This window comes from Lacerta agilis, chromosome 6 (assembly GCF_009819535.1).
Source record: "Lacerta agilis isolate rLacAgi1 chromosome 6, rLacAgi1.pri, whole genome shotgun sequence".
NCBI classification, from domain to species: Eukaryota; Metazoa; Chordata; class Lepidosauria; order Squamata; family Lacertidae; genus Lacerta; species Lacerta agilis.
In genome coordinates this window covers 32895907-33184264 of record NC_046317.1, presented here as the reverse complement: position 1 = coordinate 33184264, position 288358 = coordinate 32895907, and the positions used below count along the sequence as shown (strand labels likewise).

The following is a 288358-nucleotide window of genomic DNA, read 5'->3' as shown; positions in this document are numbered from 1 at the left end:
GGTCAATAAGAAGCAAAATATTCTTGAGGGTGCGTGGGTATGGGCTTGGACTTCTGCTTTCCCTAAGTGGCCTACCATAAGGACTCCTCTTTGCAGGCTGCCTGAGGTGAATGGGATTTTGTTCTTCCTCTTCACGTTCATTTCTAGATTTCTAGTCCTTGAAAGCAACCTGTGCTAAAATTAGCCATTTCTGGCAGGCTGTCTTAACGCCATAAATTTCCATTGACAAATCCGGCCCAGACCAAGGCCAGGTTTTGGCTACAGAAAATGTATTGCTGGAATTGATTAAGTCTCTTCAGCATTCAGTGACACCTACGGAGGAGAAGAGAAAATAAAAAATCCCCTTCAGCTCCCTGCAGGCCCATACTTGCCACGATAGCAGAAATATAGCTAAGTGAACAGTCACATCCAGCACACAGGTAGGGGGTAACATCAGAAATCTAAATAAGTAGTGGAAGAATATGGAAGGGCTACCATTAAAATTTTCAGCTCCACAGCAGTAAGGATCAGCAGCATTCACTGGTAGGGTCATCTTGAAGCTCAGAAATAAGGAGAACTCAGGGCAGATTCACATGATCACTTTGCAATTACTGGGGTGAGGCCAGATTGTTTGTGCATGTGAGTTCTTTCCAGTCAAAATGCTCATGCATTCACTGAATGCACATTAGTGGGGTTACACCCGTATTTGATGCATCTCCTAACATCTGTGCATTTGATGTAATATCTGTAATATCCCAATCACATAGACAACCTAGGCACTGTTATTATTTACTTGCTTTTCACCCTAAAGACTGGAGGCAGGTCACAACAATTTAAAATGCAACAATGCAACATTCAAAAACATTTAAAAACTAACGGCAATCACAAGACTAGGCTGAGTCCTTAAAATATCTCTGTCAAAGGCCAGGCTAAAGAGGTGTATCTTCAGTATACGCTGAAAACTGCAGAATGAACTTGCCAGGTAAAGCTCTCTGGGGAAGGAGTTCCACAACTTAGGGGCTGCCCCAGAGAACACCCTCTCCCAGGATCAGCCCCACAAGCTTCTGGGGACAGGAGAGCTACCAAGAAGACCCCTATGCTGATCTGAGGTGACTTATGGTGAGCATGATGGGAGGGGGGTTGAAAAACATGGTAGCTGTACAACCTGAGTGGGTGAAAGGCTTTCTTTTAATTTCCCCACCTCCAAACATTTCATCAACCTGGCTCCTGCTTACTGTGAACAATGAATTGAATGTTTACAACACTAAGACTGCATTTTATTCATTCAATATACGGGTCGTATGGTACATTTCCGTTTCCTGACTGAAAGAGCAAAACATTTTATAATCTGCTGTTCTCTATCAAGTATTCCTCCCAGCAAGAGACACAAGGGGCACAGGCAGAATGGAAGCATGTTTTTACAAAAAGGAATAAATGTTTGCAAAAGGATGGCATTTCCAACCCTAACTCCCTGAGCTTCACTTCTTAAATGCTGGCTGTGTAAATCTTCGAATGATCTTACGATGCCACACATTAAAAGATGCAGGGCCAAATCTTTGCTACCTGTCAATACTGGTGGGGAGGGAGGCAGGTGTAAGACAACATTATTAACCTAGAGAGAAATTTCTGAATTATTCCACAAACATTTAGGGTCAGGTTTGTCCTACTTTATTTTTTGAGTATTTTAAGGGAAGATAGCATGTGATTGGCACAGTTATAGAGCTAGGAAGAATATATTGGAGAAAGGGGGTATTACCGATTTTAGAGTTTTTAATCTGGTGTTCCACTTCTGAACCTAGCAATTCAACAGACTCTCTATCCATCACACCAAGCTTGTTTTGGGGATTTTGGAAACCTAAAACACTCTAGGAAGGTCTCAGGTGCTGGATACATATTAAATGCTTCATGTAAGAGTCTTCAGCAATCTCTCTAATAGGGATTAGAGGTAGTGGACCTGCCAACCTAGCAGTTTGAAAGCACGCCAGTGCAAGTAGATAAATACCGGTAGGTACCGCTGCGGCAGGAAGATAAATGGTGTTTCCAGGCACTCTGGTTTCCATCATGGTGTTCTGATTGATATGCCAGAAGCGATTTAGTCATGCTGGCCACATGACGCGGGAAGCTATTTGTGGACAAACGCTGGCTCCCTCGGCCTGAAAGCGAGATGAGCGCCACAACCCCATAGTCACCTTTGACTGGATTTTACCTTTTATTTAAGAGGTAGCGGAACATTTCTCAGATTGGAAGTGAAATGGGCCCACTCCTGAAGCTTCTCCCCTCCCCATCCCATGGCCTGAACAGCGAGAGAAAGATTCTGTCTAGCCGCACGAAGAGGAACACTGTTATAAGGGAGTGGGAATACACTGCTATGTTTTGTATTGGTTCTAATTTGCTACCTCAGATTTTTAACTAACATAAAACAGACAACTTGTATTTCCAGTATATTTTGGAACACTGTAATTTGTCAGTTGCTATACGTCATTCCTCATAAGGCTGTGAAGAGGAGGAGAGACGATCTGCTGATTCCCAGTTCCTCCTACAGCAACTCACACCATTTCCCATACTGTTCTGAAGGGTCTTCTGACCCTCTGGGGCAGACTTTTGGGCAACACAGGAAGCTTTGAAATTTGCCTTCCCTCCACCTTCATTTGTAGAGGCATCCACTACATGAAAATCTCTTCCGCAAACAGAGCGGCACAGTTAGATTCAACAACAAGCTTTGTAGTATTTGCTGTCAGCTGATAAAAAATTAAGAAAAACAACACTGCAAATGTGGATGCATCAAATCAGCTACCTTGAGTGATTTTTAGCAGCAAAGCACCAAGCCTACAGCAGAAGTGATGGTCAGATTGATGCAAAATGAGAAGCCCAAGAGAAGGAAAATTTATCTCAACTAAATTAATGGTTCATTAAAAACAAGCATGCCTGAAATCTTGCCTCTTCTTCCCACCCGCTCCCTCTGTTCCTGCTTGGTGTGGCTTTATTTGAGATTATATTTAAAAGGGGAAGCAATTCCTCTTGAAAGCAAGTTTTGTAAATCATAATGTCCTTAATGCATGTTAGTGCAATTACCATTTAGCTAATGAACTCTTTAAATTTAATTAGCATAATGGGGGCCAATTCTGACAAGAGAAATTAATCCTGCTGTGATGAAAGCTCTGTAAAACATACATAGAGCCTGTGGTCAGTATAAACGTAGACTCATCACAGCAGCAAAAAGTGCTGTATGTTCACTGCAGAAATTTCCACATTCAACTGAGGTGCATAGGCCCACAGAAGTAGGCTTCCATGTGTTATTTTCTTACCTGAGAGAGAAAGAAACAGGTGCATATATGTGGTTTCTAGCCTGGTTCAAGTGTTGGGTCTGAGTATGTATGTAACTCTAGTGAGAAAAATGTGATACTATTGATTCTTCTGCCAAAGAGTGAGCTGGCAGTAAATCACACTGTTCAAAGTTAGAGTTAACAATTTCTCCTTTAAAGAACATAAGATTGTTGTGTATTAAATGAGATATTCTGGCAGCAGGGTAAAGTATTGTTATTGGTCAATTTGAAGTGTACAATCACAATCCACAGCCTGATTGGGTCCCGCCGGAAAGTTTGAATATTATTGGTTCCCGCTTAAATGTATCTTTTCCCTCAGTCCCAATGTGTCTATAAATAGAGCTTTCCCTACCCCCTATCCCCAGTCTTGTCTAATCCCTACAATAAAGAGCTGTTTTCACTAAGACGTGTAGCTGGACTTCTTGCTACCAGAACCCACGACACAACATACTGGCGACGAGGATGGGATTGAATTAGGCCGGCTGAGGGCTGTTGACCCTAGCGACCTGATTCTGGCAACAAGACTCCCTGTGACTGACAGGACAGATCAGTCCACTAAGATGGCTGCGTCACGGTTCATGGAACCATTTCAGCCCGGAGCAACTGAGGCCTGGGATGCTTACCTCGAGCGCTTTGAATTCAGCGTGGCTGCAAAAGGGGTCACCGACGAGGAAAGGAAAAAGGCGTTGTTCCTGAGTTGCTGCGGGGCAGAGACCTTTGAGTTGGCTCGGGCAATTCTGGCCCCCACAACCCTGCGGGAGGCGTCGTTCGCGAGCATTACGGAACACCTCTCGAGTCACCTTAATCCGACAGCGTCGAAGATGACATGGCGCATCGAATTCCATAAGAGGCAACAACGACCTGGCGAGACGGTATCAGTTTTTCTCACCGAATTAAGAAAGCTGGCGAGACACTGCAAATTCGCTAACTTGGAGGAGGCCCTGCTGGATCGGTTTGTGTGCGGTCTTCGCAGCAGCAAGGGCCGCAGGCGGATTGCAGCAAAACAAGACATGGATCTCGCGACAGCGCTCCGTGAGGCCATTGCGACAGAAAGCGCTGAGAGAGAGGAGCAAAACCTGGGCCAGCGAGCCGAAAAGCGAGCTGGAGAGTCAACCAACACCGTGGACAACCAGGATGTCAGCCCCAACCAAAGCCCTGTGCGGGGAATAGAGATGGTGCGACAGGAGAGCACAGCAAATAAAGGTCGGCAGGGGGTCTGCCCTGGCTGCGGCGGATCACATGAGAGAAGAAAGTGCCGGTTCCGAGATGCTACGTGTCATGCTTGTGGGAAAACGGGGCACATAGCCAGGGTCTGCAAGTCGAGTGGCACGTCGGGATCCGCGAAACCAAGAGGTCAGAGGACATCCACAGCGACGCACCAACTCGACGATTGCAACTACCTCACGCAAATCCAGGGCAGAACTGTGCCATTCCCAGCCCAAGGGAAACCAGCCGTGCGGGTCCTAATCGAAGGGAAGCCGTGTAACATGGAGGTGGACTCCGGATCCGGATTCTCCATCGTCTCGGAGGACACGGCCAGATCGTTATTTCCTAGAGGTAAGCTTCCGAGATTGGAGCCCTTCCCGGCTACTCTACAATCCTACTCCGCCGGCCGCATTGACATTTTGGGGATGTGCGCAGTGAACGTACAGTTCCGCGAGAGGGAGGCCGTATTAAAGCTTGTGATCGCAAAAGGGAAGCGCACTAGCCTGCTGGGCACGGACTGGTTCCCGGCCTTAGGGTTGGGAATCTCAGGGCTCAACACGGTCCAGATAGCTTCCGAGACATTTAGCACCCTGTACACGGAATTTGGGGAGCTATTTAATGGAGAGTTAGGATGTTATAAAGGGCCTCCAATTGACTTAGAACTGGACCCGGGGGTTGCGCCAATCCGCCTCAAACCCAGGCGGGTTCCATTTGCGCTACAGCCTAAAATAGAGACTGAATTGGAGAAGCTAATACAGCAAGGGGTGCTTTCACCAGTGGACTCTGCTAAATGGGAAACACCCATTGTCACACCCCTGAAGGCTAACGGGGAAATACGAATTTGTGCGGATTACAAATGTACGATTAATAAGGCCATCAGGGGCAACTCTTATCCAATCCCAGTAGTGTCCCAACTATTAGCGAAGCTGGCTGGGGGCAAGGTGTTTGCAAAGATTGACTTGGCACAGGCATACCAACAGCTTCCAGTGACTCCAGCGTCCGCTGAAATCCAGACAATTGTGACGCACAAGGGCGCCTTTAAGGTGAATAGGCTGCAGTTTGGAGTCTGCGTGGCACCTGGCATATTTCAAAGTCTTATGGAGCGCCTGTTACGGGGCCTGCCAGGTGTCCTGCCGTATTTTGATGATGTGTTAATCGCGGGCAAGGATGCTCAGGAACTACTGGGACGCATCCAGGCAGTCCTATGCAAATTCCGGGATGCGGGGTTGAAACTTAAAAAAGAGAAATGTAGTTTTGGGGTAGCAGCTGTGAACTTCTTAGGGTACAGAATTGATGCTGCTGGCATCCACCCCATGGACGACAAGGTTAAGGCTATCGCCGCAGCACCGACACCTAGTAACAAGGCTGAGCTGCAGTCCTTCTTGGGCCTCGTCAATTTCTATCACGCCTTTGTGCCACACAAGGCATCAATAGCCGAACCACTGCATCGGCTACTCCAAAAGAAGTGTGCATGGCGTTGGGGGCAACCGCAACAGAGAGCTTTTGAAACGCTGCGGGGCGTGCTGTGAAAGGAAAGTACACTCGCCCACTATGATGCTGCTAAACCACTTGTGCTGGCGTGTGATGCCTCACAATATGGCGTGGGTGCTGTCTTGAGTCACAGGGAGGCGGATGGGTCGGAGCGTCCAATCTCATTCTATTCCAGAACCTTGAGCCCCACAGAGCGGAACTATGCCCAGATTGATAAGGAGGCACTGGCTATAGTCACAGGAATCAAGAAGTTCCATGACTACGTGTACGGCCGCCCTTTCACAATTCAAACAGACCACAAGCCTTTGCTGGGTTTGTTCAGCCCGCACAAACAAACGCCTCAAATCTTGTCCCCACGCATGCTCCGATGGTCCATCTTTTTGAATGGATTTCAATACGAACTGTGTCATGTGAAGGGTAAGCTGTTGTGCCATGCGGACGCGCTGAGTCGTCTACCACTACCTGGAGCAGCCGACGACGACCCAGCTCCGGCCGAGCACGTCATGATGATGGAGACACTTCCCGGACCACCCGTGACTGCCGTCGACATCGCCGCGAGAACTAAAAGGGACCCCGTCCTCGCCCGTGTCCTTGTGTGGGTGGGGAGGGGATGGCCAAGTGGGACTCAGGAAGAGAAATTTAGACCTTTCATGGCAAGACAAAATGAGCTGTCTCTCCATAAGGGTTGCATATTGTGGGGCGATAGGGTGGTTATTCCAAGGTCGCTACAGAATGAGGTGTTAGACACATTACACATGGGTCATCCGGGCATGGTTCGGATGAAATCGTTAGCCAGGTGCTATGTGTGGTGGCCAGGTATGGACAAGGACATTGAACAATGGGTGCGCACCTGTCGAGCGTGCCAGGAGGTGCACCCAGAAATGCCCAGGGCACCAGTGCATTGGTGGGAGCGGGCTAAGAAACCGTGGAGTCGGCTCCATGTAGATTTTGCAGGGCCGTATCAGGGAAAGGTGTTCTTAATTGTAGTAGACGCCTACTCGAAATGGCTGGAGGTCTCAATCGTGCCAAACATGTCCTCAGCTGCTGTAATCAGGGCCCTTCGCATTTTGTTTGCAACGCATGGGTTACCCGAGACCATAGTATCAGACAATGGGGCGGCTTTTGTGTCCCAAGAGTTCAGGGCATTCCTGGCCGATAACTTCATTAGGGGGGTAACTTCGGCTCCCTTTCATCCATCAACGAACGGCCAAGCCGAACGGATGGTGCGCACAGCCAAGGGTGCAATAGCACGCCTCTTGGAAGGGGATTGGTCTGCTCGCATTGCAAGGATGTTGTTCCTGCAGCACACAACGCCGTGTGCATCCACAGGCAAGTCCCCAGCTGAATTATTAATGGGAAGGAGGTTGGCCACAATCCTAGATTATGTCCACCCTGACAAGGTGCCGGGCCGCGATACAAGAGAACCACCGGCTGCCGAGGGTGACAGAACCCGATACCTGACAACAGAGGATTTGGTTTGGGTCCGGAACTATGCAAGGGGACCAGCATGGGTGCCGGGGGTGGTCACCCGACCCAGTGGGCCAGTGTCATATTTTGTGACGTTAGAGGATGGCAGAGTAATGCGCCGCCACATTGACCAGCTAAGGCGCCGGTTTCCAAGCAGGGTAAGCCCGGGTGGGGAGGAGCCGCGCACAACTCTGCCGGCGTCCAGTGAATCGCAGCAGTCTAGTCAGGATGACTCCGGGCCACAGGAGGGTGAGGGCTCAGAGAGTCAGGAAACCGAGATCACCACTGATGAACCTAACCTGGGGACAACTAGTCAGCCTAGAGAGTCGGCTAGTGACACAGCTCCAGCTGAGGTACCCGAGGTTATTGGGGAGAGAAGTCTGACCACGGACAGTCCAAGGAGTGACACACCGGGGGTTAGGCGATCCGGTAGGACTCGAAGACCTCCGCAACACTTGAAAGATTATGTGTATAGTATCAACTGGGTGCGGGGGAGTGTTGTGTATTAAATGAGATATTCTGGCAGCAGGGTAAAGTATTGTTATTGGTCAATTTGAAGTGTACAATCACAATCCACAGCCTGATTGGGTCCCGCCGGAAAGTTTGAATATTATTGGTTCCCGCTTAAATGTATCTTTTCCCTCAGTCCCAATGTGTCTATAAATAGAGCTTTCCCTACCCCCTATCCCCAGTCTTGTCTAATCCCTACAATAAAGAGCTGTTTTCACTAAGACGTGTAGCTGGACTTCTTGCTACCAGAACCCACGACACAACAAAGATATTATTGTTAAATACCATTGTGATTTTTAAAAATGCTTAAAATTAACACTGAAAAACTTTTGTAACCCTTTTGTGGCCTGGGCAGACCGGGTCTCCCTGTTATATACCTGCTGGGATTGACCCTCACCTGAATCCCATAGCTCTCCTGATGAGTGCTTTGGTCTGCCCACCAGATACCAGGCACTCTACTATTAGAAGAAGAAGAAGAAGAAGAAGAAGAAGAAGAAGAGGAGGAGGAGGAGGAGGAGGAGGAGGAGGAGGAGGAGGAGGAGGAGTAGGAGGAGGAGGAGTTTGGATTTGATATCCCACTACCTGAAGGAGTCTCAAAGCGTCTAACATTCTCCTCAAAGCGGCTAACATTCACCCAGCAGCTGCACGTGGAGGAGCGGAGACTCGAACCTGGTTCATCAGATTACAAGTCTACCACTCTTAACTACTACACCACACTGGTTCCAGTGTTTTTGTTACAACCCCCCTTCTCAATTAAGTAATCAATTTTAATATAGAATTTAAATTCTCAAAACTTTCTTATTTGTTAATTTGAGCATTGGCCTGGGCAGGCCATCGGGTCTTCCTGTTATATACAGTACCTGCTGGGATTGACAAGGCATATGACCCTCACCTGAATCTCATAGCTCTCCTGACAGGTGATTTGGTCTGCAGCTACAGCATGGAAATAAAGGAAGAGATTGCCCACCACATACCTGGCACTCTATTATTCAAATTAGGCCACAGTGTTTTTCTTACCACCCCCTTCTCAATGAATTAATGAATTAATCAATTTTAATCTAGCATGTAAATTCTCAAAACTTTTTTATTTGTTAATTCAAGCAGCTACTGCTCTCACTTCATTACAAACAGTATTTCTACCTGCAACACACTTGAGCAAACCTGTTCCTCTTCCTTTCACAGACATTTTGTTGCCATTTGCAACTGTAGCTGCCTCTGATTAGTTATCATTTAACTCTTGGGGGAAATAATTAGCATCACACGTCATGTGCATGGAAGTTGCTGCACCAATTAACCAACTAGAAGAATTACTGTTAATAGCACCAGTTTTCCTATAACTTGATATTGTTAGATAGTTTTGATGAACTGCAAAAGCATTTTTAGTTTGCTTTCTGTTGCCACCCTAGAACTTTTCTTTTCTTGCAAAGGAGGAAAACAACTTTTCTGTTTGTATATGTCGATAATATAATTTTGGTTACTGAGGACAAACAAGATTGTACAAAAACAAGATTGGGTGCAGGCCTGGCCAGGACATAGGCGTCCTGACTGTGACAAAGGTGACCTGTGTGCTTGCTTGCTTGATTAACAGCTGTTGGGAACTTCAAGGTCCCTGCTCTTCCTTCTTATGATCTTTGTACTGGACCTAGAGACTCCAACAGAGAGCATTCCATGTCAAGAAGGAGGGCAAGTGGGCACCCTATCAAATGACAGGGCAGGAGCTACATGGAGCAGGGACTTTTCACTGGTGCTGCCCATTGTATGCCTCACTCTTCCCAGACCTGCTTTCTTTTGGCCTGTATTTTGGAGCTTTATAATTTAGGAAGACTTTGGAAGAACTGGTTGACAAATCTTATCAGTCACTGATGTATGAGCGGATTTTATTTGCTACTATTCTGGGCTTCTGGTGCACAAGGGTTTACACCAGTGTAATAGAGTTGGCCAGGATGCCAGGATAGATACAATTTACGAGCTTTTCCAATTATCTGCACAGCAGGGGGTGTTCAGTCAACAGTGCAAAGGCTGAGCTGAAGCATTCCCTGCTGGTTACCTGCTTTCAGCAATAGGGGCCGCTGTTTGGTAGTATCCAATTGGTTAGCTATCAGATTCTAGAGCTCCCTATTGGTGGCTCTTAGGTAATTCACAAAATACAGAGTCCATTCATAAAACATAGTGTGTAATTCATAAAGCAGTAACATAAATCTCCATTGCTACATATTGGGTGTATATTTCAGCGGTTGAACGTACAGGTTATACTTATGTGACTGTGAATGAAAGGTGGCTCGGCTCATTGTCTCGGGGTTTGGGGGAGGGAAGAGGTGACAAAACTGATTTCCAATAAGTGCCGCCCTTTATTTCTATAACAAGTCCTTGAGTCTGTACTCTGAATAGTGACACCAGGGACCTAGAAGGTGCAGGGCTTGTCAGTCCAACCCCTGCAGTGTCTCATCAGAGCTGACCTTAAGGCAATTGGAGCAATTTGGCCAAATTGGGCCCCGTGTGCTGCTTTTAAGGGGGCCCCTGCCCCAGGGCAATCTAGATGGATTTTATTTATATCTATAAGATTTTGCAGACTTTGGCTGTGTCCCACTGCTTCAAATTGTGTCCCACTGCTTCAAATTGGGCCCTACTGGCTAGCCCTGAGTCTCATAATTGCTGGGAGAGGGGAGACTGTGGCACTGGGGAGCGGGCAGCCTGGTGAGGCCCCCTAGATTTAGAGGCCCAAGTTGCCCTGCCCTCGCATGAAGTCTTGGGTTTGCAATTTTGGGAGAGGGGAGACTGCCTGGTGGGGAGCGGGCAGGCTGAGGAGGCCCCCTAGATTTAGAGGCCCTAGGCTTCAGCCTACTTAGTCTATACATAAATCTGGCACTGCTGCCAAGACTGAAATTCCCCACCTCCCCATAGCTGTCTAAGTCCCCTCCTCTCCAGGGCTTCCCCCAAGCAATTGGAGACTGCAGCCATGTGTAACTTGCCACTGCTCTGCCTGTTTCAGCCCTCTTCTGGTTCTATGAAACAAGGGAGAGCTTGTTGCAGCAGGAGGGGGAGACACCTGTGACTCTTCACCAGCCTAACTCATCTCTGCCTCCTTACCTCTCTTCTCCCACCCACCCCTGCTTTGGCTTCTGTCTCTACTTCTGGACTTGTCTCTGCCACTGACTCTCCCAGGTCACTAAGCTTCTGACCCCTTCTTCAGCTTCTGACCCCTCCTCTTCCTAGTCTTCTCCCAATGGCCACTCATCTTTGTCCCACCACCACTCCCCAGGCTCTGATCCTTCTTCTCTTGGTGGTTCCCCAGCTGGTTCCTCCCACCATTCCGCTACAAAATCAAGAGTAGCAATAAGTCATTATTCCATCTACGGAATCCAGAATAAATAAGCCCCTGCAGTAAGTGTGTGGTGTATGAACCATCTCAAGCAGTTTCAGTGCATGTCCCCATGATCATATGTTGAATTGTCTGATCTTTAAGAATATGTTCGAGTGCTTCGCTGCATCAGGAGCTGAATGGCGTTGGTATAATGTTTTTTACAGTCATTTCGGAAACTATTGTCTGGAGCGACTATAAAAACATCTCTTTATTTTTTCTTTAAATTGGAAGAAAGCTTTGAATGATGAAAAGCATTGGCATTATAACTTCAGGGAATTTCTTAGCAAGAGGCTTTATGTGTGCTTGGACCTAAAATAAAGTACTGCAGCCAAAGATTAAGCCTTTAATTTTTGAAGGCTGTGTTTAACTGAATGCCTATTTTTAAAGTTTGCTAATTCCCAATGTAAACTATGTCAAGATTTAACGTACGATCTTACACAATACGATGCAAATCAATGTCCATGTTGGTAGAAAAACAACACAATATTTGACATGGTTTAGGGACACACTTTACATTCCAAACATCATAACTGAGCTCCAATGCAGTGGTTCCCCCCCCCCCCCCTTTTTAATAAGAAAAGCTGATTTAGACATAGGACGTTTATTGCAAAGTGATGGGGGAGGTTTTTACAGAGATGTTCCATAAACATGTGTCTAAATCTAAAGACAGAAGCCACACTCACACCATAAATTTGACACACATGACTTCCTCTGTGAGGGTTAGCTATAGTTCCCAAGGTTTCTTCGGGGGGGGGGGGTGTACTTTTAAATGTATGCTGTGGGTATGACTACTAATATATTTACTCTTTTATTCCTTAGACAGCAATCCATTTCTACATGCTTAGTCTCGCTGAAGTCAGGAGGGTGAAGCAAGGATAACTAGGTGTGAGATTTCATTTTCTGCTGATTGGATTGTATGTACATGTATGTTGCAGTCTCATAGACCCCCCCTTTTTTAATAGAAGCAATCACAGATCTGAAGTACTGAATGGCATAATCCCAAATGTTTTCTGAGCAAAATGAAAATGTAGTGACCATGAGCAATGGGCCTGCAAGCAATCTATTAATGTTGTGTAAGATGTTCAGAGCTGTATGTGGGTTGTTGCTGGCACACAGCAAATTGCTGCATTTTCTTTGTTGCTAATATGTAATTATGTGCTCTGTGAAGCACTGTGGGACACAGAGCTTTATGAAAGCCTAGCAGCGGAAAAAAGCTAGGTTTGCTTCCACAAATCTCCACCAGCAAATAATTCACCACGGAATTTTAGCCCAAGTAGGTAAAAAGAATAAGCGAACTAAAGTGGGGTTGTTTTTTTTTAGGCCAACAAACAGATCTAAAACTGAACTGTAAGTTGAATTCATTTCCTGATACTGATTTTCATTTTCATTTTCATTTTTTTAAAAGAGAAGCTTGATCATTTCATATTCAGTTCACATTCAAGTTTCAAGTTTGAGTGTTTTTGCTTGTCCTTGAACTCTGATCTTGCCTATCGGTTGCCTTGATGGAGGGCAAGTGTATGCACAAAGGTAAGAATTATATTTATTGCTCCACCCCCTTTTGCCTCTGGCCTCGCCCACCATTGGCCTGTGGCCCCCTGAAGGTTGCCAAGACAGAAATGTGGCCCTCAGGCCGCAAAAGGTCCCTCACCCCTGCTGTGAAGTTCTGCAACGTACCTTTGCAATGTGCATGTCGACCCTCAGCATAGCAAAGCTCCTATTCCTACTCGCAGCACATTATTCGACATAGAACCTTAATGATTATTCCACACAAATATACCTATTACTGTTCAGCTTTAGAAATAAACTTTAGTTAAAAATTCCTCCTTTCCACATTACTATTCCCCTCAAGTGGCATTCCCCAGCTTTACTCAGTCAAAAGATAAAGAGCAGGGGATGGCCTGATTGTCTGAAGGATCCTTGTAATTGAAAAAGCACTGGTAGGAAGAAGAAAAATTGAGTAATTCGGAGGGAATTAAGCAAAGGGTATAGTTTCTGCTTTCTGGCGGGAGGTGAGGGGAAATTTGCTACAGTGCATTAGTCATGCACATTGCAGCGACACACCACGTTGTTTCATAAAACTGGCCTCCAGCAGTCAGAGTGCTCCATCTGGAAATAAAACCCATTCCCAAACGTGTGGTACCAAAGTCGCTCAACCCCATATGTGATGAAAACACAGATTTCTCCATGTGGGAATAGAATCCTGAGCATCTCATGAGATGCCAAATGTTCATTTCCTCTCTCTTGAGTCTCAGAAATCCAGTTGAGGCCATGCATGCAGTCCAATTGACACTGATAAAAATGCAAACAAAAATAGGTTTGATGGTGTGTGTGTGTGTGTGTGTGTGTGTGTGTGTGTAATTGGGAATTGCAGCTTTTTCTTTCCTAACATGATTCAGACTGTCCAGATCTAGATGCTGGTACCATCCATTTTGATCATACTAGTCTGTGCCCGTAGACTCTGCAGGCATGACAACATTTTAGAGACTTGGATTATATAATATTATATGGTTCCCATTGCTCATGGCACAGTGTTCTTCCATCACCACCCCTTTTGCTAAAAGGGAACTTTTGCTGCCTTTTACACAATGCCACAGACTATGAGAACCACACTGGAACTGGTACTGAGGGTAGGAGCAGAGCCACTTTATGGCCATGCTCCAAGAGGACACCATGGTTGATGGTAGGGAAAGATACTGAGAGGTCCAGGAGATGCAGCAGGGTTACATTACCTGTGTGCCTCTTCCAATTAAGGTCATCAACCAGGGTGAAAGCTTTTTCAGGCCTCAAGTCAGGTTGAAATGGGTCTAGATCAGGCCAGGATCCAAGGAGGGGGTGTAGCTCAGACTCTTTCAAGGCAACTTCCATCACATTCTTCCACAATGAGGAATTAACACAGAGGAAGTGAGGCATTATTCAGACATGTATCTCAGTGATGTGGAACCGTAGGAAGCATCTCTCGCCACTGTGTGTGTGTGTGTGTGTGTGTGTGTGTGAGAGAGAGAGAGAGAGAGAGAGAGAGAGAGAGAGAGAGAGAGAGAGAAATGGGCCCTTCACAGCACATTCAATGATCTTTTTCTTTCTTTCTTTCTTTCTTTCCTTCCTTCTTTGTGAAATTGACTTGAACAGGCTGCATGTGATCTGATCTTTATAATTACACTAGTCCAATGACCTTTATACAACCAGGGAAAGGAAAGTAGATACAATTAAGACTTAGGAAATCCATCTTTTCTTCTATGCTGAGATTTCATAATCTTCCAGTACAGTACATTTCTACGGTTATCAGGCTATTGCTGGGTTAGTGCTAATGCCAAAAAAGAGAGAAACCAACCCTGTTGTTCTACAGCAGGGCTGAGGAACCTGAATCCTGGGAGCTAAAGCTTACCTTCTGCTTTATGCCTTGCTCAAAGTGTTTTTGCCTTAGTGTAATGCGTCTTTTAATTGTGAAAATGCCTCTTGCATGCCTGGGTTATCTGGCTCCATTTCAGTCTGGTTTCAAGTCCAGTCATGGCACTGGAACTGCCTTGGTCACCCTGGCTGATGGCATTTGTTGGGAGAGAGATAGGAGAGTGTGACCCTGCTCGTTCTTCTTGACTGCTCAGTGGTTTTCTATACCATTGACCACAGTATCCTCCTGGAGTGGTTCAGGTAGATGGTGGTTGGGGCCACTGTACTTCACAGGTTCTACTTCTACCTCCAGGGTCATTTCCAGAAAGGATTTGTATGTAGCTATGGGGAAGGACCATAGCTTAGTGGCAGAGCATCTGCTTTGCATGCAGCAGGTGCCAGGTTCAATCTCCAACATCTCCTGGGTAGGGCTGGGAGACAACCTTAGAAAGCTACTGCCTCTCTGTGTAGACCTGAGCTAGATCATGGACAAGTGCTCTGACTATGTATAAGGCAGCTTCCTAGGTTCCTATTCAAGGGAGCCACATCTATCCCTTGCAGTCTCTACAGAAATGATGCTTTCTTCTTGTATTCAAGGGATGCACATCTATCACTCACCTGTGCTCCCACTTCAGCCAATTACAGAGGGGCTCTGCAGCAAAGGTGGAAGGTCTCAGGTGGAAACTATTGGTGGGCAATTTCTCCAAGTGGCTTTCCAGTGGCAAAGGGCATCTTCCATCCTTTAGCGTTGAGCGACAAATGTTTGGCCTACTGGGTTGACAATCCAAAAAAGGTTGCAGAGAGTTATTGAGCAGCTTTCGCCGTCTAACTGCTCTGCAACAAGTTATGCTAACTTACTGGAGGCCCTCTTTGTTCTTTTGTGTTAGTAGACTAGAAAGAGTGGTGGCAAGAGACTGAGGCAACCTGATGCCTACTGAGGAGAACATTGATCCATCTGCAAGAGGCATGAGATATGGAGACCTCCTTCTGTTTCGTCTGTGTGGAATGCAAGATGAACTTTCATAAACAACACAGATGGTGTCTCTGTCACACACACATACACACACCCTTGCACACACTCCCGCACACATAGGTGTTATTTATGGATGCTGTTCAAGGAAGCTAAACTTAATCAGTGCAAGAATAACTGTAGAACAGGATAATTCTAAAACAAAAGCTGCAAAAAGATAAATTAATAATGGATTGGATCCAGATTAAGTGTATGATTCCCCACCCAATGCTTTTCTTTCTTTGCACAAATGGAGCAGGAATGTAGCTACTGAAGATAATGAGCTGTGCTATTATACTCCTCATCCTCTAGAAGCACAGATGAGAACTGTAGCGATGGGTTAACAGATGGGTTAGCAGTTTTTAACAGAGTTAAACATTGTCTCCAGTTCTTGGTGGTTGAAGCTAAGGAATACAGGAAGCTTCCTTACCCTGAGTAGGACCCTTGGTCCACCTAAGCTCCATATTGCCTACACTAACTGGCAGCGGCATTCCAGGATTTCATACAGGGCTCTCTCCCATGCCTACCTGGAGATGTCTGGGATTGAACCCCCTGGGTCCGTCTGCATGCAAGGCTGATGTTCTCCTTCCCAAAGGCTTGTTCTTGTGCTTACTTTCATTTTCCTATGCAAATATCTGTTCACCAGTTCATCAATAAACAGCCTCTTGTTCTGAGTTTACAAAAGTGAGTAAACCTGCCTGAAAGTAACCTTTGTTAAACAAGCCCGAAGCCTTCCTTTTAGGAATTCTAGATGCTAAAATCCCAAAGGAACAGAAAATACTATTTATGTCTGCGACCACAGCTGCATGGATGTTACTGGCCCAGAGATGAAAAGAAGATAAAGTCCCTACCAGAGAAGAATGGCAGATGAAGCTACTGGGCTATGCTGAAATGGCTAAAATGACCGGAGGAGTTAGAAATCAGGAGGAACAAAAAAATTAATAAGGAATGAGGAAAATTTATAATTTATATTGAAGACCATTGAAAACAGTTAAAATTGTTACTAGTATTGGAATATCACTTGTAGTTTAAGGTTGAGTTCTGGACATAACGGAAGAGGTAAAGGATTTGGAGTATTATTAAAGATGCGGGAGAAAGTGATTAATAACAGAACCCACAAAGGGAAGGGTGGAAGTCCAGAAGATTCCTAGGAATCTTGTTTTTATTATTTATGTTTGATATATCTCTGTAAAATTTTAATTTGAAAAAACAAATAAATTAATTTGTAGAAAGAAAGAAAGAAGGAATTTAAAGGGGGATACTTACTGCTCTTGTCATCAGTCGCATTCTGCTGGCTTTCAGTTCAGCTCGCCTTGTGCTAATCTGCCGGCTCAGATTGTCCTTGCCCTTCAGGTAGCCCCACCTCCATAAACTCCATTTTTATGCTGTCAACAGTTTGGCATGTGCTACATTCACAAACCCCTCTGTCTTATTCCTTTGTCTTCCTCCTTGCCTGCCTCCCTAGCTGTGTTATCTGCCCCAGATCTTTCCCATTTCTGACAGTTTCTCTTGACCTTCCCAAGGCCAGAACCTGCCCACATATAATTCTTTAGCCCTGACCCAGGTAGACCACTTATATCGCCACATGCTTCTGACAACTCTGTACAAGGCCATGTAGTAAAATCACTTTCTCGGACTGTTTATTTTCCTTTAACAGGTACATAGCCTACTTCCTTGTTTGCTGTCATCAGAAGAGAAGAATTCTCGTTCCAAATAATTTCCTCTGATCTCTCAGAAACCTTTTGTTTCCAGACAGCTTGAGTCTTTGGAGACTGAGCGTGGCACAGCTAAATCATCACAACATTCAGAAACATCCCCCCCATTTCAATTTATGCAGGGCCATGTTAACAAAGCAACCTTCACTTAATCGATACCCACAGAGGCCCCTCTTGAAGCTGCCTTCATCATCTCATCTATTTGAAATTAATCATTTTTGGTGTGCCAACAGCATGGTGGTGACAGTGCAGAACACACACACACACACAAACAAACAAAAGAGGTCCTTCTTTATCAAGGAGTTTTCAGCCTGCAAAATTATGGATTACAGCATTCAACAAGAAGCACCATCACTTTGCAAAAAGGCATTGCTAGTGAAACTACCACTTTCATAGCATTTTAGAGAAGCAATTTAGGGAGTGGTGGGATGAACAAGGGACATCAAGGTGTGCTCCCTTTAAACTACAACCATTAATGGAATTCCAAGAATCTTTTAACAATGACAAGTGGGAGGTCATCTGGAGTTTTGGAGTACATTGTCACCCATACGCTGATGACACACAGTTCTGCCGGTGAGGCAGTGGATGTGCTGGACTGTTGTCTTGTCTTAGTAATGGACTGGATGAGAGTCAACAAATGAAAGCTCAATCCAGATAAGACAGAGGCACTGTTAGTGGGTAGTTCCCTAGACCAGATGGACGTGAGGTTGCCTGCTGTTGGTGGGGTGACATTCCCTCTTGTTGTTGTTGTTTTAAATATTTTTATTCATTTTATAAGAAAAATACAAAACAAAACAAATACAAAACAAACAAACAACAGAGAAATTTCTAATATATTCTTAACATTATTCCACTATCATTTTAGGGTGACTACCCCTGATCTCCTCCTTCTGAAATTCATTTTCAGTCTTCTTTGGCAGTTACATACTGTTATCAATCACCCGGAATTATTTCTCTATAACATTATATCTTATAAAGTCCATCTCCATCCTCATTACCGCAAACCTCTAACCACTTCCCTAAGGAATATAAAATTTAAACATTACAATTTTTTAAAAAAATACAATCTAAATTTCTTCCAATCTTCCTGCACCATTTCCTCTCCTTGGTCGTGTAGTCTTGCTGTCAGCTTGGCAAGTTCCATAAAGTCTATCATCAGGGTTACACTCCCTCTTGAAGGAACAGGTACGTAGCTTGGGGGTACTCCTGGATACAATGCTGTTGCTTAAGACTCATGAGGCCTCAGTAGCATGGAGTGCCTTCCATCAGCTTCAGCTGGTGGCCCAGTTGCACTCCTATCTGGACAGAGATCGCCTAGTTTCTGTTGTCTATCTTCTGGTAACCTCTAGGCTGTATTATTGCAATGCATTATATGTGGGGCTGCCTCTGAAAGTCGTTCGGAAACTTCAGCTGGTGCAGAATTCAGTGGCCAGGCTGCTCACTGGTTCATTGCTACAAGAAAAAGGGGGAAAGAGGCTTATCTGCTAATCTGAAAAATTGATAGGAAGGTCATAAATTCCAGTTGCGCAGACAACTGTGAAGAGCTATGAACACTCAAATCTGGTATAAGCTTCAGAATCGCAACAAGAACTGAGGATGTGGGTGAGAAATAGTGTTACTCAACAATATGAAATTGCCACAAGTGACAAATTAAGGTTAATTAGGGCTGCCCCAAGACATCTGGGCACCTGAGAAGAACCACAAAATAGCATCCCCCCCCCAAGGAATAAGGGGTGAGTTAAGGTCTACAGCAGCAGCAAGGAAGGAATAAAGATACACATCAGGAACAAGGGTGGGATGAGAATAGCGGTGCCTTAATTATTTTAAGCATATACTGAGCTGTCAGGTGACCAGCTCTTTAGATATATCAAACTTTTCTTTAAACTGACATAGGAACATACAATGGAACTAGATTAGTATGATTTCAAGCACATAGTTTAAAAGATGCAGAATAGTCCTAATCATAGTTTTATCCACTTTTTTACAATTTCGGGAGATACTTGAAGTAGGGTTTGCTATCTCAGAAAACTAATTAGAGATGATTGATGCATAAAAACAGAGTACATTTTCCTTTTTTAAAAAAGAATAGATAACTGCATTTTAATATTCTGCTTTACAGTTACTCATCAGAAAAGAATGAAAAACAGAATACTGTCCAAAAGATTGCAAAATCATGTCACTAAGAATCCTTTCTTTTCCTTCATAGTTTGAAGTTCTGTTTTGTCACAAATCTGTTTTTCTCTCTGGTTTGATGGCATGTTTCTCGAAAACACAATCCTATTAAATCCACATGCATAATTTTTAATTTTTTTTAAAAAGAGAATAAGGAATCTTAAAAGCAACAAAGAAGCCACAAATGCAAAGTGCAAGAACAAACGAAGGATCACATTATTACAATCTTAATGGAAATGCACATATTGTTAAAGTACTTGTGACCATAAAAAAGTCTAAAGTCCCATTTTAACATGATTGAAAATGCCTATGCATGCAGGAAGTAGCAGTCACATTGCTACCCGAAAGCTGGCTCTGCAGTTCTGCCCCATTGGACATGGCACTCCTTTGCTCTCCTCTCCATAACAAAATCCCCGCAGTTCCATCACCCCATAGCCCTTGCCTAGCAACTGGGCTAGTATGGAGCAAGCACTATGAGCAGCAGGGCAATCCTCCTCACTATCTACATTTTGAGCAAAGCTGATGCTTGAACTGTGACATCTACTTGATGCTGGAGGTGAGGAGGAAGAAAGAAGTGATGTTTCCGCTCTGCTTCCGCTTCACCCTAATTTAGGCTAGTTATAGCTTCACTCAGCACTGGGCGTGCTAAGAAGTGAAGTCTTGTGCTGGCAGCCAATATGGCAACCAGCAGCCACTGTTTTCATTTGAAACATCTGCCCAAAGTGAGAGTAGCAGTGCTCAACCTTGGCCCACCTTCTCATTCTTACTGACCCAGTGTGTGTCTGATGAATTGAGGTTGCTGCCAGTGTTGCAACTGCTATTCCAAATAAACTTGGTTGGCTCTCTGGTGCCGAGGGCCTTGTGGCGGTTCCCTCACTGCGAGAAGCAAAGCTACAGGGAACCAGGCAGAGGGCCATCTCGGTAGTGGCGCCCGCCCTGTGGAACGCCCTCCCATCACAGGTCAAGGAAATAAACAACTACCTGACATTCAGAAAATACCTGAAGGCAGCCCTTTTCAGGGAAGTTTTTAATGTGTGATATTTTTGTATCTGATTTTTGTTGGAAGCCGCCCAGAGTGGGGGGAAATCCAGCCAGATGGGCGGGGTACAAATAATAATAATAATAATTATTATTGTTTCAGGAGGGAGGGGTAGGTTTCCAGGGGCCAGCAAACGTTTTCAGCAGAGGGCTGGTCCACTGTCCCTCAGACCTTGGGGGGGGGGGAGACTATATTTTGAAGAAAAAAATAAATAATTGAATTCCTATGCCCCACAAATAACCCAGAGATGCATTTTAAATAAAAGCACACATTCTACGCATATAAAAACACTAGGCAGGCCCCACAAATAACCCAGAGATGCGTTTTAAATAAAAGGACACATTCTACTTATGTAAAAAAACATGCTGATTCCCAGATTGTCCGCGGGCCGGATTTAGAAGGTGATTGGGCCGGATCCAGCCCCCAGGCCTTAATTTGCCTACCCATGGGATAGGCTGTAGGGCCCTGAAGTCCAGCCCTAACTGTGCCACTGATTCTTTTCATCCTGTATACAATTTCTTTGAATCATTCACATGCATTTGCCTGTAGGTCCTGTTGATCTCAATGGGACTTACTTTTAAGTAGACATGCATAGGCTTCTTCTGTCAGTCAGGTTTCACCTTGTCTTATTTATCAGTGGACCAATGTTATCTTTCACAAGCTCTTTTACAACATAGAGAATTTGACTCCTAAATATTTATCTCCCCCACCCATCTGTCTTGCCTGGCACACATTGCAGCTCTGATTTGGTCTGATAAGCTGAATATCTTCCTAACATGCTGCCAAACTTCTTCAACTTACCCATTGATAGCATAGGGTGTGCAAGTGAATACAAACCATGTAATGTGTAATGAGTTAGAGAGGCAAATATTAAAAAGGGGCAAAGTGAATGAATTATTTTCAGTGGGAGCTAGGCATGTTTCACATTTTCTGGGCTGTACCCAGTTAACCTGACCCAACAATTCTGTTTTATGTGCTGTAGGCCTATTGTGTGCCTGGAACAGCTGTTCTGTGCTTTCAGCCCTCTACAATCTACTGCACAGAAAAAGGAAGAAGAGAGCCACTGCTCTCGCATCTGAATGTGGAAAGCTGCACAGAATCCTGCTGTGAATGGATAATGAAGGAATCTCATGCATACAGGCAGGCTGAATCAATGTGCAAAGCATGCGGAAGAGGGCACAATGGTAATATTAGGTGGATGGAGATGAAGTGCATCTCTGCATCTCAGTACAGAAGCAAAGGCACTTCCACATCCTGGTAGCTCCTTAATTAATTGCAACGCAGATGCAAACGGGCACCTAGATCAAACTGTCTGCATGCAGTATTCACGCATCCCAAATTCAGCAAGGAATAATCGCCCCCATAGCTGTGGAATGCATCACAGTGTTCATTAGCAGGGCTGGCACTACTAGGCGTGAGGCAGCTGCTTCAGGTGGGGGGGAGGCATAGGCTTGCCATATTTCAAGAAGTGAAAATCCAGACACAAAGAAATTGTTGGCATATTTTTGTAGAACATTCCCACAGTTGTTGAGCAGCTTAAAAAAATAAATAAATCCCAAAGTTGCTGAGCTTTATTGGGGGACGGAACCACATTTTTGAGCTTTATGGGGGGGGACAAAGTTTTTGAGATTTGGGGGGGGGGATTCCAAAAATTTTGAGGTGTGTGTGTGTGTGTGTGTGTGTGTGTGTGTGTGTAAAAAACACATAAAAACCATGATTTATTATTATTATTATGTTGATGCAGATCCAGGACAAATCACTGCTTTTCAGAAATCCCTCCCACCCCCGGACATCACTTCTGCCATTGAAATCCAGGTAATGTTCAGGAAAACCCAGACATATGGCAACCCTAGGGAAGCCCCCAGAGCTGTGAGTACCAAGTGGCCTGCCCTGTACCTCCCTACACTAGCCTGAGGCCTTCAAATGCAGATGAAGACACTGTACTTTCACCAGTAGTGAAGTGAGGTTCAACTACCAGTTCAGTTGGCTTCTCTGTGTGTGCACACATGCGAGAGAGAGAGGGTGCCATCTTGTTCTTTCCCTCAGGCAGCAAAATGTCTTGAACCGGCCCTATTCATCAAGTTCCCCTTGAACTCTATAGATACATCTGGCATGTAAGGGTATGTACATCCCGTAGCCACACATAGCAAAACTAGAACCAGATCGGCATATCATGCACAGCACCTTTCATGCACATGAACCTCTGTTGATCAATCCTGCATTAGCTAAAATGTATATTCGGTGTGACATGGGCTACATTGTACTTCCATCCTGAATTAGCAACGGTCACAAACAATGCATTTATTCAATTAAGCCATTATATGCCAGTCATCGCTCATGATGAAGACCAAGTACAGAAGCATAGGAGATATAATGAAAAGGAGCGGGGAAGATCACAAGGGTCATAGCAGTAGAAAGCTGGGGATAAAAAATTTAAAAGCCTTTCTGATTTCTGGTCCAGAAGCTCAGTTCTTCAGTTTTTTCTCAAAGGAACCTGAGTTTTTAACCTTATATGCTTTTTGAGTTCCTCTTCCTGTGTTTCTGTGGAAACTGCGTTTCCATGGTTTCACTTAATAGTCAAAGGCATTATTTGTAATGTAACTATAGATATTCAGGTATAATGTGTGTGTGTTTATGTGGGCATGCTGCTTTGATTTCATTGTTAGGTTGTTTTGCTTTTAGATGAGGTTTTGCATGCCACGTAGATATATGAGTTTGCAGCATAGAAATGAATAAAATAATATAGATATATGTGCCTTATTGTTTAATTTCCCCTTAATTTACTAATGTGTGGGAGAGAGGGCATTCTACAGCAACGTCCATAGAATATGCTCCTTCATCATGCCTATTTTTTTGCCAGTGTTTCGTGATAAAGAAATATTTGCTGTCCTTGCTAATTGTTTTTAATTTGGTAGCGTTGAAAAGGCCCAGAACCGGCAATTACATTTTAAATGTTCTTTATGGTGTTACATTTGTTAAGCACATTTCTCAGAATGTGCAGTGTACTCACATGCAGCTCCATTCATATGCACTCTTCACTGCAGCCTTGAAACATCATTAGCACAAGCCGTGGCAGGGCTCGTTCTGCCTCATTCCCATTGGTAGCATCCTATTTAAGCTTATTTCCTAGGATGGCTACATTCTACCTCACTGCCCATGTGACTCTGAATGCCACTTGCTGGGACTCACAAGTAGGGAGAGGGTTGTTGCGCTTGGGCCCTGCTTTTAGGCATCCCATAAGCATTTGGTTGGCCACTGTGAGAACAATATGCTGGGCAAGATGGGCTCTTGGCACGATCCAGCAGGCACTTCTTGTGTCCCTATGTCCTATTTGTTTGTCACTCATTCTAGATCCTGGACTCGGGGACACATCTGCCCTTGAGAATGCAGGATGGGGTGTAAGATCTATCAAGAAAGACAGAAAATAGTTCAGTGGAGTGCATTTTCCATATGAATCTCAGCATGAGAATATATACAGAGAAATCAGAAAATGTGCATAGCCACAAGCAGATTGTAATATTCTCCAAGGGATTCCACCATTACCATTGTAATGCTGGCACTGTAAGCCCTTACAACTACTACCATTGCAATGGGGACGCTGTGGGATAAATCCAGCCTCATCTAACCAACATGCTTAACTATAATTAATCCATGGCGGAGTTAAGACCATAGAGTAAGCAGTCCTGTCAGGCTTAGCTAGGTCACATCCCCTCACCTTGGGAGGAAGAGCTACCAAACTCTTTGTTCTCCCACTTTCCACCATTCTTTCCTTCCACCATGTGAGCTGACCAGGAAGGATGTCTAAGCTGAGTGCTCCAAGCTTAGACCGCATGGCTTTAGAAAGTAAAAACAATTCCAAGCAAAAGCAGCACAAAACAGAAGAGGTGGATCCACACCCCCATACCCCGCAAAAAAACCTTACTGTTAAAGGCCAAGGTAAAGAGGTATGTTTTCAGCATACAATGGGAGCTGTCTAATGAAGATGGTAGATGCGTCTCTGTGAAGAGGGAGTTCCACAGAAAACCAGCACCCTGGCCACCATTCCCTGTAATCCTGAGAGCCCCCTCTTTTGCCTAGGATTGTGCTATGGAAGTTCTTCTTCAGCAGAAAACAACACAAATGGATTGTCCCTAATGTCAGCCCTGTCACAACTGATAAAATTAATGTACCATTTTTTCCTTCATAATCTTATTTTTAATCTCAATTTTGCAATGATGAATCACTTTTATCACATCCCATATTAACATGTTATTCCATAGGGAATTTTGACCTAGATGTGAAAAAGCGAGGTAGTTTCTTTCTGGATTTCCCCTCGGTATCCAAAATCAGATGCGTGTAAATAAGACCAATAACACAAACATACTCTGTTCTTCAAAGCTAGTGATAAAAATGTAGCAACAACTGCGCGTAGGGGCTCTGGTGACCAGGGAAGTCATCTGGATTCTGCCCTCAAGCGCTTACAGTCTAAGTGAAAGGGATATAACAAAGGCAGAGGGAGAGAACGGGACTCAATAAAAGTAAGGAGGGACTGTGGGAGAAACACAAAGAAGACGTTCCTCAGTAGCCTTGGAAAATATGTAAGGGTGGATCTATAAAGAAAAGGGGAATAATATTGCAGGCAGGCATGACCACACCACTTTGACACACACAACATATGCCAGATTTTCTCTTTATACTCCCATAATGTTAAAATCATTATCCAGCATATTTGATTTTGTGAAAAATCACTGAAACCATAAGATGAAAAGCTTTGCAATGCTGCAACCTTTTAGGCAAACAAACTACACCAGCTCCCATCCCAAGGGCTGCGGGCTCTGGACGGATTTATGTCATCCCAGAAATGTGTTCACCCTGTCAGAATTTTTCCAGGGAAAAGAACTGGGGACGACGACGGGTATAAAGGAACCTGGAGGTATTTCAAAGGGATAGCACTGTAACCAGAGATGCTTTGATTTCAGAACAACAAACTGACATGCCATATTGAAATTTGGACAAGCACCAGTTTGGCAAGCTCGTTTCCACTGGCTTCCATTGGACTGTGACCTTTTACTAAAAGGGAACCTGCTAGGCTTTGAAGAGTTCAGTGCACCAGAATGAAAATTAGCAAAGCAACACTAACAGGATAACCACACCGAGGGGGTCTCTGAATGCAGGAGGTTATGTAATACTAATGGAGTGAGCCTGCAGAGGAGCAGACTAGTGAGCCAAATAGGAATTTCATGTGTGTGATTTCTCTGACAATATAAGGTTCCCTCCCTCCTTGTTCTAGTAAGAAATATGCTGGATCATTTTCTACTCCAAGTCATTTGCTCCAAGGTAAAGTCAAGGAAACACCCAAATAGGAAATGTACTAATGAGCAATTCAATTTCCATCACCTAGACTAGGTTAAATGTGTGTTCCACTCACAACAGAGAGGCAAAATGTCTAGATATCCTAATTGACTGTGCCCAGAACAGTTGGTAATAATGATGATGATGATGATGAGGCCAAAGGCTTCTTGAAAGCTTCATCCAGAGTTTATACGACAAGCCTAAATCTTGCAGAGCAGCAAATGCATGGGCTAGAGTTTTGGTCTTCTGTAATTTAGGCTGCCATTCTAAACACAATTATTAAAGACCAAGTCTGAAGTCAGAGAAACTTTTCTGACTATATAAGCTTATGGTTTTTAGTCTAAAAGGTAAACAGCAGTAATTCTGAAGTCTGACATTCTCCACCTTCACTTTCGGGGTGAGATTTTATCTGACAAAGTAATAATTCATAAAGCAAGCCAGCAGTGCCTTGGCTATCCAGGAGGCGACAGCAGGGCTTCCATTAATTGCCCAGGAAGTCTAATACTTGAGACAAGGAGGTCTTGAGCTGATGGAAAGAACAAAAGGAGGAAAATCTACACACAAATCTTAATTGATTATATGGCTGTGGTGTGAGAAGGTAAGAATAATTAGTATGGTGTCACACCATGGTGGCACCATAATAACTTCTTATGGGCTTGATTTTATTGCAGATATTAATATTGTGCAGCTTGACGTGACTGGGTGCATAAAAACTGACTCCTTTTGGAATAAAACATTGTCCAGACCCATTAGATTGTTCCAAACTTTACTTGCAGAACTTTCTTCAAAACAGAACAAAAACATCAAAGATACATCCAAATAATTCCATAAGGCATTTGCTTGTCCAAGCATAGCTCAGCATCATCTTAAAAATAACTTTAAACAGGATTAAGATCAAAACTCTGTCTCTCCCCCAATCCAGCCTCCATTGCAGCCTGAGGCTGTGTGCTCCTGAAGAGCTTCATTACATCCTTACTCCTACAGAGCTTGGGAACAAAGACTCCAGCCACCACCTTTCCAAGATGGCAAATTTGCAATTCAATAGCCTGCCATGTGATCTAAAGTTAAACACCTCATCAGAACTACCAGAGAACAATAACTGTTAATTATCAACCCACCAAGGAGCTCAGAGAGCTCTTCTTGCTTTTCTTTAGAGTCACTGGAAGCTTCCAGTTGAATCGTTTCAGCAATACATACAGGCATACTCCATTTCAGTGTCAATTAAACAATTATACTTAGCAGTTTTGTTGCCATGTGTACTGTGCTAGGCATATGGAGCCTTGTGGTGCATTTTGGAGCTTTGACACAGATTACATAATTTGAAAGATGTATCTCTATTCTTAAGGAAATCAGCCCTGAGTGCTCACTGGAAGGACAGATCCTGAAGCTGAGGCTCCAATACTTTGGCCACCTCATGAGAAGAGAAGACTCCCTGGAAAAGACCCTGATGTTGGGAAAGATTGAGGCACAAGGAGAAGGGGGTGACAGAGGACGAGATGGTTGGACAGTGTTCTCAAAGCTACTAACATGAGTTTGACCAAATTGTGGAAGGCAGTGGAAGACAGGAGTGCCTGACATGCTCTGGTCCATGGGGTCATGAAGAGTCGGACATGACTAAACAACAAAATCTCTATCCCAAATAATTGAAGAAGAGAAGGAAGCAGATTTGCAAAGCTGGGTTATGCTGAAGTTGATTATGAGTGGCATTTAACTGAGTTTTACTCACAGTAGACTCACTAAAATTAATGGACCTAACTAGTCACATTCATTAATTTTGATGGGTTTATTTTCTGAGTGAAGTTTGTGCATTGTAGGGCTGCTTCCACTCATGTGTACGGAACCAAGACCTCAAAAGCTAAATCCTAGCCTGGACGTTTTCAAGCTTCTTACAACATTTTAGCATTATTAGTTCCCTCGCTTCCTCTGGCCTCCCCCCCCTCTCACACACCATGTCAGCTCATTGACATCAATGGATAGACTGTCAACCATAGCTACAGGGCAGAAGGCAGGATTAACTCTTTCTCAAGATCTTCTGTTCTCTTAATAATAATAATAATAATAATAATAATAATAATAATAATAATATTTATTATTTGTACCCCGCCCATCTGGCTGGATTTCCCCAGCCACTCTGGGCGGCTTCCAACAGAAATCAAATACAAAAATATCAAACATTAAAAACTTCCCTAAAAAGGGCTGCCTTCAGGTTTTTTCTGAATGTCAGGTAGTTGTTTATTTCCCTGACCTGTGATGGGAGGGCGTTCCACAGGGCGGGCGCCACTACCGAGAAGGCCCTCTGCCTGGTTCCCTGTAGTTTTGCTTCTCGCAGTGAGGGAACCGACAGAAGGCCCTCGGCGCTGGATCTCAGTGTCCGGGCTGAATGATGGGGGTGGAGACGCTCCTTCAGGTATACAGGACCGAGGCCGTTTAGGGCTTTAAAGGTCAGCACCAACACTTTGAATTGTGCTCGGAAATCTTAAGATAAATAATGTTTGTGTACAGCCCAGTAAACATATAACTATGGTAGTTATATTCATAGCAGAAAGAAATGCTTTGATTTCTGCTACTCTTGCTTTTTTGAGATCAGTTGTTTCCCAACTGTTTACTTTCCCCCCTTTTAGTATCAGATTAAAGATCAGTATACCCCATCAATATTAGAAGTCCCTATAGTATTGATTGGACATGCTCATTCTTATGAGAAGCTACAGTCATAAGACAATATGGCAAAGTTGCAATAACATAGCATCTGCAAGAATGCTGCATACAACCTTGTATTGTTGCATTCCTTGTTTCCTCCCCAATTTAGCTCTGTATAAGTGAACTATTTAATTTCCATGTTTTGCTTTGCACCCTTTCTTATTGCTTCTGTACCTGGCTAACTGTTCCCACAAGTGTAGTCACCATTGTCTGGTGCCTTTGTTTTGAAGGCAACTTGAGGATAAGAATGTTGCCTTGAATTGGTTCCAAGCGGTTTGGCATGCACAAGTATAATATCCTCAAGGATGGTCTGATGCTCTGGGAAACAACAATCCTCCCCTGAATAATTCCAGCAAAAAACTGGAGAAGAGAGACTCACACTAGGCAAGAATTTAAATCAACAATGATATATGCATCTAAAGCACAATCCTATATGTGACTGCATGGAAGTAAATCCCAGTGATTTCAGTGGGGCTTACTTCCAGGTACATAGTTATAGGATTGCAATCGAAAAGGACATGTCGCCCACGCAACATCTCCCGATGTTCAAATCCTTGCCTTGATTCCTCGTTACTTCAGTAACAATCACAGAGGACGATAACCTTCCTTTCCTCAGACAGTCTTTATTTCCATCTCTAGATGGTACCATTCTGGGGTTATTCATAAAAGGCTTAGGTAATCCCAGGTAAGTGTGCATATCAGTCTGTGCTGTCTGGGGCTGAAGGGGCTGTAGTTTGAAACATCTGGAAGACAGAAGCTTGGCAAAGGCTGATGATTAGGATTGCCGCCTTAGAGAGGTCATTTAACAAGGCTAGGGGTTAAAACAGGTGGGCATTTTAAGTATGCTGGAAAGTGCTTTGAACCACACCTGCCTCACCCTGAAACAATATTTCTTGGAATATGTGTTCACACCACTTTAACCACACTTAGAACATCTATCTGTCTTTACCCTGCATTAATCTTGATTCCACAAAATGTAAGTAAAATTCCCAAGAATAACTCAACCTCACAATCTGCCTCCACATTATTCTAAGATTATATATCTGTCATTTGCTTCACAAGCTCTTAAGGCTTGCTGTGTGTTTGTTAATCTCTTATCAGCCTCCAGGTGGGAGTCTCAGAAGGATACTGTCTCCACATAAATTTGGCAGGGCTCTCTTTTATTCCTCCATCCTGAAATAACTGGCACATTTGCTGTATTTAATGTTTCATAGATCATGATGATGATGATTGCTGCCTATTTCCCACCACTCATTACCCTCATTATCAGGAGGAATGCTGTACATATATTTAGTTCAGCCTGGCTTTTGACAAATCGTGAATAAATTTGAGAAATGTGGGTTAGGTGGATACTGAAGGATTAGCAATTAATGGAACAGTCACGCCAGAAAATGTGTCCAATTCTACAAGGATGTGTCTTGAATCCAGTCCTCTTCAAAATGTCCTCTTCCTTTCCCCTGGTGAACATGTGACCTTCCCGATGTCACTGAACTACAACTCCCAGCAGCCCCAGCAAGCATGGCTAATGATTCTCATTCCTGCCCCACAATATTATGTATGTTCAGTGAAACTGAGTGTAGCCTAGATTTCTATAGAGGAGGTTGACCTCTCTGTGGATGACAGCTATCCCAGCCTTGCTTTTTGGATGCAAACGTAAACCAATGGTCCTGAATGAGGGGCAGTTACCCAATCACTATTTCTTCTTACCTTATATTTAATTTGAAATGCCTTGTGTGCTCTAAATGCTAATGGACAGATTCAGTCACCCGCCTCACCCTCCATGAGGCTCCTGATACCCAAACCATTCTATGGTGTATTTGAGGAAGGGTTGTGGTGTGAGCACCCAACAAGTGCAAGTAAGGAACCAACTACAGTGGTACCGGATTAAGAACTTAATTCGTTCTGGAGGTCCGTTTTTAACCTGAAACTGTTCTTAACCTGAGGTACCAGTTTAGCTAATGGGGCTCCTTCTGCTGCCGCGCCATCGCTGCACAATTTCTGTTTTCATCCTGAAGCAAAGTTCTTAACCCGAGGTACTATTTCTGGGTTAGCGGAGTCTGTAACCTGAAGTGTCTGTAACCTGAAGCGTCTGTAACCCGAAGTACCACTGTATCTCAATCCATTATACATATAAACATGCTGTTTCAGCTGCAGACAGACCATCATTTGTAAAGCTCCAATTGTGAGGAAATGATCAACTGAAATTCGCTCAATGATTAGCAGGTTGTTTTCATGAATGGACAATTAACCTGGACTAGGGTCTGAGAAAGGTGGTTGGCAGGGTAGCAATTCTGTGCTTGAAATGAGACAGAGCAGGTGTAGGAGTAGAGAGAGAGAGAGAATGGCATTTCTAGTATGCACTGTCTGGAACTGGAGATAAACAGGAAAAACAGAAAATTGCGTCTCAAAGATGCTGGAAAGGATGCTAGCTAATAATTTCACAATAAGCATTCCTCCTTTCCAGCATCTTTGAAATACATTCGTTCCTTCTTTGCATTACGGGATGCTTTGTGGTTTTTGTTGGTTTCCTTTTCAAATTGGGAGTGCAGTTTGAGGGTGCAACGATTGCACACATTGCTTGCCAGAAATCTTGCAGGAGTTTGTTTGCCTCTTCTGAACCGTATTTGTACATCTGTCAATGAAGCACAAAGCCTCCGGTTCTCTCTTTCATAGAAAGGAAAGTAAACCCTATCATGCTGCCCCTGGAACTTCTCTCGCTGCTTGGAAGTGGGAAGTGCACAGCGCTGGTGTCAGGAAGAAGATATGGTTTCCTTGGAGAGAAACTGTCAGCTGGTGCAATTTGAGGCACGGTGGGAGAATCAGCATTTCTAGCTGAAATGAAAGCAGTCGTGAAGGAGTGTCTTGAGGCTGCCTGCATTTCAGGATTTGAGAGCCATGTTTGATCAGCGGCTACCAGGGATGAAGGTTGATCCAGAAGCTGAGCATCCAGTCAGGGCTGACTTGGGAGATTTGTGAGATGGATGAGAAGCTGACAGGCTGGAATTGTGGAATATTCAAGGCTGGACGTAGACATTATGCTGTCTGAGGCAAAGATGCCACCCACCTACCTATTCCACATACAGAAACTAGCTGCAGTTGAACCTTATTTCGATTTTAGCAATGGTGTCGTGTCTAGCGCAGCACCTGAGGGACAGAGGAGTTCATTAATTTTATTACCTGCCCTTCACCAGCAGGTTCCCAGGGTGGGTTACAGCAAACAGTTAAAACAGATTGCATTAAGAAGAATGGGGTGGGTCCTGAAAACACACATTCCAGGTGTCAAAGATCAGGGTAAAGAGGTGTGTCTTTATGGAGGGTACAGCATAACCTATGTGGTGCACACACAGCTCTCTCCTCCAGAAGACAACAGCTGTAGACTTCCCCCCACTGCCCCCAGCATCTGCTGCCTCCTCACGTGGTTGATTCACTTTGCCTAATGGCAAATACCCTGAGAGTATTGCAAGCAGTAGCTGAAGACCTGACTTTTGTCCATCCAGGAAGCCTCCAGCAATGATGAGAGGTGAAAGCTGGAGGAAAAAACCCAGGAATGGTGGAAGATGATGGGAGTTGAATCAAGAGAAAGTACAATCCGCACATGGAGACTGAGACGTGGACGGAAGCCCACGAAGTCTCCAGCAATGTCAGACGATGTTGGCCCAGGTGACATAGAGCACAAATCAATGCCAATGCTTTTAAAAGCCTTGCTGCACCATTCAGACACCAGTTCCTGCCCCCTCTCCCTATGCTGCCCCCTGAAGCAGGTCACCTACATGGCTAGACTGGCTTGGATGGAACAAGTAAACATCTTATGGACTTCATTCTCTTAATACACATGTACTCTATGAAGGCCTTACTGCAGGCATGGGGAAACTGTGGTCTTCCAGAAGTTGCTGAACTACCATCAATGCCAGCCAATTTGGTCAATGGTCAGGGATGATAAGGCATTGTAGTTCAATAGCAACAGCAATAGCTACAGGAGGGCCCCGCTCTTTCCCTAGAGGCAGCCTCTTACACAAGAAGTATTTGAGTTGTGAAAGCAAAGCCCATCAGCTTCAGAACTGGGACTGCTTTGCATGCAGAAGGTCCCAGGTCCAATCTCTGGCATCTGCAGGTAAGAATGGGAATATTCCCTCCCTGAAACCTTGGAGAGCTGTGGTCAGATGGTGTAGACCAGTGTTTCCCAAACTTGGGTCTCCAGCTGTTTTCAGACTACAATTCCCATCTTCCCTGACCACTGGTCTTGCTAGCTAGGGATGATGGGAGTTGTAGTTCAAAAACAGCTAGAGACCCAACCTTGGGAAACACTGGTGTAGACAATACGCCAAGCCAACTAAGGCAGCTTCTTATGTTCCTGGTTTGAGATAATGCACCGTATAAGCCAGGCCTGGTATAAGCAGTTGGGATAATGGACAGGAGGGAAATTTCTGGCTGCTAGAATTTACCCCCAAACAGGAGGCAGAACGTACTCCTGGATAAAGAGTTGTTTCAGGCTTTAGAAGGTGTACAGTTTGGACTGGGAATGGGGTGAAGTCGGCCAGGAAACAGTTCACAACAAGAAAGGGAAGAGAGAGTCTTTTTTCACAGCTTGTCACACAGTTAATAAGCAAAAACGCACGTTGCTGGTTTTACCAAGTTTGAGAATTCTGGGGATTCCAGGTGGTATGGAGGATGCAAACTGTGTTTTAAATGATGCGGAGAGCAAAATAAATGAGGATGCCTTAAGATGTACCAGAGCTTTTCTTTCTCAAATGCAAGTTTACAGTTTCAAAGTGAATTTTTCTGTATGCCCACTGGGTGCCTGTTGCTGAATCTCTATTCATCTTATAAGAGACTGGAAAGGAGCTGCCTGTGGTTCAGGAAATGCTAACTTGTGTTGTGTTTTGACAAGGACCATCCTGGGGAGAATTGGGGGTCTGTTTTCATGTAAACAAGCATGGACCAGGCACTGAGACAATGGGTTTTGCAATAGTTAAATCTCATTTTTTGTATTGTTAAAACTGGTGATTTTGATGGGGAATAGGTGGGTGGGGTTTTTGTTTTTTATTTTGGTCCAGAGGGTGAAAATCAGTAACAAGGAAGGGTGGTGGGTGTTTTTTTTTGTTTTGTTTTGCAGTAGGTGACCCTGCCTTGCTACTAGTGGATGTGTGGTTGCTGTTCCATCAATGGTACTAGGAGGCATTTTACAGAATGTTCCATGTGACTGCAAAATGATTGCTGTACAGATGTGCATATGAAGAAGGAGTTTTGTAGGAGGGAGAGAGCAAGAGATTGAGTTGGCTGAATACAAATGCCTCTTTATCCAGGCAAGCAAAAGATACTTGAGTTGGGCAGAGATCAGAGATAATGAGAGGTGTAGCTGGTGAGGAAGAGTCTCAAGGTGTTGATAAAGAGGCCCAGGGGGTCACAATTTCCCCTCAGGCCTAAGGTGTCCTGTGTCTGCACTAAATAGTTCCTGCCTGTGGTGTTAGTTTAAAGAAGGAAGGAAAATATGCTTTGTGAGAAAAACTTGAAGATGAAGCTTCATATTGCATTCCTATTATTAAGTGTGACACACACACATGAGTTGTGTCAATGTTTGTGTGTAATTGTGTGTTGGGTGAGGAGTTCAGATATTCCACACAGGGATATTTAATGAATATTAATGACACCGTGAAGTAGATGCTAGATTGTTAGTGGTGTGCAGAATGCTTAGATCATGCTAATGGTACAGCCTGATTCTCTGAAAGCCTTTCATGTTGATCTGAGATTTTAGTTTCCATGGCAACCTTCAGTGTTAAGAGGGGTGCTGTTAAAATGTATTGCAATTTTGCCTAGTCTCTCACTGAAAGAAAAATGTCAGTGAAAAACATTTGTGCCCTCACTCTTTGTAAGAGGGCCTCTTCCCACCTCCGTGTTTCATTGCCTGCATCTATACAACTTCTACAGGCCAAGGTATGCCCGGTTTTGTCAGCGACTTACTCTGTGTCACTAACAAAGTGTTACCTTTTAGGTGAGTGTCACCTGATACCGTTTGAAACAATATACAAATTGATGTTCCTCACAACCATGGAGGAACTATAAGGTAAAAGAAATTAGCTTTTATAGTGGTTGTGGTGAATAATATAAAGATAACAGCTTCTGTTCTCCAGAACTCCAAGAGGAATTATTGGTCCCCTACCATACCTGACACTGTTTCTCTCTCTCTCTCTCTCTCTCTCTCTCGGCATTCTGACAGAACATATGTTATATAGGGTTGGCATACAATGTGAAATTACCGTCTGGGAGAGAATTTTGAAAAATCAGCAAAATGTCCAGATATTTTTTTACTGGAAGAGAAGAGCAAAGCAGCCCAGTGCTCTGCACATTTGGGACCATGTCTTCAGGAACAATTACTTCAGAGTTCCACATCATGGAGAGAACCAATGCATGTTCAGAAAGCTCCCTGCTACAGGTATTGGCTCCCAACTTGTGGGTGCCGGGTGGTGGTGGTGAGGACATGACTGTGGGGGCTGGACCAGATGGATTTTTAACTGCCTCCGCTAAAATGAATAGCTCTGTCTGCAAGTCATGGTGAAACATAGTTAATGGTTGAGTGTAAATGTCCCTTACTTCGCTCCTCTCCGTGTGAGATCAGCAAACCATAATTTCTGGTTTAGTGTTACATTTGAGCCATGGATCATGGTTTGTTTTGTTCTAAACAAACCACAATCCCCAGTTCAGACATAATGGTAAGCCAGGTATCATGGTTTGTTGCCCCTGCTCTGATTTTTTGTTTGTTTGTTTGTTTATTAAATTTGTATACCACCCTTCAATTGTAGATCTCAGGGCAGTTTAAGGGAGAAGTGACATGGAAGCATTGTCTCCACATTAATGACAAACTATGGTTAAACCACAGAGCCTAGGGCTTGCTGATCAGAAGGTTGGCGGTTCGAATCCCCACGACGGGGTGAGCTCCCATTGCTCGGTCCCTGCTCCTGCCAACCTAGCAGTTTGAAAGCACAAAATGCAAGTAGATAAATAGGTACCGCTCCAGCGGGAAGGTAAACAGTGTTTCCGTGAACTGCTTTGGTTCACCAGCAGCGGCTTAGTCATGCTGGCCACATGACCCGGAAGCTGTACGGCGGCTCCCTTGGCCAGTAAAGCGAGATGAGCGCCGCAACCCCAGAGTTGTCCATGACTGGACCTAACGGTCAGGGGTCCCTTTACCTTTTATGGTTTACCACAATGTATAAACTGGGCTATTCTGTAAAACCACTTTTTCTAAGAACAAGCATTGATGTAAGTTTACAATGGATGTTCCAGTCTAAACCTGCTGCTGTGCAGGTTTCCAGGGAACCTTCAAATTGTAGGATTTGAAGCTCATGAGATGTACTTTTCAGAACTGATGAGGATGGATCTGACGTGTGTTATGTGAAAGGTGGTGACTTTTCTTTGAAAAGAGAGAATAAAACTGGATGTTCCTTAAATACAGAGTTTGAAGTCACTGAAAAGGAGTGGATTATCCCCCAGGTTTGCTTTTGTTGCGTTCCCCCAGCACACTGGTTAAGTCCCATGATTCCATCTGTATTCTGTGGCCGAACTTCCTAATCCTTGCATTACTGAGCTAGGTCAAGACAGCTACGATTACATTGTGAGCAAATGCTGCACAAAGGCTACTGGAAATGTTAACATCAAGCAGTGCAGAGGAAACCAGGGCAAAAATGGAGGCATAATTAAAAATTAGAAGTTGGGCTTCAGAAAAGAAGATTAAGGTATTAGACCAAGTCGAAAGCTCCAGGAGCTGCACAACAACACTTAATTTTCATTCTTGGTTAGACAGCCAGGGGGCTTCGTGCATTCAATAATGTTCCACTGGTTGAAGTTTCATTCTGCATAGAAACGTGCTCCATCCAGCATGATAGGTTCAATAGATAAAGCACAAAAGAAATGTGACTTTATTGTTTTTGGGGTGGGTGGGCAGTTTCTTCAGTTTGAAACAAAATTATCAGCACATACTTTCTTATGTAGTTGATAATTCTGTTTTGAATGCATCAATGATGTGTGTTGTATCCAGTGCTGGTCATACTTAGAGCAGCTGCAGTAAAGTTAGTGGGTGTTACTAACTTAGGTCCATTTATTTTGGCAGGTCTTCTCGGAGCAGAACTGTGTTAGGTACAAACCAAAGTCTAAAAGATTTGGTGGGGGGCATGTATGCCACAAAACCGCACCTTATTTAGTCATGGATGCTTTAGTTGAGATTCTTGCATTGCGGGGGGTTGGACTAGATGATGCTTGGGGTCCCTTCCAACTCTGTGGTTCTATATATGCAGGCCCCTAACTTGTTTTTCTTTCCTTTTTATCTTCCCCACTGAGCCCAGGAACAGGCAGCAATGCCACACTTAAAGGGCAGGAGTATGGCTTTGATTCTTCACCACAGCCAGTCATTCTTAAGCTAGCTATATCAGAAAGCGATACCTTGAATGTGCAATTGGGGCATTGCAGAGATGGTCTGATGTCAGCTGAACATTGGAGACAAACGACACATCCCACATCGAATGTTGAGTAATCAAGCCATGTTGGATCCAGCGGTGTACACGCATGTGGGAAGTCTTCCTCTAATAAACATATACATACTCTGATGGTCTGGGCTCTGAAATGTTGAAAGCTGCAGATGGCAGTATCACCAACGGGCAGTTAATGCTGCTGCCTTACTTGAAACTCACCAAGTCCCTGCAAACGTGGCCAAGAATGACACCCTTCAGCTGCTTTAAGGAAAGTCTGATAGACAAGTGTTCTTCAACCTTGATTCCTCAGGTGCTATTGGACTCCAACTCCAGCATAGCCAACGGTCAGAGATGATGGGAGTTGTAGTCCAGCAACATCTGAGGTTGAAGAAGAACACCGTGGTAGCCTAAAGGCAGAAGGAAGGAATAGTTCCCTTGAAGGCAGCCTCTTCTTGGTTCCTGTCACCTTCAGAACTGCATCTAGCAAGGAAGCTATTAATCCCACACTGCATAATAATGAATCTAATAGCAGGGATTGCCACAGATAATCAGTGATGACTGCTAATAATGACGGGTGTAAGATGTGGGCAATGGAACAAAACCAGAACCAGCCCCTGCCACCCCTCATTGCCTCTTCGTCGCAAACTTGAAAGTGATAATTCTCCAGCTGGCATAAGAGCGAGATCTTCCTTCAGTGCCTCAAAGCCCCTCTAGCTTATATCTCCAGCAGAGAAAACAGCTGTGCCTGGTGAGGTGGCAGCGAGTGCTCTGCTACTCCCTCAGGGCCCAGATTAATCTTGCATGTTCTTACACCGAACAGCTGCAGTCTCTTAGCTACTTATCTCAATGCTCTTCTCCCTTTTTAGCCTCTAAGCGTTTCTGTCACACTAGCCTGGACTACCTATCGATCAGATGCTCTCAGAACTGTCCAACCTAAGTGTTCTCTTGGATCCAGGTTCTCCTTCCTCTCCCCTGCAATCATTTTAAACACACAAATTGTGACCTCCATTCTGAACTCCATATAGCAGCAGGTGTTGCCAATGTGTTGCCCATGGATGTCTGTACATCCTCAGAGGACTTCCATGATGCCCATGGGGGTCCCCCACCCCTGCTGAATTTAGACTTGAAAATTCTAGCCAATAGAAGTGTGTCCAATTCCCACAACGTTTTTTTTCTGGTTTTCAAATATGCTCCTCACCCCCTGCTGCAAGGTTGGAGACTCTGGCTATATGGAAACACAATAAATAGGAATCTGTTGAATCCACTTTCCTCCTCCTCCACCTGGCCCTTCCAGTCCCCATAATATCACTGGCTGAATCCCCATTTCTGCACAGGAAGTTGTGTGAGGAGAGGCTGGCAAGGAAGGGCAGGGCATAGCTGACATTTTATAAACTTGCTTTCCTACAGCCCCTGAGTTTCAAAGGCCAAACTCAGCATGCACTTAAATCCATAGCAGGGCAGCAACATATCTTGTTTTTCATAATCATAGGGGCTGGGGAGCCAGATTTTTATGTGAAGGCAGCATAGGAAGGGGAGGTTTATCTCCTCACTCCCCTATCAAAATTGGAATGGAGATCCTCCCCTTGTAGGGTTAGGAGACTTGTGGGGGGATCCCCATTTGTGCATTCATACTTCTGTCTTCCTCCCCAATATAGGCATTCATACTTCTGTCTTCCTCCCCAATATAGGCATTCATACTTCTGTCTTCATGCAATTTCCAGGGAGGGAAATGAGGTTCCTTTTCTACATGCAGAAAACCATGGGTTAGTCACCTGGTTTCCTCTTGCATGTATTAGGAGGAAAATAAATACATGAATGACTATTGCATTGCCTATGTTACATATTAAAAGTCACATTGAATGTTACAGTGTGGTATGGCATGCCCTTTTTCGGACACTCCATTCTGTTCTCCATCCTCTCTTGACTTTCCATTCCATGAGAGTTCCATGTCCACTGAGCAGTCCAAGTCCCCACATTAAGGTTCCCCCCCCCAAAGCTTAAAAAATGCATTGAGATTCCTCCAAGTATGCTGAAGTAATATATTACCCTGAGCCCCTTTGGGAGGTAAAGTGGGGTAAGTATGCAATTAATCATAATACAGTACTTTCCTCTTTTGTGTGGATGGTGCTGTTGCTGGGGGGCAGCGAAAGGAGAGGGGGAAGGATTCCCGCCGTCTCCAGTTAAAGGGCTGGTAACCCCTCCCCTCGGCCGACCAGATTGGTCAGCCACTGGGGAGAGGCGTCGGGAATCCTCCTATCACACAGGGGCTGTGATCAGCCCCTGCACGCATGCTCGGGTCGTGATACCCGCAACGCCACCTCCTGCCTATAGGCGGAAGTGGCTTTTGGGCTACATAAAGGTCAGCAATCAGAGAATGAATTTTCTACTGATATATACCAACATATCCATTAATGCCCAGACCAGTGGCTCTGCATAGCTCATTGCCATGAGTTGACTTTTGAATACTACTACCACCGAGTGTGAACAGAGCTTTTACGTTCTGGCTCTTCATGCACAGGCCAGCCAATAGCACCAAGACTTCAATGGAGCCAGATATGCTTGTGCTCTAGAGCAGTTCACTCGCACCCTTTGAAATTTGGTAAAATTTTCACTGGAGCTGAATAATAGTTTGTAGACAGCATAGAATCAACATGATCTTTAAGAACCTTTTGAAAATAAACCAGAAGGAATCGTGTGGGTAAGCAAAGGCTTCAGTGTGCACTGACTGATAAGCAACTTGAGAGTTTTCCTATTAAATGAAAGAATTAGACGGGCTTTGAACAGAGAACAAACAGTGCAAAAATTCCTCCCATTATTTCCTGCTGGGACTTTGGAAGAAAAAAACACCCATATTTTCAGCACACCCTGTGAGAAGTGCTTGAATTACTCCATTTCAAATGGCAACATTGGAGTTAGCCAAGAGACACCCATGTTTACTGTCATTGTAAAATAATGATTGTGCTAGGTTGTTGTATTTTTTTAAAAAAAATATTTGATAACACTTTTTACAGAGTTCTTAGTATGAAAGATTATGATTTAGGCAAGAGATTGATTTTGATTTTCTAAAACTAGATTCATGTAGCTATAGGGAAATCTTGTCTTATTTTTTCTCACCAAATGTAAATGAACTGTGAAAAAGACTATGAATTGAAAGTTGAGAAGTGTAGGTGGGTTCCCACAAGGCAAGATGCAGTGCGAACAGCAAGAACATTTATTGAACAAACAAAACTGGACAACAAGGGCAAAGCAACTACTTATATTCATTTCTGGAGGCCTCGGCCATTCCCACTCCCAACGAGATTGGCTGTCAAAACTTCCAAGCTGCAAATCATAAGTCAGAGTTTAAGTGCCAATAGCAGAGGCCCCAATCCTGAAATGTTCTGTGATTGGATAGCATGTATTGAATCAGAACACAGGGGCTCAACATCCTTAGTCCAGACTCAAGCTCAGGCAAACACAGACCACGGAATACATAACACTTCCCCTGTTTATCTGTTTGCTTTGTAACACCAACAACAAAAAAACAAACAAACCTTAATACAAGTAAAAAAAATTTTTTTTTAAATTTTAATTTAAAGGAAATATTGGCATTTGTGTGGCTTGTCTCAAGGCCCTTGAGATCTGAGTACAGGGGCAGCCAAGATGGTATCCTTCAGATTTTGTAGACTATAACTTCCATCAGCCCCAGGCAGCATGACCAGTGGTCAATAACTATGGGAACTGTAGTCCACATCTACATCTAATGGGCACCATGTTGGCTACCATGTTGTCCTCGCTGCCGAAAGCAATGCCACCATTTGCAATACTCATTCAACATGTCGCCAGTTGTTTCCCAGAAATAAATTGGGAAGATGTATTTTTGGTCCTTTGGCTGCATATATAGCTGGATAGTTTAGGCAGAATCTCTGAGAAGGCCAGAAATTAGGACAGTGTGAATGGCATATGAAAAGCTGAATTTCATGTCATGTTTGGATGAATGGCATGCATGCCGAGCAAAAATTAAGTCAGCTAAAGCACTGTGGTTCTTGCAAGAAATCTTATCTTTTTGTCCCTCAGGTGTTTTTGGAACTGTAAATGAATGTTAGACCTTTCTTTTTGCATTTAAGGGAAGCATTCCTTGGGAAGTGGCACTTCCTTTACATGCACATTTAAATATTTGATTAGTTATTGTTTACACCTCTCTAGTTTGTTATGTAACAGAGATAGTTCACTTCCTATCCTATACCTCTCCGTTTTTATTTTTTATAATGAGATTCTATATTGCAACTTCAAATCACATAATAGCAGACACCTGGAAGAGCTTTGCCCACAGAAGTTTTACTTTCAAATGCTGGTGTCACTGACACACACAGAAATACTCTTGCTGGAATCCTAACTCCACTTACTCCTGAATGGACATGGCATGAATTGCGCTGGGTGTCAAGCAGGAAAGACCGGCACTCCCAGGTCATGAAAGGATCCAATAATCCTAAATGTGGTATTTCCTTATTTCTTTGTATGTCTCTTTATTCAAGGACCTCAAGCCCGCTCTTCGTTAAATTCAATTTCAAAGCAGGATGTAATATAATAAATGTAACAAATAAAACATTATTAAACCAATTCTATATGAAATGGATATAAGCTTAACAGCAGCAAAGTCCAGCAAGGACAGAGCCCATCTCCAACAATAACGATTGTACTGCCATGCACTTGCTTGAAGTCCCCTCTTCTGCACAGCTTGAAGCTCTTGAAGAAATCCCTGTTGATGTAGATATTCCCTTGTTCTCTTGACCCAAGGCCCCTCTTTTAAAGAGATTGTTCTATTGCATATCTTAAACTATGGACATATTTTAATGTTTTAATTGGGATTCTTTTATGGTGTCTTTTAATTATTGTATTTTAATGGTGTTGTGAGATTGGTTTTTTTAAAAACTATTTGGTGAACTCCTTAGAAGCCTGTTTTGGCACTAAGTGGTATATAAAATAATTCATAATGAACAAACAATAGCTATTGCTTATTTATTAATAATTAATTCATGTATTCCCTCTTTTCCTTCTGGCCAGTTCACCACAATTCTGAGCACACATACTGGAGAGTAAGCTACACTGAGCTCAGGGGGACTTATTTCGGAGTACTGTATATTCTGGCGTATAAGACTACTTTTTAATCCAGGAAAATCTTCTCAAAAGTCGGGGGTCGTCTTATACGCCAGGTGGAAAATCTGCGGTCGAGTATATCTCAAACTCTATATTTTAACTGGAAAAGTTGGGGGTCGTCTTATATGCCCAGTCGTCTTATACGCCGGAAAATACGGTAAATATGCTTGCATCACGAATCATAGTTCTGTTACCTTAAACAATAATGAATGTTACCTTTGGCCAAACACTTTGGTAAGTCTCTCTCTAAATATACAGTTGCAATTGAAATGTTTTACAACGGGGGTTGAATAATTTTGATTGCAACTGTGTGTGTGTGTGTGTGTGTGTGTGTGTATCTATCTATCTATCTACGCACAACCAACAACATATTCTGGGAACAGTGTATGTGATTAGTGCGCAGAAAAACTGAGAAGAAAATATTGCTGTTTTTTTTAGTTAAAAGAGATGGGCAAGTTACCCACAACATGTTTGACTTTCTGAAGTCCATCCCATGCACGTCTAAGACTGCCCTTTTAAAAAGAACATTTGTTACGCCTGTATGCCTTGACCCAATAAGACCAGAAGAAAGATTCAGGCAGCAAAGTTTCCAAAAGCAAAGTTTCTTTATTGCAATAAGGTGCATTCAGTAAGCAAAAGGCAAATGCACACCCCACCTCCTGTGGGGCAAGCTTAAGTACTCTCTATGACATAGTAAAGCTCCTCCTAAATCCCTCCTCCTGGCCTATCAGAACTAATATTATAATACTGCGTTAGCAAATCAGAACATTTCCTTTGTCCGGCTGCCTTTGTCTGTTTCAAGCTGCTTTAGCCGCCAGGAGGTGCTATATGCTATTATTTCAGTGCCTAAATGCCTAGCCGTTGACCCCCAACTGCACCTGGGACCTTATTTTGGCTTCTGCTGATGTTCACAGGAAATGGCTCGGTCATGGGGTTGAGTTGTGGTTAGCTCTTTCCCTGAAACCAGACTTCCTCTTGAAAAGAGGAAGTCTGTGGTCGGCCGTTTACTGGCATTCTGCTGATTTGCTAAGTTTATCTAAGAAGCTGCAATGTAAGGATTTTAGCTGGCAAAGTTGAAGCAAAGTTCAAGCAAAGTTGAATCTCTAAAATGGAGTGGGGGCATCTCCGAAATGGGGTTCAGGGGCTCGTATCTTGGTGCCTCATTTCCCCCCTTTCAATCGAGAGGAGCAGCTTGTTCTGCTTCCTCTTCAGATTGACCTACTGAGATTTCCTCTATAACTTGATCCATCCAGTGTTCAAACACCCCTATAGGGTCTTCAAAATGTTCATCAGGTTCCCATGTATCATCATCTGGTGAATAACCTTTCCATCGTACTTTGTATAGTATTTTACTATCTGTGGTTTTCATGTCCAGGATCTTCTCCACTTCAAAGACATCCGTATCATATTCGTTGATACCTCTGCCGCTTTCCACCATCCCTTCTCCTCCTGCAGCCACCTTCTCCTCAGCCCCACTCACAACCGCTGCCATGTATGAGGCGAACGTTGTAATGGTGTCCTTCTCCAGTCAGTCCCTTGGACTGTAAGCAGTTGCGTGGCAACCACAGGTATATTTGGTAAGCCTGCGGTTCCTGTACATAAAAGGACTTCCCACCCCCCTTTGGTGACTCTGGGTGGCGTGTCTCCTGGTGTGAAAGCTTCAAATCTCCTTGTGACTACACTGGAGGAAGTCGAATAAGAGCCAGTGCCTCACCCCAAGTTCATTCCTCGAGGACTAAATTCTGGTTTACTGTTACAGCTGAATATGGCCCATATTTCTTATGGAGGGTGATGACATTTACTGGAGGACTGGAAGGGACTAATGAAATTAGTGTGAGAAGAATAGGATCAGTGAATATTTTACCTATTCTGACTTCTTGAGAGCAGTTGCAATGTAGCAAATAGTCAGGAATAACTTTCTAACAGTAAGAACTGTTTGGCTGTAGAATGGACTCCCTATTCTCTTTTCCAGTGAAAATACACCCATAGGTATAAAGACTAGGCCCTCCCCCTCTGGTTCCCAACTATATACACGCAAGGGAATAAAAAGGGATATTGTTACTTTGACAAAGTCAATTTCAAGGGGTCAACAGGATTTTCCCTTCCAATTTCCCGTCCAATCCCAACAGCCTAGACCAACATTGTTCACACCTCTAACATTCCCAATCTATAGAGTTATGCCCTGTCTAACAACTGGTCGACAAACCACTAATAACAATGTCCTTCCGACCAATTTTTCTGATGTGGTTCTGCTGGAGATGGTCTCCGTTGCATAAACTGGAGGTTTCCGGTGGCCCGTGCGTCGAGTGACAGCGTCCAGTGTGTCACAGCAGGGGCTACTTCAATTCGGTCTCCCGTGCGCTGGGCGTCCTTGCCGGTCAGACGCAGCAGGGGAGACTGGTGCACCGTGCGTTGAGTACCTACTCCTGGCTAGGCACAGCAGGGTGTCGACTCCAGGGGGTCACCTCGGCCTTTCACCGCCGTTGGGGTGGATAGGAGAACCGTGTATGGACCGTGTAAGAAGGTTGCGCTTCCACTCCTTTACCCACAAGCTATAGCCAGGCTGGAACTGATGGACTGGCTCAGCAAAGCTGCACGGTGTTTGCTCGAGGGCCCACCTGCTGAGGGAACGACAACACACAGACACAGAGAGACAGACAGACAGATAGAGAGATTATTTGTTTGTGGAAGGTGATATGCTCTTCCACCTGTCCAGTCCAGCTGGTTTTTCACGAACAAATGGAGGTGGCCTCCCATACAGGAGCTCGAATGGTGACAGTTTAAGTCTCTTGGTGGGGGCGCTTCGAATTCGGAACAGAGCTATAGGGAGGACATCTGTCCACTTCAGTCCGGTCTCTTGGGTTAATTTGGCCAATTGGATTTTCAAAGTCCGGTTCATCCTTTCAGTTTTTTCCCGAACTCTGTGGCCTATAGGCAGAGTGCAGTCTCCACTTTATCTGAAGTTTCTTGCACACTTCCTGCACTACCTGATCGATAAAGGCTGGTCCATTATCACTCCCTATACTCCTGGGCAGTCCGAACCTGGGTATTAGTTCGGTTAGAAGTTTCTTAGTTACTTCCCTGGCTTTTTCAGTCCGTGGTGGGAACGCCTCTACCCATCCGGTCAGCGTACAAACAAACACTAGCAGATATTTGCAAGTCCTTGCAGGTGGCAACTCAGTAAAATCCACAATCAGATTCTCCATAGGGCTGTATCCCACATGTTGTACACCCGGTGGGGGTTGCATTCCTTGCTTGGGGTTGTTTTTGGCACAAAGGATACACCTCTGGGAGATAGCAGCAGTTAATTGTGAGAGGTTAGGCACATACAATTTTCTCCCGAGATGTTCCCTAGCAGCGGTGCCACCCAAGTGTGTGGACTCATGGTAGTTTCTCACAATTTTGCTGGCCAAGTGTTGGGGCACGAACACTCGGTTGTCTGGGAGGAGTAGCCATCCATCTTGCAGTCGGGCTCCCTCCTGTTGTGCCCATTCTTGCTCTTCAGGAGAATAGTGAGGTTCCAAGTCTTCAGTGGATATTTCTGGGATGAGTGCAGCCACGGTTGAAGGTGGTGATTGCATAGCTGCTTCTCGGGCAGCCTTGTCTGCCTTATGGTTGCCTCTGGTGACCAAATCCTTGCCTCGCCCATGTCCTTTGCAATGCATTACAGCAATCCTCTCAGGGGCCCACACCGCCTCTAATAGACTTTCCACTTCTTGTCCATACTTCAAGGCTTTTCCATGGGCTCCTATCAGACCTCTTTCCTTCCATAGAGCTCCATGCGCATGCAGGGTTAAGAAGGCATACTTTGAATCTGTATATATACATTCGCCTTACATCCAGCTGCCAATTGCAGGGCTCTAGTGAGTGCAATTATTTCGGCCTTCTGGGCAGAGGTTCCCGGTTGCAGAGCTTCTGCCTCTACAATCTCATCGTTGGTCACCACAGCATACCCAGCCCTCCTAACGCCATTGGATACAAAGCTGCTCCCATCTGTGTAATATACAACATCAGGCTCTTTCAGGGGTTTATCTTTCAAGTCTGGTCTGCTAGAATAGACTTCGTCCATCACCTGGAGACAATCATGGTGTTCTATTTCCTCGTCGTCTGGTAGGGGCATCAGGGTGGCGGGGTTAAGGGTATTCACCACTCTTAGGTGCACTCTTGGGTTTTCACACAGCAGGCCCTGGTATTGGGCCATTCGGGGGTTTGTCAGCCAGTAGCTCCCTTTGTACTCCATGAGGGTGAGAACAGCATAGGGTACATTTACATTCATTTCTTGGCCAAAGGTGAATTTATCTGCTTCTGTCACCAAGGCTGCAGTGGCTGCCACTGATCTCAGACAGGGTGGCCATCCTTTAGCCGTTGGGTCCAGTTGCTTTGAAAGATAAGCTACAGGCCGATTCCAGCTTCCTAACTTCTGAGTCAAAACTCCAGCTGCCACGCCATTCTGCTCATGCACATACAGTTGGAAGGGCTTCTCTGGGTTTGGCAGCCTCAAGGCCGGAGCCTCCATTAGGCATTTCTTAATAGTCTCAAAAGCCTCTTGCTGCTCTGGTCCCCACACAAAGGGTCTTCCTTCACTCCTCCTGTACTATCATTCAGGGATTCTGGTAAAACACTGAAGCCAGGTATTTAGCACCACCCTGCATTTCCCTAGGAAGTCCCACAACTGCTTCCTAGTGGTGGGCTCTCTTATGAGACATATGGCTTCTTTCCTCTGTGATGTGATATATTGAAGCCTAAATACTTGATTTCCTTCAGATACAATTTATGCCTTTCTCTGAGAGGCTTTGTATCCTGTCTCCCATAACAAGTATAACAGTTCTTCTGTAACTTCTTTTCCTTTTCTTCCAAGTTTTGGCCATCTTTACCAATTTTTTTTTAAAATCCTTGTGGCCAGAATCAAAGGGGTTTGAGTAAGCCAAGATTCAATAATCAGTTCAAGTGTTTCTGGGCTCCTTCTGCCGCCCATCGTGGCAGGAAAGTGAGAGTAGTGTTTTACTGAGACTGGCATAGCCTAGGACCTTACATTAAGAATTATATGCAGGATATTTTTGGCCAACTCTGGGGATTATCTTCAGCCCACACCCCTGGTGGAGCTTGGAGAGTTTCAGGTATTTATTCTGTCACTTTTCCCAAGAGTAAATGGATGGGATTTTGTGATCAAGGCTGCCAAAAGTTCCTAAGAGTATTCTCTAGGCGCCATTAGTGACAATATGCTGGTCACTCGTGGAAATAGCTGCATTTCTGGTCCTTTGGGGACAAAATAATTTGTGCCTGTACCTTGAGGGGACGTCTCTTTCCAGTGAGGGCACTGGGTATTTGGGCATATACAGGAACTGATGGGTGAGGTGGCATCCTTCAATTTGACATTCCAAATGCCTCCCTGAACAAATCACTTGTGGCTTCCACAATGTTCACTGATTCTAGGCTTTTGGATTGTACAGGCGTGGTTATAACAGAATACTGGGCTCCCAGCGAAATATCTCTGGTTGGTCCCTCTGGGGTATCTTCCTCCAAGCCCTCTTCCTCTTTGTCCTCTTCCTCTTCCTTCTCCTCTATTCTGGGACCATTCTCACTTCCAGTGTGTCTCCCTTTTCTACATATGACACACTGCTTCCTTCCTAGCAACTGACCTTTTCACCGGCCTCTTCCTCGGGTCAGACCCCTCTGGCCTCACCCGGGTCACCAGTCCTAGGACGCTTGTTGCTTGGCCTTTCATCCTTACATACTCCTTCAATGCCTCTTCTACTGCTTTCTTCCAAGCGGCTGACCTCTTCACCGGCCTCTATCCCTTGTCTCTGGGCCCCTCTGGCCCTCCCGAGTCGCCGGTTCCCCTTGGGCCAAAGCTGCCGCCATAACTGCCGCCTTCTCCTTCATCCACTTCCTCTTTTCCTTCTTCTCCTCCTCCCCTCTATAGTCATACACTCGCTGGGCAATTGCCATCAATTCACTCCGGGACTTTCCTTGAAACCCATCCTGCTTTTGTATCTTTGTCCTTATATCTTTAGTGGATTGTGCGATAAATGAGCTATTGACCATCGCCGCATACTCGGGGAGGTCGGGGTCAAATGGAGTCCAGATTCTATAGGCTTCCATTAACCGTTCCAGAAAATCTCCAGGGCTCTCATCTGCCTTCTGGGTCACAGCCGAGACCTTGGACAGGTCTGTTGGCTTCCTAGCTGCCCTTCGAATACCTTGTAGGAGAGTTTCCCTATATGCTTTCAGGGCGTTTCGGTCTCCATCATTGTTTGCGTTCCATTTGGGATCAGACGATGGATATCGAGTGGGCCAATCTGTTTCTAACACTCTCTGTTCCTTCAAGTGTTCTAATGCTTGTTGATCTATCCTCCTTCTTTCCTCTGTGGTAAAAAGGGTATTCAGCAACTGCTGGCAATCTGGCCAGGTTGGTTCGTGGGCAGCGAAGATAGATGCCATTAAATCCACCATAGCTTTAGGTTTTTCACTAAAGGGTGGTGTGTGTACCTTCCAATTCATCAAATCTGTGGTGGTAAAGGGAACATACTGCATGGTGTACGTCCGAGGTGGGGGTCCACCATCGACTAAAGGTGCATCAGGTGGGGGTGGATTGTCCCATACCACCCGAAGGGGGGCAATTAGGTCTTCTGGTGGTGCTTCCTTGCACCTTTTTGCATAGTCTTTCAGTGCCTGATTACGGGCCCTGCTGTAGGCTGCCGCTGCACTTTTATGCTTAGGATTGGAAGACCTATACCGGCTTATCCTTTCCCTTAATTCTCTGAGGTCTGGGTATATTTCTTCCAGGCTTTGGGTGTTAGGGACCTTCACCCTATTCCCCTGTCCCCCTTCTGCCCCAGCCGGTGGGTCTGCGTTCTGAGGCTGTTGTACTAGGGGCGCATAAGGGGGTGGCCGCGGAACCATAAGCTCCTCTTCTTGACTGTCCAGTACTGGCGGGTGTTTTGCTAACTTCTGTACACTGCAGATCTTAGCCCTTGGTGGCAATTTTCTGCACCCTCGCAGCCAAGGGGGATTATGGTCTGCAGCATCCTTCCACGTTGAGATATATGGGATCTGGTCTGGATGATTGTCAATTATAGTCCGCCATAAGGGATTAATGAGATTCTCATCAAAGCTTCCCTCGGAGGGCCAGCCTGTACCCTGTGTTGGCCAGTCTACTTCACACAGGGATCGTAGGCGTTCTTTCCTCAACGGGAATCCCCAATCGTCGCCCTCTGTGGCTTCCTTCCAATGGTCCAGAAAACACTGGAGGGGAGTCCCTTTGCTGGACCCTCCTCCCATCCTGGGCTGCTGAGGTACTCCGCTCCTACCAGGGTACAATCACACACCTTTCTCCACGTCCTGTCAGTGGCCAGGTGAGCTCTCGCTACCTGAAACCGCACCTCGGGACCACACGTCGCTTGGCTAGTGGCACTAACGCCCCGGCCTCTCATGCATACACACAATCACTGGAGTACCTTATTCACACACCACACACATATACCTCCCAAAGTTTTTCCCCTTTTGTCCTTTCTTGCCTACCTACACATATCTATGTATCTACCTGCCCTACCTGTCCTACCTGCCCTACCTGCCCTACCTCTGCGTATATGGGTTCGCCAGAGGACCCCTTACCTGCTGGCTAATACCATACGCTGGGGAGAGATCAAGTCCCCCTTCCTCTAATTAATATAGAGGGTCAGTACTCACCAAAAGCCGGCTGTCTTCCCTGTCTCCCCGGTTCTTTGTCCGTTGCCACTCCTTGCAGGGCGGAGGGGGGTCAAGATGCCTTCTGATCCCTTCCAACTCTTAAGACTGAGGTGGTGCGCGCAAGGTCACAGGGCTGTTAACCTCCCACGCCCTGCATAGTAGGCAAATGCACACCCCACCTCCTGTGGGGCAAGCTTAAGTACTCTCTATGACATAGTAAAGCTCCTCCTAAATCCCTCCTCCTGGCCTATCAGAACTAATATTATAATACTGCGTTAGCAAATCAGAACATTTCCTTTGTCCGGCTGCCTTTGTCTGTTTCAAGCTGCTTTAGCCGCCAGGAGGTGCTATATGCTATTATTTCAGTGCCTAAATGCCTAGCCGTTGACCCCCAACTGCACCTGGGACCTTATTTTGGCTTCTGCTGATGTTCACAGGAAATGGCTCGGTCATGGGGTTGAGTGGAGGCATCTCCGAAATGGGGTTCAGGGGCTCGTATCTTGGTGCCTCACATTGAGTACACTATTATGGGTTTCCACCTGCCTACTGAACCGCTTTGTGAAATCAAGTCAAGAATTAAAGCCTGTCAATAATTGGCATTGCCATGAGCTATTTAATTTCCTTTGAAATGAATTCATTATTATTCCCCAGACATCAATCAGATTCCTCATTCATGGCTGAGAAAGCTCTACAGCAACAAACCTTAAAATATGAATGAAGTGTCAGATGGCAATTATTGCCAATTATGAATCTGGCAAAGGAAGACATAAACCAGAAGTGTCAGAGCCGGGCACCTACAATTAGGTGCCCAACAGTGCCGCTCTGTGCAGCTTTACTCAGAAGTCTCCCATTGTGTCCAACAGGTCTTACTCCCAAATAAATGAACACAAGTGAAGGAACTCAGAAGTAAGTGTCATTGAGTTCAATGAGACTTACCCCCAAGTAAGTGTGCATGGCAGGGGTGGAGAAGCTTTTCCCCACTAAGGGTCCCCTTCCCTCAGGGGTAATGCTTCAGGGGCTGCATGTCTGTGGTAGGTGTAGTCAGAGGTGCAACTCTATACACATTCCCTGGAGAATAAGTTTCATTGACCCATGTGGTACTTTGGAGTAGATAAGTATAGTAGAATCATGTAGGTAGCCATGTTGGTTTGACGCAGTCGAAATAAATAAAAACATTGTCCAGTAGCACCTTAAAAAGGTAAAGGTAAACTTGATCCTTGTTCCTGTGCTGTTAATGGCAGCTTAAATAGGAAGTGATACTGCTTGCACCACATCCACAAACTACTTTGTCAGCTTATTCCTGCAGATCAAGTTGCTGTTGCTGGTAAAGGATCTGGACAGGCTATTTTTCTGGCCAATTGGCATCTAAGTTATAAGTGATAGCAATGGGCTTCCTATAATGCTTAGTGGCTGATACATGGTCACAGCCTCAGAGGAACCTCACTTTCCTGTATGGTCTGTGATAGATGGCTATTAAAGTGAAAATCCTTCACAGTCATTAAAAAGACATCAGTAGAAATTTTAAAATGGAGGCTTAAATTACTTCTGGATTTATCCCATTTTAGCATTGTTCACATGATAACTTACTATTGGATGTCAAATTGCCATAACACATTCTCACAGTGAATGCAATATGAATGTGAACAATATTTAGGGGTTGATTGCAATATTCTTAGCGAAACTAATTTCACCCCTGTTTCAAATTGCCTACGTTTGGGTCCAATGCCATTTTTAGTTTTGTAGGAAAGGCTTTTATGGACAGCTGCAAACTATGAATGAAGTGCACCAAGATATAAAATTGGAATTAATGTGATTAGGTCATCATTTTAAGAGACATATCAAGGACATGAGCCAAAAGAATTTCAAGAAAGGTTCTCATTTGAGCTTAGAAGTGTTATTCATTTATGCTTTAATTTAAAGTGAAGTAGGTAGCTGAATTATCTCCTGATTATAAAGCACATGCACTTAGAACAGGCTACCACTGGAAGTAATAGAGCATTATGTTTATTGCCTATGTTAAGGCACCTAGCACTTAATTTTCATCTCTTCAGGCTGATGCCTTTGATGGCTTCTTCATTTCATATCCGTGGAAACTTCAGTAGTTATTCTAAAACATAATCTCACAATATGCTCTTCCTGTGTGTCATAAATGCCCACATTCCAGTCATCAGGTTGAAGGATGTGGGAAGAGTAGACTGTCCCACTTGGAGGGAATGGCTGGCCGGAACCTGAATAGGAATGCTCCTTTTATGAGGGAGGATATGCTGCAATGTTTTGTTTCAGAGCTCACTTGTGATGTAAGAAGAGGGAGAATGACTCATTTAAAAAATAGTAATTATGACTGCCTTTTCTGTGTTCTCTTTTTACTTCTAGAGCATCATGTTCAACCTACCCCTTTCCCTGACATCATTGTGACGTGTGATTAGCTACTCTGGGTCCACATCACTGACTGCCACTGGTGGGAAGTGGCATCTTGTGAGCCAGCATAAGGTAACAGACAGCAGGTTCTAACTGTGGGATCTAGTAGCAGATTGCATAAGCCCTTCTGGATCACTGGGATAGTTCATCGGCAAAGGGAACAACATGCATGTCTCCCATTGCTCTACAGCGCCACTCTGATATTTGTGGAGAAAGCGTGTCACAGCTTGTCCACCCAATCAGAGAACACAATCTTGGTAGCCAATCTGAACCCTGGTGGCTGTTTTAGTTGCTTATCAGCCAAAGACGTAGCTGTTTTACCAGGTACTTTGTTTCCTCACTGGCTGAGTCCTGTCCTGAGCTTTGTCTTACTTGGAAGCTGTACCTGAATTAAACTCCAGGCCGACCATTCTCCAGCCATCCAGTCTGTTTCCCACCCTGTTTCCCAGCTAGTCACCATCTCGGACACTTGGTAAAATGGGTTCTATTTTTTCCCCTTTTTATTAATACTTTTAAGTATTTCAGTTATACAAAATACAGTAAAGTGAAAAATGAAAGAAGGTGCAATATATGCGCATACACACACACACACACACACACACACACTATTGCTAATACATACCGGTATATGGTTATTAATAACCTACTACATTCTGTATAAACTCATTCCAAATATCAATATATTTATTCAAACAAAGTCTGTATCTATAAGTGATCTGTTCATATGGTGCAAGTGCTGTCATGTCTTCCATCCATTGATTAAATGGGACCATATATTTATTTTTACAGTTCATCAACACTAGTCTTTTGACCATAGTTAAGGGTGTGTAGAATCCATTCCCATTGTCCAGTTGTCAACTTCCATATAATAGGTATATAATTCAAGAGGATATTTGCCTCTGAAATCTTAAGTTTTTCCATACAGTCAAATTTATGCAGTTGGCTTCTTAATGAGGAAATATTTTTGGCTTTCTCTTTCTTAGCTAGGTAGTTGCTGTTTTTATTGATGGTTATATCGAATGGATTTTATTCTGTGCTTTGCCATGATACCAGTACCAATGAAAGGTAAGCTATGAATCTTTCAGAATAAACAAATGAATAAATAAATACAAGCTGGAATATGCAATCCCATGTACAATATGATCTGTCAGATAGCACGGAATAATTATTTGTTTAGTTTCTTACATTTATATCCTTCTACTCTTCCATCATGGAAGTCAATGCAACATATAGGTGATTCCTACATTGTCACCCATCCAAGCACCAATCAGACTTAGACCTGCTTAGCCTTAGCAAGGTGGCGGCTTCATGTGCCTTCAGCTCATACCCTTGGTCCAAATAATACTAGTTCAGCTACTCAGTAAAAAGAAAGGTAGGGTCTCACATGTCAGGGAGAAATACAGAATGTATACTATAGGACAGGACTGAATGTTATATTCATGCCTCTGTTTTATCACTGTTACAAAATTATCTACATAAGAATAGGCGCAAACATGGGGATGAGAGTAATGCTATTTTTTCCTCATCACCCACTGAGCAGAACAAATGGCAAATTCTGCAGGTGAATTTGAGGGGGCTAAACATACTTGCATATTTCCCCAGCTCCTCATTTCATATATAACAGAAAGATAGCTAGGGTGTAGAGGGGACTCCCTAGGATACATTTCCATGTAATCCAAGTGCTAAATCTTTTAACCACCCTGAATATGTCAGACAGGAAGGCCCTGTAGCATTCTGCTTCTACTTCAACAATCTTTTAGTCCCCATGGAACAGATTCGTTTTGCTTTGTGTAACATGACATTTCACCAACACTGAGCTTAAAGGAGTTGTGAGATCGTGGCTGCCGATTTGCATAAAATACAAAGGAACATTTCGGTTGGCAATATTTACACTTCTTCTTTTTAATGCTTAGCCGATGAAATTTGTTTTAATGCTGCCAAATGGGAGTTTTCTATCACCGTCAGTCACTTGCATGATATAGCTTCATTTAGAGCATTCATTGAAGCGGGGAGCAGGAATACTACGTAAACAGTGGTGGAAAATGTTGTTGCTTATTTTGGCCAGATATATTGGAAACCATATTTTATTTTATTTTGTTTTAAATGGAGAAAGGGGGAAGCCCTCATACTTGACTAATACAAATGTATAAAAATTGTCAAAATAAATGAATAAACCTTGTGGGAGAAACAAGACAAGAAGAATGATTATACACTTTCTCTCTCTTTATATCAGTGAATAAATAAAACAATGGCCTTTTTATAGATATGGCAAAGGCCCTGGCTTTTGTACTGATTTTGCAGGTAGGAGATACTATTTTGAGCTTCCATTCAAAGCTACTACATTACCATGAGGCCTTAGGTTTTGGTGATTTAATTTTGGATTTCATTTGTCTTGGCAGGGGGCTGAAATCAGCATATACACTGGATGCATCCTGACGTGATGAAGCAAGTTCAAGGTAGGCCATGAAGGGAAAGGCTGGGGGAACAGTAGGTGAGAATTACTTGTGCTCCTTTCAAGAGAACAAGGAAAGCCTAAGAAGTCGAAGGAGGACCACACAGAGAAGGATACATTTGTGTGTGAAGAAGTGGGCCCAGGAATCAGTTTGTTTTGGCAGCATGTCAAGCAAGCTTCTCCTTGACTGGGGACCCCCTATGTATACAAGCAGGAATCCACTCTGTGTTGAGAGGACCCTTTCCTTCTGAATAAAGACCTAGCAAGAGTATTTATTCATTGCATTTATACCTCACCTTTCCTCCAAAGAGTTGAATGTGGCATTCATGGCTCTAACAACCCTGAGATGCTGAGAGCTGGTGATTGGCTCAAGGTCACCCAGCGGGCTCCAGGTCTCTCAGGGGATTTGAACCCTGGCCTTCCAGGGTCTTCCAGGGTTCAGATGGTCATCTTTGTGGTCCTGTAAATGAAATCATGGTACATCACAGTTTCCTTTCCCTTCCTTTTGGCGCAATGCACAGGCTCTAATGACTGATCAAAATCTGTTTCTTGAACTTAATTGCTTTGGAAATGCATTTGCAGAAAGCATTTGCCCCCTCGGTCTTCACTTCTGTCACATTGCTTATAGGCTGAGGTTGCCTTAACCAGCAAAACACAACTCCTACAGTTCCAGCGCCACTGCTTGTGCGCTTGGCAGAGGATGAATTAGATATTTGTCGCTTTTTTTCATCACACTGTGCAGAGACTCTCGTGTTGCAGAAGGATCTCGCTTGTTAAATCTGTGTGAATATGTGAGGGAGGGTTTATATATGCCTTCCGTGTTTGGGTTTAGAACTTGTACATGCAGAACTAGCTCCTCGGTTTTGGTTTTGGTTTTTTAATTGCAAAATAATGTTCAGGTGCAGATCTTAAGGCTGCTGGAGGTCAAAATGACCTCGGCTGGTCCAGTGCCGGCTGCAGATTTTGCGATGCCCTTGAGCAAGATGCCCTCAGTGGTCTCCACTCCTGAGTGGGCCCACCTCCTCCTTGCTGCTGGTCACCACTGCCTATTCGCTTGCACTTTTCCTCTGGGCCCAATCCAGGGGAGGGGAAGGTGCTGAGTGAGGCAAGCAGAGGCTCCTGTATTAAGTGAGAGAGTCAGGAAATCTGTCAGGAGAAGAAAGTCAGTGACACAGAGGAAAGACACAGTTTGAAGGAATACACCCTTATCTGGGAAGTGACTCTTATCTGGGAAGTGACTCTTCCCAGCTATACACAGCAGCCGGCAGAACAGTTCAATAGCAAAGAAGCAAACCACAACCTCCAGGGAGCTAGATCCCCTCTCTTTGAGGTCCTTTAAACTGTGACAGGGCAATCCCATTACAATTACAACGAATGTAATTCTAACTGGAGCAATCCTGCTTCAATTGGCACCTGACATGGTGAATGAGTCTGTCGCCTTGTTTGGAAAGACACCTTTGTGAAATGAGCACCGTGGAGGTCAACTGGTGATGTCACTATATGAACACATCATGTTGTGTTTCAAGGTGTCAGAATGTTACTTGTGTGATGCTCCTTAAATGTGCTAGACTGGAGTTAAGAGCAAAGGAATCAAAGATTTGATTTGAGACTAAGGAGCAGAGCAATCCACACTTCCGATCGGCCCTGCTGGACAGGGGTTGGGTGTGGCAAAGGTGCACCTCTGACAGCAGGAGGCCACCACCATAGAGGTCCCTACTGCACCTGCCAAAAGCACAGGCAGAAGCTGCCACCAGCAGTATCTCATGGTTAGTAGCCAGCACAAACTCCCAAAATGAGCATTTCTGGGGAGTAGGTGAAGCTGAGCTGGGCAAAGATTCACTAGATCTGAAGACAGTCCAGTTGCTGGTGATGGGCCTGATCCAGGCCTCTTTCCTACACCAGCCTGGAGGTGGTCTTGTGGAACTGTCTACTTTACTGCTGCCTCACATCCCACCCTGGACAACATGAAGAGCTGGGCTCTGGATGTAGTCGTGGCTCCACTGTTCCATTCAGCACTGCTGCTCCTGACTGGGAGTTAGGATCGATCTTCAAACTGGTTAAATGGTAGTTTGGGCAGGTGATAGTCCTTGGATTCCATACAGAAGTACATTAAGAAGTCATGTGCTTTTTAAAATAGTGATAAGGGCTTTAAAAAAAATCCCCCGCTCTGTTCCTACAAATGCCCAAGACACCACCACCCATGGGGCTGTCTGTGGTACAATTTTGTAACTTACAGTATGCATCATTGTATGTTGACACTAGTTACAATTATATCTGCATTTAACAATGCTTTGGGCTCTTTCTAATTAATCAGACAGGTTTTATACGCAAGGTGCTTAGATGCATTTGAAATGTTAATGTTCTCTAAGGTGTGGATGTTCCAGAGAAACTATGACAAAATATCTCTCTGCTTGGCAAATGACACAGATGAAGCTGTGAAAAGGAATATATTGTAAGTGATAATAGATCAGATTTTTCAGTTCATTGTCAGCATCGGGGACCTGATATGCATAAAATGTAGGTCACAGCATTCCATTGAGCACCCATATCTAACTTTAATAGGAAAATAAACCGTGTTACTGTGAAACAATGGGCACCAGTGAGAAATAAAAACGTTTATGATACAGCATTGCTTTTTAAGTGACTTTCGGTAGTACAGAATTCCTATAGCACTCATTAAGTAATTTGTTTTCTTTACAATGCAGTTTAAATAGTTTATCTCTTCTATTTTTCTGGGGGGTTTTATAGTTGGAAAATAGGTACTGCAGACTAGATTTGCCTGTTGAACAGTCTGTCACTTACTACATGCCTGCTAACAGCAAGGAATAACTCGGGGAATGAATGAAACGACAGTAAACAAGAGAGAACTGGCCAGCCACATTTCTTTTCAAAGTCCTCAATATTGTTGCTTTAGCCCCCATGAAATAGGGATGATGTGAACATTCTCAGTTTTGGGGGTTTGGGGACAATTCGATTTGCAATCAGATGTGAAACTAGACTTATCTCAAGTGAGTCTTTCATTAAGGCTGGAGCATCTAACTTGTGGCACTCTATGATGTTGTTGGACTCCAACTCCCATTATCTCTGAACATTGACTGTGTGGGTGAGATGATGGACGTCGGAGTCCAGCAACACCTGAAGGGCCTCAGGTGCTCCCCCTACCTGGCTTAAGATTTTTCTAAAGCACTGAAAATTAAACTGGGGTGTCCTGACTCAGTTTGGTAAAGCACCAAATCAGGGCCCTCCAAATCTTGTTGGAGCTGAAAAGCTGGACAGTTATGAGCTATCAAACAGCACTGGAGACATTGAGTTTGACTAACCACCAACCAGTTAGTCTGACAGGTGAATTTCTCTAGGAGAACATAAACTTTGTACCTTCTGTATATCAATCTACCTTCTTTATGTCAATCTTTTTCTGTGGCAGCACCTGCACTTTGGAACTCTACCTACTGACATCAGACAGGCACCCTCACCGTACCCTTCTCAGCACCTACTAAAAACATTTTTTTGTTTAGGCAAGCCTCTCCAGATATACAGAATGTGGGCGTGTGTTTTAATCCATTTCTGGCTCTTCCCTGATTTTAATTGCTTTTTGAATATTTCAAATTGCTGTTTCTACTGATAATTTATTGTTTTATTCTTTTTTTGTAAACCACTTTGAGGCTCTTTGGGGGAGGGTTACAATCAATTTTTACAATAAATAGGATGGATTTATTTATCAATCTTTTGGTGCAGAGGGGGACTTGTCATGCTTTACAATCAAACAGCATATAAATTTTATGAAACAAACAAACAATTCTCTTGGGGCTATCATTTCTGTTGTTTCGGGAGACAACTGGGAGTCAGAAATTCTTGCCAATTTACTTCAGGTCACCCAGTAGACTGTGACCCACTTTCTCACCACCCCTACTTTATTGTGTTGGTGTTCCTCTCAGGATGCAGCTGGACATGTGGCGGGACTGTGGTGTTATGGCAGGATTCCAGTTACAAAGGTTCCAGGGAATTTTAACCATTAACACAGGACCTTTGCTTTCACTCCCCTCCATTTTTATTCTTAGAAGCTTAGATTGATAGTGAAATTATGAACAAGAGCTGCTGCCAGCTATTGAACCAGTGTCCTCCAAATTACTATGTTACTAAATGGATGCAAAGAAAAAACAGAATTCAGATAATGCTGGAATGTCATCTTAGGAATGTGTCCAGAATGCAGATTTTCATCTGGAAACTTGAATGAAACAAAATAAAAGTAATCAGAAAATAATTTTGTATCAAACTTGAGGGCTCTTCTCCCAAATGTGAAATGTGAAAGCTTCCCCCCCCCCCAGGACAATATGAGAATGTCATGACTGCAAACATACATCTTTAAGGAGCTGATATTTGTCTAAATCAAAACACTGTGTGAGGCTGCAGCATGCAAGGATAAAGCATATTAAGAGAGATTCAACAAGACAGGAAGGCAGACTATTATAATAAAGGGGGAAGAACAACATTACACGTACTGATAGTAATATCAGGCTTCAACAGCTGGGAACGTTTAAGAAAAGAAAATTGTTGAAGAATGAAAACTTAGGCACTATTTATTGTTGTTTGATGGATTCTGCCCTCCCCATCATAGAGGCTCTTCAAAGAGATACAGCACATTTAAACGCAAAAGGTTAAAAAAAAAAGCATGGTTAAAGAACACAGGCTATAAATGTAGGTTTCTCTGTGTATATCAGCTTCAAAGATGCCACAGGCACCTAGTCTTAAAATGCAATAACCAGAGCAAGGCTGCTTGTAACTCCTGTTTAAACAAATTTAAAGCTAAATTAAAAGAGCAGCTCTGTTCAGCAGTCTTTCTCTGAGATCTGTGCAGCTGTGGGCCATATGGATGTTGGGAATTCTATTCCACCCTTTGCTGCAGATATGTGGGCTTGTTACATGTCCCATGTCTGTTTACATTCCAGCACAGATTGCTGGAGTCCCGTGAGCGGAACATCCACTCTGTATTGCTTTTGTCGTTCTTCTCGGAAAAGAATATGGGGAAAGGGTCTCTACAGATGTACAGATGTGTGTGCGTTGAGGGTTGGCACATGATCCAGAAGAATCCTATGTGACCAGGGATCTTGATCACTTGGAATCCCCTGCATGTGTACAGATGGGGAGAAGTGGCTTTTATTTATTTGTTTGAACATAGAGGGGATAGAGGGATGGGCTGCAGGCATAGATTCATTCCCCCCTCAATGTGTTGGGTATATAAAGTAGTGGGGTGCAACTAGACAAAACCCAGCACCCATTCTTCTAGGAAAAGGCAGAGTTTAGAGGGGGCAATTTGGAAAAGGGAAGTTGTGAGGCTCAACTCCTTCCCTTCCTTTACCGTTTTCTGTTCCAAGTTATTCTCCAAACAGCTCCCCTGCCCCCACCCAAGGATTGCAAACATACATTTGCAAGAATAAACGCATGTCTAGATCCTACTCAGGGATTTCACCTGTTTCATTTTCTGGTTAGGAAACTGAAATTAAACCACAGTTTCCTGGTTCAACTGTAAAAGGCAACTGTAGTTTAAGCAAACCACAATAGAAGCACCAAACCCACTTCATAAGGAAAGGGATAGACAAGGCAGAGAGTAAACAGACACAACTTTATTAAGCTGAAATAGCATACCCTCCAACATTTCTCTGATGAAAATAAGGACATCCCATTCCATAATGATAATTTTACTATTTATACCCCACACATGTTATTGGGTTGCCTGGGAAGCTTCCAACACATATAAAAACATAATAAAACATTTTTTAAACCCTCCTCTATACAGGATTGCCTTCAGATGGCTCGGGGGTTGGATAACTCCATACTCTCCAACATTTCTCCAATGAAAATAAGGACATCCTAAGGAAAAGCAGGACATTCCAGGATCAAATCAGAAACCGGGACGGCTTCTCTAAATCAGGGATGTCCCTGGAAAATAGGGACACTTGGAAGGGTCTGAAATAGTTGCATGTGAACGGGACCAGTAAGTGCAACTTGAAAGACTGAAATCTGTGTCAGATGTTATTTTAAAGCCAGGGATTTAGAAACTCTGCCTCTAAAATTTAAATATAAAGTAATGCATGAGTGAAAAAAGACATGGAACCCCACTAACAGTGAGACCAGTGTGCTACAGTATCGATTTCTAGTGTGTGTTTCCTTGTTTGACAACAGTGGTAGCTTGTGAAATGGTTCTTTGAGGATAACAACCCAGCACAGCAGATCGGCTGAGAGGGAAAAGGAATTCCATTTCAGTTACGTTGTAAACTAAAAGGACAGTTGATTAAATCAAAATATAAAGCTACCAGGAAGCCTAAAACTCCATAATATCTACAGCTGTTATTTCTCTGACCACATGATAATGCGTATAAAGAATCAGGAGGAAATAATGCTTTATATTTAAACAACATCCAGTTCACAGGAAATGTCTGAGGTGGCCCCATTAAATGTAGCATTTTGACAGAGGTGGAAAAGAGTTAAAGAACCACCAGGGCTCTCAGGTAAGCCTTCGGTTTAGGAAAAGTTTTTGAAAGTAGGTTAAGGACATCAAATGCAAGCACACCTAGGAAAGGAAAGTTTGATCAAGGACAGTCAGTGTGTGGTTAGGAAAAAGGAAGCTCTCCTTCTCTCGCTTGTCAGGCTATTCTTTATGGGCCGGACAAAGGTGACATTACAGAAGTACCATGTACCAATGTTTTCAGAGAATCTAATAAAGCATCATGCCAGATCAAAGGCAAAGGAGCTGAAGAAAAACTTGTCTGCTGGTTTCATGAGCCAAAATAGAGAAGGACAGCCCAAGTCTCTCTAGATTTAGATCCCTAAGGCTGCAGCGCCAGCCTGATTTCCACGTTTTTAAAAGGAGATGATGCAGCAAATAGTGAAGATTAGACACTAGATAAATGTGTGGAATTCTAATGCATTCCAATTGGAATGTAGTGGATAGTGCAGTTTTGGGCTAGTTGTGGTGATAAACATGGCAAGCAAGCAAACAAATAGAAATGATAGGAACAGGCAATAATTGCTGAATATTAATTTTGACAAATATGGTTACTGATAATGAAGCATCTGCCCCCCCCCACCACAAACACACACTTCCACAGCTCATATTGACTTGGGTCAGAAATAAGAAGAAGAGGAGTTTGGATTTGATATCCCGCTTTTCACTACCCGAAGGAGTCTCAAAGCGGCTAACATTCTCCTTTTCCTTCCTCCCCCACAACAAACACTCTGTGAGGTAAGTGGGGCTGAGAGACTTCAGAGAAGTGTGACTAGCCCAAGGTTACCCAGCAGCTGCATGTGGAGGAGTGGAGACGCGAACCCGGTTCCCCAGATAACGAGTCTACCGCTCTTAACCACTACACCACACTGGCTCAATTCCCCCCACAAGATCAGGAACTAGCGAATTTTCAGACAAACCAAAACTCACTCCTTTGAGCCTTGAAACCCACTTCCAACCACCCCTCCATCCAGCCCTGTTCTCCCTCCTCCTTTTCTTTCCAGCCTGTTGACTGGACTGCAGTTGCAGTGAAAGTCATGCTTTGGTGGTAGCAAACCTCAAGGAAAGAGAAGTCAGGAAGGGGCTGCTGCTGTTGCTTTCTTCCTCTGATGCCTGGCACACTGCCAAACACTGCACTAGGCCACACTGAAGTAGTTGGAGTTTCCCCAAGGGCTACTGCAGTGCCAGCCAGCCCCCCCCCCTTGGGGAAATCACATCTCCCAGAGGCTACTTCAACCAGGATCCTGCCATGCCTGTGGGCAAAATGATCTATGGTCTAATTCAGGGGTCAGCAAACTTTTTCAGCAGGGGGCCGGTCCACTGTCGCTCAGACCTTGTGGGGGGCTGGACTATATTTTGGAAAAAAATATGAACGAATTCCTATGCCCCACAAATAACCCAGAGATGCGTTTTAAATAAAAGCAAACATTCTACTCATGTAAAAACACCAGGCAGGCCCCACAAATAACCCAGAGATGCATTTTAAATAAAAGGACACATTCTACTAATGTAAAAACATGCTGATTCCCGGACTGTCTGCAGGCTGCATTTAGAAGGCGATTGGGCTGCATCCAGCCCCCAGGCCTTAGTTTGGGGACCCCTGGTCTAATTGAAACCACACTGTGAGTTGCTGCCACTGCCATGCACTGGAAAAGGATAAATGAAGAAAGTATGGATGGAGGAGAAATTCAGTTCCATTTTCCTTTAGATATGCACCTGCCTGATTCACACTTTCCAAAAGAGTACATAACTCGAAGCAGAGACATCCTTTGAAATTTGTGCTCCTCTGAACTTTGCAATGTACTTCTCCAGCCAATTAATGTGCACAAAAATGCATATACTAGGTAAAGGGTGCATTAAAATGCACACATTACTGAAAATAACTAATAATAATAATAATATACTGCCCTATACTCGGAGGTCTCAGGGCGGTTCACAGAATAAAATCAAAATATAAAACCACAAAACACATAATCAATTTAAAAAAAAACAATAACCCCCCACCCCCAAAACTCACATTTTTAAAAGGGCATAGGATCCTCACAACATTTAAATTAAGACATAAAGTAATATTATGGAAATTTGCTTTGTAAAAAGTAGGCAAAATTACATTCCAGTGTGTATATTAGGAGACATTTGCTGAAGTGATTTTTTTTTTTAAGTATTGCAAAATGATGCAGAATTGCAGAGAACTGATTGGGAAAACAAGAAACTGTGGGCATCCAAATTTAACAGATTCATCCATCCCTATAAAAGAGACCATCTCAGACTCTGACATCTTCCAGGTCAAACCTGACATGGGCTTGAAAGGTATCTAATGTGTGTTTTCAAGTGCAGCATTGTCACTTCACTCAGTTTCACAGCTGAGCAGGAATTTGAACCTGGGCTTTCCACATCTGAGCCTTTAGAAACTGTATCACAATGGCTCCCTCTCTCTCTATATAGCCCTCACCCTTTTTTTTTAGAGCTGTCACGATGTAACTCTCCACCAAACTGATGTTCTATGGGAAACAGGAGCTCTTGACAACTGTCATGGAAACAAGTGATCTTAGTCACTGAAAAAACCCATTAAATAGTGTGGGCCCTTCTTCTTCTGAAGTTAATTTAATGCTAGCTGTGAAGGCCAGCACTGTGGAGCATATGCTTCATTCAGCACATGAAAAAGAACCAGCCATTCTGTAGTCATGAATCTCTAAGTGTTAGCTTTGGCAAAAACTGCCCCTCGCTTTTTGGTCAGAAGGCTGAGCAATGAGAGGACTGTCTCCTACAAAGACCAGCATGGGATTATGGCAGCAGCATATAAATAAATGATTCCATATGGAGCAGGGATTTCCAAAGCTGACTGACTGCATCTCCATTGACAGGCCAGCACGCAATGTGTCAGATCGAGTCTCGAAGGGCTGTTGTGACCAGGCTTTCCAAACTGTGCCTTAATAGTCTCAATTAAAGCTAAATGAAAAGTCATCTACAGCTCCTGAAATTGTGCCCAGCTTCAGCTGGTGTCATGCAGGAAGATGTCCTTTTTCCAGTTCGCAGTCGCCAGCGTAGACGTCCAAAAGCTTAATAGCAAGAGCTGTGCCACATTCTGCTCGCAATTACCTTGTTGATGCGCTCTGCAGTGTGCACATTAATGTGGAAGACACTTTGAACGCACAAGGTGTAGCTGAGAGAAAGATATGCACAGGGCAAGGCACATTCAGACAGAGGAATCCTGACTAGTGTATGAGCATTACATTCCAGCAGATGTTAGTATACATTCTGCTTTGCTAACTTTTTATCATTTGCTTATTTGCATCCTGTCCATGCTTCAAGAAACTCTGGGAGGCCTACATGGTCTTTATCTCAATTTATTCTTATAACCACCTTGGGAGGTAGATTAATACATTGATTGCCCCCATGTCATCCAGTGAGTTTCATAGCAGAGTAGAATGTGAACTGGGATCTTTCTGATCCAACTCAAGTGCTATAGCCATTATATGGCACTGGCTCTCGGATGATATATTTTCTCAGTGTATTTTCAGCAAACATTCTACAGTACTTTAACATTTTGCCTCTACTGAGGAACAGTGATTTCTTTTCTCCTTCTGTAATAATTTTTAAATGCGGTGCAATGGAGAATTTAGAAACTCAACATCGTGTAATAGCCCATTGTCTACTGATAACTGTTAAACCCAACTTCTCTCAGGTTCAGATGAAATAATGGACTCATCATCCCAATTTAAATGTTCCATGTGGTTAATTGATGACTGGAAAATGGAAATGCAAAGGAAGAAAGTCTCCCATCAGCTGTTCATTAGTACCCAATTTCAATTAATAAGGTCCTAATCACCTCCTGGGATGTGGGTGGCGCTGTAAGTTAAACCACAGAGCCTAAGGCTTGCTGATCAGAAGGTCAGCGGTTCGAATCCCCATGACGGGATGAGCTCCCATTGCTCAGTCCCAGCTCTTGCCTACCTAGCAGTTCGAAAGCACGTCAAAGTGCAAGTAGATAAATAGGTACCGCTCTGAAGGGAAGGTAAACAGTGTTCCTGTGCACTGCTCTGGTTCACCAGAAGCGGCTTAGTCATGCTGGCCACATGACCCAGAAGCTGTATGCCAGCTCCCTCAGCCAGTAATGTGAGATAAGAGCCGCAACCCCAGAGTCGGACACGACTGGACCTAATGGTCAGGGGTCCCTTTACCTTTACCTTTAATCACCTCCTGGATCTGAAAAGACACATGAACTCTATGCTCACCATGGCAATGAAGTATTTTCCTCTGAAAAATGATAAATAATGAAACCAGGAGATGCCATAGAGTTTCCTTAGCATCAAGTTTCTATCTCCCATTTTGAGAGCCTCAGCAGGTAAGACTTTGAGACTTCAGAAACCATGAAGACATGCTGTGCTAACCATGAAGACATGCTGCACAACAACCCTGCAGTGCAGTCACTGGGTCTTACTCTCCAGTAGTTGCAGCCACTACTGTCCCACTTACTCTTGGAGCCCATATGGGAGCGGATGCACCATATGGGATGCACCAAAACAATTATTATGAGCCAGTACGCAGTGGCAGAGCTTCATGCTCCGGCACCGGGGGCGGAGAGCAGCTGGGGCGGGGCACGCATTGTGGGGGTGGGGCGCCCAGCACGGGCTGGTGCAGTTGCAATGGAACCCCACTGGGATCGCGCTGCCGGGTGGTGGTGCGCTCCCACCCCTCTTCCTCCGCCAGTGCCAGTACGCCCAGCACACCTTGATTCAACCTGTGCACAAAATGCTGGCGAAAGCAAGGCTAGTTTCCAGTTGCATTATCCTAGTCCAAGATCAAAGCAGGTAGCTTGTTTCCCTGGCAGACCCCACTAAACTTCCTAAAACCCAGGAGCTCTTAACCGAATGCACCCCGCATTTCCCTGAACGCTTACAGGTTATTTGGACTGTAAAGGCAGCCCACACTCTCTGAATCCCTCCCAGATCTCAGAAGAATGTGCCACTCTCTTTGAACTCCAATTCTAGATTTTCAGTAGCATGAATTCTAAGCATCTAGGCACGTGGGGATTCTAAAACTCTGAGGGTGGCAATCGCACATACTTCAGGGTCAAGCTAGGAAACTTTATTAAAATTAATAGGTAGAAGAAGAGCAGGCAGAAGGTTAAAACGAATATAAAATAAGCCAGAGCACTGAAAACTGGACCAATCCGACCCTATTCACTACTCTATAGTTACTCTGGTTTACTCACAAGTAACCAGTGAGGATAGTCAGCTTCGTAGGAAGTCTGGACTGAATCCCTGATAGTGAAAGCAAACATAGCATCAGGGCAGCTGTTTTGAAAAAGGCTCCCGTCTTTGGAGGAAGTGACTTCTGACCCTTGCTGACCAGTGGGATACCAGAGCCAGTTAAGTAGGCATTTTAGGTACTGTTTTTGCATTTGAAGAGACTGGGAGGAAGGTACAGTGGTACCCCGCAAGACGAATGCCTCGCTAGACGAAAAACTCGCAAAACGAAAGGGTTTTGCGAGTTTTTAGTTGACTCGCAAGACGAATTCGTCTATGCCTGTTTTTCGCAAGACGAATTCGTCTGGCGAGGTACCACTGTAAGCTGGCTTACCTTTTCGCTCTGGTCGGGAGGGGTGATGTCCGCGCCCGCCATTTTGGATCGACGGTGCATGCGCAGTCGATCCAAAATGGCAGAGGCGGACAACATCCCTCCCGACCGCAGCGAAAAGGTAAGCTCCGCTGCCGGTCGGGAGGGGGCCGTGGGATCGTGCCCAATGTCGGGCATCATCCCACGGCCCTCTCCCTCCTTCCCGGAGCCCCGCCGCTGCGTTTTAAGACTGCAACGATCGTTGCAGTCTTAAAACTCGGCGGCGCGGAGCTCCGGTGCCGGTCGGGAGGGGGCCGTGGGATCGTGCCCAATGTCGGGCATCATCCCACGGCCCCCTCCCTCCCTCCCGGAGCCGCGGAGCTGCGTTTTAAGACTGCAGCGATCGCTGCAGTCTTAAAACACAGCACCGCGGAGCTCCGGTGCCGGTCGGGAGGGGGCCGTGGGATCGTGCCCGATGTCGGGCATCATCCCACGGCCCTCTCCCTCCCTCCCGGAGCCGCGGAGCTGCGTTTTAAGACTGCAGCGATCGCTGCAGTCTTAAAACACAGCACCGCGGAGCTCCGGTGCCGGTCGGGAGGGGGCCGTGGCATCATGCCCGATGTCGGGCATCATCCCACGGCCCCCTCCCTCCCTCCCGGAGCCGCGGAGCTGCGTTTTAAGACTGAAGCGAGCGAACAGCAGCGCTGCTGTTCGCTCACTGCAGTCTTAAAACGCGGCTTGGCTTGGCTCCGGTGCCGGTCGGGAGGGGCCCCCGGACTTTTTCCCCCATAGGAACGCATTAATTAAATTTTAATGCGTTCCTATGGGAAAAGGTGCCTCGCAAGACGAAATTTCCGCAAGACGAAGAGTCTTGCGGAACGAATTAATTTCGTCTTGCGAGGCACCACTGTAAGTGGCAACCTGACTTAGAGGAATGGTGGGGGCAGATCTGGGCCTTTCTTCACACTTCCCTTTACTTGCATCTTTTCTTTCCAGCACACATGTGAATCTATAAATTGATTAAAGGAACTTACTTGTGAGTCTTGGACGTACAATCCCTTAGTGAGAATTACAGCTTAATTTTCCTAGTTGTATCACATCTATCAAATATTCAAATATCCCTGTTAAATGATGCCAAAAGCAAATAGAGTGTGCCTTGGCAAACACTGGCACTCATTCTCCATTCACTTACTTAGACAGATGGATTTCATGCTTAAAGCACTTTAGGTGACTCCAGGGGATCTTGATTATATTCCTCAGGCTGTCACTTGGTTATGGGAATCCTACTTAGGCCACATTGTTCCACTCAACACTTAGCAATGGGATGCTCCCGGATAAAACACGTCCGGGATCATGGTCTGTGTGCCAGATTTTAAAAGCCCTGTTGTGTTTCCAGCTTAACCCACCTGCCTCTCCTGGAAGATCTACACCTCGGTTTCAGTCTAAGTAATCTACTAGCTTTTAAAGAAATGGGATCCAGATAAGACTTAAATATAATTTAAAACTGCTTTTTTATTTTTTATATAGTGTGTTAATGATTTTGTAATTGATCTTTTAAATTGTTAAATTAGGGTTTGATTTTGTGTTAAATGACATGAACAATCTGTGATCTTTGAGCTACATGTGTGAAATATATATCTTGTGCCATCATTATGCCCTGCAGATGGACCATAATTCCCATCGTTCTTGGCCATTGATCATGTGGAGGCCATCGCATTGGCTTCCCCTGCATCAGTGCCTTTTAGTGGTCATTGCTTTCTCCCTGGGAAAGTTCATTTCATGATGACATATAAGAAACATATAGTTAACAATAGGCAACGTACAGCTCACATGGTTGCATGGGAATCTGACATATGCCCAACCATTTGATTCAGCAGCTTTGTATGAATCTTGATTTTGATTCAAATAGTACATGTCTAGCTCGTATCTGCTAACAATACTATGGCAACGCTGCACCTCAGGAATCTGAAGACAAATATGCTATGGTTTATTCATCACATTGCTTTGAAGCCTATCTTATATTATGGCAACATTGAAGCCCAGAGGTCTGGGGAGAAAAGTGTTATGGTTTTTGAATCGTAATGCTTTGAAGCCTATCTCGTGATTGTGAAGGCTGCAATGTAGAAGGGCTGAATTCACAAAGAAGGTTGAGTCTATCACCTGTGGCTTGTCACACTGTACACCCCATCAATGCCAAGGTGTCTACGCTATCACCAACTGCTTTATGAGTGGCCACTGTTAATAACTTAATTATCACTGTCTGCACTCTCTGCATTTCATTTTTGCCTGACCACACTTTTACTATCTATCCAACAGTGTCTTTAAGCATCTGATGAAGTGGACTGCAGTCCATGAAAGCTCTTGCCACAATAAATTTGTCCGTCTTTTAATGTGTCACAAATCTCTTGTTTGCTTTGGCAGCAACACGCTAACATAGCTAACCACCTGGAAATTCTTGTGAACTGACAGCACCAAGACTTCTGATTCTGATGGAAGAGCTAGTCTGATGCAAGATCTTTTGTCAGATTTCCCAGGGATTGTTTCCAGAAAATGAATAATTATAATGCAAAGCACACAGCCCTGGAAACATCCCACACTAGGATAAATGTCAAACAGAAAAGTTAGAACAATTATCTCCGCAGAAACTAAGATCGATTCAAATGGTAGAGTATCTGTTGTTTACTGAACTTTTTGCTATTTCGTCTGAGGATGCTGATCTGCCATTAGTCTCACACCAGAAATTGCACAGATGGCATCAAGAGGGAAGCGGAATAGATCCAAGAACCAATGATCTGGTGTCCACTATATTTATGCAAATTATGAACACGTTCCATTATGCTAATTGGGGACAGACCACTGGCTGGTTGTGCATTTAAAAGTTCGTTGGTGACAAACAAGTCATCAAACCTTGATTTGTCCTATTGCTCTTTGAGTACTTATCTTCAGAACTGCCTGTCTTTGACAGCAACTTAGCATTTCCTTAGAGCTGTGGATTGTGAAATGAATTGAGTACGTAACAGCTCGGTGTCCTTCCTCCCCCCCCCCACCCCCAATTTTTTATCTTATGCCATCAATATAGCGAAAATAGCTCCTTAAATAATAAAACTGCTAATCTCTTATCAGAGGGTGGCTTTTACAGGACTGTAAAAGTTTTTACTGCAATGTTCTGTACACTAATAAAAGGGTTTAAAAACAAAAGCAAAACAAAAACTTACCATAAAAAGTAAGGCCATAAACCTTTAAATAATCATTTATAAAAGGCAATAAACCTTTGAATATGAGCTTTTGAGAAAATGAGGGTAATTAATCATTAATTAGGAGTCATCGTTAATATACATTTGACTTGTAGAGTTAGTAACCCCCACAAATTATTTGCAGAATTTTCTAGCATGACTGACTAGTTCTGTGTAAAAGATTCACATAAGTAATTCTCAAATACATCCTGGTTCTATAGCATCAAAAGCCAAGTAGAAAATTCCAGTTGTGCAACTAGAAATGATTGCGCAAATTATAGCTACTACCCTAAACACACATGTACCCAAAAGTTTTGGATTTTATTGTTTGTTTTCCTGCAGCCTTGTACAAGTATGGAATATTGGAAAACTTGTAGTTCAGAAATAAAATTAAAGAAGTGCTTGCACACAAATTATTGTCCATATGCCCACAATGGACCTCGGGTTTCTAGAACTTATTGTGGGTGGGGAAGTGATATTTGAGAGAAGGCAACAACACTGTGCCAATACATCCCATAAAAAACTAAAAGATGTACATGTAGCTGGAGGAGCCAGCAGTTGGCACTGGTCTTTATAGGCAGGGCAGGAGGAAGGTTTAATATTCCAGTAAATTTGAAGAACTGATTCTAACAAAGAGCCAATCAGGTCTTTAAAAAATGTATAAATTCCTTGACACTAATATCAAATTTGCAGGCGACCAAGCTGTAGGGGGTTCCTCTTGTTTGTGTAAATGTGTGTGTGTGTAATCCACACAGTATTGCAGCACCTTTAAACTTATTAGCATGTATATCATATAAAGCAATTCATTTCCTGTCCCAAGGAGTAGATTTTTCTCCCATCGTTTGAAAAGGTTTCCATCATGTTTTGTGTTTTTTATGGTCTCCATGGTACTCAAAGAGGTTTTGTGATTATTGTCCCTGTTGCTGTGACAATAATCCCCATCTAACGAGCAGCATGAAAGCAAGAGCTCTTAGCCACCTACCATGATATATTTTAAGATCACTCACAATTATACCAATAGTGCCAAATGTAATTTGTAGGAGTACCAAAAGCCACAGTTTTCAAGTTGTCCTTCTTGCAGCATGCAAGACTCGGTATTCAGCTGTTGTCAGGTTGTTTCATACTGGAAAGAGATACATTTGCCTTATACAATCCAGTTGTGATCACATCTCTGATTCTAACACTACCTGGGTTCTGACTACAATATTCTATTGAAATAAATTGGGTAATTTGCTTCTGCCTATCTATCAAAAGTACTTAATGACTCAATCTGGTTATGAATATTACTATGACTGGTAAGTTCCCAAAGCCCCTAGGTACATCACAAGCAGATTTCGTGCACATCTCCTTTTAGTAACCCAAACTGGGTGTTACAAGAACCCAACTGTGCCCAAGCTACTTCTGTTCCAGAGAAGTGGATGTCAGGAATAACATGAAGATTTGCAGATGTGTGCTGGTTTGTTTATTCATATAGAACAGCCATCCCCAAACTCGGCCCTCCAGGTGTTTTGGGACTACAACTCCCATCAGTATGGGAGCCAGTATGGTGTAGTGGTTAAGAGCAGTAGACTTGTAATCTGGTGAACCTGGTTCACATCCCGGCTCCTCCACATGCAGCTGCTGGGTGACCTTGGGCTAGTCACACTTCTCTGAAGTCTCTCAGCCTCACTCACCTCACATAGTGTTTTTTTTTAAAAAAAAATATTTTTATTAAAGATTTTCTTGATTTACAAAGGTATGTGTAATGTATCTCTCGTATTTTTTCCATGTAACATTTTTACAAATCAATTTCATTTGTTGAGACATTAGGAAGAAAAGGGGGAAAGAGATGGGTGGGATGGGGAGATGGGTGGGGTGGGGTGACGATGTTTCTATTTTACTTAGTACATGTAGGGTTTGGTGTCAGCGTTGTTTGTGCAGGTTCTTTGTTGTTCGCTTGTGCTCCTTTGGTGGTGAGAGAGGTCGGGTTTGGCGTAGGGTGATTGTTCATTTGTGGTTGGCTGTGGTGGTCTTTGGTTTCCTGTGTGAGTGGGGTGGATGACTGTTTTTGATCAGGTTAGCCATACTGATTTGTATGCTGTTGGTCGATTTTTGTCATTGTCTTGTTGGGCTGTGTGTGTGATAAAGGGGAGCCATACTGGGGTGAAGGCATCTTCTTCTATTTGTCCCCATGTCAGTTTCAGCTTACTGGTTAGTTTTTCTAGTAGGGCTGTTTCCCATACTACTTGGTACTATTGGCCCATGCTTACTCCTGACAGGTCTCTCCAGTGTCTGGTTATGATGTTTCTAGCTGCTGAGAGTAGGTGGGTTATGAGTTCTTTGTGGTGTAAGTGGGCATTGTTGTCTTGGAAGATGTTTAGCAAGACTAATTCTGGGGTGATTTCTAGCACTTGCTTGGTTATCTTAGCTATTTCTCGTATGGTTGTTGTCCAGAATCGTTGGATTTTGGGGCACTCCCACCACATGTGGAGGTATGTACCTGTGGAGGTGCACTCTCTCAAGCATTTTGGTGCGGTTCCTAGGCGTATTAGCGCTAATTTTCTTGGTGTTAGGTACCACCTGTAGGTTAGTTTCAGGGCAAGTTCTTTTCTTTTCATTGATATGGATTTAAAGGGGGGTTTAGACCACATTCTGGTCCATTGGGTGGGGTTGATTTCATATCCTATGTCATCCTCCCATTGTTTTTTGATTGTGTCTAGGGAGTTCGTGGGAGTTTTGAGAAGTATATGTATATTGAGGATACCATCCCTTTGTCGTGTCCCTTTGTCATTAGGATGAGGTTTTCGAAGGTTGTCAGGGGTCTAGTTGCTGCTGATTTTACTGCTGGATTGTTTAAGAGGGCATGTAACTGGTGTTGTGCTAACCAGGGCATTTGGGTGTCTTCTAGTTTCCTGTGTTGACAAAGGTTTGTTATTTTTATAGAAGTCTGTTAGGCGATATAGGCCTTTGGTTTGCCAGGTTTTTATTCGGAGGTTTTGTGCTGCATGGTGGAATAATGGGCAGTGGGCATCCTTGTTTTGTGCCTCTTTGGATTGCTATGGTATTTGAGTCCATATTGTTAATTCTGCATTTTGCTGAGGCTTGGGAGTATATTTGTTTGAGGGTTTGTAGGAAGTTGGGGCCAAATTTCATGCTAGTTAGTTTTGCTAATAGGTATTTCCACTCTAAGCAATCAAAAGCTTTGAGGATGTCTAGGGACATAATTGTCAGTGGGAGTTTAGTTGCCTTGCTGTGTTCGATTAGGTTCAGTAGTTTCCTGATGGGGTCTGTAATATTGCGACCAGGGATGAAGCCAGTCTGGCCTGGGGCTATTAACTTGAATAAGAATATTTTCAGGATTGATGTGAATATCTTGTAGTCTTGGTTTATTAATGAGATCGGGCGGTATGATTCTACTTTGAGGCTGTCCTACAATGGTTTTGGGATGGAGACTATTTTGGAGAGGGTCCAGGTTTTGGGGATGGGCCCTCCTTTCATGATGTTATTAAATAGGCGTGTCATGTAGGATGTCAGGGGTTCTTTGAATTTCTTATAGAATTCTGCTGTGAAGCTGTCTGGGCCTGGGGCTTTGTGTGGTTTCCTCACAGAGTGTTTGTTGTGGGGGAGGAAGGGAAAGGAGATTGTTAGCCGCTTTTAGACTTCCTAGGGTAGTGATAAAGCAGGATATCAAGTCCAAACTCTTCTTCTTCATCCCTAGTTAACAGGACCAGTGGTCAGGGATGATGGGAGTTGTAGTCCCAAAACATCTGGAAGGCTGGGTTTTGGGATGCCTGATATAGAATGGTCTACTTCACCCTCTTAGTGCCTGTATACTACACAGAATGGTTTGCAACCATTTAAAATTAGGATATTATGTTAAACAAATAGAAATATATTTAAAATGGAACTAAGACTGAGACCACAGGTAGAACACAGGATGGAATCCAAGAGTGTTGCTCCACTAGCGAAAGGCATCCATCAGCAGAATGGGGAGGGGACAATTTTCAGTGATTTCCCCTGCCCTGAAGTCCCGTGCTCCCTAAATCTGCCCCAGGACATCTCTTAACCTTCCACAGCAGATTTAGGGGGTCACAGGGCACTACAGTGTAGGGGGAATCACTGAAAACTTTCCTCTCCCCATTCAGTTTCTGGGCTAGATCCAAGGAGAAACTGCATTGAGATACATCACATGCTGGAAGGTTTCAGCCTGTTATTACTGCAGATAGTTGCATCACAAAGTGCATTCATGGGTTTGGAAAAAGGTGAAAGGCACTTGAGGTTGCACACCAACCTCATCCTCAGCCCATCTAAAATTTCTGGCTCCTTAAAAAGAACTACAAGCATAAAACCTTGCCTAAAGCATTTAGTTTATTGCAGATTGAGAGAACCTTATCTTCAGAGAAATTATTTCACTTCTTATAATGTGTGGCAGCAATTAATGTGAGTTTTAAGAAACAACTTGCTCTGTAACTGAAAGGAGGGGGGGTGGCATGAAATTTTGCCATGGCAACTAAAGAAACATGGTACTTCATGTACTGCAGAATTGCCTCAAACGCCGAGGGTATTTATAACAAACTACAAATGCCAGGATTAAATACTATACTTTGGTTCTTTGAAAGAAGCAAGGGAATGCTTGTATGATCACATTATTTAACTACTTCCCATAGTTAATGTAGAAAAGCTACCTCATAGCCACATCACTATTTTAGTATTTTTTGTTTTCAAAAGAAAGAACAGTCAAAACAAATGTGACTGAAAGAAAACAGGATAATGTGAGTTACAGGTAGGTAGCCGTGTTGGTCTGCCATAGTTAAAACAAAATAAAAAATAAAAAATCCTTCCAGTAGCACCTTAGAGACCAACTAAGTTTGTTCTTGGTATGAGCTTTCGTGTGTGAAGCAGCTAATAGGCACAACATTTCTCCACCAGGAAGCATCCATGAGGCACAGGGGCTGCAGCAGAGCCACACAACTTCCTCGCTTCCTCTCACCTAACACTAGAACCCAAGTTCATGCTCTGAAGTTGAGTGGTGAGAGATTTGGGAAGGACAAAAGGGAAGAGGACTCATTCTAACCAATGGAATTGGTCACCACAAGCTGTGGAGATGGCCACCAACTTAGGCAGCTTTAAAAGCAGATGGGGACAATGTCATGGAGGCTACAGCTACCTGTGCCTACTAGCCGCAAGGGTGGAATGCCACCTCCAGGTTCCGAGGCAGCATGGGGCAGTAAGGGACAACAGCAAGAATAGGCTAGCTCGGTTCCTGCTTGCAGGCTTCCTGTTGTTGTTGTTGTTGTTGTTGTTGTTGTTGTTGTTTAGTCATTTAGTTGTGTCCAAGTCTTCCTGATCCCATGGACCAGAGCATGTCAGGCACTCCTGTCTTCCACTGCCTCCCGCAGTTTGGTCAAACTCATGTTGGTAGCTTCGAGAACACTGTCCAACCATCTTGTCCTCTGTCATCCCCTTCTCCTTGTGCCCTCACTCTTTCCCAACATCAAGGTCTTTTCCAGGGAGTCTTCTCTTCTCATGAGGTGGCCAAAGTATTGGAGCCTCAGCTTCAGGATCTGTCCTTCCAGTGAGCACTCAGGGCTGATTTCCTTCAGAATGGATAGAATGCAGTCTTCCTACAGACATCCAGATTTGCCCTGTGGGAAACAGGATGCTGAACCATATAGGCCTTTACCTGGAAGGACTCTCCTTATGTTATTCCAGGCCTTGCCTAACCAAGGGTGTACCAATTACTGCTCTTTGAAGATACATTCCCAATATTCTTTGCTGCTACAGTTAGCAATGTCTACTTGGTGGCTATCATCTTCTGCATCTCAGGAGCTGTTGAAGGGGCTTGGTGACCCCTATTGCTGTCCTTGCCATGTTCAAGGAAGATGACCTAGGCTTTTTCAATGCCAGTGTATCCTTCTTCTTCACCTACCAGCTCCATGTAATCCTACATATTATCAAAGCATCGGCCTATGCAGGATAAGAGGAACTTATTTTGCCGGCTAACTCCTCCTTCCAAGCCTGATGGCTTCTGCTCCCTTGTCTCCTCATCTCCCTTCTTGTGTGCGTGCCAGGAGAACAAATGTCCCTAGAAAGGCACCACTACTTCCTCTGCCTTGTGCCCATGCTCCATTGGGCTCATGTAATGCTCCTTCTGCAAGAATTAGTGATTTACACTCCTTACATCTCAGTTCATTCATTGTATCTTTCCTCTCTTGAGAAACCAAATGTGTTGGGTTTCAATTCTGACTAGCAAGGCTTAGCCTTGCCCCCACCCAACCCCACACAGAGCAGCAGCAGCTAAATGTCTCTGCTTTCTACAGCTGAAGCTCTCTCAATCGTAAAAGCAAACATTTAACAGCTGGTAGATTGTCTTAGGAGATAATGTACCCAAGCTTGTTCATAAAAATAACAAATCAAAAACCTATTGAGGCTTCACAGTGCTTTTAACATATGCACACAAATATAGGGAGAAATTATTATGCAGTAAAAGCCTTTTCTTACCCTTATGAGCACTCTAAAAAAATTTAAGGCAACCTTTCAAGAAAGGAAAATTCAAAAGCTAATCTTCCTGCCTCCCTCTCACAATATGTCAAAGTGAAGAGAGTTAGGAATACTTTCATAAATTAAGAAAGGACGTGTCTATGTGCATTCTCATGCTATTATTATTATTATTATTATTATTATTATTATTATTATTATTATTATTATTTCTATACCACCCTATACCCAAAGGTCTCAGGGCTGTTCACATAAAAATATCAAATACATAAAATCAAAACAAAACCAACAGCTCAATAACCCCTCCCCCCCCCAAAGCCAGCATTTTTTAAAAGGGTATAGGGTGTAGATCAAGTCAGGCGAAGGCCTGGTTGAAAAGGAATGTTTTTGCCTGGTGCCTAAAGGTGCATAGTGAAGGTGCCAGGTGAACTTCTCTGAGGAGAGCATTCCACAGGCGGGGAGCCACTGCAGAGAAGGCTCGTTCTCGTTTTGCCACATGTATTAGCTTGGTGAAGACAGAAGACGGTTCTGTATTACTTACAGGTTGTTGTACAAAGGCATGTTTTGTCAAGACGGTTCACTGACTCAAGTTCCCCTGCAATGTATGAATCATGCACTTTGAGAACCAATCTGGAATGTTACAACTTATGCCAAGAGTCAAACAAGAAGAGATGCTAGGAAGTACATGATCAGATTCCTGACAGCTTTGTTGTTGTTGTTTTTTAAACCAAACAACAACCACCACCCTGGAATTCAGCAGGTGACTGCAAATCTCATCCAAGTAGTGGCAGGGGACAGGTACTTATCTTGTTCCCTTCCTGCCGCTAAAAATAAAACCAGGCCCTATCTGTTTTCACACCTGAAGGAAGAAAATATTGGAACTCTGCATCTTCTCATCCTTGATGGATGGGGAAGTATCTGGGGAAGGCAATTTTGACCAGAAAAATGGCTGGCTGGGAGGGAATACGTTTTCTACACACACACACACTGCATTTCAGTTAAGACAACAACAAACAAACAAACAAACAAACAACAACAACAACAGGCAGGTATTTCTCTTTCTAGCGTAAGACTCTAATCCCAAGCATGCTTTTTTGTAAGAAGTTGGCCCCTGTTGAAATCCATGCAACTTGAAGCCCAAGCTGCTCATGCGTTTACTCATAAGGAATATACAAAAATGTCTGGCAGTATTTTGTTCTCTTTAGAGCAGGGGGAAATGCTAATCCCACCAACTCCCTAAGCAATTTTTTTCCTGGCCTTCCAAGGCTCCACTGATTTGTGAGGTGGTGACAAAAAGATAAGTAGATGGGGCAGAGAGGTATCCCGCGTGCATGTTCTCTGTAAACGGCTTAGAGATTTTCTGTTGAATAGCAGTATATAAATTTTGTTAATTAAATCAACATGCCCGAAGAGAGTGTGCAAGCAAGAGTGAGGGGTGAGGTTCTAGTAGCAACAGCAACAAACATATTAGGTACCACATGCTTGAAGTCTGCCCACTCTGCCCTACATCTCCAGTTCAAGGGATGTAGTCAAGACTAGACAGTTTCAAGGCAAAGAAGGTGTAAGGAACATTTGGCTCTCCAGATGTTGCTGAACTAAAACTTCCATCATCCCTGGCCATTGGCCATAGCTTGCTGGAGCTGATGGGAGCTGTAGTTCAGCAATATCTGAATGCCTGCACCTAGACCGAGGGGCAAGTAGTTGACATGATGTAAGGCATATTTCTATGTCTTCTGCCGGAAGAATCAACACAAATTTTAACTAAGTTCTGGAATGTTTATGAAAAGGGTCGCTGAAACTTTTTTTTTTTTTTTAGGGTGGTGTAACTAAAGCTGCATCAAATCTTACCTGTTAAGTTTAGCAAAATCTTTTTCCATGATATTGACCCCCTATTGATGTGTCAAAAATAATCAGGATGGTTCTATAAAAACTGACAGTGTCGTCAAGCTAATGGGTACATGACTGCTTATATCTACTATGTAAAACAGTTCTCATGTGTCTTGTCTTTCCCATGACTTTCGGGAAAGGGTATTTGCACAGATTTTCTGGTGCAATGTTTTAATAATGGGTTGTCAGTTAAGTAAGAGTTCTACAATGAAGGCAAGGGAGCTAGTATATGTCATTGCCTCTGTCTTCCTCCCAAACGATTAAAATGTTGGAATGCCTGAAATGTGCCTCCTCCCTCACCTTCCTGTTTCAGGGAAACAAACGGAAAACGTGTGAGTTTACTTGTGCAAAGACTCCTCCAGTGAGTCATCCTCTTTCTTACAAGAGCCTTGAATTGGATCGTTATAAAATCCTATGGTTTGACATTTCATCCAACAGATAATGAGCCGCTTCAGCGGAAAGAAAACAGAGTTTCTTCACTAGTAGCAAAGGACAAATGGAGTAATAAAAAAGTGGCTTTTTTAAACTAAAATAAAAATACCCAGATTGAATTCAAACATGTTTCCATGGTTACTAAAGTTCTTTAACACAACAGATAAGATGGCGAATAGATTGATGCATAGCGCAATTCATGATCTGTGTGAAATATTCTTCGGCTCCTTAGCATAAATGTTTTCTGGCTTGCAAGATTAATTCCTAAGAATATTACTGTGTATCTTGTGGTGTAAGACTGCCATTTTATTTATCTAACGTAAAAACGATCCAGGGTATGGTATCAAAGTTACAGTATACTGTAAATGCTGCCGCTGTCATGCAGAGGCAGCGGAAAACTGCTTCTGTGAGGCTGTGGCTCAGATGGGTCTTGTAATATTTGTAAGCTGCTTACCAAATGGATCAGGCTTGACTGTATGAGTGTCTTCATCAGAAAAAGGCATAGAGACTCTCTACCCAAATCAGGATCACCCATGTCATTAGAAGAAGCTTTGCCCTCGTATAGACCACAATCAAGAAGTACTTTTGGGTGGAATCCATGCTGCAGTCCAATCCATGCATTGACCTTAGCTCTTTGACATCAGAAAGAAAATAAAGGAGCACAGATGCAATATTTTGCACCAGCAGGTTAGAACAGGAACCAGTGGTTTTAAAGAGAGACACATGAAGTATTTTAAGGGGGAAACACCTGTCTCTTTCTCTCTTTTCTTCTTCTCTCTTTGGCTTTCCTTGTGGAATTTTATTTGGGAATAAAGTTAAAACTATGGGCAGCAACATCACAAGTGCACATGTAGCAATGCAACAAAATCACTAAAGGGATAAAAGAAGCCACTGATCACAATCCTTAACAAACGCAAGAGTAGCTGGTCATAGTGATTCTAGTGGTGTCCTCGTTCTGTGGGAGCCTACAGGTGAACAGCTATTCTTCTCTGCTGATAACCATTCCAACACATGGACATCTCTAAGGAGGACCAGATAAGAAGAGAGTTTGGATTTGATATCCCGCTTTTCACTACCCGAAGGAGTCTCAAAGCGGCTAACATTCTCCTTTCCCTTCCTCCCCCACAACAAACACTCTGTGAGGTGAGTGGGGCTGAGAGACTTGTGGGGCTGAGAGAAGTGTGACTAGCCCAAGTCACCCAGCAGCTGCATGTGGAGGAGCGGAGACACGAACCTGGTTCCCCAGATTACGAGTCTACCGCTCTTAACCACTACATCACACATGAAGAGGGCTAGTTATAATCCATAACACAAGAATTCAATGTGGAATTTGCTTGCACAAGATGCAGTGATGGCCACCATCTTGGATAGCTTTAAAAGGAGATTAGACAATTTCATGGAGGACAATATTAACAGCTACTAGCTGCACTGGCTATACTCTGCCTCCACAGCTGGAGACAGTATTCTTATGAATACTGGAATACCAGATACTGGAAACTGCATAAAGGGAGAATGCTATTGCTTTCAGGCCCTGCTTGCAGGCTTTTCATAGATATCTCTTTGATCACTGCTGGGCTAGATGGGCAACTGGCCTCATTCAGCAGCACTGTTCTTAGGTTCTTATGAATAACAACTGAATGGTCAGTGAGATTTTTATTGGGACTATGGCATGGGATGGTGAAGTTAACTCTTCTCCCCTTGCACCAGGATTCTGATTCACCACCCACCAGCTATTTATTGCTTTAAAAAGATACATGCAACATTAAACTACATGTTTAATTATAGTGACCTTTGACTTTTAAAAAAAGAAGAAGAAGAAGAAGTGCAGGTGGAATGGGGAGAAGATCCAACTTTTGCCATGTATTTTTGCAGTTTTAACTTGGCATTCCTTAGCAGCAAACTTTTAAATTAAAAAAGAGGACAACAAAAACCACATGTGGTTAAATGCAATATTGATTGCATTTTCACACATAATTCAAGAAAGCGGCTTCCACTTTTGATAGGTTGACACTACCGTGGTTTCTGTAATGTGCTGCTTTAGAGGGTATCTCGTGGAATTTAGGTCAAGCTTAGTTAAGACTTAGCAATGAATTTGCTGCTCTGTGAATCAAGCCAGTGTAATCTTCACAATGGATATGACTACATGTCAACAACTCTCCTAAAGGTCTAACTGCTGCAGCAAATTACACACAACTCCCTTTCAAACATAACTATTTAAAACACCAATTAGAACAGGGGTAACCATGAAAAGAATTAGCTTCATGATACATAATCACAAAACATTTATGTCCATTTTTAATGGGATGATTCCTTTCATCATCTGGTCTCTCCATTTACACATCTGCTACAAAACTCAAGCATCTGCAGTGATTACAGCATTTAACTTTTCATGCTGATCACATTTAAAGGTCCACATTTACATATGTTTAGCCACAATCGGCCTAAATATTTTAAGTTTAAAATGATCCCAATGGTATGAATTGATTAAATTATGATGCATATACATCTGGTATGATATCTAGTACTATATTTCCACTCCATTTTAAAATGCTTTCTTGTATATATTTGTATGGCATAGCACATTGATGTACCGGGTATATCTTATTTGATTTTTGAACAAACCAAATTGAAACTGAATCCTGAAAAGTCAATGGTGTTTTGCATTCACTGTTCTTGAGTCTGGGAAATGGGGAGATGGCCTGTTCTGGATGGGGGAAGGAACAGGCCCATAGCTTGAGGGCACTTCTGAATCTAGTAGCATCACTGGAGGGTCAGGTGGCCTCAGTGGCTAGGACTGCCTGTTTCTAGCTATGGCTGGTTCTGGTTCATCAACTATGGCCTCTTTTGGACAGATATGACTTGACCACAATACTGCAGACTTGTGTGTGATTTGTGTTGTTTCCATTCAGTGCTATTTTTCTAGAGAAAAAGGTGCCAGGACTCACCATGAACTTCTCCCTTGTTCTCTTAGAATGGCAATGGTGCCCACCTGAGATGTGCCGGAGCTGAGGTCTGGTGAGTTCCAGCTGAAAAGAAGCCCTGGTTCCACTAATGGTTCTTTCCAACTATTCCACATCACTCCCCACACCCTTCACATTTCTAATTCCTTTGTGCTCACTTATTAGTAGCTTGCAGTTTACAGAGATAAAATATTTAATAGTTTGTGCCTTTCTAAATTGTCTGTAAAATTGGAGCCTACTCTCCAATCTGTCTCAAGTTTGACACAATTCAGTTCCATGGAGGGATAGTAAAATGGCTGAAAGCTTCATGCTAATTGGATAGAAAACACAGAAGTTACAGGCAATCAACAAACAGCTGGGGCTGCCATTGAAAACAATGAGAAATGAAAACAACTGAGAACAACCAAAACAAATGGAATATTAAAGGGGGAAATTATGATTTAATGAATGAACAAACAACACACACACACACACACACACGGAAAACAAATGAATTAACTACCCCTCCTTCAAAAACAACCCCTTGCATACTTCAGTGTTATATCCTTTGTATTTGTGTTACTATTAGGGTTGTCATGTTTCAAACCACCAAAATTGTTAAACTTTTGGGGGGGGGAACCTAACCCCAAAAATAGTGATTTTAAGTCTTTTGAGCTGTTTCCATCACATTGCTGACATATGGCAAGCCTAATTACTGTTCTCTATCAGCTGATATTTCCATGGGTAGATTTATTTCTGAGCTTTTCCCTCTTTCAGTCACAATAAAACTCAATGTGCAAGCCTTGCTGCTAACGAACACTGATCCTCATCTTATAGTAGTTCTGGCTTGGGAGCACTGTGTTGGAGTAAGCCTGCTATTAGTCATGGGTGTGGATTTCCCTGAATATTTGCTAAGGTGAAGAAGAACCCGGCCTGGAGTACCTGGAAGGCAAAGCTTCTTGTCTGTTGGGTTCATCAGCTTGACAGCCTGAAAGTGAGTGACTAGGGACGAACTCGAGTTTTCCCACTGCAACTGGAGGAAATGATAATAAACAATTATTTCTTTGTGTACTAAAAAGTTCAAGCAGCACAGTAAGATCCAGGTAGGTGACAGGCATTCCAGAGTGGATGGGAAAGAGGCAGTGGTTTTGTCCATCATTTGGTTGGTTGGTAATATATTTATATATATATATTTTAGCCCACCATCATATGATTCTAGGATGAAGGATGGTACACATTTAAACACTAAATAATTCATATTCAGTTTATAAATACAACTTCACCTACAAAATTACAAACCCATAAGAGCCACAGAATGGTGTCCTTACTTTACATATAACACTAAAATTAGTTTTATTCCCCAGTCACACAATAGTTTTATTAATTATGTAGTTTTATTAATAGTAACAATCATAATAATAAATAATACATGTTTATTTATACTCTGCCCTCCTCAGCCAGAACCGGGCTCAGGGTAGCTAACACTAATAAAATTACAATAGAATGTAATAGAAAAATAAAAAACAGTTAATTAAAATACAGGTTAAAATACAATTTAAAATGCAGCCTCATTTTAGTAGTAGCCCATAAATCAAAACCATAAGGGGAGGGAAACATAAGGGTCAGACTGAGTCCAAACCAAAGGCCAGGCAGAACAGCTCCGTCTTGCAGGCCCTGTGGAAAGATGTCAAATCCAGCAGGGCCCTGGTCTCTTGTGACAGAGTGTTCCACCAAGTCAGGGCCAGTACTGAAAAGGCCCTGGCCCTAGTTGAGAATAATCTAACCTCCTTGCGGCTCAGGACCTCCAAAGTGTTGTTATTTGTGGACCTTAAGGTCCTCCGCGGGGCATACCAGGAGAGGCAGTCCCATAGATACAAGGGTCCTAGGCCGCATAGGGCTTTAAAGGTCAAAACCAGCACCTTAAACCTGACCCTGTACTCCACCGGGAGCCAGTGCAGCTGGTAAAGCACTGGATGAATGTGGTCCCACGGCAAGGACCCCATAAGGAGCCTCGCCACGGCATTCTGCACCCACTGGAGTTTCTGGGTCAGCTTTATGGGCAGCCCTGCATAGAGCAAGTTACAATAATCAAGCCTGGAGGTGACCGTTGCATGGATCACTGTGGCCAGATCAGGGCGAGAAAGGTAAGGGACCAACTGCTTGATGCGGCAGAGATGGAAAAATGCCACCTTTGCTGTGGCTGCAACCTGTGCCTCCATGGAAAGGGAGGCGTTGAAGGTTACACCCAAGCTCTTGGCAGAAGGCGCTGACACCAACTGAGCACCCGCAAGAGATGGGAGTTTGCCCCCCAACCCCATGTCATCCCAACCCAGCCAGAGGACCTCTGTCTTTGAAGAATTTAACTTCAACCGGTTCCCACGCAGCCATCCAGCCACAGCTTCCAAGCATCTGGTCAGTGTGTCCGTGGCTGAGTCAGGGTGGCCATCCATCAACAGATAAAGCTGGGTACCATAAGCATATTGATGACAACCCAGCCCAAAACTCCGTACAATCTGGGCAAGGGGGCGCATAAAGATATTGAAAAGCATTGGGGAAAGGATTGCACCCTGTGGGACTCCACAAACCAAGGAGTGGCCTGGCGACAACTCCTTCCTTAGCTGCACCCTCTGTCCCTGACCTGAGATAAAGGAGCACAGCCATTGTTGGACTGTGCCCTGAATGTTGGTGAGGCAGTGGTCCAAAAGTTCATGATCGACCATATTGAAGGCTGCTGACAAATCTAAAAGAATCAGCAGTCCCGACCTGCCTTGATCCAGCTGTCTACAGATATAATCTGTTAGGGCGACCAAAGCAGTCTTGGTCCCATAACCAGGATGAAAGCTGGACTGAAATTGATCCAGCGCCGATGTTTCATCCAAAAACCTACCAAGCTGTTCAGCAACCACTCTCTCAATTACCTTCCCCAGGTACGGAAGATTCAAAACTGGGCAGTAAATGGATAGATCTAAAGGATCTAGTGATGTTTTCTTTAAGAGCAGACGCACCACTGCTTCCTTCAACTCCCCTGGGAAAGTCCCTGTGCCAAGGGACAGGTTAATGATCTCACCCAGGGGGGCCCGCACCTCGTCTGGACATGCTCTAATCAGCCAGGATGGGCACTGGTCAAGGGGGAAAGTGGTGGGCCTTCCAGCTCAGAGGAATCTGTCTACATCAGCAGGGAGTATCCAATTGAAGTGGTCCAATACTGGACCCGAGGACAGTCGAGGGGCCTCCAGTTCTGTTACTGTATCCAAATTGGCAGGGAGGTCACGGTGGAGCAGCAAGACTTCCTCTGCAAAAAAGCTCGCAAATGCCTCACAGCTATGAGTCGACTTCTGTTTCAGTGTATCTGAAGAAGTGTGCATGCACACGAAATCTCATACCAAGAACAAACTCAGTTGGTCTCTAAGGTGCTACTGGAAAGAATTTTCTATTTTGTTTCGACTATGGCAGACCAACATGGCTACCCACCTGTAACTGGAGCTATGAGTCAAATTCGTATTTAAATTTGGCTGTTCCTCTAGGGTTGTTGGGACGCAGGTGGCGCTGTGGGTTAAACCACAGAGCCTAGGGCTTGCTGATCAGAAGGTCGGTGGTTTGAATCCCTGCAACTGGGTGAGCTCCTGTTGCTTGGTCCCAGCTCCTGCCCACCTAGCAGTTCGAAAGCACGTCAAAGTGCAGGTAGATAAATAGGTATCACTCCGGAGGGAAGGTAAACGGCATTTCTGTGCGCTGCTCTGGTTCAGCAAAAGCGGCTTTGTCATGCTGGCCACATGACTCGAAAGCTGTACGCTGGCTCCCTCGGCCAGTAATGCAAGATGAGTGCCGCAGCCCCAGAGTCGGACACAACTGGACCTAATGGTTAGGGGTCCCTTTTACCTTTACCTAGGGTTGCTAGAGACCTAATTATTCTAAATAGTTGTGCTGGGCAGGAGCTAGCGGATGTCATGGAAGCTGAGAAGTAAAATTCAAAATCTCAAAAGATGCATTAAAGTCCCCGATAACTCGAAAGTTAGATACCTCCCGTTTTAATCATACATGATTATGTGTTGTCTGAAAGAGCTTGCTTGCTTACATATTCTCATGCAGCTAAAAATCAACCTCAGTTACATCCAGCTCAAGGGTGATTTCTCTGGTGTCAGCTGAAGAAGGATGTTTGGCCAACCCTGGAGCAGCAATCGTGAAGAAAGAAATACAGGCTGTGGGCATTTTCTTCACCCTTTGCCCCCCCCCCCAGCATCAGTCCAAGTGTTCTCACTGAGAGTGCCTGAATATAAAGTTCTGCAGAACATAGGAAGTTGCCTTCGACTGAGTTAGACCCATAGCCCATTCATCCCAGTACTGTCGCCATTGACTGACAGTAGCTCTCCAGGGCGGAACCTTTTTGCATGCGAACCATGTGTTCCGCCACTGAGCAAAAACCCTTCCACAGAAACTTTCTGTAACATGAATTTATTATTATCATTATTTGCTCTGTGTCTGCTCATCTATTCTGTTCATGCTGCAATCCCTAGGAAAAAGCCAGGTCACAGCAAGAAGTGATCAAAGGAAGCGGCAGTTTTCAGCTTTCTGCAGTGAATCAACCACTCCCTGCACGCTGTGCTTTTTTTTTCCTTCTGTGCCCATTTGTTGACTAAAGTGTTTTTAGAAAAATCAACATTCTGACTCACTGTGATCATGAATGTTCTAGGATGCTTTTAACACGTGCATAATCTATTGTTTAACAAACTAAGCTGCTGTTAACTGCTTTCTCTAGTGCGGTGCATTTTTTCCCGAGTAGTTTTTGACTAGCTAGTGATGTCCGTTCTGTAGCATCATTCTTAAAAGCAGAACAAGTCCCAAAACAGCTTTGATGTGGAACAGGTCACATTGACTTCAGTAGAGATGTTTTACCACAAGCCGTGGTGACCCTCCAGATGTTGTAGAATCACACCTCCCATAATCCTGCACCTTGGGGCTGGGGTTTATGGGAGTTAGAATCGAACAACAGCTGTACCACTGGATAGTCACCACTTTATCACATTTTAACAAGGATAAATGTAAAGTACTACACTTGGCAAAAAAAAAAAAAAATGAAAGGCACAAATACAAGATGGGTGACACCTGGCTTGAGAGCAGTACATGTGAAAAGGATCTAGGAGTCTTGGTAGACCACAAACTTGACATGAGTCAACAGTGTGATGCAGCAGCTAAAAAAGCCAATGCAATTCTGGGCTGCATCAATAGGAGTATAGCATCTAGATCAAGGGAAGTAATAGTACCACTATATTCTGCTCTGGTCAGACATCACCTGGAATACTGTGTCCAGTTCTGGGCACCACAGTTCAAGAAGGATACTGACAAGCTGGAACGTGTCCAGAAGAGGGCAACCAAAATGGTCAAAGGCCTGGAAAAAATGCCTTATGAGGAATGGCTTAGGGAGCTGGGTATGTTTAGCCTGGAGAAGAGAAGGTTAAGGGGTGATATGATAGCCATGTTCAAATATATAAAAGGATGTCATATAGAGGAGGGTGAAAGGTTGTTTTCTGCTGCTCCAGAGAAGCGGACACAGAGCAATGGATTCAAACTACAAGAAAGAAGATTCCACCTAAACATTAGGAAGAACTTCCTGACAGTGAGAGCTGTTCAGCAGTGGAATTTGCTACCAAGGAGTGTGGTGGAGTCTCCTTCTTTGGAGGTCTTTAAGCAGAGGCTTGACAGCCATCTGTCAGGAATGCTTTGATGGTGTTTCCTGCTTGGCTGGGGTTGGACTGGGTGGCCCTTGTGGTCTCTTCCAACTCTATGCTTCTATGATTTCCAAAATGTGAAGTCAAGATAATATTGACCAAACCAATTAACTGTTGTAAATTAGTAACATTACTTAGCTGGCACACAATACAACAACCCCTAAGGGTTGTCCATTTTCCAATGCCTCTGTGTGTCTGCACGTTTTTGTGCCCACTGATTAGCAAGATAACCATTTCCTCTGAAAATGTGAAGGAGTCACTGATGGAGAAAATTGGCTTCTGGCAGTAGGCTGTGGAAAACATGTTTTTCAATAAAAGAGTAGCAAAGCAAAGAAAAGAACTGTACCCATTTTGGAAATAGCTATCCTTATCTATGATGTCTGTTACCAGGGGCACAGGAGGGAAGGAAAAATCCATGTGCACTTGCTTGCCATTAAAGACCACCTCTAAATGTTCAGGCCACATAGAATATGATACACACACTTTAAGAGTGATGTTAGGACAAAAACATGGTAGGTAAGGACTTGAGCTTCCACATTCTGCATTACAATCTGTGACACAGCGTCTGTGCGAGACAAGAGCATTATTCATTGAGAGTATACTGAGATTTATGAAAACTGGAGTTTCCGAAAATGCAAAGCTCATGACGGTACATAGAGGGAAGCTTTGTTGTTTTATGATTCATGTTTCAATATTTAGAGTGTGTAGTGGAATAAACATATGCTTTGTTTTGGTAGAGTGAGGATTAAAATAATGTGTAATGGCTTAAATTAGAGAGTGATCTGCAACTCTAAGTATCAAGTATTGGGGGGCTGTCATCAGCACCACATTGCACATCGAGGCTAGGTTTAAGCTTCCCCCCAAAGCCATGTTAAAAATCACTCCCTTCTGAACAATAAAGATTATAGAAAAAATCTACCATTGGCACCAGTGTGAAGTATTTTTATTAATTCTAATTGCTCCACAGGGAGCAATTTTTTTTTACCAGGATCATGGCTGAGGAAAGAAAAACTCAAGCCTCACTTCCCTGCATGTTGTGAAGCTGATTGACAATTGCACATGATGTTCAATTGTTTAAAACTTGTGATTTCTAATCGTGTTTAATGCAAAATGTCATTAGGCCCTCTGCCCATAGCTTTATTGAGAGTGTGGGCAAAAGGTGTGGGGAGTCTACAGGTAGTCTTATTTTTTGGCCCTGATCCTTAAATCAATTTCTAGCCTGTACAGTTTATGGAAAACCCAGCAGAAACCCAAAGCGTTTAGGTCAAACTGACATTTGGCAATTCTGCACTTGGATAAATACCTAGTCTCATTAGTCAGCAATTCTTCTTGTGGTAGGAGAAGGTGGGTTAATTTGTGAACAGCCTAACTTGGAGGTCACGGCCGGGAAAAGAACAAATCTGTTCAAATAATGCAAAATTGCTAAGCTTCTTAGAATTCCAGCTAGAACAGGGTTGTGGTAAAAGCCAGCAAGTATTGTTCATATAAGCTCCTGCATGAACTCTTTAAGCAGAGCAAGCAAATGAGCAACAGACTTATGGCTCCAACAAGGAGGAGGCAAGGTTAGTCACAAATAGAACTGTGTTTATGAAAAGTCAGGTGTATTCCTCCCAGCAGAGGCATAAGATTTACAAAGTAAGACAATCTTTATCTATGCCCAACTCAAAGCTGACATTTCAGTTGAATACTGGGGTCCTGAAATTTCTGAATCTTGCTCCCAAAATTCAAGAGGCCTGGCTTTTGATAAATCCATCAGACATTCAAGCTGGGCCAAGAAATGTTCTGTCGCGTTGCACTTAGGTTAACAAGCAGCATATAGTCGCACAAAATTTGGATTCTCAAACATTTTGAGCCTTTCACACCAAACCAGAGGGCAGTATTCAACTAAATAATTCTGTGAGTGCTACGCTCACCTCTAGCACAACAGGAGCTCACCCCTCTCCCCCCTCCTCTGCCTGTGTGTGCTTACACCATCCCCAAATCTTCTCCAGAAGGTTGGGGGAGTCCCCAGAACAGATGTGTGAGGGGGAGAATGTTCCATTGCACAAGGAGAAATCCTTGCACTGACGGAATCTGAGCCTTAGCACTACATTGAATACAGCCCATAGTCAGTAATAGCATGATATCACCCTTCACACCTTAGCCAAATATGTATCACAAGCACAGAGGAGCCACAACCCTATTTACCAACCATATGATACAGCGTGACATTAGCAAACTCTTCCTAACACCTCTTGAAGTGACTCCAGGAAAGTGACTTCATTTCCCTAAGCTGCATGGTCAGTTTCAACAACCCGCCTTGTGTGGTATCTTTTATTACTCCTAATCCGGGGTTCAACCATTTCCTGGGCCCTGATTAACCTTACCACTTTCTGTGTACTGAGCTAAGTGTGCATGCACACGAAAGCTCATACCAAGAACAAACTCAGTTGGTCTCTAAGGTGCTACTGGAAAGAATTTCCTATTTTGTTTCGACTATGGCAGACCAACACGGCTACCCACCTGTAATTGATATTAACAAAACAGCATCCTTCTTCCCAGTGCTGAAGATCATTTTTGGATCAGATTCAAAGACGAATATAGTTTGTGTTAGGCATCCAGCTCTGGTAGCTAGCATGAGTTCACTGAGGTATTTTGCTGATGCATTTTCTGATTGAGGCACAGCAGATACTTAGCTCTTGAGATCTAAGGTTCATTTCCCAATAATAATTGTTTCACATTTTGCAAGCTGCAGGTGTTCACAGGAAATCTTTCAAGGAGGACCGTTCCCAAACTGGATGAGGAGCTGTGCAGGCAAATGGATGCTCCCTGCACAGTCTCTAGCCTCACACAGCTCTGGCCAGATTTTATCAATATCTCTAAAGGCAGAAGTTAGTCATCCCCTTGCGAACAAATATTGGAGAGCTGCTGTCAGTCAGTGTAGACAATACTAACTTATTATCCCTGATCAGATAATCAGCACAGGGTTTTTTCTGTAAGGTAGCTTCTTGTGTTGATTTTTATTATTATTTTGTCAGTTTATTTTTAATTCAACTGGTATACTTTTTTTTTTACTGGCCCAAATTATTTACACATCATGCAAACATGAAGCCATTCCAGGCTTGTACCTTCTCATACATAGCAAGCCCACAGCAAGTTGGTACAGTCAAACCTTGGCTCCCAAACACCTCTGTTATCATACGTTTCAGCTCCCGAACACCGAAAACCTGGAAGTAACTGCTCCGGTTTTTAAACAATTTTCGGAAGCTGAATGGCTTCCATGGAGTTTTTTATTTTTTCTCCATTGACTTTGCTGACCACCCTTTGATCCTCAGTCGTCAAACGTTTCGGGAGTCGAACAGTCTTCCAGAACGGATTACATGTGACAACTGAGATTTGACTGTATTGTAGCAGACAAAATATTAGGAATAGTTTCTAATATGTGCATTTAGGTGATGAAAACCTAAACAACTCCCAGCTGTTACTCTCCAGTGGTCATTATGGTTCCTGTTTAAATGAGTACCAAGTGGCAGAAAAGCAGCAGGGGCCGGGGGGAGGGCAGTGATTCCAGATAAATCATATTTTATGCTGTAAAACCACTGTGTCCCTCCTCCTAGCAGTCATAGCTGACTAGACATCAGATTCACCTTGAGCCGTGTGGCTGCTCAGTTGAAGTCCTCACAATCTCTCTGCAAGATGGGTGGGGGTTGGTAGGTGGGCATCACTTGTCATACTAGACTGCACAAAAGACAACTTGTCTTATGCAAATCATAGAGCTACACGGACAAAATGTGTCCATACAAGGCTGTCATGACCCACGCACAAGTGACCTAGTTTAAACAAGCAAAGTGACTGGAAGCCATTTTGAGTGGCAGAGAGGTTTAGAACAATGGTGTGTGTGTGTGTGTGTGTGTGTACGCACGTGTCCATGTGTGGATGTAGATATATAAAAAATTCCCACAAAGTTGTCGTGTACCTTTATCGCATTGGGCTAGAATACAGATAGGTTATCTATAATGTAAGATTCCTAGCCTATCCACTAAGTTGGTGAATTGTTAAAATACGATTTTGTTTCCCACCTGATAGTTCTCAAATACAGCATTATAAACGCTTTTCCTACTAGTTTTAGCAGCTTTCTAATATCATGAAAATTTAGTTAATTGAAAAAGCAAACCCTTCCTGTCCTATTGAATGGTCCAAAATGGATGTGGCATTAAATGAACTAATGCATATATAATGTCTCTCCCCCCCCCCCCATTTAACAATAGCAGCCACAGGCAGCATTGAGATCAGGGCTGTGGCTAGTGGGGAGAGGGGCGTTGACTCTTTCCCCCCAACACTGTCTTACCAAAATCACCTCTCCCCAAAGCTGCTAGTAGCCATGGGAGAGAAGCTTATGGCAGGAACACATCGGGATGGGTGAATCTGCCTATTTCAGTTTCTCTCAATTTTTCATTTCTTCAGTATTAAGTTCTCTACATTTTCATCTCAGCTTGCAATTAAATAATAACAATCCTCCTGAAAATTAACCAACATTTTAGTGTGAATTTCTCCCAAGGCTAATCACTTTGCAAAAGTGTTTAATATAATTAATTTTCATATGTCCCTTTTGCTAATATATGCATTTTCATGCACACTTTACCCCAGTTTATGCTTGTACACAATACTTGGCTGGAGAGTTGCATTGCAAAATCTGGATAAAAACAAAATTTGAAGGATGACAGTGTTTCAGTTCTGTTACTGTTTTGGAAAGTATAAATTAGGCAGGTGTGCCTCTAGACATGAACTGAATTGAATTTTCCCTCCATCCCTAGGACCACAGCAGGGGAGAAAGCAACATGCCCCACTTTTCCGAGCTCCTCAGTCCTATTCCTGCTCCTTCTTCACAGACACATTAAATGAATCCCTACATTTAACATCACATCAGTTTGGGCTACGAAGCAGCTAACATGTAAAACAGTGTTGGAGTAAATTGTCTTAATATTGGCAAAAGTGGAACATTTGATTCCTTTTTGGAAAAAAAAGCTAGAGGTCAGATCAGAAAGGCAAGACGAGGACAGAGCCTCTTCATCGCTTCTCAGTGTGATCTGCTGCTCAGACAAGCTTGGCTGCAAGGGTGTTATATGCCTAGGGTGTCTTGACTGGCTCATTGGATCAACTGACAGCCTTAAAGCCGAGTCATTTGTATTTCTTGAGGTTGGAGCCACAGCCTCGAAGTTGCCCTGGATCTATAAAGCTAAGCCATCTTTGCCTTCTGGGGAATCAAAGTGCTTGGTGGTGAAGGAGGTACGATGCCACCACTTCCAGAACCACCATCCCCATGTGTTTTGAGACACCTGACCCCCATCCATGTGAAACTCTTTCCTCAAGAGACTGACCAAAGGCCAAGTATGTTTCGGAAATATGGTGGTTTTAACCAACTTGCTTGCTGAGGAGTGGGAGTGAAGTGGGGTTGGGGGAATAAGCTACTAAAGTTTTTGGTGTTAGCATCTGCAATCTTCTAACTCATTTATAGTTCAATCCAACTGCTTGATTCACTGTATTGGAGTGGTGGTGGGTGGGGCAAAGGTATCCTTATACCAGCTGTGCCATATCCTAAATGTGTGGGGCATTCTGGAGAAAGGAGGGTGCTGAACCAACCTGGGATTCAGTGACTCCCAAGCTAGCCTCACTAATTTTGTCTGGCCAACAGGAGCAATGGAACTGAAGATGCTCTGTTACACCTCACCACTGCACACCTGGGATATGGGGTGCTTGTTCAGTTGCCCTTTTATTGATATATAATTATCTAATAAATATATTATGTTGACTTGACTTTTGTTGCATTCCCAAAACCTTTGAGATGGAATGTGCAATAATTTTAAATATATTCATTAGTTATCTTGTGAATCTTGGGCATATTAAAATATAGGCATGCAACTCTCAAATGCTGCCAACTCCCTCTGAAAAATATGCAAACCCCATTTCCCAGTACATTTAACCTTGAGTACAATTAAAATTGATCTCGCATGACAATGCATGCTTGGAGAGTGAACGGGTCCCTGCACATGATTGGATGTTTCTTCCCATTAAGGAGGAAATCACAGTAACTTCTAGGATGGCTTTAATAATAATCATAAAGGTTCTGTTTTTAGTTTCTCTATGGAAAAGGTTTAAGAAAACCCACTGAGAATTCCACCCCACCCCAAGCTCAGAACACCTTGACCCTGAATCTGTGTTAGTATAGAAGTAAATTGAACTTGTATGAATTAAACGGGTCGGCGATCAAACTTATTCTGTTTGACTTTCTGTAGAAATTCACACTGGTCTTTAATGCAATTGCAATGGTACTTCTAGAAAACAATTTTTCTAAAAGTCCATTCATGCTAGCCCTAGATTTGCCTTGGGACTTTTTAACAGAAGAAAAATGTTGAGGATACAAGGTTCTTTAAGCATAAGCCTAGGTTCAAAAATGACCTACCTTTGAAACCCCACATTATCCATATTTACTTGCAGGCAAGTACAATTTATTTTGCTGGGAATTACTTTCAAATGGATATACTTAATATTATAGCCTTGAGGTGGTTTGTAATATTATAGCCTTGAGGTGGAAAGCTGAACCAATTCAGAATGAAGGTGCATGGATTATGTTTGAATGAACATGAAATAAACGTATTCAGGTTTCTACCTCAAAATGAGCTTAGTTCCCCTGTTCACTACTTTTCAGGTGTAGTTCAGACATTTTGGAACTAATTTATTGGACTTCTTTCAGCTGAACAAGTTAATTCAAAGCACTGAGGGAAACAGACCTAAACTATCTCCTAAACATGCTTCAGGAAAGCTTTTGTGTTGACATCCAAATGCCTGAACACTACATCTGGGGTAGTTTTAAGTGTTATAATTTTAAATGTTAATGTTTAAATGACCAATATTTATACGATAGCACAACCTTTTCAAAAATGCCTCTGTTGAATATCTTCAATCTCACTGTTTGTTATCTGTCACGAAGTTGGCATGTCCAGAATAAAACTCTGTTTGACATCTACAATGTCCATGTCTAGAACACCTGTCATCTTTCTTGATTTATGGTCTCTGCAAGTCACTGTCCAGTTTCCTGTAGAAAATCTTGGAAGCAGATTAAAAATGGAGCAAGACATGCAACACCAGGTTCATGGTGACAAAAATAATAGGATTAATTTGTGGTTTACAGGCCACAGGGGCATCAGCATTACTCAGCTTGTTCCCTTTTAATGAAGTTGTACTTCTTGTTTTCTTTGTTCCAGAAGACTGAGTGCATTTACACATGAATGATGGCAATGATCACATGGGTAAAAGAAACAAAAAAACACATAAAACTAAGCTCGAAAGCAAACACTTTTCATTTCATGTACAAGAAAATTTACCTTCCTGGTATGCTGAGTTAGCAATCTAGAGAGAAGTGTTCATTTCAGCTTCTTTGCTTAGATAACCTATATAAAGTTTAATATGTAATTACAGAGATCTCCAATGTACTTTTATGTGGTGCTGATTATTTCCTAATTCCCTCAAAAGACTAGTATGATTTGCAAATGACTTTCAAAAAAAGAGAACAAGTGCCCATCTTGATAAAAACTAGATATATGTGATGTCCTAGCAAAAGAGAAATGACAGGGTCAGGGAAGAAACGTATTTAACTGGTTCCAAGTAGGTTTCAAAATGCAGTATACAGACTTTACAGCAGGGGTAGGCAACCTAAGGCCCATGGGCCAGATGCAGCCTAATCGCCTTCTCAATCTGGCCCACCGACAGTCTGGGAATCAGTGTGTTTTTACACAAGTAGAATGTGTGCCTTTATTTAAAATGCATTTCTGGGTTATTTGTGGGGCATAGGAATTCGTTCATTTTTTTCCTTCAAAATATAGCTCCGCCCACCACATGGTCTGAGGGACGGTGGACCGGCCCACAGCTGAAAAAGGTTGCTGACCCCTGCTTAAAGAACCACAAAATTATTGCTCTGGGTAGATGTTAAATAATTTAAAAGGAAAATAAAATAATGCCCGTGCACACACACAACACATATATTGCAGTTCCATGGACATACTGAAAAATAAAAGCCCACAGAACATAGTAAGATTTATTTCTGCGTAACCATGCATAAGGTCAGGCCATTAATAGGTTAAAGGTAGGCCTTGTGCTAAGATGTTAAGTTACACAAAGGGCCTCTGGGACGAATAAAATCCCGTTCAAAAATACATCCATGCATAAGTTGTATATTTCTCCCTAGACTCTCTTTGCGGACAGGAAACAGAAAACATATATATATATAATGAACCCTTATGTTGGCAAAGTTGGAGATTAATTACTGGAAGATGCTAAAGCAGGAATGGGGAACTCATGGTTCTCCAGGAGCCATTGGGCTTTCTTCCCATCCAAGCCACCCAGTATAGTCAATGGTGAGGGATAGTGGAAGCTGTGGTCCAGCAGCATCTGAAGGGCCACAGTTTCCCCATGCCTATTCTAAAGAGTACCCAATGTTTTCTTCAAAATACCTTTTGCTATATGCACAGTTACTCCCAGGTCCATGGTAGTACCATCAAGAACAAAATTCGCTTGTAGAACTTTGTATGTTTGCCTTAACATTTATACATCTCAAAATGAAAATTAGGGTGTGTGTGTGTGTGTGTGTGTGTGTGTGTGTGTGGATTCATTGGGGGTGGGACTGGAATGTGATAGATCCAATTTGACTGCCATAGCCACAATGGCAAAAATAAATGGGCTGCTTTGCTCAGCCTAGACAAACAAGAAGCTTTTGACAAAGTGAATTAGAATTTCTTCTTGTTTCCGTTAAAAATACAACATACATCCCAAAATTGTGAACTGGATTGCCATTATTTAAAATTCTCCAGATCCAGAATTCCAACAAACATGTTATCTTTTTACCCATTCCTATTAAAGCTTGCACTAGGAAGAGTGGCTTCCTCTCCCCAGTTTTGTTCCATCTTGCCACTGAGCTTTGCCTGTGCCTCCTCTATGCAGCAAGCAGTTTGTGTATCATAAAATGTTAAGCTATTGAATGCAAAATTTTGTTACGTGCCAATGGGACTCCCATATTGATGGAGAAACCTGATACATCTAATTTAAAATTTATAGAATTAATAGAAAAATGTGGTGGGTAAAATCAGAAGCCCTGGGGCTTAGCATATTGGAATATCCTTCCAAAGCTGGAAATTACACCAACAACCGGAACAGTGCTTAGAGGCTATAAAGCTATGAACAACTTACAACTTACAACTATGGGCACAGCGATTAGGGAAATCAGCACTGATACAGAGATATGGCAATTGTAAATGGAGGGGTAAGATGAGCAAAGCTAGACAGTGAAAATTGTATTTAACTACATCTCATATGTGTCTTTGGGAACTCCCAGCCACAATTCCAATTGCCTATTTCTAAAAGCTTAATAGATATATAATTTCCAATGGGAAATTGGCTAGACCATGATTCTTATTAAGTAAGCTACAATTACCTACAGAAGAGTGAACATTTAAACAGCTTATTTTAAAACATCATACAGTTTATCTCATCCTCCAGGCATGTTGGTAGTGAACGTTTCACAAAGATGTCACCCCAAATTGGGCAGTTCTTCAATCAAGCTTCTTTGGTGGTATAGTAGATTTGCAAGCATTAGGAACCAACCATGGACAATATTCCAATAAAGTCACCAATCACAGCAACCAGACAAGAAGGGTATGAACTAGGAAAGCACCTAAAATTTGACCCATATATTCATGGTGAATTAGCCTTAGGGGCTAATCCAGCCTTGCAGATATAAGATAAATGCTTTCTATAGAAAATCTCAGCCCACTAGAGGGATTATTGCTTTAAATTAATTAATCTGGCCAGATGACAAATGTGTAAATTTCACTGAATTAATGCAACAATATGATCTCCTTGAGATGGCCCACTGGCGACACATCCAACTCAAATATCTCCTGGCTTTCAAATGCATTGCTGATGCCTCAAATGCTTCTGGCCCTCCTTCTCTTACTTCTTTTATTATTCTTTTATTTTTCCATACTACACTTTGTCCAGAATGATCTCAGGGCAGTATTCAAAGCTACGTAAAACAACACATGAAATCACAAAAAGAGAACCAAATCCAAACTACAGTCCACAACCAAATGCCTGCATGAAAAGATGTCTCTTTCATTACCAAACCCTTTGCAGATGTACCAAATACATGAGAGGTGATCGTGGGAGATGAGGCCTTGCCAAGACAGCCAAAAGACTCTTGACAGAGCAAATTTGTGCCAAGTTTGGTCACTGAATAGAAATAAACACCTGCCCTTGCATTCAGAGAAAGGTTTGTGTGTAATAACAGGATGGAAACTATATAAATTACTTTTCCATAAATGAACATTAAGAATAATGGTGACCTAAAAGAAAAGCATAAATGGAGATACATAACCACACACCCTGGATGACCTCCCCTGCCCCCTCCGACTCCCTTTCCCCTTCTACCTTGCAGACCCCATCTGCCAGGGCCAAAGGTTAGCATCCTTGGGAAGTGGCTGACACCTTAGTGTCCCAGAATGGCCCACAGCCAAGTCATACCCATTCCTACTGCTCCTGCTGCTTCCTCAAGGCCAACACCACTCATTTGCTCACCTGTCAACACTCCATGCAATTTCTGCCTCATTGTCTCTCTAAGCCAACTGCCGTTTGCAAAGCCAGGGATGAATTAGTAAACCAAGTGGAATGCTGCAGATGGGAACAGGGTTAATTCAAAGAGCTGGAGTGTGCCACAAACCCAGGGATGATTTATAAAGCCCAAATGCACAAAATCAGGAGAATAACACAGAAGAACAGAATTCCTGAAGCCATCATGTGTAAGCTCAAGGACCAAAGTGTACAAGTCTGGATAGCAAAGTATTTGACAGTTGAAAGAAATGTCCAGAACTATAAGATAGCACAATAAGAGCCTTTGTCAGAGGGAGGCAATAGTAAAATTTAAAAAGAGCACTACTACCTAGCCAGAAAACGTGCCACCACCAAACTGATCCATATCATATTATCTCAGTATACTTTTTCAGAAGCTTTGGGTATATGCTATGGGCAAGATTTATGGCTAAACTTTGTCCTGGTCTTTCTCCATTGACATCATATTATTATAATGAACAAAGCAATCATAAAGGAATATTAGAAAACATGCCTTGTTGGAAAGTAAGGTTTGATTTAATTGAAGATAATATAATTATATCCCTTGAATCCATAATTAGTAGAATGACACTGTGTATTCCTAAATCATATCATTTTTTATTCCTAAATAATTTTATTCCTAAATCATATCATTTTTTTTAAAAAGACACTATTACCGCTTTAATTAGAAAATATGGTTCCATCATAAAACTGTTCAGAGTAGAGGAATTCTTATTTGCATCTGTTAAACAGGTTAGTTGGGAGACTTTAATTCATATTAAATCCCAAACTGGACTCAGAAGGACTGGAGAGTTGTTTTCCTGGTATCTGTGAATTATATTCATACCACCTGAAACCAACCAAAGCCTGTGATATTGGCTAAGGGGCAGGAGACCAGATCACCACTGGCATGCTGGACACAACAGGGCCCCTGCTTGAGGTATTGACCTAAGCTTTGGGCAAACCAAAGAGTATAAGTTTTTACACTCACAAGAAGAGCAGATAATATAGTATTGTGGCAACTTAGGTTCTCAAAGCATAGTTTTGTGATACTTTGAAGCCTGTTGATGGTTAATAGCAGACACACTGAAACAGTCACGGGGAGGGGGGCTAAATATGCTCTCTGTTCCTGTTTTTGAAAATGCAAATAAAAATTGGGAAAAGAAAAAAGAAAAGCAATTGCTTCCTTTGCAAACTGACATGATTAAATGAATAAGATCTGCAAGCAACTCTGTTAATCTTTTGGAACTATGAATCTAGTGGGAATGGCTCATTGTTTATTTGGCAAATTTGTGCATACTAATATTAAAGCCTGTAGTGCAAAGTAAGCTGTTTTAAAAAGGATATGGATCCCATGGTGTAAACCTAAGAAAGAAAAACAAGTATAACTTTCTAGACAAAAGATTTTTTTTTTTTTGTCTGACTCTGCATCAAATTCAGCAGAGTATTTGGGAGTCAAGTCCAGCTCAGATTTATAGAGCTGCCTGACCAGTGAAAGGTAGCATATAGACCACTCACTTAGGATTGGGATGCATGTGACCTTCTGATGTTTGGAAAACGAAATGGAGCTGGGGGAAATGTGCTTTTGCAAAGGAAATATGTAGTGTATCTGGGCAGGTTCCTATTTTTAGAATTTGATCCCCAGGGCATGGAAGCTTGTGTTAGAGCCCATCTGAGGAACCTTAGCTTTAGAACTCATCCTTCAGAGCTGAAGATTTCTCCTTTTATTGCTACTGCGTTGGCCTGGTTACAGATGCACCTCCCTCAAATGGCTTCCTTCTAACCCATATTTTATAGCAATATTGAAATTTTGTGTGCTCTATTTTGAGGAGCCAAGTTTGATCAAATTTCACTAACGCGTTCCACTGCTTCATTCCCATTTCTGTTAGCACCGTGTTATTTGCCATCAGGTGCAAAGCACCAGCCTGTTCCTGCTTTAACAATAGTTAACAATCGTTCACACTGTCATGCAGGAGCTTGTGTAACAGCTAAAATGGCATTCAAACCGTAGCAAGCAGAACAGAGCTGCTAGTGGAGATTCTAGTGGAGCTGTCCATGGTACTCCTTAAGACAGTTAGGTGTTTGCCGCATGGGGTAATTATTGGTGTAGTAGATCAGACAGAAAATGGGCCCCTGGAACTGCTGGTAGCTTAAGAGCAGACATAGGCAAACTCGGCTCTCCAGATGTTTTGGGACTACAACTCCCATCATCCCTAGCTAACAGGACCAGTCGTCAGGGGTGATGGGAGTTGTAGAAAAACCAAGTTTTCCATTTAAGATGTCCTTAGGAGTTTCAAGCTGTACTTCTGCCCAGAATACTGACTACAATAGAGCCAATCTGCCCACCCCCACTATTAATTCAAATGTAGGAGGACTGCAATGTTCCTCTTTGAGCTAGGTTCCCCCCTCCAAGTCATTTGTTTTATTAATTCTGTAAAAGAAAGGGAAGCAGAAAAGATGAGATCAAAGTGACCAATGTGTGAACTATTCATCTTACTGTGCAGAACTCTCATCATTGACTCTTGCTCAACTGAATATTCTGAATTATTGCTTTGTACAGAATAGAGCATGAAGCTATGTTCTCCGGCCTTACTGTGCAGACAACTTTAATTCCCAGTTAGCAAAGCTAGCTGGAAACTTTTGATCTACTCTCAAGCCATGTAACTGGAATTAATGAAGGCTGTAAAAATCTTATCAAACATTCTGAACCACTGGCTAAAGTTTTGCCTCTTTATTCTTACAGAAGTGATGCAAGCATGGGAGTAATAAACCAAGGTCTCTATACTAGATTGGTATTATCTCTCTCAGCTCTCACCTGTTAGTAAATGGTGTCCTGAATGAGAAAGTATTCTACTGACTCAATTATATAGGTAGCTGGCTCATTATCCTACCTAGCAAAATTGGCTCAACAGATCAGGTGTAAAAAAAATGAAGAGTCCTGGCACAAAACACAAGTTTAAAAGTAAGAGCTGAAGGGTTTGGGTGACTGATTCTACACTGTCTGAATGGCCAGTTTTATAGTAGAAATGGAATGCTACTTCCATATTGAAGGAGATAGAATTATCACCCTTACTGTGAGAACCTTTGAGTATTTGGTATTCAGAAAGAGGCAGGACTTTAGGCTTGATTAAAGACAATACAGTATTAAAACAAAAAGTAGTTTAGTTAGGCAGGGGATACAGAAAGTAAACCAAAAAATTAATAGTGGGAGAAAGGCAGAAGACAGAACTATGTTGCTGAAATATTTTGCATTTTAAACTAAGGAAGTTAATATCTTCTTGATTCTCACGGGCAATGTTGAGAGTTTTTCATAACTGTGTACCTAGATACTGCAAACTCTAGAACATGCTTTACCACTAATTCTCAATACAACTCTATACAACAGGTTTTTTATATAATCCACTTTCTTTCACACAGTATATACTGGAGAAATGCATTATTCAAGAACTCAGAAGTCTGGCACCATTTTACACCCATTAACTCTAATCTTAAAACTTGGTTCCATAAGCCATTTTAACATTTTATGAATGCGTTCTTCAATCCCCTTTTATTAATTCACCCGTCATATATGCCAAGTCTCTGGACATTGTTCCCTGTTTGTATCCTGGAGCTCTGCATCCCAGCCATGCTGCATTGAGAGCGAGAGGGTTCATGGGAGTGTGACTCTTGGGCAGGAGCTACCGTAATTACTCCAATCAGCTGCAGTAGCTTTGGTGAGTCTTGCGCAGTTCCATAGGCCACGTGATATGTCAAATACAACGTAAATGTAAACGTCTCTGGGGTTACATAAGGTCTGTAAAGCAGGAAGGCCAGGCCAGGAAGCATATAATCAACTGCACATAGCTATAAGCTTATCTGCTGCTTTGCCCCTTATGTTCAATGCCCAGATAAAATTTTTTTATCACCTGTTCTTGACTGTCTCTCAGGCCGATCCCCCCAGGAGGTGACAGTCGAGCTCCTAGCTGATAATGTTCTACAGATTACATACCTGGTAGCCAAATTTGCTCTGCCAGCTAAGAAGCTTCATTTTGGATATGTTAATGCTCTTTAGTTTTAAATTTTTATGTTGTAAACTTTTAAAGCTGCAAACATTTTATAGGGTATTTTGTGTGATTTCAGAGGAAAGCCTTGCCTTGCCCTTTGCTGTACATTGTAAATGCTTTGGGCTATACACAATAAATTGAGTTTGATTTTGATAGATACCACCAATGGCATGATATAACTATTGTGGCTGCCCCACTTTCCCACATTCCCTGGGATTACTTAAGACCTGTGGGTTAAGGAAACCCAAGCTAGGGAGCTAGTGCCATCAGATCCTGAAGTCAGCTTGAGGATATTTTGTACCATGCATACATACCAACTTGGCAGAGTGAGGTGTAGAAATTTGTGGTATCACTTCATAGGGCTTGAAAGGGCTCACTTGCCTAAAGTGACATGCAGGTTCCTTTGTACTGACTCTTATTGATGCTCTTGTATTGCAGCCCAAGTATTTAGCAGATGATGTGCTGAATCAGCATAGTATTGCTCCAGCTAATGCTGACACAGGGGGCACTGTGTAGATTCTCTACTTCCTGGCACACTGGACAGAGGGGCATGGTCACATCAACACAGAGGAGTTTGCAAATCACATCTTAACAAGAAGAACTTGTTAATCCATTTCAAAAACTGATACGTATCCCCTCATTTGAGTATGGATTGGATATTTCCATCTATTTCCTTCTTAAGGAAATGAGGATGTAATCTTAACCAGTGCCAGCTCAGCTATGCACCTTTCTTTAAGAAGTAATTGATCAGGTCTCCTTTATCTTAAAGTATATCACAGTCTGTTGTCCTCCATTATTTTAGCCTCTACAAGTCAGCACTACATCAACTTTATACGCTATAAGAAATAGATATGAAGAGAGTGAGCCTGGCATATTTAAGTGATTAGGGATGCCACAAAATTTATGAGACCATAATCTTTCAGTGGCTATGCATGCTCTCTAGTCACAAAGTACTTGCAATTTATCAACAGCATCCTGGGCAATGCCATCTTGAAACACAGGTCCATTTTATACATGAAGGCCACAGGTATAACCAATCATGCTGTAATCAAATACCTAATTGTACTTTATGCAAATGGACTAGGAGTAGAGAGGGAGTTATTAGAGAGAACTAGGATTATCACTCTGTTTCTCCGTTACTTTTTAAGCCTTAAAGAAACTGAAATGTAGGTATCAGCTTGAATTGCAATTGAAAGACTCCTTAAATTGTAAAACAGGAAGCAAGTACTGCTTATAGCAAGGCATTTCTGGAATTCTGACTCTAAAGTTGCCTTTATGTGGAACTTAAAAAGCCATTTCTGATTTGATAAGCATTTAATTAATGTGTTACAGATGCTGGTTTTTAGCTGTTGCTATTTTTATCTCATTTTTTATTTTAAAAATGCATTGTAAAATTGTAATTAAATTATTGTTTGTTCTTGTTGTATTAAACGTTTGTAAGCTGTTCATTTTCCTTTTGCCCTAAAATGTGGGTAAATCCATTTAAATCAAATAAATAATGTACATGTATAGGATTGTGCTATTAACCATGGGTTGCATGGGAGTGCTGGTCCTACTCAGAGCAGACCCATTGACATTAATGCACCTAAGCTAGTCATTTCCATTAATGTTAATGGGTCTATTCTGAGTATGGCTAGCACTGAATACAACCCCACGTAAGCATTCTATGTGCACCTCATCATGTTTAATTGCATTTCCAAGTGTGCTGTTCTTTCTAAATGTTGCATCTGCATTTCAGCAGCATTCCCATTAAGGCTTCTAATTGCTGACACACTCATGTTACATCTACAGGCTGATGCATATGCTAAGTGCACACATGGAATGTCTACACAAATAAACACATGAACCACGGGCCATTCCACATAGAAATCAGGCCACCATAGTGTCAGGTGGTCTAGCCTGAGGTTACACAACATACCTGTTGCACCAGCAATAGCCCATCACAGCCAAGCCACACATAATCTTTGATGCAGACCCATTGTGGTGAGACTTTCCCCCCCAGTTGCTAAACAAATATGTGGATAACATGTTCATTTTCATTATTTTTCTTTCAAGGGAATGTTATCACAGAGAACCACAGTAGAAGTATGTGGCTATGCAAATAAGCCATTTAAAAAATCATACATTATATATGGCAGTAATTTGTACACACTAATGGAACTTTGTAATTTTCTCCATCTTTTCTAACTGCGTATTTAATACAGTGTATTAGTGGATGTGTGGTATTGGAGCTTAAAAGAGATTCATTTATTTTTATGGTTGGTTAAATACCAGAGCAGAAGCAGAAAAGGGGTGGTGGTGGTGGTAATGAAACTATTTACTGGCATATATTTCAAAGATATGAATATTTTTCTAATGGAAAACCACTGTAAAATAAATAGACAGTTTGAATACAAATGGTGCCACTTCTTTCATTATACCATCCAAACACTGTGAGTATAATTTGGAGTAATCTATGATTCTTTGATTCTATAATAATCAAAGAGCAAATCTTTATATTCTGTTTTGTAAATGTGTAACAGAGCTTGGGCAAGTCCCCTGGTTCTGTTTTCCTAACCCTTGCATTTAAGGGACATCCAAATTGCTCACTCCTGGTTTTTGTGCCCATGAAGGAGTGACCAGAGATCTTGAATCTAAAAGCCATACACCAAAGCAACAATATGGCTAAAACTGACAGCAAAGACCAGTATGTTTCAGCATCATATCCTGAGCCCCATCACCATTCCATCTCCCTGTCCTTTAGTTTTGCCCTTCCATCTCTACCTTAACTGTCCTCAAAGCACCTTCTGATGTTGATCTGTCCATCTACAGCATCCCATAGTCCTTACTGAAACCATTTTATATTTCACCCCAGCAGTCCTCCTCCAAGAACTTCACTATCTATCAGACCTTCACTGACTTCTGACTCTAGAATCCTGAAGGCAGTGACCCCATTTCTGCCACCTCCTGGGGATGAGTGTACAATCCTCTATCTTGATCCAAGCACACATTTGTTTCCCCTGCCCCTAACGCACTTCAGCTGAGTTTCTTTTAAACTATCTGGAAGAACATGATTTTCCAGAAATTACACATGATTCAATAGTCATTGCCAAGCCCCTCCTGTTGAGTAATATGGCTGATAGGGATAAAGCTATTAGTGATCCCATTGCAGTCAAACTCATAAGCAAATATGTTGCTTCTCTCTAATTCTTCACATTAGGGCTGTCCGCTTTTCAACTAGCAACTTGCACCCTGAACAATGCCATAATCTGATATTAGCAGGTAAATTATATCTACAGTATATTGATGTCTGCATTTTGCTGGGGGCAGGCTGTTACATATACTGGCATGCAAAAGACCCTGGGATCAGTCCTTGACATCTCTAAGTAAGGATTGGAAAGATTCATGTTTGAAATTCTTGAGGGTCACTGAATCGTATTTCAGGCAAAAGCTGAGCTAGATAGACCAATGGTGTGGCTCACTATAAGGCAACTTAAAGGTACATAAGCAGGGCATGCTGGGGTTTTTTCCTGGTATATTGGCCTCCATACTTCCCCATCAGTATTTCACTAAATTCCCTTTATCTTGGATTGGGTCATGCATGACATGCCTACCTCAGGAACCAATTTCAATAATTTTATGGCAATGTGGTAAACAAGCACTGTCAGATCAGCTTGAAGAGGCAATGTCATGTTTTAACGCAAGATGAAGAGGCATCATTTGTAAAACTAAAGTGCAGCCTCCCCAATTCAAGATGAAGTTGATGTCAGTAGGAAGCCAGAGAAAAAGATGGATGAAGTAGAAATTTCAGGAAGGTAATACGCAGAGCTTTGTTCGGCAGGAACTCAAACAACACTTAGTGACATTATAGGAGCAGAAAGGTTGACTCCAAGGATGGATGGCATGATTTAGAATGCTATAAGGCAGAGTATAATGAAGAAACAAAACCCCAATGTAGGAGCCTTTATATTAGGAAAAGATACAAGGGAAACAGCAAAAAGGGAAAAAAGACCCACATTTTGATCATGCAGAGATGGATCCAGGGCAGTGCAACTGAGATCAGCAGATCGCACAGCGTGAGGGATAGACAGTGAGCCCTCCTCTGCCTCACACAATGACTTCCAGGCTGATCAGAGCAGCTCCTGCCTCAGCTTGTGAGGCATCAGGGCTTCTATCCTCCACCCAGACCGGTAGGGTAGTGGGGGAGGGAATTCAGAAAGATCCCTCTGAATGTCTTTGAGATTATTATTATTTGCCTGGGAGAGAAAATCAGGCTGGGAAAAAGGAGAGGGTAGGAGAAGAGAGGAGAAGAAAGGGGAGCGAGACAGCTTGGTTCTGTCTTCCTCAGCCAAGCTCAGTCTTTCTCAGCCTTAAAGTAGTGAACCTGCTCTTGCTCCGCCATTGCTGGGGGAGGGGGGCCGCCAAATTTTGTCCTCGCACAGGGCGCCATATTGCCTAAATCCGCCCCTGCATGAACTTTCTGGTAAAGTAACAGATGTCCTATTAAAGAAAGAATCGAAAATCAGTCATCTTCAACATATGCAAAATACAGAAAAATAGCTAGAGCTAATTAGCATGCATAAGCACTCCCTGATACTAAAGAGAAGGAGGCAACATCTGCTTGAATAGATGTCCATGTGTCCCCAGGACTTCATAGGATCTTTGGATAGCCACCAATTTAACCTACCTCACAGGGCTGTTGTTAAGATAAAATGGAGGGGGTACCGCGTACAATGCCTTGAGCTCTTTTAAGGAAAGACAAGATGTAAATGTGAAAAATAAAGAAGGTCATCGCCAGATGGCTGGCAGTGGAAAGCACCACTCACACCATTAATTTGAAGATGGTATCACAAAGAACTCCATTCACCATCCTCTCTGGAGGTAAACACTCAGGAGAACACTCTGTAGACCTGTTCTAATTTGCTTGTTCTTGTGGCAGACTTGATAATGGCCTTCATTCATTGGATAGTGATGTTAGAGTTGCTTACCTTGAGTAACTTATATGCAAACATATATGTTTTACAAGCAATATTGTATATATAGATGCAACTGAAAAAAGCCGGGCATGAATCATAGAGAATTTAGAGCAAGTCACCAGTTTGTGAGTCATCAGTGGGTTAGTTTGCTAAATCCTGTGTCTGGCTGAGCAGCGGAGGTGGGGGACCAGAAACATGATTGCTGTACCTCTTTTGTCTGCAACGACAGCTATGAGTGAGTTGCAGCTTTTGTGGGGTGTGTGTGTGTGTGCTGGCGTTGAACTATTCAAAAATGTCAATTGTTTTAGGCAAAGAAATGGCTGGTGTGTGGTGGTAGGAAGGGAGAATTCGCATTATTAGAAATTATATATAGGCGTGCCTGGCGTGCTCTGGTCCATGGGGTCATGAAGAGTCGGACACGACTGAACAACAACAACAAAAAGTAGCTTTTAAAAGAGCAAACATTCTTAAAACAATAAAAGCAATGGAAATTGCCAGCCAGGGGTACGCCTCTGAAAGGGGCTGAATGGTTAGCGTCTTAACGCTTCAAAAGTCTATAGTTAGGTCAGTGCTGGAAATGGCTGGTTTTCCAAACTAGGATGTAACTCATGAGTGCAAATGGACTGTCTCTTCTACTCACATTCAGATTTTTGACATTACTCCCTGCCATATCTTATTAAATCATACAAACTTGTCATGTTTACAGCTTGGCTTTTAGATCCTGTATGGAAGCAAGTATAGGCAGAATTCACAGGATATTACTGACAGAGTTTACTGGGTATTGTCTTGATCCCTGTGCACTTCCACACTTTTAATTTCCAGGTTCCTTTATTTACCCCCCACTCATTTCTTTCTCATTCTTCCCCTAGCTTGGTATTGTTGGCATCCATCTGTCTTGAAAGACAATGGAAGAGTGCGCCATCAAGGGTGAAGTCAAACTGTTGGAGAATTACAGTGCGTGCTATGGCTGTAGAGACCGATATGGGAGAGACATGTTTTGTTGCAGCTGGGGCAAATGAAGGTGCCCACTTTCGCTGCTGCAGGTGCACCATTGGTGCTTCTCTCTGTGCTCCTTCCAGTGGTCATTCCTGCTCTGGTCACTGCTGGTCACAGAACTTGACTGACTGTCTTCAGGCATGGTGATCGTCTGCAAGGCATTCCCACAGGGCGGGGTTGATGTTGCCAGCCTTCATGCCACGTTTGCTGATACATTTATAAAGCAGAGTTGGCATTATATATTGTTATTTATTTATTTGGAAGATACTGCCACTATCATAAGAAGAAGAAATAATTAAGTCAGAGTGCTCTGAGATGAATGCTATAGAATAGGCAAGCATAATTTTAGTGGACCAATTCTAGACTTTGGATCAAGAGTGACTTTAAACAAACCCCCAGCTAGGAAGCATGCTCTGACACTTTCCCATGTACAATTTTCTGGACCCCCCCAAACCCCACCAACAGTGGCAAAACAAACCCCACCCTGAAGTAGATACAATGAGTGGAGAGGGCCTTGATGTGGATGGAGATTGCTCCCTCCTTGGCCGTCAGATCCATCATTTGTCGAGCAGAGGATCAGCTGAGGAAGGGCACTGTGTCCCTGTGTTTGCATGCAAGGGTGTGGAGTAGCCATACCTCTGTTTGGCCACACCCACTGCTGTCACGCAGCCCTCAGAGTTGGCCACAGGTGAACGTGACCCTTGCGCCAAAAGAGGTCAACCGCCCCCGCTTTAGGAGCACCCAAGCACTTGGATATGGCCAGTGGGATTTTTGTTACCCTTTATTCTTTGAAAAGTAAACTCAACCACTCCCATGCCATATCACAATATGCCTTTACAGACCTAAATTTTTCAAAAGTGGATTGCTGTGTGGCACGTGGAATGCCAGTTCATGAAAACCTCTTTCCTCGTGTAGAACTAATTGTGCCATTGTTTATGTACTGTCCTATATGTATGTTTTAATGCTTATAATTATGTAATAATTCATTTTTATCAGTCACCCAATAACAGGAGTTCTCCTGGGCAACATGTAAAGTGAAAACAAAATAAAAGTAGCAATTACAACCCATCAAATTGAGAAGCTGCAGACAAGAGTAGATTGATACAATTTAAAAAGCAAAAACAAACCACCAGCAGCAGCAGCAGCAGCGGTGATTTTCACAGGCAATGGATACTCAGGTAAAAAACTGTATTTCCAGGGGAGGAAATTCCTTCTTTCAAGTGTTTGATAGTTTATTTTATTTGCTAGACTTGTACTGTTTCTTCTTCTGAAGAGCTCAAAGGATATGGTAATTTGTATCCAGGCAGCCTCTCATCCTGACAGCGTTCAGGGACAGACCCATTTAGCAGCAAAAAGGAAAAAAGAAGAAAAGAACTGCACCAAGAGCCTTCAGCTCATTCCATGATGGGCCTCATGTTTGGTTCTAAACTTTTTTTTTTTTTAATGCCATTGGCTATTATTTAGTTCAACATAATGTTCTCTATTTCATTAACATCTGCTCAGTTTCAAGCAGCTGCTTTCCTTGAAGGTATCTTAATTTGACTGGTAGGATAGCAGGGTTCAGCCTAATCACACATTTTAATATAAATGCCATTTATTGAAAGATGCCAGGCTAGGAAGCTGGGAAACAGAATCACAGTTTATTCATATATGCTCAGTATGGCAAGTAGAAGATGCGTGTACTCAAATATTGGGCAAATATTGGTCCAATGGACAACAAGGTGGGCTTGAACCTTTGAGTTCAAAGCTACCTTAGAAACAGACTCATTGCATACCCACTGGACAACATGCCCGATGCTACCTCAAAGTTTGTCAATCACTCTGAATATTGAGAACGACTACATAAATAATAATTTGTTCCAATCTTAAATAGAACACAACCTGTGTTCTGTTTGTCGCACAACTCTACTTCAGTATGAACATCACACTCTTGTTTATCCAAACCAGGTAAGCTTTTTTCATACAAATGTGACCGTATCATGTTTTATTTTAAAAGATTACATCAATATCCACTTGAAAAGGTGAAATGTTTAGTAAACTAAGATGGGGGCAAAACATACCTACAAAAAAGCAACAGTAATATATATTTAACATGGTGAACCTTATGGACTGACACCGTGGGCGCAATATAAAATTATTTCCCACCCCTTCTGAACTTGATACCCCACATCACTCGTCTTTTGCAGACCTACTGCTTGCCATTCTTCAGTGGAGCATCTATTCTCTCCAGATTCCTATGGATTCAGAATCAGCAGGCAGTCATGGTGTGCTGGAGGCTTTGACTCATTCCATTGTGCCTGCACCTTTCAGCCAGTCTTTGCATCCCAGGTCTTGATCAACCACAAGCTTACACACAATATACCTAGTTTCCCTCCATAGGCCAATGTTAGAAGTTTAGAAGAGAGATCCTCTTCTCCAATAGCAGAGTCAAGCACAATGGTGATTAAAACTCAGTTAGATTTGCATCTGCCTTCATTCACCTTCAAACATACGCTCCCCACAAAAATACTTAAGCTAAAATAAATCACAGAGACTTAACTTTGGAAATAAGTGAAGTTTTTACTCAGAATTTCCAGAAGTTACAGCAAACAGGTCTCCATCCACTGCTAGTAAAAGGGGAGGGGGAGTTCTAAATAAGAAAATAGTTAGTTTCTTTACAAAAAGCATCATGCAATCTTTGGGTTAGCAAAGATGCAGGCTATTAAATTTCATTTTAGAGAGACTCTTCATTCATGTGCAGCATTTGCTGAGTGGGGAGCCAAGCCACATGGCTCCTTCTATGCTCGTTCCAGGAAGCACGAAGAGAAAAGAGAGAGAGGAGGAGGAGGGGAGCAGAGTTTACTGTGAGCCTACTGAGCAACACCCACTCTGGTAACTGGAACTCAGGGCTCAGGCTAACCCTTTCATGGACACAAGTGTGTGTCAGTAACTGTATATGACAACAGCCAATTCCAATAAAAAGTTCTTTTCTACTGCAGGAGATATTTGGAGTGTTTCCTGTTATAGGAAATATCCAGTTGGAAAACATTATGCCGGTACAGTAAAAAGCAGGAATGATCCATGAGGTTGAAAGATGCTTGCTGGTTGCTGCTCACAGTTCAATGAGTCTAATGTAAAAGTTCTATGTGCATTCAGTCACAGGATCATTCCAACACTTTCACATGGAAGGAAAACATTACATATAATCTGGGGCCATATTCCCTTCTGCCGGCTTCCCTTGTCAGTTGCTTTGACCTTCCTGGGAGAAATACATCAAAGCAGGATGTGGCTTTGGACATTCGACTGAAGCATCACCAGAAGAAGCATGAGTCATTCATGCTTCTTTCTTTGCTGCTTCAGTAGAACATCTAAGAGTGGGGAGGCCCTTCCATCTGCTACTGCAGCAAAAGTGCTGTCCTGTTAACATGCAACTTGAATTAGCTACACACAATTACCTAGCATTAAGACTGGTTCCTGACATGTGTTCAGATTCCTCTCCACATATTTTCACATAATGATTCTAAGTGGAACCTTTTAAACAAGACAAAACATTTGAGGCCAAAATATGATAAAATATGATATGATATTTAAGGCAGCAGCACCATTGATTACAAAATTATTTAAAGTACAAGGATAGGGCAATGCCATTTCCATGTAACGTAAGTAAGTCAAGAAGCACCTAAATCAATTTTGAGTCTTACAGAGAGTAATAAAGAGGCAGGAATCATTTCTGACACAGCAAAGTTTCAGCAATTTATTAGCCTGTAGCAAAGCACTCCTTCAGCCTGATCACATTTTTTACCCATTCATTTCAATGGAAGTAGCTTAGAAATAAGGGTGCTTAAAACTATAGTCTTTCTTATGTTAATGGAGCTTGTCATGATAGTCTCTTAAGGCATAAACAGCACTGAAGGAAGATAACCTGAAATATTCTAATATTATCTCAATTTGACTTAAAAGCTGAAGACCTGAGAGTGTGCTATCTGAACATCCGTAAAAATCATGTTCTCTTATCCTAAATGGATTATATGCCAGGATTCTTGGCACTATATAACATCAGTGGCTGCTTGGCTGAGCATGTATAACTGACAAGATTCCCTGCCCTGAATACCGTTTCCCAGTTTTTCTCTGTTTTGAGGGTGGTAACTTTAAATTTTTAATTGTTGCATTAATTTAACAACTTTCAAGCTCAACTAGCGGCATACACACTATTTCAATAAAGTGCATTCCCCCCTCAACCAATTGTGGGTACTGTAATTTACCACTCACGGAGTTACAATTCCGAGCAACCCTGAACAAACTTCAGCGCCCATAACTCTTTGAAGGAAAGAATGTGCTATAAAGGTACTGTATAGTGTGTACGCAGCCTCACAGTTTATATGTACAGGTAGGTAGTTTATATGTAGTGGTTCTTGTCAGATTTCCCCTCTGCACAGATGCACAGGTTGGTCTGGCTGTAAAAAACAACAACAGTATTTTAAAAGCTATAGAGAATCTGCTTAGGTCGCTCTGCTCAGTTCTTACATGTATGTTGCAACTACAGCACTAGCATACTCCATTTTCTCTGTTAACTATTTCATCATTGCAGATCATGGGCTGGATTTAACAACACATATACCAGTCGGGCAACAGGGCAGAACAGCACACCCAAAACAGAGTTAATTTGGGTCTTTCTTAGATGAACATGACTTCTGTCGTCACAAGTAGTTGTGCTTGCATGTGGGTGATACAATGGAAAATGCTCCTTGTTTCCCAGAGCTGGTATTTACACAAGTGAAAACCACAGTGGGTCAGTTAATTTTGACTGGAGATTCCAGTTTCCCATCCTTTCCGTAGTGCAAAGCAATCAAGCAACCTAGCAAAGGAAGCATAACAATCATAAAATGACAATGCACCATACCTTATTCAATATTGAAGTTGCTCATATCTTTTCACAATGGAAATAATGCTTTCCTCTTCCACAGAATTGTCAAAATAAAGTGATGTATGATAAAAAATACAGTGATGTATGAATAAAGGCTAGTTCAATTTGTAACATAATTGTGGTGTGCTCAAGGCTCAGCAGAACATCCAGCTGGATATGCAGCAATGCGCACGGCAGCCAATAACATTACATTGCTGTGAAAATGGAGGAATATGCTGTGTTCTTTCACGGGATATGTTTTAAACACAGGACAATACATTTCTGTTGTGCAATTTATGGGATTAATCTGCAAAGTGTTACAGAAGACACAAGGGGAAATTGGGAAATGTGCCAGAACATGTGAAAGAAGGCTAGATGAAGTGCAGGTTGTAAAACGTGCTAACAAAGCTTTGAAAAAGAAAGACTTGTTACATTTTGAGATGGGTAACTAAAATACGCACTACACACAGTTGTGTGTTTCTTTCCTGGGGTATTTTGTTTGCTTTGTTTCATTTCAATGAAAAGTGGGGATGGAGAGAAATTTGATTTAGTTTTCATTTAAAGGCAAACCTGCCTAATTTGGGCTTCCCAAAACACTGTATGAACTGAAACACAACCATCCTTTGTCCCTATACAAATTCATTTTGTTAGTTTTGGCCCACTACTCCAATCTGTAAAGGTCATCTTGAATCCTGATTCTGTCTTCTGCAGCACTGGCCAGCCCTCCTAGTTTGGTGTCATCTCAAATTTGATGAGCATCCCCTCAATACTGTCATCCAAGTTGTTTATAAACACACTGAACAACAGGCCCAGGGCAGAAGCCTGTAGTGTAGCATCCCACTTGCCATTTTTCCCCAGGATGATGAGGAACCATTAGTGAGTACTCTTGGGTTGTGTCAGTCAATCAGCTACAAAGCCACCTAACAGTTACATCCAGCCCACATTTTACCAGCTTCTCTATAGGAATATCATTGGGGACTTCGTCAAAAGTCTTACTGAAATCAAGGTACACAACATCCACAGCATTCCCCTGATCCACCAAGCTTGTATCTCTATCAAAGAAATGAGATTCGTTCAACATGACTTATTTTTGAGAAACCGATGGGTCCTAGGGATTTTAAATACAGGTGAAACTCGAAAAATTAGAATATCGTGGAAAAGTTCATTTATTTCAGTAATTTAACTTAAAAGGTGGAACTAATATATGAGATAAACTCATGACATGCAAAGTGAGATATGTCAAACCTTTATTTGTTATAATTGTGATGATTACGGCATACAGCTGATGAAAACCCCAAATTCACAATCTCAGAAAATTAGAATATTGTGAAAATTCATAATTTCAGAAAATTAGAATATTGTGAAAAGGTGCAGTACTCAATCCGTAACATCTGCAAAGGGTTCCTGAGCCTTTAAATGGTCTCTCAGTCTGGTTCAGTAGGAATCACAATCATGGGAAAGGCTGCTGACCTGACAGTTGTGCAGAAAACCATCTTTGAGACCCTCCATAAGGAGGGAAAGCCTCAAAAGGTAATTGCAGAAGAAGTTGGGTGTTCCCAAAGTGCTGTATCAAAGCACATTAATGGAAAGTTATGCAGAAGGGGAAAGTGTGGAAGAGAAAGGTGCACAAGCAGCAGGAATGACTGCAGCCTGGAGAGGATTGTCAGGAAAAAGACCATTCAAATGTGTTGGAGTGGACTGAGGCTGGAGTTAGTGCATCCAGAGCCATCACACAGAGACGGATCCTGGAGATGGGCTTCAAATGTCGTATTCCTCTTGTCAAGCCACTCCTGATCAAGAAACAATGTCAGAAGTGTCTTACCTGGGCTAAAGAAAAAAAGAACTGGTCTGTTGCTCAGTGGTCCCAAGTCCTCTTTTCTGATGAGAGCAACTTTTGCATCTCATTTGGAAACCAAGGACCCAGAGTCTGGAGGAAGAATGGGGAGGCATACAATGCCGGATGCTTGAAGTCCAGTGTGAAGTTTCCACAGTCTGTGTTGATTTGAGGAGCCATGTCAGCTGCTGGTGTTGGTCCACTGTGCTTCATTAAGTCCAGGGTCAACACAGCCGTGTACCAGGAGATTTTGGAGCACTTCATGCTTCCTTCTGCAGACGAGCTTTATGGGGATGCTGACTTCATTTTGCAGCAGGACTTGGCACCTGCCCACACTGCCAAAAGTACCAAAACCTGGTTCAATGCCCATGGGATTACTGTGCGTGATTGGCCAGCAAACTTGCCTGACCTGAACCCCATAGAGAATCTATGGGGCATTGCCAAGAGAAAGATGAGAGACATGAGACCGAGCAATGCAGAAGAGCTGAAGGCCGCTATTGAAGCATCCTGGTCTTCCATAACACCTTAGCAGTGCCACAGGCTGATAGCATCCATGCCACGCTTCATTGAGGCAGTAATTGATGCAAAAGGGGCCCAAACCAAGTACTGAGCACATATGCATGCTTCTACTTTTCAGAGGTCCAATATTGTTCTATTTGCAATCCTTGTTTTGTTGATTTCATTTAATATTCTAATTTTCTGAGATTGTGAATTTGGGGTTTTCATCAGCTGTACGCCATAATCATCACAATTATAACAAATAAAGGTTTGACATATCTCCCTTTGCATGTCATGAGTCTATCTCACATATTAGTTTCATCTTTTAATTTTAAATACTGAAATAAATGAACTTTTCCACAATATTCTAATTTTTTGAGTTTCACCTGTATATGGACAACAAAGAAGATAGCATAAGGGTTTATTAACTTTTCCTTGGAAGGTCCAAGAAATAAATTTTACATAAATTAATAGGTCCTCATATTTTCCTGAAATATTTTATTTCAGATGGGCACTCTAAAAATGATCTATAACAGAATCTAAATCATATTAAATGTGACACAGATAATGGGAAATCCTTTGGCCTTTTGCTGCTTAGCCTAGGATGCACAAAGAGACATATTTCGCTACAGAAATGCAAAATAGCAAAATATCCATCAACAGGCCTTTAAGTGTATGTTCTGTAGATTATAAATTCAACAAGTAATGACACAGCAGATAAACAGAATTGGGCCTAGTGGGTTAAATAAATATATAATGAGGCAGACAGACTGGACAGAAAGCAGATAAGACAATTAAATAATATATTCAGCCTGCTATCCTGTGCACACTTACCTGGGAGTAAGTTCCATTGAACTCAGTTAGACTTACTTCCAAGTGGGCATGCAGAGTATCCTGCTGTCAGGAGAATAAAACAAACAATCTAACTGGGAAGTTATGAAACATTTACAAACATGCCAGTGAGAGTCAGATGGCATTTTTAACAGACACTGCTTACAATAAAATTATTGTCAAGGTTGCAACAAGCACAAAAGATGGGAATGGAAAGAGTAAGTATTTTTGTCCTCAGTGAGGATCTTACTTTGACAGAAATGCAAGTAGGAAGCAGGGCAGCTGAATTGTTATTCTCTGTGCACTGCTGGGAATGAAACGGGCACTGCATGCTAGATACATATTGTGTATTTGTATTTGGCTAAAGCTGTACAAAATATAACTATGTATTACAGAATCTAGAAATAAATTTCAAGTCAGCGGCAGATTTTGCTACTACTTTAATAAAAAATGAAGAAAAATGTACAAATTGATATAAACCTAATAGCAGAATTAGAAGTTACTAAAGGACATAGTATATTTTGCTGCGCTTATGTGATTGATCGTGAGCTGACAAAGGTAAACTACCGGTAGTTGGATTAAACATGCTGAATTCCCAAAACAATAGATTTGATCTATATCTAAGATAAGCATTCAAGAATTTGAGGTATAACCTTGAGCAAATTATGCAGCTTAAATCCATCTAAATTCTCCTGTAAATACCAAATACTTAAGAGCACACCTTTGTGTTTGTTTCAGTTTGTTCAGGCTCTCTATTTACATAATTGCCCCTCTGTTCTATGCTCAACATCACTGAAATGTATTAGAATTCCCATTCCTCTCACAAACATTTACTGGTAAGCCAGAAAGGGCCTATCCTGATGTATGACACAGTAATTAAAAGGTACTGAGGAGAAATTAATCTGTGTTAAGTGATCTTGTATGACATGATAATTAAATGGTGTTGAGTGGTAACTGATCTGTTTTAAGTGATTTTGTAGGTGTCCTTAAACAGAAGTGAAAAGGAACGGGTTGTGTTTCCAGCATACAAACATGCAAAGCAACAGAGATATACAGTGGCACCTTGGATCTCAAATGCCTTGGCTCCCGAACAAATCGGCTCCCGAACAATCGAAACCTGGAAGTGCTCCAGTTTTCGAACGATTTTTGGAAGCTGAATGTCCAGCGTGGCTTCTGCAGCTTCCAATTGGCTGCAGGACGCTCCTGCAGCCAATCAGAAGCCGCACCTTGGTTTTTGAACGGTTTCAGGAGTTGAACGGACTCCCGGAACGCATTCTGTTTGAGAACCAAGGTACAACTGTATTAAGCATCACCAATGTCACAACTGAAATTATTTCACCACCGAGTTCAATTCACTGATGAAAATTGTTCAAGAGTGATTTTATCCACCATTTTCAATATATATGCACCTGCTTTTATATATACAAATAATTAACACTGCCCAGCGTCATAAAATGCTAGTGGCTCAAATGTGTTTGTTACCGTCACATATGAACTCAAAGCCCTACATTGGATAAACATTCCTGCCTCCATAATCTTTTCTAAGTTGCTCTGACAACCTTATCTGAGCAGTGATGGAAGTACTTTGGAACAGAGTTCTGCAAAGTATTTTGCAGGCGTTCAGAAAAATATTTCAGTCTCTTTAAATCGCGGAGTGTAATACCGCTTCATACATTCCCCCTGCATTTTTGTGAAGGAAAAGTGGGGGTGGGGAACCACATGTATATGAGCATGTCTGAAATCTAGTATAATTTTTTATGTTGACATAAAGCCATTGCATCCATGAGACTGTCCCTCAGGTGGTACAATGGGTCAGTGCGTTTGGCTGTTAACCAGAAGGTTGGTGGTTCAAGTCCAGCCAGAGATGGTTGTCAACAGGATATTCTGCACTGCAGGGGTTTGGACCAGATGACCTTCAGGTCCCTTCCAACTCTACAATTCTAGAATTTGAAAAAATGTGATTCATCTACTTGTAGCAAAAGAAACAAGCACTAACTACAATAGATGGCATGCTTCCCCATCTGCTGAAATTATCTGTGTAGATAAAATGCTATGTGTGAAGACATTCTTGAAGTTCTATTGCAAAGTTGAGAACATAAGAACCTGCTGGATCAGGCCATTGGCCCATCCCATCCAGCATCTGGTTCTTCCAGTGGACAACCAGTTGCCTATGGGAAATCTGCAAGCAGGACTTGAGGACAACAGCACTCTCATTTCCTAGGGTTTCCAGCAACTGCCATTCGGAAGCATACAGCCTTCCAACAGCGGAGGCAGAACACGAACAGCCATTGACAGCAAACATGTTATTCTGGAAATTGTAGAAAAACAGGTAATCACCGACATTATTAATTACCCTGGAGGCAGATTTCAAAACCTAATACTGGTACGTAGCCCTCTTCATGTGTTCTTTAATTGCATCCAATAGGGGTGTATTCACATTTTTTGACTGACCCTCCAAGGGCTACATGTCAAAATGGGTGTGGCTGAAGTATACAAGTACTGTAGCCAATTTTAATGATTTAAAAGGATACATTTTGGGGGGCCTTGGGAAGGTGTCACAACAACCTTTTGGCAGCACAGAAGCACAGCAGAAGATTTGGAGGAGTGATCAGTACATATATTTATTATTTTCCAATGACTACCATTTTTAAGGGAGATGTTTGGGGGCTGCAGATCATATTTTGGACTCATGCCATCACAGTAGGGGACACATGGCAGCAGTCTATTTTTCAAAAATGAATTTTTTTGAGGGCATTGGGGGACCATAACAGCACTGTATGTGGATGGCAGGCCAAGGATTAGCCACCACAGTGTACAGTTAACACATGGTGTGCGGAGGGAGACACAGCAAAGAGTACACTGGCTCTTCCTCCCATCATTGTTCTCATTGTCCTCCACTAGTTAGAGCATGACTGTCTAAAGTAGGGTGCTCATGGGCTTGTGGTTCCCAATATATTTTATAACCCCAGTTCTCCAGGATTCTAAAACATGCGGGGAGCCTCCATGAGAACATGAGGCTCCCCACTTCATACTTCTAACTTCAGGAAGGCAATGGGAACCATGGGAGGGGGAGGCAGACCCAGGAGATTCACCCCCACTATCCTACCCATGTGTTTACTGTACAAAATAAATAACTTTTGTTTATGAATTATACTCTCAATATCCCCAGTGAGGATTGCGTCCATAGCCCCACAGTTGTTTTTCGTTGCTATATAATTTAGCGTCTTTTGCAGCAGAGTCCAAGAACGCTAATTTTTCTGTTAAAAATACCCGCTTCATACCAAAGGCAATAAATCTACAGGGTCCACAATGCCCTGGCAGACATTACAGAAATGGTTATAGAAACCATTAAAACAGCTGGCATCAGCATTTTGAAAAAGCAAAGTTGAGGCAAGTTATCTTCTCCCTGGCACTTCTAAAACACTGAATTCCCAATTCTCTCTCTCCCTTCTGACAAACTCTCTCTTGGCACCAGCACTGAAGTTTTTCAAGGATGGGATAAAACCAAAAGTTCCTCTTATTTAGTAGGATTCCTGGACAGTAGTTACTGACTTTCACAGGAAACTACAACTATAAGTATAAAACAGCTACCATTGCTCTGTACAATTTAGCGAATTCTGTTATTTTAGAAAAGCTGTACTAACACCTCAGCCTTGGGGACCATTCTAGATTACTAGTCGTGGCTGGAAATATTTCCCCACAGCTAGCAAGCTTCTTGAGATAAAACAACATTTCCTTCTGCTTTGCCAATGCCAACATTTTGCAACTGCATTTATAATCACCTACCTATGACAAATCTTACTCAAGGCAGCTTAAAAGTGTCCCCACCCCAAAAGAAAATATCAAAAAATGAGTAAAAATAAAGTACGGTACTAAACGTCATTAAAGAAGTTTTGTTGTATTTTTGTTTTAAAGATAATGTTTGTTTTTATATTGTATATGTATTTAGAGATTTTTTTAAAAAAAATATTAAGAGGGTTATAAATGCATTTAAATAACAAAATGATAAGAAAAGGGAAACAGCAGGCATGACACATCTGGTATAATTCTGTGTGTTTACAACCAAACTCAATTCTACCAAGTTTAATGGAGTTCCTTGTTTATCATGTAACTGACATAGGTTCTGACTGAAAAAAGGTCCACCATAATAAAATGGTCCTTGCAGCAAGACTTTTCCCTTCAATGTCTCCTCATCCTATGTACTATGGGGAATGGGACAAGGCAGACAATCACACAACTGGCACGGCATCGGAGCCAATGCCAGTGTACTGCTAAGAATGCAGTCTGGGTTTACTTTTTTGGTCTTCAATAAAAGTTCTGAGAAAACACAATCAGTGCTTTTTTCTTAACATTGTCATTTGACAACCCTGTTTCTGTTCGAGATTGGTGGTTATTCTTCACTTCAGAGAAAAAAACATGTGAAAGGGGTTCATCCCTTGAACCACCAAAGTTGAGAGCTGTTCGGCAGTGGAATTTGCTACCAAGGAGTGTGGTGGAGTCTCCTTCTTTGGAGGTCTTTAAGCAGAGAGGCTTGACAGCCATCTGTCAGGAATGCTTTGATGGTGTTTCCTGCTTGGCAGGGGGTTGGACTGGATGGCCCTTGTGGTCTCTTCCAACTCTATGATTCTATGATATGTTTTTGGGTTGGATTAAGAAGAATGGAAGGAGAAACACAGCAGCACAATGATAGAATTTGGTGGGGGGGGGGAAGAAGAAGGAAACAATAGCTCTACTTGGATGATTGGAAAGGCAATGGAAGCAAGCATGTGTGCAAAATTGCAAATAGGCAGGGGGGAAAGGGAAAGTAAGGTGGGACAGCAAAGAACAGAAGGGGTAAACAGCAGGATGAACTCATGGGGACTTTTCGGTTTAAATCAGCTTTCTTTTAAGTTGGCTCCAGGGACTACATTAGGGTCTGTATTTGCTCAATTGCTCTTCCAAATTCTCTCTTGCCTTATCAGCATTTACATGGCATAAAAACTGTGTTTGTGTGTGAGACAGAGAAAAAAGCTCAAATGTATTTTAATGTCACGTATGATAACACCCCTAGTCACACAGGGTCTTTAACAATAAAAAAGAACAGGGATATGGCTGATTGTTCTTCAAAAACAGCGTACACATCTCAACATTTTGTATAGTACATAATGCAGTGAGAATGTAATCTTCAAATATTAACACAAAGTAAGTAACAGGGATGCTTCTGGAATTTGAAAGGAAAGGACTGCAATTTGTTTGTGAAAATGGCATATACACACAAACACACCAGCTTCAAAGTATAATGCAAAACTGTTGCAAGTTATTGCTTGTTTATTTAAGGAATTTATATTTCCTTTTCCAATGTATCTCAAAGTGGCTTAGAGAGAGAGAGAAAAAAAAAACACAATACACAAATACTGCAGATTAAAACATCAGACAACATCAACCTAAGAACAACATTCATGGTGCAAAGGCCTCCTGAAAGAAAAGTTTTAGCCTGGCATCTGAAGCGTTCTGGGTTAACCACTTGCCCAGCACTGTGTGCAAAACTAAGCAAAACAATGGCTTAGTTCTGGGTACCATGGCAGCAGCAGCACTGAGAGATGAACAAAGTGGCCATGATTTTCGCTCAGGGAACCCCCACACTTTCTCATTCTTGCTAAGCTTGCGCCAGTGAGTGGTTAACCACAGGACTGACCAGAAGATAGACGGCTCTCACATCCCACACTATTATTTTTTTTTCAAAATCTGCCCTGAAGGGCAAAAGTACGGTCAGTGATTGAGCAGGATTCTATGCAAACCCCTGTTTACTCTGCATCCAGGGGCCTCTCGTCACTGGTTTGGAAAGTGGTGTACACATGTTAGCCACAATCCACATGGTTCTTATGAAATACTGGATTTCCCCTCAAACCAGCCTTGATCCAAACAGACAAAAATAATGACCTAGCTGCATTTTAAGCCAGTAATGCACATGCAGCCCAGGAAGTGGGGCAGCAAAACAGATAGAAGTACCCTCAGTAGGTAGAGAGAGCATATGGACTTGGGGAGAGGCAATGCAGCATGGATTATGCAGCATGCGGAGCATCATCACCCTGCCACACCCTCAGAAACCGCACAGCCTTCATTTGCAATGTCCTCTGCCACCCGCTGTGTCCACGGTGACGCCAGAGTTCTTTGGACGCCTCCTGCTCCTTTTCCCTGCTTCCAGAGAAGCAATGAGAACCCAGAAGCCACTCCTTCTCTGGTGGTGGTGGACCTGCCACTGGAAGCTGGTGCCACTTCTCTCCTCTGGTACTGAGGGGCAGGGGCAGGAGGTGCCCATTGCACACTGGCGTTGCTGCACCTCCCTCCCCATCACCACCTGAGAAGTGAGGAAAAGCAGCAGCAGGAGAGCGTACTGGAACCCCACCCCTGCCTCTTCTCCTCACTTCTCCTGTGGAAGCGCAGGATGGGGAAGCAGAAGCAGGTGCAGCAGGTGTGGGATCTGCCGCCTGAAGCGGCTGCCTCAATTTGCCAACGGTAAGGCCGGCTCTTCATCTCCAGCAGCTGCTACTGCTGCTCAGTGGCTTGCGCCAGAGAGACTGAGGCTGCAGGTCTCCAGTAGCTACTAACAGACCGTCGAGGCGCTCTAGAAACCACGTTCCTTGACTACTGGCCGCGGGACTGAAGGAAGGTAAGCAGCCCACGGGGTGAGACTAGCGGGAAGGAGCACACTACTCCCACGTCCAGGCTCCGCGCGTGGCTTCTGCTGCTGCGAGAAGACGGTGAATCCTTCCGAAGGGGCGTGTCCTTGGCTGCGGGACCACGGCGGCCACGTGCAGAGCGTGGACGAGGTGGGCGGGGCGTTTGTACACGGGCCTCCTCCTCCTCCACCACGCCCACTCCACTTATTATTTCGGCGGGGCGGGGAGCGCGCGCGCGCTATAGCGGGAGTGAAGAGGGGGCTGGGGAGGGGGGGAGCGGCGGTTAGCGTGGAGCGCTGACGCGCGCGCCTTGTGGGGGCGGCCGTTGCCTCTCCTCCCCCTCCCTCTACTGCTTGGGAGGGTGAGAGCCAGCTTCTTGCCTCTGAGGCAAAGCTGAAGCCGGAGGCTCCTTCTCCTGCCGACCCCCTCCCTTTCCTTTCGCTCGGGGCGTTGGGTTTTGATCGGGCAGACACCTCAGCACAGCGCCAGGCTGCCGCCCTTTCGGCCAGGGGTCGCTCCTTTGCCTGAGGGAGGGCGCCAGGCGGTTTCTTGCTTCGCTCCGTTGGCGCCGTCGGATGTGAGGGGCGCCCTCTTCTTCTTCTTCTTCTTCCTTCTCCTCCTTGGGAGCAATTCGCCGGCAGCGAAGGAGGTTCGGCCACATGTGGGCAGCGCCAGCCCTCCTCCCGCTTCCCTTTCTTTCCCCCCTCCTCGTCCTCTCTCCTCTGCAACCATTATTACACCTGTGAATGGAGAGAAGGAGCGAAGCCGTCGCCTGAAGCTGAGGAGGAGGAGGAGGCCTTGACAGTCACACACACACACACTCGGGTTATCTTTTTTGTGTGTTTTTGCCCTCCGACCCTTTTCTCATCGGCGGAGGAGCAGAGGGGGGAGTCAGAGGGCTCCTCGTGGCCAGCCGCCGCCGCGGCGATGTGAGGCAGCCCTCCTGCGCGCGTGCCCTTGTGGAGTCTCGCTTCTGTGCGCCGCTCCGGCAGATGCGCCGGGGAAAGGGGCTGGTTCGAGGCGCCCCCTCCCTACATCCCTACCGATTTATTTGCATCGCTGCCTCCGCGGCTGTAGTGGCGGCGCCGGCAGGGACCCCCCCCTTCTTTCTTTCTTTCTTTGCACGCCGCCTCGGTCCTAAAGGATTGACTGGATGAAGAGCTTGCCTTTTGGGTGGTTGCCTTGGGGGACTGGCAAACGGAGAGACTTCAGCTGACAAGGTACCTGTTCTCCAGACCTCCGTGGAGTGGGGTGGGGTGGGAGATGCAAGATGCTCACCTGAATGGTATCCGCATCGTGGTCTAGTAAAGGGGGGGAGCAATAAAAAAAGGGAGGGGAATCGCTATCCTTCTACCTTAACCTTTCTTCCCACTTTTTTTTTTTTTTAAACCCATAACCTCCCGATATCTTTATGGGAATCACTGACGCCACCGTTATTATTTGCAGGCAGCGGAAAGGCTAATGGGGAGATTCCCCTCCCTGCAATGTGCATGTTTGGAGCAGTGGGCTGCGTCCTTTTTCTTGGGGAAGGGGCTCCTCCTCCTACGGTTGCCTGCTGTAGGGGCGTGTTAGCAGTGCAAGCGCTGCACGCTCCGGCTCCCTGCATGGGCAAGCCGGGATTCAAGCTGGAGGAAGTAGCTCTTTGTGGCTTCATGCTCTTCCCCGTTCCCCCTCAAAAAGGAAAAAAAAAATGCTGCTGGGTGTTGCCTCCGTTTGGGGGCGGGTGGCGGTTCGGGGGCGGCGGGTGAGCCATGGAGTGATGGAAGCGCCCGAGGGTGCTGCTGCTGTTGGTAATCGGTTGAAATGCAGTGGTTGCTAAGGGGAGAAAGCAGAGCTGCAAAGAAGCTATATTATCCTCCTACCTAGCTTTGAGATTCCCCTTCTCCCCCACCTCCGCTTAAAAGACGTGTAGATTTGGAGGGGGCGGGGTGTATGGGGAAAGGATCAAGGTGGCTGAAGCTGTTCGCTGGTTAGAGCAGCAGAAGCTCCCACTTGGCATTTATGCACAGGAAAATTTGCAGCATGTACGGCTGGTTGCAGGCTATGGAGGGCCCCTTTGTGGTGTGTGTGTGTGTGTGTGTGTGTGTTTCTCACCACACTGTAAGTACAATACTCCCCATCTTGCCAGGAGAGGGTGTGAACAAGTAGGAAGATGTGACTGCTAGGGCATAGTTTTTCTCTGTGGAAAGGAACCCATGTTGCTACCTAATGTCTGCCACTATAGCTTCCAGAGGGAGAGGAGAGGTATGCAAGTGGAGAAGAGTGAATTGCTCGTGCATTGAACCAGCCATCTCATATCACATCCACTCACCTGCACTTTCCCTCTGGGTTGCACAAGCATAGCAGAGGTGATCAGGCAACATTCTAGAGGGTTAAGGAGTAAAGGTAGTGGTGACTGCTTCTGCTCATTCATTTTGGGAACCTGTGCTGGGCCCAATATTCTCTGCCATGCTGCCTGCAGATGGAGGGCAAGGAAAAGAGGAGAAGCTGTTCCTTGTAGGATTGTGGAATCATGTTCCCCTCAATCTTAGGAGCATGGCAGAAAGGACTAGGTAAGTGATGACCGCAAGGGGTTGTTGCCATTACTTCTGGTTGCTTAGTTGGCCTCTCTCAAACCCTGGGAGGCTCTGCCTGCTCACTCTCTTTCTCTTTGGGTGCAACAATTGGAGTGATATGATGGGGAATGATTGGACACATCGCAGCTTCGCAGAACAAGTGAATCAGGGAAAGTTGCTATTGCCTCTTGGTTGCTCTCCACTCTGGACAGTGCAGAAATGAGTACTGGGCTCCCTACATCCAATCCCTACTTGCTGCAAAGGTGAGTGAGCAGAAGGACAGGGGCAGAAATTATTGCTCCTTTCATGAGCAGCTGCCTCTGTCCAGTTGCGCACCTACACTCCCTCTGGTTGCAGCGGTGGTGGGTATTGGACACAGTTGCACTGACCCAAGCGAGGGCAAGTTAGTTGGAGACCTTTCTCTGTTGACAGTGCCATAGGGCCCAGTCCTCCCTGAGAGATGAACAAGTGAATGGAGGTAGCAGTCTTTTTTGGTTTGTACACTATCTTTAGGCAGCCCTGCTAGCTCCAGTTTTTAGTGCTGTGCTGTCCATGGAAAGAGAAGGTGGGTGGGCAGAGGCAACCACCACTGCTTTCACTTGCTTTCCCACAATGTCCCTCTGGCAGTGCAGTGAGCAGAGCCCAAAGCTCTTGGAGGCTGTTGTGCCTTAGCACCAGCTAGTCCATAGTCAGTGTGAGCCATCCTGTGGTGCTGGGCCCTTGCAGCATATTATGTTTCTGCAAGATTCAGGCTCATTTGTGAGTGCTGGAGAGGACAGGCTAACCTTATGGCTTCACAACATATTGTGAAGATTTTTAGATACATAAACAGATAAGAGGATTAGTCTGTTAGATCTCGTAATTTCAGGGGCAATTGAAACACACACACACACACCAGAACACTAATCTCTTTTTTCATTGTCTACAGATAATAGCACAATTGGGGCTTTCTCATTTCAGCCACCAAAAGAGTGTGGTGTGGATACAAAATGGAAGGGTCGATAGCTAGAATTGCATTGATTTTAATGCAGTTCAGACTGTCCCCAGTGGAAATTGCTCTGCAATTATGTGTGGGCATCATAGTTCTTTTAGTTTTAAAAATAGGGAAACTCAATTGGCGTTATTTTATATCAATACTGTGGTGGTCCTGTTATTAAAAATATTCATATTCTTTGTTCGGTGTGACTAGAGACATTTAAAATACCCATCTATTTCAACCCACCAAGAGCCCGCTTCCTCCACCCTCTTCTTCCCCGTGGTTGTGACTCAGAATGGCTTTCCTTTTTTGGTATCTATGTGAAAGAGATGTCTGTAACCCAACTTTACTTTGCTGCTCCTTCTTAGCCATGCCTATTCATTAAACGCCCACAATGTGCCTGCCATTATGTAAAGTTTAGTTGAATTGTGCACACTGGGCATGCTCAGTCCTCATTAGGCTGCTTTGGGCTTGCTTTACCATCTCTTAGGATTTTAAAAATAAAGACTTTATAAATCTTGACATTCTCCTTGACCTCCCCACTCCCTCTTGTGCATGGTTGGCACCATTTTTTGCTACATAAACCACATTCAGTCTTGAATTTTGAAAATAGAAGAAATGATTCCCAGTTTTTAACTCATGAAATATTTTTCTAAATTTAAAAATGTGAATGAATGTGCACTACAAAGAGTATGGAAGATGGTACCCCAATTAGGGAAAATGTTGTAATTAGCATGTATTTGTTTCTAATTAAGGCTTACTAAGGCCTTGTAACTTAAGTTCCAAATTCCAGCAGCTACTCATTTTAATAATTCTTGAAATTTAGTCATACCCATGTTGGATAAGAATGAAATAATGGGTTGTATCTTGTGTTTCTACAAGTTGAAGCTATTTCACAACATAGTTGTTTCACTGGTGAAATGTTTTATTGTACAGGATAATGCATAAGCAGGTTGCTGATAACTTCATCGCACAATAGACTGCACACCTGTTACACAACGAGTTTCTGCTAGCACAGTTGTTGGAATTTCTTTGTTGTGAAACATTAAAACCCGAGAGTCCTTGCGCTAGCAAACATAACATTGAATAGAGCCCAGTGTTCTTCCATTCAAGTTTATTATTGCCTTAAAAGATAATATGAAAATATTTAAATATTTGCAACACTTAAAAAAAATCTTCAGGCCTTGAATTTTGCAAGTCTCCTGGGAAATTTGCTGTTTCCCCCCATGCTACCAACATCTTCACCATCTGTTTGACCAGAGAAACAGGAACAGTTTCTGTGTAGGCTAATGTTTAGCGGTCAAAGAAATGATTCCTCAACTGATTACCTTGGCTTGAAGATAGCACAACCATGTTTTGTAGTAATGTTTCATCTGCATAGCTAGCTTATAGACCAGAGATATCCAGTGTGGTGCCCTTCATTTGTTACTGGACTCCAACTCCTGATAACCCCAGCCAGCATGGCTTATGGTCAGGATGATGGGAGCTGTAATCCAAGAACATTTGTAGGGTACCATGTTGACTATCCATTATATACCATACCCTGAACTGTAGTTGGGTTCCTAAATATTGTGGTTAATCAGGCTGGTGTTGCATCTTGTTTGAAGGCAATCTGCATGAAAACACCAACACATGATAAAGATACGGGAACTGTAGTTATTGCAAGAAAACAAAGTTTAGATTTTCTTAACTTTGCTATAAAATACTCACTTTATACGTATTTTAAAATGTATGTTAAAGCTTGCTGTGTCATATCTATATCTATATCTATATCCCACCTTCTTTCTTGTTCCTCTCCCTCTGGACAAGTTTTAGTATTGAAAGGGATAGGGCCCTGTATGTCTTTTCTCCTAACCCTCTTCTTTCATTCTCTGTGGAAATACATTTCTTTCTTCATTAGTCTTTCTAATTAGATGTGAAGGTGGAAGTTAGTCCCTGCCTTAAATGGGCACCCATCAGTGCTTGATATGACAGGAAAATGCATGAAATTCAAGTTGGAATCAACTCTTTGGGTCTGATTCCAGTGCAGATGTGTTGAAATCACTGATCAAATGCTAGATTGATTCAATAGGAATGAATGGTATGCCTTTTATGATTGCTCTCCTAGTGGTCACTAGCTAGCTAACTGTAACACAAGCCCCTTTAGATTTAGAAGATTTTTTTCCTTTTACTATTGGTGTGAGTTGAATCAGATTTTTCTCTTTTGAAAGAATGAGCCATTCTTTCAAAACATTGATAACTCTGGACCACTTATATTATAAAGGCCTGTTAAAACATAACTTCCTGATATGAGGGAGATAAGAATAAACCTATCTTGGGTATTTATAATGTCACCATGGTAACATTTTCATGCTTTGTACTTGGCCTCTGACATTTTCACCTAAACAGAGCTCAACAGAAAATTCTATTCTTGTTTCTATTAGGGTAAGGTGTTGTGGGCAGTTGAAATGCAAGGAAGGATGCACTTTGAATCACAGTTATATTTAACAAGTTTTTGTTAGTGTTAAGTGTAGAAAAAACGTAGTAACTTGTGCTGGCAAGTTATATGGGTGTTGGTTCTATGCATCAATTTATTCCAGTATTCAACAAGAGATTCAGGCTTACCATGACAACACGCACTCCTCTCTCTCTGTTCATCAAATATTGCAGTGGATATTTTTTTTAGCACGAAAGCAGCACCTTCTTAAAGAAATGACAACACTACATTATATACTACACTGAGCAAACTTAACTGTACAGAATGCTTGTTCTGAATAGAATTATACCTGCTTTGGGGGTGGGGGGGGAAGCTGACCTATTTTTCCTGAATTTTAATGTAGCTTTTAGATTAAGATGACTTCACACTTCTATTTTTAAAAAGTTTGAGGAAAGCACATTGAGGAGAGTCATGCTTTTTAAAACTGTAGTTCTCTTCCACCAAAACTAGAATGCTTGCTTTAAAGTAAGTATGTGGTAGATCTGTATAAATTTGAGAGGACATAAGAGCCCTGCCGGATCAGATAAAAGCCCCATCTAATCCCTCATCCTGTTTTCACCAGATGTCTGTGGGAAGCCTGCAAGGAGGACCTGAGTACCTGTTTATAGCGACCAAAGCACATTTCCCTGTATAGACAAGAGATAAAATGAACACATTTTCAGTTATTTCAGATTAGATCTTATCTAACTCCGTGATTAAAGAAGAATGCAGATTTTGATAGTAAATTGTTTTTTCATGTTATTTTCCAATAAGAGAATGCTAGTTTATCAAGAGATTGGTCAGAGTCTGATCTCTATCAATCCACAAGCGTCATGGCTCTTTGGTGCACAGAAGTTTCACAATACACATTCATTTTGCAGTACTTTCATTTGTGATGTGATTTCAGGGATGTAAGAATCAGTAAAGGTCCCCTCCAAAACAACAGCAGAAAGTTGTTCTGTTGTTTACCTTCTCAGAAGTGCAGTGTAAGTAAGTGAATACTCCATCCCTCAACTTAATAATCACAAATAATGGCTAGCCAGAAAGCCAAGCTGACATTTGTTCACTCTCAAGTGACATCGTGATTGAGGGCATTTGATCTAGATCAGGGGTAGGCAACCTCAGGCCCATGGATGGTCCGGGAATCAGCGTGTTTTTACATGAGTAGAATTGTGCTTTTATTGAAAATGCATCTCTGGGTTACTTGTGGGGCCTGCCTGGTTTTCACATGAGTAGAATGTGTGCTTTTATTTAAAATGCATCTCTGGGTTACTTGTGGGGCATAGGAATTCATTCTCCCCCCCAAAAAAATATAGTCTAGCCCACCATGCCTGAAAAAGGTTGCTGACCCCTGATCTAGATTCTAGGTGGTACATGTACTTGGTTTCATCTCTGATTGAACTAGTAGTATTTTGGTGGTATAAAGTTAAATGATGATTACTTTGAAACCTTCATTTAGTGGTATCTAACACTAGCTAAATGAAAGATTGGGAGTTGTTGATTAGTCAGTAACAAGGTGACCTTCAGTATTACATGTGGAGTTTTCCTGTTCATTCAGACATATCCTACTTCACAATATTTCATTCAATTCCTCCTCCCACTTAGTTTTATGTCCCCATCCTCAACAATCAATCAGCATTCTATGCCCACTCAGTTTTTTCTCTCATTAGGATTCCCCCACACCCACTAAAGATTTATTATATTTGTGTAAGCCTTTGGGTTCCTTCAAGCCTGTTGATTTTGTGTGTGTGTATTCAGTGAACATTAGCAATATTGCAGGATGTGTATAACCTGTCTGAAGTTTTTTGTTTTTGTTTGTTTGTTTAATGGATATAATGTATGGTATGGATTCTTTGCTACAGAGGTCTGTTAGCTGGGAGAGGATCCCTTGTTGAGATCATGTAACACTTCCAGTGTGAGTGGGGAGGAGCAAAGCAGGTATAATTTATGCATGGAAAGCCAGGCTTTATAGCTTATCTTTAAAAGGAACTGTTAAGGGGGTTCCTTTTAAATCTAGAATTTGCCTTCATTTTTTTTCTTTTCTAGATAGAACACAGTATGTTCTTTATTACAGTTTTTCTAAATCTGTTTAACTCTGTATGTTATCTTTTTAATTGAAAAGCAATAAACCATGAAGATTCTCAGATCTTCAGTCAGCAGTCTTTCACAGCATCATGAGGCAAAGTATATATATGCATTAATTTGTAACAGTGGACATGTAGCAATCTCATTGGTTTCTAAACAGCAGCTTTACATGGAAACTTGGTTCTGTAAAAGTAAATCACATCACAGCTGGCAACTTCTCCTAACTAACTTCTCCTGTTGGTCAATGTCCTACATAGAAAAAAGTTGCCCAACACGGTGGTAAACCTTGGTTTAGCATTATGTTCTAATGCAGTTAATTAACATACAGCAGTTACCAATCAGTCATTTCAATAGAAGCACAGATCCATATATATGGTTATTTGCATTAATGAGTCAGTTTTATTGGCTGAAACAGGGGGACTTATTGCAAATGCAGTAGCTCCATTTGGATGTTGGAGCACTAAAGAACTCTGGATCTGATTTTGTAAAGAAAAATTCCACTCTCCACACACTTATGGTAAAGGAAAGGCTCAATTCAGAAGCAGGGTTACTGAAGCATCCCATGAATCTTTCATAGGAAAGTTGTGCACGTGGTAAATAGTGTAGAAATCATGTCCCGAAAGAAATAAGTACTGAAAGAACGTCCGAAAGAAAGTCTGAAATAAATAAGTACTGTTAACCTTGAGAAAATAAAATAAAAAGTTATCAAAAAAATACTTAAATGACACCCAGGCATATAGAGGAAACAGTTGTTCGTTGTAAATATTCAGGAAAGGCCCTGAAAGAAATTATTTAAATTGCAACAAAGATTATATAATTCTTGTGACGGGGGTATATGGTGGGGGGGGGGGAATCCTGAAGTAGAAAGTTCCAGCAACATACGTAATATGTTATTTAAAGAGTGTTTGGACTCTCGTGTGAATGGTGCTTTAGATTTTGGACATGGTTTCTTAGCTCATATGGTATAGTGGCTCTAAATGTATGAATTGTTGTTTATTATAAGATTATTAGGCAGTATCTCAGTGGTAAGAGTTAAATGGCTGTTAAACTTCCCCTAAAGTGAGATTCCCCACGACTATCTGTTGTGCCTTACAATGTGTACTCTTAGTTTACAGAGGAAAACGGTGAAGCACAACAGACTTGCCTAGTATCCCATGTGACCTGAGTGTGCAGAATCCTCTGCATAATGTTCACTGGTACAGTGGTGGAACCTCGACTTACATCCGCCTCGTCTTGCAGACGTTCCAAGTTGCGTCTGTGGCAAACCCGGAAGTAAACACTGAGTTTGCTGCGATTCGCGCATGTGCAGAAGCGGCTGCCTCCGTCTGCGCAGAAGTGCACTACTGCCGAATGCGCATGTGCACAAGACGTCTCTTCCACCATCCCATTTCGACCAGTGCACAAACCTCCGGAACGGATTATGTCCGTAAGTAGAGGTTCCACTGTACTTAGGCAGCTAAGCTGATGTGATGCAAAACGTCATAAAAGTTTTGAAAATCACTGGTAGACTCCAAACTCCCTGGAGTTCTTTTGTTTTCCAGAACATTAAAACTGGTGCACAGTAATAACTTACATTTTGAAATCAGCAAAATCTTTGATATGCACTACCATTCCATTCTACATTTCTCACTTTGACTGGATTATTTGGTGGTGATGTTCTGTGGATGGATTTAAGTATGTGCTGTTACATGCTTGTGAAATACAGTGTCGTGGTGATTGTCCTTCATTCATTCTCCTTCCATGAATTTTTGCTGATTTCCCCTGAAACCACTATGAAGAAGTACCCGGTAAGTAAATAATGAGTAGAATAAAGAACTAGCAAGCTGCCTGTTATATTCTGCAACACTGTAGTCTGAAATACTGATTTACAGCTCAATCCTAACCATGTCTGCTGGAGTTAGGATTTGCACTTTAAAAGAAACAAGTGAAAGGAATAAACGTATAAGTGCTATAACTCTCAGTTTGAGCCTTTTAAGAAATATGACCATTTGACAGGGTGCTAAGAATTCAATATTCTGTCAGTAAGGAGACAGGGTGCTGTAATCCGTGCCTCGCTGCTGATTGCACAATCTTACTGGAAGGCACTTTACAGATGGGAAACATAGACTGATTAATGGCTTAATTCAAAGCTCTGTGAAGTAAATGGATGCCTTTCTTTTGACAAAATACTCTTTATTGGTCCTTAAGCAGCTTGCTGAAAGGCAATATCTGGAAATGTCCACTAGAAGACAGAGATGTGCCTATAGTTCTAATGTTCCAGTCTGTCACAGTTTGTCGTAAGATATTGCATGTTTACCATCGCAGTTTTCTGTTTTGTGTGTTTGCTGTCCATTCTTTGTGAATTCCTTGTTTCTATAAAAGGCAGCATTCAAGGTTGAATTCTCTCAATTTATCTTTATTTTGCCTTTTCATCTAAAAATTTAAGCAGGACCTTTAAGCTTTCTTAACAATTCTTATCATCTCCAAAAATGTGGCAAATGCCCCAAAGTCTTAAATACATAAAAGGTGATAGATAAAAAGGGATTTAAATATATATATACACAGGTATATGCAAAGAACCAATCTATTTGTGAAAAGGGTGAAAAAGCCCCCTTCGGCACACCACAGGCTGAACTTTCATTGCAGTCACAGCCTCCACTGTTGCGCTTTATAAGAAAAGAAAGCAACAGAGGAAAGGTACATGCAACTTAACTTCACATATAGCTTAGCCTGAAAGATAGAATTCCAGCACCATAGTAAGAAAGAATCAAAATGTAAGATTTTCTGGTTTCCTCAAAGCCTTAACCAAGTAGAACAAGTAAAGTGATGTAAAGAGATGGGACCTCTCTACACAGACAATGCAAACAATTCCCCGTAAATGGTCTTAGAATGCACAGTTGATATATTTTATAATCAATAACTAGGCATACATGGAAGTCAAATTTATTTAAAATTGTTGAGGTTGTGGCAAGTAATTTTTAATGTTGTAATTAAATACGTACTAAAAGAGGTTTCTTTTTTCTTTCCTTTTCTCTTTATTTATTTATTTATTTATTTATTTATTTTCTATCTCCAGACTAACCTATAAAGGGTCATTTTGATTATGTTTTGTGTAGAGTGGTCCATAAAGTCCAGATTCAGTCAGTTAAAGTATCCTAGACAGAGTAAACATGCAGGAACAACATTGCTAAGATAATCACTCTAAATTATGTTCATATATTTTTCTATGTTTCTCCTTCACTGATTGTTTCATGTTTTGGAATTTAAATTATTTTGTATGTTTAGTGGGTCAGTATAAAATGACATGCAACTCTTAGTATTTCAGTTTAGGCTATTATGTTGGATTTTTCTTTGCAGCTAGAAACCATCTGATGTTATGTGCATTTTCATATTAAAGTACTGCTCTTCACTGCAATGCAAAACTTTTAAAAAGACACCTCTGAATTGTTCAATATAAAAACACTTGACAACCTTGTGAATTTTCATATTTGACAAATGGTTCTTATTCATGCCAGCACTTCAGACTAATGTTCTGGGACTTGTGGGTGTTAGAGAACAGAACAAATTTCCATATCAACTAATTTGATCCCACACTAGAGTTTTAAATGGGATTATTTTTGACAGTCCTTATATGGTAGATTCACTCCCCAATAAACATGACTATCAAGCACACAGTGGCAATTATAAATTTTGAATTAATTTTGCATACTTCCTCACAGAGTCTGCACTTGAGTTACACTGGTACCTCTGGTTAATAACTTAATTCGTTCCGGAGGTCTGTTCTTAACCTGAAATTGTTCTTAACCTGCACGATTTTTGTTCTCACCCTGAAGCAAAGTTCTTAACCTGAGGTATTATTTCTGGGTTAGCAGAGTCTGTAACCTGAAGTGTATGTAACCTGAAGCATATGTAACCTGAGGTACCACTGTAATTAACTTCTGATCTGCAGCACTAGCAAGGTTTGGATAGCTATTTAGGAAACAGAATATATTCATATTACGACTTGTTACTCACTCCACATCCAGTTCACTCCCACTTCTAATTTTTGAAGTTGCATTCATATGACGTTAGTGACAATTCATATTGATCCTGTGGTTTCTTGACAAATACTGCTGTTTGGTGTATTTCCCTCCTCAAACCAGCTTCAGACCGATGGGAAAGCAGGATGCTGAGTAAGCAGCAATGTGAACATACCCTAACAGCTGTTTTGTAGGCATACATAAGCATGCAAGCACAGATGACAGTGTAATAAATAGGAGTTCTAGTGGGGTTGCTGGGGCAGGGAAACCAAAAAGTTCGTGTGTGCTGGGGGAAGATATCCCCACCCTCTCTCTAATGTGAGCATACTCTTAGATAGGAAATAAACTGCAGCAGAATCTGATTGTTTTGGGGGTTTTATGGCACTGAGTTTGTGCAAACTTAAATCTGCTCTGTAACCTGGGGGTATATAATGTTTTAGTGTTATACCTTTTTGACATTTGAATTGTGTGGCTTTTAACTGCAAGCACTCTAGGACAGTTTAAAGGTTTTATTTCTTCACAAGGTGATCCACTGTCTTTGCAAAGATTTAAGATCTATAAAGTTGTTCTGTAATGTTACAATGTGCAGCAAACACTGAAGTAAATGGGCTAACATACTTCGTAATCTCACAATTTAAATTCCGTGGTTAGCTAAAATTTTGACAGTTAGTTGCAGAAAACAAAAGAAGCTGAAGGGTAAGAAAGAAAAGGGATGAGATCCAAATTTTAGAGGCAAATTATAAAACTGATAATGTGAAAAATGGAGCTGGATTTGTAGCAATAATGTACTGATGCTGTGTTGTACAGAATCAAAAACATTGCGGCATTTATTTGGGATATTACAACTGCACTGAGCATGGGTTGGTCTGTTCGTTGTGCTTAACTCCTATTGGAATCAATGTGAATTAAGTCATTACTAAATTTTCATGGTGAGTTCATTGGGACCTAAGTGCTGGTAACTTAGTCTGAATCCAACCTATTATCTCTACCTACACATATTTTTGATGCAGGTCCAATACTGTTAGGATTGCATCATGATGATAATGAGAACTTGGGGATAGCCCCGAAAGTAGTCTGCTGTGCTGAGGTATCTTTCCATCCCTTTCCTCTGTAACTTGCTCACATAGGTATCTAGAACAGGGGTCAGCAAGGTTTACCGGCCATAGGCCGGATCAATCCCATGGAGATTGTCCATGGGCCGGACATGTGCAGCGTGATGCTGGAAATCACGTCTGCGCATGTCCGCAGCGCCGTAAATCGCTTCTGCGCATGCCCAGACGCCAAAAATTGTGCCTGCGCAGAAGTGATTTTTGGCGTCTGGACATGCGCAGACGCGGTTTCTGATATCTGCGCGTGTGCAGATGCCATTTCTGGCACCACTCGGCAAGTCCCCGCACTGTGCGAGCAGCTCGGTTTGTGGGCGGCTTGTGGGCCGGTAAAATGGTCTTCATGGGCCGCATCCGGCCCATGGGCCGGAGGTTGCTGACCTCTGATCTAGAATATGACTACAGTAGGCCATTAAATCTGCAACTGAGGCAGGTGTTGCCTCATTCCTAACAGAGAGACTTTGCCTTCCCACCAGAGTGAAGACATGATGTATCTATTGAGTACAAAGGACATTTATTAATTAAATGATCTTCAACAAGCAAGCAAACATGAATGTAGACACAGTATCATTTGAAGCCATTGGAAAGCAAACAGGACTTAACAAGGATCAGAAATTTTGCCCAGACTCCAGTCTACATGACCAAAACATTCTTTTAGTAGTATTAGCCAAACAAGCAAATGCAAATCTGTTGAATCATTGTTCAAACTGATTGTTTGAATCAGCCAAAACCAATTTCCCAGTATGGAGTATGTGAAAAAACACAACCCCCCCCCCACTAGCCAATAAAGCTATCAGCTACTCCCATACTGGTATCAAATAGCAGGACTAGCTGGTGCCCCTGTGCTAGGAGAAGCGGAAAGTGCAGAGAGTTAGGCTGCTATATATAGGCCAGCTCCTGCCTTTTGTTGATGGGCAGTGTATGGTGCCCCATGTGTCAGGATGCACACACATACTCCTAAATTGTATGTCTCTACCCCAGATGCAAGAAGTGTGGCAAAATCAGCCTCGCTGTAGCAGTATGGACCAGCATTTTCCCAAGGATAAGACCAGTCATAAAACCAGGCCACATCTAGCAGCAGTTCCTACTTTAATGTTCTGTTTTTTTCTCAGATGGACTTAAAAGAAGCAACATAATAGTCCTATTGAGAAAAGGAAGTAACATAATAGTTGCGTTAAGAAAAAGAACTTTTGTTGATAGTTTTTCTCTTTTTGAAACTCTGGGCTTTAGTCCTATAATAAAATTAATCCCCTCACCTAAACTTCTGGGGCTTAACTGCTAGTTGCTTTGTTACTTCTGGTATGAAAACATCAGTAAAGACAATAATAGTGCAGAGAGAGAGAGAATATATATATATATTAGAAGTATCTGATATGCCAAAGGGCAAAATTTATTAGGGTATTAGAATAGCAGTAGGTAAACTAGTTCTTCTGGGATTGTGAAATTGCACAGTTTATGCAATAGGAGTCCTCCCTCCTAAATCTGCTCCAGAGGATCCCCCAACCCTCTGGAGCAGATTTTTTAATGTGTGGGGGTTGCAGGGGGAGAGGAGGGTGAAGTTCTGTTGTGCAAGCAAAAGTCTGTTGACTGAATGGAATAGCAGCAATGGATACAACTCAAAATTTGTAAATATGCTCTGTTTTAAAATAAACTATTCAAATTTCATGAGTTACTATATTACATAGAAGTATAAATATAAACTAGTTAAAATGTTGTAAAATCTTGCTCATTCCGTAATAAGCAAACTGATAGCATGTATCAATTGGAAGTGCTATTTTTATTAGGCTTAAATTTAGTGTCAAAGGGACTTTCATATTTAGCTTTTTCCATGATATTTTAAGATGTCTGTTTGAGCTTTTAGAGTATTCCTGCAAATATACTAATAAACTAATTTAAAGTAGACTTTTAAAAAAAATGTGTTTGTTTTTTTAAAAAAACCTTTACATCTCTTTCAACATAATTTGTAAGCACACACACACACGCCCCTCTTTGCTTAGTCAACTTTCATTAAAAAATTCCTTATGTCCCTACTTATTGAAAAAAGGAGACCGATTTCCTTGCCTCACAGTAATTTACTACAGGCCAAGACACTAAGAACAGGGACATGATTTTATTAATTAGATTCCTTTCTTTTCCTTAAGGGAGGCAATATACCTGTTTTTTTTTCAAAACAGTTGTGATTTTTTAGCTTGCCAGCTATAAATTTTATCCTTTGTTTTGTTTTAGTTATTGTTACTGTTTATGAAAAATCTTAATCAACTACTATTCTTGAAAATCTTGGAATTTATTGGATTACTAAACACTTGCCAGGTAGCACAGCTCGCAACTAAGTTTAGGTAGAGTATGATGGAATATTTCTTTTCTAAAATAGTGTACTAGGAAACCGATACCTGTTGTGACTAAGGTCATAGTACATGTAATTACAAGTGATATTTGTTCTGGGTGAAGTGGCCCTCTGTCACAGCTGCTGAAGCAAGTAAAGTAGGTCTATATTATCAATTACTGTATTAATAGTTTAGTGCTCATCAGAGTTTGTTTATGCACCCAGGAGTTTCATTACTGGAGAGGTATTTGTGCTTGTTTGGAACTTGTAGATTGGGCTGCATAGGAAGATGTAAGCTTCAGTCAAGTGGAGAAAAGGGTGTACTTCTTGAGTACAAAGAAATGTGCTGTTTTAGAGAATAGGCCATATGATTGCCCTAGAGAAATTGGTATAAGTTACCTGCTAGCTTATGTCCTTATCCTTTGGACTTATTGTTTTATGTTGATGCTGCTGGCAAATTCCTGGAGCTTGTGTCAACTTCCTTGGAAACTGTTGCATAGTAATTTACTTATTAAACTTTCTTCCCCTTTCACTTTATTATTTCCATTTTCTTTATGAATATCATAAATACTTCTGATGCACATCATATATACATGATTTGGCATATGGGAAGGAGGAGAGCCTCGGAGTTCTCATAAATAGACAGTGCTGTATTTATTAACCAACATTGTGCCATTTCAGGGGCTCTCAAAGGGGGTCCTAATATATATTATTTTAAAACTGTAAAACTCTTGCAATATATTAAAATTCAGACTTAAATCCAGTTGCAATGCTTACAGTGTTTCAACATATCTAACCTTGTGCGGAAAATACAGCAGCAGTAAATTGATGTAGTTTTCAGGACTGTTCCAGATTAGCATCTAACCCACAAGGCTGAACATCAAAACACAAATTTATTTCCAAGTGGAACAAATGAGAGTAATACTCTTCACATCTTCTCAAGAGTCTACTTATACAACACAGGCAGGTGTTGCAGGTCAGAGAAAGCAAAAATAAATATTCTATTCAGATGACTTGGTTTCAAGGGGATTTTTACAACTGAAAGAAACTAGGTCAATACAAATGGAGTAGTCAGAAGTTCAGATTTGCATGTCATTCAAAGTGTATTTTTATTTGACTGTTTTATCAACATATCTCTCAACTAGCTATCAAAACTATGAGTACAATCCTGACAAAATAAAAAAAATTAAGTGCTACTGATTTCAGTGCAAGGCTTAAGCTTAATGTTCTCACATTAAAAGGCTGGTATGGGCTATTTCACATTACATTAAATTCAATCGCTCAACCTTCAATATGATCATTTCACTTATGAATCATAGAGATAGTAGAAAGAGAAACAAGGGAGAAAATTACACAAAGGTTTATTGCACTTTCAGCCTAGGATCAGGTCAGTACTAGGACAAGTCATCTCCTAACAACCTATAGCTTCCTCATATGTATGCTAATCCTTGAAAGCCACTGCAATTTAACCCAGTCCTTAACATGCTTGCAGTACAAGCCTTTCATGACTTCTTGAGAATTGGATCTGACAATGTTGCTTGTGTGTGTTAGGGAGGAGGGAGTACCACTGGTTGGTGACATGTCATGCTCCTTCTAGGGTAGTTTGTCCACCTTTGGTCCCCACCCTGCACTCAGCTCTCACTTGTAGCTCCTAGAAGCTGTCAGCATGCGACAGCACTGATAGGTCTTAGATCCTCAATGAATTAGGCACTTCCCATGCATGTGAAGACAGGCTCTGGTAGATTGAGACTAATAGTGGGTCTAGTGGTCAATAAGACTGGTTCTGCACATGCTGTAGGGGGAAGTGAGGGGTAGATGGGGCTCGTCAACCTGGGAAGGTAGCTACTCTAAGAGAAGGTGCTGAACCTAAACCTCCACTGCATTGTGGGATATCTTCAGTAGAAGAAGAGGCTAAGGAGTAAACCCTACACAGATCTGCAGTGAAGTCCCTAAGATGGTTGGATGGTGCCTTGTATGCCTCCTCCTGGCAACTCCTGCAGCCAAGCTGGTGCCAAATGTATTGCTCTGCTTTCCTTCGGACCATTTCCACGAGACTGAAAGGGAGGTCTTGTCATCTGGGCAGCCCAGGAGCTCCATACACAAGCTTGCGCCATACACTTTGCTGCTACTAACATAGCAGTTTGACTTCACCCCCAGAGGCACCCCTCATTGTCTCTTGAGATGCCAACGAAACAGAACAGAACACAGAATTCTGAAAATTAAGTTTGGCAGCTCGAATGTGTGGGAACAGGAAGTAAATCTCAAATGAAGTAGTCCTTCAAATGAACATACAATCCTAAAAATGCTTACTCAGAAGTAAGTACTAACACTTGGGAGGGTTTACTTCAACTCCCATATTCCCTAGCTATTGGCCCTGCTGGCTGGGGCTAGAGGGGCACAGATTCTCCTTCTCTGACTTACATGTACTTGTGTATAGAATTGCAGCATTGCCATACTTGCATGGGTAAAAGAAAACAAGGGAAAAGAGAACTGAAAGGGGCAAGAAAGAAATTTCTATTTTTTTCAATCATAGAAATCTTCATTGTTTAGGACCAACATGAATGTAACTCTCTAATGTGAATTATCTGTCATTTAATATCTGCTTTATAAATCTGGATGGAATAGAGTTAATTTGTTTTACTTTTGCTAGGAAAGATTGAAAATCTTTTTAATTGGATTTCTTGCATGCTTTAAGTGATGACATCCATGCTTTTATCCACAAAATAAGGGACTGTATTTTATGGCCTCATTCTCTCACTTTGATCAGAACACAGTCCCAAACTAATTAAGCACAGATAATAAAATACTCTCAGAATGTGCACCCTGGCTCAGTGCCACTAAAAGAGCTTGCACTCATTTCTGTAGTTCGGTTTTCCAGGGCACTGTCTGATGTTAGTGCATTGGTATGTTTGTTTTTGTCTACAGGTTCACAACTTATTTCTACTCGATATTAGGAGCAAAAAATGATGGAAACTCTGGGTAAGAACAAGATGGTTTTCAACTATTTACATATATTGGTTTTGCAAGTAACGTTGATATGATGTTTCTGTAGCACTTACCTAATTGTTAAGTAATATGGTGATAAGGATAATATTAGCACACCATTTAGATTATTCAAATTGTGTCTCATTCCAGGCAATTCCCCTACTTGTTCTAAATTCTTCAAATTGAAATAATATCTGATGCAACTCTGGTTTATCTGTGCAGCTATGCATTTGAACAAATCTGTTCCTCACTCTGTGTTCAGATTATGTATAGTGAAGAAGATGATACCAAGGTTAAATACCTATAGTTCTCTTTTTGTATCATGATTCACAATGTGATTTGTAAGGTAGAATTACATCATTACATGGGAACATGACTGCTGAAGTCATGAACTGGTAATTTGTTCCCTAAAACTAGTTGAAGCAGCCAGAGGTGTCAGAGCACATGCATTTTAAACCTTTGATTTCACATGCTTCTGGATTTGAGGGCTGCTTAACCCAATAAGGATTAAGAGCATGCATAACCATGTGTAAATGGGAAATGGACTCTGTTAGTCACTCTGTTGTCTACAGGAACTACACTGTGGCTCTGTTAGGAGCTGCTTTGGAATTGCCATGCTTTGTTACTCATTTTTTTAAAGAGCGTCTCCATGACATCATCACCAAACCGTTATTTGCCGTTTCCACTGTGACTCTTCTATTTTGTTTAAAATCACAGCAAATCCAGCCACATGCTACTATTCAATTCTTTCCCACCCAACTTCAAGGTGCATTTTGCCTTAGGACCCCTTTTCCATTGTCTTAAGAAGCATGGTTTTGACTTGTGCACTCATATATGTATGGGTGAACTATATGTCTACTTAAGCACACCTTCACATTATATTTCCCATGGATGCCATTTTATTAGCATGTTTTAAAATCAAATCTAAATTTGTAGTAAATTTTAATTTCTACTAAACTCCCTTTAAAAGAACAACAAACAGTATTTTTACTTTTTGTAATAAAAATGATTAAAACCCACTTCACATGAAGCTGTTATAGTGACCTATACTTTTGGGGGGGGCGTGTAGGGAGGAAATCCTTCATATTACAGTAATAGTAAAATAACTGTTTCATATATGTGAAAGTAACTCTGCAATTGCACCTTAGTAAATTGTATTTTAGTGCAAATTATAGAACTTATAAACTGATTTTTAAAATGGTGTCCTCAGAATTATTAAAAATCTTTCACACTAACCTTTACTCAGACTTGTCCATGTGATGGTCAGGTAGCAGCCGTCCCTCTACTTGTTGTGTTGAAAAAGAAAATCATAGGATGTCTGAAATTTGATATGTTTGACATAGGATTGCTGAACACATACAGGATGTATTATTCATCCTTGCAGCAGTTTCATAGTTTCCTGAAGCCATATTTTGGCATAAGCAGCATAAATGGTTGTAGTGCCATCATTTTGAAAATTCAAGGCTATCTGTTTTAAGCAGTTCTTTAACCAAATTTGGTTTCTCAGATTTTTATTTATTTAGTTATTTATATACTGCTTTTTAGGCAAATCCACAAAATGGTTTACTTCTTAAAAAAAAAAAACAACCCACAACCATCAATAGCAAGTATATAATAAAACAGCCAAGACAACTTAAAAAGAAAAAGAACCTTTTTTGAAAGCCAAATCTTACCTCCCCTAAGGACAAGATGACCCTTGAATGGCCCTGTGGTGGCAGTTACAGGGGGACAGCTCAGCTAAATTACCAGAATCTAGAATCTCTCTTCTTCCCCAAGGATGAGATGTTTCTTGAGTTACTCTTTGATGGCCACTGGAGAAGGATATAGAAATAAAACAAATTCAGCAGTCCTATTCTGTGCAGCAGTTCTGATCACACTCTTTGCTGCAGATGTCTTTTTTTATTTGAATGGAATACAGGCAGCAAGCATGAGCAGTTCAAACAAGGCATATATTGTAGATTGAGCTAGCTCTGAAATTCATGCTTTTAAAACTGCTCATGCTTGCTGTATAGTCACTAAGATTTTCAGATATCTTGCTAAGATAGATAGACGAGTGAAGTTGCTGTTATTCCCAGATTGCAGCTAATAAAATTTGTATGAGGGAGATCGTAACTCTATCGCTTATAAAAACTGCACACCCAGCAAAAGCATCGTCAAGACCTGTTTGTATCAGTACAGATAGAAAAAAACTTGCAAGTGTCTCCATTTATGCGATACCCATGGTTTAAGTTGCCTCACAGTAATTTTCAGGATGCATTCTAAAATACCCTGGGAATTCAAAGTGTTTGATTAACATAAACTATGAAGGCTTGCTTTTCTATTTTCTCTAGGTATAAAACCGCATCTTATCCTATGCCTAATTCCTTAGAAATAAATCCAATGGTTTAGTGGGGTTTACTTTCATACAACAGCATTAAGGGTTGCAGTATTAATTTCCCTGCCACCATTACACTATATTGCACTTGACTTCACAAGTAACTAGAGATGTGGCTATTTGCAGTTGTTTTAGCAGTGACCCATCACGCTAAAGGCACAGCCAACAAGACGCTTTATCACAGACTGAGAAAATCAACAGGAGCAAGTGAATTATGGATAGTGGTGTTGTACAGCCGAAATATAGTCCATTTCAACATCCTTTTATAGCAAAGTATTATAATGACTTAATACCTTTCTTGTGGCAGCATTTACCCTTTTGGAACTTCAGACAAATGCCTTATCTATTGCCTTTTTGGTGCCTACTGTAGACCTTCATTTTTCAGCAAGCCTTGTCCTAGTCTGTATCTGAATTGGGACAGAAGTTTTTATTGTTTAATCACCCTGGGATCTTCATGGGAAGCAATTCATAAATAATAATGAAATGAAATGAAAGTAAAATAAATAAATGAACAAACTTTGTTGGATGCCACCCCTACATCTCTGTCAAATATAGATAACATTCTAGTGATTGCAATCTCTGTCTTCCAGTTCAGTGACAGGCCAGGTGCTAGCCATGGTTTGTACTGCTCCAATTTCCATCTTCAGTTTGGAATAAAGCCTATAAATGTGCTGGCATACAGACCCCATGGTGTTTACAGGGGAGATGATAAAGTGGAACAATGATTAAATGCAAGAGTTGATCAGCAAGATGATGATGATGATGTGTGTGTGTGTGTGTGTGTGTGTGTGTCAGTGTCAGTGTCTGAGAGAGAGAAAGATTGTGTTGTTACTCTCCCATTTTCCCAACTGTCTTGTAGAATATAGTACTGTTATTTTAAAATTTTATTTAGCACTTTAGATTAACTTTTAGGAACAGAAGGCAGTGAATAAAGCTCTGGAACAAGAACCGTATGTCAACAAATTAAGCGTGATGTTCTCAAGCTGCTACTCGTAAGAAACTCAGTGTTAATGTAGTTAAATTTTAAACCAGAATCAGTTTTTTTGTTTGATTAAACATGAACTATCATTTGAGAGAACCTTGTTAAGAGACAAATTCATAACTATTTCAATGTATCTTGAACATACTTTTATAATTTTGAAGAGGCTGGCCCAATACATTTTGCTGCTTCAGGCAAAGAACAGGGCCACCCCTCCCAGTTCCATCTAGAGCAGTTGACCAATTTGGCAGTTAAATCTTATTTCAGCACTGGCAATGGGACAGCATCCCCAACTGTACTTGAGAGCAGCTTCACCAGTGGCAGCAGGTGTCATGTGAGAAAAACAATGCAAATGCATATGTGATGCCCACTGAAATGTAAGTCCTTTGCTTGCTAGCTACCTCTCGGCTTGCTCACTTGGTTGTAGGCCTTAATGGTGCTGTAGGTGCCACATTGATAGAAGGCAACAGCAGGATGAGGCTGCCAGCCAGTGTTGCTATCATTGCAGTGCTGACTTTGGACAATGCAAATGGTTACCGGGGGGGGGGACAACTTGGGATGAATTGCTCCCCAACCTCAGCATCCAGTGCCCAAATAGCCATTTGCTAATCTTCCTATTGGTAGCACTGGTCCTGTGGAGAGGTGAATGTAGGATGTGTGAAAATAATACATGCCTACATATGCTGAGAAATTCAGTACTGTATACAGATGTGTATGTTTCAGGCAAGGGAAGCTTTGAAAAAGTAAGAATCCTTGGAAGATAGAAGGGTTAGCTTTATAGCTCTTGCAAAAATACTGCTGAATTGGATACATTGCACATTGTTTGCATAGTAATGGGAGACAGAACAACTAAATTATTAGGAGAACCTTTCATTTTTAAAGTTAATAAAATATTGTATGCATCAGAGTGGGTAGGAAAGATGTTATTTCTAATTACATCACTGAGAGTATCCAGTAGGTGACCTTGGCACATTCCATCTGCTATTGTCACCTTCTCTGAGATACAAGCCATTAAGTCAACATGTCCAAGACTACAATTTTCCAAAATCAGCTGAAATTCAAGAGAAGATACGTTGACAGCATGCAACTTAAATGGATGTGTATATTTGTATACCCAAGAGGCAAATCTCAACTAAGGGCAAGAAAACCTTAACATTACTTCATTTGAAACAAAGTTCTTCCTTCGGGACTCTCTTGAACAACCAATTTCACACTGTTTCAAATGTTACCATGTTCAGTTGTGATGCTCCTGTAATTGGTGCTCTGTAATTGCTGTTCTTCCCACCTTTCAAGTCCCAAGTAATATGTTTAATGTCAATGCCGTCAGCTTTTCAGCAGGAATTGGAAGTTTGGTACCAGATTGAAAACTCCAGAACAGTGTAAATTTATTTGCCTAGCTAACATGGCCAGATATTTATGGTATTAGAAGCTAGAATTGGAAGAATTACCTCTTGGGGTTGGGGAAGTTATGCTTTGTTGTTTGTTTTGTTGAAGCCAAGTATGTTAATGGGAAGTATATATTCAAAGCAATGTTCATACATAGGATTTTTTTTCAGTTTGCCTTTTCTAAAGAGTCAGTCAGTTAAAAATAAGTAAATCACTATGTTTTTATAAAGAGCATAATAATTGCTATTTTTTCCACAGGGTTACTTGTTTGTCCATGGCTCTTACTAAGCCTCTGGGAGTGTAGTTAAAAGGGCAAGGTTCTCATTTGCATTTGTACCTCTGCCTTCACTTAGAATATATAGCATTCATCATATGTACATCTTTTCACAGCCTTGAGGCATTGGCAGAACTGCCTATTTTAAGGTTAATGTTTGTTGAGAGGCCAAGGGGCTACATTCTTAGTACAAAAGCTTCATGCCAGTTTCTATTTTTGGTGATCCAGGATCTCAGTTCTTTGCGTCATTTTGTTGTAATATCAGCATAAATGTATATTAGTAGCCTATCCTTTTATTTGAAGTTCACATCTGAATTATTAGTGCCTTTAAGTTTACATATTCAGTCAATATTTGTATTTTTACAGTTAGCAATGATATATTGCTAAAGGCTAGCTGTTCATTTTTTACTTTCTTGTTTCCCCCACCCTCACCCCGGTCTCCATCTATTATAATAGACCCTGTGGAACTTACACTGTAGTTGAATCCATCTTTTTACTGTTGTCCTTTTCTGTTTTGGAGCCAAGATTGATTTGAAATTATCATAATTAGTGAAGTAATCATTTTTAAAGTCTTGAAAGATCTGAATAAATGGTTTCTTAATACGTATTCCTCCTGCCAGTTGGCTATTTCTTATTGATTACTTTCATTTTCTGGCAGTCAGATATTTGTGAATGTGTAAGAACATTATAGCAAACATGAAATAGTGGCAGTTTTGTTTTTGTTATATATATACCTATAATTTGTGTACTGACTTTTTATATTGAGGTTGTTGTTGTTCAGTCGTTCAGTCGTGTCCAACTCTTCGTGACCCCATGGACCAGAGCACGCCAGGCACGCCTATCATTCACTGCCTCCCGCAGTTTGGCCAAACTCATGTTAGTAGCTTCGAGAATACTGTCCAACCATCTCATCCTTTGTCGTCCCCTTCTCCTTGTGCCCTCCATCTTTCCCAACATCAGGGTCTTTTCCAGGGAGTCTTCTCTTCTCATGAGGTGGCCAAAGTACTGGAGCCTCAACTTCAGGATCTGTCCTTCTAGTGAGCACTCAGGGCCGATTTCCTTGAGAATGGATAGGTTTGATCTTCTTGCAGTCCATGGGACTCTCAAGAGTCTCCTCCAGCACCATAATTCAAAAGCATCAATTCTTCGGCGATCAGCCTTCTTGATGGTCCAGCTCTCTCTCTATATTGAGGTGGTTCACAACAAAATGCAGTTGACAATAAGAAGATAATATATCAAACAAAACAATCCATTTTGGTTAAAAAGCAGCAATAAGGTAGAAATGCTTAAAGGCTATAGCTTTAAGAATGTCTGCAGAAACGTAACTCATTTTGAAACCCTTTTTTAAAAAGTAGGAGCAACTCTTTGGGGAGGCCAGTCCACATTGTAGGCACCAGCCAAATGTATATTGCTGGATTGGAACAATGTGCCATCAATTTAAAGAAATTAAGCTAACACTCACATAGGGTCTCTATGCTGGGTAGAGCAGCAAGACAATTGTGTGTCTTGAGGTATAAGGCTTCATAGACATTTAAAGCAAAACAAACACAAATGTTACTTAAGGTCAATAGTTTTGAAAAGATGTTCCAGAAAAAACTCCTTATTTAAAAAAGTTATCCATAAGAACAAAAAAAATAACACTGCTACTAAAATCAATATTGGCTCAAATCAATCCTAAACCTAACCAAGCCAATACATGCTAACTTGTCCCCCTCAATTTAGCATCTCAGTCCTCTTGCAGCCTCTCCCTAGCTTCATTCTTCTGTAGTACTGCATTTGTTCACTGTCCCTCAGACCTTGTGCGGGGCCGGACTATATTTTGGAAAAAAAAAAGAACAAATTCTTATGCCCCGCAAATAACCCAGAGATGCATTTTAAATAAAAGCACACCTTCTACTCATGTAAAAACACCAGGCAGGCCCCACAAATAACCCAGAGATGCATTTTAAATAAAAGGACACATTCTACTCATGTAAAAACACGCTGATTCCCAGACCGTCCGCGGGCCGCATGTAGAAGGAGATTGGGCTGCATCCGGCCCCCAGGCCTTAGTTTGGGGACCCCTGATATAGGTAGTACACAGCCATCATAACCATTTTAGATAGTAACCATTGATGGCTCAATCTTTCATTAATTTGTCCTTTTAAAGGCAACCAAGTTTCCTAATGAGCCCTAAGATAGAATTGGACTTTTTCAGATGTGCCACACACTGCATTGACATTTTCATCCAGCTATCCACTGCAACTCCAAGTTCTGTTTCTTGGTCAAACACTCCTCACTTAAGGCTCCATAAGTTAGCACTCCCCCATCCCAAGTGAATCACTTTACGCTAGGATAAAGGTGACAAGAAGCCTTGTCGAAGAGTTTTAATGTAATATTGTTAACTTTCCATTGTATAGATACCTTCATATAACATTTTCTATATATATATATATATATTTTACATATTGTTTATGTGAGTAAAAGACCCTGACCCTAAAAGGTATGGCGTACTCAAATGTGAGTGTATTATAGAAATCTATGGAATTAAAATATATACAGTATCCTCTTTTTTTCCTTTATCTCTAATGTGAGTTAATTCTTCCTTTTGTAGTATGTAGCATATCTAAGGGATATGCAAGACAGCCTTTGTGTCAGATACCCTGCTATTATATCTTGCTTTTTCTTCATATAGCCTGAAGTTTTCTAGTCATCCGTAGTATATAGAAAATATTTAGTTGAATATCTAACTGCCAACTTTTTTAAGTTAGTCACTTCTATTGAGCAGGTAATCTGTTCACTGTAGCTGTCTATTTTTACACCTGGAGCAAACACTGGGTGCAGACTTGTCTAATCAGGTTATTTTAAGGTAACAGCCTATTTCTTTTTTTCTTCACTCAACCATCTCAGATTAAAATTATGATGGCCGAAATAAAGATGTGGAATGTTAAAACGTTCTCATAATAGAGGCTTGTCCTGATTGTCACCCTGTAGTGTTAGATTATACAAGTAGATTCCCATGTCATAGTTGTAGTAGTAAACACACAGACAGAAAAAAAATGGCCTGTGTTTTTCTACAAGCAAAGCATAATACTGCATGTTGCAGAGGCTTGATCCTTGAATTATGAAATCCAACCAGTCCTTTAAGTGGATAATATTGTAAGTGGAAGATTTGCCCTGAGGCTGATCGCTAAACATTCAAAGTTCTTTTTATGCCAAATACAGCAGCATGGAAACTAAAGCATGGAAACCCTCCTGCTACCTAAATCCTAGGGCTTGTGCCAGAGCAACATTTAATATATAATATGCATTGAAGCTCTAGGATAAAAATGTGTCTTTTATAGTTAACGTATAATGGAAATTTTTAGAATATAAAAGTGCTCATGACGGAATGGCTATTTACTTTTTCCAGTGTGATGTTTATTTTCGTTACTGTTAGCTGGGTTGTCATCATAGTCAATGGGCCTGCTTAATAGCTTTATTAAATAAGAAAAAGCTGTTTCTGTCTCATTTTATTGCATTAAAAGAAGAAAACATATGTGGCTGTTTGCTAATATATTGTTGCTGCTTTAATATGCTGGATGCAGGTGTGTGTTCTTGAACAGTGCATCCACACTAGATTGCGAACTTTATGTGTATGCCAGGGTTGATCATGCTTGAGACACACAGCATGGAAACTTTTCTTTGCAAAAGGAGAATGCAAGGATACCAGGATAAACAACTAGACCAAAAATGAAAGTTCAAAGCTTTATCTCCTAATCAAGTATTAAACAGCTTAGGTCTTTCTCTTCCTTGTGAAGAGAAGTCTTGGAAACAGAGATTTGAGTGAAATAATTATCCTACTAGCACAGTAACCCTAATCCTCCCACACACACCAATGATGGGATTTCCAGCTTGATAACCTAGACCAAACCTGCAGATTGAATACTATTCATTATACCTTAAAAGACAGCTGAAACATTTCCTTGCTGATATGCCCTATCTGGAGAAAGTGGCTCATGCATCAGTTACTTATGTCCTGCTATATATATGTCCCAGCAAATTCACACTCTTGCCTCAACAATGTCTACACTGGCTTGGTCATGCCCACAGAATGGAAGATAGCAGAATCTCCAAGGAAGGACATGCTCTATGGGGAGCTGGCTTCTGGCACCATGCCAATTGGCAGACAAACTCTGAGTTATAAAGATGTCTGTAAACGTGACATGAAGGCTGGCAACATCAACCCTGCCATGTGGGAATCCCTTGCAGACGACCGCAGTGCCTGGAGACAGTCAAGTTGGGTTTCCATTCCAGAGGAGAAATGACCGCTGGGAGGAGCACAGAGAGAAGAAACACCCTGGTGCATCTGCGGCAGTACAACTAGACTCCTTCATCTGCCCCAGATGCAACAAAGCTTGTCTGTCCCACATCAGGCTCAACAGCCACAGTGTGATGGCCTGGGACTCGGGCTCGGACTCAGAACCAGAGGAGTCTCAGTCTGCACCGGATCCTCTGCCTCAGACATCATCTGAACCAAGTCTGGGCCTGATCCTGAAGATCCCCAGTCTGCACAGGTTCCCCTGCAACAAGCGCTAGCTGGGCCGAGTCAGATGCAGAGAATACCTCGTTGCCTTTAGCTGGGCCTTCACCGACAGCTGTTCCACTACCGGCTGGGTCAGGAGAGGCTGAGGCGGCCCCTGAGTCTAGTAACTCACCGGCGTCTCCCGAGCTGCAGAGACTCAGGTCTGAGAGGAGAGACCTGAGTACTCACAGGAGGAGTGCTCGCCTTCAGGCGAGACAGGGTGGTGAGTCATCAGGGGATCGGGACCGGCCATTACCTTGTCAGAGATAAAAGGCTGTCAGACCCCGCCCAAGGTTGCGGGAGCAACATTGCTGTTTTCCAGATTCTGCCTGTGATCCTGTTCCTGACCTTGCCTGGTCTCCTGCCCTGTATCCTGCCTTGGCTTTGTCGGACTGACTCCTCGCTGACTCTTTGAACTCCGGACCGGACCTGGACCACGCTTTTTGGATGACCCTTGGGACCAGCACGCACAGCAGGAGCTGCAACCATGGTCATAGAAGGGATTTTTGTTGGAGTGGTGGGAGAACCTCAGATTTGTATAGATTTGTATTCATTCAGGGCGGAGCAGCTGCCCCTTCTTGTCCTCTCTTGGCTATGCCCATGGCTGCAACCATCCAACAGCTTGATCTCACCCCCAAAGGCGCACTCCTCCATTGTCTCCCAAGACAGGTGCCAACAGACAATGGTTACATCTAGAATATTGTGACATGCCCTACTTGGGCTGCCTTGGAAAATGGGTTGGAACCTACAACTCGTACATGATACAGCCACCTGATTCTTGCTGGTGTTAAGCGTTTGGAACACATACAAGTTGTCTGCCTTGTTGTTTCTGAGCCAAATATAAAGTATGGTATTGACCTTTTAAAGCCCCAAGGAGTTTGGGACCAGGCCATCTGAAGGATTGGCTATGAACCTGCCTAGCCTTTAGGATTGGTGTCAGAGTCCCTGCTCATAGACCTGCCATCAATAGATTGGCAGGCACTAAAGAGAGGGACATGGTCCATGTTTTATTATGTTTTAAATGGGTTTTGTAAAGAGCTGTGCTGGGATTCTATTACTTTATATCACTGATTGTTTTAATTACATTTGTTATTTATTTAAAATGTTGTACTGGATTTTATTTTTAACACCTGCTGTTTACTTTTGTAATTACTGTTTGATAAGGGCATTAATATCAACAAATGGAACCTAGTTAGTGTTCCCATGGCCTGGTGATCGTTGCCTTGGGGTAATGCAGAGGTGGGCTTTTTCACTCATAGCACCAGTATTTGGGAACTCTAGAATACAAGAGGCCTCATCAGTATTGGCTGTCTGCTGGCTTTTGAAGACACTCCTATTTACACAAACATTCCCTTCAACCGAATCACCTATTTTAATTGTTGTTTTAATAGAATTGGTTTATTTGTGTATTTTAGTTATGGATGTTTATATTTTAGTGATATAAAACTGTTTGTACTTCGTAAATTGTTCAGAAGAGTATCTTGGCATTAAGTGATAAATAAATAATATACCGGTATGTGGTTGCTTTAGTGAAATGGTTAACTATTGACTGCTTTAAATACTATATCTGTTCATTTGTTGTGTACCTGCTTTGTGAAGGAATGTCTTAAAAAGCAGGATATAAATATGTAAATAAACAAACAAGGTTTTGGCCATCACATTGCAACTTAAAGCTCTCGTTAAAGATTTCAAAGTTATGAATTTTGCCTAATAAATGCTTAATTAAGGCCATATGAGCTCCTTCTGTTAGGTGTTGGTTACTGCTCCTTTTAGGACGCGGGTGGCGCTGTGGGTTAAACCACAAAGCCTAGGGCTTGCTGATCAGAAGGTCGGCGGTTCAAATCCCCGCGACGGGGTGAGTTCCCGTTGCTCGGTCCCAGCTCCTGCCCACCTAGCTGTTTGAAAGCACGTCGAAGTGCAAGTAGAGAAATAGGTACTGTTCCAAGACTACTTTTTATTGTAATATGCTGATTTGTCAAAGCATAGGAACAGAATATGTTTAGTTTTTATGGCAACCAAGCAAGAGCTTTCTTTATTTAAAAAAAACTGTTTAATTTTGTTTGCTGAACATGTTACTTGCTTCATTATATACTGACCTTGGTCTAGGCCACTGTATTTATGAATAAAATTAACACAGAACTTGAGAGCGCTTGTCAGTACTATAGTGCAGATTAGCATTAAAAGCAGATTTTGAAAAAAGAGATAGCTCAGCAGGTTTTAGGATTAAACCACTGTAGCAATCAGGAACTAATTGGAAATTGGGATAGGAAAAGACTAATGTTAAAAAGGAGATCTTTAACACCTCTGAGTCAGCACTTGTAGTTAATCAGGCTCATCTCCTGGCAGAATACCTTGACAAGTTACTGGCTCAGCTCCTCTTTTCTGACAGACTTTGAAGGTCTGCTAGTCACACAACTAAAGATTTGTAAATGGATAGATTCAGATTTTGAAGTAACCAGATTTTCCAAGGAGTTTCATCCCTTTTAATTAACATTGATTCTGAGAATTGCGGAACAATGTGAAAGGAAGATATATCTTTGTCCAACTTTACTTTCATCAGCTGCTCCCAAACTTTAAAACCCCCTTCCTAGAGAGATTAGACTGGCTTCCCTCCTTGTCCTTCCATCAGCAGGTGAAGACTTCACAGATGTGTGCAAATTGACTCTTTTAAAGGAATGGGCTGGTGTTGTGATGTTTTTATTATAGTGCTCTGTGTGTTTTAATAGATCTATGTTATTTTTAAAAGGTAAAGGTAAAGGGACCCCTGACCATTAGGTCCAGTCGTGTCCGACTCTGGGGTTCTCCGCTCATCTCGCGTTTTAATTATTTCCCCCATGCTTATAGCTGCTTCTATTTTAACTGTAAGCTGCCTTACAGTGAATAGTGAAATGTTTTATAGTTCTTCATCTTGTATGTAATGATACTGCAGAATAAATAAGAGCTCTTCAGACAAGGTTACTTTGATTTAAAATGCATGTGAAGAGGGTTTTTTTTAGGTATACTGTGTGATATCTGATTGTTAATGAGCAGTGTGTAATTACAAGATAATTTTTGTTCATATTTTAATTAAAGGAAAGCAATAAAGAAACTGATAATCACCTGGTTTTAATGGAACCAATATATGACTGTGTAAACCAGCATATGTTTACTAAGCATGTATGACCCATTTGGGGCTATAGAATTTATGTAAATATTCTAAAATTGATATTTTTATTGCACAAGTGTTGCATGGTGGTATGTGTTGGTAGGAGTTCAAGAACTGGAAATGGACTTTGTTATTAGGTGGGCCCAAATGGATGTTGGTACTAAATCACTGTGCCAAGTAATCCTTTCCTTGTCGGAAGATCTTTTTGGTGGCAGTTTCATTAATGAGATTTCCATTAAGGTATGTTGTGTAGAAATAGTGTAAGCAGAGAAGTGACACAGAAATATTATCAGGAATGTAAATTCTTTGAAAGCTTGACTTTCTCAGGAATGTGAAAGTCCTATGCCTTTACCACAATATATGTTTTCCCTCTGTGATGGGAATTAATTGAGAGAGAGAGAGAGAGAGAGAGAGAGTAAATCAGTTATCCAACACTTAATTCATTCCGCTGGTTAAATGCAAGCTTAAACAAAGTGTTACTGGAAGCATTTACATTTGAACTTTAGCAGACCTATAGGATAAGGCTGTTCAGTTATAGTACTTTGCTGATACAGTGCAGTAGGTAGAATCAAGTTAATTAATGAGACATTCTTCACCCTACTGTATGAGTTTGCTCATGGCCATGCAAACAACATTCCAGCAGTTTTCTGTTTCTAAGGCTTCATTGTCAAATAGTTTCCTTCCTATTCACGGATTGAATAGAAGGAATAATAAAAATATTGTATAGGATGGATTATAATCAAGGGCACTAAGAGGAATGGTAGGTTCCTCTTTTTCTTACATTTTGGGTAATGGTCAAAGTAAGTACAAATCTTCAGGCAATGTAGGAAATCTGGTAGCAACTAATCATTCTGATTGTAGACTGATCTTAGTCCCTTGTGCAAAGAATCTGGCCTGAGAGCATTAAATACAATTAACTGAAATAAGCCCTTTTTTCTGTATTGAGCATGACAAGATCAATGTAACCTTACTGGTTCTCATTAACCTGAATTAAATTATATCTAGAGCAAGTGTTGGACCTGTCCTGGATAAATTCAGATTAATCAAAAACTCTGATTTAGGATAATAGTGTTTTTAAGAGTTTCATAGAGCCTCATCTTCTCAGCTTGGTAGTGTACCTTTCCTTATGTCTTACATAAAGCAGGATGAGTAGATGGAAAGATGAATCAAACTCTCTCCCTCTTTCAGTGGCTGCCCCCAATTATATAAAAGCTTAGACATCTACTCATCTCTCCCAATCTGATTAAAACATGGTTACAAATGTAATAATGTTAAGCATTTTAAGTTCATGTTGTCATTTTAAATTTCACATCAGCTGCTCCATTTTATATATTGAGGCAGCAATCCTGGAAACTCTTACTAAGATGTAAACCAAGTTTCACACAGTGGGACTTATTTCTGAGAATAGAAGCATAAGATTGCATTGTTAATCATTAAGCACTGTTCAAAACAGTTTGTAGTAAGGTCCAAGTACAGAAAATTTTTAAAATATGCAAATTAAAACGTTTAAAAATATCATAATAAAAAATACTTTCTTGGCAATAGCTAAACATTTCTTTTGCAAACTAATGAGTCTGCTCATTTGATTTTGTCTCAGCATGGTAGGTAGTTGTTTTCAAGCTCAGTATCTGAGGAGTGGTCCATTCTTAGCTGCTTTGTTTTGTTTTAAAAACCTAGTAAACTTATGCATGCCTTATTTTTCTATCTCCTTCCCTTTCCCTTTTTCCAATTTTAAATGTACTGGTATGTAGGATACAAGTTAAAATGTTCCACCTTATACAGGAATAATATTGGGTATTGGCAGATCTCCCTCTTTTTCCTGCCCCGCTGTCTTTTAGTAATATATATTTGCGACTTACTTGGATGATGGAGTGGTGATGAAGTGTATTTTTCTGCTATACTTTCCTGGGGAGAAATGATCTAACAATGCCAAAGTGGTATTGTTTGATGTAACATCAAACCATGGTTTAGCACTACATGAATGAACCTAGCTTTTTCCTGGTCTCATGCACTTTCCATGCCACCTCTAACATGCCAGAGCATTTTGTTTTGAATTTAGTTAACCACACCCTCTCATGTCATCCAAATTGGGGATTGTGGTATAACAATAAATAATCATTTAAATGTAATTAAATGAAAGTGGCAGCTTCCAGACTTTCCACCCTGGCCTCAAGAGGGTGGGAAAAGAGAGAGTATTAGAGGCTAGACATATTCATGTCTTCTGTATGATGTTTCCTGTAACATGGTAGTTTGTGCCTTTAATTGTCCTGATTTTGCTAATTTTAGTTCTTGGTCTTACCAACTATCCTGCTTGTGTTAACTCCAGATATAATGTGAGAATTATTTTTGCTGTCTTCTCACATCTTCTTTGAAATAAAATAGCTCTTGGGTTCCTTTTTTGTTTCAGTTTCAAATATTCACTGTGTTAACGTGAAGCTAAGTGAATGTTGCATTTCCCCCCTACAAATTATCTCATGGTTCCAAATGTTGTTGTTCAGTCGTTCAGTCGTGTCCAAATACACGCATGCAAATCCCAGAGAAACATTGACCACTTAAACTTTCAGAACGAGGCAGTTGCTACCTTGTGTGGAATTGCCACTTATACACAGTCCCCCTGTTTTGGACAAGCCTGTTAATCAAATTTGCAAACATCTGGTGACCACATCACCCAGAAGCCCTGTTATGAGCTGAAATGTCAAGTGGCCACCAGGGAGAGAAAGGGAAGATTAGAAGTAAAAAGGTTCTAAAGAGCCAAAGCAGTAAAGTGGATAATGATATGAATGTATAATATTAAATGGAAAACAAATAAAAATTATATATATTTTAAAAAAGTAAAAAGGCTTCTCCTGTTTGAATTTTATCCACATATATGGATGAAAGGAGACTCCTATGTGCAAAGGGACATTTATTTAATGCAAGAACCATCACCCATAATAAGAAACCTTTTCCTGCAGCTTTGCCCTTGCTGTCATGTCAGTGACATGAAATTCTTCATGCAATGAATATTTCATTTTTTGCTTTTATACAGTCTTTCTAATATACTTAACACAATGCAAAGTGATACAGCACTTCTCTGTCCTCAGTGGCTGTCTCTGAGTACTGCATTTCTTGGAAAAACATGTGTGCAGCTTGTATTATTTCCCTTTTAAAAGATACACTTGTCTCTTAAGGACAGAGTTTCATAAAGTGCATTAATATTTGATCAGTCTTTTAGCCTCATTCAAGGCTACTTGTGCTTTATATATGTTGTGCATGCAATTTTTTAACAAATGGATTTTATCTCTCTCTCTCTCCCCCTGCCTCCCCTCAGTTTTGTTATGCCACCATTTCCTCCTGATTCCTTAAGTGTTCACTTTCTGTTACAGGCACTTTTAATGCACTCACCGTAACTTGCTACTTGAGAAACTTTGATATTGTGGTATTCTGTGCTTTCTTCTTCTTCACTATTTGTCCAGATGCTTAACAGTATTTATTGTTTGAACTTTGTTTTTATAAGTTGGTTTTGTACTTTCACATCTTGTGGCACCAGTTCACACAAACAGCTTTTCTTCTGAATAAGCTGGTTTCTTTGATTACCTATGTCCCAGATAGGCATATTCCATATTGTTTCCTTCCTTTTCTGGTTTGCAGAGTGAGATCATATGAAGGAATAATCCATGATAACGGTTCTGCTGCACACAACAAAATGGCACTTAACAGTTTACTGCATGTAGAAGTGGTGTCATGGAAACTAATTGTAGGCTTGAATTGCTTGACATTCCCCAGCAGCCTGTTTGGTGCATGGTTCTACATTTCTGCATCCTTCGCCACACTTCCCTGCGGCTGTCTGTTGACCATTGACTGAAATTAGACATGTGCATTCCTGCCAGATTTCATACTAGAATTTCCTGGTTGACTTATCACGAAATTTCTAGACCTTCCTATTGACTTAAGACAAGGGAAGACTCAGTCCATACTATCATTACTTTTCCATTTGCCTTCCAAATATTACAGTCTCTGTCCAGCATCTCACCTTTTGTGACCTCTCAGAAAGCCCATAGGCAAATGCATGCATGCTATCCAATATTTACTGGCATTTTATTCTGATGTATCACATAACTGTGTAATGGATATGAGCTCTTTATAAATGACTTTGACCTTTGACTTTCACCTTTTGTGTACTCCCTTAGTTTATTGCCGTTTAATTCATGGAAAGAGGGGGATTGTTGTTTTGTTTGTTTTTTAAATTGCACTACATACAGAGGAGAGGATCCAAACCTCTTAGAGTGAAAGATTGTGGTCCTAGATCTTTAAAGTGCCAGGACTTTTTGGAGATGTAGTCTGGCCAAGAAAGAAAGCCAAAGCCATGTTTTCAAGCTGCAAGGCAACCCTGAGCTGTTTTTGTATGTGCACTATGTGGCTGCAATGTAGGTATTCTACTCTTCTGTGCTTGCTCTCACAGTGCCCACATCAAGAGGGGAACAGCCACTCTCGATGTAACTCCCCATGTTTAGAACTTAGTCACACTTCGCAAATTCTTTGAGACCATCTTCTCTATAGCTTAGCTGTACTGAACTGAGGATCAGGAATAATTTTGTTTTTTAAGTTCAGGAAGGCTGTGGTTAATTGTTGTTTGATACCTGGATTTATTATGTATCTGTTTGTTGCCTTTAGTATATTATTTTTATAAAAAGATAAATAGGAATAGATAGGAATGAAATACCAATAATAATATTTCATTCCAATAATAATAAAAAATATAAATATAAATATAAATATAAATACAGGTTGAGTCTTGCTTCTGCCAGGCACTTACTAGTTGGTCCTTGACAATCTGTTCTTTCTGTCTTAGCCATCCATGCGTAATACGGACACAAGAATACTGTTTTGCCTTACAGGATGGCTGTAAGAATCTTTACAGGATGGCTGTAAGAATCACACAAATGGGATTATGTGAATCAAGTTGAACTGCAAAAAAATCAAGTGCTATAAGTATTCCTTACTTTAAGCTGAAGTAGAAAGGGATACTTTGTGGTCGAGGCTTTGAATCCATGCATTATTCCTTAGCTAAGTGATACATATGGGTGAAATGTTTGAACTAGAAGTTCTATAATGTTTTCAGTTCCTCTCTTTCTGCTGACATTTCACCACTTTTAATTTGCAGATTGCAAACACTGTACAAATAATGTGTTTACAGATAAACAAGTTCTCCATGCAAACATTTTACAGTAGTTAAGTCTGGTATTTACTAACTTTTTAAGGTATGATAGTCACATGTATGACTGACTGACTGCTGGATAGAAATTATGGGGGTGTGCTTGGTGCAGTGAGCTCCTAGCTCTCAGGAAACAGGTTAGTTCCTTTGAGGCCAAAATAGTTGACCTGGAGAAGCTTGATACAGGCAGGGAAATCGGTTGGCAAGGCTTGCAGGGACATGATAGCAGTAAAATGGCAAATGCAGTTCAGTGTAAATGAGTGTAAAGTAATGCACATATATAATTTCACATATACAGTCATGGTGTCTGAATTGACAGTGACTGACCAGGACTGACTTTTGGAATGTGGTAGATAATTCGATTAAGATGTCAACATGATGTGAAAAAAATTGGAATTCTATGCTTGGGATCATTAGGTAAAGGTAAAGGGACCCCTGACAGTTAGGTCCAGTTACAGACAACTCTGGGGTTGGTGCGCTCATCTCATTTTACTGGCCGAGGGAGCAAGTGTACAGCTTCCGGGTCATGTGGCCAGCATGACTAAGCCGCTCCTGGTGAACCAGAGCAGCCAACTTAAAACCATGGAGAGACCTGGTCTGAACAAAAGACATTGGATTCTTATCTCATTATACATGACAAAGCTATCTTTAGCCATCTCACCCCTTGCCTTTTCCTGTATGACCAATTGCAGTCGTTAACATTGTCGTCAACAGTTTTTCCACACCCTATCAGCCAATCACCCATTCCCACCACCCTTCTGAGTAATATCCCTCCCCACTCTCTCACTATATATAAGGGTCTGGTGACTTCTGTTTCAGTGTATCTGAAGAAGTGTGCATGCACACGAAAGCTCATACCAAGAACAAACTTAGTTGGTCTCTAAGGTGCTACTGGAAGGATTTTTTTATTTTTTATTTTGTTTTGACTATGGCAGACCAACACGGCTACCTACCTGTAACGGAAATGCCGTTTACCTTCCTGCTGGAGTGGTACCTATTTATCTACTTGCAGTTTGATATGCTTTCGAACTGCTAGGTTGGCAGGAGCAGGGACTGAACAACGGGAGCTCACCCCGTCACGGGGATTTGAACCGCCGACCTTCTGATCGGCAAGCCCTAGGCTCTGTGGTTTAACCCAGAACAAATCTATGATGCAACCATATTCAGACTGTGTGTGGTGGTGTAGAGCTGGAAAAGGTTCAGGAAAAGAACCAAAACGGGGTCAGAGCAACTGGGTAGAGTTTTTCTCCCTCTGTCATAATACAAGATCTTGAGGACATCCAATACAGCCAAATATTGCAAGGTTCAGGGCAGACAAAACAAAGTTCTTCGCACGGTGTATGGTTAAAGTATAGAGGGTTAGACAAATTCATTAAAGATAAGGCTCTCAGTGGCTAGTAGTAAGGATGTCAATGTTCAGTGTCTACTGTTGAAGGCAAGAGCAACACAGGAAGCTGCCTTACACTGAGTCTGACCATTGATCTGTCTAGTTGAGTATTGTCTACACTGACTGACAGCAGCTGTTCAGGGTTTCAGATCCCAACCCTACCTGAAGATGCCAGGGATTGAAGCTAGAACTTTCTGCATGCAAAGAAGATGCTTTGCCACTGAGCTACTTGCACTATATCTGTGAATACCAGTTGCTGAGAATCACAGGTGGGGGAGAGTGCTGTTGCACTCACATTCTGCATATGGGCCTCTGGTTGGCTACTTTGAAACAATAGACTAGACAAGATGGGCCCTTGGCTCTTCTTATGCTCTTACGACTTTCCAAAATCTTCCCAACATGCATATATCTTTTTTCTTTTAAAGAACAACAACCCAAATTTACTGAAAGCATGATCAAATTCTGCTATTTCATCATTCATGCTTAGATGTGAAATACAATAAAGATACCTAGCCAAAAGCACAGAGACTAGCTTTTCAAAGAGTATTGTTACTGCATGAATATGCATTTTTCTTAAAATTATTTTTTAAAGCCTTTTTAAAAGCAGCTTTCCCCTGGAGGTATTGCTTTAGTTAACATAATAAAAGGACGATATCTTTTGAAACCTTTTAAGTTTGCTGAACACCCTCTCTCCCCACAAATGGTTTCTCTTGAAATAAAAAACATTTCCCCTGATACTACACATGGTACAATTTCCTGGCAGAGAAAGTACATTTAATTCCACCAAGTTAAGCCTATGGCTTGCTGATCAGAAGGTCGGCGGTTTGAATCCCCGCAACGGTGTGAGCTCCCGTTGTTTGGTCCCAGCTCCTGTCAACCTAGCAGTTTGAAAGCACGTCAAAGTGCAAGTAGATAAATAGGTGCCGCTCCGGCAGGAAGGTAAATGGTGTTTCCGCGTGCTGCTCTGGTTCGCCAGAAGCGGCTTAGTCATGCTGGCCACATGACCTGGAAGCTGTCTGCAGACAAACGCAAGCTCCCTCGGCCAGTAAGGTGAGATGAGCGCCGCAACCCCAGAGTCGTCCGCGACTGGACCTAACGGTCAGGGGTACCTTTACCTTTACTTTTTAAGATAAATTACAGGATTGGCCCTACCACTGAGAGATTGAGATGGCTGCCTTGGACAGTAGATGCTGGGGACAGGGAACAGCAACAATGTGTTGGCAGAGAAAAGCAGCCCACACTACTTATATGCTAAACTTGACTCCAGCCGTTGTTGTGGCTTTATAGTCCAGCCTGCAGCCAATTACACACTTCCTCCAAGTTGGAAGGGGACACTACAGTCTTTCCAGGCTTGTTTCAAGCAGGTTTACTCAAATGTCAGCTGGTCTCCTGAGAAGTAATAAGAGGGGGGGGGGAGATGACACACCTCTACTGTTCAGGGAAAACTTCAACAAGATAGAAATCAGTTGCAAGGGTGTGTTTTTTTTTTTTTAAAAAAAATATGCTGTCAACATTCATGTCAATTATTGGTTTATGCATTCTGGCCAAACTTCTGGTTCTTTGCTGTTTAATAAAACCCAGTGACTCTTCATGTCACTTGCATGCAATAATATGACAAAGTTTATAGCCAGACATTAAGGCTGCCGTCCTGTGCTTATTTAGATTAAGTTGTATTTCAGATGTGTAAATATAGAGAAAATTTAGTTACATAGTGTTTATGTGCAAGTATGTAAGTGTATGGTGTGTGGAAATCTTCCCTAATACAAGACTCACCTACCATAATCACCATTGTCTGCATACAAATACAAGATATCTCATATAATAGGAAAATCAGGTGCAGTTTACTTCATTTCATGGAATTGACCCTGGTGATAAATATATTTTCTTATTCACACACACTCATGAAAATAGCATTTTAAAGAAACTGGTATTTGTGTTGTGTTTTCCAGATGAAATATTTCACTCGTGTGCATATTTAGCTATTATTAAAGATTGTTGCATGTTGTATGAATGACTGTTTGAATTGTACATTAATTTTGTTTTAAAGCATGAGCACTTTAATATCTGTCATTTGGAATTTAAAATATTAGAAATCTAACATTCATTTGTGCTAGGTAACTAATTTCTTTTCCACCATAAAACTGAGCTGCAAATGAAAAGAAATTTTACATATACTGTACCTCTTCTTGTCTTAGAAACATAGGAAGCTACCTTAATTCAAGTCAGACCCATCGGTCCATCTAATTCAGTGTCATCTAAATTATGTGGTAGCAGCTCTCCAGGGTTTCAGACGGGGTCTCTCCCAGTCCTTCCTGGAGGTGCCAGCGATTGAACTGTGACCTACTGCATGCAAGGCAGATGCTGCAGCGCTGAGCTATGGTCCTTCTTTAGAAAATAGGACCTCCTGGAATGTTTCTTGAATGTCTTGCATCATTATCCTGTTCTCAGAAGTAAGTCCTATTGAGTTCATTGAGAATTACTCCCAAATAAATGGATAAAGATTGAAGCCTTAGACTATTAGGCTATTCAGTTTTATATATGCTGAATATGTAGTTCTTGCCTATTTTGTTTCCTCAATCTGCCGAGCTAAAAAAAATCCACCATAGGTGCTATGCAAGTACAATAACATTCTTTGCAGACTTGGGGAAAAATGGTTTTGAGCACTGTTTACCTCTTTGGTCCTATAAAAAGTCTAAAAGAAAAATGTGATGAAAAATTCAACACCTTAGGCACTTTTAAATAAACAATCTGAAAATTTTCAAATAAACATGTCAGACATTCATTCCCTCTCTACGAAAACCAGATATATATTTATTCCACTTTACTAGTTAACCCCTACTTAGTTCTTTGAAGCAAGATGTTTATGTCTGCAACCAAAGTAGAATATTTTGTTTGAGGTCCGAAGCAGCCATTCATTTACCTCAAGACAAGATTTCTATAGAACATTAATTTTACTACATCAGACATTGCTCCTAGAACAGAATAATCATACAAGAGAAGCTGAAGGAATGACACAGAATCCAGCCACGAGAAGGGCAATTGGATGAGCATCCAACTTGGATGATCATACCAGTCTCACATAAATGAATAATTAATATAAAATGTAAAGTTAGCCCTGTGATGACAGAAGGTGGAGGACACAGTCAGAGCAAAACCTGATGTCTTTGCTTGTCTGTGTTGTTCTCTTGCTCCCACTGGCCGTTGGCCCTGTGTTGGTGTGAGAAAGCCAACTGGAGCAGGCCTTCGTGTTGTATTTGCTCCCCTCCTTTTTTCTTTCCCACAGGACAGATGCAAATGAGCCAAATTGAACGCCAGTGGAAACATGCTTAGGCTCACGTTTAGCATAATAAGCATGCTGTTCACTTGTACAGCTGATCCATGGCACATATTGAAAAGGGTAGCTTTTTCTGCTCAAGGATTGTTTCTGAGGAGTGGTTTAGAAAAGTCAAACTCAGGTTGACGTGATGGGAAGTGCAAAGTTTGAAAGATATGTTGAATGACTTTATTCCTTTGTTCAACTGAAACCAGGGTTTATTTGCTGCTGTTTGTCTCAAGCAGAGAATCCTTCAAGTGGTTAAATGTCTGGTAGAATTTCTCTTTCTACCCTGTCTCCCTTTACTGATCTTCAGGGAATGTGATCTGGACTACCAGCCTCAAGTCACACTTCTGAGTGGAAGAGTCCTTGGCATCTATAGTGTTGGCTGGACCCACCATAATCCTTTATTTCCATATTTGTTAAAATATAGGTCTAAAAGAGTAATGCATGACCACATCCTTCTGAAGAGGGTGCATGGGTGACCTAAATTCTTTGGGCAATACTAATGTGTTCCCCAATCTACCCTCCCTCCTGCTTTTAACATTTTGAGTTACATGGAATTAAAAAATGCTTTCAACACTGAAATGGTTCTGATTTAATTCACTCAGTTCATATGATCACACCTCATTTCATTGGGATAGAGTTTGCCTATGCTCAAAACAGAAGAATCCTTCTGTATAGGGAAGATAAAGTTAATTAATTCAGTCATTCAACCTTACCATTGCTAGGTTGCAGATGTGGCAAATGCAGAAAAGCATTTAAAAATATCTACTGCATAAACCTGATATAGAACACTAATGATCTCACACCCAAGTCTTTCCTACCTTTAAAATTAGAAGCCTGGATGTTCTGTTTAAATAATTGCCTGAAAAATTATACTTTCCCATTTGTCCTCTGCTATAATTGATGTCAACCTACAAATTAAGTGCCCATTAAGTAAATTGAATAAAAACCAATACTATGGAACTACTTTATGCTTTTCCTCTTCTTCTGGAATTAGCACAGTAGTAAAATGGCATGGAGCAGAGGAAGAAGGGTAAAGCTAAAAAACTTAAAAGAAATTCCAGGTTTGCTGTTGCATGTTATAAAAGCATGGGGCGACCTATCATGCTGTATTAGGGCATTTATTTGTACCACAATTTGTATGGCTCAAATGAATTATTGAATGGTGGGGAACGTAATATTTTTGAAGTAGCAAAATGGGAACCAAGCAAGAAGAACAATTTCCTCTTATCCCAGTGCCCCATCTGCCAAAGCTAAGCAATAATAAAGGAACTGGCTTTCATTGTTTCCATATAGTGAAGGTAGACACACTGCCTCTGACACTTATAGAAGGAGCATGGCACTCTGGAAGCTTCACACTTGGCCAAACTCAGGGATCCCCAAAGCAACCTGTTTTGAGAGGTGAGGCATGGGAAAGAAACATAGGGAATGAACTTTCCCTGCTCTCCCATCTCCTTTTTCCTGCAGCTACAGATCTTGGTGTATATTTCTGTAAAAACCATAGAAAGTAGGGGATGTGCCACATTTTCACCCAATAGTCACACTCAGATAAATTCCTTATAGTTGTCAGGCTCATTGACTGACTACCCCAGATTACTTTCAATTCTGTCAAGCCAGAAACCTGGCAGCTAATGTGTGAGAGAGTGCTCTCATTAATTTGCAGACTAGCGTAATATCACCTGTCCCCAGAAAATGAAGAGGTGGCTAGGGCCTGGAGGTTGTGGAGGCTATCCACAGAGAAGGTACAATTATTTTAAGAGCTATATGTACTGGTATGTGTGTGTGTGTGTGAGAGAGAGAGGGGTGGGGTGGGAAGGAGGACTGTGGAGCACTGAAGCAATTAAAATCTCATAGACTAAGAAATTCCTTGTGCCTGCATAATTTATAGGGTAGCTCAGCACATGGATCTAGCTTTTCGTATAATTTTCGTATAATTCTACAGATTGTGATTTCATGCATCACATTTTATGGCCATATCCATAAATCTTTTATGTAGTCAAGCAAAAGGATGCAAGATAGACAGACTTCACAGCCAGTCTTCCAAACTATCCTACCTTCTGTAAGTTCTCCCTGTTTCAGAATAGTTTCATCATGTGTTTGTGTTTCCTTAGGGAAATTGCTATTACAATTCTATCGACTGTTTAATAGGTCAAACTGCCACACCCTCCGCAACTTGCTTGCAGTTTTGGAGAGAAATAAACTCATTTGAATTTAAGTTTATTGATCACCTGTAATATCTGATGAAAGTCCCATTTGTATTTGTTTTTTTATATGAAAGCCCTTTAGTATATATTGATTTTAATACAATTTACAGATACGAAAATGTGTGATTTACAGATACGAAAATAACTGAATTCTACTGACATTAGTCCTGGCATTGGTGAAAGGGTAGGGGCAAATGTTAATGCTGCAGGGGTGGGCAGTTCTAGGGGGAATGGCCAGTGCTGACTGACTTTCTGTCATAATGGCTGTGTCATACATGGGTGCTTCAAAATGCATGCCATGTAAAAATGATCTAATGCAGGGGTGGGAAGCCTATGACCATTGATATCCGAATGGACATAGCTCTTATTTTCTGAATGACATATGTGAAATAGAAGCAATATGCATCTACAGGTACGGTTCAAAATTCTGGACTCTTTAAACTGACAGTGATTACCGTAAGTGGTTTATGAAGTGAGATACCTAGTGATCTGCTGTGTTTTGAGTCTCTGTGGAACTAATCAGGGAGCAAATTACTGGTCAACCTTTCTCCCCCAGTAAGCGTTCAGTGAACTCTTTCAAATGCCCTGTTTATTGAGTTCACAACCTTAGCAGCTCACTACTGAGTATTGAACATTCTGATTTGTTTCTGGGGCAGTTATGACAATGAGCAGTCTATGTTATGAACAATGATTGTTTATGTAGTGGTTGTACGTCTTCCATCAATAATTATCCCATATTTTTAGGTGCATTTCCCTGTCATTTTTCCTAACGCAAGAAGTCCATTGTTGCAATCAGGGGGACTTTATCCACTTTAATTGCACAATGCTAAATGTTAGCAGTAGGCATTTGAATCCCCTCCCAACAAAACCTGACAGTTTTGAGATGCCCAAGATTTCACAGGTTTAGTGTGTAAATCAAGTTGGCAAATCATACTGTTCAGATATGACCATCACATTTCCATCCATATGTTTTGTAACCGGTCTCTTCAGAAATGTTAACCCCCCCCCCCCGTTTTGCAGCTGTCCTTTCAACAATAGTCTCCAAATCTAACCTCACACTTCAAGCCTCATAGAATGTAAAATGTTTCATGACTAGATAGCACTAATGTGATATGCCAGAGAGGTTTAAAATATTAAGCTGTTCATTGTTGTTGTTGTTCAGTCGTTCAGTCGTGTCCGACTCTTCGTGACCCCATGGACCAGAGTACGCCAGGCACGCCTATCCTTCACTGCCTCTCACAGTTTGGCCAAACTCATGTTAGTAGCTTCAAGAACACTGTCCAACCATCTCATCCTCTGTCGTCCCCTTCTCCTTGTGCCCTCCATCTTTCCCAACATCAGGGTCTTTTCTAGGGAGTCTTCTCTTCTCATGAGGTGGCCAAAGTACTGGAGCCTCAACTTCAGGATCTGTCCTTCTAGTGAGTACTCAGGGCTGATTTCTTTGAGAATGGATAGGTTTGATCTTCTTGCAGTCCGCGGGACTCTCAAGAGTCTCCTCCAGCACCATAATTCAAAAGCATCAATTCTACGGCGATCAGCCTTCTTTATGGTCCAGCTCTCACTTCCGTACATTACTACTGGGAAATAAACAAATACTTCATTGGGAACACTGTTCAGCACCATATGATATATATATATATATATATATATATATATATATATATATATATATAATTTCCATTTCCCGTAGACAATAACATAAACTAAAAGGTGAACAGTAAGAAAAAGCAAGGGGAGAGAGGGCAGGTAAGGTGTGTGGGGGTCTGACATCCTGTCTAGTCAAACTAAATAACCCTTTTTGTATCTAGGAATTTCATCAAGCAGCATTTTGTATATATACCCCTGTATGCTAACGAAATACCCATGTAATCCAAATATCATGTTAAGCTAAGGCAAAATAAAGCTCACAAGAAACTTGTAGCATCTACAATTATTCTTTTCTTTCCCATCCCACCCCCAAACCAAATGTACCTTAAATTCATTTCTTTTGTGGCTGTTAACAGCTATATTAATTAGCACTTTTTTGTTCTCGCTTGCTGTGCTGGAAGATAGCTGGATTCATTTGGTTTCCTAGGCAATGTAGAGATGCTGCTTGTTCAGTAAGACTGGAGGAGTTACCCAGTTGCCTAGCATCCAGGTGGTTCTTCCTATCTTTTGGTGCTGAGCTGCAACAGAGTGCTAGAAGACTGGTAAGTGCCCTTGTATTGTTTAGGTTACTGAACAACTCGCCTTGCAATCTAGCACAGTACTGGAAGATAGGAAGGTACTGCTTATACCATGAGCCCATTTTTGTCCCTCTTGGGAGCATTGATAAAAGGTTTTCTTCACATCCTGCAAAGGTTGCAGAGTTAGTTTGTCTGTTTCAACTCAGCTCTATTTTATTTCTAATGTAAACATTGCTTATGTATCATTGTGTCTGCGTAAGTTACAGTATTATTACAGGATATTATGAGTCTAATCAAAGAAGCCTCTGAATAACACCTGCTGTGAATCATGGGTGGGGAGAGTGCTGTTCTCAGGTCTTGCTCGTGCTTCCCACAGGAATTTGGTTGATCACTGTAAGAACAGGATGCTGGACTAGACAGGTCATTGGCCTGATCCAGAAGGCTGCTCTTAGATTATGTTTCAATGGAAATGGGGTGTTAGGGGAGGGGTAGTACCTCTGGTGGGGGGCATGTCATGCTCGTTTTGGGGGTAGTTTGTCTATATTTGGTTCCCACCCTGTACTCAGCTCTCTCACCTCTGGCTCTTAGTAACTGTCAGAAGTGCCCACACCCCGGGAAACAGCTTTGACTGGCCAACTAAACCAGGTGAGGGTAGCCAGTGGGTCTCAGATCCTCAGTGAGTTAGGGACTTGTCCTGCATGTGAAGACGCTGAGCACGTGTAAATTACCCTGAACATTAGGAAGAGTCTCTTTCTTAACAGTAGACTCTTATATATTGTGTCATGAACTAATTTTAAAACTTTCTATTTCCACATAGGGCCACCTTCCAAAGTCTGTTGTAATAGGAGGCTGCAGAATCTCATAAACTCATTTTGTCTTATTTTAATAATGGGAACAATTTCTTTTTTATATGCAGTATATAATCTAGAAAAACAATTAAATGTGGCAGAAGTTGCATTTTCCACTGTAGGTTTTTCTCTTAACTTTTATTTTTCCTCTTGGTTCCCCCCCCCCATGTTCTATTCTAAGTTAGCTTATGTTGAATCAGTAGAATGGCAATACTGTATCTAATAAGCAGCCACTTTAGCTATAATAAATAATTTGTGGAAAATTGTTCATTTTTAAAAATAAATAAGATAGTTTTGAAAGTAGAAAACAAAGGCTTCCCACTTTTCCATGCAAGTTATCTATAGCTTTTGCCAAATGCATTTTTTATTGAACCTGTCGTACAAATTGCAAATAAATATTACTAATTGGTGTGAAGCTTATGCATAGATTTGGAAAGCTAGCAACGAAGAGAGGCATAAATCATAAATTTAACCTGGATTATATTCCATAAATCTATACCGTGATACTGTTCATAGAGATAATAAACAAAAGCAAAATACTGGAACATCTCAAGCTGAAAGACGATATTTTTCCTCATCTGCAATTTTCATTGAATTATGCCCAGGGGTTGCTGAATTATTCTTATGTAAACATGTACCTGGAACCTAACATTTGTTTATTTGCTTACCATACCGTATAATAACTTGTTTTGATTTTGTGCTGGAGTAGAAGTCAGTTTACCCTTTCTGGAACTCCTGCTGTTTCAGCAAGTCTGGAGATTATGTTTTTTGGTTATGTTTTGCACTCAAGTATAACATTTGAGTAGAAATCATACACAATGCTGTCAACTGTTTTTGTGCACAAACATGTGTGCATATCTGTCTGTGTCCCTTTTGGAAACAGGGTCCTGCCCTTTTTCTTTCTGCTACGTTAGAAAGACATGCATTAAAATTTATGAATGCACTCCTGACTTGGTAAGAGATGCATGCATTTTATGCTTATGTAGCTGTACCCAAATATAAAGAGTTGTGACTAACAATGTTCTACTGAGACTAGACCCACTTAAATGCATGGCCTTACATTGATCATGTCCATTAACTTCAATGGATCTACTGTGAGTATGGCTAATGCGGGATACAATCTAAAATGCTGTGTGTGTGAACTAATCCAGAGTTTATGAATCTGTAGTGTTTGCTGCCTGTGTAAAGTGTGAAGGGCAAAGTTGCTTGTCCAAGTACTAAATTAGTCCCATGCTGGGGAGAAGTGATTGACTGAGGTCTTGCCTCCAGTCATGTACCACATGTGTTTGCCCTTTGTCATTACCACATCAATTGTGGTCATCTCTGAGAATTGGCCTTTTCAAAAAGAGCACAACATGCAAACAAGTTTACATCAATTAGCATCATTGCATTTTATATTTTCTAGGCACCATTTTCCAATTATTAATCTAGAAAATTGAGTGGATACATAAATCAACTTTTTATATTTGGGGAATTTAAATACACTTCTAAGATTCCATGTGGGAGAGCTGCCTAAAGGGAAGCTCCTATAATTTTTTTAAAAAATGATTTCTGGAATTGCAGGTCTGTTTTGATCAGTATAGATAATATACTTTCTAATGCAGAGCTTCAGAAAGGGAAGAAGAGTTGATATAGAACAAAAATAGAAAAAGTTGTACTAAAAACTTGGAAGGAAAATAGGTATAGAAAGGAAATAAGCACAGGATGACTAAACACCTTTGTTGTGTAGTTGATCCCCTGCAATAGATAATAGTACTTTAAGACCCTCCAAGCATTTTACTGCCATTGAAATGCAGTTAATATTTCTGGGAAATTCTGCAGTCCTCATGCTAAAGTCAAAGTGACTGGTATAATAGGAAAGGCCAGCCCCAATCAGCCTCCACAGCAGGTTGATGATTGGGGTTGCATGCAAATAAGGGACTTTGCAATTTCCATAAAAGAATGAGATGATGCTATAGTGGCCAGAAATCACTTTTTCAATTTATTCCAAGATTGCTGCAAAGATTAAGTGTAGTAGAATGTTAGTACATGGAATGTAGGGAGATTAGAATGTATATTCTTCAGACCAGATTGCACAGGACTACAGAGATTCAAATCAGGATACCAAAACTGTACTATAGTAATATGCATGCAGATAATGGCATAATTTGTAATTGCTTTCATGAAAGTTTGTCATATCATTTCTCTCAAGAACTGTGTTTTTACATGCAAAATCCAAGAGTCTGCCTTTAGGCCCGAGTGGTTAAAATCATCCAGGCACAGTTGTAGACTATAGGGCCGGAATTTCCCTAACCCATAAAAGTAAACCCTATTGGAATATTTTCTTCACTTTTATATGCATTTCTGTGTTTTTCTATTACTGCACTTAGCCTGGATCTGGGTTTCTCGAACAGTGGGGCTTGGGCTACTTTAAAATGTGCCTCAGTGCCACAGCCTGTCCAGTGACTCATGACTTGCCTGCTCCACCCGCTACCCATGCCACAGCTAGCTGCACCAGTGCCGGCACCTGCAGCTCGTTGCATGCTGAGTAAAGATGACTGGGAGACAGAGGGGAGCAGGGAGGGAGAGAGAGAGGAAGGTCCCTCTGCTCAGCTGGGCAAGTGACACAGGATGTTGGGGGGGGCAGAAAATGCTATTAAAAAGTCAATATTCATTATCAAAGTACACAAACTCCAATAGAAAGGAAGGGGAGAAGAAAGATGTGATAAGATGAAGCAGAGAATGTAAGAGAACCTGGGAAAAATTATGAAATAAACCATCAGTTTGGGTTGGTAGGTGGGCTAAGTTCAATAGCATGAAATCTGCATTTATTTAAAACTACATAGTAGTTGTAGATTGGTTTTTTTGCTCAGTTAATGTATACATTATTATAGTACTTTTCAAACTGTGCACTAGGTTCATTGGGACCTATATGGGAGGAGTGGGATGCCCTAGTGAGAGTATGATTAATGGCACAACACATTTTTAAAATACATATTTTCCATCATTTTTATTCCGTCCTGGGAATTTGTTATGTGCTTGTGTAGAGCAACAGTGAGTCCTTACCGACCTGGGAGGCACTCTGTGTGCACATTATCTGTATCCCAGAAGACAGCACAGGGTGTTCTGCAATACTCTGGTGCTCTAGAAATACATATGTGGGTTTCACAAGAAGCAGGCTAATGTGGAAGGGTTTCTTGAAAGCAGAAAAGCTGAAAAATACTGTATGGCATCACATATAATCCAGATCACAAAGGTCTGTATGTTCACCATCAGTATGCCCAGGAATTAATGCCAAGTTTTGAAGGCCCATCTTAGGTATTAGGGTTCATTGCTTATTTTGATCTGAAGGGCTGCTGCCACACTATTTAGCCAATGTGAAACTGGGGTTAGCTGCATTGGGGAGGGGAGTATGGTTAACACCAGCTTCATGTGTTTGCCTCATATGACCCCCATTTAGCAAACATTAAATAATAAAATGTACCCACAGTGGTACCTCGTGTTACGTACTGTCCCCCTTACGAATGCTGCGGGTTATGCGCTCCGCTAACACAGAAGTAGATGCCCCTTGTTGCGACCTTTGCCCCGGGATGCGAGCGGAAGTCGTGCTCCAGTGACACGGCTGCAGCAGGAGGCGCCATTAGAGAAAGCACGCCTCATGTTACGAGCAGTTTCCTGTTACGAACGCACCTCTGGAACAGATTAAGCATGTAACACGAGGTACCACTGTACTTACATTTGTGAGGATATTTTTATATTACTTGTGATAATGATTCCTCCCCCCCCATTCCAGTACACTCTAGAAGACGAAGTAAAGATTTGTTTCTATACATGTGGATCAGGTTGAAAAGGGAAAGCCATTACTTTATAAAATTTGTGGAAATTATATTATGAAATTTCAGCATGATAAGTCACTCTGAGCTTCTGTGGTTTTTCTGCTACTGTGTCTAGCTTCTGTGGTTTTATTGCAGGATCAAATTAGTAGTATATTAAGAAATATCATACAGTGATGTTTTAATGAAAATATAATTGTTGAATGAAACGTTTATTTCTCTGTCTAATTTCTTGGTGTGAGAGGCTAATCATAAATGCCCCTATGTACTGAAAACCAAGTTGAGTAATATTCCATTGTTTTGTTCAGATTATTTTCAATATCAGGGCATTCTGTTCTGCTGAGTACATTGTAATTATTCTGCTATAATGATACTCCATTTGGAAACTAATGACATCTTTTCACAACAACATTTTGGACGGTAGTGCATATAAATGTTGACAATCTGATATGAACAAAAAATCAAGAATGTGAGGTTTACAATTACAATATAGCTTAAAGCTATTATCATCTGGTCTTTGCAGTTCCTCCCCTCAATATGGGAACCAGAAGGAAAAAAATTAATGATGACCTTCCCCCCACAAAAAATCCTCTGTAGACACCATAGTAGTGACCTCTGCTACTAGGATCCAGAGGGTAGCAACAAAATAATGGGCCCTCTCTGTGGTGGTTCCCTATTTGTGGAATGTTCTCCCCAGGGAGGCTCGCCTGGTTGCCTTCATTACATATCTTTAGGCACCAGGTGAAAATGTTCAGCCAGGCCATTGGCTGATTAAACAATCTATGGCCTTGTAAATGTTTTTGTGGGAGGGGGTTACTGGTGTTATGTTATGCTATGTATTTTGTGTGTTCATTTTGTATTTTTATGTTGTAAACTACCCTGTGGTCTTCAGATGAAAGGGCTGTACTTAAACTAATAAATTAATAGTAATATTAGTAATCTTTGCTTGTATACTCTTTTCATTCTCTACTTGAAGATTAGATATTCCATAGGCACTGAAAATACATTTCAACACAATTTCTATTTCCTACAACTTTTTTTAAACTCTCTAACATTTTGGGTGGGTGGCAGATTTCAAAATCTTCACTGCTCTGTGATTCCTAATGGTAGTCCATATGCTTTGGTAGACATGTAATCAACCATGTAATTGGCTACTGTTCCATTTATCTAAAGCATGTATCTCCATAAATCCTGTAAGGTTGTGCATTACCCTAGTATTCATGTGGCCATGAATGTTTGAAGAGCAACTTGAGGTGGATATTTTTGCAGCCATTAGTCTCATGGAAGCTTCTGAAACGTTTTTATGTTTCACCTCCTTAAAAACATTCCTAGGTGGTATCCTACTCCTAGGGCTTATGTATACTTCCTTTCCCTCTGCACTTTCCAGGCACAGCCCACACTTTAAGGATCCGTATCCAAGCACACTTTTTTTTCTGCTCCAGAGCTTTCCCTACAAAATCCCGCTTTTAAAAGCCCAGTTAGAGCAAATCGGGTTCTACCATGAGTAAGAGCACGTGTTGCGATCGGGACCTGGCAACACATTCCCTTCCTGTGGGGGTGGGGCCGGTAGCCGGCCTTAGTAGCTAATGGTCAGTTAGGAGTTGCTGGGCAAAAGTTAATGTTGCAACTTGTGATGGACAGCTTAGCGTCCTATTTAAGCCTCCGCACGTAGGGTGTTCCTTTCTCTTGGCTTCGGCTGCTGATCACCCCGCCCCCCCCCCCCTTTTTCTTAGGCCTCTGCTTGACTTTGCTCTGCCTGTCATGGGGTCGTCTGCTTTGCAGGGGCCCAGTAGGAATTTGTCCATCTGGCCGATTGGCTGTGCCTTTTGGTTTTGCCTACTGCAGTAGCAACTTGTCACAACTTGTAAGGTTGGCGGTTAGGCATTGGTTCCTGTGTGGATTGCTGGATTGGGCGCTGCCCATCCAGAATCATGTTGATGCTGGGAATTCCGTTAAAGGAATCCGGCGACTCTTATGCTTTGTCCGATGCCCCCGGTAGGGGTTAGGGCCATAAGCCGAGTCCCCGGGACCATTGAGGAAGAGGGACGCGTTGCTGCCCCCCGTCCTTAACTCTCCTCAGTCGCATTCTCCCAATCGCTGGTTTTAGGCCAGCCTCTGTCCCGGTGTGACAGTAGTCTGAACCAATGCCTACGCAACCACTCACCGAATTTGTATTTAAATAAAGTTGTGGCCCTAAATTATTTGCCAAAAACCCAAACCAAAAATCTGTCTCCTGTGTCAAGTCAATGGGGGGTGGATTGAGGTCCTCGATACGCAAACGTCAGCCCGCTTAAAACCTGACTGACGTTTGCTCCAGTTGAGCAATGAAGAGTAGGTTTTCGCAGGGAAGGCTTGGATGTGGAGCTTTTAAGCATGAACCTGTGCCTGGAGAGAGCGGGGCAAATGCTAGCTTGCTTTTCTTCAGTCATTTTCAGATTTCTCTAAACCGCAATTATACTTTTATTCAAAACATTACAGGATAGACTTAAAAGAATACAGTACAAGTACTCAACCCAAGCTTGAGCTTTTGTTAACTGCTTGTTGGTGCTGGTGGTGGGCAATTGCACAGGTTCAGAATGACACAGAATTTTGCTTTTGATTGATCTGTGTCAGTAACAAGGCAGATAAGATTTCACTTTTCTAACAGCCTCCACTAAACTCTAGAACTGCATGTATGAGTTTGCAAAAAAAGAAGAAAACAACCCATGCAGGTAACGGCTTACAAATTAATGCAGTAATATTTGTTTCAATGAAATGTTATCCTGTTATTTTTCAGGAGCTTTTCATGTTGCAAAACTTGTTTTTCTGTAAATAAAACTTTTCCTTGTCATTTTTACCTGAAAAGATGCAAGTGTGCAGGCTTAACCCTTTCTCTACCCACCACTTTTGCTGTAACTACCCACTGCATTCCCTCACAATAGAATTCAATAAGTGTGTTTGCTCTTGAAAAGGGTCAAAAAAGTGAGTTGGGGTAGAATATGCTGTTAGATGATGTGATACCAATATAATATATAGCTGATGGCTGCCAGCAATTATAAAAGGAAAGATCTACTGAAAAATGCACTTAAAAACAATGTAAATAGTTGACAATAGCTCACAATGTACCAGGTAACTGCTGGACAGAATAATGTTATATGGATGTCTGGTGATCATCTCATTTATTAAACCACAGAGCCTAGGCTTGCTGATCAGAAGGTCAGCGGTTCAAATCCCCGTGACGGGGTGAGCTCCCATTGCTCGGTCCCAGCTCCTGCCCACCTAGCAGTTCGAAAGCACGTGAAAAAGTGCAAGTACAGTGGTACCTCGCAAGACGAATGCCTCGCGCAACGAAAAACTCGCTAGATGAAAGGGTTTTGCAATTTTTTTAGGTGACTCGCAAGACGAATTTTTCTATGGTCGTGCTTCGCAAGACGAAAATTTCGCAATACGAAACGACTCATGGAACGAATTAATTTCGTCTTGCGAGGCACCACTGTAGATAAATAGGTACCGCTCCAGCGGGAAGGTAAACAGCGTTTCCATGCGCTGCTCTGGTTCACCAGAAGCGGCTTAGTCATGCTGGCCACATGACCCGGAAGCTGTACGCCGGCTCCCTCGGCCAGTAACACGAGATGAGCGCCACAACCACAGAGTCAGACACGACTGGACCTAATGGTCAGGGGTCCCTTTACCTTTTTACACATTCAAAAACAGTTTCTTGATGGCAGGCTCAAAATTCCTTTTGAAGGCCCCTTGTTCCATTGTTTTTCTAGGGCCTGGAGCCCCATGACTACTTTGAATGAAAAGTAGAGAGAATTCCTTGAAAAGCAGCAAGAGCAAAGGAAATGTTTCTACATAGTTGTTCTTGTTATTTTCCTGGATTCTTTTAGTTTACATCCATTTTGTTTATGTTTAAGCCATCTAATTGAACACCATTAATGTATAGTAGGGGAAAGGACTCACAATAAGTATAGCAAAAATGTATTATATCTGAAACCATCTGTGACACACTATTATCAGGCGTAAAAGAACCTTGGGTTATAGCCAATGGTTTTAGGCAGCTGATGATAAGACTTCTGTCAGTGGAACAATGAAGGAATCCATTTTCAGTGAGTTCCCCCTTCCCCCTCCTCAATCTGCTCCAGAGGATTGGGAGGATGACCCTCCAGAGCAAATTTAGGAGGATGGGGGTGGGGGTGGGGATTCAATGAAAAGTGCCTCCCTTTCTATTCTGCTGATGAAAGCCTTACCACCAACCGATACATTACTTTTTCAATTGCATACATAGCTTTAAATAATTTTGCAAATGCAGAGATAACTAGATGTAGGATTAGTAAAAGCCAAATTTCAGATTTGCTACATTCTTAAAATTTCTTCACCCAACCTTTACCAGTACATGACATTTATCAAACCTGTATTGAAAATAAAATGCTAATAAGATCTAGTAAAACCTTTATTTTATTTTGATGTTGTTTTTACTTGGTTTTGAACAGGAGAGAAAGCTTCCACGTCTCCTGATTAGTGAGAAATAAGGATTTGTAATTTTGCTTCACAAAAGATCCTCTAATTGAAGAGAGATTAGATTTTATTTTAATTAATTTCTTTACAACCAATGGTTTTATGCTAGATTAAACGTGGTCCTTCTAAGAGGATAAGCCTTAGAGATAATTATAAAGGCAGAGCAGACATCATGGCATTGTTTACATTTGCTTTTCTACTGTAGATTCTTTTTTCCCTTTAATCCAATCTATAATTCAGAAGAAAAAGAAAGGGGTTCATAATATCGTTTGTATCTCAGCTTTCTAGGCTTTATTAAAAAGGGCAATGTGTATATGCTTAGCACTAAATTAAAGTGTCTTGTGGACTGTAAATATATTTATGGAACCTCCTGCCCAGGCTTGTGCCTGGAAAGGTCACTTTGGTGCTGCTAACGCAGCCTTTTGACTTCACCCCCAAAGGTGCACTCCATGGATGCCAAGAACAAATAAAAAGTAATGAATTAAATGTGGTGATTCACATGGTATTGTATGGCTAAAGAATGGTACCAAGCATGCTACCATCACATTCAGAAACTATTTTCGTTTTTCATACTAAATGTGGGCAGATTATCATGGTAGGTTCCCCCTGCCCAAGTACAGTACATGGACAAACATTATAGACCACCAAATTAATTCTATTTATCCTGAAAGCCATACTTCTACACCGAGCAGCTTCCTTGATTTTTAACTAGTAAATAAACTCTTCTGCTTCTTCGTTTAGCTACATTTTTCATAAACATATTTCAATAAGATGCTTTTCAGTAAAAAAAAGTGAATGATATTTGGAAATGATATTTGGGAATAGCATTAGAAATGTATAGTATTTGCGTGTTTGACATTTTAAAACTATAGTGTTGTTTCTCTATATTACACAGCATTAAAAGTAACCTCATTTTCCATTTCTTCTTCTGCTGTGTGTGTTCCTGGTTTCCATCAAAATGGCATTTGAGATTTATCTTAAGCACTAAATTTACTGCTGAATAAATATATGCAATGTTAATGTGGGCTTTTGTGAATGCCTGTGGGAAAGTATGTTTTCTGAAGACGTCTCCAATACATGTCATTGTTCAATTATTTGTTAACCTTAGATGATGTGAAAAAGCTACAAAAGATGTTATATCCTAGGCATTTATTTGTACAATACCAAGCTCAGAAAACACTAAGATGGAGCTGCTTTGCAGGCAAGGGGCCAGAAAGTTCAGGACATAAGGTCAGAAACTCTCTAAAAATATATAAAAAGCAACAGAAGTCTTCGGGATAGCAGTGTGTACAACATCTTCTTTCGATAGAGACTTAGTGATAAGTAAGCAATGTAACACAGTCCTGTAACTTTCATTTAGAGATAATGCACTTCTCTACAATATAGGTCCTATTCCATGAGAAAACACAGTTGTAATGGACAAATATATTTTTCTACATAAGAGCAGAATAATACTCATTTCTGGAAATCATAAATCTCAGAGTTAATCTTGCTTTTGAGAAGATGCCACTATTAAGAGTAAGGCATGTGTGCCAAGGTCTTGCAATGTATCCTTTTTCAGGTCCCTCTAATAATATACATGGCCAGTTAGATATCGGCCTTAAGCCTATGACCAATTGCTCCATCCAGTATTAGTAAAATCAATTGAATGTTGTTTTTATTATTGGTTGGGTTATCATGGCTCCTTCCTCCACATACGGTTTGGTGTTCTGTGGAGAGAACCTAAACTGATTTGTAAATATCTAATTCCTCTCCTTTTCTCACCCAATTTTGAGGGAACTGAATGACTCAGAAGGTTCAGAATGAGTTACATGTACTGTAAACATGCTTAAACTTTGATAGCTTTTCCTAATTAAAATGTAATTACTGTATGCTATATCAAAAGTCAGCATCTGGCCAAGCTAAATTATAAATTGCTTTATTCTGTGAACTCTGTTTAACTTTATACCTGTGGGCCAAAGGCAGTCAGACAGAAAGATTGTTATTGGCACTGATAAATATGAAACCAGGTGCACTTCGGTCTCACTGATGCTCATTTCTGCCTCTTTCACTTGTTCTTCATATTTTGAGAAAATGTGATGGAGAAAAGGGGATTTGTCCTGACAGCATTCATATGTTAATCTCCTTGTAATTGCTAGGGGCTGACAGAACTCTCACTTGATTGAGACAATGAAACATCTGAGAGTGATTCTTGGAGCAGAGAAAGGTTCCTTTAGCACAGGATCTCAGTAGCTAAATAAGCTACTTACAGCTATTTGAGTAGTTTTGTGCTTTGAGGAAACTTGGTATCTATATAATCTAATCTATCTATTATTTACCGTATGAGGTTTCTGACTCTCAGCTATTTTTACAATAGCAAAAATGAGGCTTTTCCAATGAGGCTGTTGAAACAATGAAAACCAAAAGTGGGGTTTTTGTGTGAAAGAACAGTGAGCCCACTTCCGATATCGAAAATAATTATTTAACTCAATCAGTGCTTAGCTGGGGAAGCCTGTTCTTTATTTCTAAGTGTTTCAATGTTCATAATAATGAAACACCATTTTGCACCTTACAATAGTTGGTAAATTTCAGGGTTCTAGTAATAAATAAATATTTAGTACCAGTTACAGGTGGGTAGCCGTGTTGGTCTGCCATAGTCGAAACAAAATAGGAAACAAAATAGGAAATTATTTCCAGTAGCACCTTAGAGACCAACTGAGTTTGTTCTTGGTATGAGCTTTCGTGTTCTGAAGAAGTGTGCATGCACACGAAAGCTCATACCAAGAACAAACTCAGTTGGTCTCTAAGGTGCTACTGGAAAGAATTTCCTATTTTGTTTCCTATTTTGTTTTAAATATTAGTAGTTTCTGCAAATATGCCCATCCATGCCTGATGGACCCCCTCCCCTTTCAAACTCTCTTCTATGTTATGGCTATTGGTCTAAAAGGTAGATTATGAGATGAGGTGGAGAAGAGGACTCATAAGTGCCATGTACCTTTTGTTCATGTGGGTCAAATGTTACAAAATTAAATTATTAGGATAACTTTGTATGGAGAGAGGGAAATCAGAGTTCATTTATACTCTAGATTGTGCCAACTGAGCATTCTCTTTTCCAATAACGTACACAGATATTTAATTTTTTTGTTATTTTTAATTACTATTGTGCTATCATATGCTTCTGTGCCATCATATGTTTCCTTGCACTTATGTTTTCCCATTAGAAACCATGGTCCTTGCTAGGGAAATTAAAAGCTTTTCTAGCTTTTCTGTTCAAATCCTTTTCCCTAGGAGTTGAATATTAAATTATGTATTTATTTTTTGACTTAAATATTTAGAGATGAATGCGAGTTTGTGTGGTTTGCTTGTTTATCCTGATCAGTTTAGACTAAAAGTAGGTAACAACCAAAAAAAAAACTCCAAATATATTATAATCGTGCAGTGCATATTTTGGGTTTAGTTCAGGGCACACAGTGGATGTAATTCGGTGTTGCACTAAGGCTGGATTGAACAATCTCCCTTCTGCTCTCTCTCCCCCCCCCCCCGCTCTCCTCCATAGGAGGGGGGAAGGTGTGGGCTGCATGGGGGGAGGAGATGGGGGAAAGTCCCATTGCCTTAGCGGACTTTCTTTGTTTATTATTTGTTTATTCATAAAAGTGTTAATATACTGCTAGATCACAAAACATAGCAAAGCAGTCAACAATAAAAGCAATTTAAAAGCATTGTGTGTAAACTGTATTTGCGTTTGTGAGCTAGAACAGAGGACCTAAATTGTAGTGTTGACTGATTCACTGTTATGTCCCCCCCCCCCATTCATCCTTTTGCCTTGAGGTACCTGGTGTTCTTCACCAGAATGCACAATTAGGTGGTGGTTTGGGGCTTTGGGGGTTTTGATTTGGAAGACTTTAAAACAGATTCCCATGGTAAGAAAATGTAGTGTACCTATAACCAGCAACCAGATTACAATTTTAAGCCAAGTTAAAATTATTGATGTTTTATAGAATAATGGAAAGTGGAGCAGATAATGTTTTATCAAGTTCAGTCAATATAACTGCTTAGGTGTGGGTGCTTCCTTAAATGCAAGAAAAAAATGCATGGATTAAACATACTATTGTGGGCATGTGGAGGATTCTGACAAAATATACTTTAGCTTGTATACTGTATAAAAACTAACCTAGTTAGAAATACTTTAACATTAAATATAGAAACATGATATTGATACTATGTGCTAAGCATTTATACAGTAAATACTATAAATACTTTATGGATTTTATACTATATATCGGCTATAGTATTAATAATATTTAATTATAAAAACCTAATTGTATTTATACCGATAATTTCTAGCATTTACCAATTACAGTATATATAAACATGCTATTAAAGGAATGTTCACTAGGTATTTTTCTAACAACAGAAACAATGATTTTGGAAAACAATTTCTCTTCTATATTTTATCTTTTAGTTCAGTGTTTGGAGATGACAACCAAAAGGAAAATTATTGGTCGCCTGGTGCCATGCCGATGTTTTCGAGGGGAAGAAGAAATTATCTCAGTGCTTGATTACTCCCACTGCAGCCTTCAGCAGGTGCCAAAGGAAGTTTTTAACTTTGAACGGACATTGGAGGAGCTTTATCTAGATGCCAATCAAATTGAAGAGTTACCTAAGGTAAACTCTGTTTTTTCTCTAATACACAAATGCAGTTGCCTTGCTGAATGAACATTTATGGTATGCTTGGAACTCTCAGTATAAAAAGGGAAATTGGCATAAACAAACTGCTGAGTTCAAGTATTTAGAGTTCTAAATATTCTCACTGTGTCAACTAATTACACATTTTCCTACTTTTAGAAAATACTGCTTTTAGCTCTGCAAACAAAGAGGTCTGTGGATTTGGTCCTTCCAAGTGTATGAACTGAAATTCTTTTATTAATGCCATGTTATAATTAATGCCAATGCATAAGAAATATGCATTGGGAATTATCTAGAATGTGCTAGAATTAAGTCACAACAAATTCTAAGCTCATGCGTATATTAATGATGTGTCATTTGCTTAAAATGAAGAAAATGTTTATTTTTTTGTAGGCTAGAGACATAGACATGGTGAACCCTATTTAACATTTTCACATCTCCTCCTGTAACGTATAAATGAGAAAATTTGTGTCACGGCACTATTATACAGTATTGTGCATTCCTTGCTTGTATCCCATGTTGTGTGCTGCTGTTGCTGGGGTACACAGATCAGGTAACTTCAGGTTTCATTTCTAGCCCGGGTTAGAGGGAATAGAAGGTGAATATGGTGGCAGTCTACCTGATAAGCCCTTGCTTACCCTGACTGACAGTCATAGCAGCAAGAGAGTAAAAGTCTCCTTTCTGTTACAATATCTACTTCACAGTTGCTCTCTTCCATCAATAGATGTGAAAACTCAGATCTGGCATAAGCTAGCACTCCTCATTACCAGCCAACAGTACTGCTCACTGCTTTGATCATTACATAGGAAGTGTGAGTAAAGGAATTTGCACTTTCTCTTTCCTTTCCCTTCCGTCTCAAAACATATCATTTGAAGCCATTCACTGACTAGATTCCCACAACTTCACCTTTCCTCTAGTGTGAAGGATGGCTAACACATACACATCCCTCTCCCACCCAGTCATTTGTACTGCAGAAACAGCAAGAAGCAAAATATTTTCTTTCTGTCTTTCTTTTCCCTTTTCCATGCAGTGCAAATGACAGAGGTGCCTGCCTATCTCCCAAGCCTCTGTGTTTACCTGTGGGCTTGGAGAGAGGCAGTTCCTTCTGTCACTTGTTTTAAAAAGAAGCCTCTTGCTATTTCTTATCTTCTCCAAACTGCAGTGCAAATAGAATAGCACCTTGCCAAGGCCTTGGAAGCACGCAGAGGGTTTAGGAGAGAGCAAAATATCCCCCAACTCTTAACACAAGTGAGTTAAGAGAAGAAATAGTACAAGAACAACTGCTGTTCCTTATCTGCTCCAAGTCACAGTGCAAATGAGAAAAATCCTTCTTCTCTCCTAGGCCCTCTGCAAATACTGAAGGACTTGAGGAAGGGAACAGGTTTGTGGAAAGCACAAGTGAAAGCTGGATAGTGAACTGATATTTTGTTGACACGTACAGCTCACCTGTATATTCATGTCACCATAGTGCGTCAAATCTCTTAAAATTTGAGATTTGCTGTCCGTGTCCTTTTCATAGCTTTAGAGGAATTTTGCGAGAGAAAGAATGGGAGGAAAACACAGACACATCCTCACTGGGAAACATAGCACTAAGCAACTTTCATTTTTGAGGGCTGGATGAGCTTTGGAAAGTTTACATGTGTGTGAAAAAGCACTTCTTTTGTGGCATCATTATTGCATATTGCTGTTGCCCCAATATCACATTACCAAATGCCAATTTGTTAGTTCTTACCATGTAAGTAGCATCTGTTTGGGAGGGAACAACCTCTGCAGTGGCCCTTGCTTTATATGGAGCCAAATCTTTAAATTTACACTCTAGCAAAAGCTACACAGTATCCTTCATTCCAAATTATTAAGTCTCATTGACTTCAGTGCAGGAACTTAAAACTGCTTAACTTGGGTAGATGTTGCCAACTCTGTATTGTTCTGTTGCTAAACTATCTCCCCTTTTCTTGCCTCTTTAGCCAAATTTGGATGCTCAGTGCAGTGGTTTATTCACTCCACTGGGCAATTGTTTATAACTGGAGAAGCAATTTAGTTATACTCTCCAGGGGGTTGAAGGAAAAGTGATATAGAGAAGTGAGTCATTTACTCAGCTGTATGTATCTGTTGATAGAGAAGACTCCAGATACCAAATCATATTTTTCTGCCTCATAGAGATGAAATGGTGTGTGATAGAGGTCAATTTGTCGGTGGATAGTTCAGAGTTATTGCTTCATTTTAATCATAATGTATGGTTACTATTTAATAATAATTTAAAGAGACTTTTTTTTTTTAAAGGGGGGATTCCGCTTTCTAGACGTGTGTGTGTGTGTAGAACACAAAATGTATCATCTCGACTATCACATTTTAAAAAGAGATTCTAACATGAAATTTTAACATGTGGCCACAAGTACATCACAATATAATTTTGTGCATAATAGATAGTTGAGTGAGGAGAAGGGTTGTCTTTAGATGAAATTTCCCAAAGTACGGCACCTCATTAAAATATGTGATAATCTATGAAGTCTTTATAGAAAATGCTGTTGAATATGCTGACATCTTCCATTTAATAATGAACCTGAAAGGAGAACATTACATTTTTTTTCTATAAGATATGAATGCACCATCTTAGCTTCACAATGAAAGCTACTTGAGGGCTATAATATAACTTTGGCAGTGTTGTAATATAGCTTGTATTTCTGTAGATAGTAGACAGATTAGATCAGGGGTCAGCAAACATTTTCAGCAGGGGGCCGGTCCACAGTCCCTCAGACCTTGTGGGGGGCCGGACTACATTTTGGGGAAAAAATTGAACGATTTCCTGTGCCCCACAAATAACCCAGAGATGCATTTTAAATAAAAGCACACATTCTACTCATGTAAAGACACCAGGCGGGCCCCACAAATAACCCAGAGGTGCATTTTAAATAAAAGGACACATTCTACTCATGTAAAAACACGCTGATTCCCGGACCATCCGCGGACCGCATTTAGAAGGCAATTGGGACGCATCCGGCCCCTGGCCCTTAGTTTGGGGACCCCTGGATTAGATCCTCTCCTCACTTGATCCAGGATAGCAACTCTGGCAAAATTGCCAGGATGTTACATTCCCTGCCCCCCGGATTCATGCTACAATAATGTTGCCTTTTTCTTAATTCATCCTAGCTTAGATTTGCATTGATATCAATAAACACAACTTTTCAAGCTCATCGGCTCTCCGTTTTGAACACGTATGCTAAGAACATGTAGTTTGAAAACTTGCAACTTTTAGTGACTTTAGCTGTATCCATAAAAATGTACATGAACTTAATTCTATGCTTCTCATTCTGTGGAACCACTACACTGATTATAAAATGTGTTTTCTTATGCCAGTGAGGTCATTTACATAGTCCATACACCAAGTCTCAACAAGCTATAACATGGTTCATACACTGAGCTATTCCTCTTTATTAAAGCAGAGAGAATAATCTTAAATTCTAGATCCAAATGCTTCTTTTATAGCAGGCTTCCTTAACCTTGGCCCTCCAGATGTTTTGAGACTACAGTTCCCATCATCCCTGACCACTGGTCCTGTTAGCTGGGGATCATGTGAGTTGTAGGTCAAAAACATCTGGAGGGCTGAGGTTGAAGAAGCCTGTTCTATAGTCTATGAGCCCCTGGAAACTTTTTTTGTGTGCAGCTAGGATTCTGAAAAACTACAAAATAGATGGGCGACCTAAAACCCAGCAGTTAGCAGCATGTGAATTCCTGTGTAAAAGAAATAAGTACATATTGCATGTTAGTTATGCCCATTAGAGTCTTAATGTTCAATGCCATCATAATTTCTTAGAGTTAAATAAGATTTCCTGAGAAAATGTATATCTGAAAAGGCTCTTCAAAGTAATTTGATTCCTTTGTGAGTGCATTTCTCACTCTGCCTTATTGTTGCCATTACTTGCCATTTCTTTCAAAGTGAAAAGCAGATGGCAGAATTATTCCAAAAGGAACTCTTTTCTTAGCGTAAATTGGCTTGCATTAAGCTACTGCATTCACCAGCCCAAATTAATGGTCTCTGTATAGTAGCTCTCAGACTTTCTGGTGCAATATTTTTATTTTGTCCCATCATAAAATATGAGATAGCTATGCTAATCCACACCAAGTGAGTTTTGTTAGTCCATAGTTTGTTCACCAGCATTTTAGCACTAGTATTAATTACACATTGTTTGCATTTTAACATTGTGGACTATGGTCACATTGAATTCTAGTTCTCACTTTTTAGTTTTATAAACATATCAGAAAAAGTGATGAGATGGTTTCAAAATCTTACAAGGAGAACAGATTTATTGTCACCTAAATTTCATATTATACCAGCACAATATCTTACTCTTAGGTCTCTAAGATCATTCACTCCTCCAGTCATTTGTGTACCAGTTTTTCTGTAATTGGTAGGCCTTTTGTTTCTAATCACTCCCATTAAGAAGTCTGGATCTCTAATCTGCAACTGAACATAGGAAGCTGTCTTATACTGAGCTGCCTATAGCTCAGTTCTACACTACTTTGCAGCAGTTCTCCAAGGTTTCAGACAGCAAGCCCAGCCAGACCTGGAAATGCTAGGGATTGAACATGGGACTTCTGTGTACAAAACAGGTGTTCTGTCACTGAGTTTCCCTCAGAGCTGAAGGATTCACTCTCGGGAGGGACATGTAAAGGGAGCATGTTCTGCTGCTCTTTAGAGATCAACCTCATGTACACAGGATCTTACTGGCCATGAGCAAATATGCTTTATTTTATTGCCACTAAATGTTAACACTATACCAAAATTTAAAGCAAGGATCATAACCAATTTTCTCTTGTTTTTGCAGCAATTATTCAACTGTCAAGCTCTGCGTAAACTGAGTATCCCAGACAATGACCTTTCAAGCCTGCCAACCAGCATTGCCAGTTTAGTGAATCTCAAAGAACTTGACATCAGTAAAAACGGTAAGGAAGAATGTCTTCCATTCCTTTTCATTTATCATAGAATCACAAACTTAAACCAATGGAAAGGTTGAAGTAAAAGCTACCTTTACCATGATTATTTATAAAGTAATTTATCAGCCACCTTTTGCCCACAGCCAACTCAAGGCAGCTTATGGAGCATACAAACATAATAACAAAAGACTTAAAATAGCAACAGCACTAACAACCTTTTAAAAAAAATAGAGCAGTAATAACAAGTAAAGCAACAATGTAAAATTACTTCAGATAATGAAAAGCTGTTCATCTTAAAATACCTCTCTAACAACCATGCCCATTTTTTAGAAGAAGGCTGCCTGATATGAATGAGTTTCTATAATCCACTTGAAAGTTTATAGCATTGGGGACAAATTGGGCAGTTGCCATTTTAGATGTGGGATATTTTTAATGTGGGAGTCACCATTTTAGATTAACTGAAGCTTGCTGAATCATGTGAACCAGGGCCATGTACATGGGGGGCAGTGTGTATATCAATAGTGGGATGGATTGATAATGAATACATACACACATCTACAGGTGAAACTCGAAAAATTAGAATGTGGAAAGGTTCATTTATTTCAGTAATTCAACTTAAAAGGTGAAACTAATATATGAGATAGACTCGTGACATGCAAAGCGAGATATGTCAAGCCTTTATTTGTTATAATTGTGTTGATAATGGCGTACAGCTGATGAGAACCCCAAATTAACAATTTCAACTTTGGGGTTTTCATCAGCTGTACGCCATAATCATCACAATTATAACAAACAAAGACTTGACATATCTTGCTTTGCATGTCATGAGTCTATCTCATGTATTAAACTCCAGTAGCTAATGAAAACAATTGCCTACATAAATGGATTTTTCCATGATATTCTAATTTTTCGAGTTTCACCTGTATGTCTATTTCTAATTATAAAGTAAAATCAGTACAGTTGTACCTCGTGTTACGAATGCTTCAGGTTGTGTTCGTCACGGGATACGAACGCGCCGAACCCGGAAGTACTGGAACTGGTTACTTCTGGGTTCCACAATTCGCGCATGCGCAGACGCGCAAAATGATATCACACACATGCACAGAAGTGCTGAATTGCATCACGCACATGCACAGATGCGACGCTTCAGGATGCAGACCTTTCAGGTTGCGAATGGGGCTCTGGAACAGATCCTGTTCGTAACCAGAGGTACCACTGTACATGGGGAAATGCCACATATTTATTATTTACTAAACCAGGGTTTGAGATGGAAAGAATGCTAAAAAATAGTAATTTCTTTTCAGACCCTTTTTCTCATGTATTGTTTTTGACAGCATTAAAAGAATTCTCAGTTGCCCTGAAGAATAGTTTATTTCTAATATTATTATTAGAATTTCTTGCGCACCTTTCACCATTAGGTCCGGGTTACAGCAATATAAAAATACAGCATTAAAATCAGTGGTGATTGGAAGTACGGTATATGCCTCTTGGTTTAAACCAGCTAGAGTTTGTGCCTGAGTTGGAAACTTTGGTTAAATAATTGTCCTCAATGCTGTCCGACAAACATTTTGCATTACCATGAGACAAATAATGAGTGGTAACCAAGGTTTGTTCTTGAGTTTGTCTGGACAAGACACTTAGAATAGCACACAAAGTAAAGCTATGACTTAGTTCATAGCATCCTGCAGCAGGAAAATTAGGGGAGTAACACAGAAGCCATGATCTTGTTCTTGAAACATCCATGCTCATGTGTTTTGCATTATGTGTGAAAGGTTAATAAAAAAAGGTAAAAGACCCCTGGACAGTTAAGTCCAGTCAAAGGGGTTGCGACGCTCATCTCGCCAAGGGAGCCGGCGTTTAACCACAACAACTTTCTGGGTCATGTGGCCAGCATGACTAAACCGCTTCTGGTGCAACGGAACACCGAGACAGAAGCCAGAGTACATGGAAACGCCATTTACTTTCCCTCTGCAGCCATATCTGTCTACTTGCACTGGCATGCTTTCGAACTGCAAGGTTGGCAGGAGCTGGGACAGAGCAACAGGAGCTTACCCCGTCGTGCAGATATGAACTGCTGACCTTCTGATCAGGAAGCCCAAGAGGCTCAGTTATTTAGACCAAAGTGCCACCCGCTCCCTCCAGAGAAACAAGCACTCTGACCTTTATACCAACCAGAAAGGAGAGGAAATATTTCTTCCAGTCTTGTTAAAGTGGGTTTTTTTTTGGGGGGGGGAGAGATGAGAACATCTGCAAGCACTAACCAGTTTATTAAATGTCCTTGCCTATATATCCCTGCTGATATATCCAGTATTTAAGATGCCAGGAAACAATGTTTTGTTCCCTACAAAATGTTAATTACAGAATTTTATATCTTTTCTAGAATTATAAAACATAAAACATAAAACATAGCTACCATAATGCTTCATATGCTTACTTTAGAACCTGACTGTACTTTTTTCCACCTCACAATGTGTGTAATATATGAAACTTGTGAGGAACTTCTAGGCGCTTCCATGCTCAGTGCTTTGTTGCAGAATCTAACTACTTCTGCAATGGCCATTAGGCACGATTGCTGTCCAAGAGGAAGGAAGAACTGTGTGCTGTGTAGACTTAAGCTTAATATAGTCTTCAAAATAGGACTTGACTAAAGCTAAGTAATTTCTAAGTACCCAGGGGAGTTTCATGAACAGAAAAAAACCTCAAAGGGATATATTCTGACACCAAAGCACATAATTGATTCTCTTTAATTTTCGCTGCTACCTATTTGGGCACTCTGCTTGTCTAATGGTGTCAGAATAAAGTGTTACATAATGCACAGGATGTATCATTACAATGAACATTATGTTATGTTCAGTCCACCTTTAGGGCTGCAGCTATTTTTATTTTTGTAAAATTGTCTCTCTTCTGCAACGATCAATGCTTGCTTTTTTTTTAAGAGCCAGTTTAATTTAAACTTTCTCAGCTTATTTAACTTACCAGTGTATCATCACTGCATTGGGCGTACTTGCGCCTCTAGTGGACAATGGCACCAGTAGCTTTTACAGGAAATAGGCTGGCCCCTCTTCATTTTTTTTGCTCCATGTTTGCTTTATCCTTTTTTTTCATCCATCAATACAGAGTTGACTCCATGCATGCCCAAACCTCCCAGCACATGTTTTTATATCCATTCACCTTGACAGAACCAGTTGATGATGAATGGAGTAAAGGGTCAGTAATTAAATAACCTTGACCAGACAAGATATTTCAAGATGCTCACTACATGCCACTGTTACACTGTGCCCTAGCCACTCTAGGCTTGTTTTCAAAATCAGCAGAAAACAGACACCGTGCAGATCCTTCCTGCCACTGTAGACCCTCAGCCAACTTGTCCCCACTCCAGTGATTATCAAAAAAAGTTACAGTGGAATGCTTCCATGCAATTCAGGAAGTCAGCAGAGCTTTGCCAATAAGCAGTACACACTGGATACAGATTTAATGGACCTCTTAAAGACCCTATCAGTGACCTATCCGTAACCAATAAAGTTGTGGCCTTTACGCCCATTAAAATTTACATAATGTGTCTGTGTCATTATTTCCACGGGGAGGGGAGGGACATTGCCACGCAATAGAACCGGTACTGCCAAAGAACAATGATTAGGCATTTACTTGATCAAAAAGTCTGGAGGGCAATTCTCAGTCTGAAATATCTCTACTGCTGGGTGATCTGCAAAAAAATCTGAACGGAATCCTTAGCCTCCTTCAAGCAACCCCTTCATCTCAATGACTTTATGACATCCATAGACTTACAGGATGCAAACCTGCATGTTCCTTTTTATCCAAAGTACCAGGAATGTCTTCTATTCTCCATTGGCCCACACCATTACCAATTCAGAGCCCTCCCGTTCAGATTGGCCTCATCTCCAGGAGTCTCCACAAAGGTAATGGTTGCACTGGTGTCTCACCTCTGCCTCCAGGGCTTCCACATCTACTCATATTTAGACAACCTCCACCTTCTTCTATATATTTTTTACAGCAGCTGAATTTGGGTCTGCTATTTGTTGATGACTGAAACATGTTTTATAAAAGACAATAGTGAAGGTTAGTCCATGAGGACAAGTGGCAGTGCCCCACTAACCTTACTCATCTCACCTCTGCATTCTTATGTCAATTCAGTCCAGGGCCTGATATTTGCTGCCAGCTTTCTTCTCTTGCCTCTTGGTGTTGCCCATTATAGAACTTACTTCCAAACCAGCCACTCCCTCCTGCACTCAGGATCACTTCAAGGAATCATGAAAAGATCACCACTGGATTGGGACCCACATCTATAACAGGGAAAGAGCTTGCTCAGTATCAGGGCAGCAGCAGCAGCAAAAACAAATCAAAAACATTTTATTCCAAGGTTGATGTTGGTGCTGTGATGGATTGCTGCCGCCTCATGGGCGCTGCCATTTTAGCGCAGCAGCTGTTTTGAACACAAGCCATAGGAGCGGAGTCAAGAGCACCACCTGCTTACATCCGGCCAACCTTCAGCCATATTTCTGATAATTGCCAACATGAAGCCAATTTGTATCTGCCCATCATTACACCTCTGTGCTGCACTTTTAATATGAACGCTACAGGAAGAAATCCAGCATGTGAAGCTCTCATGATCAAAGACTTGTAAACGGGCGTTTAGCAGAGGAGTTTGAGGGGAAAGCCTGGAGTTCTGACTCACAGTGTATGTAGGACCCAGGGACATGGACCGTGAGGGAGCTACTGCAGTGACCTGTAACACCTGTGCCATATTTGTCTTCCTGCCTGATAATGTGCAAAATAAACCTGCAGCAAGAGTAATATGGTTGGTTTACCTGAAGAGAAGGTGGGGACAAGGTGGTGCTATATATTCAAGCTGTCCTGTGTACCTAAAGGTGTTTGCTAGGATATTTTTTTAAAAAATTGCTAGAAATGTTTGTTCCTTTTCAAAGACAAGGAGTCCTTGAATAAGGACGGTCTCCTAGTCCTTGGGTGATAAATTCAGCTTTGATACTTTGTTTTTCTGTGTCATTGCTTGGTGACTTCCTTTGCATTTTATCCACCTCTCAGATGATTTACTCTATTTCATTTTCAGAATAAACATCCACAGGCTATAACCTTGACATGCGTAATAAAAAAATTAACATAAGTAAGTTCCAGTGATGAGTCATGGGCTAAGAAGAAAGACAATATTAATACAAGTACAAGCAAAGGCAGTAGCACCCGCCAGAGCACTCTGCTTCCTTTATTAACATCTAAAGAACAGCAGGGATTTTTCTGTTATTGGCACATAATTTGCAGTTGTAGGTAGTTATATATTAACACCAGCTGATCCTGTAACATTGCAGTGTGCTTTCAATTAGCTCTCATCTTCATTTTTCAATCATGTATTGCTTTTTCAGTCCTCATTCAGCTTCTGATGGCCAAGGCCACAGTCTTGCAACCACCCAGTCAAGAGCTGTTTGACTGAAGTTCCTTGGATTATTAGACTTTAGAAAGTTTCTACATTATTACATTATTAAATAATCTAGCTAAATTCTAGATTAAAGCAATTTATTAATTGCTGCGTAAAATGGATGCTGTTTAGGGTGTGTCATTGGTTAATAGCACGTCTCTGTATTCCCACAGCAGAGGTTTTGGTACTGACTGTTTGTGGTAGTGTATTTGTTTACCAGCAGCAAGATGTTATATATAGGTGAAGGGGAACCTGTGACCACTCAGCCCTCACCCAGAGGAAGCAAGGATGAGGCATGTTTAAAACGAAACAGGAACTTTTATTTGTTCATGCTCAAAGGCATTATAGCTTAGTGGTTACTTTTGCAAGGCACAATACTTTATTTCAAACAGACTTTCAATGAAGTATAAAGGATTGCATTTAGAGGGGGAAATGGTTAGTTAGATATGATCCCTCTACAGAAGTTCTTCCACATGCTGATAGAGCTTTTTCGATCCTAGCCATACCCATAATTTTTTTAAAAGCTCAGATATAATTACTACATTGTGTGGAATTGTGATCTGTTTAGGACTAAAATGAGAGTTTAGGTTCTTTAAAGACCATTTATTGTAATCCTTCCCTGATAACATACATCTTTCTTCTCTTTTTAGGAATCCAAGATTTCCCAGAAAATATAAAGTGCTGTAAGTGTTTAACAATAATTGAAGCCAGTGTCAATCCTATTTCTAAGTGAGTATCTGTCAATGAAGTTAAATGTTTCCCCTTATATATGTTCAGTGGTTTGCATATTAATAATGTATGTAATGTAAAGTAAAGGTATATCACATGGATGGAATTGTCATTTGGTTATAATGAAGCTATGTAAGAAATTGAGTGAAGTGTAAAATAGCCTTAGGGCAAATTCTGCAGTGACTGCTAGGAAAAAACATGGACACATTTGAAGAGTTGTACTGATTTAGTTTTCTATATTGTATTTTTATTTTCAATTAGGATTTATTTCTATAAAAACATACACAAACAAAATTTCAATATTATAAGTTTTTAGGGTTATTGAAGAGGGTATGAAGGCTGATGCCATGGATAATCCAATATGAGGAAAACGATAAGCTCCCAGTTTATAAAAATAATAATTCAGCACTTTTTAGGAACATAGATAAGTTTATTTTATCAAGTCAGACCATTGATTTATCTTGCTTAATATTTTGAGAAAGTTAAACTCTGCCTTAGGAATCCACATAGGTGTGAACCAAGAGAGGCATAGCAATCCCTGGAGCTTGTAGTGGTTTAAGGAGGATTATATTTATTTACTTTTATTTTTGAAAACATTTTCATGCTGCTGCTCTTATACAAATCAAACATACACACATATATAATAAACACCATATAAAAATTAAAAATCAGAGATCAACTACTACAGATAGATATTTTCTTAATTGCCTGCATAAGCTTGGAAACAGAGAAAAGTTATCAGCAAATGTTTAAAGATTAAAACAGAAGATGCCTGCTGAATCTCTTGCCTGTTTCTCAGGCACAGGAGCTACCCACCAAAAAAGCCTCAACCTTCCCAGCACAGTTTATTTGTCCATGTCGAGTCCACCACTGCATTCAGAGTTTTTGCAGCCTCTCCTGATTTCAGATGTTATGCAGAAATAGAGCTGTGTGTCATCAGCATAGTGATACCTTACTCCAAAACTCCTAATGACCATTCCCAATGGCTTCATATAGACGTTAAATAGTACTGGGGAGAGGATAATACCTTGCGGAACCCTGTAGCACAAGTGCCAGGGGACCAAGGCGTACTGATCCAGTGCTGCTCTTGGAACACATTTCTAAAAGTAAGAATGGAGCCGTAATAATATGGTGCCTCCAATACCCATCTCACTCAAGGGTATCATAGTCAACAATATCAAAGGCCACTGAGATATTGAGCAGAATCAACGGGGTTGCATTTTCCTGTCTCTCACACAATAAAGGTAATCAATTAGGGCTAAAATTTGGTTCTGAAATGGACTCTGAGTCTGGATTGTAATGGATCAGATAAGCAGTCTCAGTATGCCAGCTCCAAAGCTAAAGTTTACCAAAACAGAAAAAATGAACTTTTTTGGAGGTGGGGAAGATATGCCATGCAAAAGTTACACAAACCTACTATATTCCCTTTGGAGCAAAATAAAGCAGTTTAAAACACCACCCACTTTCCCAGGACTAAACTGTCCTCAAACTCATCTGACTCGCAGAAGAATCTTAATTTGCTTTGTATTCCTCTTTCATGGGTCTAGTCACAGGATGCCTGGGGTTGCCAGGTGAAGAGCATAGGAAACAATAAATGACATGACAGCTGGATCAACCACTGTATTGGAAGCAGTACTAACTTGTTCTTTCCAGGGTGGGTGTCAGGAGCCCTGTGAAGGTATCACGGAGTGGGTGGTTGAGTCTGGAGGAGCAATGGGACGAGCTCAGAGAGCAGGAGTTGTATGATCCTGGAGTGAATCACAGTAGGTTACAAGCTGCCCCCTCTGAGTCTCATAGGGTATCTGATCTCTGGATAAAAGGTATCTGATCTCATTCTGCATAAAATGGTATGTTCCCTTGGTAACAGTAAAAATAATGTTTAATTCCAGAGGTTATAAAAAGTGTCATTGATAAAATTTGCTTGTAATTTCAAAATTAAATCCACCACCACAAAGCTTACACAGACAAATTAATGGGATGATGTAATATTAAATAGGTGCATAAATATCAACCTAAAAGAGCAAGATAGTGTATCATTTGCTGCAATAGATGGCAAAATGTTAGATCTAAGAAGTAGCTCAATATATTTTATCTATTCACTGTATAGCAATGAAGGTGTGAGTTAGGGTATGTATCTGCAGGGATTTACTTATATTGTTCCTGTAGTAACAACAGTATGAAAGCTAAAGCTTTAACTTGTTTTTTAGGCTCCCAGATGGCTTTACGCAGCTTTTAAACCTGACCCAGCTCTACCTAAATGATGCCTTTCTGGAATTTCTTCCAGCTAATTTTGGAAGGTAAGCACAAATTGTGACACTTCCCTTCTATGAAAAAACATGTGGAGGAGGAGGAGACTAAGAGGAAATATGGTAGCTATCATCAAATATCTGAAGGACTGTCACATGGAAGGTCAAGCAAGCTTGTTTTCTCCTGCTACAAGAGGGTAGGACGTGAACCAAAAGATTCAAGTTACAAGAAAAGAGATTCTGACTAAACATTAGGGAGAACTTTTTGGAGGTTTTTAAACAGAGATTGGATGGCCACCTGTCATGGATGATTTAGCTGAGATTCCTACTTTATAGGGGATTGGACTAGATGACCCTTGGGGTCACTTCCAGCTCTACAGTTCTATGATTCTTTGATGGTTTACAAACTGTCATTCTAGTTTTTACTTTTTGATAGCTATGATATCCCTTTCTTTCTGTATTAGAAGTGCAATCATGTCTACTCAGAAGTAAATCTCATTGTATACCCTATATGATGGAAGACTTAATTGGTGTTTCTTAGGGTATGGTAACCTGACTTGGAGAAAGAGATCCTACTACTAATGTAATGAGAGATTGATAGAGATGGAAGAGGGATAATTCTGAGCTGAATGACATCAGAGCTTAAACCCCCACACCAACAGGCTATACAGTAGACTGCTGAGGCCCAGTCTTTAATCAACAACACCAGGAGTGGGGCAGTACCGCTACTTAACTGTGCAGTGAGGGGGGCACAGGCACACAAGTAGAGCCAGTCAGGTGTTTCTGCCAACGTGCCCATGCTAACCTGACTTTGGCACCACCCCTTCACCGCAGGAAGTTGCAGTGACGCCATTATTGGGAGGCCATCACCACAGCACCACCCTGACCCACTGACTGCTCCTGCTGCTACAACAGTCAATATAAAGATGGAATGAAATTTGCCAGTAAAAGTACTGGTATTTGAATGTGCTTTTGGACACTGAGGTCTTTTGAAATGTGATGGGGCATTTTTTTTTCTGGGGGTGAGAAGGAACAACAGTGTTTCCTGACTTGCAAAATAAATATATTTGAGAACAAGTAGGCAACCATGTAACTGCAAACCATGGTTTGACACAATGGGAACAAGCACTTTGATTGCAGATTTTCCACTTTAACTCACTTCAGGTGATACTCAAGTTCCATTTAAATATTACAACAAAAGTAACAAACAACAATTTGAAAGAAATGTATCTTAAGAAGTGTGCATGCACACGAAAGCTCATACCAAGAACAAACTTAGTTGGTCTCTAAGGTGCTACTGGAAGGAATTTTTTATTTTATTTTGTTTTGTTTTGATTATGGTAGACCAACACGGCTACCTACCTGTAACTGGAACAATTTGAAAGTTGCTCACACTTCTGTTTTGCTTTAATGTATGGATCAGCTTTGACTCATAGCATCTAATATAATTTGCTTTCTCGATGTACTTTCTACATTTTTTATCTACCAGTGGAGTTATTTGATGCTGTGTTTCTAACTTTTAGACACCTTAGTTACCTAAACTAATGTAGTAGCATTCTTTTAGCATACCACCTGGATCTTGCAATAATAAAAGTTAGACTAACGTGGAGTGGGACTTTGAAATTGCCACATTATTATTTTTGTTGTTTCCTGTTCTATTTCAGGGGAGGGGTTAACCCATAATGCCATAGAGACTTCTAAATTGTATTGGCTTGTTCATCAAGTGAAAAATAATAACATGGTGTGAATTTGCTTGAATTGTTCAAGTTACATGAATGTTAAAATAATATAACCAAACAGCTCTTCCAGATAATAATGCATTACATAGTTTTAATAGCTTTCCAAATTGTAGTTTAGCTACTTTAAGCAGATCAGTTTATTTTGCTTTAGATACATAGTGAGAGCCTTAGGCTGTCAGTGGTTATGTGAGAATCAACTGTGTGTGATTCACACAGGAAGCATTTGCATATTTCATATGAAATTACATTGTTTGCTCTCTAGAGGATGACAAGTGTATTTATCCTTATCAAAAATTCCAAACATTGTGGGAATATATTTTGCTGGTATCCTTGAGAGAGCATTAGTTTCTGTTTCTTTTTTTGTGTCCCATAGGAGGCCTCTTCTTATCTTTATTTTCCCTTTTAAGAGAATCATAGAATTATAGAGTCGGAAGAGACAATGAGGATCAGCTAGTCCAACCCTCTACAATTCAGGAATCTCAACTAGATCATACATGACAAATGGCCATCCAAGTTCTGCTTAAAAACCTCTGAGGAAGGAGAGAGTACCACCTCTCATTGGAGTCTGTTCTACTGCCCAACAGCTCTTATTGTCAGAAAGTTCTTCCTGATGTTTAGTCTGAATCCTTTCTTGTAGATTTCATAATTTTAGCTGACAGGAAAAAAATTCATTGATTGATTTTCTACAATTCTCTAAAATATATGATGTCTTGAATCATGTGTAAGATGTTCCTTTTTGTTCTGTTTGCTATGAAATGAATAAACCTTATAAACTGTCATTTATAGCAACATTTATTTTAACATCCTGCATTTATGCCTGTTAATTGCTTCCCTATGGTTTGTCAGGATCTTCCAGAAGAACACAGCCGGCAATCACAGCTGATGTACACTGTCATTAAGTTAGACAAAATTCTAGAACCGCAAATATCCACTGAATATTAAAGAGTCAGCATATTTGTCTTAATTAAATAATCTGCAAAAAAAATCAAGCTGTTGCTTTTCAGCTACAGATATATGGCTATGATTCTCATTAGAGGTTGGCCAGGTGCATTGGATAAATTTTATGCAAATATATGGCTAGCATAATTTATGCTAAAACAAATAGCTTATTAGCAATTATTGTATATGTTTAATGACTTCCTAATTTGAATTTATACTCTTTTAAATTTTGATACTTTTAGACTTGTTAAATTACGAATATTGGAATTACGAGAGAATCACTTGAAAACTCTACCAAAGTAAGTGCTTATATATTTTAATTACCTCAAATATTCAAAGAATCCCCCCCCCGTTCTGTTATGAATTGTGCTGTTTTGTTGTGTGATTCCCACTGCTGTTTCTATTTTGGAACATTGTACCACTGGGGGATATATTAATGGCTATAAATAATACGTAATAATAATAACAATAATTTATTTGTACCCCGCCCATCTGGCTGGGTCTCCCCAGCCACTCTGGGCGGCTTCCAACAAATATTAAAATACATTAGAATATCACAGATTAAAAACTTCCCTAAACAGGGCTGCATTCAGGTATTTTCTAAATGTCAGGTAGTTTTCTATCTCTTTGACCTCTGATGGGAGGGCGTTCCACAGGGCGGGCGCCACTACCGAGAAGGCCCTCTGCCTGGTTCCCTGTAGCTTTGCTTCTCACAGTGAGGGAACCGCCAGAAGGCCCTCGGTGCTGGATCTCAGTGTCCGGGCTGAACGATGGGGGTGGAGACATTCCTTCAGGTGTACAGGACCGAGGCCGTATAGGGCTTTAAAGGTCAACACCAACACTTTGAATTGTGCTCAGAAACGTACTGGGAGCCAGTGTAGATCTCTCAGGACCAGTGTTATGTGGTCCCGGCGGCCACTCTCAGTCACCAGTCTAGCTGCCGCATTCTGGATTAATTGCAGTTTCCGGGTCACCTTCAAAGGTAGCCCCATGTAGAACGCATTGCAGTAGTCCAAGCGGGAGATAACCAGAGCATGCACCACTCTGGCGAGACAGTCTGCGGGCAGGTAGGGTCTCAGCCTGCGTACCAGATGGAGCTGGTAGACAACCGCCCTGGACACAGAATTAACTTGTGCCTCCATGGACAGCTGTGAGTGCAAAATGACTCCCAGGCTGCGTACCTGGTCCTTCAGGGGCACAGTTACCCCATTCAGGACCAGGGAGTCCTCCACCCCTGCCCACCTCCTGTCCCCCCCAAAACAGTACTTCTGTCTTGTCAGGATTCAACCTCAATCTGTTAGCCGCCATCCATGCTCCAACCGCCTCCAGGCACTCACACAGGACCTTCACCACCTAAAAGGTAGATAAGAATTAAAAAGCATACACAATCTAACAAACTTTAATCAAAATTTGATATATTATGGGTAAGACCCAACCATTGGCAAACACATCAGTTACACATACATGTTTTCCTAGTATTCTAGGTAATAATTTTTTTTGTATGTACCAGCTACCTTCAACTGACTGATGAAAACCAATCTTACTTCCCAGTCTTGGTAACTCTGCCAATCTACTTAGAATGGACTTCCTATCATGCAATGGCAGGATCGTGATTAAACCAGCAAGCTTAATAAGTGTTTGTAAACCAACTTCAAACACTTGTTACTAAATCTGGTTATGATAAAAAAAATTTTTTTTGCATTTATTACAAATATTCAACTTGTGTGTAATACTAGGCGGCTCTGATTATATTTGCATAATATATATATGTTTCAAAGCCCAGGATAAATGAGCCAGACATAGATTACATTTGTGTTTGAACACATTTTTTAAAAAAGCTTTTTTTAAAATTATGCAGCAGAGTCATTTTAATAACTATCAAGCATTTACCAAGACTGAGCACCATTATGAGAGGTAATGCTAGGAGAGGCTTTGTATGTGAATAAAGGGAGTTTTAATCTCTCTGGCGGTACTTTTTCTGAGCTCAAATAAGGCTGGTTGAGACATAACAGTTTGTGCATAAACACATGGGTAGGCTATGTTGAAACACATGCAATCCCTGCCTCCATTGTCCCCATCCTTTCCAACTGCAGCCTTGGGCCTTTGCATATTGGGTAGAAGGTTTGAAATGTGATCTTTTCCACACGCCTATAATGTTACAGCATTAGGAAACCCAGGTTATGCCTCTGATCGTAAGCATATTCAGATTCTAATCTGCCTTCAGTCCTTCCTGCTCAATGCAAGAAGGTTTATGGTGGAACTAATCAGGTCAGTAAGGGATATTGGGTGGTGGTGTGCACAGCACTGCACTCTCTGGCCACTTTAGCTCCCCCCATTACATCAGTGTTTTTCAACCACTGTTCCGCGGCACACTAGTGTGCCGCGAGATGTTGCCTGGTGTGCCATGGGGAAAATTTGTTTATTTGATTCCTATTCAAGAGAATTACTTTATATATAGTCAATATAGGCACAGAGTTAAATTTTTTAACATTTTCTAATGGTGGTGTGCCTCGTGATTTTTTTCATGAAACAAGTGTGCCTTTGCCCAAAAAAGGTTGAAAAACACTGCATTACATGGCTGTAATAGGACTGCTGTGCATCCTCCTTGAATCTGTAGGCCAAAACAGTTAAAAACCCTCACTGATCCATTTTTCCCCACTCACCAAGCAAATGAACAAATGAATCTGTCCCAAAATGGGAGTGTTCATACATCAGAGTAAACCATTGTTAATGGTAAATGGTTTACTTTAAACATGCATATGGCTCCCATTTTGCACCTCCCCTAATGAGAGCAGGAGCAACAAACCATGATCCTGGCTTAGCAATTAGTCTGAATGAGGACTTCTGATTTGTTTCACACCAAACAAACCATGAAGGTTTGTTCTTGGGTTACTAAATGTGGTTATGTGGTTTGTTATGAGTGGAACAAGCCATGATCCTCAGTTCAGATGTAACACTAAGCCAGGGATCATAGTTAATTCTCCACACTAGCTGTACCACTAGAAACAGGAGCCATAGAAACATTCCTTGTAAATCATAAACTATGGATTACCATGACATGTGATCCATTTTTCCTGTTATTATCTACTCTGACTACTGAAAGATCCCGAATAGGATCTTTACCCGACCTGCTAAATTGTGCTAAATAAATAAAAATAAAACAAAATAAATAAATAAAAAGGTTTCTAGGGTGGGAAAGGTTAATAGTGAAAACATTCTCTCTGCATCCTGTTACAACAGGAGGCTTTGATATGCACTGCTATAAATAAAAAAAATGAAACCTTATTTGATTTTGGATGTAAATGTGGCTGAGATGAAATTAGGCAATTTGTGCTGTACACACATTCCCCTTTGAAGTTTTCTGTGCAGAAAATAGAGTTAGACACTGATGTTGGTGGGTTGTAGATGGCCTCTCTATCTGAGGCCTATTGGAGATTTATTAAACCTTCAGGGGTTTTTTGCAGTTAGTAGCAAAGGACTGAAAAAAGAATTTTATTAATATACATACTAGTTATAAAAAACCACTTTGGCTTTCACCTTTGGAAGCCATAGCGGTGAAAAAGAAAAATATGATGGAAAGTTGGGTAACTTATAGAAATTTATATAGAGAGGAGGGTGGAGAATTTAACTTAAAAGAGTTTAAGAATCTACCAGGAATGTTAATAACATGATTACAATATCATTATTTGAATGAAATATTTAAAAAGGATATGAAGTGGGGGTTTGGGGAACAACTATCCCAATTAGAAAGAGACCTGTTAAATTGTAGTGTTAAAGTAATGTCTGAAATGTACAATGTGTTAATGGAATGGGAGACAAAGGATGAACAAGTGAATTTTTCAGTGATACACTGGGCAATAGATGCTGGTCATAATATAGAAATGGAAGCATGGGAATGATTGCGGAACACAGATATAAAATTTACAGCATGTTATGATTTAAGAGAAAATTATATAAAAATGCTATATAGATGGTATCTAACTCCTAGTAGATTGGCAAAAATGTACAAATCAAAGTCAAATACTTGTTGGAAATGTAAAGAGAAAGAAGGTACCTTTTTCACATGTGATGGTCTTGGAATAAGGTTAAAGCTTACTGGGAAATGATAATGAATTGAAAAATATGTTTAAGATGACCGTAAAAACCCCCAGAAGCTTTTCTCTTTGGAATTAGAACGCCTCAAACAATATAGAAATTTATTTATGTATGTAACTACAGCTGCAAGAATGTTATTTACCCAAAAATGGAAAGATGAAGAGGTCCTGATGAAAGAAAATTGGATACAGAAACTAACGGAGTATGCAGAATTGGCAAAACTTACTGGAAGAATAAGAAATGAAGACAATAAACTTTTTAGAAATGAATGGAAGTGGTTTATTGAATATTTACAAATATTTACAAACAAACTGTAAACAAATTAAGACATTGGCAGGATTATTGTAAAAACGTGCAGTTTTTGAATAGATAAATAAAAGAATAAGTTCAGACAATTTGGAGTATGCAGGAAAGGATGAAAATAAATGTAAGGAACTGCAGAAAGAGGGGGGAAAGGGAGTTGAAATTGAAAATATTAAAACTTGGCAAAATAATTGTTGTATAATTTACCATAAATTACACACACACACACACAGAGAGAGGGGGGGGGAAAGAGGTTATATTCTCCAGCTCCCCAATATATGCTGTGCAGATGTCATATTTTTCCTCTTGCCAGTGTCATATAAATACGGTATATTTAAATATAAATCTTGTTTATTTATTTAACTGCTTTTTAATATAAGTCTTTAAAAGCAGTTATTTTTTTAGAAGTAACCAACTACAACCTTATATATGTGAGCAGTCTTCATTCTGGGCTTAGGCCTCTGGGGAGTAATTTGAGACATCCTTTCCCAACAGATTGGCACCATGATAGTATTATATATTTCCAGTTGGGTATTCTGACTAAGAGTACAGCAGGATCTAACAGGTACTGGGCACATTTATGGGGGAAAGAGCACTGCAATTTAATCAGGTGACCTCTCCTTGCCTGAAATGTCAATGCTGTGGCTACAGTTACGTTATGGTGCTGACCTTCCGCTAGGCAGTTTGGAAAGTGCCCTGTCCTTTCCACACTACCTGAGAGATGACAGGATCATCTGCTGGGCAAGAAAAGAGTGCTGGGATGCAGTCCAGGTGCTCCTCAATAGTGCAGTCATATATTTTGCAATCTATGGAAGAAAGGGTCACCAGATCCTTTCCCCAATAGATCAATGCCTATTTGGATGAAGATGTTGGATAGAATGCTTACAGAGGTATTCAAAATGCATAAGATTGTGCTGAAAGTGACTGTTGCAACTCCTAAGTAAAATTCTGAGAGCAGCAGTGTAAGGGGTGTAGGTGCTCCTCGCAAGAAATACCTCAGCTCATTCAGCGAGGTATTATACATATGTACATAAGCAATGGAGCATAATTTAGCCATCTGTCTCATCTGGATCAGATACGGAAAGTGGAAGTTTCCAACTCCTCCTCCAACTTAAAAGCTTGGGAAGACAAAGGCGCTGCCTCTGTGCCTTACGTTTCTGCTCTCTTCTCTCTTGTGCTGACGGAACAAGCGCCCCCTCCCCTTCGGTTCTGGAGCTGGTGGAGTGGTGTTGGGGGTCTTGCCTAACACCCAAGAGCCTCCTCGCCTCGTGGTTCCCCCCTGCTCTGTTCCCCTCTCCCTCTTCTGTCATTTCCTGTCGGTCTTTTCCTAGCAGTCCCCGCTCAGGCTCTGACTCCTCCCTTTCTCCCAGGGCATCTCTTGGCATTGCCGTGACAAGCAGTGACCATGTCATTTGAAGAGGGGAAATGAGGGGAAAAGATTGCAAAGTGTAGTAAGTAGGATTTATCTCCTACTTACTACAAGTGTTTCTATTAGTACCCTGGTTAGTATGTTTTGCAAAACAAATTTGCTTCCATACTGCATATATCCCCAGAAGATAATACTTAAAGGGCAATAGGGTATAGGAGCCATCCCTTTCCATGAATTTTGAGGCATTCTTATTATCATCTTCATCATCTATTCACTATATACAATGGCAAGCTTCTATTTGTACTTGCAATTTTTCTATTCAGTTTGTCCCATTTATAGAGAGATGCAAGTACTGTAGCTAAAAATAAAAACCAGTAGTTTACATTAAGCAGAGAAAGGCGTTCATCAGGGGCAATGTGAACAGTTGGCTATAGGACATTGCTAATTCACTGAAAATGTAATTCCCAAATTATTCTGTTGGGGACATGTCTCTGAGGACTGCGTTGCTTAGTCGCAGCTCAGTACTATATTGATTGAAGATAATGCAACTCTCTGAATTAATGATTAGATGTTTATAAATTGTCATGATTACTTATGGTGTGTGCTAGCATGAAAAGAAGTTGGCTGAAAAGGGACAGTTAAAAATATTGTCTTTGGGATTTCCAGTCAGTAAGCAGAACATAAAAGCAGACCCTTATAATGCAAAATTTTCAGTTCCCTAGATGGGAACTTGCTGGAGTACAAATATACCTTCACTCCTGTAGAACTATTCCTATATTTTAATTAAGTATTTTAATTTCATAATGAAATTGAAAGTTGAGCTTGCTGTAAGAATGCAGTTAGGCAGTATCATGAAAGGTGTGTGGGTGTGCCTGCTTGTGGCCTACATCTCCTAGTAACATTGGGAAATGTATTGCTAGCAAGGTACACATGGCAGCTAATGAATTGGAATGAAGCGTGGAAAAACTGAATGCAATTATGACATGTCTTGTGCTTTTTTCGCTGAGAAGATGTGCGAGTGGCTTCACGGAAGTCTCACATTTCCTGTAACACGTAGTTCGGTCAGCTTTTGGTTTGATCCTGTCGGATTCTTCTTACGTTTTTATGTGCTTTAACCTACAAAGACAAGTCTCTGTTTCATGTATCCTTGGAACAGCGTCCTGTGAGATGACCTACTATTCAGATAATGAGAATAACACCTTCTAAAAGAATGAGATCACATTATGAGAGGTGGAAGGAGGTTTATTTTTGGATATCTGCCTTCAAAATTATTTTAAAGATGTTCTGGGAAAACAATATTCTTTGTAATAAGAATTCAGTAGCACTGGGATAGAACATAGTATGACTTGCTTTCTTTTCTTGTAGTTTCATACAAGGTTATTAGACAATTTGCAAAACACAACTTTATACCCTTGCATATTGGCAACCATCATTTGTGGTACTTTCAAGCAAGCATTTTGCTTCTTTGTGTAAATAATTATTGAGCACCCAAATATTATTGGTCCATCTTGTAAACAGCATACAAGTTCCAAGATTTATAGTTTATACTGAGCAGTTTGTATCCAGGGTATCTTTCTACAAGAAGATGGAGGTAATTGCAGTGCATATAGTTTAAACAAATGTGAACAAGAAAAATTGCTTTTTATGCCAGAAATATATTGCCATGCTCATTGTTTAAAATAAGTTTTAGTATTTCCAAGCATTATTTGCAGAATAAATGTGTATTTTAAAAAGTATTTTCAGTGGAACATCTCTTGACTGCATATTCAGTGCTGCTACATGCTTAGTTCTTCCTTCAGAAAGTCATTCCAATTTATTTATTTTAGGAATGTTGGTTGGGGACATTGCTGTGGCTGCCCATCACCTCCCCCCCCCCCCTAGAATGCCTATGGGGTTGGCTGAGCATAATGCTTGGTTTTCTTACATTCTTCTCAATAACCCCCCCCCCCCAAATCACTTGCCTCCTCCAAAAGTCTGAATTAAATGCTCATTTGACTTGAATATTATTCAGTGTAACCCGTTTCCCCATCTGCCCAATTTCTCTTCCTTCCACCTGTACATACATCCTTCCAAGTACTGTTGCTAATCTTTAGAATTTTCTTAACTGGGCATGTGCAGCCTTATTACTTTCCCTGCCTCTGGCTCATGCTTTAAAACACAAAACAAAAAAACAAAACAAAACAAAAAACAACTAATGCAAAACTTTCCCGTGGGAATTCATGGTTTTCTGCATACTTTCAGAGTTACTTTGCTAAGCTGCCACCTAGTCATCTGTGATCTGCTCATGTCTGTGCATAGAATTTCCATTAGGGGTGTGATTATACACCTGCATTTCTTTAAATATAGTTTTTTGAAGGACAATTATACAGAGTTTTTCTGCTTTCTACAGATAACAGTTTTACCAGAAAATAATTGCATTAAAAAGTGGAGTGTTTGCTTTGCATTTATTATTTAAGTCATAGCTCAGTCAGCTATGCTTAGTTGCATATGCTTTACCGGTATGTGTAGGAAAATACCCTGTTTAAATTTCCATTCTAGTTAAAAAATCTTGAGTCGTAGACCTGAAGAAAGACTTATGATTGAAGCCTTGTAGAAATGGTATCAGAATATATTGTAAATAAGTTGTGTATATCACATTTCTATCTTTAATAATTGACGGTTATCTTGCTTATTATTGATAAAGCCATTAGACAATTATGCATTTGGTGTGAGTAGCTCATTTTACATTGTATTTGCTGAAGATCAGGTTTATCATAGCAAAGATATAACATAGAATTTATACATATTATATTACACATAGATATGTGCAGAAACCCATCATGCTACTTATTATGTGCATCAAAAAGATAGAAGAGGTGGAAAGAGTGTGGCACCATCTTTGCATGAAGGCTGTACCTGCATATTGAAAAATTGTCTCCAGTTTTTTAATCCGAAGCATCTGTTCATATTTTACTTTAAATAATTATTGATTAGACATATAATAATGTCTTTTTCCTTGATGCATCATTTTATTTGACTGTACTTCCAGTTATAGTTTTGGAGTTGTTTGTATAAAGGTAGTAATTTTAGAGTACTAGTTATACTGGCAGTCTATTGAACAGTCTTCCTGAAAGGTTGTAGTAGAAGTTAATTAGAAGTCATTACCAGGTCATCTCCCTGAAAAGTCCTACTAAAACTATGTTACAATTGAATTTGGAATTTGAAATGACTCTTGTGTAGGTATAATTAATGATTCTGCACATTCTGTTATAGAATCATTCTGACTTGGATTGTCTTTGTTCATCAGTTCTCATTTATTTATATCTTAACTGTTTTCAGTTTGAATTAATCCTACGTGAACATGATTGACTAAACTGAACAGTTCGTATCAAGTTGCCTGTTCCCTTTGTAAACAAGACACTTGTTTTTCGCGATGGGTGAGCTCCCGTTGCTCGATCCCTGCTCCTGCCAACCTAGCAGTTTGAAAGCACGAAGTGCAAGTAGATAAGTAAGTACTGCTCCAGCGGGAAGGTAAATGGTGTTTCCATGCGCTGCTCTGGTTCACCAGAAGCGGCTTAGTCATGCTGGCCACATGACCTGGAAGCTGTACATCAGCTCCCTCGGCCAGTAAAGTGAGATGAGCGCTGCAACCCCAGGGTTGTCTGTGACTGGACCTAATGGTCAGGGGTCCCTTTACCTTTTACTAGTGATGTCAGCACCATCCCATGCACAAAGATATTTTGTTCTATACTTTAGTCCTAAGATATTTTATTCTGTTAGAAGAAGTTAGGTGTCCTGGGAAAACTAAATTCCCTAGAGTACCACAGCTGCCGTTGTTGCAGGATCTGAGATGCTAGGAAATGAGTAATGGAGATCTTCCACTAGAGAGACCTCCCTTCTTTAGCAGCTGTCCACAACAGGATAGATAAGTGGGAAGAGAAGAGAATGGAGAGTAGGGCAGAGAAGCTCACTGTGTAGCAATTTGTTGGGAGGCATCTAAACCCTGTTATAACCCCAGTTTGGTCATCAGGTATATGATGGCATCTGAATTTCAAAACTGGGTTTTTGAAATTCAGATCCCATCATATACCTGCTTAGTTTGCTCAGCCCAGTTTGAATTGACCTCAGGGATGTTTTCCCAGCACCATCTGCAACTTGCATTTGCAATCTGTGCTTGCCCATCTTGCAGGATTTTTTTTTTGCTGATAGTCATTTCCCCCTATTTTATAACACTTTGTTGTGTCACAGTACCAAATACTTTACCAACATAACATTTCTAATTATTTACTTGTCTATATAAGTAGATATTTTCTAAAAACAAATGATAATTTATATTCCTAAAATTATTTCAGTGCACTAAACATAAAATTGTATTTGCACACTTAAAAAGCAGTTCTTAAACAGAAAGGCGATGGCAATCCCCCCCCTCCATTTTTCTTTTTTTGGTCTAACTGATACAGGGTTCTACTTCACTGCAGAGATGCCTGTACTGTTTAACAAAATGTTTAGAAAAATAATAATCCAAAATTAGTTATACATGTTCTCAATTTCCATTCAATTTCCTGCCTGTTGACATCACAGATTAATTCATTTCCTATAACATTTTAAATTAAATATAAATTAGATCGGCTAGGACATTTTTCACTATAACATGACATCTCTTAATCGCCAGTGTTATGTTAATACTACTCAAGGTTTAATTTCCTTTGAAATGAGACACAATACTTGATTAGGAGTTAAGAATATACCGTAAGAAGAACCCTGCTAGATCAGACTACCATGCTGTTCTCACAGTGGCCAACCAGATTGCTATGAGAAGTCTGCAAGCAATATAGACACAACAGACCTCCTCAGCAACTGGTATTCAGAAGCATACTCTCTGTGGTAGTACACAGCCATCATGGGTAATAACCATTGATAACCTCCATGAATTTGTCTACCCACCTTTTAAAACATCCAAGTTGGTGGCCATTACTTTATATACATTACAATCTATACATTATTTATACTCTGTTACAGGTAGGTAGCCGTGTTGGTCTGCCATAGTCAAAACAAAATAAAAAAATTAAAAAATCCTTCCAGTAGCACCTTAGTGACCAACAAAGTTTGTTCTTGGTATAAGCTTTTATGTGCATGCACCCTTCTTCAGATACAGTGAAACAGTAGTCACCAGACCCTTATATATAGTGAGAGATTGGGGAGGGGTATTACTCAGAAGGGTGGTGGGAATGGATGATTTGCCCACACCTGTCAGCCAATCACCCATTCCCACCACCCTTCTGAGTAATTTTCTGCATTCTCCATTTTCTGCATTTCATGCATAATCTTATACAGCGCCATCGTTTCCCCCCTTCCCCTCAAAAGAAATCTCCAAACCTTTCCTCATAGAGGAGTTGTTCCTAGCCCCATTATCATTTTGGTTGCTGTTTTCTTAACCTGTTCCAGTTCTGTGACATTCTATTTGAGGTGCAGCAACCATTGGAGGCTGGTAGAACCTACACTTGGTGGGACATCTAGGAGGTCCTGTGGGTGGGGTTTAGGTCCCCATTCTCCCCCCTTGTGAGGAAGAGGTACTACTAAGTCAACCACTCTGTGGATTCCCCCTCCCCTGGTTCAATTAAGAATGCAACTTACTCTCATGAAAGTGGACAAATATTGCGGGCAGCATACATCATCCACCGAAATAAAATTGTAGCAATTACCCCAGTGTCATATTGTGAGCTTCATGGCTGAGGGAGGTTTTGAATTTAGGTCTCCCAGGTTCAAGCCCAACAGTGTTACACTGCAGTACCTCTACAAATTGGAATATATAAAAAACCCTGGTATACTTTTATTTCTTGGAGTTCTTTTAATAATGATGGCATAGGTTACCTGTCGCCTATTAAGGGGGAGACTGGTAGTGGTGCTGGGATGAGGCGGTGATAGCAGCAGCTTGCAGGTATATGACTAGCTGCTGCAAGATGGGGTAACCACAGTAAAGATCTTGCTTCTTTCCTTATATGTTCACATTTACTTTGCAGTGCAGCCTCTAGAAACATGTTTATTTGTATGTGAGACGGAAGAAGTTCAATAGAACTTACTTCCAGGCAAATGTGTATAGGTTTAATGTAGGATATATTGGCAGGTTCCAATCAACTGGGAAATCTTGATAAGAGTTCCTGGTGTCTTTAATGTACATTTTAAAATACTCACTAAATTAGTGTAGGGCAGACTTCAAGCTTTTGTGTCTGGGATCTACTTTGTGTTTTACTAAAACTCCAAGAGCCACCAACTACAGCTACTCTGTTAAGCAGCTTTTGTTGTAATCGCTGTTACAACCCCATCCTCCTGAAATAATTTCATATATAAATGTTTAATACACTTAGAGTTGCATTTATACAGACATATCTATCAGCAAGTCCCATTGAACCCTATGGGAATTACATATGAGTAGTCATGTATAGAATTGTGCTGGTACTCTCCACTTAAATTTAAAATGATTTAAATGCTTTGTTGTTGTTTAGTCGTTTATTCGTGTCCGACTCTTCGTGACCCCATGGAGCAGAGCATGCCAGGCACTCCTGTCTTCCACTGCCTCCCGCAGTTTGGTCAGACTCATGTTGGTAGCTTCGAGAACACTGTCCAACCATCTTGTCCTCTGTCGCCCCCTTCTCCTTGTGCACTCCATCTTTCCCAACATCAGGGTCTTTTCCAGGGAGTCTTCTCTTCTCATGAGTTGGCCAAAGTATTGGAGCCTCAGCTTCAGGATCTGTCCTTCCAGTGAGCACCCAGGGCTGATTTCCTTCAGAATGGATAGGTTTGATCTTCTTGCAGTCCATGGGACTCTCAAGAGTCTCCTCCAGCACCATAATTCAAACGCATCAATTCTTCAGCGATCAGCCTTCTTTATGGTCCAGCTCTCACTTCCATACATTACTACTAGGAAAACTATAGCTTTAACTATATGGACCTTTGTTGGCAAGGTGATGTCTCTGCTTTTTAAGATGCTGTCTAGGTTTGTCATTGCTTGTCTCCCAAGAAGCAGGCGTCTTCTAATTTTGTGACTGCTGTCACTATTCTGCAGTGATCATGGAACCCAAGAAAGTAAAATCTCTCACTTCCTCCATTTCTTCCCCTTCTATTTGCCAGGAGGTGATGGGAGCACTTTTTATGTTGAGCTTCAGACCATATTTTGCGCTCTCTTCTTTCACCCTCATTAAAAGGTTCTTTAATTCCTCCTCACTTTCTGCCATCAAGGTTGTGTCATCAGCATATTTGAGGTTGTTGATATTTCTTCCGGCAATCTTAATTCCGGTTTGGGATTCATCCAGTCCAGCCTTTCGCATGATGAATTCTGCACATAAGTTAAATAAGCAGGGAGACAATATACAGCCTTGTTATACTCCTTTCTCGTTTAAATGCTACAAACATAAATATAAAGTCCTCTCCCCCCCAAAAAAAATCACAACAAAACTGTTTAGGATAGCTTGCAATTTCAACAGAAGCCTCCATAATTCTCTCTCCTGTCCCATCAAAGAAATAGTTTCTCTTTGCAAGATCTTACATTAATTTCTCTCACCTATTTCTCTCATACTAGTCTTACAGTAGAAGCAAAAGGGGGAATTTTCCCTTCTTACCTCAGTCAAGGAAATGTCATGCATCTGCAAAAGTCCCGCCTCTCTGCTCTTTCATGCATGCACACACCACTAGGGACCGAGGGAGGAACTGATGAAGGGAATTACATGCTGCGCACTAAAAAGAGCAAAAAGCTTGGGGCTATGCAAGAATTTTCCCACCCCTCTCCCATGGAGGTTAGTTTTCTGCCTCCAGGTGTGGCTTCTGAGAGAGAGAAAAGCAAGAATATTGAAACAAGAATCACCCTACCCTCTCTGCCCTGTGCTTTCTGTGAGAGAGTAGCTTGATTTTATTTGTGTCCTCTCTTTGGAGACAGAAGAGGGATTTACTGCTAGTGATTTTTATAATTGGTGAAGCAGAGAAGATGGACAGAAGCTACTCAGTCACCAGCGGGCTGGTTTGGTAGAAGGCAGCTTCCAACATTCCTGTGACAACAAACATGCAGAATACAAAGCACTTACACTATTCACAGGTATTTTGCATTCAGTGCATTTCTATTGCTAGAATAATCTCATGTTGAGAAGTTACTAGCAGATATATCACAGTCTTTATTCATTTTTTTTCTGCTAATAGAACTGATCAGAGATTTATTTCACAGGTTACAATACACAGTCTTAAGATTCCACTTTGTGTTAAGACAATATAGGCTTTAATTATTCTATCATCCACTTTAGCCTTGCAAGCTCTCAGTTGGAAACTCCATAATCTACTTTCCAAGGTCTGTGTTTCTTCTGGTAAAACTCCTGCTCTGAATATTTATAGTTTATCAAAGCTTCAAATTTTAATGAAACTGCCACTTCAAACTGAAAGTTTTAGGACATGAATATCCTTTTGATTTTCTAAATAAGATTAACTGCATTTCAACTGAACTAATCCTCAACTGTCTGATGGTTCTCTGTGGACTGTCAGCAGTTTTAACAACTTTTAAGAAATCTTTACATGCATTTGAAAAAATACACTGGCCTGGATCCATAACACAAGCTGTCCATGTGGGGAAATCACTACTGCATGTGTTTGAGATAATTATTTCTGGCATCAGCTCCTTGTGTTTCACTCTGAGTCCCCACCTGCAATGAAGGGGACGTTTTGAATGCATCCTTGAGATATCCACTGGAAGAGGGAGTTAAAAAGGTCCCATGTGCTATCCAAGGCTGCCCCTATCATTAAACAGAGGCTAGGGCTAAGGAAACAAGGAGGTGAAAAACAGAGCTTTTTGCACCCTAAACTATCTTGATGCCTCTGGGTATGGTGGAAGACAATGTCCTGTCATCACTGATAAATTAAAATTCAATTGAGTCCTCTTGGATTCTACTTGTGGAATGGAGGAACATCATTTTGACCTTCATCTCAGGTAGCCCTGATCTAAAGTCTGATTAGGAGAAAGCAGCATTTTAACATATCTTGGGAGTCTTGGAAATTGATGACTTATTCTACCTTCATTTTCAGTTGTGAAGACATTTGTTATTCACTAACATTTGATAAAAATATATAACAATGTGTATGAAAATATTGTTCATCTTACACCTCACAGTGATACACTACTTCTGATATGAAGCAGAACCTTCTATAGGGCTGCTTGTTATAGGAGAATATTGTTAAGTCATAGAAGAAGGATATGTATACAGATTGAGTGCTCACATTTTTGTCTCTGTAGCTTACGTGGCAACCTGGGCAAACTATTTTCTACAAACTTAACAATAGTTGGCTTCATTGTCATAGTAAAAATATTGAGAGAATGCCAGCAGTAGAGATCTAGTGTGTATTCAGATGTGGTATGTATTTGTTAAAATTATTTTTTTCTTTACCCCCCTTTACTTATATTTTAGTGAAGTATTTTTCACAGATATAATCGATGTAAATGTTTAGATGGAATAACTTCTTTTATCTTGTATCTGACAAATTTAATTTAGTTTTATACAACTTATGTTGTTATTATTAAAAAATTGTAAAATTTTATTATTGTAAAATTTCATCTGTAGATCTCAGGGCAGATGACAACTTAAAAATACAAGATAAAAACTGCAAAATACATACTAAAAACAAGAACAAATACAAACCAATAACCCCACCCCCTCCCACAACACATTTAAAACAGTATCCGTTGTTAATTAGCCAAAGGCCAAATGTAGTTTATTGGGAATTGTTTACCATGACATAATTCTAATTGATTGGCAATAGATAGAAAATGAAAAGTAATGCAATATATTTTAAGATCAGAGAAGTTAAATAACAAATCATTTATTAGTGTCTCTAGCTGCAGCTCAGCAAGTAGTTTTCTACCGCTTGACAGATTTGAGTAATTTCATGCACAGTTGAACTTTTAAAAAGCAGAGAAGTACAATTATGAATTCTATTTCTCATTTAGTATAACTTCTTTATTCTACATGATCTTGCACAGTGGAAACTGCAAATATTTCTATCTAGAATGATGACCTTGATATTTCCTGTTGAAATAAAAATCAGTATTGGGATTTAATACTCTTGCAGAAGATTTTGTACTCTGGCATTTTACCATCAATATGTTGTTGCCAATATATTAATAAGCAGTGTGAACAAAAAGAATTAAAAACTCCTGAAATTTATGATAGATTGTAATTGATCCTATGTCGTATGGATGTCGAACCAGTGGCATAGCTTGCTTGCTAGTTAAATGTGTGTTGGGAAAAGGTTTACCTGTTGATCATTTATTATGATTATTGGGTGCTATCCATGTAAATAGATCCATTACTGCAAGGACTTATGGCTATGCAAAGGAACTTCTCTTCCTCTCCTCGTGCAGCCCTATGTCTTCCAAAAGATGGAGCAAATTTCAAGAGGATATCGGACTGATCAGAGAGAGGAGAGGGAGAGGAAGTTTTGTTGCACAAACAGAAATCCTTGCCGATAGCAAATCTATTTTGTTGGATATTATTTACAGCTGCTAGTGTCACAATAAAAAGGTAGCAACTCTGACTGCTGTAAAGTTGTAGCCAAATGCACATACCACTTTTGCCAGGTTATTTGGATTTAGGATTATTTTTTAGTACATTTAGTAAATTTTAGTAATATTAAAGCCAGTTTCTTAAACATTTAATGAGAACTGACTGTCTTTGTGCACATTAAACTACCGGTAACTAAAAATGAGTTTGCAAGAAACTGGACATCACTAAAAGAGATTTTGATGATTAATGCAATGTAGGGCCACTAAATTTAACACCTAGGAAAGGGATGGTGAACCTGCAGGCTACCAGGGTCTCTGTACATTCCCTGACATTCACACACCTTCATTTACGCACCACCTGACCTTCTTCAAGCCCTCTATATACGACTCGCATTATAACAGCAGCCAAAGCATAACAAAATGCCCCTTGCAGTATTTCTATGATATTTGGCAACACTTTGGAAGTGTTCTGCTCACCTTTCTGCTGATGCTATAAAGAAGAAGCACTGCATGTCTAAAGCAGATAATCTGAATGGTAAGGATCCAAATGTTGGCAAGCTGAAGAAGTGACAGTGTTGTGTTCCGTTCTCCCTATTTCCATGAGCAGATTTAAATGACCAATGGAAAGGTGAATATTGTTTGTTTCTTGGGGTGCTTGTGTTAAAGTGAAGGATAGATGAAAATAACTGGTGTGTGTGGTGGCAGTAGTGGGGGATGTGCTGAAACAGTACAGAAAGAAAATGTTTTTCTTTCCCCTACTGGCAGTGGGGTAACACCTCATAATTGATCTAGCCTGAAAAAGTAAGAGTCACATCTGCTATATGCCAACCACTTTTTGGTCCAGCCCCACCTATTGCTGAAATGGATCTCCTGACAGCTTTTCACCAAGATAGTGCAGTTCTTCCTGACGTAGGAAGGAGAAATTGAAATTTGATTGAGAAGGGCACCTAACTACAAAAACAAAGAAAAAGAACCATAAGCAAGAAGTGTAAAACCTTTGACAATGCAGATGGCAGGGTTCCCTTCAAGGAATCATGAAGGTTTAGCACTTGCATAGATGAATCACTTGGATAATATTACAGAAATTTTGTAATTGCAATTTTATACTGCAGTGTTTGACATTTTCTCAGAATAATTTTAAGGCCATATTAGCTTTGTCTTTAGTCAATTATGAAGAAAACCACCTTGTCTCTATTTCAGTAGCATGTTCTCTCAGCTTCTACTTTATGCACCATTATGAAAATATTATGTTAATAGAGAAGGACATTCATTCTGGATTCTTGGTTTCTGCTCCTGAAATTCATACTTCCTGGCTACAGTCATTTAATCTTTTTATATTTAGGTTTTTCCATTTGTAAGAACAGATATTATTTCAGAGAGTGAACAGACATGCATAGGGAAAAGTAGTTACAGTATTTGGGTAATTTGGTCCAATACACTTAGGGCTTTTAAAGGGAACCAGCATTTTGAACTGTGTTCAGAAATGGCCTGATGGGCTGCACAGGTGGTACTGCAAGTGGGTGACCTGATCCTGACATTTAGCAAGAGTTGGGAGCTTTAGCGGCAGAATTCTGTTTTTGAATAGTCTTTGAGGGCAATGGCAGCCCGATGTACAGTGGTACCCCGCTAGACGAATGCTTCGCTAGACGAAAAACTCGCTAGACGAAAGCATTCGTCTAGCGGGAGGCTGCCCCGCTAGACGAAAAAGTCTATGGAGCTGCCTCGCAAGACGAAAAAATGTCGTCTTTTTTTTTCGTTTTTGCGGAGCGCGGCTCCCATTGCCGCTCCGCAAGACGAAAACCCCGCTAGACGAAAATTTTCGCGGGACGAATTATTTTCGTCTAGCGGGGCACCACTGTACAGCATAGTACTGTAAATCTGTTCGGATGTAACAAGTATATGTGTGACTTCTGTCAGGTCAACTATCCCAAACACAGGCTCAAATCATGATCACTGTTTAGGTGTTTTTGACATGTTGTGTAGGTTTTTTAAAAAACAAAAACAAAACCAAGAATGAGTTTCACATGTTTTATACAAAATAGTTTCCTGTATGAGTTTTATTTAAAACTAAACATGCATTAATAAAGATAGAGCATGAGTTCAGAAAAAGGGTGAAAATTAAAGAGGAAGTCAACTCTATACCAACTCAATGGTATTTCCAAGTAGACTTGTAAAGGATAGTGCTGTTAGAGACAGAATGAAACGGTATGGCTATGAGAATATGCAAGTGAATATTCACCTGTTTACTATGCTATTGATACTCACTGTGGGCAAGTGAAAAAGATAAGGGTCTCAAATAAAATGTAGACATTTCCTGTAGGCGTTGGGACAAGTGGAGGAAAATATGCCTAACGTGTTTTCACACATTAGACTTGTCTAATAGTAGAATCCCTGTTCTTGTAATGTTTGTATTTAGAATTTATTTGCTTAATATTTCTTTATGATGAAATCTGATAGTTTAGATAATAGATTTCACCATGTAAGGGTTCATTCATAAGGAAGATTAGCCACATGCTAATCACATAGTGGTGAATTCACAAAATCAAACATTATATATGAGTCTGGATTAAAAACTAAGATTTTACTTTAGTGCTCTAGGTTACTTTCCTTCATGACTGAATGATATTATACAATCTTTGGGAGAATATTTTCACTAAGTTGAGGTATTCAGAAAACATTTCCCTGCAAAGAATACTATTTGTCTCCTTTCTTTACCCTTGAACTTGGGCCTAAATGACTTTAATCAAGCAGGAGACACCAAAATATATTTTCACCACTCTCCAAATTAATTTTAAGTTGATTAAGTAAGAAGTGCAGAAAATTTAAGTTCAAATTCTTTCCTAATGTTATAAGTTAGTGCTCTCTTAAGTGCCATAAGCCATTTGGTAGTTTTAGACACCTCTTCTACTCCAGCAGTTCCATCTTTTGGGCATTGAAATTGATTTTTCTCATCTTAGCATTTGAAGATCCAGAGTGTGCCCCTTGCCCCACCGCCTGGGAGAGTACAATGGCACCAACAGCAGAGGATGTGAAGGCAGCAGCTTTTCGAGCACCTGAAATGGCAGCATCAGGAGCATCAGCACGAATAGACTGTGTTGAGGTAGTTCTCCCACACTATACTATGAAACCAAAACAGTTTGGGGATACTACATGCTGATGGAGGCTGCCTTTTACTATATTGACCTTTATGCAAATGTTTGCTGTGTTTTAGAATATTCACATTTTCTTCGCATGGTCATGAGAAGACAATCTGCTCATGCTTGAACTTCTGCTTAGACATACACTGGGCCAAATCCCAGGAATTTTATCAATTCACAGCCATACATTTTGAAGATCAATATTACCAATTTGTAATGTAGCCAATGCAGCCACTGAAATAACAGTAGTATAATCATTAACAGAACCAACAAATTTAAAGTGTCAGTTTAAATGTAGGAAAACTATAGGTAAGATGTTAAGTTTCTATTAAAGCCTTTAGTCCTGTCACTTAAAATTGCTTCTGAAAATACATTTTTTTCTCATAGCCAATTAATAACAATAATTAATAACAGAATGTCAGAAGTTCTTTTACTAATGCTTACTTCCAAGTCAGGCACAGGCATATGTCTGAAAGGACACTTCAAACATTCCGGGAAAGAAGCATGAGTGATTTGTGCTGTTTATTTCAAAGTTTCAAGTCTTATTTGAAGGAAACATAAATGCATATCCCGTTTGCCATAGGGCTGGTGGGGAAATGCATTGTGCCTCTAAATCAGGAGAAGGTACATCTCCCTCAGGGAATATGTGCATCTCCTTTCAGTAAGACATGGAATATGGAGAAAAGAAGCCAAAGTCACTCAAGTTTATTCTCAACACTATGCTAGACTGTCTAAAACAGCTCTGATTTGTGCAGAGACAGAGGGATAAGTCCTCTTGATGTTGTTTTTCAACACAGGAGTGACATTTAGATGTTTTCCTATATCTCTAAAGTAACTAATTATTTAAGTACATTGTTGATTTATGTTCTTATGTTTGGATGATCTTCTGTACAGAAACTGCACCATGTTTATAAAAATTTAAATAGGCTCTATTTTTTAGTTTGTATTAGTCATAAAGTCTTGATAGGAATTTATATATAGTATTGCAACAGATCTATGATTCATTAGTTATATGCATCTGTAGATGTGTTCACATGTATGTTTTTGTTTTCTTTTACTGATTGGTGTACACTTTCATTGGCACCATTTGAAGTGTGAGTTCCAGTATTCAGAATGTTAGATGTGTATGTGAATATAAAGTGTAGCAGTTTTTATATTTAAAGACAGGAATGGAGTTCATATAGCTATTGCAGTGGGTGCATGTCATTAACACAGAGAACTGTAAGCTGATTATATGTCAAATGATATGAACAACTTTTATTTTTAAAAATTGTAGAATTCCCAGTAACAAATGGACCCATGTTAAAAAAAATTACAAATAGAAATGACAAGCTAAATCAGGTTTGAGCTACCTGCACAATAACTAAATGGTACTAGTCAAAACTGAAATGTGAACAGCATTTCAGATGTCTTCTAAGGGACCTTTTCCGTCCTCCTGCATCCCTGCACAATTGCCTCTGTATATTGGGAAGCATATCAGAAATGGGATATGACATATTTTCTTCAGCTATGCTTCCAATCCACTACCAAAAAGAAAGTAGCAAGAGGCTGCTCTCAAGAAGGGACTTCAGTTTTATGACATTTTCCCCCAGATAGATACTAACTGCAATATATTCTTGGAATATACAGTTCTTGCCCCTGGCTAAATAGGCCATTGTGATTTGAGGTGCCTCTCCAGAGAATGGTTATACCTGAGAATTAAATGTGCGTACTAAAATGGTAGTGTGAACACAGCAAATGGATGCTTAAAATATCTGCATCATTCAGGTGCACTAAACCAGAGAGCCAAGAATCTCTGCAATTTCCTGGGCAGGATTCAGCTAACAAGTCTCTGTAGTAAAAGCAAATACAAGGGTGCCTGCTAGCGCAGTGGGGCTTCCTCCCCATTACACACCCTTTCAATGAAATTTGCTGGAAAGGGAGGCCAGGAGAACCCCAGAACAGCACACAGAGGAGAAGAAAAAATTGTTCAATACAGCAAGTTGAAAAGCTTGAACTGATGGAATGATTGCCATAGTGCTACATTGAATTCCTCCCCCTGTCAAGTATAAACTAATTGGCAAACCAATGTCTGATGTTGTGTTATATGTTTAGTGGCCATCCCATGGGAGATGAAACTTATGAGCTTCAAGGTGAAATGTGAAGAAGCTCCTGGTTGGTTTTACCTTTAGCAATTGTTCTATTACATACATTTTCATCAAAAATAATAATTTTGATATCACTTTATTCTGGTGTTGGATCAAACTGCAAATCAAATATGTGATTTGTAGTGTACCATTAAAGTGAGACTATTTTCACTATTTTCAAGAATGCCTAGTATATAACTTTGTAATATGTTTATTTTTCCATATGGATATTATGATGCTTGTGCTGTCTTATACTAATGAGAACATAGGATCTACCGACTTAAATAGCTCGATTAATATATAAGGATCCAAAAATATTCTGTTGCAGACTCTGTTGTATTTTTATGGAATTCTGTTGTGATTATTGTGTTTTGGAAAACCAGTAAGTTTCTGACAATGGATCACTGTTTCATATATGTGATATTCCAGGGGGAAAATGTGTTCCAATCATTGAATTGCGGGAAGCAATCTGCTTTCTCTGTGACCTCCTTTTAAATTTATTATAATTATAAGTTTCTCTTGGTATCTGTGCAGTCACACATATATGGGATCCGCACTTTAGTACCCTCAGATGTATTTCATCAGGCCCCAGAGATTTGAATTCATTTAAAGTAGCTAGGTGTTCCCTTACCACCTCTTCTCTTTTCTTGGGCTGAAGCTGCCTCTCTGCATGATTTATTGGATTATCACCAGGTTGGGCACTGTTTTCTTGTTATTTTCAAGCTTTCTCATTACTACTGCGGCCAACATCTCACCATTCAACAGTATGTTATTCTACACACATAAGTATGAGAGAAACTTACTTTCAGCAACTTCCACATTGCTTTCTGCCTCCAGCAGAAGCCAGCTGTCATAGAATGAGTGGATGGCCAGTGCTGTGGACTATCCCCATACCTGTGCAGTCATGATCATCTTCCCATGAAGTCATGAGATCCCTGAAACCATACATATGCATGCTCATTACTGCCTCTTCTATGGCACTGATTCTATATTCCAATTCAAAGAGCAAGGCCAGCATTTGGTTGCATTAGTATAGTGGTAGTTATTACTTAGATCCATAGTGTTCCTGAATTTCTATAACATAAAAATGGTTAGAAGGTTCAAAAGGTTATAAGCTGAGGGGAAAGCAGTTACCAAACCATTTTGCAATTATAAATGACAAATGGAGTATAAGACCCAGATTAATTATTTAAGGTGAAGAAATGCCTAGCTCAAGCCATGCTACCATTGAATTTAAGTCTCAACTTGACAGCAACACACAAGGCTTTCAAAATAATGAAACGAAATTGCAGAAGTAGAAAGAGAAATAGCACTCATATAACAAATTTCAGTTGATATATTGCAGGCACAAATACAAAATTCTTAATAACATGTTACCCTTATGAAGTATCTTATTTCAGGTTTCATTCATTCTGTAAGGTTACAATAGAGGAAGCTGACAAGATACTTGGAGAAATTTGACTGACAGTTTGCTTGTCACATGCCTGCCCCTCATGCTTGGTTAAGGCTAGCCATAAGAATCTTGTTGGTCTGCTTTTAGCTGTAGTAATTGCCTCAGAGAAGGAAGTTAATATTTAAGGAGCAGAATTTTATTTATTTTTCTGAGCTTTCAAAGAAATAAAAATATTGTTCCGTGCTGTCCTTTGAACAATGGAGAGTTCAAGACTCTCTTTTACAGCATCAGTTTCCTTTTTGAGGAAGGTACACAAGAGGCATATGATATTTTTGTTTTCTGCTGCTATTTACAAGTATGGGCAGATTATACATTACTCTGGAAATGTACTTGGGCAAGCAGAACTGGATTCATTAAATATATCAATCTTATATAAAAAAAACAGTACCCTTGAAACTCAAAAATGTCCCCCCCCCCCTCAAGCTGGTCATTGTTTGTTAATTAGTATCGGTTGTTAATGATGAAACTACTCCTAAACAAAAGACAGTATGGCTCACAAATTCCTTCATGATTTATTTTTAATATTTACAAAGGGGAAAGTATTAACGCTGCAACATTGTTTGTGTCTCTTCTCTGTACTATTTATAAATACTGAATAATTTGCAAAATATGTTTTCAAAATATAATGACTATATAAGTTGAGTACAGAGGGATCAATGTGATATCATAGCTATCAATAGATTTTTTCAACTCATTAAGGATGAAACTAAAAATTTGTGGGCAACCCATAAATGCAATGTTCCAAAAAAAAAAAAGTGCTCATCCTGTGAAAATGTATTTTATAAGGTGTAGCTTATTCCTTTCAGGGAGGCATACATCTACAATGATTGCTTAATAAGAAATATAAACAAACTGAGATTACCCAGTCAAACCCAGTTAGTAAGTTTTTAGATGAGTGCTTACAGACAAGCATTTGTTGTGGGATTGTTATCACTCACACATGCAAATTTTTCACACCATCCATATGAAACTTGCTACCAGCTTTCTGTTGTTTTTATACTTTTATTGTCTGTGTAGTGGGCATTACATTGCTTATAAGCTTTGGGTAGTTTAATGCTAGGTACTTGGGTTTAATTGATTTATCATTGTTATCTTTAATGAATGCCTAATGTCTGACTTCTTGTTGTTGTTTTTCATGTTACCTGACAGTTGACTGACTGGCTGGGTCAAAGCAATATGTGAAATTGTGCCTCCCCACCTCTTTACTCCAAATCACACTGCTTTTTAATCTTCTTAGAGTTGCCAGGCCACTGAAGGGTGGTGACAAAGATAACTTTCACTTGGCAAAATTCTTTTTATAAGAATGCCATGCTGGGTCAGACCAAAGGCCCATCTAGTCCAGCATCCTATTTTCACATAGGCCAATAAGATGAGAAACTTGCAAAGAGAGCCTGAGTACAACATCATTCTCCACTCTTAGGATTTCCACCAACTAGTAATAGAAGCATGGCCTTATAGGACTCTTAAATAAAAGCTAATATACTGTTCATTTGAGAAACATATTCCATTTGCAGATGTTTTGCAACATCTGATCCAGCATTTCCTTGTAAGTGCTGGAGCCAGATTGTGCATATGAACCCTCCTACCCACAAGGGCTTTCCATCTTCAGAACTGAATCTTCCATTTAAATACCGGTAAATTGGAACCATCCTGTATGCCTTGCAATGCTAATCAGGCTCCTAACTGTAACTATGGAGACTTCTTACTTACTTTATGTAAGTAAATTGATAGTTATACAATTTTCGAAGACATCTGAAGACAGCCCTCTATAAGTTTTTAATGTTTGATGTTTAATTGTGTTCTTATATCTGTTGGAAGCTGCCAAAGCGGCTGGAACAGTCACATGGGTGGGGTACATGGGTGCGGACAACTCTGGTGTTGCGGCGCTCATCTCGCTTTATTGGCCAAGGGAGACAGCATACAGCTTCCAGGTCATGTGGCCAGCAAGACTAAGCCGCTTCTGGTGAACCAGAGCAGCACATGGAAACGCTGTTTACCTTCCTGCTGGAACGGTACTTATTTATCTACTTGCACTTTGACATGCTTTCGAACTGCTAGGTAAGCAGGAGCTGGGACAGAGCAACGGGAGTTCACCCTGTCACAGTGATTTGAACTGCCAACCTTCTGATCGGCAAGCCCTAGGCTCTGTGGTTTAGACCACAGCGCCACCTGCATCCCTAATAAGAATATTAAAACTGATTAAAATCAGCTTTAGGGAGATTCATTTATCATATTTTATTGTAGAAGTTGCTGTTCATATATTGAAATAAAAATGAATTCCTTCATTAATTATAAACAATGTTACAAAAAATGTTTGTTGTCCTCTCTAATATGTTCTTTATTCTATCCAATATGCGCTGCCTACCTCTAAAATTTAATGTAATGGCACATGCAACCTTTGCCACTGTGTATAGTATAATTGCAGTAAAATCATAACATTCTCATTACTGTATTCTCTTTTGTTTTTTTACAGGTCAATGCACAAACTGACACAGCTAGAGAGGCTTGACCTAGGCAATAATGAATTTTCTGAGTTGGTAAGAAAAACCTGTTTTAAAAAGCATAACAAAACATGTCTGTTCAGTAGTGTTCAGTATATCAATGCAGCATCACAGAAGTTGTGAGAATAAAAGCCTTAACTCCTAATACCAGACAGTTCAGAGTTTCTGAAATACTAAATCGGCCATTGCTTCTTTGTGCTGCTTCTTCTCAGTGTTAGTTGATCCATCCTGGTAGATGGATTTAGGTCCAACCACACTCAGAAATGTGACTTGTAATATTTAACACTATAATCACTTATAAGTACAGCCTTAAAGAAAATGATGAAGTAATCAGATTAAAGAACTATAGTTTTATTCTAATTTTGTTTGCAAAAGGTAATCACTTGGAAATAATTAAAATATCATTTGGTTTGCATAAATGTTATATTTATAAAATATATATTTTTTACAGCCTGAGGTTCTGGAACAAGTACAAAATCTAAAGGAATTATGGATGGACAATAATTCACTTCAAACACTGCCTGGGGTATGGATATTGTATACATTCATGTGTTGTTTAATTTCATTTCTTGTTAATATAGGGAGATGCAACACTGAACATGTTTTTGGACAAGGATACTAACATAATATTGCATTGTTGTTGTTCAGTCGTTCAGTCGTGTCAGACTCTTCATGACCCCATGGACCAGAGCATGCCAGGCACCCCTATCCTCCACTACCTCCTGCAGTTTGGCCAAACTCATGCTAGTCGCTTCGAGAACACTGTCCAATGTTGCATAGTAATGTGTAAATAAAAACTTACATTGATTTGTTCTGACAACTCTGCAAAATTTCATCTACATATAGATTTCTGTTATATTGAAACATATTTGAAAGATGTTGTTTCTTTAACAGGTGATGGGTTTTCAATTGATCTAAGTAGCATAAGGCTCTCAGAGAGCCTTATTGCTGCTTATATATGAACAATTTTTTTAAAAAAATATTTCTGTAGCATGCCTCATGCATTTCACTACTGAAGGATGTCTAGCTAACAAAGCATCTGCTAATCTGACTCTCATTGCTGCTATTTCTGAACAACTAGATCTGATGCAAATAACTTAGATACCATATAATAATATTTCTAATCATTCTTCTGTGTGGAACAAGAGAATGCACTCCAGCAGCTTGTGAGACACCATCTCAACAAGAGATGAATGCTGCTTATAGACATGCTAGTTGCAGATTACACACATTTAGAGTGGTTTTGGGGATGACAGCCAGATGAGTATATGATAACTTCTGCGTTCATATGGTAACACAGGATCATGGTGTCTAAAGGGAGAAGTTGTTCTAGGAAATAGTGCAGTGAGAATGTGCAGCCCCCTTGGATCTCTGGTCCTAAGTAAAGCACGCACGCACGCACAAACTGGGGGCCCTGCCCACTGAACTTAAGGTTTATCTCTATTTTGCCTCCTTTTGTAATACAGTTTTTCTTGTCTTCAGCTGTCAGTTTATTGAGTTTGGCATGAAATAAATCACTATAGTGTGAATCCAGCAGCACCTAACCCCAGAAGAAAGGCACTTCTGCTTATGTCAATTCTCCCCTTGAGCTTCAGCCCCTCCCTAACATATCCAGTGCTGTTCTGGTGGGGCCCCTTTTTTGTAAGCTGAAGCAGGAAGAGGGAAGTAGGGAAGCTATAATCTGTGACTGGAACTCTGATCAGTGTTCTTAGGATCCAACTCAATGATTTTAAGAGACTTTTAATATAAGAATTCTAGTTCAAGCACACAGAGTAAATCATCTTAAGGCAAATTTCTGTGCTGTGACTTAAACAGAGGGTAGTGTTTTCTGTACAGCTTTTGCCTAGCCTATAGCACATAAAAGTCCATTTCAATTTAAATACTACAGTATATGCTACAAAAATGCCTCTGGGTAACAACATTGCTACTTCAGCTCAATATAAGAGCACTCTAGTTCAATTGGCAATGTGATTTAGTGCTTGTAGAACTTTTTCAAACCCTTTAAATGTATTTATACATATCCAAAGTAAGTGTTGGATTCTGTTTCACATATTCATATCTGTTTGATGATTAGCAGTGTCAGAGTCGACACCGCTTAGACCTTCTGTGTGTAGTGCTCAGGTAATTCCAGTCCAACAACTGAAATTCATGAAATGATCATGTACAGGAATGGTGCAATTCAGTAAAGGATCCGTGTGCAACATCCTTATTTAGAGCATAAAGACACTGAAATATTCTTACATTTAAGAAGAACTATTCAGATGTGTCTTTGTAAATAGCACTAATGATTTTCACTGATATTTTGAGAGCTGCCTAAAGTCTGTGAAATACGCAAGATAAGTATCTAAGTTGCCTTTAAGGGCAGCTCTATGCAGAGCACATTGCAATAATCTAATCTGGAAGTTATGGGGATGAGAAATAATGGGGATGAGAAATAATGGGTCTGTGTGTATCTTCCATATCCCTATCCAGACATCCCTTTCGGTTTGTTAGCTCACTGCTCTGAACTCAGATTTGTTGGTTAAGCAAAGTTAGTAGGGTGAATTGGAATATGGGAGGTATGTGTAGGCCTTCCAATTCCTTGCAACAATCTGTGCCACAGACTCTGTGGGTGCACTTATACCAAAAATTGCTCTGTTAGGATCTTATCTTGTGTGAGTCATTGGGAAGAACCATACCCTCACCCTTTAAGTAGTGGTCATTGTTGCAGTATCTTTAGATACAAGTTTAGAACAGTGGTGTTTTTTTTTTAGCTTACTTGACCAATGAAACATCAGACCAGATCACTTTTGCTTCTGTAAATCACCATTACCTTTCTGTTAACTTTAATTTCTAAATATTATTGCTGTTAAGCATTGCTGCTTGCTACGAAATGTGAATCTAACCAACAACCTATTCTTATGTGATGTCATCAAGCCTATAGGAAGGTTAAAGCAGCTGGTGTACTTGGATATGTCAAAAAATAGGATAGAAAGTATAGATATGGACATATCAGGATGTGAAGCCCTGGAAGATCTACTGTTGTCATCCAACATGCTACAACAACTGCCAGATTCTATAGGTAAAGAAAGAAATGTTGGCTAAATGTGTGGTTATGTGTGAGAGCTTGTTGCTAAGAAAATTGTTGTTAAGAAAATTAAATAAATGCTGCTTTGGATTCAAGGGTCAGTTTCTTCTGAATTAAGATTAAGATTTATCTGCCTCCCCTATCATTCACTATCCTGTAATTATCATTAACAACTTTATCTCTAAAATAACATACTGTTTTTATGTTAAGAGTTAAGAATTATATGAAGAATACAGGTATAAAATTATGAAGTTTTACTTCATAATACAGAAAAGTGTTCTGGTCACATTGCCTTGCATCACAATTTTATGTGTAGAAACTCATCTTTGAATATGAGGTGCATTTATTTTTTAATGCTAGAATCTGTCCACAGGTGTATTTTTACTATAATACATGTGTTAGGGAGGTGTGTCTGTAATTTAGCTTCCTGCTATGAAGAAGTACTCTGGAATGACTTTTCTCACATTACACAAAATTCAAGTCCTCAGGCACAAGTGTGAAACTTCATGTGCAAAAATACAAAATAGCAATCCACTGTTACTGCATGACTTGTATCTAGTGCTAGTTCTACTCAGAGTAGACCCACTGAAATTAATGAACATGGCTGACTTGGGCACATTAATTTCAGTGGTCCATATTCAACTAAATTGTTGCACGAGGAAAAGCCAGTGCAAGGATTCATGCTAGCACAATAAAAATTCCCCCCCCCCTATCCTGCGCCATCACCAAATCTAGTCTGGTTAGAACCCTCAGAATAGATTTAGGGGGCTTTGTGAGGAGGAGAGGAGAAAAGGTTCCATGGCACCAATAAAATCCTTGTTGCTGATGGAGCCTTAGCTACCGATGCAATAGGTCTACGAAGAGTAGATCAACCCTGTGGTTTTTGCAATTAGAAGATACCATGTTTGCAAATTTAGGGATTACATGAGAAAATATGTTTGAAACAACTGTGTAGCCAGAGGATTCTTTTGAACTGACCAGGAATCCTTTATTTCAAAAATACTATTCATTATTCCATTAATTTTGTTACTTCTGCTGAAACTGGCCTCAGAATAGGCACTATGACCGCTAGTATTGAGAGTTGAAAAAGGGGTGTACTTCACAGTAAAAAAAAAAAAAAAACAATTATAGGGGAAAATATGCTGTTTTCAATATGCTGTTTTCAATATCTAACACATCTTTCTATCTCTGTCTCTCTCTTTCAGGGCTCTTGAAAAGGCTTACAACTCTAAAAGTAGATGACAATCAACTCACAATTCTCCCCAATGCCATTGGAAAGTAAGTGGTGGAAGTTTATAGATTATCCTATCTGCAATATCTTATATCCATTATTACTTAGAAGTAAATCCCACCGGATTCAGTGGCGTTGTACTCCACAATAAGTGTACTTAGAAGCCTTAGTGTCAAATTCATCCTACAGGGCATTAGTTACCCTGTTTTCAACTTTGATTTGATGTACTTAGCAATAAGGCTGTTTTCAAGACAAATGTGTATTTTCTATCTAAGGAGGAAATGGACGCTTAACCCTTCCTGGGTGGGCGCCTGTTGCGGCCTCTCTTGCTTGGCCGCCGTCCCCAGGCAGTGAGAACAGAGTGCACATGTCCAGGTGGCCGTTAGGGGAATTCCCTCTGGCAACCTGGACATCTGGCTTGAGTTCCCTCTGGCTGCTGCATCTCAAATGGGCCAATCAGTGGCCTCCAATGGGGGTGTGCCTTGCCAACTGGTAGGACATTGGCTGTACACGTGCCCTCACAGCTGGTGAGTCATAAAAGCCGGGGGCACTGAGGAAATAGCTTTTAGCCTATACAGTACCAGGAAGTTTTGTGACTTTGTATTGTATTTTAGTATTTGTTGGAGGCTGCCCAGAGTGGCCGGGGAGACCCAGCAAGATGGGCGGGGTATAAATAATAAATTATTATTATTATTATTATTATTATTATTATTATTATTATTATTATCATCATCATCTTGCCTGAGTTTTATCTGAACGTCTCAGAATGATCTTTCCACATCCTGCACATCCTTCATGACTTAGCCTTCTACATTGATAGGACAGCTGTGTTTCAACATGATCCTTTTCTTTCCCATGTGTTCTGAGGGCTCTAGAAAGACTCTACTTGTGTTGACTCATGGCCTCTCATGTTGTTTTCTGTAAGCTATAAATTTTGCTATGGACTGGCATAGCTCCCAGTACCAATGGGAGTCCACATCTACTTTTATAAGAGCCACAGCCTTTCAAAGAGGAATTTCCAGCTTCTTTTGCAGGCATCATTGTTTGTCAGGCATGATGCTTTGTATATTTAGGCTTGGGGAGGTACCTCTTTTTGATGGGCTGTGTTGAGCTCAGCAATTACTAGTCAGTACTTTCCCCACCTTGGGGTAAATTAGCTTGCTATTCTACCATGTGTGGAACTGCACAAAGACCCCAAAGAAAAGCAGGTTGTTTGCCTGCAGCTTTAGTTCATGGGTCATATGTTCACTCAAACAACCCACCCTTTTCACACCTGCCGTCACTCAAGTGTTTCCTTATATAGCTGCCATCCGTTAGTATCTGAGAGGGAATGTAGGAACTACACCCCTTGAACTTGTGCTTTTGGCAGATTTCCTGCCAAAATGTTTATCAGAAGGTTTCAGACTTTGCACAGGTACAGAACTCCATATATGTGCCTGCACAAATGACTACTCAAGGAACTACAGTTTAAGATAAGCAACCTGTTTTTCTTTAAGTATCATTGATTTCGTTTGAAGAACTGAGCACATGCTTAAATCTCTTCTGTTAAGATCGATGGGAATTACAAGTGCTTAACTTGAGCTGTGGTGTATTCATAGTGTTCTTTTCTGTTATACAAAAAATTGAAATGCTTTCCAAATACAATGCCTGCTTTTTGTGGGACATGTGGGGGATAACTTAACAGCCTACTCCTTACAGCTTCATTGCCTTGTGTAGTGAGTAATAAACAGACAAGGGCATAACAACAGCTACATGTTCTGGTAAATAAACTGTTACTTTCTTGATCTATTTCCATTGCAGCATAGGGAAGGAATCACTATAGCACCCTTAAACCTTAACTCTGCTCCTAAATTATAAAGTTGGATCCGTTTTTTTAAATTGAAAGTGTAAAAATAATATAAAATTCAAAGACTATCAAGATTCTTTTAAATTTCCCTTACTAAGTAGAGTTACAGAATAATTTTAACAACTAAGTATAAAACAATAAGTGTTTTGTAGAATCATATTTATTTATAAATAATAGCTTTGGTAGCATTTTCCAGATGCTTAGCAGGAACTTAATGAGCGGTAATAAAAAAACAGATACATAAATTACTACATTATTGAGATGATAGCTTTGGCAGACAGCGTTTTGTTCAATTTTTATCATTTGTTTAGCTGATGAGAGTTTTGCAAAAAGAACCTTGCTTTTCAGTGATGTGCAAGTTAAAACTATTCAGGTTGAAGATTTTTGTTGTTGTTTGATTTAAATCTGCACTGGAAATTTTTCATAAGGTTTCTCTTTTATGAAATGATTATTTAAATTCACAGAAGGATGGGACAATTTAAATAATGGGGGGGGGGAGCTCTCAATGAGTCAAGCTCATGAGTGCCACCATCCACAACTGTCTTCCACACATTTGCATACCAGTTTTTTTAGGATTTGAATCCTAAAGGTATTTTTTTTAAGCTTTGCTCTGTTAGCTGTTACTGCAGCAGCGTGGGATCCAGCCACAGGAAAGTGGCAACCAGGCTACAGAAATCATGTATAATGGGATCTAATAGGCTTTTTTCCTTCTCTCTCTTTTATTATCTATATTTATTGATACTTGTCAATAAATATACTGCACTTGACCATTAGTAGGACATGCTGTGTTTCCTTCCTTGCAAATGTGCTCATCTTCAAAGTATCTTAACTAGACCTAAAGCTTCTTAGCATTTTGAAATGATGCTTGTATATTTTTGTCTTTATACTGAATATTTCAGATGAGATCCACATAATTTTAGAATCTTGATGAACTTGGCTGGCATGAATATAGTAATTATCATTTACATCTCATAATCTGTCAATTTACAATGACCAATTTGTTTCATTCTCATTTTGCAATTGAGAGGTTATTACATCATCCTAAGTCCTTATAACATTTTTCATATTTGAGAGACATAGTCATCTGTGCAAATAGGATTTTCCTCCCCTTTAGCCCTGCAGTTCTCGGTGCAAGAGGGGCAGGTGCAGCAGGTGAAGGAGAAAGCGAGTGCTGTTGCATCCACAGAAACGATATTAGATTGCTCCCTTAATGCTTAAGTAATGAATGATTTTGTGATAGCTCTTTGCTTCAATCCTGAATGCCTTTGCTCTAAGCAATACATGTTTCTTCATTTACACAGAAGCACATATAAAGTTGTTTTATACTGAGTTATACCATTGGTCCATCTATCCCAGTATTGTGTACTCTGATTGTTGATGGCTTTCACAGTGGTCTTTCTCAGTCCTGCTACCTGAGATCCTTCAACTGAAGGTGCCAGGGATTGAATTCAGCATTTGATTAGTGTGGATATGTTTGAAACGCAACATTTCCCCTCTTCCATAATGTTCCAGAGTGTGTTGCCATTCTAGGGACTGGTGGCAGCTGAAAGGGAATTGCAATAAATGATAACATTTCTTGTCTGGCTGTAGCGTCACTGAAGGTGCAGCATGATCATTTTGCCAGGTGGTCTACTAAAGCACAGTCACCTATGTCTACATCTTCTGTCAGCGCAAACCTAAAGTGGATCTGGGCCAATTTGTCTGAATGCTACCTTTAGAAATGATCACTTCCTCTGGCTTGAATTACAGCTTGGCAGCCGCAAGCATATAATGAAAAGCCTAACAAAGCTTTCAGCTGTTCTCTTTCCAACCCACTTCATGAATCACTGTGCAGTTCTCAAGAGGATGACACACTTCAGTCCTCCAGGCTAGTGTGGTCTAGTAGCTAGTTGCAGGTGGGATGTGTGGGGAACCAGATGGGCTGTGGGTTGTGGAGCAGCTGCTTTTAGATTTGTTCGTCTGAGGAATGTCGAAGCAAATAACTGAAGACCGTATTGGCCACTTGCTATTTTACTGTTGCTAATCAATTTATGGGGGAAAGCTTTGATCTTGGTCATTTGTAAAATATAATACTTCTGTTAATGAGAAGTCAGTGTGTACCCCTTCCCTCCTGTCCTGGGTAGTTGGTAGCCAGGATTATACCTGCTACATAACCATAACATTATGGTAGTTCAGGATTTATTGAAACAGTTTGTTTTTAATTCAATCAAGCTTCCAATATAGAGTGCCACTTATCAGGCTGTTTTAGCAGTTAAATTCACAGAATTATTGCAGAATTATTTTGTAGGATTATGGAAACTTATTTATTTATTTTCATGTTTATCTTACCCTGCATCAAATCAAGTGACCACAAGGGTGGGACACATCAATTATTAAAAACAAACAGCAATAAAAATTGAGAACAGTTTACAATTCATAAATATTATAACTGCTCTCTCCAAGTACAGTGGTACCTCAAGTTACATACGCTTCAGGTTACATACTCGGCTAACCGAGAAATAACGCTTCAGGTTAAGAACTTTGCTTCAGGATAAGAACAGAAACTCTGCTCTGGCAGCACAGTGGCAGCGGGAGGTCCCATTAGCTAAAGTGGTACTTCAAGTTAAGAACAGTTTCAGGTTAAGAATGGACCTCCGGAACAAATTAAGTACTTAACCAGAGGTACCACTGTAACAGTGGCTGAGTACCCCACATCATTAAAAATCTGCATAAAGAGGTAAGTTTTAACTTGGTGCTGAAATCCAACCAATGTAGGCACCGACCTAAATTCAAGGTGGAGGGCATTCCACAACTTTCCACAGGTCTCTTCACAAGTCACAGGAGTATGAATCCCACTTGGTGATGGAATAGTGAGTATAGCATCTCCAGCAGGCAGGATAATATAGGATGAGGTGCTCCTTCAGGTCACTTAACCCTAAAATTTCCAGAGCATTATAAGTCAACATTAAAAATAATGTAACATTGAAATAAGCACAGTAGCATATTGGCAGATTGTACAAACTCTTCAGAACTGGTGTTATATGAACTAAACTGGCTGAATCACTCAATACTCTTGCCATGGTGGTCTTCCCCTGCTACAACTTCTGAACCATTTTCAAGGGCAGAGACCCACATAGAGTATGTTAGAGTAACTTGGAAGTTACCAGACTGCAGGAGCCTGCTTCCAGGCTATCACCATCCAAGAATGGCTGTAGCTGGCAAGCAAACTGCAGCTACTAATAGGTGTTCCAAGACACATGAATCCAAGGACACCTCCAGACTCCATCAGAAGGAGTGCAGCTCCCTCCAGAATATGCCATCTATCCAGTTCTTGGAACACAATAATCTCTTGTTAACAGGATCTCTATCTTGTCAGGATTCAGCTTCAGTTTTGGCTGTCATCCAACCCATTACTGTTTCCAGACATGGGTCCAACAACTGTACAACCTCTCCTGACTCATGATATGTAAAGACAGTGATTGGTATCAGCATATTTATGGAATAATACTCCAAGCGCAGTGCACCTCAACTTATGCTCACTTTACTGACACAATTGCAACCTTAGGTGCTTGGCCAATAAATAAGTAAATAAAAGGTGAGCTGGGAAAACCCACCATGGAAAGAGTTTTGGGAAGGAGCTTGAAGCGCTGTGAGATGCTTTCAAAGTCCCAAGAGCATGGTAAGTGAGGCAGAGGGCAAATCCGACTCTGGACAGGTGGGGTGGGTGGGTGCATCAAGGGTGGGTGGGTTCCTGGCTTTACACAGTGGCAAGAACTTTTTGATCCATCTGTCTCGCTTACCTGGCTCTGGGAGCATCCCAAGGCTTGTGCAGTAAGTGAGGCAGGGGGCAAGGCCTGCTCCAGACAAGTTGAGAGTGGTTCCAGGGAATCCTGGCTTTACACAATTTTGCCTTTGCATGTGGACTTTTAGAACTGAACCCTCATGTAAGTGGCAGCTCCACTGTACCTTGAAGAACTCTCAGAATCCAGCTACAGAACTGATTCAGAAGGAAACGGTGGTCAGTGCAATCAAAAGCCACCAATAAGTCTAGGAGACTTAGCAGGGTTGCATTCTCCTAGTTCAGGTCAATCAGAGCAATCAAGGTCATTTCAGTACCAAAACTGGGTCTGAAGACAGACTGAAATTGGTCTAGACAATCCCTTGTAAAATATATATTACTTAAGTAATACTGGAAAGTGTTTCTGGCATTTTATTACAGCACATTTCTTGTCAGTATAAGACTCAGTTGCTAGCATTTCTTCTTAAAAGATTCATGGTTAAGATATCTCTTGATGGCGCCTGTTTCATGCATGATAAAATTGCATATGTCTATTTTGCTTCATTTGCAAATGGGAGACCAATACACACACCTCCCATAATTACATGTTGTAGGAACTTACTGCCAATCATATACATGTGGCAAAATATACATGGATGTTTGCCATATAAAAGTAAAGGTAAAGGTACCCCTTACCGTCAGGTCCAGTCGCGGATGACTCTGGGGTTGCGGTGCTCATCTCACTCTATAGGCCGAGGGAGCTGGCGTTTGTCCCCAGACAGCTTCCAGGTCATGTGGCCAGCATGACTAAGTCACTTCTGGGGAACCAGAGCAGCGCACAGAAATCCCGTTTACCTTCCTGCCGGAGCAGTACCTATTTATCTACTTGCACTTTTACGTGCTTTCAAACTGCTAGGTTGGCAGGAGCAGGGACCGAGCAACAGGAGCTCACCCCGTCGCTGGAATTTGAACTGCTGACCTTCTGATCAGCAAGCCCTGGGCTAGCAAAGCCAGGGATGATGGGAGTTGTAGGCCAAAAACAGCTGGAGGCCCAAGGTTGGGGAACACTGGTTTAGACCACAGCGCCACCCGCGTCCCCGTTTGCCATATAGTACTGCATAAATGCTCTTCCTGTGACTTTATTATTAGTTAGTGTTGACAGTAGTGCCCTAGATGGACCATTCCTCTGCTTCAACCAGAAAGCATTTCCAAATATAATTCCATTATGTCCTTCAAATACATATTTTGTACTGCAGCTCAAAAATGTGTAAGATACTTATATTTTGTCATTTGAAAGTCTTATGCTTATTTGCATAGTTTGCAGATCTGGAATGTTAAGATTTAGATATAAAAAACTCCCAATGATTGATGGCTTTGTGACATAGACTAACAAATGTACTTAACGTTTCAGTTTATCTTTATTAGAGGAATTCGACTGCAGCTGTAATGAACTAGAGTCTCTACCTCCCACCATTGGCTACTTGCACAGTCTGCGGACACTAGCTGTAGATGAAAATTTCCTGCCTGAACTGCCTAGAGAAGTAAGGATATATTATGAAATAACGATTATTGAAAATTTCCCTGTCTTTATCCAGAATAAATTTACACTGAAGGCGCTATTACCAAATCAGAGTTTGGTCTCAATGCAGAAGGGCAATATTCACATAAAATGATGAATTTCAAACATTTTTAATTTCTAACAGTTTTGTATCAGCTTGTAAATGTTACATCATACTTTGAAAATAGGGCAATTTGGAAGTTAACAATCCAGTACAACCTTTAGGTAACAATTTATTTCTTCTGGGAGCAGTGCCCACAAGGAGGAGTCAATATGCTGGCCACTCCTGTGCCACAATGCTTTCTGTACACATTTCTACTCTTTCTTACTGAGGATGCTTCCAACACATTCAGGAGCTTCAGGCTGATGTCATTCTTGGTGCACCATCTTCATTCTCAGAACTGTTGTATGAAGACAGGACAAACCAAGTAGACTGGGACCCTATGGTTACAATTTTTCATCTTCATGTAAGCCTTTCCTAACAGAGCTTGGAAATTGAACAGCAGTGGTTTTATCAATTTGGTGCATCTGAGGTTGTTAGACATAATCCCCAAAATTGATTAACTTGTCTGCAAGATGATATCTAGTAACTAGTTCTACTAGAATACACAGTTGATTTCCTTACACGGTGTAATGGTGTGGGAACAGACCTTCTAAAGGCAAGCTTTTCAGTGTTTGAGTTTATTTATAAACTGGAGTTAAAAAAAACAACCCTAGACATATTTGGAAATTACCTTGCTTGCAAGGGTCTTTGGTTTCTAAAGTGTGTGTTCACTTAACCATATAGTGGGTCAAAGGTTTCCAACTTGGAATCATAATGCACTTCTCATCGGCCAATATGTTGAGCATATGCTTTTTCCACTCAAGAGTTTGAGATTATCAGTATTGGGGATTCATTTGGTTATAAAGGGTTGGGTACATTCTAAAAGAATAAAAGGCATATCCACCCATCCACTCCCAGTTGGTGGCAACTTGTTTCCCTTAGGTTAGGATTCAAATGATTCTTGCATGTTTATGAGTCTGTTCCTCTTTGGCTTTCTGATTATTGATTGAATATTGTTTTTGTATTTATTTGTTTTGATTTTGCATTGGTTTAAGTATTTATACCTTGTATATGAATAGAAATACATTTTATAAATAAATAAAATAAATTAAGTTTCACTAGATTTGAAACACCACCTTCACTCAGTTTGTTGCAAATTGTCTTCTATCCCTTTGAATAAATTGTCTCTTAGTGCTGTATAAGTTGTGGACAAAGTATGCAGGAACAGAGAAATAGTTCCAAAGGGGGCTCTCCATGCAGATAACAAATCTGGGCGAAAGCTGCAAAGTGAAAACGTTCCATCCTAGGGGGAGATGAAGTCAATTTCTCAACCTGTGTTATAATCCAGAGCAGTTGACAATACCAAACTTGGCTTCTAAAAGCATAATTCCAACTCCTGTCAGTCAAAAGTATGGGTTTTGCAGCCAAGGCCAGTGTTCTTTGTCACAATCTTTGCCAGGTTATTGGTTAAAGCTAAGGTATGATGGTGATAAAGAACCACTCAATCAAAGCAACAGCAGTTTCTGTAGCTTGGATGCAGGAATACTCATTCAAGGTATTTGCAAAGCAGTGACATGAGTTCAAGCCACACATTTGTTAAACACTATAGATCATTTTTACATTCTTTTAGTGTTGTGAGAAATTGTGTAGTATGCCTTCTCCCACATCACATCACTTCAGAAAATGTCTAAAATAAACAAGACTCAAGCATAGTTTCTGCTCACATCCACATTGCATATCTTGAAAAATGGGTGATATTGGCATGGGAATAAACTGTCTCATGTACCTTGTGGCCTGTAGCTTCTCTTGTGACATACTTGCTGGAGTGGTTTTCAAGTGGCTTATACTGCATTACATCATAGCTTAGGTGATGTCAGGGGAGGGCCTTAAGGTGCCACATCTCTGTCCTGACAGACATTTCTGTGAAGCAGTTACTTAGAAAGGCTTGGTAACCTAAGGGAATAGTTTTCAAATAACATAGAGGGAGTAGCATCTAGAGGATAAGTGGTGGGTGGGATATACGTGTGCCTACAATTGGGATCTAAGTTGTTCATGGGTAGTGAATGCAAAGGTATGTGGTTTGTAAAAGAGGGTTCCATGTCTGCTGCAGGGCTCTATACTTTATGCATTGCTAATGCATGATAATGTGACTACCATGGAGCATGGAGTTTCTTCCATAAAGGATCTAAATAGGTCAAATTAGGATGTGTTTAAAAAGGTAAAGTTACTCCTGATCGTTAGGTCCAGTCACAGACAACATTTAGGATGACTTAATTAGGCTAGAGGTCAGACAAAGAAAAAAGTATTAATATTTTCTGGAATTTTTATACTGCTTGGTGATTTTCCCTTATTGATCAGCATCAATATCAGCACCAAACAACATGTTAAAAAAAACATACATAATTAAGTTATTTTAAAGACGTAACTAAGCTACCTATATAGATGGCAATTATGGTGACATAGCTCATGCCTTAACCATTGTTTTTGACACCTGCAGATTGGAAGTTGTAAAAATATAACAGTTATGTCTCTGCGCTCTAACAAACTGGAATTTCTTCCTGATGAGATTGGACAAATGCAGAAACTCAGGGTCTTAAACTTGAGTGACAACAGGTAATGCTTTTATTATTTTAGATTTCTTGCATAATCAGTGCTCTTTTGAACCAACTGAGAACTGTTCAAAATGTATGCTAATATTTTTCTCTTAAAGCATTGCCGGATTATCAGCTGACAGAACAACATATGTGCAGATACGTTAATTTGTTTCATGGGATTCAGACAGCTTTTCTCAAGGAAGCATTTCTCTTTTGTAAATGCCATATTTTTCATTAGTTGAACAACAGCAATTACATTATTGTTGGCATAAAGTTTTTTAGGTGCTGCACAAAGTTTATTAAATAGCACAACACCTTCCACAGATTTACAAATTAATGGATATAATTGAAAAGGAGAAGGAACAAGGACACAGTTGCTCTAAACCATGTAGCGTAGAGAGAAAAGAGAAACGTCAAAAACGTTTATGGTTTAGAAAGCCACAAGAGGCTACTTCATCAAAGGAGGAAGGCAAAGCTAAAACTGGGTTCCTCCCAGTGGAGGTTCTACAAACCTCTGGAGTCCAACTTGCAGAACAGGATGACCTTCTCCTTGGAATGAGAATTACATTTAATTCATAAAGAAGAATGCAAACATTTGATAAATGTTGCAGATAGTCTCATTTTTTTGCTTAAATATTTCAGGTCATTTTATGAATAATATGTCAACAACTGACATTTTCTGGAGACTGCAGTAATTGAAGCCGAAATCCTATGATTCATTCAACTGAAAAGGGTAGCAAAAAAAAATTCAACTTCAACTAATTTAAACATCCCTTTTCTTCTTGTTGGAACTAATTAGAGTTTTATATATAACACTTGTTTTTTTCACATGCAGTCATTTAAAACACAAAAGTGGAAATAATTTCACAGAATCAGCATACTGATATTGTGATTTAATTTTCATTTAGCATGAACCGTGTTTGTAAATGTAGTGCCCTAATAGGGTTACAGGGTCTTGAAATCAAACATTTTGGTACTTGGATGGGGCCTGTGTTATATGGAATGTAAAGGGTTAAAAGGTAACTGGCTGCAACCATTGCTCCTCCTGTGATTCAGTGAGTAGGATTTATGGTATGTTTGTGTGTGTTTTTAGCACTCCACCTGTTCAGTTCTATGTTACCTGGACTCAGAACTAGTCCTGTTTATTGTCCGCTTAATAAAGCGACCGTCTTTCTGTTTCTTGGAGTCTGCTGTAGTGCATGGTTAACAGGAAGCTATGCAACTGCATGAGTAGATACATAAAGAGGGACCCAGTTAAGAATATTTCATGGTGCCTGTTCTCTACTGACATCCCAGCACAAGGGTTATGGTAGAAATACAGTTTCCAAGAAGCTGGTGTGTCAGGACAATGTGCACCACAACTGGAGAAAGTGGAAGCAGAGCTTTGAAGTATAAAGCGTTTCTGGTGGAGCAGATATAAAGGACAGAAGGTTCCAAACTGCCCTATTTCTGCATGTTGTTAGAGAAGAGGCTAGGGAGGATGTCAGAATGAGACTTCTGATGGACACAAGGGGAAAGCGTTAATCCCTGTGTCACGGATTTAAAGATGTTTGCCCTGTGGTGAGAGGGCACTTTCATAGGAGACTGCTAAGTTTGCCCTCATGTTTGAGCGCATATCCAGCATAACAATGAAAGCTATTCCTTTAAAAAAAAAAGCACATACCTTTATTAATTCTTTTGTCAATGCATGCTAGCATGAAAGTGATTCATAAGGATTTTATTCTGGTAGCAGTCAAAAGTGAGACATTTAGCAGCTGGAAAACATTTGCAAAGTTTCCTTGCAGCAGTGGTGTTCTTGGGTTTGGAATACTGCCTTACCTAAAAACTTAACATATAACAATAGATTAGATACTTTGCTATTGTCTCTATGATCTTTAGTATTGTTTTTGTAAGAATCCTACATGAATGTGTTGTAAAATCTGTTTTCTGTTTAATGTTATACTTTCAATTTGAAAAAAGTCAGATAAAAATTTAAAAATAAAGTTAGGTGCCTACATAGATAAGCAAATAATAGCTGCTCTGAGAAACTAGCTGTGTGTGTGTGTGTGTGTGTGTGTGTGTGTGTGTGTGTGTAAGTGTAAGACAATATTCTCTGAGTATTTAGGAAGTTGTGTAAACATTTTTAACTGGGAAAATATTCTTTAAGAAAGAACCAAGTATTTCCATAAATATGTCTTTTAAAAGCAATGCAAGAGGATGACCAAAGTTGAAATTGCTGTCATCTGACTGTTAAAATGCTACATAAATATCTTGACAATGTTTAAGTAAATACTCAAGTTGTCCCAATTTTGTTATTTTTACAGATTGAAAAATTTACCTATCACTTTTACAAAACTTAAAGAACTTGCAGCTTTGTGGCTTTCAGACAACCAGGTACAGATTTTAATGTCTGTTCTCATTATAACAGCTAAATAACAAGGCAGCAAGCTCAGCTGTATTTGTAAAATATTTATGGTGAACTTAAAAGTGTTTAACCTGTTAAACCAGATGATGCTTTCTGGCGGGAGGAAATAAAAATTATGAGTATAATGCAAAATTGTTCATAGCATCTCAAGTTCTGCTTCCTTCATGTTCATCCATATCAGCAGATCTCCCAGTGAACCCCCAAATATTTTGAAGTACCAAGCAGGGCTAGCCCTACTGTTAGGCAGAGTGCGTGGGGAAGCATGAGGTGTTGAGAGGGAAGAATTTGCTAGTTCAAATGACAACCTTTTTGTAGTAGTTTCCTTCTGTACAATGTGATGAGTGTTTCACAAGGGAGGGTGTGTAAGCCCATCTGTCAGTGGTGGGGAACCTCTGACCCACAGGCCCAATTTTTGGTCTAGCCATACCCACCTTCCATCACATACAGTGTGGGGTATTTGGCAGTTAAAGATACGCCTGGGCCAAAAGGGATTTTGCAGGCAGTGACTCTCAGCTGATCACCGGGGCAACAAAGCCCTATATGTTGTAAGCGGCAAACATCAGTAGAGTATCAAGGCTTGCAAAGTACTATGCTTTTCCCTGCAGAGTTTGATTTCATTCTGACACCAGGTGTTTCAGTGGTTGCCAGCCCTGTCCACCTGTCAGACTTGGCCCATAGAAGTTTGGGGAAAGTAAGGTTCTGCCCCACTGGCTGGATCCAGTTCTCCATCCTTGTCATATAAAAGGAGGATGGAGTCTTCTATCTATAATAGAACTGTGGCATTGTAGAGATGTTACAGGAAGGACAATGTTTATGTAAATGTAAAACAGATAATCAATATACAGGCTTCTAGAATGTACTCTTAGTTTTAAGGATACAGCAATTTCTTTTTTTAGGACAAAAGGGTGGTAGCATATAGAACAGTGTCTATAAGTCAGGGGTAGGCAACCTAAGGCCCGTGGGCCGGATGCCGCCCAATCACCTTCTCAATCCGGCCCGCGGATGGTCCGGGAATCTGTGTTTTTACATGAGTAGAATGTGTGCTTTTATTTAAAATGCATCTCTGGGTTTTTTGTGGGGCATAGGAATTCGTTCATTTCCCCCCTCCCCCCCAAAAAAATATAGTCTGGCCCGCTACATGGTCTGAGGGATGGTGGACCGGCCCACGGCTGAAAAAGGTTGCTGACCCCTGGTCTAAGTAATAAGAAAACAGCACAGCACCATCTATTGGTTGGAGTTGCTATTTCCTAATCATTACAATGTAATTTAATACCTAGAAATTATGTAGTTATTATTGTTTTGATCAAAAATGTTAATTACAACGCTCATTGTAATGGGGCACTATTTATTAGTGTGCATGATAATTTTAGATGCCATCATTTTCGAGTTATTGTAATGTTGTTTGCTTTGAATTTGCAGTCTAAGGCCCTTATCCCTCTTCAAACTGAGGCACATCCAGAAACAAAGCAAAGAGTGCTGACCAACTACATGTTTCCTCAGCAACCTCGTGGTGATGAAGGTACTTATATATATATAAAGGAAAGCTATTCAGTAAATAATTAATGTTGACTTAAGTATTCTTGTAAGGTCCGTGGGGTGGTTGCTTGCAAGTAACCAGGCAAGACTCCAAACTGTCTTTTAACAGGTTTATTGTGCATGCTATTTACAGTGCAGAGTTACAAGTTCATGTCTGTATCAGTCACTCGCAGAATCCAGGAGTGGACCCTTCCGGCTGCGACCCCAACATAAGAGTTTTGGTATCCCAAATCTCTGCCTCCCCTCCTTGTGTTTCACCCCTCTGTTCCCTTGGGGCGCTGGAAATGGCATGTCTCCCTCCTCACCCGCTGAGTGAGGGGAGTGCAGGGTCTCTCCAGCATCCCCAGAGCCTCTGCTCTCAAGACCCGAAGCTGCCTGCCCCTCCTCACTGGAGACATTGCTGCTTCCTCCATTGTAAGAGGAGGTGCTGCTGGTCAGGTGGGGCCGGAGGTCTCTGTAGCATCCCAAGAGCCCTTCCACCACCCTGCGCTGAGCCGGGGACAGTTCCCTGACAATTCTAAACAATTATTCTATAGTTAGTTGCAGTGCTTTTTTTCTGGGGGGATGCAGGGGGATGCATACCCCTAAACATTTTGTGAATCTATGTTTGGCCTCATTGAGGGGCAGTATTTCAATATGAGTAGGAAAGTGAGAGTACCCCTGTCAGGGATTGCCCGGCTCCTCGCAAGGAGAGGGTGAGGGGAGGTCCTACTCGGGAGGAGAGCTGGGGCAGAGGTATTCCTTGTGAGGAGCGAGGGGAGAGAGGTCCTCCTCCCGATAAGGAGGGGACAGGAGGACTACTCGAGAGGAAAGGCTGGGAGGAGGTTCTGCTCATGAGGAGGGCAGGGAAAGAGGTCCTCCTTGGGAGGAGGACTGGGAGAGCAGCCCTTTGCGAGAGGAAATCTCTCTAAGTTACAGGGAATCCCAGCCACTTCTGTCGACGGACTCCTCCTCCTCTAGCATTTCTCCTGAGGTCTCTCCAAGGGAGGAGGAGGTGCAGAGGTAAAGAATGGTAAAGAAAAGGCCAATAAAAATGGTAAAGAATGGTAAAGAAAAGGCCAATAATTATTGGTAATCAATGAAAGTTTCATTTCTGCTGTAAACCATGGTGGTTAGAAGTCAGAAAATGGCTCTGGATTGCCAGAACTTCATATCAAATGAATTTGCTAAACTTTAGGCAAGTTGGTAGCTGGGAAAGGATGTATGTTTGCATGGACAAAAATCAAGAGTGACCTTAGCCCACAACCCCAAGCATCCTCAGACTGGGCTAACTTGAGGCCTGCATGCTTTTAACTATTTGCACCCACAGATGTTATTTATTTAAAATAAATAATTTAAGATTTGCACAGCGCAATATTTCCAGTTCAGAGTTATTTGGTTGTTTAAGTGGATATTGTGGGTAAAGTTTATTACTAGGTATATTTTGATTATGACGTTAATTTCTACTCTAATTAGATTTCCAGTCTGACAGTGATAGTTTTAATCCTACTCTATGGGAGGAGCAAAGACAGCAACGTATGACTGTTGCCTTTGAATTTGAAGAAAAAAAGGAAGAGGAGGAAAATGCAGGAAAAGTTAAGGTAACTAGGATTATCATCCTTGGTTTTTTGTAGTAAATAAGTAGATGGTTGTTAAGTGTGTGGAGTTTAACCAATCTAGACGTGAGTAAGGCTGTAATCCTATACTCACCTATCTGAAAGTAAGTCCCATTGAACTCAGTGGTGTTTACTTTAACCTGCAATGGATTGCACTGCAAATCTCTTTAGGAATTTGACTGTTTCCTACTACCATGATTGGACCTTCAGTTGCTGGCTAGGGTACATGAAATTTCCAGATGCACTGTCAAAATCTCATATTCCACAGCTGGCAATTAGAAAATCCTCTTTGATGGCCTGCCTCACATAAGCGCAGTCCAGAAGTTTGCTCTTGCCTTTAAAAGTCAACCTGCCGATACGATATTTTCTTGATGTCCTTACTTCTCTTGATATTTGCCATAATGTCCCCTTAAAGCATGTGACATTTAGAACTAAAGGGATTGGCACTTTTATAAATATATAGAGAGAGTAAGAATTAGATATTGCCTCACTGCAAATCTTGTTTTGCAGAACAGAAATGAAACTGATAGAAGTGCGTATTGCTGTGCTGTTTATGAGACAGAATTACCAAAAGGATAACAATGTGTGAGCAATAGAAACTGATGGCTTAGGTTCACAAAGACCGTTTCTAATTGGCTAACTCAGAACTGTCACGTCAGATGAAACAAACACCCTTTTAAGCAGATATTTCTGTTCTGTATAAAATTGAGAGAGGGAAATAGGTTAGATTCCTTTATAAAAGTCAAGCGTAATGTGAAATGGCAGTTGCACAGGGGAAAAATATTGTAGGAGTCAAGTTAATTAACAAGTCCTGACATAAATATCTTCTTTCAGAAGTTTAAACAAGGCACAAAAGACTTTATAAGACACAAAAATGGCTGATCTATTGCTCATCAGATTGCTATATTTAGCCCCAAGTAATCATTCCACAGCTACCAAAATTTCAACACCTTGAATATTACATTTCAGTGACAGCTGAAATTGTCACTTTAGTACAAGAGATTTTTCCCCTTGAATTTCTGTCTCCTGCACAAACAAAAACTTTGCAGTCTCAGTGCTCATATGCATTTGTTCTTTCAAAACCAATCAAAGGATTCATAAGCCCATAATATAACAAACATGAAGACCACTTAGTGGGGATTCAGCTCTACCTTTTCAATAGTATCTTCAGTGTTCACTAGAGGTATTAATTAGGTTTCCAGCCCACAAAGACAGCCCATATAGCATGCATTTTGCACAATATTCTATAATACAGAATTTTTTTCCTGATTTTTATATTAAAAATATGCCCAATCGGCTCCACATTCAGAATGGGGGCTGGCCTTGACATGATGATTATATTCTAGCCAGCAAGTGTCCCTGATATGTGTCAAAACCAAGTACTTCCAGCAGGTGTTTTGTAAAAGCATTGCCTCGCTGTTTAGGGGCAAATATGTTTTATTTTAAAATGAGATTAACCAAGGTCAAGAGTCACATCTATCAGTCAAATCATTTGTGTTTGGAATTGGAACAAGACTTGAAATTGATGTTAGTTGCCAGGAATAAAGAAAAATCAGACCTGTCTTTCTTGAGATCTTATTCTATTTCCCTTTTTTAACCTACAGATATCTGAGAGGGGGGGAAACTGCTTTACTCTTCATATAATCCTCAAACAAACAAAAAAACACTTTATTAAAATGAAAAGTAAGATTGGGTTGTATCCAGCGGCATCCCTCTGCTGAAAGAAGGTTCTTTGATCCAGTGGAGGTGTCTGTGAGCCAAAGGGAAAGAGGTGTTTTCCATAGACTCCCCCTTTCTTCTGCAGTCCCCTATGCTACTTACTTAACTGTTCCAAACTATTTCCTGTTGAAACAAATTTGGGGGAGCTGCACAGAGAAGGGAATGAGCTAAAATCGCCTTTGCCACTTTCCACTAACATGAGCTTCTGCTGGATCAAAAAGCATACTGTCGCAAAAATGAGCAACGTATGTATGGACGCAGTGGGATATTAATCCATTGTATCTGACTCTTTGTGGATATTCCTTTAAAAAGTAAAATACATAAAAAAAATTATAGCAAATAGAAAGCAACACGAAAACTGTATTGGTAGCTCTCTAGGACACACACACTTATGAGGGTACTAAGAGTACATTTTTGTACAGGAGAATGGCAAAAGATGTTTTAAAGCAGTGAAGAAGCTAAGTAGTTCCATGTTAAGCCATAGCCTGTGATATTTCACTTCCCATATATCTTCACATGACAATCAACATTTCCTATACTTCTAATGTTATATAATTAAAAATCAAAACACAGTCATTTCCTGTAATGTTGCCTTTATGACTGAAAGGTTTGAACTAATCAATGAGACTATACAATTAAATGACATCTGTATAAATGTCAGTAAATAATGCATTTTAATAGCTTTGTTCATTTCAGCTTCCGTTTTCATTTTAGTAAACAATTAAAAAAAAAAGAAACCTGTATATAAAAATATGGTTCTATCTAATGCTGTGTGAGCAAAAAACAGCTCACACAGTGGCTCTTTCCTGCAGCCCTGTACTCCTTCACAATGTTTCTCTAGAAGGTCCTGAGCAGTGTGGTCTGTATCATGTGGGGCTATAGTAGTAGGGAGAATTCACACAAAATCAGGCAGAAGAATCTTGTACCAACAGCATGCAAGATTCCTCTGCCTGATTTGGTGTGTTTTCCTCGCTTCTACTGTAGTCTCCTGCAACTCACAGTGCAGGAGGGCTCTTGACCTTCTCAAGGGGCTTTTGTGTCAAGGGTCCAGGTAAATGCAGTGGGGAATTTCACCAGGTATCCTTTTGCTTAAAAATAAGATAAACTGGGTTTCAAAACTTTTGATGTCATGCTAGACAGGTGAACTTATGTTCAGCTCATCACAGTTTTTTTATTCATAAGCTAAAGATAAGCGTGTTTCTGAATGGTGGTAAAAATTAATTTTATCATTTTTTGTTAATTCACAAACTAGAAAAGTGATCTATTCACCTGTGTCAGGGGTAGAATACCTTTTGCACTCAAGAGTGGCTTGTAGCAATGGTCAGGGGATGCGTAGCAGTAATAAGTGGGCCTGAAAGTGGTGGCTGTGGGCAGGATCTGGGCTCCCCTCTTTCTTTCTTTCTTTCTTTCTTTCTTTCTTTCTTTCTTTCTTTCTTTCTTTCTTTCTTTCTTTCTCTCTCTCTCTCTCTCTCTCTCTCTCTCACACACACACACACACACACACACACGCACACACAGACACACACAAACAAATGTACATATGTACATACAGGTGCATATACAATACCCACTTTCCCTAAAAAATAAAGATGAAAATCCACAGGAGTACTGTCAATAATATCAGTGTAAAGCCAATTTTAATTTATTAAATAGATTTTTAAAAGTCACACTGGTGCTAGACCTTTACAGTACTAAACACATTTAAAGGAAATCATGTTAAATGTTTCTGTTACATTATTCTGCTTATATTAATTATATTTATTCTATCTTAAAACATAATCAAATGGTTACAGATCAGTTCAATACCTGGGTGTTTGGAGATGATTCTCATATGTTTATCCAGTAAACATGCAAGTAATACTGGGACTCACAGTGTTTAAAGCGCATACAAAATTTATTTGACATCATAGCTATCTGTGCATTGCAGTATCAACTGCAGGCACCTGTCCGTTTGGCTGATATGAAGACATTTCCAGAGTGGTGAACTAATCCTTAATATTAAGGGCATAGTTCTCAATGAAATGTGTGCCCTGTGATTGGTTGATTGCATATTCATCTAAGTTTCATAGGATTTGGTTTGTAATTTTATGTTATTTAAAATTTTACATTTGGTAATAGTTCTTAATATTCATAATAACTTTATTCTGATGAGTCTTGTGAAATTTGCTTTTGGTCAAGTGTATCATTGTTTGCTGAAATGAATTTGACAGTAGAAATTAAAAAAGAAATTCTTCTATCCAGGAATATTGCACTTTGGAAGGTTTTTATCCCCAGCGGCATGCTACTTCTGAGGTAACTTTAAATGTGAAACATAAAAGACCATGAATAGAAAGGGAGTCTAGACTTCATTGGTAATTATCATTTTTAATATCAACTATGGGATTTTCTTCACCCTAATTCTATCTAGCACATCTGCGAGTATGTTTAATAGTGAAAGTTAATATTTACCTAAGATAAATTAACTTTACTCAAATTTCCTTACATAGTTAATTAGTTACACTGTATTCTTAGCAACCTTTGCAGTGCATGTAGTATTTGATTTACATCCCAATTATTGTTAAGGTTATGTGTAAATCTTACATATACCATGGCCCAGGTCAGGTAGAAAGGCAAGTGATTAAGTTAGACCAGCAGCAATTACATTCTTTCAACTGTAGGCAATTAGAACAATAGCAGTACTTTATTCCACACATCACTTAGTTAGTTTTCTTACTGGAGCTGTACATTTCCTTGTAACATAATATTTCATATTTGCTATTGAGATCCATGTTTGGATGTGCTTGTCTGTAATGCATACTTTATTATATTTCAACGCTCAGTGCAAGTTGCTACCATAGTTTGTTCTCTTCACATCAGTCAAGCTTTTTGAATGGTTGCCTATTAACTTGTGTCTGCATTTGAACCTTGGCTTTACATGCAATTTTTTCCTTTGTAGTAAAAATTATATCACACTTTTGTACAAATACACATCCATTAAATGCGGTGTGGGGGCCCCTCAATTTTTATTGAATGCAATCCATTAAAATCGAAGTGTACTCGAGTCCTATTGATTTCAGAGGGATTTAGGAACATCTAATCTTTTTTGGATTGCTCAGTCTTTTCAAATAAGCTTTCACAATGTTGTTTTATAAATCCAGAATGACTTCCCATATGCAAGTGAAGTTCTAGATTTTACCTGAGCCATTAAAGTGATATTTAGCTGTCGGAACATCAAGGTATAATTTCAGTCCAAGTATTATTGCATTATACAGTTCTAGTCAAGTGAGAAGGAAATTACATTCAGTCACCAATGGATTTTATTCTGCATTCACCATGTTGTAAATGACATAGGCTTTAGCATTTCAAAGGCACAGTTTTATGTTAACATTGTCTCAAATGCCTAAATTCACTGTCTCTGTGTTTTCTGTTTTGTATAGCCTTGATAATCAAAACTAGAAGTTTAATAATAATTTTTGTTTCCTATTTGTGGTTTTAATTTATTTTGTTAAACGACTGCTCAGGTTGAGATAAACTTAAAGCGCTATCCAACGCCATACCCAGAAGATTTAAAGAATATGGTGAAATCTGTTCAAAATCTGGTGGGTAAACCTAGCCATGGAATGAGGCCTGAGAATGCAACACCAACCGTCAGTGCAGAACAAGCTGTGAAAGACAAATATGAGCACAAGTGGCCAATGACAGCAAAGGATATATCCGTGGAGGTAACATGACAGTGTTATTTAAACAAACAGGAGCTTATTTTAAGATCAGTACAATATAGATCTCTTTATTCAGAGGATTGTGTATAAGCAGTAGTAGGCTGAACTGTAACCCCTTTCCTCCCCTCCTCCCCCCATTAGATATAATTTGCTTCACCTTTCAGTGCTGCCCTTCTGATTTTCTTTATTATTATTATTAGGCCGAATATCATGTAGTTCTCATACTACACAGAACAAAACGGGTATTGCTAACATTAAATTGTCAGACCTCAGCAGGGTCTGCTGTTGATTGTCAGGTACCAAGGCTGGGGCATGGCCCAAACAGGCAAGGCTGAGGTCAGATGTCTGGTGCTCCTTGCTGCAGCGCACTCTAAATGCAAATACAGGAGATTCCCCTGGGAGCAATGAGAACTGATGACATCCTATCTCAGGGGGAATTGTACAGAAAGATCATGGCTTCCTGCCTATAAACATCAAGTTCTCTCACTCTTAGGTAAACTTGCTGTATTTGCATTCAAAGCACGTGGTGGCAAGAAGCTGCTTGCACTAGCAGCTCCAGGCTGTGGGCAATCAGGTGCCTTATTTTTAAAAGTTTAAAAAACTTTTTTTTTGGTTGTTTTTTAATGTGCATTTCCATGCGGATTTTTAGGCATTTCTCAGAAATAGGGCAGAGCAGCCTTAGTTCCCTCCCCATGCACAATTGGGACAGACCAAACGGTAATGGGTGCCCACAGGATTTCCTAGACCTGATACACTGTGTGGTTTGGGTCCTCTGAATCTCTCCACAATCTCTTGATAAGAACTGCTGTTTATGTGCCTATATTAACTTTACCGAGCCTACCACACGGGACTGTTGCAGATATAAAAGGGGTAGGGGAGGCCTGAAATTGGTAACACAGTAAGCTGGCAGAAAACTGTCATCAGGTAGTGATCGTTTTTTAAAAAAATACTCTACCGCCAACAGTACATTTGTCCAGGGCAAAATAGCTGTGAGCACAAAGCACAGAGTTAAGCTTCTTCCCACCTAAGATCAGACAGGCCTCTACTAGTTCAAGCAGAACTAATCTCACAGTGTTTCTAGATTATTAGAAAAGTAGGCACCTTTTGTTGTTTTACCCTACTCAGGGTGTGTGATTCCAAGCTTGGTGAGTCCGCAAAACAGGCTTAAGAGCCACACCTTGAGAGTTTCTTCTGCCTTCAGCCACAAGGTGGAGCCCAGAGCCCAACCCACAGACCCTATGCAGCCAGTGCCAATATGAGTACCAATTGTACTTTTTTTAAACAGCATTCTATGACATTTAAAGTCACATTTGCCTAGTCAGCATTCGTGCTTGGAAGTTTTATAATTCCATGCTCCTGGTAAAATTTCGTCATTAAAGTTAAGTATCACTTGATACTTTTTTATAATATTCCACAATATTATTGCATTTTACAGGACCCATATGTACATGCTGTGAATGATATGAGGATAGGGGAACTTCGTCCCTCCATGACCGAAGCACCATTGTACCAACCTAAACTTGTCCTATTGGGTAAAGAGAAAAAAGGTACTAAGTCACTTTATAGATATTGAACGTGACAAACAATGAAAAATGCAGCAGAAAAATGTGCTCAACACTGTATTCTCTTTTTTACACTTAGCCATAATCAAATTGGAAATTATATTTAGTATGCAAAGCCAGTCGATACAGATGCACAGCTATCTATATTTCTCTCCTACCCCTTTTCCTTAGACTAATAGCAACTTTAAATGGTATAAAAAGGGGCAGGCCCCAGGTTCCTGGGGGCCTTGGACACAGGGTACCACTGGGCCTCTTGTCCCCTCCTTTACCTGCTCAAACTACACTCCCTTCCATTCTTGGTCCCACCCAGTGGCGGAGTAAGGCTCCGCGGTACCCGGGGCGGCAAAGGAAACGCCCAGGGGGCAGGGCGTCGTGACATCACATTGTGACGTCATGGCGCTCCGCCCCCAGGGCGTTTCCGGGGGTGCCGGCGCCGCTTCTGCAGCCCTCTTTTAAGCCGAAGAGCTCGCTTTTAAGCTCTCCGGCTCAAAAGGAGGCTGTGGAAGCGGCGATCCTATGACAGAGTGCGCCTGCGCGTGCAGGCGCACTCCGTCGTCGGGCCGTGCGCTGCCGCTCCCAGGGTGACGGAGGGAGCGGCAGCGCGTGGGAATGGTGGGAGGGGCTGCCTCTTGTCACCCCCACGTGCCGCCGTTCGCTCCGTTGTCCCAGGAGCAGCAGCACCGCACACACCGTGCGCTGCTGCTTCCGGGGGGACGGAGCCAGCGGCAGCGCGTGGGGCTGACAAGTGCCGGCCCCTCCTACCACTCCCCACGCTGCCGGTCACCCCGGGAGCAGCAGCGCTGCACGGACGAGGTGCTCCCTCGGCCGTGCGCTGTTGCTCCTGGGGTGACGGAGGGAGCGGCAGCGCTTGGGAATGGCGGGAGGGGCTGCCGCTTGTCACCCCCATGCGCCGCCGCTCGCTCCGGTCGCCCCGGGAGCAACAGCGCACGGCCGAGGGAGCACCCCGTCCGTGCAGCGCTGCTGCTCCCGTTGCCTGGGGAGTGGCGGGAGGGGCGCCGCTTGTCGCCCCCACCCGCCGCTTGTCGCCCCCACCCGCCGCTTCTCGCCCCTGTCGCCCGGGGGCGTACCGCCCCCACCGCACCCCCCTAGCGACGCCCCTGGTCCCACCCCATACCTTTTCTGTCTGCCCGATTACATTCGCAAATATTTCTGTTGTCCTCCTTTTTGCCTCAGCTTGTATTTCTTACACCTGCTGGCATTGCTTTTTTGTCTCCCTCTCATCTTCCTTTTCATTTTGATCACTTTCTTCTCCCATATATCACATTCTCTGCCACTTTAATGCACCTTTCTGTGACTGTGCCTGGGGAACTGAGGCTCTCCTCCCTTCCCTGCATCCCCGCCTCCTGCAGCCCTCTGTGGGTGCCTTTCCCCCCTCTCTTAAAACTGCCTATCTTCTCCTGTGTCAACTTGGCGTGTATGTAATGCACAGAAAAGAAATCTAAAATAGTTTCAGTACTCTCAGAATGTAATATAGGCAGCAGTTGTTCTAAGCCCTCTTAATCCTTCTAAGCAAGAATTATGAGCAAATGGTGGGCAGGTAAGTAGCCTACTAAGTGAACAAGCCCCTCAGACCATCTGGACTGTGGGTCAGTGCCTCACTTAGGCCACCTCTAGTATTGGGCATGGGTATGAAGGTGATTAAATCCTTCCTAATCACTGCTGCTCTGACAAAACTCCCTGTGCCTGTTTGTTTGTTTTTTAAATAAATATTGGAAAATCTCCCATGTGACATTTGGTTTGGCCCTGAGTGTTGGACATAGTGTATAAAGAATGCTATATATGTCATTAGAAATAAATACTGAATTATTATGTTCAGCAGTAGCCAAAAAGGAGGGTGGGGCATTCAAGACAGTAGCAGTTTGGTCAGGTTTGTAAGTGTAGGAAAGGTGAAAATAGATCTTTTAAAAATACCAAAAAAAGTTCCATCTCACAAGGCACAATGTTTATAAGGATAATAGTAAAGTAATACACCAACCAATAATTGCAGATTGATACAGTCAGATGATACAGCATCTTGGCTGAAGATGGGTGGGAAATTGAGGTAGTACTGCTATACAAATGTCTTACGTGTCTTTGAACATCCTAGGGATAAGTTCATGGCTGGCTATATTTGTATGATACAGTCGTACCTTGTGTTACAAATGCTTCAGGATGCGTACAACACGGGTTACAAACGCGCTGAACCCAGAAATAACGGAACGTGCTACTTCCGGATTCAGCGGTTTGCGCATGTGCAGATGTGTCAAATGACATCATGTGCATGCACAGAAGCTCCGAATCGCGTCACGCATATGCACAGATGCGGCGCTTCAGGTTACGCATGTCACAGGTTACAAATGGGGCTCTGGAACGGATCCCATTCGTAACCAGAGGTACAACTGTATAGAAGTGGAAATCACATTTCTAAGCTAATTACAGTAGTTGTTGTATATATGTCTCTGTGTTCAATCTTCTATTCAACTATTAATTCCATATTTCTTTCTGTGTTTGTTTTAGAATCAACAGATGAATCTGAAGCAGATAAAGTTCACTGCATGAATAACAGTGTTTCTTCGGGCACCTATTCAGACTATTCACCTTCACAGGCATCTTCAGGGTCTTCTAACGCTCGTGTTAAAATGGGGTCCTTGCAAACTACAGCTAAAGATGCAGTGAATAATTCCTTGTGGGGTAACAGGTGTGTTTACTTTGTAGACCCCACTTGAAACACTAAATCTGACCATAAAGTCATCTCAGACAGCCAAAAGTACAAAGAGCTTAAATAAAAAATGACGACGATGACGACGATTATATGAACCCTCGTATTAAAACAAAAACAGATAGGAATGTCACTAGGGCCAGACTAGCAGGAGTAGCAGCATGATTGAGATGCCTTTGTTTTTCTTTAAACTAGCAGCTCTTCCTAGGACACCTATGTGACTATGTGACATCATGTCTCAGGAAGTACTGCTAGGCTGGTAGCTGGTATACTACAAATGTACACAAGACTTCTAAGAAGTCTGGCATTGCATACAGTTGGAGAAAACCTGCTGTACGTGGAACAACATCACACTGGCACTACTGCAAATAAGTGAAGCATTATGTGAAAAAAGGTAAGTGTTGCAGCATCCCTGCCCCTCAACAGCAGGAGAGGGAGAAGAGCAGAGCATCCAGAGCAGAGTAAGTGCTCCCCCACAACTAGACATCTCTGCAGAAAGGCCCATGTTTGGAGGCGAGAGGAAGGGCACCTTTTCCGTGTCTTTTTTATAATATTTTTATTCATTTTATAAGAAGCAAAACATATAAAACAATACAAAAACAAACACAACACAAATAATTCTTATACAATCATCACATTTTCCCTCTAACATCTTGGGGCGACTTCCCCCGACCTCTCCTTTCTGAGTTTCATTTCCGTTCTTCCTTGACAGATTCATAGATTAACCGATTGTCCATTATTATTAACTCATTATTATTATTTTCCTAATACATTTTATATATCACTTATACCCTACTTAATACCGAAAACCTATAACTACTTCCCTAGGGCTTCTGAGATTTAAACATTACAATATTTTTTCAAATAGGTTTTTAATTTCTTCCAATCTTCCTGTACCGTTTCCTCCCCTTGGTCGTGCAGTCTCGCTGTCAGCTCAGCAAGTTCCATAAAGTCTATGATCTTCATTTGCCATTCTTCTACTGTTGGTATCTCTTGGTTCTTCCAGTTTGCAATTAATATTCTTGCTGCTGTTATGGCATACAAAAAGAAAGTATTGTCCTTTTTGGGGATTTCATCCACTATAATTCCCAAAAGAAAGGCTTCTGGTTTCTTTAAGAAGGTGTCTTTTAGCACATTTTTCATTTCATTATAAATCCTTTCCCAGAAGTCCTTTATTTTGGGGCACATCCACCACATATGGTAAAAGGTTCCTTCTTTCTCTTTGCATTTCCAACATTTGTTATCTGATGTACGGTACATTTTAGCAAGTTTAACCGGATTTAAATACCATCCTTTTTCCATGTCAAGGCCCAGAGGAATTATGCCTTGGGCTGGAAATTACTCTGACCCAAAATTCAGGTCTGTCTGCAAACTTTCAGAGTACAGTGGTGCCCCGCTAGACGAATGCCTCGCTAGACGAAAAACTCGCTAGACGAAGGCATTCGTCTAGCGGGAGGCTGCCCCACTAGACAAAAATGTCTATGCCTCGCAGGGTGAATTTTTTTCGTCTTTTTTTTCGTCTAGCGAAAGCACGGCTGTCATTGCCACTTCGCTAGACGAAAAACCCGCTAGACGAAAAAATTCGTAGAACAAATTATTTTCGTCTAGCGGGGCACCACTGTAGATTACAATAGTTGAATAGCAGTTCACCCATCTTACCCATTTTTCAGCTGACAAGAATGAAAGAGGTACAAAATGATTACATGTCATCAAGGTTTTCTGTACTGTCTACATTTACTCCATTGCATACAGAGTCCTATATAAGCAACTATCCCAACATAGATACAGACTCAGTTTTCAAAGAGACTTTCACTTTGCTTGCAGGCTCAATGCTATGTGCTTATTATCTGTCACTAGCATAGAAATTTTTATACCAGGGTTTTTTTGGAGGCAGATTTTTAGATTTATGCAAAGCCATTTTCATATACATATAAATTGTGATATTTCTCTTTTTGTGTGCTTTCTCTTTCTTGGACATTGCATTAAAAATATTGATTGCAAATCAATATTGGGATAGGAAACAATCCAGACAAGGTGAATAATATTAAAGTTCCATTGATACAAAGGGAGGAGTTAAGAACTTCACTGAGATTTAAAGAGCTTCACCTTGCCTTGATTGGCTTTCCTATAACTTGCTTATACAAAATATTTTCTGAACTTTTAATACTAAAGCAAATCATTTACATATTTGGGGATAAACTGACCATATGAAATAGGGTGATATCCAATTGTGACATCTTGCTTGTGCAGTAGACTTCTGACCACACAAACAGGAGCTTCCTCCCTCACTTCCCCTTTGCTGCCCCTGTACATGCCTCAAATCTGAAAGTTAAAGAACTGTCCAAAGCAGATTGAGGGTACTTGGTGGGTTGCAGGGGGGAGGAGAGGAAAGGGAAGTCAACATCTTTTGTTTGTTTGTTTTTACTTCAGATGCAAATATATCTAAGGCTTGCATGACCAGCTTTCTAAAGTTCCCAGTTTTCTTTGTTCCCACTCTAAGCAAGATAAAGCAGCCATTCATTCATGGAATGGTTAAACAAAACATGCAATAATAGTAAGATATTTATTAGCATTTTATTCTGCTGTGATAGCTTCCTTAGCTAATACAAATCTTTCTTCTTGTTTTCTCCAGGCTTGTCCAATCTTTTCCTCAACCTATTGAAACAAAGCCATTGCTCAGTCAACGGGAGTCTGCTCCAGCAGGAAACTTACAACAACATAACGAGAGGCGTCCAATGAGCGACACCTTTGCTGACAGCTGGAATGATGGCTCTCACTATGATAACACGGGATTTGTAGCAGAAGAGAGCACGGTGGAGAATCCAAGCGCTAACCCCCTTTTAAGCTCTAAATCGAGAAGCACATCTGCTCACGGACGCAGGCCTTTAATTAGGCAAGACAGGATAGTTGGTATCCCCCTAGAACTTGAACAGCCTACTCTCAGAAATACACCTGAATCAGAAGTGCCTCCATCAAACCCTTGGCAGAACTGGACAAGAACCCCTAGCCCTTTTGAAGATAGGACAGCCTTTCCTTCTAAGCTGGAGAGCACCCCTACCACCAGCCCTTTACCTGAAAGGAAGGATCTTGTTAAAGATTCCGCAGAAATAACTAGCACTTTTTCTCCAGGAACACCGTGGGAGTATCATGAGTCAAATGCTAACAGAAGTCTTGGTAATGTGTTTTCGCATATTCACTGTCGCCAAGATCCTTCTAAAAATGTCATTTCTATCAGCAAGAGTACAGAGAGGCTTTCGCCGATGATGAGGGACTTGAAAACGAATAGGTTTAAGAAGTCACAAAGTATAGATGAGATAGACATTGGCGCATATAAAGTTTATAATATACCACTAGAGAACTATGCAGCTACTACTGACAATGCCGGTATGCATGAGAGGCCAGATAAAATGATGGGTCCAGAACATGGAATGTCTAGCATGTCCCGTAGCCAGTCTGTGCCAATGCTTGATGATGAGTTGCTGACCTATGGAAGCGTTAAGGTGCAGCAGCAGCAAAAGCCTTCTGTAACTAAAAAAGTGTACCAGTTTGACCAAAGTTTTAATCCTCAAGGATCAGTGGAAGTGAAAGCAGAAAAGAGGATTCCGCCACCTTTTCAACACACTCCAGAGTACATTCCCCAGCAGACTAAAACTGTCTCAAAGGATTTGGTTAGCCCAAGAGCCTACCGAGGGTATCCACCCATGGAGCACATGTTTTCATTCTCCCAGCCTTCTGTTAATGAGGAGACTGTCAACACTCAGTTCTCAAGTCAGGGATCAAGGGCTGGGTTTTTGAGAAGAGCAGATTCATTGGCCAGTTCCACAGATATGTCCATGTACAGAAGAGTCAGTGAGCCACACGAACTGCCTCAGAGCGATAGGTATAACAGACACCAGTATAGAGGACCTATGGAACGCCAAAGCAGCATGCAAGTGTCTGAATCCCAATTCCTCAAAAGAAATGGCAGGTATGAAGATGAACACCCTTCATATCAAGAAGTGAAAGCCCAATCTGGAAGTTTTCCAGTTAAAAACCTTACTCAAAGGAGGCCATTGTCTGCAAGAAGCTACAGTACAGAGAGTTATGGTACCTCCCAAACCAGGCCAGTTTCAGCTAGGCCTACAATGGCAGCTCTGTTGGAAAAGATACCATCAGACTATAACTTGGGTAACTATGGTGACAAGCCGTCAGATAACACTGATTTAAAGACAAGGCCTACCCCTGTGAAGGGAAATGAGAGCTGTGGTAAAATGCCCGCTGACTGGAGACAACAGCTACTTAGACATATAGAAGCTAGAAGGTTAGACAGGGTATGTTTGGCATTTCTCTGCAATTAATGCCTTTTAGTTTTTATATTTCTATATATCAAAAAAAATCTGCTTGCAGTGATTAATATGTTATCCAGTAATAATTCCTGGATTTGTGTTCTGAATTAATAAACCATGAAATGTATTTTGTTACAGTTTATACATAATGAGTTAGAATTAGGATTGCTTTGGGGAGCATTGGAGAAGTTCTTCCCTGATATACTGGTGTTTTTTAAATGCAAAAATGATAATCTCGGTCTTCTAGTAGTGGGTAATTTATGAAGCTTAAAGGAAATCACAAAAATAGTTTATATTTTAAATGTTCGTTTTATTTGCTAGCCTATACAGTGCATAGGAAAAATATTAAAGACAAATTCCAAAGCAAAAGTATTGGAAATATTGACCTTGGCAGGCTTATAGTTAATGGGGATAATCCAAAACTCTACAGAACTCAATAGCACAATCTTCAGTGGCTGTGTTATAAATAAATCCATGCCCTTGTGTGCACAAAATTAGATATGCATGTGTGAACCATCTTCATGCACCAGAACTATTGAATCATGGCAGATATAATTAAGGATTTCTTTTTAGAAAATTTAGCCATTTGATTGAAAAATATGCTACAATTACTTTTGTTCTGGTACCTGTGTCTTAAATCTATGTACTTGGAAGTAAGTCAGTTGATTTACATTTAACTTATTTCCAAGTGTGTTTAGGATAACAGGTTGAAATACGTAAACCCCCAACAGAGACCAACTGTAACTTATATTTTCTATGTGAGGAAGTGTTTGTCAATTAACATTTATTATTGGTAAATGTGCAGATTAATTCATTGACAGTTTCCAAGGTATGAACAATTAAGAATGAGGTATTGTTTGAAATGGTGACAAGAAGTAAATGAATACAACATCTTATAATATAACTGATATATCCAGAAAGCATTTGGAAGGAATTCTGGGGAAAAACTACATACTACATGTAGTTCCATTATTTTCTTTTGAAAAAATTAATATACTGTGCAGCCATTGAGGCTACAGTTTGAAGTGGAAGAATAGTACAGGACGAAAAGGAGCTTCTTAACCTTTCCACTTTATTCCATTTGTGCATCTCTCTCTCTCTCTCTCTCTCTCTCTCTCACACACACACACACACACACTACAAAATGCAGGTACTCATGTTTTCCTCTAGTAAAGGTAAAAGCAACTGGAGTGGGGACTTTTCAGTGGGAGAATAGTTTGAAGGGAGAAGGATTATGAAGCTGGTCTTCCATCTGACATTGCAACCTTACTGTTGCCTTGTATAAATGGCCGGGGGGGGGGGGGTGATCAGAAAGGAACTTAAACATTCACCCTGTTGGTTTTCGATTTGCATCACCTTGGATTCGTTAAATGCTGTGTGTCTCATACAGCCTTTCTTGGCCTCAGGGACCTGTTTGCCTTCAGTCAACTACTATTGGAAATAAGATGAATTACGAAAGACCAATTCATGTATAATTTTAGTCCTACAGTTCACCAGATGTTTTCATAAAATAAGTGAAAATTGAAATTGGCAAATGTGGCTGTCAAAAATGCTGAAATCAGCCTGGAAAATTGGAAGCCTACAGACCTCATTCTCAGATTTGCTTTCACAAAATTACCCTTCCTTATACTCCCAGATACATATCTGTTTGTCATTCAGTGACTGCAACAAGTGATTGTATTTCAGAAATAACCATAATGGAGCAAAAATTGTAGACTGTTTTATGTCTTTTGATATTACCATGTGTTTTTCAAAGAAGGTAATTCACAATTTAACTGTGGCTCACTGAGAGCTGAACTATCCATTCAGTAATACAATTTATTTGTTTTTATTTATTTAAAGGGGGTTGGAGAGCAGGCCAAATCAGTCTGCCAAGCGCCAATGATGAACTGATTGTCAGGTCTTGCAAAGCATTCTTGTATAGCTTTTTACAAGGTGCTTTGCAAGATCTGCTGATCAGATCACAATTGGGTCTTGTGAAGTCCTGTACACAGGGCTTTGTGGGTGCCACCAGTCAGCTGATCAGCAGTACCTGCGGACTCCCTTTCGGCTGAGGTCTTTGCCTGCCCCACACCTGATGTAATATAGAACAGTGAACCACTTAAACTAAAGAAAAGACCATTTCTTCTGCTTTGACCTGGTATTCTCAAATTTCACCACCCTGCTGTCGCCAGGGCCCACATAAACTTGTTGAAAATTACCGAGGCCTACCAGTTGTAGAATAGTGGCCTATGGAAGTGGAGTTTGGCATGATTGGCTGGCTGACATCACTTTTCTATTGATAGCTAAACCATCTTTGGAAATTGTTTGATTATTTACCATAGCATTTTCATTGTAGCAAGGAGTTCAATACCTCAGCTTCCCTCAAGCAAAATATAGACATTCGCTCTGGAAGTATTGCAACTCATCCTCTCCACTTTAGGCAGAGTTTGCCAATCAATCCAGAGGCTTTAAGTTTGACTCTAAGAGGAGAAGGCTTTTTATTTTATATTTTTCCTTTCCCACCTCTAAATGCCTCTCAGAGTATTTTTACTCATCTACTGTAATTTCTTCCATTCTGCTTTCACACAAATCTATTTATCTTCCCTTGAACCTGCCAGTTCTGTTCTACCTTTCACCCTGGTCCTTTTATCTTCACTTCTTCCTCCCATAACAACTTTATTCTCTTGTCCCTATCCTTTCCATTATCAGTTGGCTTATTTTTAATAATGAGTGTAAATATTAACCTTTTATCTCACTTTCTAATTTCCTTCAGGACCTCCTCTGGCTGCTTCCCCTCAGAGGAGTGAGACCTCCCTTCTCTCTTCCCCACCCTCCCCAAACTTCTCCATCTCCTGGTCACCATTATTTAGCATGCAAGGAGTTGCTAGGGCTGGCATTTGTTCAATCAAAAGACAATGGCATGGCTGGGGGGTGGGGCCAGCAAGTGAGAAGGCGCTGGGCAGGCTGTGACACTGAGGTCCTCCTGAAAATGACCCATGGCCGTCTCTTGGGTCCCAGCCCCCTGTTTAAGAAAAACTGACTAGAGACACAAAATCGCAGCAAGATAGATTTTAAAGCAAAGCTATTTGAATGAATGAATAAAAATTGCAGAAATGCTAGATGAATTATAAGACAAATTATATTTATTCTGGTGTATCAGTTAAGATTTATAGATATTTATTTAATTGGTTCAGTTTTGGAAATCAGACATCATAAAAAAATGTGTCTGAAAATTTTAGCCTGGCTTTCAGGCACACTTGATTACTAAGAAAAATACAACAATAAGCCTTCAGATCCAACAGCAAAGCATTGCAAAGCATTCTCATCTCCTAAGGAGTGGTCCTGTTCAGGCTCTAACAAGCCTGGAACAAGAGTTTTGTGTTGCTGTTTGGAGTTCTCAGGGGAAAGACAAGCGAAAAGGGTTACTTTTATTTCTTCCTCACGTTTGTTGAAATCCTCTTTTGCTGTGCTTGTGTTTGGTGCTGGTTTCCAGCCCTGAACCTGAATCCTTTAATGCTGTACAGTGGGCAGAGGGGTTTCTAGAACTTGGAAACGGAAAAGAAAGCCTAAGGTCTGTTGTGCATATGTACACAGGTATTTGTTTGCCTGTAGAAGCATACACATTTCTTTTATATATATATATAAAAAACAGAATTACTTCTTAAATACAAGATTTGTACAAAACAGCAGTTTTTCAAAAAGTGGGTCACTCCCAAGTCATGTGACAATTTGGAGTCTCCGGCTGCTGCTCTTCCTCACATTTTCTTTCCCAGCCTCCTGTGCCTGCATAGGCAAATTTTATAATTTATTTCTAATGCAACTATTTTGTGCATGATTTCCTCTGCACAAAAGAGCTGTTTTTAAATATATATATTTTTTAAAAAATTACTGGGAACCGACATCCTTTCCTGTCGGCTGACAGAAGCAAAATAGGAGTAGGAGGAGTAACAAGAGAGGTCATCACAGAAACATCGTGGAAACCTGCCCATGCAGTGGGCTCCCTGGCATTGGCGGCTTCCGTAAATCACTGAGCATTCATAAGAGTCGAGCTTATTCCATTGATTATTGTGATTGCTTTCAGGCTAACTCTTTAGAGATCTGTGTACTTCTTCATTTGCATGGACAGGTGAAGCACAGATGTTTCAGAATCACTTGTGTACTTCCCAGTTATGCTCACTTTAAATAATGGGTGGAATTCAACATTGTACCAAGGGGAGTGTCCCATCAGCACTGTTCTGTGACCACCCCAGAGCCAATTTCAGGGGGTGCAGGGAGAGGAGATGGGGGGCAGCCCCATGGCACAAGTAGAAGCCCTCATACAGGCCAGCACTGATGGGACACGTTGGGTGAAGACTGCCCAGTGCATTTTACTTTTTATGTTGTTTTATTTGTATATATATATAATCCAGAATAATTTATTCATTAAGATCATTTGTTGACTGATCTTTTTAATTACACTGTATATAGTGCGGGTTGTTCTTTTGTAGTGTAAATTCAAAATAGGTATACATCCACTACAATATATTGGAGCAGCTCTTGATAGTAGTTATTTTGATTGATTCTTTGTGAAACTAAACCACAGCAAGCCAGATGTTTCTATCATTCAGCAACTAACAGATATGAAAAACTGTTGTTTACCATTTTCTTTGACTCTTTAAAGCCTTATTCTCTCCAGAAATGTCTTACATTTTTAAGAAGCATGTTATATAGAGTAGACCTCTTGTACCCAATTTATTACTTGCAGAAAAGAAATGCATATTTTATCATAGGTTTGTAGAAAATCTCTGGGTAATACCCACTTCTGCATGAAATAAATTACTATAGCTTTGTATTAAAAACAGTGGCTCAGTTAGTAGAGCATGAAACTCTTTAATTTCAGAGTCATGGGTTCAAGCCCCACATTGGGTAGAAGATTTCTGCATTGCAGGGGGTTGGACCAGGTGATCCTCATGGCGCCTTCCAACTTTACAATTCTATGATTCTGTGAATATGAAAATATATCTTGTTTTTTTTGTCAATGTCTTTTTATGGTAATCATTTTATGTACAACTAGCACTCTGTGTGCTTCTGTCTGACTCAGTGCATGCATAAAAAGCTACTTATTTCTTGGTATTGTTTGTTTGCTTAAAATGAGACCATGTGAAGTTAGTCATATATGTGCAGTACTTTCTCTTAATGAGCATGCGTGTTCATATCCTGTCACGTGGTTGTTATTTCCTCTACTCAGACTGCTGCTTATAAGCACAACACTGTTAACCTTGGCATGCTGCGCTCTGGAGGTTTGTCAGCAATGCATGCGGGCAGAAGCATGACATTAAACTTGCAGACTAAATCTAAATTTGAAAACCAAATGCATCAAGAGCTACCTCTACCGAAAGTAAGTATGAGATAGCCTGCAAATATCAGACACCACACAGTAATATTTTTTCATGCCCTCCTTCCTCTTCCTTTTTAGCATTTGCATACTATTCATGCTTGTGTCCTATAAGCAATTCAAAAACCAAAGTTGCTAACACAACTTGCCTACTTTATATCTTTGCTTCTTCAAGTAATTGGCTCACCACGTGACAGTCATGCTGCTTTCTGCTCTTTTGTTGCAGACTAATGTAGACAATTTTATGTGAACCAGAGAAATTTGAGGGCCATGTTTCATGTTGTAGTTGGTTAATGATGTTGATGGTGTTAGAATGGTGTAGATGTTTAATGTCAACCAAGTTCCGTCACAAACTATGTTATCAATTAGGATGATCTCTTAGGAGCCAGGACCTACTGGTCATGTAGTTCAGTGGTCTAGTTAAAGACTGGATTATAATCAAAATAGTTCAAATGAAAATTTCAGAATGTATGTCCCATTTACATCTTTTATTATATTAGCGCATTTCTGTATGTAGACCATTGTGAAATCAGATATATGTTGTATGTAAATATGTTTTGTATATTAAGCCTCTAAGGTGGGGACATATCTCAATAACATTTTGAAAAATATTTGTGAATCAAGCTTGAATTCATCATGACCACAAACCATTAGGCCTGTTCATAGATTGTGTAGGTGAGATACATATGATGGTGGAAAACCTGAAGTGTGTGAAAATTCATTATAAACTGTTCTTTTATATGTCATTGAGAGAAGGGAATGAAAAAGTGGATCTAAATTGAAACAGTCTAGATTAAACATCAAGTAATAAGTCATAGTTGCCAGTCATCAATGCAGTCATTTTATCTGATGAAGATTAGACAGTGAAAACAGTAGCCAAGGAAAGGTGTAAGATTGCTTCCTTTGATTATACAGCTACCTAAGCATTGTAGGGGAAGGGATTAATCAAGGATTTTTTTTGGCTAACATGTAGAGACTGTGAGATTTCCTCTAGTCTAAATTAAATGATTCCATGATTTACCCTACTTTGATGGAGAGGGGAAGTCCTGTATCATTCCAGTTTAGTTGTCAAACTGCCATAAATGTTTGCAAGAAGGTTTTCCCAAGTTTTTTAAAAATGCATTTGTTGATGTTTTTCCAGTTAAGCAATACAGAGGTTTTCCCCCAGTAAAACAATATAGAGGTGGTTTTCCCCCAGTAAAACAATATAGCTACAAATAATTTATTGGGGGCCAACAGTACCTCACAATATAAAGTGTATTGACCTACAAAACACTTTTCACCACAAAGTTTTTAAAATACAGGCAATGACCATTTTGCCCAGAGACTCCATTTCCAATCCCCACCTGCATCAGCAGAGCGTACATAAGTGCGCCCTGCCCCGTTACAGCCTACCCTGCCCCCCTACATCTGCCCCACTCCACCCTTGTTCTTCCTTCTTCTGGATCCGAAAGGACCCGTGCTTCGGTGATCCCATGTTATTTGGATGCGCTTAAAATGGTTTCCACCTGTACAAAGCATATTGTGATGTTAAAATACATAGACTTATAAGTTAAATAACTATAGCAGTGCAACAATCATGAGCTGAGAAGTATTTGTAACAAAACCAAATCTCACAGACCTTGCAACAATAGCATGTGCTATTTGAACAGCATATGCACGATTGCCACATTTCACAACTACGTATATGAGAAGGACATTGTTGCTGTGACTTTCTGTTACTGTGTTGACAACTGAAGTTATATATACCCCTTTTGTGAGTATCAGCAGTGGTAGCTTCTACCCATTCTGAGGCTGCTTCTTTTGGATGTCCCAGGCAAATAAGCTTTGTTTCTAGTCTCTCGGGGTTCTATCAAATCCACACCCAGATCTACTAGGATGAGTTTCCATTTGGAATGTTCAGTTGCTCAGTTTCCAAATAATATAGACATTTAAGCAGGCAATATTACTGCATGAGGGGGGACACCAATAGGCATTGTTTTTTTTATTATAAAATGAATAATATCAGGCTTGGGTTTGTGGTCTGCCCTTCTTCCCTTTGGCATAATTACTTCCAATATCACAAGGCACTCAAGGTGGCATACTATCCTCACAACAACCCTGTGAGGTAGGCTGGGTTGAGAGACTGTTAGTGGCCCAAGGTCACCCAGTGAGTTTCTGGGCTGAGCAGGGATTTGAACCCTGATCTCCCAGGTCCTTTTCCAGCACTCTAACCACTACACCACACTTTGTGCTGTCTATGGGCAATTCTGAGTGGTCATCTTGGATTCTTTATGGTTGTGTACGGAGGTCTTCAGTTCTCTCTGGTGTTCTGAAATAGTTTACTATGAACATGCCTATCTGGACTGTATTGCTCCTCCCTGTGAGTGCACAAAGAAAACAAACCATGGTCCCTGTCTTAGCATTACATTTGAACCGGAGATTGAGGTTTGTTTCGTTCAAACAACCACATTCAGTCAGCAAGCCAAGAGCAAAACTTGGCTGTTAGTTGTAGTTGGGAGGAAAACTCTTGCTTTTTAGGATGTAACACTAAGCCTAGCGGTTGTGTTTTGTATCTCCACAGTGCTAGCAGAAAGGAATAAAATGCCAGGAATGGTCTTGTGCACAATAAGCCATGGTTTATGGGTTACTGTGACATGTGAATGCACTCTTTGTGCAAATTGAAGGCCTCTTGTGCATTGAGGCTTCCTGCCCACTCCCCACTGCCGGTGTTATGTGCTCAGCTCCAAAGCCTCTTAAAAACCAAGGACCTCTTGGTCTGGGGATCCAGTAGAGGCCACAGGTCCAGCAGTTGGGGGGAAGATTGAGGTCCCCTGTGCAGCAGCTGCAAGATAAACAATAACATCAAATTGAATGTCTGCATAATAGAACTATTTCCCTTTTGTTAACTAAAAATGAGCCTTTTGTATTTAATTTCCATAACTAATACGAACATTCACCAATAGCCTAATATTTTCTATGATACGTTGAGAGGTTTAGTCTAACTGTTCAATTAACTGTAGCAGCCTATTAACCTTTTTAATGCCAAATACTCCAGCTTATGGATCAGACTCTTTCTTGATTAAAAGAATCACAAGTGCTTTCCTGAGCTGGAGCTTTTAAAAATGTATATTAATATGGAACAGAAAACATTGTTAACTGTGACATTTAGAGCAATTTTCATACTGATTTCAATATCTGAGATGGGATAAAGAATATGGTTCTTTGCCATGGGATTTCCACTCTCATAGTACAATTGTCTACTAATAAGTTGACACTTTCTAGAAAGCAGAAGTATGAATATTTTTTTACTGTGTACATTAAAAATGTTCCTTCTGATAGATGTATTTAGTGTGTGTTTTAATTTATGATGTTGCCAGTTTATTACTAAGCACTTTTTATGTGCATTGAAGTCTTATGCAAATATGTGATAAATTATAAAAGAGCATTGATGCTTTTCTATATCTTGATAAAATGCAATAGTATGTACTGTGTGGATATTTCCCCATCAAAAATAAAACAAAAACAATGTTTATCAAAAATGCTAATTTGGGGCAAATGAACTGTTGATCGTTCCTCTCACTAAATAATCTCTTACCTAACATTTTTAAAATAGACCCCATCACAACAGAGCAGCATTCTAGACAATGGACAGGAAGATGTTTCTGCTGGCGGCCAATGGAATCCATATCCCCTTGGAAGGCGAGATGTGCCACCAGAAACTGTTGCTAAAAAGGTAACAACTATCACACACAATCAATACTGCGTGTGCGTAAATACTGCCACTCTAATCTGGTAATGATGTATGCCAGTGATCTCCTATAGTAAAAAGATTGGGAATGAGTGATGGATTTGTGAACTTGCTCCACTGCAAATTTTCCTACTGTCTTTAACCATGATTGTTACATTGGTACTAAAGTAAACATGGTTCTCTCTTGACCATGAAGTGAAACTAGGGCTTCAAGTTAGTTAGGAAACCCAATGACTCTTGGCCAGACAATGCCAAAGTTAAATGAGGGGAACAATTTAGCTTTGAGGGTGTTGGAAGCTCACAGACATTCCCTAATCTTCTAATTACTATTAATTGACTGCCAGCATTGCATTTGTGCCATCGTTTCATCCATTTTGATGTGTTTTAGCATCACTACCTTGTATGGATGGAAGGCCAGAAAAAGGCTTACTTCACCTGTCAACATTTTCCTCCAATTTTTGTTTGAGAATATGGTGGTTTTTTAAAGGCCTTTTTCTTAGACACCTCAGTATCCTTCCTCATTGATGCTGTATGTGAAATGATTACCCTACATGCCAGAATATGATTAATTCCCTGGCACTATCCATTGTTGCATTCTTTGCCAACAATTTGTATTGTGCTGTCAGTAGAACATTCCCAGCTTGAAATAATTAACTTTTTGTGAAGGATGGTAAAAGAATATATAAAATACAAATGAAATCATGGGAAACAGGCCTACACAATGGAGATTATTTCCCTAATCAGAATAAGTAATTTTGTTTTTCTACAAAAAAAGATTTACTTTCAGTTCATCCATATACATTAGGAGCTGTGTTATGAATGCCTAAGCTGTGACAATATGAGGCTTTGCAAACAAAAAATCTATTAAAATGGATGAGAATTATTTACCTTTCACTCTCAGTTTTTGAGCATGCTGCTCTATCAATACTGATTTCCTTTCATAGAATTTGACCTCAGGAGATTCATGTCCGCTATAGTTGCTGATGGTTTAAACACTGTGAGTCATTTGAACCAACTTCACAGTAAATTTTTGTAATAGTTAAACTTTAACTACTGATGTTGTTTATGACTATAGATTGCTTTTATATGATTATTTTAATATTTTATTATTTGCCTCTGGTGTGTGTATTTTCCTTGATTATTTATTTTATAAACCACCCAGGGATCTAAACGTATGATGGATGGTTTAAAAATAAAATTAATAATGCTGATAATAATGCCTATTAAAATATAAAATAGGGGAGGGCTCTTTGCTGACAGGGGAGGGCACTGGCAGCTGGTGATGTAGCACCTGAAGTTTCCAATATAACAGAAATGAGCCAACCTCCAAGAGACCACTAGACCATCCCTAGAATTCAGACCTCCTCTTCCTACTCAGCTGAGATCCTCCTCCAGATCAGATTCCTCTAGGGCAGGCATAACCCTCCAGATGTTTTGGGACTACAACTCTCATCATCCCTAACAGGACCAGTAGTCAGGGATGATGGGAGTTGTAGTCCCAAAACATCTGGAGGGCCAAGTTTGCCTATGCCTGCTCTAGGGGTCCCAAGTTGTCATTCCTCAACCCACTGCAACCTTCCCCTAGGTCAGCTTCCTTGAGCTCTCTGAGCTTCTTCCACTCCTCCTCCTCCTCATCTGACCACCCTCTCCATGGGACTCACCACAGGCATGATCCAACAGAAGTTATGCGTGATCCAGACTTTGCTTCCACAGGTAGAGGGGCAGGAGATGACTTTTACAAATTCAGCCTCTTCCTGCAGCCCCTAGTAGTTCCTCCCATGGGGTTCTTGAATATTCAGAGCCCTTTGGAACAATGTGGGTGGTAGCCTGGAGATAGCAGAGAGAAGGGAATCCTCTGCCAGCAGGATCCCTCCCCTGCATCTGAAGCCTTCCATGGATGGAAGGAGGATATTGTCACTCAGCAGAAGGTACTAATATAAATAACAAAAGCATTTTTCCACTTACAGTAATGCTTCTGTTTTACAATTGATTTTCTACACCTTACAATTCAAATATAGCTGAAGGAGTGACTTTTTCACTATGCTGCTTTGGGGGGGAAAGTCAGAACTTAATGTTTATACTCAATAGCGTTGTTGTTGTTGTTGTTGTTGTTGTTGTTGTTTGTTTGTGACTGTACAAGTTTCAAGAAAAGTGCTTTTTTCAGTTTTCTAAATTTCTGGCCTAATGAGTTAATGTTACCCACAGGCAGGTAGCCATATCCAGACTCTGATGGGATCGCAAAGTCTACAGCATCGAAGCCGAGAGCAGCCATATGAGAGCAACATGAATAAAGTGACCATCCAGCAGTATCAACCACCACTGCCGATCCAGATCCCTTCTCAGAGCACTCGGGCACCACAAGCAGGGAGATGTGTCATTCAAACTAAAGGGCAGAGGAGTATGGATGGTTATCCAGAACAGGTGAGCATGCAGCAGAACAGCATGAGGATGAGAGATATGAATGGAATTGTGTGCAAGATGGCTCAAAAAGGTAGGTTTATTTTTTAAGTCTGTGAAAAAGTTTTCCTATTTACCGTTATTTGAAATTGCTAAATAAAAGGGCATGTATGTGTAGATTATAAATCTGCAAATTCATTATTTCTTTTTTTCACAAGATGAAGTCACCATGAGGGATTTTTATTGTAGTAGTAGTGAGATTGGTGTGCTCCAAATTGTAACTCACCACTTCATAGGAAACCTTAATAATTTGTTGTAGAAACCTAGAAGGTGCTCATCCCAATGTGTCCTAAGCATTCGCAAAGCCAAACATTGGGACAACAAAATTCAATTCATTGTGACTTCAGCATGTAACGATAACCATATCTTAAAAGGCTACATGAGTCATCCCAATGAAGTTAAGCAATTTATTTGATTAGACTGCTATTATGTTTGGATTCTAGTTATGTTTATAGTTCCATAAAGACATAATGAAATGTGATGTCTTCTTTCTATAGCCTATGTAGAATTTCCATTGCAAATAATATGGATTTGACCTGCTCAAAATTATTTTCAGCTTACTGACATACAAGCGAAAATTTGTTTTTTGTTTTTTTAATAAGAATTTATTGGTTTTTTCATAACAAACAACACTCCAACACCTTCACCAACATTAACCCCAACACTTACCCACCACTATACATACATACAAATACACCAACGATTTCCTTCTTGTTCCAAAAAAAAAAAATTCTTGTTCGAATCATCATTATTGACTTCCCCTGCTTTCTCTCCTTCGGCTCCTATTCCAAATTTTACTTTAATAACTTCGTATCTCTGAAATTAAATTCATTTAAAAATTCAAAACTAAAAATTCTCCTTAAAATCTTGTTTTTTAGTTTACAATAATATTTCACTTCTTATCTTGAATAAAATCAAATCATATTATAACTTCATATAGCTAATAACAAAACTACGTGTCTTAACATATTATTCTTCCTCTCTAAACATGTTGTTAAACATATCTTAACATATTATTCTTCATATCTTAACATATTATTCTTAAATCAAATCACATCTAACATGTTCTTTCCCTAAAACTGCTGCTAATAAAAGAAAAACAAAATATCTCTTTTATAGTCCAAAAACTTAAAAGAAGCTTGACACACCGGCTTCAGGATACCAATACAGTTCATCCTATCCCACTTCTAACCATTTTCCTTTTCCATCTTACGTCGGATCCACTCCTCAAATTGTCCTCTTTTCTTATACAACCACAGATCCAGACACAGTTCGCAGCCATCCTTGCATAGAGTATCAGGGTATACAGTTCTTCACCTTCCGGCTTCTCCATTTCGACATTCCATTCTTCTTTAAATTGTAGACTTAATAGTTTCTTCGCCATCACTTCCGAGCTCTCACCCCAGAAGTTGGATATATATAGCCTCCTCGTCCTGGGTCTGCCACCCTCACAGGACTTTTCTTGTTCCTCTCGGAGATGCCAAACCGTTTTACTCTGTTCTTCCAAAATCCCCTTCAGCTCTTTGCCAAGGCTTTCTTCAATTGCAGTCATTTCCTGAAATGTCTCCTCTGTGGGTAGTACTTTTTCTGACATGTCCCGGTTCAACAACACCAGTCTCTGATTAAGTAGCTCCAACCTCAAAAAAATAATCCTTTGTTCGTCAGTCAGTCCAGAGTCCAAGATCAGCTCAAAAACGAAACTCAGCATGGCTGAAGTGGGCATAGGTGTCAGATTACAATGTTTTTCTAACTTAGTGCCAGTACATTTCCACTCAGTCTCAAACCTTCGCAGCCATTTTTCCTGGAGCCAGGGCGCAAGGATTATAATTTCAAAAGAAGATATTCTTCACCATCTTACCCCCCAAAGGGAGATCTAAACAGTCTCACTTGTCAAAATTCAAAACAAAGTAACCATCACTGTAACAGCAGTCTGTCAAAACAGTTATTTTCTTTCCACCGAGGGGAGGGAAACAGGCTTCCTTTCTGTAATGCCTCCCGGGTTGTTAAAAGTCAGAAATAAGTCCAATCCAATACTCACGACCACCGGGCTCCTTTTTTTTAAACTTCTGCAGGGAGAATGATGTCGCTCACTGCGAGCGGCGGCCGTCCCGGTTGGGGCATTTCCCCTATAGCCCGGCTCCGTCGTCCCTTCACCCCCACTCCCCCTTTACAGGGGGAACGGGGGAAGGGTTCGGAGCCATAATGGGCCCGCCGGGGAGCCCGAGGCGCGGGACGCTCTTCCCGCGCCTCACCGGAGCCCCGCTTTGCGGTAGCGGGGCTCCAACCCCCGGGACAGCCTGGGTCGCCTCGCTGCCGAGGCAACCCACGACCGCCCGCAATCACGTTTGCATCTCATATTTGCCAAAGTTATGTTTTAAATATCTAACTACATTTTGAAGATTTTCCAAAACATTTCTTTGGCAGTCTTAATATATCTTTTTAGGTATTATGTTTCTAATTGTCATGAAACAAATATGATTGTATCAGCTTTTTTAAGTAAGAAAAGCAACTTAAAGAGAATACGTCACAGTTGATTCAAACATTTTACATTGTATCACACAGTACGTCCACAAATAACCTTCTTAAATAAAAACAATTCATCCTAGAGTAGCCTCATGGACATTTGTCAGAAAATAACAAATTTGTGACAATTAATTAAATGCATGCATGTAAGCATCCCTCTGTGTCTTTTACATCTAGTTTTGTGTGAGGATAGAAAAGAATCCAGGCCTTGGATTTAGTATCAGTGGAGGAATAAGTGGACAAGGAAATCCATTCAAACCTTCTGACAAGGTAAGGTAGTAATTTCTTGCTTGAATTAGTGACCAAATAATGCAGTTTGAACATTTAGGGTAGTTAAAAGTTCAGATATTCATGACATCTGTTCCTTTGCTTGCAATTAAAATGTAATCAAGATAAGGAGCTGAAGAAAACAGGTTGACCAACCTACTGTGTATGATGATCCCAAAACATCCTTTGGCTAGGAATACATGTCACTGAATGTCTGCAAAAACGTGTTGCCAGCAAATTCTGGGATTGTAGAGACTGTGGAGGCTATCACTTTACACTTTTACAACTACCTTGGTTAGTCAGTAAATGAGAATAGGGCATTCAGAAAGGCATTCAGCAAACACTTATCCCACTTCTGCAGTGGTGATAAAAAATGCCTAGGCTCTCATGTGCTGATCTGAACTACCCAAAGGGCCATCAGGTTTGGTGAGTTCTCCTTTCCTCCTTTCCACCCTTTATTGAGATTATGGCCTTAGACCAGCCTTCCCCAGCCTGGTGCCCTTCAAATATTTGAGGCTACAATTCCTATCCCCCCTGACCATTGGCCATTCTGCCTGGGGCTGATCCAAAACATTTGGAGGGCACTTGGTTGTGGAAAGCTGCCTTAGACAAAGCAAGGGGTGGGGCCAGCCCTCCTCTTCCAAAGTTAGTTCTATCTACTGTTCACCAAACTGGGCACACTTACCTCTTCCCATATCAGAAGCATTGCTTTTTTTTTTCTTCATTCCCTCTCAAATCCAGCTTTTGGTTTAGGTGTGGGACAGGAAGTGTCAGTTTCCAACTTGTCACATCCTGTGGTTATAGAAACAGAACTCAGGACAGGGTTATACAAACAGGAACTGGCTTGCTTCTCGCTGACTTCTACTAAATGATCTGGGACAAAATAAACAACTGCAATCTGGAATGCAGTCAAGAAGGGAAAAACCTGTTTCACTCTCTTCACACTGGCATCATCAGGGCAGGTGTATCTCACACATGATGGTACTTCTGATTACGTACCTTTATGCTATCAAATTTAAGTAAATAGCTATCATCCATTCCCACCATATTTGAGACTGAGTGACCTGCTCACCACTGATAGGGACCCTACAGAGAAAATATTCCTGAACCCCAAAGAAATTTGCAGTTACAGGAGAACCACAATAACTTCTGGACATTTATATCTAGATGAAATTTTAGATGTTTGTAGAACCATTATAAATGTTTTTTTCTATGGATTTTGAACTCAAATAAGCAGCAATGTAATAGTATGAATAAGTAATATGAGATATTTTGGAATGTATTCACCATCAAGAACAGTTTGCTATGCTGTTAGTTTATGAATTCTGACTAAGATATATTCCACTAGCTCTACACAAAGCAAGATCTCATACTATTTTAGCAAAAATGTTAATAGTAGCAATCATTTAGCATATAAATGTACTAATTTTTACCTTATTTCTAAAGTAGATAAAATGCCATACTGCATATTTTTAATTGGTCTTACGATAGCATAGTTAAATTCAGTTGTTTTGACATTTCATATTTCTACAAATTATTGTTGCACCGTTTCTATCTAACCCCTCTGGTAGAACTAGATGTTATGATAAACATGAGGCAGCCTTGTTTCACATTTTCTCCTCTACAATTACTGGTTTGCCTGTAACACTAAACCAGGCATAGGCAAACTCGGCCCGCCAGATGTTTTGGGACTACAATTCCCATCATCCCTGACCACTGGTCCTGTTAGCTAGGGATGATGGGAGTTGTAGCCCCAAAACATCTGGAGGGCTGAGTTTGCCTATGCCTGCACTAAACCATAACTTAAAGTCACCCTACATCATTTTCTTCAGAGGAATGAGCTGTAAACATTCTGTGGAAGCAGATTCAGTGCAGATCCATAGCTCTTCATTCTTAAAGACTCTTTCGTAAAAAACAGTTGATGTTATGGAGGCAGATAGGCAAGATAAGGCCATAGGCAAGATAAGGCAGGAGGTTGTTTTTTTGTGGCAGAGATCCAAATCACTACAGGGAGAACATACATTTGTGTAGTAAGGCTTCAGAGGTCCTGCTTTCCAATCCATAACACTGAAAATAAGAATGCATTATGACATATATTTAATTCAGCAATCAACTGTTGGTTTGATCACAGGCTTCTTTTTCTAAATTATAAGTAGATATTGTCCAGTACAGAACTTATAATATTCAGCAAGTAGGCTGGATTCCAGATAGTGTAGCACATAGGCATATTAATTATTGCAGTCCACTTAGTTCATATACAAACCTTTAGCCTAGTTATTGGTTATAGTTTCCTAACCTCTGTTACTTCTGACTTATAGGGTATCTTTGTTACTAGGGTTCAGCCTGATGGACCAGCATCCAACCTGCTCCAGCCTGGTGATAAGATTATTCAAGTAAGCAAAATCTTTTAATTAACAAAAGCATGGATTCAGTGCAAATATTCCTTCACATGTGCATGCTACAGTATTCTTCTTTTCCATGCTATGGGAAGCCATAGTAACCTTTAGATGACCTCAGGTGGGGATTCAGGTTTGGTAGGAACGGCAATGTGCACTGGTGAAAATGACCCCCTCGTGAGTAGGTGTGAGCCCAGTGGTGGAGAAGGTGGCTTAAGTAGTCTTCAGGGCCCATGAAGGAGCAAAATGTCTAGTGTGCCAGAGACATCTCTGACCCAGTTGTGGACTGGATTCTGCAAATTGGAGAATAACTCTTTTTTTTAACTTGATTTCCATGAAACAACAATGTGAAGTTTGCCCAGCCTGAAGTTTTCCTGAATATATATTGCTAACATACAGAACTTTGTGTTTTACTTCTTCATGTGTTGTTGTTGTTGTTTTTACATTGGCTCTATTTAAACTGAAGCCAGCTGGGGAGATGCCTGTGTGCAACTGATGTCAGAAACAGTGTCAGAATCAGGGCAACGATCCACATCATTTGCCCCCTCCTCCCTTAACTGTGATTTTGTGGTAATAAAATTGAAAATAACACAAAAGAGCCAAATATTTTTTGAGGAAGGGATTTTGTTTGATTTTTTAGGTTATAATGAAATGTAGTATGACTAGATTGCAACCTCTGGGATTTTTGAATATTTGCAAAACCTACGTGCTAACACAGGGACACATCCAGTTTACTTTTCTTCATGCGCAAAACAAAACTGAAAATGTAGCTTAGACCATTGCTAATGACAGGTATGGTCCTGGGCAGGTTTCCCTTTTACAGTTTTTTAAAATTTCTTTTTTATTTCTTTACACTTTTCCCATGCTTTTCACTATTCGTTGCTGTTCTTCAGTATTAAAATTAGAGCATAGAAGAGATACTGTTAAAGCATTTGTTCAAAACAGATCTTAGCAAAAACAATTTAGATACCTTATACTGTAGTTTACTCAGGCTTAACGCTTTCTGTCCGAGTCAGTTGCTTCTGCAATAATGAAAGGCAAGACTGCAGCCAACTTTTTTCAGTGGTCCTATCCATATCAGAGGCACTCTGAAGCACCTCCTGCTTTCCGCTGAGTTCTCCTGTGCAAGTCCCTCATCTGTCTGTACTGCAGAACAGGACAGTTGCAGAAGGATATTGGGCCTCAATATCTTTCCAGTTCCTAGGGCACAATATTATGTCCACAACAGGGAAAGAGCCAGGGAGCATCCATGTGAATGTCCCTATTTTATTTACTCATCTTGCTGAGATAAGTTATCATGGTGGTCACGTACTGAATCATAATTCACAATGGTCGCCTGACACCAGTTTAGCCATTGCAACACATTCCATTATAACGGGCATACAAGAAAAATACTGTCAATTAAATAATAATTATTTTAAAGGGTTTTTTTGTTACAATATTTGGTTTAGCAGCATGGTTTACAGTTAAGTGATCATTAAGTTTGCCTACCTATATGCAACTGTTTAACCACCAGCAGGACATGAAGCAGGGAGTTGTATGGGAGAAGGGAGTCCTTAACTTGATAATTTGCTAGGTACCACAATAGATAAGTTTTGTGAACTGGTCCACGGAATGGCATTCGAATCCACGTACAACAACTCACTAAGTTTATATCAAATATATGAATATTGTGCAGCATTTGTTTCACTTTTATAAATGGCTTGTCTCTTTGAGAATGGAACTTTTTATAAATGAAATAACAAAAACAAGCTCCTCTTGTGCTTGTTTTCCCCCTGTAGGTGCCTGTCATGCATCCTGCATTCATTTTCCTACTTTCTCACTTATTCATTTATCTGTACAGATGTTGCACATCTCTTCTTCCTTCTCTCTTGTTTACTGTAGGCCCATCTCCTTTTCTCTATATATTAACAGAGCAAATGTTTTTGGTTTCTATAGAGAAAAATAAGGAAATCCACAAATGCTTTAAAAAAAATAAATTTAACACCTGAATTTGCTAACAAGGGATATTTTCTACATTTGTTTCAGCTGTTATTTACTGTCAGCTTTATCTGATGATGATAGCATACTGTAACTAGTTTGATTACTGAAGTAACTTGTAGAGCATGTAATTTCCCTGGTGTTCTGTGAATCTGTGGATAACCTTAAGAGGGGAACAAGAATTTACTGGCAGCCCTGGATTGGAACTCTGGCCACTTCAAAACTTCAGGGGGTTGTGCAATTTTCAGGGCGGAGAAGTTGCAGGAGAGAAGAGGTAGGTGATGTGAGTTTAGCAGCTTTCCCTTTTCTTCACTGCAGCCCCAGCCCCAATGTATTTGGCAACCCCAGTTTGAGGAAGAGAGGGAAGTGGAGGGAGGGAAAGGGTTAAGCACCTGCACCTACTTGCCACTTCTCCCTTGCAAATTGTACCCTCCTTGTTTTTGTTTTCAGCTTTTAAATAGCAACTGGCTGTCCAGACCTTTATCTGCTGTCGAACACCTAGTTTATCCTAACAGAGTTATTTGAAGCTCCTGAATATAATTCACCTTCCCCATTACATTCCATTTATATGGTGTAAAAATGAGTTCCGTGTTCCATGATTCTAATCACCAAAGGGACTTCCTACAAGTATTATTGTGCAGAGAGCTGGCCCGCCTGTGAGGCAGGGTAAGTCAGTCACTCAATAAGAAGCCCTTATGGAGTTTGCCTGCTCCCCATCATGGGGGCAGCAGCAGGGCATTTTGCCTCAGGTGCCAAAATGCTTCAGGCTGCCCCTGGTGGTACAAGCCTGAAATAGGGCACAAGAGTGGCTCAAGTCAATGTGATTTGGTATGTTCTAAGATGCTGAGAAACCTCTGAGGTAGTAGTTGGCTCCTACCTGGTGGGAATGAGGTTTGTAAGACATCTGGTGAAGCACAAAACAGAGATGCAAAGTGTGCACTAGGCCCTGGAGGCTGCAGGGTTCAGTGGTGCAGCACTTCAGTGTACTAGGATGAGTTTGATATTTGTGTTCTCGCCACAAAAACCTGCCACAATATACTCAAGTGGCACACAAGCACTTGACAAGGATGTGTGAACTCCAGAGAACTCCTTTGTCAGTTTAACAGAGCCTGTATGACACTTAGGTATTTGAGTTGCTACCTAGGATAACAGTCGGAAAATAATTTTGCATAAAACTGTTAATCAAATTAGTTGTGACAACTTCAGGCCTTACTAAATCATATGGTAAGTCAGAAAGCTGAAGCAACACCATCATATTGCCTTAGGTAATGTATATTAAACAGATAATAATGATAGGAATAATTCAGCTTCCTGAATATTTCAACATCAGCATATCTCTGAAATAGTATTTCATTTCAGCGTAAAAGTAATAACTAAGGGAATTGCATACTTGGCATGAATTCTCATGATACCGTTTTTCAGTAGCCATACACTTACTGTAAGTCCTAAAATTTTATTGGAGTATTTTGCTCACTAGAAATATCAACAAGAAAACATATTCTGAGATCATATGCGGTGTTTTAACCACTGTTAGAGAGCTACAGTAAAAGGGAAAACTGCAAATGACATGGGAGAATAAAGACTGGATTTCCTGATGTTTATAACAACAACAACAGCAACAACAACAACAAATAATTAGAATTGAATGGGAGCAGAAACATATATAGATGGGAAAATGACATTGCAAGGAAATGTCACTGCCTACCCCCCCCCATGCCCCAGCTGCCCACATTCTTCAAGAAGGGCAGAAACAAAAAGAAATGCATCAAATTTGAAATGTGACCTACTTTCCTATTGATACTTGGTCGGTCACCTTTGCTTTTTTATATTGTGGTTTTATGTTGTGAACTGACCCAAGATCGAAAGGTATAGGGTGGTGTACAAATTTAATAAATACAATAAATAAAAATAATAATATGGCACTACAGCAAAAATCAGTGACTAAAAAGTGCAGAAAAACTATTAAGCCAGCTGCATCTACACTACATGGCAATACTAACAAATTTAAGTTACTGAAACAGAAATGCAAATGAAACAACTGATATTGTTTTTAAGTGTTGTGATTGGCACAGACAATTGAACATTAAAATGTATTAATGATAATACATTTTTAAAATTATAATAATAATTTTATTTATTGAATTTCTAAACCATCATTTATCCAAGAGCAAAAAGGTTTACAGTAGAAAAATACAAAAATACATAACAAACAAAACCCCACCACACAGTTTAGAAGGCCTGCAAGTAGAATAATATTTTTGCCTGGTTCCTAAACATATTTAATGACGGCACCAGGCAGTCCTCCCTGGGGAGAACATTCCAGAAGTGGGGAGCCACTGCAGAAAAGGCCTGTTCTCATATTGCCACCCTCTGGACCTCTCCTCTAGGAGACACACAAAGAAGGGCCTCTAGTGATGATTGCAGGGTCTGGGTCAGTTCATAGGGGGGAAAGGCAATCCATGAAAGGGATTGCAGCTTACCCCCCTCAACTTTGTGTAGTAAATACCGCAAACTAGAAAACACCAGGAAAGCATACTTTAGTACGTCCAATGCCGTCTAAATTAATTTATCTGTTTTCAGGGGTTTTTTTGTTTTATTTATTAAAATTGATTATAGCTAGCATCCAAAATGATATATAAACCCTGAAAAAAAGTAGAATTTACAATAGAGCTGAGCACTTCTCACAGTTGTGCTAGAGTTCTATTAATTTCAGTGGTGAAATTTCCCAGTAGATTGTGTGCATAATCAAATCCACTCCATCATAATCCAGTGTAATTAGATTGAATGTTAACTTTTCCAAAATCCAAGGCAATAATTCAACCTTTTACTAAGTCAGAAAACACTGGTGATGTATATTGACTACATAGCAAATCAATGCAAAGTTGATGAATGTAGCTCATTCATGTTTCCCTTTATCTGGAGCTACTTTATAGCAGTGCTTGCAATGTCAGATTTACTGAATTTTTCAACAAAGGAATATGGAATTGAGTCAAAGTGGTCAATTTTTCTTAATTTCCTTATGGACATTGAGCTGCTTAATCTGGATAATTCATGACATGAGAAGTAACAGTTAACAAGGAGAAAGTAGCAAATAAAAATCCTTGTACTGCTTAATGCAAACTTTACATGTTCCAAAGTATCAGCAGTGCTTTTGCAGTACTATGCCTTCTTCATGAGGGGAAGAGGGATGGATAAACTGCAAAATGGTTGCCAACATATGCTCCCTTCTTCCACATCACAACTGGCTGAATTTTCTGGTTTATTACTTTAGACCTGGTTCTCAGGTTCATGTTTGAGGTGTTAAAAGTCATCACAAGATTTTTACCTTGCAAGTTTCACGTGCTGAGCATTAGACGTATGCTCCTTTGCCAGGAATACTTGGTAGTATTGCTGCTGAAATCCATCAGTTGCAGAAAATACCTGCCTCAGAAAGATCTGCTGAGGAATAAACTAGACCAGAGCATAGAAAGGAGAGGAGCATTTACCCACCCCCTATCCTATCTAGGGGATGACTGGGTCTCAGGAGTGCCTTGCTCATGATGCTTTTGCCTCTGAGATCAGGTTGGCAATCAGAGAACAAGGGTAGTTTCTTATGTAATTCATATGAGTATGTTCAAAAGTATATTTGTAGTGTGTAATAGATATGGTAAACACTTCCTCATGACTTTAGCACACCAAGATGAGCACAAGAATTAGGTCTTTGCTGTTTTGTACAGTACTATAGTGGAAAGGAAAGTCTTAAACTTCTATTGATATGAGTCCTTGATCATTCTGCTTTAAAATCTCTTCCATGACTTCCCAACTTGTAATCTAAGTGTAATGGTTAAAGCTTGCCAGATTTAAGTATTTATTTAAATCCCACCTTTCCTCCAAAGAGCTCAAGGATGCATGCATAGTTCTTTGTCTCCCCATTTTATCCTCACAACAACCCTGTGAATTAGGTTAGGTCCCCAACACTCCAGCCACTACATCTCTACTTGGCTGAATATGGGAAATGCCTCAGTTGAAAAGCACGGTGTTTAAGGTGTCATGGAATGATAGTTATGTTTGTAGTGATTAATCTTTGATAGTGCATTCAACAAGTCATAGCTGAATGCAAGTGATGAACATGTATTTGTAAACGTGTCCTTATTCTAGGATCATAGTAAGCCATCAAGTCAAACAACCAATAGTCACCACTCAGCAAACTTTTTTGTGAAAAGCTCATACCAAGAACAAACTTAGTTGGTCTCTAAGGTGCTACTGGAAGGAATTTTTTATTTTGTTTTAGCTCCTATTCCAGTTTGTGAAATGGCACTTCGAAATCCCCCCAACAATCTTGATATTTATTAGTGATTGATTGATTAATTATTTAAAATTAATTTAAACATGTTTTAATAATTATTACTATAATTGATGTCTTGTATATTTTTATCCAGTATGTAGCTTCCCAGAGACTCTAATTTGTAAATATCATTACTAATAAGCAATATTGTTAGACATTCTATCACTTTTTGTTTTCTAGGTAGATAGAATAGTTGCAAATATATCATTGTTTATGAAATCCCTTCTTGAGAAAGAATTGTTGGATTCAAAAATACACTGGATTAGCAATGAAACCTCCTTTGCACTTGTTGAGTTTCACCTTCTACATCACTTCTGTTCTCACTAATCCATTTTCCATGAGCTTGCTTGTTCTTCATCAACAACTATATTTATTTATTTATTGTTTTGCATTAATGCTATTTCCAAGAAAGATCTTTTTCAAACTTCAGTCGTATTGAAGAGTGATATGAAAGCCAAACTAAACATCATGTGGCAGTTCCAGACGTGGGTTAAACCCTTGCCTGCCCCAGTTACATATAACGTGAGGCCATCTTACCTTTAGAGCAGCAACTTGCCGCCTTACCATCACTCCCCTCTGCTGTGTTTCACCTCAGCTGAGTTTCAGAGCTGGAAGTTAACTCAGCTGTGAGAGAAGTGCTTGAGTAAGTGGCTGGCGGAGGTACACAGCAGCCACAGCAAAAGTTCAGCTTCCCTTACCCACACACCAGTACAGCTCCAACTCAAACCTGCTATTTACTGTATATACTTGAGTATAAGCCTAGTTTTTCAGCACATTTTTTGTGCTGAAAAAGCTGCCCTCGGCTTATACTCGAGTGAGGCGGGTGGAAGGGCGGCGAGAAAGAAGCCCTTTCTTTCCGCTCGTGCCGCCACCCGCTCACCCCAGTCAACCATTCCTTAAGAAGCGTACAAGAACGGCGGTTCTTTACTCTCCCCAGGCAGCTTGTTCCATTCCTGAACTGCTCGCATAAATGCAAACTTGGCAAAGGAGGAAGAGGAAGGAGCAGCCCAAAGGGCTGCTTTCAGGCTGCTCGTTCCTCCTCCTCCTCCACAGCGGCAAAGGTGAACCGGCTTATACTCGAGTCAATAAGCTTTCCCAGGTTTTTGTAGGAAAATTAGGTGCCTTGGTTTATATTCGGGTTGGCTTATACTCGGGTATATACGGTATATGACTGGGGTCAAGTTGAGCTTAAAAAAATGGGTCTGTCACCATCACATCTAGTGCTGAATATAACCTTTTTCCACGGGAACTCACCTCTGGCATGAAATCAACACAGAATTATTAATGCTAAACTATCAAGCACATCCATGTCATGTGAACTAAACTGTTACGTGTGTTCCTTAGCGTATGGATTCTGTCGTGGGTTTTCAGTATAAACTGCTGGCATTCAAGTACCAAGAAAGCAGGCAGTGGCAAAGTAGCCAAACCACAGCCACAATACTTTCCTTTTTCAGATTTCAGAACCTGGTTATTACCCTGACTACTGGCCAACAAACCTGGGGTGGTTTCATGGTAAGTCTCACAATGAGTATAAACTTGAAGTATTTTATTTTTTTTATAAACCAAAGTTAGCAAATGAGGTTCTGAAATATATTTGTTCTTATTGCAGATGGCACTGAGTACACATGAAGCACTGGATATCTCTTAAACCCAGTTTCAAAATGCAGGGTCTTGTTCCCTGAACAAAACAATGCCTCACTCAATCTGCTATAATGCATCATCAAACGTCTGAGTTAATGAACTCGAGATATAAATATATATTGTTTGCCTGCCTCATGTATTGATATAGATCATCAGCAAAGAACTCTTTTTCACCACAAGACTACCTTCTGATTTTTTTTAATGACAAATATGTCAATAACTCCCACGATATAAAGTAATTGAAGCTGTTTCAAGTACAGTAAACCCATATCTCAAGGCCAAATCATAGGAAAATGGAACATGTATTCCCAACCCCAGAAGTCCAGCATGCAGTTCTTATGAAAGGCAACTACTTTTTAGGTTTATGTTGGAAAGGAATCATATATGATCTGTTGGTTCATTATCAGAGCTCTGTTTGAATTACCATCTTGAATTACCAGTGGAAAAATACTTTTGACATCAAATACTGCTATCAATATCCACGGCATACATTGGTATCTGTAAGGAAAGAACCTTGTGAGCTTAAAGTGTAATGGCGCCCCTTCAAGGTGGAACCAAATAGGCTTGGATGCACTGACTACACCTCACCTTTGAAAGTTGAAGGGGTCTATGTTTCACTGTAATTCTAATTTGGATTTCTATGCTTTTGATAGAATTATAATTTATGTGCCCTTTAATTCTGCCCTAAATAATCCATTTGATTTAGGATTCCTTTTTGTTTTTTGCCCCCATTTGTGACACCACCCTGTAGCATGTGCTATTATACCAGTGAATCCTTAAGAACTCATGTTCGTATACTTTTTGTAGCCAACTGCATCTAATTATCAGGTAAAGGTTGTAAAAGGAGGAGGGCTGAAAGCTTGCTTATAAGGTAAATCACTCCTGCCAACGTACCATGTGTCAGATGATCCACGCTGCACGTTTAGGAATCATGTTCTGATCTTTTGACGTATCCCTTGGATAAAAAACATTGTGTTATTGCCCTTTGCACTGCATCATGTTCAGGTAAATAGAACTAAAATAATAATGGGTTCACTCATTTTCAGTCAGCAATCCATCTGAAATCCCCCCCCCCCAAGACCAATAGGATTACTCTGGAGGTAACTGGATGGAGAAATGTGCCCTGTTAAAGAGTTTTTCAGTCCTTCAGTTGGAAGCCAAAATTAGGCCATCAGGATACGAGAAAGGGACATGCAGACAGATGTTTTGCACTTAAGGCCATTTACTGCAACATGACAGACTATCAGCCTTTACAGAAAACAAACAAACCTAAAATCTAAATGGAGTCCAGCTTCAGGCTGGCTCTCAGAAAATATTCCTCTGAGGTTTTGCACACTAAATCCAAGGCTTTGTTGAATGTCTTTGATCTGTCTGGAATTTGTACTCTTTCTCTTAAATTATTTTCCTGCTATTTGTTAAAACATTTAAATTAATAAAAGAATTTTCTCTTTAGTGTGTGGGCTATCTGTTCATTATAATTTTTCTTATTCCTTGCCTACCTGATTATGCTTATACTTTCAACTCTGTGTTGCAACTTTTACAAGTTTTCCCCCACTACCACTCTGTACAACACAGACCTAATTAAAGACCCTAAACTAGTCATCTCCTTGGAAGCATGGAAAGATCTCGCACACATCCTGCGCTTCACCATCTACAGGTGCTTCTCTGTTTGATTAAATACGGGGGACAGCTCTCTGCATAATGAAGGAAGTAAATGTGGAAGCCTGGAGTGGACATGCAGTTCTGTGTACATAACTCTGAATATGAATTACAGCAATTTTATCTGTTGGGATTTAAAAAGTGCCTTAGGGACAGAAATCAGCTCATTCAGATTTTTTCTTTTGAGTGGCTGCCCTTCACACCATATCACTTGGTGAGTTACTGTGGCTCAGTGCTTAGGTTGGGGAAGATCTAAACCGAAATCCTCACAGACTATCTTCGGTTTTCTCTGTGTGGTTTTTTTCGGGGGGGGGGGGGTGCAGAAGAAAAACCATGCATACAGCAGTGGGGTCTTTGGAGGAAAAGGTGGAATAAAACATGTAGAATCATACATACCTTTTAAAACAGCTCTATTTTAATTGCAGTTTGCCAAGGCAGATGATCTTGGACTCCTTTGGGGTGTGTGCAGGATAAAACTGAATAAATGTGGGTTGTGCTATTCAGTAACACAGATTCAAATACACTAGGCTAGATCCTAGCCACCGACACCTCCAACATTGTTAGAAACTGTTTTTCCAGGACAGCCTGACATACATTTCTAGCTTTCCTTGTCAAAAAATTTTGACTAAAGTATCTGTAAATGAGTGAGCATTTCTACAATGCTGGTCACCAGACTTGAGTTTAGAAGAAGGAATAGGGAAATGAATAAGACCCTCCTATGAAAATAATACTGGGGCTGTTCAGATATGGTTTCACCATCATTTGGCTTGTTTCATTCCCGCTCGTATGCTCTGATTTATTTCTTCATCTTCCTGGCTTGAGTAAACCAGTTTTCATCCAAGCCAGAATTGGAATTTACAGATTGTGAAGTAAATAATGGTGTGTGCAAACCAAGGAGGATGGAAATTTGAACATGAGAGGGAAAGTTCCACCAGCCAGACCATGATTTGGCCATTATCTCCCAACTCTGGTACTAAAGAAATGCTAAGGACCTTGGGGAGAGGACTGGCATTTGTGATGTCTCTTGGAAAACACTGGATTTGCATATAAAATGACCTGAAATATCTGATAAGGGTTTGTTTGGTTACTTTTTACCAAAGTTATTTAACTTATGCAGATGATGGTTGGAACTATGGCACAGCATGCAGAATGCAATAAATATGCTTAATTTGTGCATACAATGGAATGAAAATCAGTAACTGGTAAATTATATTAATGTGCAAGAAATAAAATTGTCAACAGTTTCAACTATTTTAGAATGTTAATAATGAAAAATGAAGATGGTAATAAAAAATCCTAAAATAAACCTACAAATTCTGAATCTGTTATGATGTAATTTTGCTGAATCTAATATAGATACGAATATGATGCACAATGGCCATTCTGAAAGGAGAACTCAAAAAGATATTTCAGTGCCTGAATTCTTACTACTGGAAAGAAACCTATATTCTGAAGCTCAGGCATATTAATAACTAGTGCAGACTTTGAGGTGACTTTAGTGGTACCTCTCCCAAAGCACGTGACATCTCACCCTAAAATTATGTTCTGCAGACATCTTGGTCAGTTCTGACACCATTGTGGTAACTTCTGTTTACTGCATATGAAATGCTAATCTGGATTAAGGAGGCTAAATGGGGGTGGGCAAACTGGTTATATGGCATATGCTTGAGTCAAGATGTTGAAGTCAAGATCTCCAGGTTTCTTCTAACTCAGATGCTTTGGAAGCAATTATTATCCCAAGCCAGCCTTTCCTTAACAGACCCTTGAATTTCCACAAATGCTATATACCAAATCCTGTCACCTTCACAGAACATTTTGAAGTCTTAACTGAAGTCTTATATAAACTGCATTGCATTCTGGCTTTCATGAAATCTTCAGGGTTTGAGACCTCAAAGAATGAAAAATATTTTATTTTGATGTGAAGAACATAAGAGCTTTGCTAATCTGGACTGGCATTGTATTTGATGACTTGTAGAACAGAGCATATTACACACGTGTACAGTTGTATCAATTAACAAGTAATCTTAACAGGGAATTTGGATCCCTGAGAAAGTTGGTTTTCATTTTCTAAGCTTTTATGTGTTACAGATAAAATCATGGAAATAGGCAAACCATGTTTGTTCTGAAATTCATGAACGGTATACCTGCTTGTCCTCTCAAAACTACTTGTGCAGTATCTTACCCTTCTGCTTAAATACTGGCACTTCTTTTTTCATTCTCTGGTCTTGCTGCCTTTGCTTTGAAAAACAAACAAAATCAATTATGAAATAAAGCAAAATGTGTTAATTTTACGTGGAGTACATGGGTATTCTCAGCGTTAAGCTTGGTATAAATTATAGTTGTTGTCATTGAATAGTTGTTCTTTTCACAAACCCCGACCTAAACCTCACACAGCAGCAACAGTGTGCACTTAAGGATCTCTTTGGCTAACAGATCACCAGCATCAGTGCCGATGTGGAAGGCAGGACTGACCAAACTCAAGCGCTCTGAACTCATGCTTGCAGCTCTCTTTACCACACTAATACACTATTAGGTAATGTGGATTAGTGCAACAAGGATAGCACTCATCCAAGTAGAGTTGTGGGTTGTAGTTATTTATTCTTATAAGACATTTACATACACAGAAACCAATGTGATCAGGATGGAAACCTGAGCAGCTTCTTTCCGAGAGCAAGTCTGCTTGCTGAATTGAGGCAGACCCCTGGAAACTGAAGATTATAAACCCAAATAAATTGGTATAAGGTGGAAATAAAAAAGAGCAAAAGATGACTACACCAATATGGGGTTGCATAGACTTTGGGAAAAACAAAATTTGAATGGAGCTTTTACTGGGATAACTTCAGCTGATTTTTATACACTTGTAGGATTTCAGTTGGTTTTACAGCTGTATTTCCCATGTAGCCACAATGGATATCTAGTTATAATTTTTTCTCTTTTGTCTGTTGCAGGCAAATGGACACAGTTTTGTACATATGGAACATGAAAAAGCTGTACTACTACTGAAGAGTTTCCAGAATACAGTAGACCTAGTTATTCAACGTGAGCTTACTGTCTAAATATTTTTTATAAATAGTAAAGTATGTCTAGCCAGATCTAATGTTTAATTAAATAAAAATTTATATACATATATATATATATAAATGAACATATATATATATATATATGTGGAAATTGCCAATTGCTGGACCAATGGCAAACATAGTGCCAAATGTATAATATATGTTAGTACTGATCATTGGGAGGGATACCTATATAAATGTAACTTCCATGGGATTACATAATAGTTCTCATTGTAAGCCTCTGTGCATTGGTACCAGCTTTTTTTCAATATTATTTTTAATTATTTCTAGATGTCATGTAATTTCAGAACACAGAAGCACACACAAGCTATTTACAAATTATTCTGTCCATCAAAACACAGGCTGGGTACACACCACACCTTTAAAAGACATGACACCTACCTACCCCAATAGCCTTGTGAGGGATAAACTACAGTTCCCAGGATACTCTGGGGGAAGCCATGCCCTTTTAAGGTAGTGTGTGTACCCAGCCACAGCCTCAAAGTTCTTCATGGCTTTAGAAAGAAAACTTTTTAAAACGTAATTCCCACAAAGTCTATCTTAAGTCAAATAGTATAGTATTTTTATAGACACTTAAAATGAAATCTATATATATAAATTAAACCTGTAGTCCTATATCCACTTACCTGAGAATGAATTCCATTGCACTTAATGGGGCTTTCTTCTGAGGAGACATTTATAGAATTGCACTTTAAAACTTTTGGGCCTGATACAACTAAATATTTGTGCTAGCAGGAGACAGTGCAATGAGCTCTGCTAGTGCAACAGGGCTCCCCCCTATTTCTGGCCACCCAATCAGCTTGGGGGAGGGCAGAGGAGAGGGAGAGCTTTCTAACTAGCAAGCAAAAATGCTTGTGCTGACAGAACAAACGTAATGGTGAGGCACTGAATTCCTTCCTTTGCCTTTTTAAATTTCATGGGTGGTGTTCAACTGTTTTGCTCAGAGTAGTAATGTCTAAGTTAATCATTTTCATTGATTTCAATGCATCTATTCTGAGTAAAACTTAACCGAATAGCACCCAATGCCTTACAGGATTAATTTAAGGTACTCCCTGAGCTGGGAGAGGGTGTCACACATGCAAAAGTGTGTATACTATTATTTGAAAAGCTCATCTCCTGCCCTTCATATGTATTTGCATCATTCGGGTATAGCTTGAAATAATACAACCATATAAATCAATGCAACAAAGACAGGCGCAGCTGAAGATGATGATAGGATGCACCACACAGCAGACGTAAGATATACAGTGAGATATGATATAATGAGGTAATATAATGTGGGTATAACCACAGAGGTGGTGGGGTTGTTGTTGTTGTTTGCCACTTCCCATCCAATATTCAATGTTCTGCCTGGAACATGACATGGAAGGAAGCCTTCAAAGCAAATCTTAGGCAGCAGGCAACCTAGGAAGGGGAGAGGTGGTCCCTCAGCTATCCTTTAGGGCAGGGATGAGCAACATCTTTGTCTGGCCCTCAGATTCTCCCCAGGCCACACACTGCCCAACTAGAATGTTTCTCTGAGCTGTGCTAAGGCCTCTTGCTTGCCTGGAGAGGAAAAG

The 288358-nt window shown here is 40.8% G+C and overlaps 1 protein-coding gene across 14 annotated transcripts; it reads left to right on the top strand.

Moving 5' to 3' along the window:
* The first annotated feature begins 124020 nt into the window (after positions 1-124020).
* Positions 124021-287332, top strand: LRRC7 (leucine rich repeat containing 7). 14 transcript variants are annotated; one of them, XM_033151827.1, is made up of 28 exons: positions 124027-124149; positions 141353-141406; positions 181981-182183; positions 187028-187145; positions 193233-193311; positions 195519-195608; positions 198478-198534; positions 223705-223768; positions 224184-224258; positions 226649-226793; positions 228005-228077; positions 235045-235174; positions 237732-237847; positions 240132-240201; positions 241652-241751; positions 243224-243348; positions 247324-247374; positions 248583-248783; positions 250216-250327; positions 252860-253040; positions 255694-257371; positions 262596-262745; positions 266338-266457; positions 268678-268893; positions 271630-271722; positions 274038-274112; positions 281874-281931; positions 282029-282484. In XM_033151827.1, exons 2-28 carry the CDS (start codon positions 141391-141393, stop codon positions 282046-282048), a joined length of 4416 nt encoding a protein of 1471 aa, XP_033007718.1. In that variant the 5' UTR covers positions 124027-124149; positions 141353-141390; the 3' UTR covers positions 282049-282484. The 14 variants fall into 14 exon arrangements, 13 of the variants coding, with proteins under 13 accessions (XP_033007719.1, XP_033007726.1, XP_033007727.1 ...); XM_033151826.1 differs by lacking the exons at positions 281874-281931; positions 282029-282484 and adding an exon at positions 286668-287332; XM_033151832.1 differs by lacking the exons at positions 281874-281931; positions 282029-282484 and adding an exon at positions 286668-286773 and having other exon boundaries at positions 274055-274112.
* The last annotated feature ends 1026 nt before the right edge of the window (positions 287333-288358 follow it).

Bases quoted from the DNA above. Each gene is read 5' to 3' on its own strand.
- LRRC7 (XM_033151826.1), top strand. The intron at 187,146-193,232 runs GTAAGGAAGAAT...TTCTCTTTTTAG, and splicing joins ACTTGACATCAGTAAAAACG to GAATCCAAGATTTCCCAGAA. The intron at 223,769-224,183 runs GTAAGAAAAACC...TATTTTTTACAG, and splicing joins ATAATGAATTTTCTGAGTTG to CCTGAGGTTCTGGAACAAGT.